General features: G+C 50.0%; 2 protein-coding genes and 1 long non-coding RNA gene across 13 annotated transcripts; 1 reads left to right on the plus strand and 2 right to left on the minus strand.

Moving 5' to 3' along the window:
• The first annotated feature begins 16,878 nt into the window (after positions 1-16,878).
• SDR42E1 (short chain dehydrogenase/reductase family 42E, member 1) lies at positions 16,879-26,012 on the plus strand. 6 transcript variants are annotated; one of them, XM_032853881.1, is made up of 3 exons: positions 16,879-16,941; positions 22,721-22,814; positions 23,404-26,012. In XM_032853881.1, the coding sequence occupies exons 2-3, from the start codon at positions 22,747-22,749 to the stop codon at positions 24,515-24,517; spliced, it is 1,182 nt and encodes a 393-aa protein (XP_032709772.1). In that variant the 5' UTR covers positions 16,879-16,941; positions 22,721-22,746; the 3' UTR covers positions 24,518-26,012. The 6 variants fall into 6 exon arrangements, with proteins under 6 accessions (XP_032709772.1, XP_032709775.1, XP_032709770.1 ...); XM_032853884.1 differs by lacking the exon at positions 16,879-16,941 and adding an exon at positions 17,374-17,393; XM_032853879.1 differs by lacking the exon at positions 16,879-16,941 and adding an exon at positions 17,421-17,477.
• A 26,323-nt stretch (positions 26,013-52,335) lies between these two features.
• Positions 52,336-194,554, minus strand: PLCG2 (phospholipase C gamma 2). 2 transcript variants are annotated; one of them, XM_032853885.1, is made up of 33 exons: positions 194,463-194,554; positions 189,235-189,469; positions 143,830-143,973; positions 141,637-141,730; positions 140,863-140,910; positions 131,957-132,041; positions 130,463-130,546; positions 121,871-121,914; positions 119,717-119,789; positions 115,611-115,712; positions 114,456-114,574; positions 112,676-112,761; positions 111,176-111,296; positions 110,699-110,867; positions 107,737-107,841; positions 106,467-106,556; positions 105,706-105,881; positions 104,255-104,455; positions 103,171-103,290; positions 98,307-98,487; positions 96,871-96,942; positions 94,575-94,684; positions 91,123-91,219; positions 89,743-89,809; positions 88,530-88,687; positions 84,916-85,018; positions 83,458-83,667; positions 81,714-81,859; positions 80,864-80,978; positions 79,843-80,010; positions 74,963-75,051; positions 53,360-53,544; positions 52,336-52,668 (listed from the first exon to the last, which is right to left on the minus strand). In XM_032853885.1, the coding sequence occupies exons 2-33, from the start codon at positions 189,425-189,427 to the stop codon at positions 52,626-52,628; spliced, it is 3,798 nt and encodes a 1,265-aa protein (XP_032709776.1). In that variant the 5' UTR covers positions 189,428-189,469; positions 194,463-194,554; the 3' UTR covers positions 52,336-52,625. The 2 variants fall into 2 exon arrangements, with proteins under 2 accessions (XP_032709776.1, XP_032709777.1); XM_032853886.1 differs by lacking the exons at positions 52,336-52,668; positions 53,360-53,544; positions 74,963-75,051; positions 81,714-81,859 and having other exon boundaries at positions 79,897-80,010.
• Positions 194,555-200,225: 5,671 nt separating this feature from the next.
• LOC116865611 lies at positions 200,226-227,112 on the minus strand. Of its 5 annotated transcripts, XR_004382244.1 has the most exons (5): positions 226,761-227,112; positions 223,959-224,093; positions 222,339-222,423; positions 216,101-216,356; positions 213,861-215,485 (listed from the first exon to the last, which is right to left on the minus strand). It is a non-coding gene; the product is annotated as an uncharacterized LOC116865611 (long non-coding RNA). The 5 variants fall into 5 exon arrangements; XR_004382246.1 differs by lacking the exons at positions 213,861-215,485; positions 216,101-216,356 and adding an exon at positions 200,226-200,388; XR_004382245.1 differs by lacking the exons at positions 213,861-215,485; positions 216,101-216,356 and adding an exon at positions 202,057-202,940.
• Positions 227,113-230,728: the final 3,616 nt, after the last annotated feature.

A 230,728-nucleotide genomic window follows, 5' to 3' on the forward strand; every position in this document is an offset into this window, starting at 1 on the left:
AGGCACCTGACTGGGAGGCACCAGGACTCTGATAAAGGCTGGGGGTTGGCCTATCTGGAGAGAGAAGATCTCACTTGGAGGTCATATTACCTGGATTCAGATCCAGCCTGAGCCCCACCACTTACTAAACTAGGCGTTCAGGAGGGTCTACCTCCTACAGCTGACCCCCATTCAGCTGTAAAAGAATAAAAAATACCCAGGGAGAGCACTTAGCTCCTGCTGCCTGGCATACTGGAAGGACCGACTGATTGATTGATTGATTTATAAAGGGAGCAGGGGGAGGGGCAGAGGGAGAGCAAGAGAGAATCCCCAGGCAGAGCACCCACTGAGCAGGGAGCCCAATGCCCAAGGGAGACCAGGTGGGAGGCCACGACTCGTGGACCTCACTGTCCTCGGAACTGTGTGGGGTGATGACAGAGGTCTTCCAGGGGTCTTGTGCAGGGCAATGGCACCTCCCGTCTGCCTTCCCAGCCACAGGGACACCTGAGGTGGGGAGATGTTGCTGGCTCCAGGCCAGGAAGCGTCGGGGTGAGGATTTGGAATTCCCGGAGATCTCCCTCCTTCCACACACCCCATTCCCTCCTGTGGGCCGTGTGCACACCCATCCCGGGAGCAGGGACCTCTCCTGGGCCTCGTGGACTCACCACCCAGGAGCTCCGGTATAGGATAGCTTTCTGGAGGAGGGTGCAGAACTAGTTCCGGCTCTTTGCTGGGGGCCTTGGCATTTCCTCAGTGGCTCCCACACTAGGGCTGGAGCCAAACACCCTTGAGGGTTTCCTCCTGTGGGCACAGCCACCGAAAATTAAGCAAATCTGTCCCCGGTGGCAGCCCACTGGGCTTCCCAGCTGCTTGGTCCTGGGGCTTCCGAGGAGAGGGCAAAAGCTGCCATGGCACAGACATCTAGGTAAGGATACTCCGTGCCCTCTGCCGGGGCAGGGGGTGCACAATATTAGGGTGGTGAGCTGTAAAGCCCTGTGCAACTGAGTTCGAATCCTGACTCTGCCACTTACTGGCCCTTCCTGAAGCTCCCTTTCCTCTTCTGAAGAAAGGGAACCCAGCCCCCTTGGGTTTTTAAGTCTTTGGGTTTTTTATTTTTTACTTTTTACTTTTTTTTAGGTTTATGTACTTATTTGAGAGAGTGAGAGAGGACCCCAGCGGGGAGAGGAGCAGAGGCAGAGGGAGAGAATCCCAAGCAGACTCTGGGCTGAGAACTGACCCCAACATGGGGCTCGATCTCACAACCCTGAGATCATGACCTGAACCAACAGAGACACTCAACCGACCGAGCCACTCACCTGCCCATGGGCCTGGTCCTGATGGGAGGACTGTTGGGAGCACATGCTTCCTCTTAGCTCTTTTCTCCCGGGCCAAAGGAGAGGTTCTTGCCTGTCCCATCCTCACACATTCATTTCTCCATTCAGTGCCTCACATAGGTCTTCCGCTTGCCACCCTCGAGACACCTGCTTCCACATCACTTCTCGCCACCCAACCCGAATCTCTTCCATCACCACCATATTCACCCTTCCCTGCAGTTAGCGCCGTTCATAACTCTGAACATGGTTTCTCTTTAAGGCTGTTCTGTCTCAGGACACTTGGGGGGCTCAGTTCATTGAGCCTCTGCCTTTGGCTCAAGTCATGATCCCAGGGTCCTGGGATCAAGTCCCACGTCAGGCTCCTTGCTTGGCAGGGAGCCTGCTTCTCCCTCTGCCTGCCACTTCCCCTGCTTGTGCTCTCTTGCCCGCACTTGCTCTCAAATAAGTAAATAAAATCTTAAAAAAAAAAAAAAAAAGACTTTTCTGTTCTGTCTCTCCTACTTGACCATGAACCTCAAGAGGGCGAGAACCATATCTGTGTTTTGTTTTTTATTCACTGTGCACCAAATGTCTAGCCTGGTGCCTGTCACGTTGATGTACATAATTAACAGTTTTGAATGAGTAAAGGAAAGAGCAAATCTTTCCAGAGTGCCTTCTAGGTGGCAGATTCTGCACCAGCCATGAGGGAATTCAGCAGTGAATAACATGAACCCAGTTCCTGATCTTGGGGAGAAGCTGTCATGGGAGCAGTGACCAGTGGGGTGGGTGGTGGGGAAAGGAAGGCTTTATACCAACTGGGAGTACAGATGGAGTTGCAGAATTCTCCAGTGAGAACATGCCCAACCCCTTCTGACTCCCAAATGAGGACGTTAGGGTCCTAGTCCATCTGAGGGCTGCTCTGCCTCTGAATGAGGACCTCCTCTATCTGGCTGAGCTAATTTGTCCCTCCTTTTTGTCCCCATCATTTTGTTTTAGGGTTATCCTTGAGGCCATCCATGCATGGAAGTGTCCCATTTTTTGCAAGCTGCTTCTTCGCTTTCCTGGGGAAAGGAGCCAATTAGACCAAGTTATTATCACTAATGATAACAATGGGTCAATGTGCTGCTTTCTTCTGCTGGCAGATGTGCCTTCCAGAGGTACCTCTGAAGACAAGATATCTTTACCCATAAGAGAGGATTTCCCAACCTGTGCCAAAACAAACGACATTTCTGAGAATCCTGAAATGAACCATTCTTAGAACCCAGGGCCTACTTCTAATGGGAAGTACCTTCCCATTAGATTTTCTCTGTAACATCTCCACCAAGTGGTTATCTTGTCACAGGCACAGCAAAGCCCCTGGAGGCTGACTTTCCAGTTGAGGACACCATTAGGAAGTTCTCCTCTAGACCACATCTAGTCCTTATTTCTTTCAGATATTTGAAGATTGCTTTCTTCTTTCTCCAGGTTGACAGTCCTCAATTGTCTTAATTGCCCCTTGTAGACGTCATAATGTGGATTTTCACGTGCCAAGTGCCTGAAGCAGCCACATGACTGAGAGTTCAATCCCTTGGGGCACGTGGATGGCTCTGCAAATTAAATATCTGCTCTCAAGGTCCTGGCATGGAACCTGACATCCGGCTCTCTGCTCACCGGGAAGTCTGTTTCTCCTTCCGTGTTTTCTCTCTCTCAAGTAGATAGATAAAATCTTAAAAACAAAACAAAACAGAGTTCGAACACTTAAAAAATCATGCTGTTGGGCGCCTGGGTGGCTCAGTGGGTTAAGCTGCTGCCTTCAGCTCAGGTCATGATCTCAGGGTCGTGGGATCAAGTCCCGTATCGGGCTCTCTGCTCAGCAGGGAGCCTGCTTCCGCCTCTCTCTCTCTCTCTGCCTGCCTCTCCATCTACTTGTGATCTCTCTCTGTCAAATAAATAAATAAATAAATCTTTAAAAAAAAAAATCATGCTGTTGCAGTAACTGAAGAGGGTAGCATGGTGATCATGTGATTCACCAAGCAGTGATAGACCACGTGTTGATGTCATGGTAACCCAAACTTCAAGGTGTGGTCTGGCTGGGACATGTAATAACAGATCATCTCACAGAGCTCAGGGCAGTCTTGCTGATAACACAAGATTTGTTGTGATTTTCATACTTTTGGGTGATAAGTAATGTCTCGAATGTTGATTTGTGATTGTGTAAATATTCTATATCTCATTTTCTATTTCATACAGTGGAAGACGAAAAAAGCCAGAAGACAACCGGAAATTGCGGCTGGATCAAGTCTTTGTTCTTTCATCAATGTGTGTGGGGTGAAGATGTCTAAACTCAACAATTATCATTCATTTCAAGTAGGTTTCATATTTTATGTACTGTATAAGGTTTTCAGAATCCTTAGTAGCCTGGCCTTTTTTTTGGCAAATGGTACAGAATAGAGCAAGATTATCACCTCCCCTGGCCATGATGCAACATTCTTACTTATACGTCCAAAGCCTCATTTGATTTTTTGACAACTGACTTGTTTAGTTGACACTGTGTTTGCGATCAAATAAAATTTCAGTTTTTGTAGGAATTTTCTTGTCATTAAAATTTTTTTTTTGTAAATACATGGGGAGAAATTGTCCAAAATGTAAATGTCAGTAAATATCCAAGGGTCCCTATGGCTATAAATTAATGATGGAATGAATGAATAAATAAATAAATGGAGGAGGGGGCGCCTGGGTGGCTCAGTGGGTTAAAGCCTCTGCCTTTAGCTCAGGTCATGATCCTGGGGTCCTGGGATCGAGCCCCGCATCAGGCTCTCTGCTCAGCAGGGAGCCTGCTTCCCTCACTCTCTCTGCCTGCCTCTCTGCCTACTTGTGATCTCTGTCAAATAAATAAATAAAATCTTTAAAAAAAAAAAAAGGAGGAAAAGAGACAAATGTCTCACATGGAAAAAATGCCAAAAAAACTTATGTAGCTATCCCCCACTCAAGGAGGTGACACAGAACTCACACTTCACGAGCTTGGCTGCACAGGTGGTTTTCTTCTGAGGAGCACAGTGTGGAGACAGGGAAACAGAGTAATCGGACACTGGAGAAACGTGACAACCACAACCTCAACCAGGTGATCAAGGTCAGCATCAACAGTGATAAGTCATGTGATGAAAATGGCCCCTTTATCATTGCAGAACATTCTACAAAAGGCCTGATCAGCACTGCCAAGTTTATCCAAAACAAGGAACTTCTGAGAAATGGTCACAGACAAGGGGAAGCTAAGGAGCCCTGAGCAGTCAGTGTCACGCGGGATCTTGGATGGGTCAATGTCACGCGGGATCTTGGATGGGTCAATGTCACGCGGGATCTTGGATGGGACCCTGCAGCAGAACAAGGACATCAGGTAAATACTAAGGAGCTCCGAATAAAGTATGAACTTTAGTTCATGAGAATGTATCCATATTGGTTCATTAGTTGTGACAAATGCCCCAGAATAATGGAAGCTGTGAGAACAGGAAAGTGTGTGTCAGTATCTGTGAACTCCATCCTGTCTTCAAATTTTTCTGTAACCCTAAAGCTATTCCAAAGTTGAAAGTTTATTTAAAAATATAATAATATAGAAGTATGATAAATATGAATAATTTTATAAAATGTAATTTATTGTTCTAGACTTACACCTCTATGAATATGATAGTAAATTTATTTTTACACTAAAAATAAATATAGCAATAAAAATATGTTTAAGTAAACTTTTGTTTTTTTAAAGATTATTTATTTGACAGAGAGAGATCACAAGTAGGCAGAGAGGCAGGCAGAGAGAGAGAAGAGCCCAATGTGGGACTTGATCCCAGGACCCTGAGATCATGACCAGAGCCGAAGGCAGAGGCTTTAACCCACTGAGCCACCCGGGCACCCTAAGTAACCTTTTTTTTTTTTTAAGATTTTATTTATTTATTTGACAGAGGGAGAGATCACAAGTAGGCAGAGAGGCCGGCGGAGAGAGAGGGGGAGGCAGGCTCCCTGCTGAGCAGAGAGCCTGACTCGGGGCTCAATCCCAGGACCCTGAGATCATGACCTGAGCTGAAGGCAGAGGCTTAACCCACTGAGCCACCCAGGCTCCCCTGCTATAAATATTCTTATAAACATCTCTTGAAGCACATGTGTAGCCATTGCCCTTGGGTACATTCAGTGGAGTAGAACTATGGAATCCATGGTATGTGCATGAATCCAGCTTCAGGGCCATTTCCCCCCCCCAAAACGATTGTACCATTAACAAGTAGACTATGAGAGTTCCATGGGCTCCACATCCTTCCTCAAGTTTGGATTGTCAGACTTCTTAATTTGAACTATTCAGATAGGTCTGCAGTTGGATCTAATTGAGTTCTTTTCTCTGATGACTACTAATTTTGAATACCTTTTCATACGTTAATTGACCATGTGGTATTCTCTTTGTGAAGTGCTTTATCAAGTTTTTTCTAACTTCTTTAGACGGATGATTTTTTTAACCCCCCCGCTTTTTTTTAACTACATGCATTTTAAGGTTGTACAATATTTTTGAGTATGTCTGAGCTGCATTCCCCATGTTTAGCATGTACTGTTTTCATTACTGTTCAATGAAAAATGTTTTATAATTTCTACTAGGATTTGTTCTTCGTTACATGGGTTATTTAGAAATGTATTTTATAATTTCAGGGATGCCTGGGTGGCTCAGTTGGTTAAGTGTCTGCCTTCAGCTCAGGTCATGATCCCAGGGTCCTGGGATCAAGCCCTGAGTTGGGCTCCCTACTCCGTGGGGGGTCTGCTTCTGCCTCTTCTCTCTCCCTACTCATGCTTGTGTGCTCGCTCTCTCTCTCTCTCTCTCTCTCGCTCTTTCTCTCTCTCTGAAATAAATACATAAAAACTTTTTAAAAATGCACATTATAATTTCGCATGGGAAATTTTAGTGATATCTTACTGCACTTTCTAACTTTACTCAAGTTGAAAGCATGTTATGTGTGATTTCAGTCCTTTGAAATATCTTGAGCCTTGCTCTGAGGCCCGTCGCGTAGTTGACTTCTGTAAAGGTTCACATGTGCTCAGAAAGACTGTTTGGTTCCAGGGATCCATGCATAACAGTTAGGTCTTTTCCATCCTTCTAGCTTTAATTATGCTGTATTCTTACATTTCAGACACGTCTCTTCGAAGCACCAGACACTAGGGTACTTGTTTTCTTTTCCAGTGTAACAGTCTTTGACTTTGTCTTGAAAGCAAACAACTCCGTGCATTTATGTTTCACCAAGTATGGGTATGTTTACTTTAAATCTACCATTTTATGGGTTCCCTGCTATTAGTCTTTTCTATTCTTCATTTTTCTTCTACTTTTTTTTACTTACTTTTCTTCTACTTCATTTTACTTCTACTTTTCTTCTACTTTCTTGACTTCCTTTTAATTAATTATTCTTTGTTATTCTTCCACCCTCCGCCCTCATTACCTTGACAAGCACACGCTCTTCGTGATTCTTTTAACAGTTACTTAAATGAATTACCAAGGGCGCCTGGGTGGCTCAGTGGGGTAAGCCGCCGCCTTCGGCTCAGGTCATGATCTCAGGGTCCTGGGATCGAGTCCCGCATCGGGCTCTCTGCTCAGCAGGGAGCCTGCTTCCACCTCTCTCTCTGCGTGCCTCTCTGCCTACTTGTGATCTCTGTCAAATAAATAAATAAAATCTTTAAAAAAAAAAGAATTACCAAAGTCCACCATGACTTGGTATTTTTGCTCCCTTGGTAGGTCATGCCAGGACCTTTGAACGTTCACACACCACTCCCCACCGTCCTGAGTTGTATGCTATAGTCCTCATAAATTTTTGTTATCTACATATGTCAAATCCCCCAGGATATTATGATGTTTGTTTTATACAGTCAACATTCATTTAGATTTTCCAACAAAGTAGTGACCCTTTTGTGGCTTCTCATTCCTTCCCATTATCTCCATGCTTGCCCTTGAGATCATTTTTCTTAAGATTTATTTATTTATTTGAGAGGGAGAGAGAGCACAGGGTGGGGCGGCAGGAGCAAGAAACTTTAGCAGACTCATCACTGAGCTTGGAACCCGATGTGGGGCTTGATCTCACAACCCTGAGATCATAACCTGAGCCAAAATCAAGGGTCAGATGCTTAATTAAGTGGCCCACCCAGCGGCCCCTTTCTTTAGTATTTCTTTAGTGTGGGTGTTAGTGATAAAATCTGTTTTTGTTTTGTTTTGTTTTGTTTCTGAAAATGTCTTCATTATCATTTTCAAAGGATAGTTTCACTTCAAGGGCATAGAATTTCAAGTTGCCAGTTGTTTTCTTTCACCATTTTCATGTCTTTGAGGAGATATGTTTTATATTTTATCTGGCTCTCTTGGATAAGCTCTCAGCCAGAGAGTTCATCCTAATTATCTTTTTGCCACTACCAGAAGCAAAGTTCCTAAGTCTTTTTTATACCCTCTGGTAAGGCTCAGATCTCCCTGTCTTTATAAGATTTTTTATTCGTATCAAAACAAAAACCCTGTTAAATTTCATGTTATTAAGATTGGGTCCACTATCCCTTCCTCCTAGTGACACATCATGGGAAAGTCTAAGCAAATGTGCCATAGCCTTATTAAGTGTTGAAGCAAGACATTTTATAAGATTTCTATTCATTCACTATGTATTTACAGAGTTCCTAATGTGTGCCAGGTGCTGTTCTAGGTACTGAGAACACAACAATGAGTAAAATGACTTGGTTCCTGCCCTCACAGAGAAGTCTAAATTCTAATTAGGGACACAGATCAGTAAATATACAATTACAATATAGCCATGAAAGACATACCTTTGGAAGTCTTTCAGATTGATATTAGCCACCTGACATTTCTTTACATTGCCAGTGATATCAAAAGTGACTTTGTCAAATCCCTTGCTGAAATCCAAAATCTGTGTGTTTACTCATTTCACTAATTGGTAGAGTCATTCTAATCATTCTAATTTATTTATTGGTCAGCCATGTTAGGTCCTAGTAAGTCTGTTCCTCTTCTAAGATCACCCAAGCCACTCTTTTTCTAAGGTTCATGAAAAGAATCAGATTCCCCTCTGCTCTATGGTTTTCTTTCTTTTTTTTTTTTAATTTTTATTTTTAAAAGATTTTAGTTATTTATTTGACAGAGAGAGATCACAAGTAGGCAGAGAGGCAGGCAGGGATCGGGGGAAGGGAAGCAGGCTCTTCGCTGAGCAGAGAGCCCAATGCGGGGCTCGATCCCAGGACCCTGAGATCATGACCTGAGCCAAAGGCAGAGGCTTAACCCACTGAGCCACCCAGGCGTCCCTGCTCCATGGTTTTCAGAAGATATTATCTTTCTCTTTTTGAAAAAGACAAAAATTAGAAGCTTAGAGCCTTAGACTTCAGAAGCACTTCTCAGAGTAATTAATCTATGAATATACTCATGACATTAAAGGTGTTTGTTGATAAAATCCAAATCTGGATTTTAGCACTATAGAGAAAGTCGTCCTACCTTTAAGTTTAGAAATGTTTTCCTTTTTTTTATTTTTTTATTTTTATTTTTTTTAGTTTCTACACTGTGTAACCGTCTTACAAATCTTTGATGTGGTTCTGGCTGATAACTTCCTGGGACAGTAACTAAGTAATAAAATTGCCTAGATCAGTACTTCCCAACTTTTGTACTTCATAACCAGTGCAGTCTTTTTAAAAGGAGGGAGATACACATGGAGTCTCCACTATTTAACTTTGCCAAGTGAGAATGCATTAAAAACCAAGTGTCAATAGTCTACAGAAGAAAAGGTATTTTAACACCAAAAAAGAAAAAAAATGGGCCAAGTCTCAGAATGAAGTGTGGTCTCATACTGAAAAAAATTTAACTTTGTGAGAAATTTTCTATGTTTGTCCTCATTTTTTTCAGAGAGCACCCCCAGATGGTAAATTTTGGTCACTAACAGCAGTCAATGGATGGCCATTTCGGAACCAAAGTGAGAAAGCCATAGGGCCCTGCTCTTAAGAAAACAGTAGAACTTCATACTGGTGAGATTTAGGGAATAAGTTCTAGATTTTGTGAACAGGAGGTGACATGCTCAATCCTGATCTTTTTTTTATCTGGGCTCTGGTCCTTGGGCTTATTTCTTTCTCGTCTCAGTACTAACCACAGCAAAGAACAAAACAGCATCAAGAATGGAAAAATCAAACTCATTAACTTGAGCTCATTAACCCATTGTCCTTGCCTCCCATACATTGTGTAGCAAAGCAATAACATTAGCAAAGAGCTAGCCTGAAGATCCCTGAGTTCTACTTTGAGATTGCGTATCAAAACAATAACACTAGGGACCAGGGGGTGGAGGGATGGGGTAACTGAGTGATGGGAATTAAGGAGGGCAGGTGAGGTGATGAGCGCCAGGTGTTTAAAAACTAATGATGTGCTATATGTTGGCTAATTGAACATAAAATAAACAAAAAAAAAACAAACAAATATTTTTAAAAGTACAAACAAACCAAACCAAACCAAAACAAAAACAATAACATTAGTAAAGAGCCAGTTTAAAGGATCCCTGAGCTGTATTTTGAGTTATCCTCATAATTTACAGACAAGGGTTCTCCACCTACACAGCTCTATTTTCCACAAATACAACATGTAGGAAAATATTTCCACCCATGCCTCCAAATCTCTCTCCTTTCTTGTTCTCCCTTAAATGCCTTGAAATTAGTCTCCATTCCCTGTCTTCACTTCCTTTCCTCCCTCTTGGGAAGGGCCAGAGTATGAAAACTCTGCTCTGAAACAAGGGAGACAATGGCATGAGTGACCCACTCACACTAGGCTGAGTGGTTTGCCAGCTTCTTCCTGATGCAGAAGGAAGGCCATGTATCTCCTTCCACATGAGTCAGCCAAGCCCGGGCATCGGTGGCAATACAACTTCCGGAAGCAATTCTTTCTTCTTCTTCTTCTTTTTTTTTAATTTTATTTATTTATTTGACAGACAGAGATCACAAGTAGGCAGAGAGGCAGGCAGAGAGAGTTGTGGGGGGGAGGGAGGAGCGGAGAAGCAGTCTCCCCCTGAGCAGAGAGCTCAATGTGGGCTCGATCCCAGGACCCTGGGGTCATGACCTGAGCCAAAGGCAGAGGCTTTAACCCACTGAGCCACCAGGTGCCTCCCGGAAGCAATTCTTAAATGTGCTCTAGAGATACTAACCTCTGTGCACTGACCCATGGTCAGATGATGGTCATCAGTAAGCACGTCTGCTGAGTCTTCAAAATACTGCATTTATTCAATTTCAAGGATTATCCTCAGAGACGACAGCATTCCTCTCTTTTGCCATTAAAACATATTTTGGTGAATGAAATCGTGGTGATAGGATACCAGTTTAGTTTTTGTTTCTGTTCTGTTCTGATATTCTGTTCTGAAAATTAAAATCTGACAAGCCTACATGTCTCCCCAGATTTTGGTCTGAAATCTTACCAGTGTTCAGAATTCAAAAACATGGGAACCCCACTCATAGAATGGTAGCTTTCAGTTAGTGAAGTTCTGGGTAGAAATCCAGCTCTGCTATTTACTTGGCTATACGAACCGCCCTCTCTGTTCCAAGCCACAGTCTGTCACCAATAGTGGGATAACAATTCGTACCTCATATTGGTTATGAAGATAATCTATGTAAAAGGCTTGGCATGTCAGAGTTTTCAATGGCACCCATTATCACAAGAATCTTTCTGGTTTCAACAAGAACTCCTTTCTCTCAGTTTCTGTCCCTTTTCCTTGGGACTTGTAAATGGAGAAGGAGAGGCTGAAGGCAAACAACGCACAGTTTGGGGAGGCTTCTCTCCTGTCATTGTGGCTCCCAGCCTGAAGGTTCACAGAAGGAAACACATTTGCATCCGTATCTCCAGAAGGGAGATTAGATCTAGGATGTCTGTTAGAAAGACACCATTTCAAAATTTGGGAGCACAGCTGAATACCAAAAGGAAATTACACCATAAGCCAGATGTTCCAGGAACTTCTTCTCCATTTTTTTCCTTTTGCCTGAAGGGAAAGTTGGAGTTCATAAAGAAAACAATGAGCAGAAATTGCTATCGCAAAATTGTTCATGGTTATTTAAAATGAGCCCATTCAAAAATAATCAAAGATGTGCACTATGATTTATAAAGGAAGTTGTTCACGTCGGTGTTATTTATCATGTGTGGAATAGAGAAGCGTCCTAAATGGCTAACCGTAAAGGATTTGTTATATCAATTACGGTACTTTTATCTGACGGACTGCTATACGGCCATTAAAAATCATGTTGTTGAAGAATATTTAATGACTTGGGAAAACGTTTGCAATATTTTTTGATCAAGGAGAGCAGGTTACAAAGCAGGATATATAGTATGATCACATTTTATGTCCTTGTAAGACAGGTATCAGCAGGAAGCTCCTCCTCAGGATTCAGATAAGACTGGCTTGCATGTCCCGTCCTGTGGCCTGGGTCATCAGAACCTTGTGTAGAGTCCTTCAAGAGCCTTGCCTAGACTCCTTCGCGATCCTAGGGACCTACCCTCTCATAGTTCCTTCTGCCTCTTGTCAGTCACTGCTTCTCTCTACCATTCTGAGCTCAGTGTGAAACTCCACTTCTCTTTTCTGTTGGCAAAGCAGAATGTATAGCACTACAGTCAGTGGTAGCAAAGTTCCTCCTAATTTTAATGACCTGAGAGTTGGACCTGACAGAGAGGGAGGGATGGAAGAATCATGTACATCAGTGTAGTAGGGTGAATAGTGGCTCCGAAAAGAGACGTCCATGTCCTAACTCCATGAACCCATGATTGTGACATTATTTGGGGGGAAAAGGGGGTTGGGGATCTTTTTTATTAAAAAAACTTTTTATTTTTTTATGGTGAAAAAGTTTATGCTTCGATTCAGCCAGCTGGACTCAGTTTAGATGATCCCAATTTGGTTGGCAACATCCAAAGCATCATCGTCAAGAGACAGTCGAACATAACATGCCTTCTTCTCTCCATCGGGCCTGGTCAGGGTGTTGACCTTGGCCACATCAGAGTCCTAGAGCTTCTCCACAGCCTGATTGATCTGGTGCTGGTTAGCCTTGATGTCCACAATGAACACACGTGTGCTGTTATCTTCTATTTTCTTCATGGCTGGCTCCTCTGTCCCTCCCCCATGCTCGAGCACTCGCTCTCGTTCCCTCAAATAAATAAATAAAGTCTTTTAAGGAATGAATTATGAATTTTTTTTCCTAACAGCTGATCATGAAATATCACTAGGGGCATATAACTCGGAAAGAACTCACATACTTTGATTTGGCTGATGGACTTGGCGAGGTGGAACGGCTTTGCCAGTTACATGATGAATTCCTTTCCTAAGTTGAATGAGGTAAATCAGTTATAAAGTTGCTATAAAATACATTTAAGACACTTGATAAAATTAAAGTATTTTAGCAAAAATATGACATTCTCAGTTCAACATTTGTATTGAAATTAACTGTTTTGATTGACCCAACTCTGAGGACACCTCGTTAAACAAGATGCCTCCAAGTGGAAGAACGGCGGCCACTCCACAGAGCCACCCCACGGAGAGGCAGGAGCCTCTCCCCGCTTTCTCTCTCCTTCCACATTCCCAAGTCCTGTGGTCCATGAGGTGCCCTAGCATTGCCCCATTTTGTGTCCTCCTCTCTGACCCGGGGCTCTCACTCAGCTTTGACTCACTCCACGGGACTCTAGGAGTGGCGTTTTTAGACCATGGGAGGAGAAGAAGGCAGTGAGTAGGGAGCTCTGTGGCCTGGTCTCAGGATGGATTGTCTCTAAGAGATACACTCTGAAGATGGCCAAGATTAACTCTCCAACACTCTCGGGTACTACTCTTATCAGGAAGCCATCAGGAAAATAGAAAGGAAGCAGAAGGAATGGAAAGAGAGAATGAGTCTGAGACACTTGCCAAGACAAAGGTAAATGGATGCAGGAATGAAGGAAGAGAAGGGGGTGTCACGACAACACAGCCAGGTGTTGCTGGAGACAAGCAGTACTCCTGTGGACATGAGGTTCAGATAGGTGGACGTCCCCATAAATACCTCCCAGGAGCAAGATGTACATCTGGGGGCCCCTTGTGCAGGGTTAAGAGTTGAAACCAAGATAACTAAAGCGTTCTTTCAGGCAAAGGATGTAGATGGAGAAGGAAAGAAAGCTGGAGGTTGACTCTTGGGTTTTAACTAGTTAAGAGCTAGGAAGAAAGTTCAAAGGAGGCAAAGAAAGAAGACGGAGAGAAGGGGGTGAGGAGGGAGGGGAAGGAGGAGGAGGAGACAGAGACTGGTATAAATAGGACAGTGTTAGTCAAAGGAGAAGGGGTTCCAAAGGAAGAGGGGAAGAGTGATACTGTTTGTGACCGAAATTCAAATACTAGGCAACTGGTGAGGAAAGGTTCCTTGCAAAAAGGAAAATCTAAACAAATGGTGAATTTTAATTTGTCTTGCATAACTGAATGCCCAATGAAACATCTGTGCAGGGATTGCATTCAGTGTCACCGAATGAACTCGTCGCACTCAGAGGACTGCCTTTAGTTTTGTTGATGCTGCTGAATAGGATACACGTTGCTCTCTCAAGAAACAGCACCTGAATGTTCCTTACAAGCGAGGAGGGCGAGATCAAAGGAACTTCCTTTCTGTACTGTGCATCCCTATTCATATGACATTGACCTGCCGTGCTCTCTGAGGGAGGAGCCCCTTTGGGTCTGCTGTGGGTTAGGTAGACACCCACTAAATATTGATGCCTGCGTAATTAGAGTGACTAAAATAAACCTGGCATAAAATTACCCTACCAGTTAGAAGAGAGACAAAATGAAGTAATTTGATCATGAAAATTGATATAAGTCGACTCTCGGTTTTCAATGCAGCTAATTGGAAGCCATTTATTATTCAAACCCCACTTTTGCTGGTTGGTTTATAGTCTTTTCTCCTTGCCCTGAGAAAGAGGAAGGGGGGAGGAGAGTCCCATGGGCAAAGCTGTCATATTGGGATGGTGGAAAGGAGAAGGATGCTTATTTCTCTAAGGCAGGGCCCCCTCATCTCTTCCATGTATTGATCTGGTCATCTATGACATGCTTCTGTGGGCATGTCCAGGATGACTGGCCATCCTGTTCTCTCCTACTCGAATGAAATTGCAATTGCAACAAAACTGACATTATTGTAGGTGTAGTCTTATTTTTTTTAAGCTTTTATTTATATATTTGTGAGAGAAGGAGGAGAGAAGCAGCCCCTCCCCCCAAGCAGGGAGCCCAATGAGGGACTCAATCCCAGGACTCTGGGATCATGACCTGAGCCGAAGGCAGGCACTTAACCAACTGAGCCACCCAGGCTCATGGTATAATCTTTTGAAAATAACAGCTTTATTGGGCTCTATGATTCACATATCATAAAATCCACCCCTGGAAAGCATGATTTACAAACCAGTGGATGTTAATGTTCACAGAGCTGTACAATCACCATATTGTATCACTGTAGAGAGAAACCCTATTCCCATTAGCACTCATTCCTGTGGCATCCTAAACATCCAAGTTGCTGGCAACCACCAATCTGCTTTCTGTCTCTACGGATTTGCCTACTCTGGCCATTTCATATAGATGGAATCATGAAATGTGCGGTCTTTTGTGACCGGCTTCTGAAACTGGCCGATAGGAACACGAGCTCAGTTTTCCTAGGTTCAATCATGTTGTAACATGTATCAGTACAGACGGCCCCTGACCTAGGACTTAGGATGGTTCGACTTGAGATTTTTCAACTTTACCATGGAGAGGAAGCAATGCGCCTTCTGAAGAAACTGCGCTTCGAATCTGGAATTTGGAATGTGGATCTTTTCCCCAGGTCAGCAATATTTAGGATGACCCTTTCTCGTGATGCTGGGCTGCAGCGAGCCAAAGGTCTCCGTCCACCACAGGATCCCAAGGATAAACAAGTGAGCCACTTAAAACCATTCTGTTTTTCATGTTCAATACAGTATTTGGTAAATGACACAGGATACTCAACGCTCTATTATCAAACAGGGTTTGCGTTAGATGATTTTGCCCAACTATTGTTTAGTGGAAGGATTCTGAGCGCATTTAAGGCGAGCTAGGCTAAGCGATGATATTCAATAGGTTAGGTGTAGTAAATGCATTTTTGACGTATGATATTTTCAACCTACGATGGCTTTCTCGGGACATAACCCCATTGTATGTCAAGGAAGGTCTGTACTTGGTTGCTTTTTACAGCTGGATAATATTCTGTTTGTACGGGTTTATCATGTTTTATCTATCCATTCACCCGTTGATAGACATTTGGACTGTTTCTCTTCTGAAGCTATTGTGAATAATGCAGACGTGAATGTTCCTGCCCAGATTTTGCACATGTTGTCTTGAGGGCGATCTGTAACCAAGAGCAGCTAACATTGCCCAGGAGGTGTCTGCGGGGGACACAGACCTCACCTCATCTCGTCAGTTCAGGACCCCTCCATGCGGAGCTGACGTTCAAATCCCTACCACTCTGACTGCAAGATCTGTTTCTTACCTCCGTGCTGTACTTCCTCTAAGTCTAAAGACTAGAAAGGGAAGTTATTCTTTGCTTCACGCTCACTACTGTACTCTAGGTAAGACATTAGTCATGACATGTCCTAGCTGATCACAACACATACTGTTTGAAAACCGCCAAGCCTGAAAGTGTGGCCTCCTGGAGAAACGATCTCGAGGGGCACAAGGAAGCCCACAAAGTGTATCAGGACAGAGTTTTTCAGATGCCACAGTTTCCTGAAACCACAGGAGAGTCCTAAGGAAGCCCCAGTATCTGAGTAGCATGAAGAACCGTATCACAGCACCTAGCCAGCACCTGTCCATTCCTCAGATGTAGCACACTCCATCCAGACTCTACGCTTTTACCCTGTTACGTCTTCCACCAAAATGTTCCTTTCTTCTCTTCTTGGGCCACCTCCTACTCACTCTTCAGGGCTCATATGATAAGCCACTTCCCCAGGAGACATTTGAGGAGCTGTGCCCAAGGAAATGACGGGGACTGGAGAGAAAGCCCACTCCTCAGCCACCGCGGTGTGGAGCATCCTTTAAAAGCACAGCCTTACAGGATTCTAGCGTGCAGCAGACGCACCTGGTGTCCCATTGCCACCCCTTCACACCTACTGGAACTGGAAAAAAGAGGGAAAATCAGGGACACCCGGAAAACATATGGACACACATAAATGTGGAAACTCAGAGATGGAGGGTTAAAAAGACACATGCAAAGTGAATATTCAGGACTCTTGGGGAGCCTCATCGTCATCCTTCCACCCATCAGCCATCCAAGCCCTACTGACGGAGCTGAGACACCCTCCTCACGCTTCCCTGCATTAATCAGGCACTGTGCTCAGCACTGTGGGTACACAAAGACGGAGGCAGACGTCTAAAAGCTGAAATTGGAGGTGGCAGTACGCGTACATGTCCCCCCTGAAGCTGCAACAGTCGGGCGGGGCACGCAGGGGACATTCCGGGAGCAACCCCGGGGACCCAGCGCAGGTGAGCACCGACGTGAAACCTGCACATCGTAGAGATGCCGAGGCCTCCCGCCTTCCTAGAGAGGCCCGGAAGTGGCCCCGCCGCGGACCGGGCGCAGGGGTGGCGGAGGAGGGCTCGCGAAGCCTGGGCTCGTGGCCGGTCGCGGTGCGCAGGTGCTGCCGGCGTCCGCCGCTGTGAGCGGGCCGGGGGCGGGGTCGAGGCGGGGAGCGGGGGGCGGGGGGTGGCGCGGGCGCCGAGAGCGGCTGCGCGCGGTGGCCCGGGGAAGGGGGGGGCACAGGCGCTGTGGAGGGCGCCCCCCGTGATGGCGGGAACCCCCCCCGCCCCCTTCCAGCTCTCGGTCGGATTAGCAGGGCGCCGCGGCTTCCGAGAACGCCGCGCGGGACTCGGACCCGGCCGCTGGGTTCTGTTGTTTTGTTTTTCCTTGTTTTGTTTGTTTGTTTGTTTGTTTACAAGAGCAGCCCCGGTCCCGAGTTTCCCGCAGGCCAGTCTGGCTGGACGTGCTCGTTCGTTCTCCTCCCACGGTTCCTGGAAATCCCACCTGCCCATAGGGCCGGCGGTTCTGGTTTCCCATCCCAGGTGGGAATGTGAGGTTCGCGCTTAAACTGAATGTCTGTCTTGTAAAGAGGGAAATTTGAACAAAACGTAACTGGTGAGTGGTGCGTGGTAGCAGCAGAGGTACCGGGTGTGACGGACGCTGTGAAGGTGGCAGGTAATCACCGCATTGCCCCAGCCCCGGGGGCGGCCCCTCGCCTCAGTAAGAGCCCAACCTTGGGGGTTCGGGGGCGCACGTGGGTGGCGCAGTGCGTTTGGACTCTCGGTCTCGGCGCTCTGATCGGGGGGGTCGTGAGACTGAGCCCTGCGTGGGCTCTGAACTCAGTGCAGAGTCTACTTTTCTCCTCCTTCCTCTCCTCCCCCACTGCCCCAGCGCCATCTCTCTCTCTCTCTCTCTCTCTCTGAAACAAGTAAATATCAAAAAACAAACAAACGAAAAACCTAGGCTGGGGAGTGCTGCCCATCTGGCTTCAAGCCCAGGGTCTAGCTCAGCCACTGAGAACCAGTTCTGGGTGGGGAGTTTAGATTTTTTTTTCTTCCAGTTAATGGAGATAATTGACATAACTTGTAGTTTTTTTTGTTTGTTTTAAAGATTTTATTTATTTATTTGACAGATGGAGATCACAAGTAGGCAGAGAGGCAGGCAGGGGGTGGTGGGGGGAGCAGGCTCCCCGCTGAGCAGAGAGCCCAATGTGGGGCTTGATCCCAGGACCCTGAGATCATGACCTGAGCCAAAGGCAGGGGCTTTAACTCACTGAGCCACCCAGGTGCCCCATAACTCTGTAGTTTTAAGGTGTGCAATGTGATGGTTTGTTATACTGTGAAATGATCACAGTAAGGTTTGTCAACATCTCAGGCACCTCACATAATTAGTGTTGTGTGTGTGTGTGCACGCGTGTGTGCGCTGAGCTCTAAGGTTCTAGTCTTGGCAACTTTCAAGTATGTAGTAGGGTATTGTGGGCTGTAGTCTGGTATACTGCTATGTATTGGGGTCCCAGAACTCATTCTGTCCTTACTGGAAACGTGTACACTTGACCAACATCTCATTTCACCCAACCCCCAGCCCTGGGTCACCACGATGCTGTACCCCTGGAGTATATGGACTTTCCACATAGCGCTATGCCCTCAGCTAATTTTCTTCCCAAATGTGTCTGGCCTTTTAGGTTGTACACCTCACATCTCTTTTACCTGTGTCAGGGTTACTCCCCTTATCTTTTCTAACTTCATCTTTATTGTTTTGACTGCTTGATATTAAGCACAAATAATTTTCGGATCCCGCATGGAATTTGAACAGCACTATTTCTAAACCGTCTGGCCTCAGTGTATTTTCCTGATCTCAATACAGGAAGAACACAGTTCCGTTTTGCCTCTAGGTAGTACTTGGATAGTAATTTAAAACATACCACCACAGAGTTAAACCACTTGGAGCTGTTTTTATCAACCTTGAAGCAAACACAGTAAAATTTTATTTTTATGAAAGCGGTCTTCCATTCTCCTTTCTGCTCTGGGCTCCAGGGGCACGTAGATTTGTATATTGCATTATAATACCAGAGGGTTAGTAGCCTTATCGAACTCGAACTCCAGGGATAAAGGAGCTGTGTGGGTAATCTAAGGTTCTTATTACTGATCTTTAGCATTTAATTAGGTCTTTGTAAATCTAAAGTACCCATAGTCATTTTTATGAGTTTTCTCATAACTTCCCTGTGCGATATCAACTTTATTACCCTCACTTTTATCTTAGTATTATCAAGAGGTCAGGCGGATTTAAATTTCATTTTTCCCTGTTTGTAATTAAGATTCCTTTTCCTCGATCATGTACTTAACTTTAACCCATATCCACTAGAACGAGTGCTCAGGTCAGATGTGACCTTCTACCCTCCACCCAGAGGAAGGCAGTTAGTTACGAAGCTGGGTTTTGAAAGAGCCTTAAAGCAATTGCGACTATCAACAGTGGTGTGAGTGCCCAGCCCCAGCAGGAATCAGATGGTAACTAATTAATAAAAGAGAAGCCATAAAGTGTGTGTGTAAAGATCAGGCAGCTGGTTGAAAAAAAACTGCTCTTCTCCCTTCCAGCTTAGTGTTCTGGGGAGTATCTTGCAGTTTTCTGAGAAACGTGTCTATTGCATTTTTTTCTGTGCTTATTGATATAGGGAGCCAGGAAGGGAGGAGCTGGGTTTTACCCACCTGGTGGATAGGCTGCTTTTCCTTGCTGTTTGTCTTGCTAAATCATTACTTTTTCCTTACTCATCGCCACCTTTCTTGCCTGACCGTCCTAATCAGGTCAGTATCCAAGTTCTTGCTTCAGATCATTATGGAATGAGTTCAGGGTAATGAGGAGTAACGTGAGTAGGCCTGGCAGGTACTCTGACACGTTAATAATTTGAACTGATACATTCCCAGCATGACTAATATGCACATGTGCACGATGACCACATTGTGGTCCTGTGACTGCACTGGAATGTGCAATTTTAAAAACAAAGAATAATTAGAGTATTAAGAATTTCTGTTGCAGTTTTTTTTTTTTTTAAGATTTTATTTATTTATTTGACAGAGATCACAAGTAGGCAGAGAGGCAGGCAGAGAGAGGGGGGAGTAGGCTCCCTGCGGAGCAGAGAGCCAGATGTGGGGCTCCATCCCAGGACCCTGAGATCATGACCTGATACGAAGGCAGAGGCTTTAACCTGTCTCAGTTTTCTTAAATGAACTCTGAGGCCTGGTCCATTTTCTGAATCCCTTCTCATGGAATTCTTGTGGCGATATTAAGAATATCTTAAACTTTGTTATCTGGCATCCTGTTAATCAAAGTAGAACATCTGTTAACCAAATGGAACATTTCGAAAAACCTGTGTGTGCTGTTTCAGTGAATGACTGCACACTCTTCAGACTATACCTGGACGCTGCCCCCTGGGCTATAAGTCCCTCTCCAGCTCCCGTCCTGTTGTCAGCTCCGCTCCCTGGCATTTCTTTGTCACAGATGAGCCTCTAGCCCAGTCCCATCACCTTTACCTGAGATTCTTCGGTTTCCAGACTCTCCGTCCCTCCAGGGAAAGCTTGACCTTTAGCAAGGACCAAAAGGAACAGGTCTGTTCAGTAAACATACAAAGGCTTTCAACTGTTCACAGAATAGAATCTACATTCCCCCAGCCCCCACCCATCCAGGAACTCAAAGGTGTCTGAAAGCTGGCCCCAGGCCATCTTTCCCACCTTAATCACCAACACCCTGCTTTGGCTTCAGTTTGCATACCAGCCACGGACCCCCGTATGGCCTGCCTGTTGTTGTTACGTTCCTTAATGATGCTCCCTCAGCATGTGGTAACCTGCCTGGTGGTCTCAGCCCATGGAGATCTTCCTGCTGTCCTGATTGACCCCTCAGTGAAGTCTTCTCTCAGACACCCTCCAGATTTCTCCCAACACCCACCCAGGTGCTCCCACAGTACATGGTTTACACCTTGTTTACACTGTCGTATAAATAATCTTATTTTCTCTTTTTGGCCTCATAGTTTAGATATTTGCAAAAGGCTCTCTCTCCATCCTAACTTCCAGAGAGCAGGAAATCTGTCTCCTTTAACTCTGTGTTGTTTTCATCCCGTGACCCAAAATCTGTTAGAAGATAAGTTAAATGAAAATCGCAGTGTTTGTTGACAAACCTGATGATGAGTCTTAGACACCGTGGAGCTCTGCGTCACTTGAACCCATTGTCTTACTGAGCTGGGTGTATTTCACAGTGGTCCACATCATCCGTAATTTGACCGGATACTGGCTGAGTGTCTGCCACGTGATAGATGGTGTTCCAGACTCAGCCCGTGGGAAAGGTAGACGGTCTTAGTTCTCACGGATCTTAACACTCTGTTGGAAGGAGAGCAGTGGTTAAAGAAAAAGTCGACAGATAATGTTAGGTTGAGAAATGTACCATGAAGAAACAAAGCAGTATTGAAGGTGAGGGGAGCTTGAGCGTCTCTTGATTGAGCAGATGACGTTCAAGCAGACCTAAATATTGAAGGGAAGAAGTCAGGGGTGAAGTGTTTGTTATGCCCGAGTTTTCGCACCGGAGAGACCACCAAGGAGCCAAGCACCGATGCAATCACACGAGGGTTTATTTGACAAGCTTAAGCTTGGGCCCAAGTATACCCAACACAGCAGAGTAGGGACTTGGACCCCGAGCCAGATTATAGTCAGGGTTTTTAAAGGCAGAGTAGGGGTGGACTCGGCGGTAGGTGAGGACAAAGGGGGTTTGGATGATGTAAGTCTCTAAGGAATTTTGGAAGCGAGGTCTCCAGGACCTTGAGGGGCTAGCTGTTGTCTGAGGAAAAGGTTATTCATTACCAGTAATAAAAATCTTCTTGTGAGACCCTTTAGATGTGTATCAGTGGGTCATATACTTGGGAATGGTTCTTGACACTATCTTGGAGGTTTAGAGATAAAGTTTCCTAAAGATATTGTTAAAGTAGACTTACAGGATTCTGGTCCAACTTGTCGGGGTAGGGGGTCGGTCAGGCTAGGATTGTCCTTAGCAAAATCTCAAGGTGAGGGCAGTTAAGTCCCCAGGGGAGAGCCACTCTGTCTGTTTCAAGGGCTTGTCAATAGGTGAGGAATTTTAATGATTTTCTTCTCCTTCTGTTTCCCACATCAGCTAATCTTGAGGTGGGATGGCTTTAATTTTCTCAGCCTCCACATTTCCCCCTGAACAATTTTGACCCTTAAATCTTTAAGGTTGTTGAAGGTGGAAGGTCTCATCTTCTGTAACTTCTTCCTGCTGAGTAGGGGCGTAGAGTTGTCCCTACCTACTTGGGTCAACATTGATCATTTAAGGAACGTGTAGGGGAATTACGAAAGACGGAGGCAGCTGAATCCAGGGGTTAAAATCAATCATTAAAGGAGAGAGAGACTGTTTAAAGTGCTAACCTGAGTAGGTCAGAACCCAAGAAGTATTTTGTGATAATCTGGAACATCAAGATGGCTGCACTTATGTCAGGGCTAGGCTCGGGGTGGGTACAGCCTTGTTTTTCTTGGCCTCCACAGTGTCCCCGACTGACATGCACTGTGTTTAGAAACAGCCTCGGTGGCCTTCCCACCAACCGATTGCTGCATGATGGACTGGTTAGCTTTCCTGGCCATCTGATGTCCTTAGCATGCTCATCCAGAAGAACTTGTCAGGCTTTTTGCAACCCTGTGCTCTTGAGAGGTGTAATCATGGTATGTGGAAATGTAATAGAACAACCCATCACCAGACTAGAGCTTGAAGAATAGGTGATTGGAGAAATGGGGTCATGGAGAGCCCATCATATAGGGCTTTTTGCTGGGGCTTCATAAGCCTCTGAGCTTATCATCAGCGCCCCTTTTTTGCTGTAGCAGTAGGCTCAGAGGGGGTCAGTAACACTGTTGCATACTTCTTTCTTACAGGTCCAGCGATCTTTTGACTGCCACACATGGACTTCCAAAAATCCCCAAAGGAAACTGTCCTCATTACCGGAGGAGGTGGCTATTTTGGTTTCCGGTCAGTGCCACAATCACACATGCCCATGGAATTATTTCCCTGATAGTTGCTGGAAAAAAATAGAGCTTTCAATGCTGACATTAATATAGTATCAGCTTCTACATATTGGAATGGTGTTAAACCAGAAATGAACTAGGTTGCCCACTGCGTGGATGCTGAAATTCAGAACTACAGATGTATTCTACTTTAAGAAAAATTCTTTGTAAAGGTATCAAATTAGGGAGATAACTGGTGTCACCAAAAGCATGTGACAATAATAGTTATTATTTTGTAGCTTTATCATTCATAAATATGCCAAAGAACGGGTGGTAGTTTCTAAAACAGAGGGAAAAATATGGGACATGCAGATGCCACGGTATCAGAAGTAAAGCTTCTCAGTGTAATTTGAGGAGATGTGTGGCTCCCAGTTTTGAACCTTCGCATACTTACTTACAGAAGTAAGGGTTGCACCCGTGAACATGGAAGGTGAGGGACTCAGGATAAGCCTAAAAGGCGTGGATCAGCCGTACATCAGTAGGTAAATTATCTTACGCACTTTTCCTCAGGCATAGCTTACCAGCGATTCGATCTGACTTGCTTCTCGTTGCAGCTTGGGCTGTGCTCTGAGCCAGAAAGGATTCCATGTGATTCTGTTTGACATCAGCAGCCCCGTTCATTCCATTCCCGAGGGAATCAAGTTTGTCCGTGGAGACATTCGCCACCTCTCTGCCGTGGAGAAAGCCTTCGAGGATGTGGACGTCACGTGTGTGTTCCATGTTGCCTCTTACGGCATGTCCGGGCGGGAGCAGCTGAATCGGAGCCTGATTGAAGAAGTCAACGTGGGGGGCACAGACAACATCCTCCAGGTCTGCAGGAGAAGAGGGGTACCAAGATTCGTTTACACCAGCACTTTCAATGTCGTCTTTGGAGGTCAAGTTATCAGAAATGGAGATGAGTCTCTGCCTTACCTACCTCTTCACCTCCATCCTGATCACTACTCTCGGACCAAATCTATTGCAGAGAAGAAGGTGCTGGAGGCCAATGGTACCAGCCTGGTCAGAAGTGATGGTGTCTTACGAACCTGTGCTCTGCGGCCGGCTGGCATCTATGGGCCTGGAGAACAGAGGCACCTTCCCAGGGTAGTGAGCTACATCGAGAGGGGTCTGTTCAAGTTTGTGTATGGGGATCCTGGGAGCCTGGTTGAATTTGTCCATGTGGATAACTTGGTACAGGCTCACATTCTGGCCTCAGAGGCTCTGAAAGCTGGCAAGGGCCACATTGCCTCTGGGCAGCCCTACTTCATTTCAGATGGCAGGCCCGTGAACAACTTCGAGTTCTTCCGGCCTTTGGTTGAGGGCCTAGGCTACACGTTCCCATCTGTCCGCCTGCCGCTGACCCTCATCTACTGCTTTGCGTTCCTGACAGAAGTGGTTCACACCATCTTAGGTCAACTCTACAACTTCCAGCCCTTCCTCACCCGCACAGAAGTTTACAAAACTGGCGTCACACATTACTTTAGCCTAGAGAAGGCCAAGAAGGAGCTCGGTTACGAGGCTCAATCGTTTGACCTCCAGGAAGTAGTAGAATGGTTTAAAGCCCATGGTCATGGCAGAAGTCCTGGGAATCGTGACTCTGAATGTCTTCTTTGGGACGGGCTGATGGTCTTACTCTTGGTTCTAGCAGTTCTCACATGGCTGCCTACCTCTGTGGTTCTGTCACTGTGAGGGAACTAGAAGTAAGCTGATCACACTTGCTGAGGTGGTTTTCAAGAAATACAGGTTTAAAATATCTATAGATCTAAATATATCTGTATAGATACCTAGATGGATAGAAATAGATCTCTGGTAGCAAAGTTTGGCTCTTCTAATTGCTACTTCAGAATAGATTCTTGGATCAGGTCTTCATTTCTTACCTTCTTACACTAATCCTGATGGGAGAAAAATAGAAGCAAAGACAAGTTTGAGATATAGTTTCTTGTATCCTCTTTTAGATGAGTATGAAAGAAGTGGCATTGGAGCCATGGAGGCAGACTGAGGAAATTTGGAAATGTCTTGAGTTTCTCTGAGCCAAAAATACACTTATTTCTGTTCCCTCACACTTTGCATCAACTGAAAATAGAATAAAATGTGCACTGATGGGGAATGGCAAAACACTAACAGGCTTGAAAATGTGTGAAAAACACCAAATTGGGTCAGATCCCTACAGACCAACCCTCTGAGGGATGGTGGCTGCTGAGAGGCGTTAGGATTTAGGAATTATTTTTTGCCCTTTAGGATATAAAGGTGTTACACCCGTGTGACCACGTGACAATGTCTGATTTTTAAACAGAACTTTGACCTCATAGGATTCTTTCGAGGATTAAATTAGACAAGACATGTAAAGTGCCACTCAACACACACGAGCCAGTGTTTTTAATATCATTGCTATGCATTCCTTATGAGGGTTTTCTTCTTCAGGGTAATTCTGTTCAGAGGCTGCTGGTGCCACTCACCTTTCCAGAATGTCTTTGTGGTGAGCCCTCTGAGTCCTCAGCAAGCATGTTTGAATATACTCAGTATTTGTAAAGTTTAGGTCTCTAAGCGTAGATTGAAATTTAGGAAGCAGCTACAAATGTGATTAAGGAAGATGATCAAGCAGATGATGTTGTTTGTAATTTAAAAATGAAACATAACTCTCAACCGATAGACTGGTTTCTCTTCCGGGAAGGGCTTGGGTTGTCGGAAGGCAGCTTCCAGTGAAGGATGTTTTGAGCAATGGCGTTGCTGTCTCGCCACTCTTGAGGACTGCTGGGGAAGACATTCAAGGTGCCCAGGAACCAAAGTGAAAAGAAGACAGAGAAACTTTACCCGTTCCATGGTTCCAGCTTCAGAAAAGACAGCATTAAAGCCCAAGGCAGATAGATCGTTGAAGAAGGTTACGTTAGAGTCATGTTGGGATTATTTGTAGAAAGAGGAAGCTCTAGGAATCCTCCCTGGTAAATGCTGCCTGGGTGTTTGGGGAAAAGTGCTCAACTTGACACCAGAAGACCTGCACCATTAAGGAAGATACCGTGTGACCCTAATCCAGTGACTGAAGCCTCTTCGTTTCCTCACTTGGTAAATAGGAATGACTTGTATTTGCCTTTTTTACAGACCCACCACCCAGCTCACAGGGTTTGTTGTGAGCACAAAATAAGATGTTGTGAAAATACTTTTAAGATATAAATTACATCATCACTATTAGGTAGTGGTAGTGTTCATTTTTGGTAAAATGTTTTTGGAGTCTTTTCTAAAGTTATTTTTTGATGGGGGAGAGGTAGGGAGAGGATCTCCAGCAGGCTCCACACCCAGCGCGGAGCCTGATACGGGGCTGGATCTCACGACTCCGAGATCGTGACCTGAGCCAGAATCAAAAGAGCTGGATGCTTAACTGACCAAGCCACCAGACACCCCTGTCTAAAGATTTTGCTTTTAGTCTCGTGTCACCTTGTGTGAGCGCTTGCAGCATACCCAGTAGTCCAGGTGCTACAGGTCAGGCCGACTTAGAGCCCAGTAATGGCGTGGTGCATCCTCACAAGGTCACTGAGAGAGTGGGTAAGTTCAGCTTATCCACGGTCACTGAGAGGCATTGTAGACTTTCAAATCATGTTTTGAATGAAGTCCTTTAAAAGAATGATAGGTACTTCTTAGTTTTCTTACACTAAGTATACTGAGTACAGTGGGGTTTTGATTGGTTTTGTTGTTTTCTACGATCAAGAGATACTCATGAAATTCAGGATGGCTATATGGGGTCTGTTGGCATCCAGGCATGAGGGATTTGGCTATGCCACAACATTTGACACCATTGTCCACGCTCTCCTTGAAATAGCTCTTTCACTGTTGATGAACTCATTCTTGGTCGCTTTCCTTATATTAATTATCTATTGTATTACTTCAAGACCTACTACAAATTAACCTAAGCCATATCATCTTAACAAATCACCCCCAGGACATATCCTAAAACAACAAACATTATATCCCAGTTTTTATGGGTCAGGCACTTGGGAGCAGCTGAACTGGGTTGGTCTTGCATGGGGTCCCTCATGAGGGTCATCTCATGATAATGTGGCACTACAGTCAGACTGAAGCCAGAGGACCCCCCCCCACACACACACAATGGCTTATCCACATGACTGTTGGCATGAGGCTCAGTTCCTCACCATGTAGGCATCTCCATTGGACTGCTTGAATGTCTTCATGGTTTCCCCTAGAGCGGTGATCCAAGAGAGCATGCTGGAAGGTACAATGATTTGTCCTCAAAGGTGACATACTGTCACTTCACAATATACTGCTTACACAGGGCCGTCCTATTCAGTGTGGGAAGGATGTACCCAAAGGTGTGAATACCAAAAGATGGGGAATGTTGAGGGCCATCTTGGAGGCTGGGCTCCTGGTTCCATCTTTGGAGTCATCTTTCCTTTTCCATAAAAGGTAGCCCGTATTCACACGTACATCGCTTTCTCAGCCTGCTATCACCCAGTAGAGTATGAGAGGTCCAAAGACCTTTTTACATTTTGTAGTGTATCTCTTTTCAGTCCAAGCTGGTAGTGTGCTGCCAGTGTAGTTATTGTGAACACTGTGTCTCCTGGGAGTCTTACTCCACCTCACTCCATTAGCAAAGGTCACACCCACAAATTTCTTTGAGATAAGTCCTTTTCTACCTTGAGCTTCTGCTCATGCTGCTGAGGGACAATAGCCTTAAGACTCTTAAAAGCTTTATTATTTGAACAACATTTTTAGGCACCCCCTTATGTCTCTTTGAAGTCTTAAAAGGTTTTATAGCCACAACCTCGGTTGTGCACTGTCATTTCCACAATACCATATTGTCTACACAGGTTAGCCCTGTTCCGTGTGGGAGGAGACTACCCAGGCCATAAAGACCAGGGGATAGGGAATCCTGGAGCCCGCTATCCCACTCTTATGTCTTACCAGTTTCCTTGTCCTCTCCTCCACTCTGGTGGTAAGTGGTAGATTTCTTCAGTGCTCAGTACTAGACCCTCCTCTAATACCGTAATTTCTCTGAGCCCCTGATCTTGTCCAAGTCCTAGGTTTCATTTCCATCTCTATCCAAATACATACTACTAAATAGAGTTCTAGGGGTGCCTGGGTGGCTCAGTGGGTTAAGCCGCTGCCTTCGGCTCAGGTCATGATCTCAGGGTCCTGGGATCGAGTCCCGCATCGGGCTCTCTGCTCAGCAGGGAGCCTGCTTCCTCCTCTCTCTCTCTCTCTATCTGCCTCTCCGTCTACTTGTGATCTGTGTCTGTCAAATAAATAAAATCTTAAAATAAATAAATAAATAAATAGAGTTCTAGCCCAGACCATTCTGAGCTCCAGACCCATCTATCCAAGTCCCTCTCCACCTGGGTATGTCACACGCGCCTCTCCACCAACATATCACATAAGTCCTCCCAATTCTTACATGGTTTCATTCTTTAGTAAATGTCACCAGTATCCATTGAATTTCTTAGGCCAGAAATCTGGATAATCTTCGATCCCTGCCTCCCCTTGACACACCTAACCCCCCTTGAAGCCCACTGGCTTTAACTTCTGCTCATACCTCAACGTTGTCCAGTGAACAGGTGTTACCTGTCTTCTTAACTCCAGTAATATCCTCTTTTCCACTGACATCCCCTCCTGCCCTCCTTCAATCCGTTCTCCACGGGCCAAGCAAAGTGATCCTATATGTAAATGTAGGTCACTTCCCTGCTCAAAACTCTTCTCAGGTATACGCTGAAAATCCTTCGTGTGAGCCTGAGGCAGGCCTTGCCCGATCTGGCCCCTGCTAACTGCTTCAGAATCACCTCCCTGCATACTCCCTTCTCTGCCCCAGCTGCACCAGCTTCTTGCAGGTTCTGGCTTCCCAGCTTCTCACACCCCTCCCCACTTGGTGCCTAATGTTTATTGCACATCTTGGCTTCAGCTCTCTTCTTTCAGAGGCCTTCCAGGATCCCTGCAGTGTAGGTGTGGCCCTCCTGCTACCAACTCTCATACCACCTGCTTCTCTTTTACAACCTTTATCACAACTGGAGTAGTTGGTGCAATCATTTGTCTAACCCGTAAGCGCCTGTGTCCAAATGCCTCACACAAAACAGGAGTTCAGTATTTGTTAAGGAGCGTTATTTTACCTTCTGAGGGTGAACACTCCATTCTGGTGCATACGTTAGTGTTTGTATTCTGTTGACTGGGAAAAACGGCCCACCACTATACTAGCGTCGTGTGTTAACGAAATCAAGACTAAATGGGGTCTGGTAAATGAGCAAGGCCATGCTCCACGTGACACAGAGCTGCGACGTTCTGTAAGAAATTCAGCGAAGGGCGAGGGATGTGGACAGAGTGGAAAGTTATTTGAGTTCTCTCCATGTCGCAGCTGAAAACAGACCACTTTAAAGAAGTCAGGTCTATTTTCTGAAGGGTAACTCTCTTCCTTTCTCAGGTCAGGAGATAACGCAGTTGAGGAATTCCCATCAGTTCTACTGTTCCCAGCTGCCCTCACCTTCCCTCAACCCTGGATTGAATCCCCAAACCTGCGAAAAGCTGCAAAACCATGTTTATGCTTGTGCACATGGGGGTGCTTCTAGACACCTGGGCAAGAACCAGCCGGCACTGCCACCCCAACCACAGCTTCCAAGGAAGAGTTGGCCAGTCATTGGTAAGTGTGTTGGAGGATCAGACCAGTTGACAGAGAGCCTTGCAGTAGAAACCAAATTGCCTACATCTGCAAGAAAGGAAGAGGAGCCTTTTCAGTGCGTGCGGTGGAAATGCTTGATTTCCTTAGTGCTATTCTAAACATGGGTGTCAGAGGGTGCCATGTCACAAACGGCAGGTTTCTGGGCACCAAATGACCTAGGCTATAGTATTTCTCAAGGCTACAGAATAGGCCTTGGAGAGGGGAAATGTTTTATATTTTTTTATTTTTTTTTATTATTTTTTTTTTTATTTATTTGACAGAGAGAGATCACAAGTAGAGAGGCAGGCAGAGAGAGAGAGAGAGAAGCAGGCCCCCTGCTGAGCAGAGAGCCCGATGCGGGACTCGATCCCAGGACCCTGAGATCATGACCTGAGCTGAAGGCAGCGGCTTAACCCACTGAGCCACCCAGGCGCCCCTATATTTTTTTTAAAAAGATTTTATTTATTTGACAGAGAAGGGGAGAGAGCACGGGCCGGGGAGGGGTGTTGGGAGAGGAAGAACCAGGCTCCTCACTGAGCAGGAAACCCCATGCTCTGTTTCCATCCCAGGAGCCTGGGATCATGACCTAAGCCACTCAGGCGCCCCATGGTTGTATTTTTCTAAGTCTCATAACCTGTTGATTATAAGAAAGCCAGTACTGTTTTACCGCACAGTTTCACCGGCAGTTGTTGGAGCACCTCCTACCTCGTATTCTTTTCCAAATTCTCTCGCCCTACAAACAGGGTAGAAGAGCTAGCTGGCAGAGTACTACTGCCCGCTCTCACCCAGTTGGGCACCCCGGGGTTAGTGGTCCCTTTGTAAGCTGGTCTTGGCATCCAGCACCAGCAGCTCGTGTCTACCCAACCCGCCTCTTGTTTGCCAGCATCCCTTGCTTTGGGCAATGACGCCCAACCCCGTTCACTCTTATCGGTGAGAGAAATCCATTCCCCGCCCATTTCCGGGCTCCTCGTGCAAGATCTGGCCAATCAGAAGGCGGCCTTCCTTGGGAGCACAGACATTGGTCAAGGCGCGGCCAATCAGCATCGTGTCTTCTGCTTTTCTCCTGGAGCTGCTGGGAGAGATTCTCTTCGCTGCGCTGACTTGGTCCTCGGGGCCGCGGGGACTCCTCTACCCCGAAAGGGAGACTTGGAGCTGAAATGTTGTTTGGGCTCCTGGCTCCGGCTGGGCGTTAAGGACCCCAGAGCCCAGAAAGGGCGAAAGATAAGGTGCTTGAAGACCTCAAGGAGTCTCTGCCACCCAGCCGTACCCAAGGCCAGCTGCATCCCCGATCGTCTGGTCCTGTGAGTCTCGCTGCATTTTCTTCTCTGCTTCAGGTTTTTGTTTGCTTGCTTGTTCGTTTGTTTGGAGTTGGGTTTTTCGCCATGAATTGAATTGGGAATTTCGCCATGGCTAATAGTCTCCAGTAGGCCACTCCTGGGCACAGCTGAACGCACTTTGTGGTGCCCAAGGGCACCATTCTACACTCACCTGTGTGCCTTCTGCCTTGGACGGGGGGGAGATCGAGGGCAGGGCGGTTTGAGCCCCCCGGGAACCGGACATGCGCTCCATTCCTCTTCCAGAGTCAAACTAATGTCCTTTTAAAGAATCAGGCCCAGGGGCGCCTGGGTGGCTCAGTGGGTTAAGCTGCTGCCTTCGGCTCGGGTCACGATCTCAGGGTCCTGGGATCAAGCCCCGCATTGGGCTCCTTGCTCAGTGGGGAGCCTGCTTCTCTCTGCCTCTGCCTGCCTCTCTGCCTGCTTGTGCGCTCTATCAAATAAATAAAATAAAAATCTTAAAAAAAAAAAAAAGAATCAGGCCCAATAAATGCTTGTTGATTGGCTGAATGCATTTGTCAGCCAGGTGACCTTATCTGAGATGACCGCTCTGCTGTCCCCCTTACCCATTCCTTTAAACCTGGGGCTCTCATTGAAAATAATGCTGGGATCCAGCTCCCAGCTCTCCCTGAAAATAACGCTGGGGTCCAAGTTAAAAATACAGATGCCAGTGTTCAGTACAGGACTGTTAACTGCAGCCAGTTGTAGATCAGAGCTCCAGATTGATTTCAGGTGCTCTCACCACAAAAACAAGTGTGGGAGGACGTAATTAGCTTGACTCTAGTAATCACTTCATATATGTATATAAAATCCTTATGGTTTACACCTAAAATATATACCATTTTTATTTTTAAAACGAAAACCCAGAGGAGTGATGTGATGCAGAGTAGCAGAGAGAGAAGCTTTAGGGGTTAGTTGTTTCACCAAAATAACCATTAAACAAGGGGAAAAAATGGTCAGAAACCAACAATTGCAAAACTCCGTGTTATGTATACTTTACTACAGTACAAAGTGTGTGCAGACCCCAGACTCTTCCCCAGGCAGTTCCCGGTTCAGAAGGTCTGTGTGGGCTGGGAATGTGCACTCCAGGTGTTTCTTGTCTTCCAAGAAGGAGGTGAGAAATGCTGCCAGATACCAGCCACGTGCCCCCTTTGCAAGATGCTAAGGGGGAGGCTCCTGAATCCTCCTTGCTGTTCCCTCCTAATGCATTGTGACATCACGCGCTCAGCAGCCCTGTGGTGAATGAGTAAAGACAGGGAATGGGACTCAAAAAGGACTTTAGACTCAGGTGACCTCCCACCTTCTCCTTTGTGCAGGTGCAGTCTTTGGTTGCCTAACAAGCGTGGCACATCTCTGTGTGGACTCCAGCCCACCTGGAACCCACTGCTTTTGGCCAAAGGGCTCATTCTGCAATCCATGTGGGCCTGGTTACCTGATCTTTTAGCACAGAATGACCATCTGGCATTGAAAATCTAACTGGGAATGGAGTCACCCAGTCTGCGGCAAATTCGCAAGATGTTATGCTTCTGTAAGAACTTAGGCACACCTGGAAAGATCACTTTGTTGCTGGAATCAAGTAATTGCAGCTGGCGCAAAACCTAGCTCACTACAAAGAAATTACACATAGTAAAGTGACTTGGGCAAGTGTCTTTCAGCCAACAAGGGGTTTAGGTGCAGTGATCGGCAATGTTTATTTTTAACAGAGCTGGTTGAAGCATGAAAGTAATAAAAAAATTTCTTCATCGCTAATATGTAGGATTTTAATCCAGGCGGATATTCTAGGTGTCTTTTCCTTCAGTCTTCCAGGGAGCCTAATTACAGATCTAAGAGTGAAATAATTTCTTGCCAATACCTACTTTTAAGTTCTGTTATGCGAATGAGTCATTGTGCGCCCCGAACCATCCCCTACGTGCTAGTGTCCCGAGTAGCTAATAGTGGTTTGAAGTGCTGCCCAGCTGTGTGGAGGAATTATTTGCTTTGTTGCTGGGGCAATTAGAACACACACACCCCCGCCCCGAGTTGTGGTCAAGTAACTTCCGTTGGGATTTTGCTCCTAGGTATGTTCAACACTGGGATAATGATGAATATTACTGCCACCCTTGTTGACTAAGTTACTCAAAGGCAGCCATTCTTGGGATGCTGGGTGGCTCAGTTAAGCATCTGCTTTCAACTCAGCTCATGATCCTGGGGTCTTGAGATCAAGCCCTGCTTCAAGTTCTTTATTCGGCAGGGAGCCTGCTTCTCCCTTTCTCTTTGCCTGTTGCTCCCCCTGCTTGTGTTCTCTCTGTCAAATAAATTATAATTCTTTTTAAAAAGACAATAAATCTTAATTTATTGTTAATTAGTTAATTGCTACTACTTTTTGACCATTTACCATGTGTTAGACTGTCTATATTTCTTAAGCTTATTTAGTTCTCTCAGTGACTTTTTATTTTAAAGATTTTATTTATTTGAGATCGAGTGTGAGTGAGTGAGCACAAGTTGGGTGGGGACAGAGGAAGAAGCAGACTCTGTGCTGCTGTGAGCCGGGAGTCTGATGCAGGCTGGACCCCAGGACCCTGAGATCATGACCTGAGCCGAAGGCAGATGCTTAACTGACTGAGCCACCCAGGTGCCCCCTCAATGACTTTTTAAAAAAAAAATTTATTTTATTTTTCAGTGTTCCAAAATTCACTGCTTATGCACCACACCCAGTGCTCCATGCAATCCGTGCCCTCCTTAATACCCACCACCAGGCTCACCCTACCCCCAACCCCCTCCCCCCCAAAAACCCTCAGTTTGTTTCTCAAAGTTCACAGTCTCTCATGGTTCATCTCCCCCTCCAATTTCCCCCAATGCACTTTTCCTTTCCATCTCCCCATGTCCTTGTGTTATTCCTTAAGCTCCACAAGTAAAGTGAAACTATATGATAATTGCCTCTCTCTGCTTGACTTATTTCACTCAGCATAATCTCCTTCAGCCCATCCATGTTGATACAAAAGTTGGGCATTCATCCTTTCTGATGGAGGCATAATATTCCATTGTATATATGGAACATATCTTCTTTATCCATTCATCTCTTGAAGGGCATCTTGGCTCTTTCCACAGTTTGGTGACTGTTATGAACATTGGGGTACAGATGGCTCTTCTTTTCACTATGTCTGTATCTTTGGGGTTAATACCCAGTAGTGCAATTGCAGGGTCATAGGGTAGCACTATTTTTAATTTCTTAAGGAATCTCCACACTGTTTTCCAAAGTGGTTGCACCAACTTGCATTCCCATCAACAGTGTGAGAGGGTTTCCTTTTCTCCACATCTTCTCCAGCACATGTTGTTTACTGTCCTGTTGATTTTGGCCATTCTGACTGGTATAAGGTGGTATCTTGATGTGGTTTTGATTTGCATCTCCCTGAAGGCTAATGATGATGAACATTTTTTCATGTGTCTGTTAGCCATTTGTAGGTTTTCTTTGGAGAAGTGTCTGTTCATGTCTTCTGCCCATTTTTTGATGTGATTATCTGTTTTATGTGTGTTGAGTTTGAGGAGTTCTTTATAGATCTTGGATATCAGCCCTTTGTCTGTAGTGTCATTTACGAATATCTTCTCCATTCCGTGGGTTGCCTCTTTGTTTTGTTGACTATTTCCTTTGCTGTGCAGAAGCTTTTGATCTTGATGAAGTCCCAAAAGTTCATTTTTGCTTTTGTTTCCTTTGCCTTTGGGGACGTATCTTGAAAGAAGTCGCTATGGCCAATGTCGAAGAGATTACTGCCTATGTTCTCCTCTAGGATTTTGGTAGATTCCTGCCTCACATTGAGATCCTTTATCCATTTCGAGTTTATCTTTGTGAATGGTGTAAGAGAATGGTTGAGTTTCATTCCTCTATACTTAGCTGTCCAATTTTCCCAGCACCATTTATTGAAGAGACTGTCTTTTTTCCACTGTGTATTTTTCCTGCTTTGTTGAAGATTACTTGACCATAGAGTTGAGGGTCCATATCTGGGCTCTCTACTCTGTTCCGTGGTCTGTGTATCTGTTTTTGTGCCAGTACCGTGCTGTCTTGGTGATCACAGCTTTGTAATAGAGCTTGAAATCCGGCAATGTGATGCCCCCAGTTTTGTTTTTCTTTTTCAGCATTTCCTTAGCAATTCAGGGTCTCTTCTGGTTCCATACAAATTTTAGGATTGTTTGCTCCAGCCCTTTGAAAAATGCCGGTAGAATTTTGCTCTGAATGGCATTGAAAGTATAGATTCCTCTAGGCCGTATAGACATTTTAACAATGTTTAGTCTTCCGATCCAGGAGCATGGAATGCTCTTCCATCTTTTTGTGTCTTCTTCAGTTTCTTTCATGAGAGTTCTGTAGTTCCTCGAGTACAATACTTTACTTCTTTGGTTAGGTTTATTCCCAGGTATCTTATAGTTCTTGGTGCTATAGTAAATGGAACCAATTCTCTAATTTCCCTTTCTATATTTTCATAGTTAGTATATAAGAAAGCAACTGATTTCTGTACATTAATTTTGTATCCTGCCACATTACTGAATTGCTGTATGAGTTCTAGTAGTTTGGGAGTGGAGTGTTTTGGGTTTTCCGTATAAAGTATCATGTCAACTGTGAAGAGAGAGAGTTTGACGACTTCTTTGCCAATCTGAATACCTTTTATTTCTTTTTGTTGTCTGATTGCTGTTCCTAGGACTTCCAGTACTATGTTGAACAGCAGTGGTGAAAGTGGGGATCCTTGTTGTGTTCCTGATCTCAAAGGGAAGGCTGTCCGCTTTTCCCCATTGAGGATGATATTCACTGTGGGTTTTCATAGATAGATTTTATGAAGTTGAGGAATATTCCCTCTATCCTTCATAGGGTATCCTCTATACTTCAAAGGGTTTTAATCAGGAACGGATGCTGTACCTTTTCAAATGCTTTTTCTGCATCAATTGAAAGGACAATATGGTTCTTTTCTCTTCTTGGTTTGTTCTATCACATTGATTGATTTGCAAATGTTGAACCATACTTGCATCCCATGTATAAATCCCACCTGGTCGTAGTGGATAATCTTTTTAATGTACTGTTGGATCCTATTAGCTAGGATCTTGTTGAGAATCTTGGCATCCATATCATCAGGGAAATTGGTCTGAAATTCTCCTTTTTTGGTGGGGTCTTTGCCTGGTTTGGGTATCAAGGTAATGCAGGCTTCATAAAGAGTCTGGAAGTTTTCCTTCTGTTTCTATTTTTTGAAAGAGTTTCAGGAGAATAGGTATTATTTCTTCTTTGAATGTTTGGTAGAATTCTCCAGGGAATCTGTCAGGTCCTGGGCTTTTGTTTTTTGGGAGGTTTTTGATCACTGCTTCAATCTCGTTACTAGATACTGGTCTATTCAGGTTGTCGATTTCTTTCTGATTCAGTTTTGGAAGTTTATAGGTTTCCAGGAATGCATCCATTTCGTCTAGGTTGCTTAACTTATTGGCATATAATTTGATAATAATTTCTGATGTTTGTTTCTCTTTCCTTGGTATTAGACGTGATCTCTCCCTTTTCATTCATAATTGTATTAATTTGGGTCCTCTCTCTTCTCTTTTGGATTAGTTTGGCCAGTGGTTTATCGATCTTATTGATTCTTTCAAAAAACCAGCTTCTAGTTTCGTTTTTGTGTTCTACTGTATCTCTAGTTTCTATCTCGTTGATCTCTGCTTTAATCTTGATTATTTCCCTTCTTTGTGGAGTTGGCTTAATTTATTGTTGATTCTTTAGTTCTTTTAAGGTGTAAAGAGAACTGGTGTACTCTGGATTTTTCAATTTTTTTTTTGAGTGAGGGTTGGATGGCTATGTATTTCCCCCTTAGGACCACCTTTGCTGTATTCCATAGGTTTTGGACAGAAGTGTCTTCATTGTCATTGGCATCCATGAATTGTTTAAGTTCTTCTTTGATTCCTGGTTGATCCAAACATTCTTAAGCAAGGTGGTCTTTAGCTTCCAGGTGTTTGAATTCCTTCCAAACTTTTTCTTGTGGTTGAGCTCCAGTTTCAAAGCATTGTGGTCTGAGAATATGCAGGGAATAATCTCAATCTTTCGGTATCGGTTGAGCCCTGATTTGTGACCCAGTATGTGGTCTGTTCTGGAGAAAGTTCCATGTGTGTTTGAGAAGAAAGAGTATTCCATTGTTTTAGGGTGGAATGTTCTGTATATATCTATGAGGTCCATCTGGTCCAATGTGTCATTCAACACTCTTGTTTCTTTATTGATTTTCTGCTTGGATGATCTATTACTGAGAGTGGTGTATTAAGAGTATTACTGAGAGTGGTGCGTTAAGATCCCCTACTATTAATGTATTCATATCACTATGACTCTTTATCTTGATTAACAGTTGGCTTATGTAGTTGGCTGCTCCTGTGTTGGGGCATAAATATTTATAATTGTTAGATCTTCTTGGTGGATAGACCCTTTAAGAATGCTGTAGTGGCCTTCTGTATCTCTGACTACAGTCTTTACTTTAAAATCCAATTTAAGGGGCCCCTGGGTGGCTCAGTGGGTTAAAGCCTCTGCCTTTGCCTCTGGTCGTGATCCCAGGGTCCTGGGATCGAGCCCCGCATTGGGCTCTCTGCTCAACGGGGGGCCTGCTCCCTCCCCTCTCTATGCCTGCCTCTCTGCCTACTTATGATCTCCATCTGTCTAAATAAATAAATTAAATTAAAAAAAATCCAATTCATCTGATATGACAGTCACTACCCCAGCTTTCTTTTGAGGCCCATTGGCATGAAAGATGCTTCTCCATCCCTTCACTTTTAGTTTGGATGTATCTTTAAGTTCCAAATGGGTCTCTTGTAGACAACATATGGACGGGTCCTGTCATTGTATCCAGTCTGCAACCCTGTGCCATTTTATGGGAGCATTTAGGCCATTCACATTGAGAGTGATTATTGAAAGATTTTTTTTTTATATATAGATTGTCTCTGTAAATTTCTGTTCTATGTCACTCTTGGGTTCTTTCTTCTTTTATAGAACCCCCCCCTTAATATTTCTTGTAGTGCCGGCTTGGTGGTCACATACTCTTTTAACCCTTGCCGATCTTGGAAGCTCTTTATCTTTCCATCCATTTTGAATATCAGCCTTGCTGGATAAAGTATTCTTGGCTGCATGTTCTTCTCATTTAGTGTTCTGAATATGTCTTGCCAGCCCTTTCTGGCTTGCCAGGTTTCTGTGGATAGGTCTGATGCTATTCTGATGGACCTTCCTCTGTACATAAGGAATTGCTTCCCCCTAGCTACCCTCAGGAGCTCTTGTCTAGAATTATGATTCATCAGTCTCACAATTAAGTGTCTTGAGGTCTTTCTAGATTCGTTGATCTTGGGGGGCGATCTTTCAGCCTCTAGGACACGAACGCTGGCTCCATTCCCCAGATTGGGAAAATTTTCATCCAGAATTTGTTCAACTATATCTTCTAGTCTTCTGTCTTTTTCCACCCCCTCAGGGATCCCAATAATTCTGACATTGCAACGTTTTGTGGCATCATTTATTTCCCTAATTCTGTTTCCATGGTTTCTAAGCTGTTTCTTCCAGGCCTCCTCCTGATTCTTTTTCTCTATCAGTTTGTCCTCTAGATCACTAATTCTGTCTTCTGCCTCCGTTACCCTAGCTGTTAAGAGTATTTAGATTAGATTGGATCTCATTGATAGCATTTTTAACTTCTTCCCAGGCAGCTTTCACTTCTGCCCTTAGAGATTCTCTTTTTCACTAATGGGTTTCTCCAACCTAGCCATTGCCTGAATAATTGTTGCCCTGAATTTCCTTTCCGACATACTATTTATGTCCATGTCCAATAGTTCTGTTGGAGAGAGCACAGTCTCTGAATTTTTCCTTTGTTTGGTGTTCCTCCTCCTAGTCATTTTGGTGACAGGTGATTGAGGGGGAGAGATAGCTGAATTTATCAACCACAATCCAGTCAAGTTGCACCCTGGAACACTTCTGAGCAATTGGAAGTCACCACTCTCCACTGGTATCTTCTGCCCCCATTGAGATCCGGAAGTGTATAATCCTACATCTCAGGCTGATTTCATGGGTGGTCAGAGTGTTCTGGTAGATAATTAGCTCACTTGAGGGGACTGGTTGAAACAGGGTCTGCTACTTCTCTGACATCTTGTGTCCAAATCCCTGTCAATGACTTTTAAAAGTAGGTACATTTATTATCAGCAGTTTACATGTGAGGAAATGGAGGTTTAGAGAGATGGAGCATCTTACCCAAGGTCACCCAAGGTCATTCATCTAGGGAGCAGCAAAGCTCAGATTTGAACCAGGTCCACTTGGATCTGGACACCAAACTCTTTTTTTTTTTTTTTTAAGATTTTATTTATTTATTTGACAGAGATCACAAGTAGGCAGAGAAGCAGGCAGGGGGGCGGGGGCGAAGCAGGCTCCCCACCGAGCAGAGAGCCCGATGCGGGGCTCCATCCCAGGATCCTGGGATCATGACCTGAGCCAAAGGCAGAGGCTTTAACCCACTGAGCCACCCAGGCACCCCCTTCTTTCTTTTTTAAAATATATCATGATACTCTGCTGATAATAGTATATATTCCTTATATGCCAACATAGGAGGTGTGCTGGTGTATAATATGGTGACTACATGTCACCATTTGGCAAGGACCGTTCCAATTTTATTCCTGTATTCTCATTCTAATTTTTAATAGTGCTCCTGACTTTCGAATGTGCCCCATTTTCTATAATAAATGGAATGGTTACTCTATATAGAAGATCTTGAAATTATATGAAGAATTAAATATTTTTGCTTAATATATGTATTAGAAGCTGTTAGGAAGTGGTTTTAAAGGGAAAAAATACCATTTTGCACATGTACAGTAGAATCAAATAGGAAATCCTAACTTCTGAGTATGCAACAAAATTTTACCACTCCTGAAATATCAGTAGGAAGTTACCTAGGTAAAGGGAATTTTATGTACCTGTCTTTATCAGTGATCCTTTGATCTAGCTAGCTGCAAAACATATTTTCTGGTGGAAGAGAACGTAATTTGACACATGGGAGTGTACAAGCTAGCCCGGGCACTGTATTTCATTGAATACTGGGAACTAAAAAAGCCACGACGCAAAACATATTTGAAGGAATTTTTCTGCAGCACAGGCAACAAAAAGCTAATCTCAGTAAAACTTGGTAAAGTCATGCAGCAAACTGTAGTACATTGGAATAAATTCCTCTGCCAGCAGCCATTGTGCATGTATAAAAAATAAATATTTCAGTCAATATTGGCACAAATTATGCAGCACAATGATACACTTGAAAGAATTCCAATACCAACCTTGTGAATGCTGTAAAATAAACTATTTTGCAGAATACTATAGGATTCAAGCAACAAGGAAAACAGTCCAGTGAATTCAAATGGGCTTGCTATTTCAGTAAACAGAGCATTGTGACTCCAAAAGTATTTGTAAACTGCATCATAAATGTTTTACTCTTCATTTTCTCAAAAACGCACCCCCTGAGTACAGGTAATTCTCCCTATAACTGCCCATCACTGCACTGATAGTAGAGTTGGCAATCACTTTCAAAGATGCATTGTCCTTCACAATATTATGGTGGTTACTCCTGTGATTTCAGCATCTCCAACTTGGGAAATGATCCACAAAGCTGGCTCAGGCCAGCATGATTGCAACAGAAGTGTTCAGAGCAGGTGGCACAACCGCCCCCGGCCCCACCCCAGTCTGCCCAAGAAGCTGGAAGCTCCCCAGGTGTGGGAAGAGCTCTTGATCTTAGTCCTCATGAAAACTTCACTCCTGACCTGGGGTTGTGCTCTGTCTACCTCTCCCATCTCCCTGCTGGAGTCACCAGCATGACTCCTACGGTGAGGTCCATGAGCTGGGAGGTCTGATGTCCGGGTTGCCTTTCTGTGCCCCACGTTGGGCGCACACGCTGGGCTGTACCCGGGCTCCCAGGGAGAAGCTGCAGCAGGTCAGCTCGCCTTTGTTTGATAGGACCACTGACATCAGTGTGTGGTATTTCTGGACACCATGGCCACGTGGAATGGGTCTTCTGATGACGGTCGAGTGAAGTATATCTACCCAGTTTTTTCTAGAGCTGCATGGTATTACGTGGTGCACACATGCCCCTGTTGATACAGCCATTGCCTTAGTGGTGCTGACGCCATTTTCTGCTTGGCCACTTAGCAAACAGCACCGTTGTGAATCCTCTGCGACACGTCTCCAAATGAGTCCCAACGGTAGACCCCCAGAAGTGGAACTCAACTGTTAATAGATGCTACCACGCCACACGTGCCTTTAGATGCTCATTTAAAACCTTCCCTCCCAGTAGCTTAAATAAACAAAGGTTGGTGGTTCTCATTGCTGCAAAGGAGTCCAGAAGTCAGCAGGTGTAGGATGGTGACCTCAGGGACCAGGCCCCAACTTTCACACCATTAGGCCTGCCTTCTAATGTCCTTGCTGAGAGGGTGGCTGGCTGCATGTCTAGGTGTCTCCATGGGCAAGAAGGAGTGAGAAAATAAGCAAGGTCAAGGGGAATGTCAGCCTCTGCTCCTTTTAAAAAACCTTCTGGAAAGCCTACTTTGCAGTTTCTTCTTGTCCCTGTTGACCAGAACGGAGACCCATAGCTACTCATAGACTAACTCTGAAAGGTGGGTGGTGTGTGTGTGGGGGGTGGGATGGGCACCTTGTTCGCTTGTTTTCTGAAGTGGCCATACAAATTTACCTCTCCTCCCCTGCCCAGAGTTCCTAGCTCCCTAATACCATTGTCCATATTTTCTCACGTATAAATTTCTGCCAATCTGATGAGTACAAAATGGTTAATTATTTTTTTGAATTTTACCCTTCTGTGATTACTACCAAAGATAGCATCTTGTCAGGTATTAGACGTTTGGGTTTTCCAGGTGAATTTCAGGGTCCTAGTTTTTCCCACTTCTCTGTCAGTTTGCTCATTTTTTATTGGATTTGTAGATGTATTCTGAGTCTTACATTTTACCAGATGAGACATGGATAGGTTCTTGAACATTTGCCTTGTAGCCTTGTTCCAGTTGTCTTTTCAGTTAAACAGTACTTTTGATTTAGATTCTGATCCATCTTTTTGGTGGTTATTTCTTTTAATATTTGTGAAAACCTTTCCCATTCCAAAGGGGAAAATATTTCTTTTAATACTTTTAAAGTTTTAGTTTTTACCCTTCTACTTTACCTTTGTCTGGTATTTAGTCGTATGAGTGATGTGAAGTAAATTTGTAACTTGAGGGTTTCTAAATGACCAGTCCTCTCAACATAATCGGATTACTCATCCCACTAACCTCTCCTTCCTTCCTCCCCACTTCTCATTTCCCCCTCCCCTTGCATCCCTGTTTCTCTCCAAAACTTCTCTCAGGTTGACTGATTCATACCTTTCACTGTGGAGATAACATAGTTTCAATTATTATGGGTTTATAAGGTATTTTGTATTTGCTAGGACATATGTCCCCCTTCTGATTTCCTTTCAAAATTGTCAGGGTATCTGCATACATTACTGATGTGATTTTGAAATCAGCTTACAAAATTCTATGAAAATCCTCCCTTCAGCTCTGTCTCCTGCCCACAGACCCGGGTGCTCCACATGGGGCCACCTGCAGTCCTGTCCTGACCCAGGTTGTCCCCATGGACCACCTTCTCCCTGGGTCCTCAGAGGGCAGCACCCATACCTTCCATTACGTGTTGAAAACGGGAGTGGACAGTTGTAAATAAATGCTTTGTGGCTTTTTTTGTGAACCTTTAAAAAAAAAAAAAACGAGTACAAGGGAACCCCATGGTTCAAACTGGGGTTTTTCCATGGTTCTCTCACCCCACCCCCAGGGCTTGGTCAATATTTGTAAATGTGCTTGAACAAAAGCAGCGCCCTCTGGGTAAGAGCTCAGCTGTGTTTGCGGGAGCACATGTGCCAAGATCAAACTTCTGCCTCAGATTACTCAGATTCTCTTTGTCCTTATTTTGTCACGTTAAACTGTAATCTCCAGAGCAAGAACTCTTTGTCCCTGACTGCAGTTGTGAACTTGTTTCTCTCCCCCGGTCTGCTGTCTGCTTTTCAGAGCTATGGTGTGAGAAGCATCAAAATTCCTGCGGACTGCAGGGTTCTGGGTCATTGTTCTTGTTACTAGTGTAAAATGTTACTGTTAGGGGTACCTGCCTTGCATTGTAATTTATCTGATATTAATAAGCTACTGGGGCTGTGTTTTTATTAGAGTTTGCCTGGTACATCTTTTTTGTATAACTTTATTTTTCTTTCCTTTTTCAATTTAACTTCCAAAAAAATTATATTGATGCAAAAGGACCAAAACTTTAAAAAATTTTTAATATTTACTTGTTTATTTTAGAGAGTGCGCATGTAGGGTGGGGGACGAGGAGAGGGAGAGAGCACGAATCTCAAACAGTCTCTGTGCTTGATTCCCCCTACCCTGAGATCACAACCTGAGCCAAGACCAAGAGTGGGAGGCTCAGCTGACTGAGCCACCCAGGCGCTCCTTTTTTTAAATGTTTAGACAGGGTCGCCTGGGTGGCTCAGTGGGTTAAAGCCTCTGCCTTCGGCTCAGGTCATGATCCCGGGTTCCTGGAATCGAACCCCGCATTGGGCTCTCTGCTCAGTGGGGAGCCTGCTTCCTCCTCTCTCTCTGCTTGCCTCTCTGCCTACTTGTGATCTCTGTCTGTCAAATAAATAAATCTTAAAAATAAATAAATAAAATGTTTAGACATTAGGGAAGAGTTTTATTTGAACCCAAATTAGGACAGCTGCCCAGGATACAGAATCTTCACAAAGAAGAGAGTGCTCCAAGGAAGGAACTTTCTTTTGGTGAAGGGTTATATATATTTTGTTCTGTTTTTTGAATATTTATTTATTACACACACACACACACACACACACACAGAAAGAGTGTGCTTGCTTGAGAGCCTAAGCGGGGGGGGGGGGGGGGGGAGCAACAGAGGGAGAAGCAGACTCCCTGCTGAGCAGGGAACCACCTCCTCCCCCAATGTGGGACTCAGTCCCAGGACCCTGGGATCATGACCCCAGCCGAAGGCAGACGCTTAAGGATTGAGCCACCCAGATGCCTCTTGTTTTGTTTTACATAAAGAATTACAGAGCGCAGTTAAGCATCTGCCTTCAGCTCAGGTCATGATCCCAGGGTCGCGGGATCAAGTGCCACCTCGGGCTCCTGCTCAGCGAGGAGCCTGCTTCTCTCTTCCCCTGCCTGCTGCTCCGCTACTTGTGCTCTCTCTATATATCAAATAAAGAAATAAAATCTTTTTAAAAAGAGTTAGATATCATCATGAGGAAGGACGTGCCAGAAAGTTAGAGACTTGATCTTATGTTGTCGGGAAACAGGGAGGGGTGTGTGCGTGTGTTCTCTTTGTATTTGCAATGTTCCTTTTTGGGGTTTTTGTTTTTGTTTGTTTTTTTTTTTAATTTGGCAGAGATCACAAGTAGTCAGAGAGGCAGGCAGGGAGAGAGAGGAGGAAGCAGGTTCCCTGCTAAGCAGAGAGCCTGATGCAGGGCTCGATCCCAGAAATCTGGGATCATGACCTGAGCCGAAGGCAGAGGCTTTAACCCACTGAGCCACTCAGGCGCCCCTTTGGTTATTATTTTTTAACAAAGCCAACGTACAACATGTGTTCGGGGCAGAAATACAGTCCATGCTTTGAGGTCTTGCTGAGTCCTTTGGACCCAGGTAAGTGTTAAAATACAGCTTCCCTGAGCCCATGAGCAGGGCCCACAAACATTATCAATTGAAAATTTCCTTTCTCCCATAATGGCATTTTCTCACTACCCAGAAATATTAGCTGCTAAAAATTTATACTGTTTCTTCTAGCCTTCATCCGTGGTCTCTATCCCTCCCTTCTTCTGATGCCCCTCCCTGGGCTCTCTCCCTCACTGATTTTTCACTATTACTATTCTCCTGTGTAAGTGTTCACCCATAGACCCGACAGCTGGGCTATGCCTGCACCCGGTCCTGGTAGAGCAAGCTGAGTTGAATGTTCATACCAAACAGAAGAACCCTTCCGGTGTTTCAGTGACAAATAAAATCTATGGGGGGATTTGACTTACCCTGTCACCTTCCCTGTGCCTTCCCCACTGACTCGGTCTCAGACTTCTAGAAGCTCCTTTCAGTCCATTGTCATACTCTTACCTGTCCATCCATAAGTCTGCTATAAGCAGTGTAGAACGTGGTTTGTGTGCGGTTTTTAAAATGTGTGTGTTGTTATCGCTGGGTGTGTGCTGCTCTGCATTTTGCATTCCTCAGACTAGAGTGTGTAAAGGTGTCTGTGTTACCCACAGGTGCTGGGCCACGTTCTGTTTTCCCTCCTTGTAGTGTCCCACCTTAGGGACTCCCTGCGTTTTCCTGTATATCCTTCTACTAATTTAGATTATTCCATTTCTTTCCTTTGCTACATTTGGGTTTCTAGCTTCTTTCCCTCGGCTTGTAGTTGTGAGATCCAGCCATGTTGTCACATGTTGTCATAGCTCAGTCACTTGTCGTCATTGTCTATGCTGCATTGTGTAATCACATTCAGTTGGCCAGTTCTGCAGTAGACGGACAGCAGGACTTTTCTGTTTTTGACTCTTGTGAATAACAGTACTGTGGACACTCTGGTCCATGCCTTTTGGGGTGTTTATGCATGCATTTCTGGTATGCATATATTTTGGAGAGGAATTGCTGGGTTGTAGGGTATCCATGTGGTTTAACTCAGTAAAGAATGTCAAATATCTTTATAATGCAATTTTGTAACAATTTACAAAACTGGCAGTGTGCCAGACATTCTACCTTCTTACCAACAGTTGGTAATGGCATGAGGCTGTTAAACTTTTGCCGCTCTAACAATTGTGTAGTGGTCTTTGTGGGTTTTTTTTTTTTTTAAGATTTTATTTATTTATTTGACAGGGATCACAAGTAGGCAGAGAGGCAGGCAGAGAGAGAGGGGTAAGTAGGCTCCCTGCCAAGCAGAGAGCCTGATGTGGGGCTCGATCCCAGGACCCTGAGATTATGACCTGAGCAGAGGGCAGAGGCTTTAACCCACTGAGCCACCCAGGCACCCTGATTGTGGTTTTAATTTACATTTCCTCTCACGAATAGTGGGTGAGCATCTTTTCATATACTTTTCAGCCATTCAGATATACTCTTGTAAGTTGCTTATTCATGAAACTTACCGTTCTTTTAATGAATTATCTTTTTCTTACTGATTCATTGGAGGTATGGAGTCTTATTTTGACAGAGGCTCTTGGCCAGGTGTGTTGTTGCCAGTACCTTCTCCCACCCTGCAGCTTCCCTTTTTTGTTCTTCTAATGGCATCTCTTGATGAAACACTAGTTGTGAACTTGAATGGAGTGGAATGCAGCGGTCTTCCTCTCTTCCTTGAGGGTCGGTGCCTTTGCTGTTTCGTCAAAGCGGCTTTTCTCTACTCCAAGGTTGTGAATACCCTCGAGAAATGTTACTGTTTTATCTTTTACATTTCGATCTGCACTCTTAACTGGACTTGATGTTTGTGTGTGGTGTAAGATGGGGGTCAGACTGTCCACTCGGGATGCTGAAATAAGCAGATACAAAACTTGGCAGAACTGGTGGATTGCCATAGACGGTGTACACATGACTCTCCACTGGGTGTAATTTGCATGTCTGTGGACAAGTCACCTGATTACAATAAGTGTAGAATCCGATGATGTGGATGTCTGATAGCCTGTATTATGTGTTGTTCTTTGAATGATTCTTTGAACCAGTTATAGCATTTTCTTGGTTCCCTTGTTAATGTAAATTTTTGGACCAGTCTTCATTTTATATCTTTAGGAGAGTTCTAACTTTATCCATTAAAGAGAACTTAGCAGTTCTAATTCTTTGCCTTAACTTTTTGCTGCTCTTTGTTCATCTTCTAAACATAAGGGGTTTGTCATAGGCTGTTCTGAAGTTTTTGGATGGTGGTGACTGATCCAATCTGGGGCTGAGGGTCGGGGTGGGGCAGTCCTAGGATAGGCTACATGGTTTCTCGCGTACAGGCACTCTGGGCAAGAAAATACAATGACTGGTCATTCTAGCATGCCCTATCACCTCGTTGAGACATACACGTGCTTATAATAACCTACCTCATTGGCCCTCTAGCAGCAGATAGTCTTCCAAAGACCCATAAACTGCTGAGTGATCATGTATTAATTGTATCTATAAACTTGGGTTTTTATATTGAGTGGCTTTTTCCTAAACAGAAGATAGATCAGTAATGTAGAAGAAAAGGGTAATAGGATAGAAAAACACATTTTATTTTATTATTTTCTTAGAGCGTGCCCACCTGGGGTGTGGAGTGGGGGGTGCAGAGCAGAGGGAGAGAGAGAATCTTAAGCAGACTCCACACCCAGCACAGAGCCAGACATGGTGTTTGATCTCATGACCTGAGATCATGACCTGAGTCAAAAATCAGGAGTTGCTTACTTAACTGACTGAGCCACCCAGGCGCCCCCAAAAATCCCACATTTTATTACATTTATTTTTTAAAAGATTTTATTTATTTGACAGAGAAAGAGACAGCGAGAGAGGGAGAAGCAGTCCTCCTGCTGAGCAGGGAGCCCAATGGGGGCTCAATCCTAGGACCCCAGGATCATGACCCAAGCCGAAGGCAGATGCTTAACCAATGAGTCACCCAAGTGCCCCAAAAACATATTAAGAAAAGAATTGTAACTGTACCTATCTCAAGGCTGAAGATTTTATTTACTTATTTGACAGACAGAGATCACAAGTAGGCAGAGAGGCAGGCAGAGAGAAAGAGGGGGAAGCAGGTTCCCCGTAGAGCAGAGAGCCCGATTTGGGGCTCGATCCCAGGACCCTGAGATCATGACCTGAGCTGAAGGCCGAGGCTTTAACCCACTGAGCCACCCAGGTGCCCCAGTAGTTTTTGTTTTTGTCTTTTTGTTTGTTTGTTTGTTTGTTTTAAAGATTTATTTATTTGACAGAGTGAGGCAAGCAGAGAGAGAAGGGGAAGCAGGCTCCCTGCTGAGCAGAGAGCCCGACACGGGGCTCGATCCCAGGACCCTGAGACCATGCATGATCCAAGACCATGACCCCAGCCAAAGGCAGACGCTTAACCCACTGAGCCACCCAGGCGCCACAGTATTTATTGTTTTATATGGGAGCAAAAAAGTGATTAGTATTTAAACACACACACAAACAATTCTAGGCAGATTGCTGTATTGATTTAGACCAAATCTTTATTTTTAAAAAATGCGATACAGCCATTTAATTTTCACATGAACAGTAGCCAATGTTTGTGTGACTCGTTCACATGATTTTCTAGGTAACACAATCACACAGTTTATACAAAAAATAAATTAAGCTTTAACAATGAAACACAAGTTTACAAATGCAGCTTTTTAAGGCCTATTGAGAAGTTAAGAAATGAGGAAATTTCTGAAAGGGTCATGGTAGAACCTGGTTTTTCAAGAAGAGAATACTTCAGAGAGGACAGAGCCTAAGAGAAATCACTGAGTGTTTTTCAAATGCCAATTTTGTCATTCTGCATATTTCTTAACTTATTTATTAACTTTCCATTGACCAGAGTATGGCCTTTTAGGGTTGTCTCCAAAAAAGTGAGGAGTCACCCAAGTTGAAAGTTAATTTCTTTCTTTCTTTCTTTCCTTTCTTTCATTTCTTTCTTGTCCTCTTTGTGCCCAGCGTTGGGCTTGAACTCACAACCTTGAGCTCAATACCTAAACTGAGATCATGAGTTGGACACTTAACTGACTGAGCCTGATGCCCTGAAAATTAACTTTATCCGTTTTAAATTTGTTAAAATTTAAATTTTTAAAATTTTAAAATTTTAAATTTTAAATTTAAAAAAAATTTAAATTTGTTAAAATGGGGCCCCTTTTAGCCATCCTTCTTGGTTTCAAGTGCAGCTCACCCCTTAGATCAACCACCTTAAAATTTAACGCTCAGAGACCTCTTTGGTGCATTTTGAAAATCTGAGTATTCCCCTGAACATTTCTAAATTGATGTCTAAAATTTTCATCGTAAATCATTGCAAAGGATCCACGTTGCCAGCATGTTGTAGATACTGCATCTTTAAATAAAACGGTTACGTTCCTCTTCACGTTTAGCCTAGAGGTTCTCAGTACGATAGCTGAGACAGTATCGCCCTCCTAACAGAGTCCATGAATAAGGCAATTTTTGATGGTAGAAAATACCACCTTTTCCCCTTTTACTCCTTGAATGTGTATTTTTATTCTACTTCCCTTCAAAATTTTAGCCTGTTGATTTTTGGCTTTTATATCGTTTCTTTGCAGATCTGTAACACAGTTCTAGGACAGCCTATCAGTCGTAAGGCTCTAGGTGTTTGAAACTTTCTTCTGGACTGAACTCGATCAATAAAACTAATACAGTACAAATTTTAATAACCAAACATAGCAAAATTTCATTGACAATATATCACTTAATGTGCTGAAGAAAACTTCTGCCCTGGGTTATTGTAGCTCTCTGCCAATGAATATTTCCTCGGTTAGCATGATCACAGTATCCATTCTTTTCTCCCTTGGCAATTTTATGTATGGAAGTGCGGCTGGTCTTTGTTCAAGGAGACAGGGAGACAGGAACAGAAGGCATTTCTGTGATCGCGTGATAGCTGAATTCTTCCAAGTCCTTCAGAATTACATGCTAAAATACCGAGAAATCTCGGGTGTTCCCTTAACTTTATTGAAATCAAAAGAATTGAGAGCCACTGGAACAGCAGAAGGATTTGAACCTGATTGGTAAGAGGCTTTCACATTTCAGGTGCTTGCATTTTAAATTTTATACCTCAGGTCATGCCCTATAGTTTCAGACTGACTCTGGGGGAAAGAGCATTTTCTTTTGTAAGGGGTGAAAAAGGCGTTTCCTGAGGCTGATGAGTCTTAAGAAAGAGTCAAGTAGGAAGATAAGGATCTTAAAATTGATCCCCTCAAAATATTGGAGCCCTGTGTATTCCTTATAAAGCTGTGGTAGACAGTTGGGGGGTAAGGCTGACCCGATTTGAAGACCACTGGCCTTGGTGGCTTAAGGTCAGATTTTATTTAACTAAGTCCCAAAGTATATCCAATATTAGATTCTGCTTCCTGGCCACCTCTTTACTTTTTCAGTCATCTCTTCACCCAACACGGAGCCTCCAACTCAAGACCCTGAGATCAAGACTTGCTGGCTCTTCCGCCCTCACTTAAGCTCCACTGCACACCAGTCCCATGAGCTAGACACCCCTTGGCGAGAGAATTCAGAGATCTACTTTGGGAAATGGGATAGTCTACCCCTCTCTGAACTGTGCACATTAGGATAGCCACGTTTCACAACAGAGAAACTGTTTAACTTTGTACAACCTGAATTTCCCAAGCTCTAGTGACATAAGCAGGCCCACGCCTTTATTTTTCCATGTGATAAAAAACCTATAGAGAAAGGGTTAATGAAGACAGTGTGACATGGGCCCAGTCATGGTTCGGATCTGCTTTGCTGCTGCCGTCTCTCAAGATGCTCCTGTCACTGTTTTGCTTGGCCCGAATTGCACTTATTCCATGATTGTTAAGCCACAATCTCAGCTGAATATTTATGCTTAGTTATGGAGCATCCGGGCAGACTATGGGAAGAGGAGGGAGATCACCTGTGTCCTTCCCTTTCCCTCGTTCCTGAGAGAATGCTAGTAACCACCTTCTCTGTTAGAGTCCTGTGTTCCCCTGTTAAGGAGAGAATGAATGAGCCAAAGCAAATACTCCCTAATGGTGGATTTAAGTCTCTGTAGCACCTAGAAGGAGACAGTGACAGGGAGAGTTCTTCCCAGCCGCATTTATGGTTTAACTTCCACTGCTCCCAGTGCCTGCTTTTTCTCTGCATAGGTGTGGCTAGGTGTGGATTTTACACAGTAGCAGCTGAAAAAAAATGCTTAGTTTTTGTCTTCAGTGCCACCCCATCTTAATTTCTTTGCTACACTAGCAGAAAATCTATTTTAAGCAGAAAGGGGATCCAGGCTTTAGCTCTTGGACTTTAAAGTGGAGTGAAGGGGAAAGGTTTAGGTCTTTTACTCACCCCTGAGCTGAAAACGGGAGGAATGAGAGCAGCACCTGAGCTCTACATGTAGAGGTAATGATGGAGGCAAAAAGAAGTCTGGCGGTAGGGCTGGGGGTGCAATAGTTAGGCTCCAGTGGCTACCCAGCCAGCGGGGAATGGGGCACTGACGACGGACTCTGCAAACTTCTTTCCTGTAGTGCTCAGCTCGGTGTCTTTGCTTCTCACCTCTATTCAAGGTTGCTTTGAACATTTGCCACCATCAGGGACATTGGCTCAGTTGCTGGCTGCCAAATAAAACAGCAACTCCCGTCTGAAGATTAAGTAATGTCACGAGGAAACAGCTCACCTAGTCGGACTGCAGCCACCCGTACTCCTGGCTTCAGGGAAGGTCAAACCCACTTCTTTCAGGAGCACGTGGATAAGTTCCAAGAGGCAGTAACTGGTTCCCCCGCCCCCCGCCCCTCCCCACCTAAAATTTTTTTCTTTACATGGTGCCCCTAACCTTGGGCACAGTGTTTCGTGTCTGGAGGTGTTTAAAAACTGTGGAGTGCGGGCCTAAGGACTTTTGATCACACACAGCCTGGCTGGTTTTAATGGGCTTCCCAGCAATAATGCAGACCTGCTAAGTCCAGGGTAACCAGGGGAGGGCGGAAGGGGTTTCTAGGGTCCAGTTCCAAGCAGTCAATCCACGGGGCTTCCTGCTCGTTTGTCATCCTGACGCAGTCATGGTTTCCACCCCCCCACCAAGCCCGTTCTCCGTTCCCTCTGACCAAGTCGGGACTCTGCTGAGTCCTACCCTCCACCCCACACTCTCCTCGCCTTAGGACGCCTCATGCTGCACGGGTCACACAGCTGTGTCGGTGTCCAGCTGTAGAGGAATGTCCTCTTGTCCTAGGTGGGTCTGCCCCTTCGGGCATGGCTGTGGATGGGATTATTATTATTTTCTTTTTTTGGAGTTTGCTGAGGCTTAAGGCTTAGCTCGCTGCTCCAGAAAATGGGATGACCCGGGGAGCTGAACAGTGATGACCTTTTTAAATCAGTCTATGACCTCTCGTCTGCGGAGAGCTGCCCACACAGGGCCTCTCCACGGGCACACAGCCAGCTCCTGAGTGGGCAGAGCCAGGGGTAAGAGGCTGGCGGGGACTTGGGGTGGTTCTCTGGCCTTTTGGACGGACTTTCTAAATAAAAGCCCCCCTGCCAATGGCAGTCACAGAGCGAGTGTCCGCCGTGGACTGGCAGGTTTCCTCCCGAGCCGCCGCATCCGCCGCCCACCTTGCGGGCAGGGCCCACTGACCCCAGCCGGGCAGCCCGCAGGGACGGCAGCCAGGGGCAGGCTCCCCTTGGGCCCTGGGGAGGCCAATGGCCTTAACTGTGGAATCCGTTGCCTTTTAGTTAAAACCCTTTTCAGAAGCTACTGAGTCCGGTCCTTAGAGATCAGGCTCCAACCCCGTGGAAGTCAGCTCCCCGGGTTTTTAGCGGAAAAGGCCTGCTGTTCCCAGGGCGGGGCGTGCACGGGAGGGTAACGGAGCGAGACTTTCACTGCTTTTATTCAAGGAGGTTTGGAACAGGAGAGGCCAAAAACGAGGGGCACGTTTCTACGGTCCTCTATAGAAAATATAAGTTAGACTGTCCAAGATGAAAAATTGGCAGGAAATAAGCCCAACTCCTGCCAGTGGGACCTTGAGAAATGTCCTCTCGGCACCAGGCTTGAGGGGAGGATGACCTCAGAGATGAGCGTGTTCCCAGGGCTGGAAGAGAGGACGTTCTCCTCCACATGTGCACACGCACGCGTGACACCCTTGCTCGTGGACCCCGGCTCCTAGGAGTAAAACCTGCTGTTGCTGACTCTCTTCTCTCTCAACCTGCAAGCAGACACATTTCACTGTCGTGTGTTAGGCTCGGACACGGGCCATGGGCGGAACAGTGTAAACTGGGACCCGGGGCTGGCTGGTAGAGGGCTGATGGTCGCAGAGGTGGGCCCCCCCAAGCCAGGGAACGTCTCTGAATCTCTGTGCGCTCACTGGGCTCCCTGCTACTCTGCAGGCTACGGTGTGGACAAAATGAGCACATGGGGAAGGTGTCTACACTGTTCCCCGCTGGAGTCTGTTCTCACAAGTCAGACTAGTTCTGTTGAGCCGGGCTGTCTGGCCCTGGGTGGACCTGGCTGCCCCCACCCCCTACCCCGACCCCATTCCTTCTGTAGCACAACCAGAAGCATCCCTTGGGGGCCAGGGAGTGGGTTCTGCCCCAATCCAGAACCTCTGGATGGTGGGAACCAGACAAGGCTCTTTAGAAGGTAGAGGTCATGGTTTATTTTCACTATTATATCGAAGTGTCCTCCTAGTGGTGACAGTTTGGCTTAGGGAAGGTGCAGATACTTGAGAAATAAATAAGCTGGAGGTTTATTTATAGAGCAAAGAGACCAGTATCGAGGGATCAGTCAAGGGATTTCTAGACACGGGGACTTCCCCAAAGCCTGGCCCCCAGTGTCCAACACCTCTGCTTGCGGGAGCTAGACCTGGGCATCTGCGGGTGGGGCAGAGACCAGCCTACCTCCGGTTGCACTTCTCCTGGTACAGCTGGAGCTGGTTCTCGTTGACATTGAACTCTTTAACGAGGGCGTCCCGGTTGGCATTGCGCAAGTTCTGGTGTGTGTCGTACAGAAAGAGCTGATTGTTTAGCTCTTCTTGCCGCCTTCGCAGCTGGCGGCAGGAGGAGTAGAGCTCCTCTTCACTCTCCTGGAGGGGGGACAACAGCCACATAGGGACCGTGTGGGGCTCTGCGTCTTCACAGCAGGAGGGAGGGGAGCAAGGGGCAGAAGCTTTGCAACTGGGATTATCCCCAAGAAGGCTGGGCCCATTTTAACCAAAGATGAAACTCACAATTATTCCATTGGAAGCAAGCAGTTTAAAAAGCCCTTGTCCCCAGTGAAGGGTAGCTTTAATGTGAGACACTGAGATAACCACATTGCCCACTAGGTCTGCATTTTTATTCTCCATCCCCTTCTGCTCCTCACCCAAATATTCTACTTTAAGCACAAACAAGTACTATGTGCTTAAAGTAGAACACGACAGGGAAGGGGGGGAGCAGCTTAATGGGACAGAAAGGGAAGCAGGAACCAGCAGGACCTTAACAGGCAAGTTCGCACACTACAACACAGATGAACCTTGAAAACATCATTTAAGTTAAGCCAGTTCCAAAAGACCACACACGTTGATTCCTTCTCTATGAAATGTCCACGACAGGTGAATTCATGCAGACAGAGAAGTAGTGGCTGCCCGGGCTGGGGGTGGACATAGCTAATGAGCAAGTTTTTTTTTGGGTGATGAACATGTTCTAAAGTGGATCATGGTGATGGCTGCACAGCTCTGAATGTGCCAAAAACCACTTAACAGTACATCTTAAATGGGTGAATTATACGGTATTTGAATTATGTCTCAAAGCTCTTACTCCATCCCCTCCAAACCAAGCTAGCATAGGTTACACCCCCCAGAGGTGTCCTGCAACTCAGTTCTAGCCAGTAATGTGTTACTCCCCCTCCCCACCACCTGTGAGTATGTGACCCAAGCCAGGCCAATTCCGTGGGAGTTTGGTTGGTGCTCTTTTTAGGGAAAACAAATTTAAAAAGTTTCTTTTCTTGGGGTTCAGCTCAAAGAGCAGTAAATGTTTCTAGTTGCTATCATGTAGAGAAAGTTGGGAATGAAGTTAGAAGAGAGGGAAATAGAGCCACTGGGTGAGCACCTGGATCCAGCCAAGACTGAAGCAAGCCCAGCCCATAAACTCTGCAGTTGTCTTATGCAAAATATTCCCTCCAAAATGGTAAGAAAAAAATTGGGATTTCAGCATGGGAGAAAGGATGTTTTACTCTATTGATTTTTTTTTTTTTAATTTAAATTTTTACTTGAAGGATAGCTGACCTACAATATTAGTTTCAGTTGTACAACATAGGGATTTGGCAATTGCAGACATCATGAAATGCTTACCATAGTAGGTGTAGTTACCATCTGTCACCATACAAAGTTATTTCAATATTGACTGCATTCCCTCTGCTGTACTTTTCATTCCCATGATTTATAATTGAAAGTGTGTACATCTTAACCCCCTTCAGCTGTTTTGCAAATCCTCCCACCACCCCTCACCCTCTTTGGCAACTACTAGTTTTCTGTATCTGAGTCTATTTCTGTTTTGTTAATCTGTTTTGGTTTTTAGATTCTACATCTAAGTGAAATCTGGTAGTATTTGTCCTTCTCTAACTTATGTCATGTAACATAATACCCTCTAGGTCCATCCACGTTGCTGCAAATGGCAAGATTTCATTCTTTTTAAAGGCTGAGTAATATTCCATTGTATGAGCATCACATTTTCTTTTTCCATTCATCTATCACTAGACACCAAGGTTGCTTCCCTATCTTGGCTGTTGTATACAGTGCTACAGTAAACACAGGGGTGCACATATCTTTTTGAATTAATGTTTTCATTTTCTTTCGGTAAACACTCGGAAGTAGAATTACTGGATTGTATGGTATTTCTAGTTTAAGAAATTTCTAGAAACCTCCATCCTCTTTCCACAGTGGCTTCACAAATTGACATTCCTCCCAACAGTGAATGAGGTTTCTTTTTTCTCCACACCTTGCCAACATGTGCTATTTCTGCTTTTCCATACTAGTCGTTCTGACAGGTATAAGGTGGATATCTCATTGTGGTTTTGATTTGTATTTCCCTGGTGAGTGATTTGGGCATCTTTTCATGTGTCTGTTGGCCATCTGTATGTCTTCTTTGGAAAAATGTCTGTTCGGTCCTCTGCCCATTTTTTAATCAGATTGGTTTGTTTGTTTTTGGTGTTGGGTTGTATGAATTCAGTAGGTTGCCTTTTCATGTTGTTGATGATTTCCTTTGCTGTGAGAAAAGCGTTTTAGTATGATGTAGTATGCCCACTTGTTTATTTTTGCTTTTGTTTTCCTTGCCTGAGAGATGGATCCAGAGAAGCATTGTTAAGGCCAATGTCCAAAGAGTTTACCCCCTGTATTTTCTTCTCGAAGTTCTGTGGTTTCAGGTCTTACATTTAGGTCTTTAATTCATTTTGAGGTTTGTGTGTGTGTGTGTGTGTGTGTGTGTGTGTGTGTGTGTGTGTGTATGGTGTAAGGAAGTAGTTCAGTTTCATTCTATTCCAGGTAGCCATCCCGTTTTCCCAACAGCATTTATTGAAAAGACTGCCTTTTCTCCATTGTATATCACTGCCTCCTTTCTCATAGACTCATTGACCGTATAAGTGGGGGGTTATTTCTGCACTCTCCATTCTGTTCCATTGATCTATGTGTTTTTGTGCCAGTACCACACTGTTTTGATTACCGTAGTCTGTAGTGTATCCATAAATTTGGAATTGTGGTACCTCCAGCCTTGTTCTCTCCCAACACTGCTTTGGCTGTTCTGTGATTTCATGCAAGTTTGAGGATTATTCAACTTTTGTGAAAAATGCTGCTGGTATGTTAAGGATTGCAGGGAATCTGTAGATTGCCTTGGGTAATATGGATATTTTAACGATATCCTGCCAATCCATGAGCATGGTATAACTTCTAATTATGTCATCTTCAGTTTCTTTCATCAGTAGCTTATAGTTTTCAGAGTACAGGTCTTTCACCTCCTTGGTGAAATTTATTTCTAGGTCCTTGATTCTTTATGATGCAATTGTGGACAGGATGTTTTATTTCTCTTTCTGCTAACTCATTATTAGTGTACAGAAACAGGACAGACTTCCGTATGTTAACTTTGTATCCTGCAACTTAATTCATTTGTTAGTTATAATGGTTTTGTGTGTGTGTGTGTGTGTGTGTGTGTGTGTGAAGTTCTTAGGGTTTTTCTATATATAGTATTATGTCATCTGCAAAGTTTTACTTCTTCCTTACCAATCTGGCTTCTTCTTCTTTTTTTTTTTTTTTTTTTTTTGGTCTTGTCTCACTGCTGTGGCTAGGATTTCCAATAGTATGTTGAATAAGAGTGGACACCCTTGCCTTGTTCTTTTTTTTTTTTTTTTTTTTTTTTTTTAAGATTTTATTTATTTATTTGCCAGAGAGAGAGAGAGAGAGAGAGCACAGGCAGACAGAATGGCAGGCAGAGGCAGAGGGAGAAGCAGGCTCCCTGATGAGCAAGGAGCCTGATGTGGGACTCGATCCCAGGACTCTGGGATCATGACCTGAGCCGAAGGCAGCTGCTTAACCAACTGAGCCACCCAGGCGTCCCGCCTTGTTCTTGATCTTAGAAGAAAAGTTTTAGGGATGCCTGGGTGGCCCAGTGGGTTAAAGCCTCTGCCTTTGGCTCAGATCATGATCTCAGGGTCCTGGATCAAGCCCCACATCGGGCTCTCTGCTCAGCAGGGAGCCTGCTTCCCCATCTCTCTCTGCCTGCCTCTCTGCCTACTTGTGATCTCTCTCTGTCAAATAAATAAATAAAATCTTTTTAAAAAATAAAAAAGAAGAAAAGCTTTTAGTTTTTCACTGTTGAGTATGATGTTAGCTCTGGGTTTGTCAAATACAGCCTTTATTACTTTGAGTTATGTTCCCTCTATACCCACTTCGAGAGTTTTTATGATAAACAGTTGTTGAATTTTGACAAATGTTTTTCCTGCATCTGTTGAGATGGTGTTTATCCTTTGTCTCTTATTAATGTGATATATACTTTGATTTGTGGAAAATGAACATTCTTGCTCCCCTGAAATAAGTCCCCCTTGATGGTGGTGAATGGTGCTTGTGATGTTGAATTCACTTTGCTACTATGTTGCTGAGGATTTTTCCATCTATGTTTATCAGGGATACTGGTGTATAATTTTCTTTGTGGGTGTATGTGCCTGGTTTTGGTATCGGATAATGCTGGCCTCATAGAATGAATTTTGTATCATTATTTCCTCTTCTGTTTTTTGGAATAGTTTGAGAAAGATAGGTTACTAACTCTTCTTTAAGTGTTTGGTAGAGGGACGTCTGGGCAGCTCAGTTGATGAAGCATCTGCCTTTGGCTCAGGTCATGATCCCAGGGTCCTGGAATCAAGTCCCACATCTAATTTTCTCTCTCTCTCTCAAATAAAATCTTCAAAAAAATAAATAAATAAATACTTGGTAGAATTCACCTGTGAAGCCATCTGGTCCTGAGCTTTGGGTTTGTTGTGAGTTTTTTGATCATTGATTTGATTTCCTTACTAGTTTATTTTTTTTCTTATTCAGTCTTAGAAGATTGTATGTTCCTAGGAGTTAATCCATTTTTTCTAGGTTGCCCAGCTTGCTGGTATATAATTTTTGTAGTAGTCTTTTATAATCCTTTATATTTCTGTGGTATCAGTTGTAACTTTTCCTGCATCTGTTTGAAGTCTTCTTTGATTTCAGGTTCGATGAGTCTGGCTAAAGGTTTATCAATTTTATCTTTTAAAAAAAACAGCGCTTAGTTCCACTGACCTTTTTTTTTGTAGACTCTATTTCATTTAATTCCATTCTGATCTTCATTACTTCCTTGTTTCTACTAACTTTGCGCTTTGTTTTTTGTTCTTCCTCTAGTTCCTTTAAGTAGAAGTAGAGATTGTTTGAGGGTTTTTTTTTTGTTTCTTGAGGTAGGTCTGTATTTCCATAAACTTTGCTCTGAAAACTGCTTTTGCTGCATCCCAAAGATTTCGAAATGCTGCATTTCCATTTTCATTTGTCTCATGTGTTTTCTGATTTCCTCGTTGACCCACTGTTATTTAGTATCATGTTAGTTTCCTTGTTTTTCTCCAGTTTTTTAAATAATTGATTTCTAGTTTTAGACCACTGTCATTGGAAAAGATGTTGAATATGATTTCAGTCTTCTTAAATTTAATGACACTTGTTTTGTGGCCTAGAGTGTGACCTGTCCTAGAGGTTGTTCCATGTGCCCCTGAAAAGAATGTATATTCTGCTGGTTTGGGATAGAATGTTCTGTATATATCTGGTCTAATGTGTCACTCAAAATCACTGTTTCCTTTCTGATTTTATGTCTGGATAATCTCTCCATTGACTTAGTGACGTGTTGAAGTCTCCTCCTATTATTTTATTGTCCATTTCTCCCTTTATGTATTCAGGTGCCCCTACATTGGGTTCATAGATTTTACAACGGCTGTATCCTCCGGCTGGATTGAGCCGTTTATCGTTATATAACATCTTCGCCTCTTGTTACACTTTTTTTTTTTAATCTTTTCTTTTTAAGATATAAGTATTGCTGCTACAACTTTTTATTTCACTTCCATTTGCATGGAATATTTTTCCATCCCCCCACTTTAGCGTTTATAGGTCCAAAGTGAGTTTCTTGGAGGCAGCATATAGATGGCAACATCAGAGATAGAACATTTATCTGTTGACATTTAACGTAATTACTGATAGGCATATACTTAGGGCCAATTTGTTCATTGTTTCCTAAATGTTTTTGTAGTTCATGTTACTTTCTTCTCTTACTCTTTCAGGATTTGATGACTTTCTTTAGTGTTATGCTTGGATTCGTTTCTGGTTTTTGTGTATCTATTATAGGTTCTTGGTTTGTGATTACTGCAAGGGTCATATATGATATCCTGTGTATACAGCAGCCTGTACTAAGCTGATGATCTCTTTAGTGCGAACCAAAGTTTGAACAGCCTCAAAGTACTACATTTTTACTCTCTTGCTTCACATTTTCTGTATAGGGTATCACATTTTACATCTTCTTATTTTGTGTCCCTTAACTAATTTCTGTCCACGTAACTGATTTTACTACTTTTGTCTTTTAACCTTTGTACTAGCTTAATAAGTGATTGATCTCCTACCTTTATGTTTGCTTTTACCAGTGAAGTATTTTCCTTGCATAATTTACTACTAGTTATGGGCCTTTCTTTTTGACTGAATTAAGTCTCTTTATTGTTTCTTGTGAGACTGGCTTGGCGGTGATAAACTCCTTTAACTTTTGTCTGGGAAACTCTCCTTCAATTCTAAATATCTTGCCAGGTGGAGTATTATTGGTTGTAAGGTTTTTGTTGTTTTGTTTTTTTCCTTTCAGCACTTAGAATATATCCTACCACTCCCTTTGGTCTGCAAAATTTCTGCTGAAAACAATCAGCTGATAGCCCTTATGGGGGTTTCCCTTGTATGTAACTATTTGCTTTTCTCTTGATTTTAAGATTTTATTTTTATCTTTACTCTTTGACATTTTGATTATTATGTGTCTTGATGTGAACTTGGGTTCTTCTTATTTGGGACTCTGTTTCCGGGATGTGGACGTGTTTCCTTTTCCTTAGGGAAGTTTTTAGCCCCTCTCTCTTCTTTCTGGGACCCCTATAATGTGAAAGTATAGAATACTTGATGTTTCCCAAAGGTCCCTTCACCTGTCATCATTATTTTTTATACCTTTTGCTGTTTAGCTTGGATACTGCCCACTATCCCACTATCCCACTCCAATACTTCCCACTGCCTCGTCTTCCAGATCACTGATCTGTTCTACAGCCTTCACCCTGCTTTTGAGCCCTCTAGTGGCCTTTTAAGTTACTGCACTCAATGCTGACTGGTTCTTCTTTATATTTTCTGTCTCTGCTAAAATTCTGAGTTCACCCAAGTCTGGTGAGCATCTTTATGACCATTACTTTAAACTCTTAACTAGGTAGATTATAAATCTTCATCTCATTTAGTTCTTTTTCTAAGGTTTTATCATGTTCTTTCATTTGTAACATAGTCCTCTGTCTCGTTTTTGTTTGACTGTCTGTTTTTGTGTCTGTGGATTAGGTAGGTCAGCTGCAGCTCCTGGTCTTCAAAGCAGTGGCTTTATGTCAATGTCCTGTGGAGCCCAGTAGTGCAATGGCCCCTGGTCACAAAACCAGGAATTTCAGGCAGGTCTCTCATGTGGGTTGTATATGCCCCTCTATGGTGATTGGGCCTACCTCTCCCTCCTCAGGAGTCACTTTGGAGGGCTCTGGTCTTGACCAGCTTTGAGGGGGTGGGGTGGCGGTCTGCAAAAGAATGCCTAGTGGGGTGAATGGTGCTAGCAAAGTAGATGGAGAGTGTCAGAACTGGCTGCCACCAGCATCCTGCCAGCTAGGCAGAAGGAGGGCAAGACAAATGGCACCTACCCACGCTTCCATTCCTAGAGAAAACTCCTACAGCCCCCTGACCCTCCAGCACATGGCCCGAAATTGATAACTCCTTCATGTGTCTGTCACCCAGGTGCTTTTAGACTGCTGCCTCTGTGCTGGGTCTTGGACAGAGTGATATAGCCCCACTGCCCTGTGAGCGTGGAGTCTCGGTTTCCTCTGGCCCACTGGCTCTCATGGAGTTCAGCTGCACTTTGATTTTCAAAGCCAGACTGGGGGCTCATCTTCCCAGGGCTGGGCGATCCTGATGTGGGGCTGGATTCCCTTGCTCTTCAGGGAGCATCTCTGCACCTGTGATGTTCCTCCCGCTTGTGGATCCTTGCCCTGGGGGGGCAGGAGCCCAACCTTGTCTCTGTCCCTCTGACCCTTCTTGCTGTGGCTTTTTCTTAGGTCTTTAGCTGAGGACAGTTGGCTGTGCAGGACTTCAGGGTCATTTTTAGCGTGTGTGTCATTATCTGTAGATGTTGTCTCAGAGTGTCCGTGGGAGGAGATGAGCTCAGGATCCTCCTAGTCTGCCCTCTGCTGACTCTGATGGAAAAGATTGCTGCTGCAGAGGTCAGTCTGTTGGTCACTATTACTGATAGAGTAGTTCAAGTGAGAGGCCAGCGCTATAGAAATGTGCCATCAGTATTCGTGAATGGGTTTCTCTTTCATTTATTTTTACAAGAAAGCAGACTCTGACCATACCTTGCCCTGCAATTTTTTTTTTCCCACCTTAACAACCTAACAAAACATTATGGACATCCCCCAGGATAACAGAAGTGTGACTTGGGAGAGTGGGGAGGGCAATGGAAAAGTTTACTCTGGCCCCTTGCAAAGGTGCAGAGGAGAAAGAAAAGACCGTCTTTGCACAGGGAGAGGAGGTAAGACGGACAGTCCTTGTCCTTGTGACTATACTTAAGTTTGTCTTTTCTCAAGGAAACCAGCTTTCCTTCCTCCTAGGAATAAAGCAGAGGGGCTCCGGGGTGGCTCAGTCTATTAGGCATCCAGCTTGGTTTCAGCTCAGGTCATGATCTCAGGGCGCTGATTTTGAGCCCCGTGTCATGTAAGACTCCGTGCTCAGCCACAGAGTCTGTTAAAGATTCTCTCTCCCTTTCCTTCTGCCCCTCCCACTTGTGCTCTCTCTCTCTCAAATGAAATCTTAAATGCAGTTTCTTTTTTTTAAAGTCTTAGTCCTGTACTACAAATGATCTCTCTTAACCTTCTCTCTACCCAGAATAAAACAACTTCTGTTAGTTTCATTCATAATGACTTCTGTTCAGGTTAAGTTCAAAATCCATGTTCTCTATGAACACACCTGCACTTCCAGAACTTGATCTCATTTTTCTTAACCCCAAAGCATTTACAGCAGATTATAAAAGTCAGCACTCCGTATTCCGTAACAAACATTCAGAGAGGGATGTAGCAACATAGACACGGTTTAATGAATAACTGTAAACACCTGTGGAGATGCTGGAGGAGGAAACAGAAGGCTGTCTGCCCTGCGCACCCTTCGTGATCGAGACTCCCTCGTTCCCTCTTAGAACTTTGGGATCGTCATTTCTTGGTTTTCTTGTGAGTCTGAGTTTTCACATAAAATTTAGCTTTTTCCAAGCCTCCAGTTATTTTTCTTTGTTTTAATAAAGATTTTATTTGAGAGAGAGCGAGTGCGCACATGAGCAGGGTGAAGGTGGCAGAAGGAGAAGGAGAAGCAGACTCCCCGCCGAGCAGGGAGCCCAACATAGGGCTCGATCCCAGGACCCTGGGATCATGACCGGAGCCGAAGGCAGACGCTTAACCAGACAGAGCCCCCCCAGCACCTCCTACAGTTACTTGTTTTCTAACAGCGGTTACTAATTTCATTGGTCACCATTGCTTCTTGCATTGTAGTCCTTCTTGCCTACATAAGGACTTCGGTAGCTCTTTAGCAAAGGTTTATTAGTACTAAATTACCTATCCCTATAGGTCTGAAAACTACCTGCATTTTGCCGTCCCTGTTGAATGGTAATTATTAGGATCCGAATGTCTAGAAGTATAGCTTTCTGTCTTAAGTGTTGTGAAGACAGCCCTTAGTCTATAGAGGGGAGGGCTTGTGGTCTGCCAGTTCTTCATAGAACCCTTTATAGGTAACCTGCTTTTTCATTTTTATAATTTTCTCTTTCCTCTGGTATTCACATTCACTGGGATGTGTCTTATGTGCACATGTACTTACACTGCCGCTGATGATAGCTGGAGAGCATTGCTGTCTTCAGTGCCAGAGACTTTTAGCCATGAACATTTCCAGTACTTTGTGCTGGAGCTTTGCGTTTTATACTTTTTTTTTTTTTTTACCCTTCTTATATTTTTATCTTGTCTTGCAGTTTGAAAGCAAATTCCCGAACATAATCTTCACCTTTACAGATTCTTTCCTTAACCATATCCATAACCATATCCATATCCTTAACCATATCCATTCTGTAAATGAATTTCCCACTTACTAAGCTTTAAAAAAAAAAATGAAGATTTTCCAAACTGTATTCCTAGGATTTCTAACTGGCCCTCTCATTCCTCCATAATAGTTAAAAAAAAAAAAAAAAAAAAAAAAAGGTTCTTTTCGAAATGCAGATACTCAGCGGATTCTTTTCCTTTTTAAATTACTTCATTTTCAGATTCACTGGGGGAATCCTCTTGCTTTTATATGTGTTAGCTCTGTTTTCCTTGAGCATCTTAAAATTTTAATGTGCAAGGTCATCCTGAATGGGGTTTCTTTCCTCCCCAAATCTGTACATTGGTATCTGGTTTCCTGAAGCTTCATTGTTGGTTTTTTTGTTTGTTTGTTTTTAAAGATTTTATTTATTTGACAGATCACAAGTAGTCAGGCAGGCAGAGAGAGGAGGAAGCAGGCTCCCTGTGGAGCAGAGAGCCTGATTCGGGGCTCGATCCCAGGACCCTGAGATCATGACCTGAGCCAAAGGCAGAGGCTTTAACCCACTGAGCCACCCAGGCGCCCCTGTTTGTTTTTTAAGAAAGAGATCACAGGCAGGCAGAATGAGGGGGGGAAGCAGGCTCGCTTCTGAGCAGAGAGCCCAATGTGGGGCTTGATCCCAGGACCCTGGGATCATGACCTGAGCTGAAGGCAGAGGCTTTAATCCACTGAGGCACCCAGGCACCCCTCGTTGTTGGTTTTTTAAAAATTATTTAAGTAATCTCTATACCCAACGTGGGGCTCAAACTCAGGACTCTGAGGTCAAGACTTGAGCCAGCCAGGGGCCCCCGTCTCTTCCTGAATGTTCTAAGTGGGGGACTCCCAGGGCAGGGCCAACAAAGGGTAAGCTGATTGCTCAGAGCTCTAGGTTCCCAGGAATAGTAGGTATCCTGGCTACAGGGCTGTGTCCACTTTTATCCCCAATGCCTCCCACAGGCAGCTGATGACTGGCCTGAGTCCTAGGAAAGTGCCATTTCCTGTTTTCTGAAGCGTGTTACAGGAGAGGAAGCTTTACCTAGCCCTGAATCATCTAATTGTGTATGGCCTTCAGCCCCCATTGCATTAGCATCCAAAAAGGATAGGAAATAAATGAATTAAATACCCAAACACAAGGAGCTGTGAAAAGAACAGGTCTAAAAGAAGCAGACTGAGTCAGTAAAGGTAATCCTAGAAATGGTAGGAATTTGTGAAATAAAAACCAAGATGATCATGAAAAGAATACATATTTGTACTTGTTGTAAGGCTCTTATATCTCCAATTTTTATTCTAGAGACATATATATTTCCTATTACAGAAAATTATCCCCTAAGGAAAAAAAAAAAAAAACTTGGAAGAGACTCATTTTATCCTAGAAGAAAATGAGAAGGCTCTTATAACTGGTCCAGAAAGTCTGACAAATGAGGTCTTTAACATCTGTTAGGTATAGTTAGTAATTATTCCTGTTCTATTCAAAATGTACATGGTTCTGAGAAAGAAGGCCTCCAAGTAATTGTTATGAAGTCAGTCAAACAAAACCGGATGGAAAACTACAGACTCTCAGTACAAAAGTCCTAAATAAAATACTAACGCCTCCGTCATGGAAGTGCAGCAAACTATCATCCTACCGTATTTAGCTCAGAAATTCTCTTTGCTGCTCTAAGATGATTGTCTCACACATCTTGCTCAGACCTCCCTGGTTTCAGCTAATGGCCTTACTTCTTGTTGTACGTGGAACAGAGGAGAAAGTACGTGGAAGATCTGCCCATCTCGGGTCTGTGTGCCATGTCCATTCCTTCCTGCTGGCCCCAGGGTCCCCTCTCCCCTGCACCAGCCTTCCCAATAAATGACCCCATCAGCAGCAAATACATCTTACCAAGCTCTCCTTCAGCTCCCAGCCCCCTCCAACTACTGAACCATCATGTCTCTTGTCACCTTCACAGCCAATGTCCTTGGATACGTCCTGTGCTCCCCAGTAATACATCAGCTACTCCTACTTTGGTTTTTAAAATTTTAATTTTGTTTATTAATTATATAAGCACAAGGTTGAAAGTGAAGTACTGTAAGGATTATTAGCCAAACCGACCCCCCAAAAAAATTAAAAAAAAAAAAAAATCCCAGCCTTCTCCTTGTTCTCCATCCTCCAGCTCTCATGATCCCTGCTCATCAAAATTGGGAATTTTTTTTTAATATTTTATTTATTTGAGAGAGAGACAGTGAGAGAGAGCTTGAGTGAGGAGGTCAGAGGGAGAAGCAGACTCCCGGTGGAGCTGGGAGCCCGATGTGGGACTCGATCCTGGGACTCCATCCTGGGACTCCAGGATCATGTCCTGAGCTGAAGGCAGTCGCTTAACCAACTGAGCCACCCAGGCGCCCCAAAATTGGGAATTTCTTTTGATTATTGACAAAACAAAACAAAACTTAAAATGCAAAGTCTTGGTTTTTCAGTTTTTAGGAATTATCTTTGGAGAGAAAGATGGGTCTGTTTTTGCCAGTTCTCTTATGTTCCCCTATGGTGATATGTCCATTTGGGGGGGGGTAGGAGTTTGTTTATTGTGATTTTATTATTCCCACCTTGAACCCTTGTACCATCTGTAAGCCTTTCTTTTAGGTGGATCTATGTATTTTTAAAACTGAGGGTCCTTGAAGTGTTGGAGAATATCTTCGTTAATAAACTGTATCTGGCCTGTGACAAGATCTTCATGGAGTTCTGTACCTTTCGGTGTTTTGTGTTTTTGTTTTTTTTTTTTTAAATCCCCCACTGATGCTTTAATTTTTCTTAAGGTGAAATAAAGTCCTGCAAGTACAGAGAGTTCCCCCATCTCTTTCATCACCCCCACTCTCCAGGACTAACGCCCCAAACACCCACAGGGCAATGAGACAAACTAAGAAGTTCATTACACATTGTTTGGTTTTCACCGGCTTTTCCCCAGTGTCCAAGATCCCACATTGCCTGTCTCGCTGTATCTCCTTAGAGGCTTCCAGTCTGTGACCCCCCTCCTCCATCCTGTCATCTTTTAGGACCTTGACACTTTGGAAGAGGTTAGTCAGTAATTCTGTACCTTGTCCTACTATCTGGGTTTGGGGTCTTCCCGTGATTTCTTTGTCTGGCGTGGTGCAGCTCGGGCGGGAATGTCAAAGAAGTGATGTAGCCTTCTCAGGAGGTAGGTGATGTGGACATGTCTTATGACTGATGGTGACCTTGATCACTTGGTTCATTCTTTCCAGTCAGTAAATATCTTGAAGGAAGATGCTTTGAGACTATGCAGATGTCCTGTGTCTCCTCAAACTGCCACTAATTTTATGGCATCCCTTAGATCTTACTGGTAGCAATGACTGGTGTTGCAAAAGTGATTTCCTATTTCTCTCATTCCCTTGTACATTTATTAACTGGAAGTCTTCTGTAAGGAAGAGCGGTCTCTTCCAATGCAAATGTGCATTTGTTTCTGTGTGTCTGTGTGTGTATACACACTTTAAAGTCACTGTATAGTGATACCTCTGATCCCATCAAACAATTTTTAGAAGGGTTGGAATATATTTCTACTTGTTCAGGTGGTGTTTATAAGTTATATTCCTCTTTTTAAATGATTTTATCTTTAAGTAATCTCTACACCCAGTATCGGGCTTGAATTCACAACCCCGAGATCGAGAGTTGTTTGCTCTCCCAACTGAGCCAGCCAGGGGCCCCATAAGCTGTACACTTTCCTCATTTAGATTTCACTAATGTGGTGTTACAGTTTTTTATCAGTATCAAGAATGAGATTTCCTTTCTGTCCCTGCCTCTCTCCCTACATTTCCAAGTGCTCTTTGTAGAATAAAGGGGTTAGACAATAAATACAAGACCAATAAAAATCAGTCCCCTTACAAGGGGAGTCTTTAAATATATAGACTTATTTGTGGATGGAGATAATCAGTATAAATTGTGAAGAGATAAAATTACTTCGTTTGACTGGTTACCTCTGTGGCATTTAGTGATTAATGTGTTGCCACTAGAAGTGTTGACCCATCCTTGCATTATCGGAATAAACCACTCAGTTGTGATACATTGTTCTAGAAAACAGCTGGAAATGACTTGCTATTTCTTGAAAGAATGATCTGCGACTCTATGAGGGGAAAAATAGGGAGAGGTGCACTACCTCCAGTGTTGACAGAGACTTCTGTAGCTTCAAGACATTGATGCAGTATTTCCATTTTTCTGTTGACCTCAGGGGGTTAACATTAGAATCATGTTCTTTAAATCCAGATGGAACTTAGCTATACAACCATCCAGATCTAATACCTGTTTTACCTGATAGATGTTCTAGTGCTAGAGGACTTCTTGAGTTTTCTACTGCTTCTTAAAACACTTTTGACCCGTGTACATTCTTCAAGGCAATCACCCATTTGCCCTAGTTTACAGATGTAAATTATTTTGGGGTTCACTCTCCTTCTCAATATTTTCTCTTCTGTTGTGCCCGCTCTTAATTTGGCCTTCATGAGGCAGGCAGGGATTCATTTAATGGATCTTAATGAATCCATTTTTTTTCTTCTATGTTTTATGTTACAGTCAGGTGGCTTTTACCTTTATTTTGTTCCTACCAACTTATCTAATCGGTGTTTTAAAAAATTCCAAGATGAATAGTTTGTTGTTTTCAGTCTTCTCTAAGGCAAGCATTTTCCTCTTCTCACTGTAGTTATGGCATAAATATTTTACTGCTGTTTAGGTAACTGGTTTCCTTTGTTTTATCGAGGAATTGCTTTTCCAGTAGTGAACATTTGGGCTTTTATTATCTTCCAAATCTTAGCGACTTACAAAATCCTTCTCCCTCAAAATGTATTTAAGTTGTCTTTATGCCCAGTTATGCGATCTAGTTTCCTAAAGTTTCTGGGAAACAGAAGGAACCAGGGTATATTATCCACTGGTAGGACACAAAGGTGTTTATTTCTTAAATCAAGCTCGTTAAGGTGAACTTGATCATCTGTCCTTGCTGATTTTTTTTTTTTTAATCAAGTAATCTTTGTGGGCGCTTCTGTTTATAGACTCAGGGATGATGCTGTGTCCTAATTAAACCCCAAGGCCTCTTGCATACCTTTGTAAACCAAACTACCCTTCTGTACGGTTTCTCTTAATGATCTTTGAGACTTTTGATCATAAGTTATACCTTATTTTTAATTTGAGAGCGAGAGAACAAGCAGTGGAAAGGGAGAGAGTGAGAGAAGCAGGCGCCCCTGCTGAGCAGGAAGCCGACGACCCAGAGATCATGACCTGAGCTGACGGTAGATGCTTAATTGACTGAGCTGCCCGGGTGCCCCTAAATTATACTTCAAGACTAATTTTTTCTTCCCAATTTCTTCCAGCAATTCTTCCACTCCTTGGCAGGGAGGGGTTTGCTCATGCAATACCCTGTTGGTTTTAGGCTTATTTCTTGCAAAAATTGCAGTTAGATTTTCTAACTTTTCTAATGGGAGAATTCAGCCCATTCACTAGATCAGGTATGTTTCATCCCTTCCATTTTGATTACTACACATTTTTCTTTCATTTTTAAAATTTTATCCCTTATGTTTATTCCCCATCAACTTCCTGTTTGTTTTCTAACGGTCCTAATTAAGCGGACATTTTCATTTCACATCCAAGTAGCAGAATTAGCTCTCCGCCTTGCAGGATGCTTTGTTTGCCGACTGGGAACCCCCAGGCATCAAAGTCAAAACTTTTTAGGATGCCTTTAAATATTTTCAGTTCCAGACTAGACGAGAATTTCTCAGTGTATTTCTGTTTCCGGAACGCTTGTATTCACGGACACAAAATCTTAATCAGACTTCGACTATAAAATGTAGCTGTACCGAGTTACTTCCCTTTCTTCCTCTAGGCTCTCCTGAGGTGTCCCTTGGGGGTGGGGGGATGCAGATCTAGAAACCGTGCACGTCCACACCTGCATTTCTGTTGCCTTGACAGGTGCGCGGCTGCAGACCGAGTTCTTCCGTCTTCCTAGGGCTAAAGAGGGCGAGTCTGCTGTTAGCTTTATTTTCTTCGTAGATAACTCAGTACGTCGAGAAGTCTAGCGTTTTATTTATCTTTGGAATTCCAGAGTTTGACAGGCCCACCTCGGCTACTCTGGGCGGGCTTCGAGACCACCCCAGGAAAGCAAATACCACGATAAAGTGAGTCCATTGAATTGGTCTGACTTCCCAGCGCATCTGCCTTTTTATACCGAGCACTGCAGCAGTCTGCTTAGTGTGCGATGACATGGTCTGAAAAAAACGTACGTATCCTAATTGAAAAATACCTTGTTGCCGCCAAATGCTCCCCCTTACGTGAGGTGCTCAGCCAGCCCATCCTTCTGCCTGGGGAGGGTCCTGCCTCGATCTCACTGCGGTCAGGGCGGCGGCTGCCGTGTCGGGGGCCGCGGCAAGGGTAAAGCCTCGGCTCCCCCCGCCGATTCCTTCCCCTGGAGCACACGGAGGCCGTCGGGGTCCTCGTACACCAGAGTAATCCACATGCGAACAGCAAGGATCGCCATAACGGACGTTTTACCGGAACGAGCAAATGGTTTTGGAAAAATGGTGCCATTAGACTTGCTCAACACAGGGTTGCCCCAAAGTTTCAATTTGTTTAAAAAAAAAAAAAAATTCCTTATCTGCCAAGCACGATAAAACAAGGATGCCTGTGCGAGAACGCGACTCGGGGTGTGGTGTGTTTTCTGTTCATCCCTCCAGGGACTCAAGTAGACCCTCTGAAGTAGCAAACACGAGAAGGTTCCCTGCAGTGACTGTCATGGGTGGTGCCTACCCACCTGCCCCGCCTGGCTCCGGGGCAGCGCGCAGGGAGGTCCCGCGGCTGTTCTCCGAGCCTGCTTCCCGGTGCTGCGGCTCCGGCCGGGGAGCCATTTCTTCAGGTTCGATTTTGGGTCACTAATGCGGATCTCTGTTGATGCATTGAATTTTTAGAGTCAAGGAATCTGGGTTTTGTTTCAAATTCCAGAAAGTCGTCTTTTCAGTGCTCTCCTGAGACGTTCCTCAAAATCCGTAGGACGTGCATGGCCGGGTTCTCTGAGGACGCTTCTAGGGCTCAGCTCTGGCTGCCGGCCGCGGATGCCACGTGTCCGCCGGGGTCTGTCTGCCGCTTACTGCCCTGGGCCGGGTTTTTTCTCGACCATGTACCGCTCGTCCATGTCCCGCGGTGTCTGGTCTGCTGAGCAGTCACATCGGGTTGGTGGGGTTTTGTGGCAGGCGCAGGAGTCTCTGCTCCTTGGGGTCAAGACTGGCAAAGGCTAGCTGCTGAGGCACTAGGAGGGTCTTCCCAACTGTAGGGAAATCGTCACCATCCGCCAAAACCTGCACCAGCTCAGCTTCAGGGAGCCGCACCCCCACTGGTCTCTAGAGCCCTTCTGCAAAGCGCTTCACTGGTCTCTTCCAGCTGAGCCCGCCTGCCCTGGTCTTTATCACCCCTCAGTCGCCCCAAGCACGACCTGCCACAGGATCCGTCCCCAGAGCTCCCAGCTACTGTCCGCTTTGCCCATCAACAATGACTAGGGTGCACAGTCCAGTTTTCATGCTCTGTCCTGTCCCATTCTTCTGAATCTCCCCAGTGGACTCATTGGAATGGGAGCCCTTTTTCAGTTAATGGCAAGACTAGATAGAATACATCCACTTAAAAGAAACTACTTTCAGAGAACAAGTCCATATGCTTTCAAAAAGATGGGGGGTTTTTTTCCCTTCCTGATCTAGTAGCCCATTACTACATACCTAGCCCCAGGAAATGATTTTTAATCACAAAAATGTTTATGAAGATCTTCATTATTTATAAAGTAAAAAACGGCCAACCCACTTAATTGTCCATCACAATGGACATAGCTAAGGGGATATGAGCATAGCTAAGGGGATGCGGGACCCTCACCTGAAGAAACAGGCATTCATGGCTTTGGGACATCATCACCTAGAGCAAGGCTTCAAGTCCTCTGGGAAGTAGGTAAAGGGCGCCCGTTTGTGTGTCCTGTGCGAACCCAGCTGTGGATCTATCGTGTGCAAAAAAGGAAAGCGGCCCCTATACTCTCCGTGGTCGGGTACAGGTAGCCCACGGGGATTTCTCCTTCACCCGCCGCCGCCTCTGTTTTACTACTTCTCCAGTGTAGGAGAGAATCAAACGGTGTTGGAAAGATGCTTTGGAAACCACATGTACGGCTCCGAGGGCAGAGGACTGAGCGCCGATAAAGCAGTTGTGACATGTCAGTGGCCTCTTGAGAGGGAGCCCGAAGCGCTCACTGACAGTTTCCGGGAGCCTTCGACTCCCTTCGACTCCCGCCAGCCCTCGCTGGATCAATTAGTGCGTCAGAGGAGCCTGTTGTGAGGCCATTTACCAGTGTCTCCCTGGCATGAGAGAGGAGATGGTAATACCTAAGACAAGGTCTGACCTTGGGCAAGGACAAAGCCCAGGTGTACCCCACACTCAGTACCCCAGCTCAGCTCCCCAGAGACGCCGCGTCACGCTGTGGGGCCAGAACTCCAAATGGCACCCGTGAGTGCCTGAGGACCAGGTGACAGATGTGGAACTCAAGCTTAAAAACCATCAGCTGCTATGAGGTTTGCACATACTCAGACACCGTTTCTGCCAAAACTCCTTCAGAGAGCGGATCTGGGCATGTTCACGGTCCCCTTGGCACCCCCCACACCCCTCTCCCTGCCGGGCTCCACGGGGGCGGCCCCCACCGCCCCCACCCAGAAGGTTCTTACGTCTGGACAAATACATTTGCTTTTAACTATATTAGAAGTTTCTCTGCTGCTGGTGTTACCAAATTATTTATAACATTTCCAAGTTGTTTACAACAGCTTTGCAGAGCAATGTCTAGACGCTGCGGCCCCATCCCCATCTGAAACCAAGTCTGTCGCATAATTTTTCCATGAAATGCCTGCAGATGGGCTTTATGTGCACAGCAAGGAAACGCCGATTCCCTTCCCCAGGCAACAGAATCCCAGATCCTGCTGTGGCTCAGTGGGTGTTCAAGCTTACTTGTAAGCCAGGGGTCTTCAAGCTTACTTGTTCCAAGTTTTCCAGGTTTACCATCCTGCTAAATACACTGATCCCGGGGCCGCGTGGGTGGCCCAGCCAGTTAAGTGTGTGCCTTCAGCTCGGGTCATGGTTCAGGGGGTCCTGGGATCAGACCCTGCGTCGGGTTCCCTACTCAGCGCAGGGTCAACTCTTATCCCTCTGCCCTCCCCACTGTCCCTGCTCGTGGTCGGCCCCTCTCTCACAAATATCCTCAAGAAAAAAATAAATAGTCCCATATCTGGGAATCAAGCCGAAGAAAATAACTGAATTAAAGGAGGAAGATGGTAATCACATTTTGTAAGTGGATTCCATGAATGCCCTGCTTGGAGGGGTAATGATTGATCGACGTAGGGTCAGACCACTCGATGGAAAAACCTGTCCATCATTTAAGTGCTAATAAATTAGGTTAACTGTATGAAAAGTGTGGATAATTTCACTTAAAGCCGTTCTCATCAAGGACAGTTCTGCCAACCAGGAGACATGGAATGATGTCTGAAGACCGTTTGGTTGTGATACAAGGTACGCTCAGCAACCCAAAAGCAGGGGGCAGTCCTCACCACAAAGGACGATCTGTGAAGAATGCCAGAGTTTAAAAAACAAAGCGGGGCGCCTGGGTGGATCAGTGAGTTAAAGCCTCTACCTTCAGCTCAGGTTAGGGATCGAGCCCCGAAGGAGGCTCTCTGCTCAGCAGGGAGCCTGCGTCCCCCCCACCGCCCCTCTGCCTACTTGTGATCTCTGTCAAATAAATAAAATCTTATAAAAAATAATAAATAAGTCTGTTTCTTGGTTTAAAACAAAAAAAGAAAGGGAAGTGGACCTATGGATTTGTATTATTATCATACTTAAGGCATTGGCCTAGCAAGAGAAGGAATCAGACCAGATGCTTACTGTACCAACTCCTCTCTTCCCCCAAATTACAAACCTGTATAGTAGGTGCAGTCGGGGCTGTGTGTAGCCATTCACAGAACATAATGTATCTGGCTTAGGTCTTTTAATGGACTTATGTAAGGAATTCAGTCTTATTTGGTGATAAACTGACGAAAGAGCCATTTAATTAAGTCTTGGGATGACTAACTGGGCTGTCCTTTCAGGACCGAACGTTGCTATCACGGTAAGAATCACAAAAGGTGACTTTTTTGATCATTGAAGGTTCAAGTGACTCTAGTTCATATGGAAGCGTTTATGTTGCCTGAGTCTAAAGCACTGACATATCGAATTTGTGGAAAACTTGGCATTATCCATCACCTTATCCTTTTAAGACACAATTGTGTCATCAGGAGCACATTTTCTACCAACACAAGTGATGCCTCTGGCTGTCACTGAGGTTCTCTGGCCCCCAAAGAACTATGCCTTTTAAGTGTCGCTTCCTGCTTTTGGTGCTTTGTCTGTCTTTATCTTTGCATCTTTTCCATTTCAATGTTTATAAAATGCTTTGAAGTGGAAAACTATCAAGGTTGCAAAAACTGAGTGTAAGGCAGACAGCTATGCAGAAATGCCTAATGTTCTCTCCTCTGAGTCGAGTTCATGAATTTTTACTGCATGGACTATGGCTACAGCTGTTAAAAGGCATCTCCACCCCTGCCATCTCCCTTTCCCGTTGGATGGGTCTCAGCTTTATTCTGGAAGTTGCCACATAAGCAACTTCCAAATCCCTGTTTAGTTCTTAAAGCTGAAACAACAAGTTAGAGGCTGGGAGTTCTCTAACCAAGGAACAAGAGAGAAGAGAAGATGCCTATCCAGGGCCAATGACCAAGGCCACATCAGGCCACTGGGGTCCAGAACCATGGTTTTTCTGGTTTATCCACAGAGAAGTGGGGTGACCACACACCCAGCCCATGCTGAGTTCTGTGGTGGGGAAATGGAAAGATCTTAGAAGATGGGATGGGCCACATCATGAGGTCTTGCAAAAACACATGCCAAGTGGGGCTCATTCTGTGGGAGAGGCCGTTCAGAGGATTGTGCAACTCCAGAAATCACATATCTAGACATTCTCCTCACAGCAACCCGAGACCTGAACTATCCCAGCCTGCTGCTGCCTTCATCGAGGCCAAGCCCTTCCCATCAACCCTCCGCAAACTGGTTAATCAAAAGAGAGATTACACAGCTTCAAGGTCTTGGCAAAAAGATCAAGGTGGCTGGCTCCTTCAGGAGCAAAGAGAAGGACAAGAGTAGAGCCGAGCCCTGTGAACGTGTGGCCCCAGCGCAAGCCACAGCACGGCCTTGGTAGGTGCTCTCAGCCCTTCTGAAGGGACCCCCCCCACCACCGACAGCAGGGGGGAGTGTGCAGGAAAGATGAACTACTCTAGAAAAGCATTATCTGGCTTGACTCTACTTGCTGAAAGGAAACTATATGGAACTTCCAAAGAGCTTCACCCTTTCCAACTACATGACCTACTCAAAGAATTGTACGGCCTTGTCCAAGAAGGAAGAAGGAAGGATGCTAGGTGGAAAAACCTGGGACCACGGAGGAATTCTTTGATGATATGGCATTTCTGGCTCCATAATTTCCAATGGGTGTTTAAGTCCATCAGCCAACCATACCCAGAGGCCACTCCCACCCCACCAGCAGACACAGCTCAGGGAACCCCCAACTGGCGTTTCTTCACTCACCAGGACTGGCTGCATCTCACAGAAAACCAGGAGGGAAGCCAGCTCGATGTCTTCACTGTACCCGTTCTTCAAAGGAACAGATCTGAATCCTGCAGCAGAGAATGGAAAGGTAATGCAAAGACAGGCCATTAACATCAGACCTTAGCTTTCTTAGGGTTCCTGGGGATCCCATGTCCAGTGCCAGAAGCAGATAAGTTAGTGGCCTATGCTGGGGGCTGACTTTCTGGAAATGAGGGGTCCCTCCTGATGGCTCGTCACGGGCGTTCCAGCATGCAGCTCCGACAGACGGGCCCATACAGAAAAGTGCAGTTAAAGATCTCTGCCAAGTAGAAATGAAAATCATTCCCTCGAAAGAAATCCAAACATACAGAACATGACACATTTAGAGGGACTGCAGCTGTGGTTCAATTCCTTATGTCCTCTGGAAGCCAGAAGACTCATAGGAGTAATGCACCTTTGTGTCCTCTCCTCCGTGTCTGCCTTTACAAACCATAGGATGGCGGGGGGGGGGGGGGGGTGTTCATCCTGAAAGATTTCTAATAGGAAATCTGTCTCGTGGCAGTCCATAGCAGTATTGATCCTCCTCTGAAAAGCCTTTCTCTATTTATAATTAGGACACTCATTTACTAGTGTTAAGTTATAATTTAGGGGGGAGGGTTGAGGTAGAGCTGATTTCCCCACACACAAATGTTTATGACAACACCTCTCAAAGCTTGGTTGGTTTGTTTTAACTTAGTCTAAACAAATATGTAGTAAAAATTGAAGTCTTGTTCCTACCCGCTCATAATCCCTTCTTCCAGAAGGAGCCATGTTTACAGTGTCTTCCCAAGACACTGTCGTGATTTCTTCTAAGTCACTAATGATAGTACTGGATGGTTTTCGTTTAACATTGTTTTGGAGATGCTATGGCCCTAGTTTGTCTCAAAAGCTTTTACTTGCATTGTCTTCTCATTCTCCTGGACAAGCCATGCCTGCATTAGGGCACGCGCACCATTGCCTCTGTCTTCCACCATCCGGGTCTGGGCTTGTCCGATGATCATTCTTCCTCTCTTGGAGAGCCTGAACAATATCACTTGACTGATCCCTCTCTCCCTTCCCAGTGCTTTCGGTGAGGAAGTTGATGTGCCCTTTGCAAGGCCACACCTCCTCTCTCCTTCCTTCCCCTAATTTAGGTAAGCTGAATCACTGTCTCGATAAGAAACTCAGTGTAAATACGGCTGACCCTGGAGCAGCACAGGTTTGAACTGTGTGGGTCCACTTTATACACAGATTTTTTTTCCCGATAAGTACAGTACTCTAAGTGTCTGAACATGTTTTCTCTTCCAGCTTACCTTAAGAATACAGTATAAAATACAAAGTCTGTGTCAACTGACGGTTACGAGGCTTCTAGTCAGCTGTAGGCTGTGAGTAGGTTTGGACTGAGTCAAAAATCCTAGGTGGCTTTTTTACTGCTTGAGGCCTGGACATCCCCAACCGCCACATTGTTCAAGGGTCAGCTAGATAGTGTTTCATTTTCTAACTGTAATTCTTCCAAAAAAGGAGACTTGATTATAAAGTTGTCAAACATACAGCAAAGCTAAAGTAACAGTACAAGGAACATGTGTGCCAGCCACACAGATCCGCCCTTAACCTTTTCCTATGTTTTTCTAACCACACTCACCCACTCTGCCATCTAGCATACAGGCGTGTAGATACGTGTCTCCACGTGAGACGCGGACACCTGGGTACATCCCTCCTGCGCGCTGGCAGGCGTCTCACGAGCTGGACCTCAGTACTTGGTGTCCGTGTTTTCCCACTGAAAATCTGCATTTCATTGTGTGTAAATTTCAAACGTCCAGAGCTCATCGCCTTTTTACTGGACTTCTCGGTCAGTGCTTTTGTTGGCTCACCTTTCCCTCTCGTTTTCTTCAGTACTACCTCGTGAGACCTAAAATCCTCGAACGCCCCGTACTTGAACGCATCCATTCTTCGGTTTTATACCTGACTGACAGTTTGGGTATAAAACTCTCAGGTCAGACCTCTCCTGGGAGGATTTTGAGGACATTGTGTTCCGTGAATAGTGAAGTTTTCTGACCTCTTCTCCCTTTCTTTTTTGTTTTTTAAAAAGCTTTTATTTATTTGGCAGATCACAAGTAGGCAGAGAGAGAGAGAGACAGAAGCAGGCTCCCTGCCGAGCAGAGAGCCCGATGTGGGGCTCGATCCCAGGACTCTGGGATCATGACCTGAGACGAAGGCAGAGGCTTAACCCACTGAGCCACCCAGCTGTCCCTTCTCTCTCTTCTTCCCTTCTAGGTGATGCGATTTGTCTTGGCTTGTCTGCTGGTCTGGGGACAATGGGGAGGAAGTCTGTCTAGGTGTGGAGCGGCTGTTGGAATGTACTAGCCTGCTGAGCGCTCCGTGGACTCGGGAAGGCTGTGAAGTAGCCCGCATACCCCAATGACGGGGAAGTGCCCTTTTGCTTAGATCCGACAGGCAGCATGTGCCCCCAGATTTGGAGAAGTGCGCCCCATCCCCATGTCCCTCCTTTCAATGGCCAGCTCTCATTTCCTGAGCCATCTTCATGCATCCTGGGGTTAGGGCAGAAAGGTGTTTCCCAGTTCACCAGAAACAGTTTGGTTCTTTTGTTGTTGTTGGTTTGGGTTGTGTCATAGACACAAAGGAAACGGAGACATCTTTTGAAGCACGCTCCACAGTTGGTTTATCAGAGTAGCAAAGGCCTTCAGAGTAGGAAGAACGTGGAGTGTGCAGTGAGACATTCCCGGGTCTGCAGCCCAGCGCTGGTGTTTTAAAAGGCAGAGATGGTAAAACCCCTTTCCCAGGACTGCCGCAAGGATTAAAGAGTTGAAGGTGCAAAACGCAATCAACGATGTTTTCCTTCCTTTCTGGGCTCCATCTGGCTCAGAAGCTTAAGTGTGTCCCTAACAACTGTGGGGAGAGTTTGTGAGTTCAGAAGACTCCCAACGCCTTATGCGAAAAGGGGTTGTTTTGCGCCTTCCCTGAATACGGATGTGCCAGGCCTCGCTGGGAATTGCACAGGAGCAAGACAAGGTCCTAACCGACCATTCTCCCAGCGGGGGAAAGGTCACATGTTTCATCATCCATGACCTACTGCTCTTTAAAAAAATTGCAAAGATTTTATTGATTTGAAAAAGAGGCGGAGGAGAGGGAGAAGCAGACTCCTTGCTGAGTGGGGAGCCCGACGCGTGGCCCTATCCCAGGACCCTGGGATCATGACCTGAGCCAAAGGCAGCCACTTAACCAATGGAGCCCCCCAGGCACCCCTGCTCTTTGTATTTTAAATCTTCAAGCTAAGTACTAACATTTTCTAGATTAATGGCCACAATTCAGTTGGTAAGGTATGGGCAGGAGCATCGACTCTGACCTCTCTCTCCAAAGCATTAGAAGCAACTACAAAGCTCACATCCCTTCTCCTCCAGAGGACACGGTAACGAGGTCCTGACAGCACGGCAGGGTGGGTGCGGGGGACGTGGGCTGAGAACACCGTTACCATAGAAGGAAATCTCTCCCAGGCTCACTGTCTGCTGCTGTAAGAGCGCGCATTACAGAACTGCGGCTTCACTGCTGGCTTTAAAGAAGCTGCCTGAGTGGGCCAGGTCCGCAAGAGGGGTTGCCCGGTAGCGGATTTCAGGGACTCACGTGTGCGTCCTGTGAGAGAACATGATGAAGACGGCTGTCTCCAACATTCTCTACTCCTTCACTTAGGAATCTGTTTCCTGGATGGTAAGATGAGCAGCTGAGCTCAGTCCTCTCCAGGTGCCCGCTGAGGAGCTGGGGAAGCCTGCCCCTGCCTGTCCCCCCACCCAGGTAGAGCCAAGTACCCAGGGACAGGCCCAGGGACCTGCACATTCTAGGCCCAGGGTTAGCTGGGCAGGTGCTGGAAATGATCAGCTTTAGGACACTAAGGAAGGCAGAGGGTTAGGAATATCAGCTGTTGTTTCAAGTTTAGAACAAAGGAAACAGGACATGAGATTTCCAAACAACACCAAGAAAAAAGACTATATGGGTATATAAATCACTAAAATGAGGGATCTGTGTCTCTTGAAAAATGATCCTTGGGGAACAGTGACCTCATGAGGACTCCAAAAGGATCTATGATCTTGTGGCTCTGTGCTGCAGAAATGCTAAGGAAGGGGGAAAAGGGAATTCGGCATCGAGCGGGGGACTGTTTGTCAAAGGTGACACAATCCAGCAGGAGAGTAAAAGCAAAGACAGCAGACAAGGTAAGGACAGCCCCGTTTACAAAGCACATCCAGCTCACGTGTCCCATTTTCCGTCCCTGGGAGGGTCTTTCTGCACTGGGGGGGATGGGACACAGTTTCTTTGTTTTTCGGGTTTTTAAAGATTGTGCATGTTTGCATGCCAGAGCGAGCACGAGTTGGGGGAGAGGGAGAAGCAGAGTCCCCACAGAGCTGGGAACCCAACGTGGGGCTTGATCCCAGGCCCCGGAGATCATGACCTGAGCAAAGGCAGACGCTTAACCGATTTAACGATGTAACAGTTTATCAACCATTCCAATTTTATGGAACAGGAAAGTGAAGCTCTGCTGGTGTGGGAAGCAGCTGATCGGAGACTGCGCCTCCCAGCTGCGCGGGGCCCTTTCCTTCCCTCCAGGGGCACAGTGCCAGCCCGGTGGGTGTCGGGGGTCAGAGGCCTGACTGCGCAGGGCGTAGCCTCCCCCTCCCTTCCCTGGTCCAGTCCATACTCGTGGGGACTTTATGTGATCAGCTGTCTGAGCCACCCAGTCCCTTTTGCAACAATGTCATAAAAACCAGAATGCTGCTTCATTCTTTCTAAAGCCAGCAGCACAAACCACAAGTCCTGCTAAGCCCAGACCGCACCTCTTAATTAAAATGACTTACCCGATTTGATTCCTTTGATGGGGTAAGTGGCGTGGGCAAGGAAGTTGGGATCACTGAACATATCTTCCTCGTAGACGACAAAACGCAGAAACGCCAGGTTGGGGTCATAAATTTCAAAGGTCACTTTTTCCTGTGTTGGAGCCCAAATAGGGCTGAGGCCATTGTCATCTGGAACGAGATAGAGGCTCAGCACAGGCTCTACTGGTCCTGCCCCCTCCTGGTTAAACCACCTCTTTTGTCCCTCGGCTTTTTTAATCTCCTTAGCAGCCCTATAAATACACATCGAGGCCAAAATCTAAGAATAGTTACTTTTCCAGGAGCAAGCCTGGTAAAGCGGCTGTCAGAGTTCCGGTCCTTAGTAAGCGGAGAAGAGGGATCACACCCCTTGCTGCAGTTTCCATCTGGGCTCCCCGGTTGGGCAGGGGTGGGAGGGCAGGGAACGGGGAGGTTTAGAAGAGATCAGAGTGGGGAGCTGACAAGGAAGTGGGGCTGGGTCTCTGAAAAGGTAGAACGGATGTGGGTTCTGGAGTAATTGGGGTGAACCAGCCTCTTGGAGCAAGGGCAGCTGCAGGCCTGGCCCACCCCCCGGGAAATGTCAGTTTAGCTGGTACACGTGTGATTTGTTGCTCAGGCTGCCTCTTACCGGGGACAGTGATCCCAGGCCTTAAAACATTGACTGTTTCTTCCTGGCTTCAGGGTCTCTCTTCCCTTGGAGGATAGAATCGCCCAGGTTGGACGGCCGCCTGTGGGCCAGCCACACTGTCTGTGTCTCTGTGTCTTAGCCTTGGGTGCGGTAAAGTGGGCGGGGCCCAAAGAGGCCCACCCTCGGTCGCCCCAGCTTCCTAGCACAGGGGTTTGGCCCAGGACTCCCACCGCGAGTGGCTGGGTGTCTGTCCAACTAATCGTGGGGTCCTATGTTTCCCCCACACCAATCCCAAGCTGGACAGTAGCAGGTATGAGGGATGAAGGAAAAGCCACGGACCATAAAAGTACAATAAATCCCCCCCAGGATGCAACTTACTCACAACTGTTGTCTTAAACTTGTTGTTGTCATACTCAGCTCCACAAATTTCCACCTCCACAAAGGGACACGCAATACTTCGTCCAAGTTTGGGGAGATGGCGAGCCCCGAGAACCTAGGACACCAAAGGTAAGTACTGGAAGTCCTCCCGAGCATAGAGCTTAGTCTCAGTGCCAGAGCCAGACCAGAGGAGGTCCCAGGCACCCTGACAGCCTGAAGCAGGGGCCACCCCACTGCTTCCCTCTCATGGATGGGGAAATAGGGCTGGAGAAGCCAGGATGGGAACCCTCATGCCATCACAGAGACCTCCCCGAGCACAGACATGCACCAGCACCCCCGCACCCCAAGAACCTCCAGAGACCGCCCAGGAAAGGACAGAGGAGAAAGTGGTATTTTTTTAAAGACTTTTCATGACACATGCTGAATTTTTTTTTCCTTCCTTAATCATATGAGAAATGCAATTCTGATCTCTCTCTTGCATACTTTCCAAAAGAGGAAAAAACCAAAACTCTTACAAACAGACAACACGTTCCCGGAAAGTTGGATGCATTTTCATCCATTTTCACCCACTCAACCTGGCTGCTGTGGGGAGACACTCTCTCCTTTGTGAAGACCAAATGGCCATTTCTCGTGTTTATTTCCCTCCTTCTCTAGCTGGAGGCTGATGTCACTGAGCCCCTGCTGAACCCAGCAAGAGCTGAAATCCTACCTCTCCCCTGGCGGGAGACATGGGGAGGTGACCAAGTCTCCCTGTGACCTGGGATGCCCTGAAATTCAGATCTGAAACAGTGACGGGACGTCGATGGTTTCAGCAGGCTGACAGGCGTTATGAGCTGGAGGCCTGAGTTACCTTGACCGACAGAGTCATCAAGATCTTTCTCTGGGACTCGGGAGGCATCGGGTCATACTGCTCCGCCCTCATGCTCTCAGGCTGGAGGACGTAGCCGGTTCGACCATTGAGTGAGAACAAGGCGTGGTTCATCTGCATGTACTTATCTGGGAAGGAAAGGAAACCGTGGCAGGTAGGAAAAGGGAGCCTCCTAGGCAGGCCATGCTGGGGCAGCGGGGGTGGGGTCGTGGGAAGTGATTTATACCTGTTTACAAAAATAAGTTCCAGGCAGTCGTTAAATTATGAGTTTTGAAAAAAAAAAAAAAATCCCAACTGGTGAACGCCATTCTAAATGTGACACTAAAACCTACTCAATGCTCAAAATTTCTTACATTTTTTTTCCTGAGAGTTAATTTTAAAATTTCAGTTAAGATAGGCTGCACATGAGAAAGTCAATTATCATATGGTTTCACTTACTTGTGGAGCATAAAGAATAACACAGAGAATATTAAGGAAAGGAAAAGTGAGTTGGGGGAAATCAGATGGGGAGACAAAGCATGAGAGACTGGGGACTCTGAGAAACAAACAGGGTTTTGGAGGAGAGGGGGTGGGAGTGGTGAGCCTGGTGGTGGGTATTAAGGAGGGCACGGATTGCATGGAGCACTGGGTATGGTGCATAAACAATGAATCTTGGAACACTGAAAAAAAAGAAAAGATAAGCTGCATGTACACATACACAAACAATCATTTTAGCTCAAGTGACAGGGAAGGAGCAACACACGAAAGCGGTCTGATAATGTTGCTATAAATGACTTCACCCCATTAATGAGATGAGGTAAAAAGCACAAACAGTTTGCAGGAAAGAAAACGCTTTCTAAGTACACAGAAAACCGGCTCACTTTACTCCTAGTAAGGCGTACCACTGTGACACGATTTGTACCTGTCGCATGCACAAAGATCAAAAAGGTTGACTATGTTGGTGAAGTCACATGGGAAAGGTGTATTCAAACACTCGCCCGCTTCGCATTCCCTCCCACGGTCTCTCCGGAGGGCGGCCTGGTGAGGCCGCAGAGCTCAGGCACAACAGGGTGCAGGTGTTCAATGAGTCTCCTCAGGAAAGTTGGCCCAAGTGCCAATGTGGTAGGACCTAGCCGGCACTGAGCTCTCGGTCCCGCTGCTGGACTCCCCCATCTGTGAAGCCGTGCTCACGTAAGCTTACAGCGGGCAGGGCCGTCCTTAAGAGCAAATGAGGGAAGTGCCTCGGTGGGGGAGACCTGTTAAACAGGGTAGGGTTCCACTCAATGGAATCCTGCACAGGCATTAAAACAATATAAAGGAGACTACTGATGAGATTCATCAACCAAAGAGCCCAGTGCTGTGATTTATGCTACCACTGGTATGAAAATATTTTGCATGTTGGCTTTTCTCAGAAGTGAGCATCTCTGAGAGTCTAAGCATGAAGCTCTCAAAGGAGGAGAGGCCAGGAGAAGAGCTCGCTGAGGATGGCCACTGAACACCTGGATCCAGCTATGCCTGAAGCTTGATGCTAACTCCTGGACTTTCACGAGCTTAAGTGTTTCCTTTTGCCCTTCAGCCACCCTACTCCGTCACCTGCCATCAAAGAGCCTGCCAAATACAAAAGCCCAATGTCCCACCATCACTCCCTTCAATGGCTGAGCCCGACACTGGCGTGCTGGGTGAACCCTGACAGATTCTGGGACAGGAGACTGGGCCTGGAGTGACGCCACCATCAGGGCTCCTTTACCTGGAGTCTGGAAATTGAGAGCCACCATCTGGGAGCCGCACAGCCAGAGGCGAAAGGGGTCGTAGTTGGAGGAGTCCACCCTCTGTCCCTTGGGGTAAACTCGAGTCAGGCCCTTCTGGTTGTACTTCAGGAGGTCGACGGGTTTCTGCCTGACGACACTGTCCGCCTTCGTCTCCACAAAGGAGCGGATTTCTCGGAAGTCGGGGTTTTCTGCGCACAAGAGAGGGAGTCATCGTTTATTCTGTCCGCTGCTCTGTCGTGATGTTTGCTGCACCAGCTGAATGTGCCGGTGGAAACAGAAACCAGGAACCTCGGGGCCGAGATGGCCCGGGGTAAGATGCTCTTACCCTCACCGGTACTGCTCTGGGCTCTTGCCTGCCGAGGATCCCCACATGCCCACAGCCTTGCAGTCTGGGATTCGTGTCATTTACTTCTTGTTTAAAACCACCACCAGCCTTGTGCCCGAAAACACGAGTGGTACAGTTACAGAAGGGGACAGGGTGGCGGATGGCCACAGGAATCAGGAGGAGGAGGAGAGTTTAGGATCTGGCTTCCTCCTCCCAGATACTGTGCAGAAGACAAGTGTACCAGGACCCATGGGGGAGGGAGAGTCTGCTGCCTACAGGCAGGGGTGGGGTTCGAGGGGGTGCCAAGGTACAGGACTGTGCAGCTGTGGCTGCCTCCCCCTGACCACGCTTAGTCCGGCTCTGAGCTCCGCCACAGGTACCAAGGGACCCGCCGCCCAGTGATGGGTAACTAGGCTTCAGTGCTGTTCCTCTGGCCCTCCATCCTGGAATCACAGAGGCTTCAAACCAAACAAAGAGGGAGGAAAAGAACAGGATCTTATTAGGGCCAAGAACTTACTCCTGTGGAGATGGGAAAAGATTCCTTTTTTAATCCTCCTATGGCAAGCTCCATGGCCCCAGAAGCCCTCCAGGTCCTGATTCCTGGAGCCTGGGACTATAACTTACAGTGGCAAAGGGACTTTGCAGATGGGATTACATTAAGGAATCTGAAAGGGGGAGATCATCTGGGCCCTAAACGTAGGGTCTGTGGATAAGAGAGGTGGAGGGAAACATGACCACAAGACACAGGCAGCAACCAGAAAAGGCAAGGCACGGACTGTCCCCTTGAACCCTTGGATGGAGCAGGACCCTGCCAGCATCTGGACTTCAGCCCAGTGATCCTGAAGTTGGAGGCCTGGCCTCCAGGGCTGCAAGCAAGCAAAGGGATGGTGGTGGTTTTCCCCGCCTGGTTTGCTGTCATTGGTTGGAGCAGTAGGGGGGTACTAACATGCCTCCTGGAAGTTCTCCTCCTGTCCCCTCGCCCTGAGGACAAAGTCCACTTAGAGCCCTGCAGGAGGAGCTGGAGCCTCTCTCTTGCCCTTGGACAGCACCTGACCTCCAAAGGAAAGCAGGGTTTGCAGGGAAGGTCAGGGCAGAGCCGATGGGACCGTACCGAGATTGTCCTTGGCCTTGCTGGTTGGCTTGCAGTAGACGACCAGGTCCGAGAGCTCGATGGCGATGGACTGGTTCTTCTCCCAGTACTTCATGCTGTTCTCCTGTTGGAGCCGGCCCCCAGCGTCAGCCCTGAGGCTGCCCCCATTTTCCTCCCCAGAACCCCCCGCCCCGTCCCCTTTCTGCCTCCTGCAGGCTCAGATCCTTAATACAGTTGGAAGCTTTCCTTTGCCCTACGCCTCCTCTCCTGTCTTCTGAAATTCCTATGTTGTTTCTGCCAAAAATTGGAGTCGAGCTGGATCCCTGGGCATGGTTCCCAGGAAGGGGGGGAGGGTCCCCGTTGTCAGCACCCCACTTTCCTCGACGCTCTGCTCTCGGGCTCCTGCCATATCCATTCCCCTAAAGTCACACGGTTAGAGCTATCCAAGCCCAAGACCTCCCGTCCTTGGAGGCGCTGCACCTCCTTGTCTGAACCCCCTTGTCCCTGCATGGAGCCTCACAACAAAGGCTCCCCAGGCCCTCGGCCCTGTACCATTTCCCCGTGGAGGACACACTATCCATTCGATCCCCATCTGTGCACAGATGAGTGCCTGTTTCACCCCAAACCACACACCTTTCTCAGATCTCCCCAAATTCTGCTTCTGCCCCACCGGCAAAAGGGGAAGCTGGAGCAGTAATGATGTGCAGATGCTACCCTTCACCGGTCATAGGGCTTCTGAGCCTCAGGCCTCACACGTTACATGCTAAGTGCATAATGGATACGATGGAGGGTGGCCCCCACCTCCCCTGAGTGGTAGAATTTGTGTCCATTTTGCAAAGGAATCGCAGCACACAAAGCTGAGCAGCATATCCACGCTCCACAGCAGGCCAGTGACGAGAAGAGAGGCTTTTGCACCAGGCCTCACCCTTGTTAGTACCTTGCTTTATCCCTTACACATCATCTCCCAGAGAAGATTTTTCTAAAATCCCACCGAGTTCACACCCTGGGTCCCTTTGAACCACAGCACTGACTTCCTGCTTCTTACACTGCACCCCTCTTAGCACCCCAATCATCCTTCCTCTGCCAGTCCAGAAGCTCACTCCTGCTTCTGGGTTCTACCCCAATCACGCCTCTTCCAGGAAACCTTCCTGGTTAACTCCAGCCAGGATGAGGAAAGGAATTGTGCTCTGCACCACTCATGCCTAGCGCCGTCCTCACACAGCCCTGTGCAGGGAGCAAGTGTTCCGGGGACAGCTGATTTGGTGAGCGAGACGTCCTACCACCTGGTTAGGACGGCAGGAACTGGAATCAGACAGGGGCTCAAACGCTGGCCCTCTGGGCACATTGTATAATCTGTGCCTCTGTTTCCACAACTAGGAAATGAGGCTAACTGGAATACTCCCCTTCTAGGGCCTCCAAGCTGTAAGCAGGAAGCCCCGTGCACCCCACCAGGTATGTGGAAGGCCACAAAGGGCAGCCCCTTGGGCGGCCCCACACGTGCCCCCGCTAAGGAGAACAGAACTGCATGAGACGAGGGTGGTGGGACGCGTCCCAGCAAGGCTGAGTTGTGGAAATTTGGTCTCACTAAGCACAAAGCTATGACAAGCCATAGGGTGTCCCTTTTTCCCCCCTCTCAGCCTCAGCAGAAAGCAATGAAAGAACTCTCACTTCTTCCAAACTGTAACAATTACTCTCCAGACCCGTTAGGTTAGACCCAAGGCGGTCTCAGAATTTGAAGTCACAACACACTGCACTGGCCAGGCTTTTGGAAACTAAGACAGATCTTGGTCAGTGGACTTTTGCCTTCCACGGTCAAGTCACAGAGCCCTGAGCAGGGGGTCGATGGTAAGGCCCTGGCCAGGAGCTGGCAGTGAGCTCAGCGTTCATCCTGTGACTTTCCCCAGGACTTGTGCCGGGGGGGTCAGTGGTTTCTGCGGACGGATGTTTTCTTAACCTTCGGGTGTAATAAGCATCAGCAGAAGTAAAAGCCAGTTAAGGAGGAACGTGGATCAAAAGCAGAGAATGGAATGTGAAGGTCCAGACTGCATTTCAGAGCCCTTCCTGCGGGAGTGGGGAGCCTTCAGGTCAAGCTCATGGGTCTCCACTAAGAACAGCAGAGAGCGCCAGGATGCACCACACCCCTTCTCCTGGGGAGCCCCACGGCCTCGGCTTCGGGGCTCCGGGGATGGAGAACAAGGGCTATAGGGAACAGTGGCGAAGGGCTCTCTCTCATTAGTGTTTTCGCTGCTCTCAGCCGGGGCGGGGGTCCCAGAACCACAAATACTAGAACACGCTCAGGAGGGTCCTGTCCCGTGCTGGCTAACGGGGCCCTCCAGATCAGGGTGACAGTCGTTCAACCAGCAAGGAGAACGGGCCTAGAAGGCAGAGGGACCCGATCTTTCAAGTGCAGCCCAGGACAGTGGTGCGCCCACCCCTCCCCACAGCAGAGGCACAGGAGAACAGAGAGGCTCCCCCACCAGCAGCAGCACACACAGCCACGCTGGCCACACGCTCAGGGTACATCCCACGTGTCTGGTGGGGGTGGGAGAAGCCTTGGGAAGAACGTAAGGGCTCAGAACAGAGTCGGCCACAGGGCAAGAGCGGGCACTGCCCAATCTGCCCAGCCCCCCAGAAACAGCCTTCTCAAGTAGATGACCACATTCCAGGGTGCAGAAAAGAGGGGCAGGGGCTTCTGGGACCACAGACTGGCCAAGATGTGAGGGCCCCCGCCTCGAGGGAAGGAAAGAACAGGTGGGTGACCCTCCCAGGGCCCCAGAGGAAGGAGACTAATCAACGGTGACCAGGGGTCCAAGGCACCCACGAGATCCTGAGGAAGCTTAGAAAGCAGTCCTTTGGGTCAAGATCTGCCTTAGAAGCAGCAGGGCATGTGGGAAACCCACAAGCCAGCCCAGGTGGCACCTTGCTCCCTCATCCCATATACAGTACCACGGGCCCGTGTCGTCCTGGTGGGACAGAGAGACGGTCCCCCGAGCCCTGCTGTGTCAGGCCCAGGGCCTGGCCCCTTCCGTGCATCTTCTCATTTCCTCCGCCCTGAATCCTGTGATGTAGCAATCAGGTTCACTTTACAGACAAGACAACGGGGGCCCAGAGACTCGTGGTGATGGGCCCAGGGTCCAGCCCTGCCGTTCTTACCCAGACCATCGCCCTTCTCAAAACCCCTCCGGCCTCACACCAGCGCTCCAGTTAGGATGAACCTGGAAACACCCCTTCCTATTGGGAGTGGAAAGTGTCTCCCCCCCTCCCCCAGAACACACTGGCCGAAGGACATAACGGGTCAAGTAGGAGGTCCCCCTGCAGGTCCCGGATGGGGAGCTCGGGCCATGCTCACTTCGGAGACGCAGGCTGCTCTGGACGAGGTTGCCAACCAAGAACACGTTCCGTGTGAGGAACACAGTACTCCATGATAGACGCGCAGGGTCAGAGAGGCTCCAAACATCCAGGATCCCTCCACCCACCCCAGCCCTAGCCTCCCCGGGGGACCGCCGGGGTCCCTTTCCGCTCCATGACGACTGGCGCACCTGTGGCCCAGCCCACGTCCTCCCCGTCCTCCCGCGGCCCCAGCACCCCGCCCCCACTGCCCCCTTAGAGGGAGCCCAGCCGAGCCAAGTGCCCACCTTGGTGTCCATCTTCCACGTGATCTCCCGGATACTCTGAAACCACTCGAAGAGCTCCTCCACCTTGTCCGTGGCAAACTCCACCGGGGGGTCGCCTTGCTTCTTGGGCTCCAGGATGAACACGAACTGCTTCTGGTTCTTCCCCTGGGGCGCTTTTACTTGGGGAAAGAACAGCGGAAATCCTGAGCAGCCGGCGCGGGAAGGCCGGACCTCACACCGCCCAAGCCGCCTCGCGCACGAGCCCAGCCTAAGTGCGGCTGCTACGGTCCCAGCCCGCAGTGAGCGGGGCGTCTGCGCCGGGGCAGGCGGGGCCGGCCTCTCCCCTCCGTCACAGCCCGAGAGCTGCCGCGGGCCGAGTCCTGTCCTCTGAGAAGCCAAGTCTGCTGCCTGACCCCTGCCCGTGAGGGGGACCTCACTCGGAAACAGGATCTTTGCAGATGTCCTTACGGATCTTGAGAGGAGATCCTTCTGGATTTGGGATTGCCCAGTCCAAGAACTAGTGTCCTTACCAGAGAAAGCAGAGGGAAATTTGAGACACAGACACAGGAAAGATGGCCCCGAAGACAGAGGCAGACAGTGGAGCGTTGGAGCCACAAGCCCAGGAGCGCCAAGGATCGCCAGCGGCCACCAGAAGCTAGGAGGCAGGCCTGCGATAGATGCTCTCTGCAGAGAAAGTATTTTCTAGAAAGAAAATGCCATGGGAGGAGGAATTATGTGCTCAGTAATATCGGGGCAACATGTCTGAGCTCTTGCAGGCCAGGAACATTGTAAGCAGATGGCACATACTGGATCGCACTGGACCCCCTTCACTACCTTTCGGGGGGGCTACTCGTTTTATACTCATGTTATAGGATGGGGATGGGCTCATGGAGGCAAAGCCACACCGCTAGTAGTGGCAAAGCAGAGGCTCAAATCAGACGTGGCTCTGAGCTCCGACTCCATAACCCCGGAGCCGAGGGCCATGCTCTGCAGACACGGTGTGGACGAGCTAAGAGCAGTGCAGGTGAAGGCCCGAACCCAAATAGCCCGGCCCCCTTCCCCTCGTAACCAGCCATGGGACCTGGTCCCTGAGGGGCTGGCTTTCCTCGTCTGCTAACTGGAATACAGGCTCGGTGTCCCTGCGGCACAGGCTGACGGGGCAGCGGCAGCCCCCTCCCTGCCAGGCTGTGGGGCTGCGGGTGGGAATCCACGCTCCGCCCGCGAGTGCACCTACCCACGTTATAGGTGTTGAGATCCAATATTCCCCGACAGAGAGACCCTAACGGATTGTCCTCAATAATCTGTGAAGAAACAAGACATAACTCACGTTAGTCTGAACATGAATAATAAAAAGACAACCAGTTTTCCAAAGCACGCCGTTTTGCAGAGACCCTGCCTGTGCAACTGTCTAAAACGCATTTTCACTACAAGACGCATCCGTGGGGCACGCACTCGACAATGATGCGTGCTGCTGACAGGGACCCAGCGGCCAGCAGGACCCAGCAGGGTCAGCGGTTCCTCTTCCAGTCTGTGCACACGAGCCTGGTGAATTCCAGAAGAGGGTTGCCAACACTCCCACGGATCTGGTTTCAAAACCCAGCCCCGACCCTTCTTCTGACATTATTATGAAAGGGGGCCAGCTGGCCTCCTAAAGGCCAGCTCCAGAACATTCCGTGGCTCCCCACGTCCTAGGGGTGCGATGCCCATGCTCTGGGACCTGCATTAAGCCTTCCCAGGCCCTGGCCGGCCTACCAGCTGCACCTGCCACTGCGTGTTCGGGGCACCAGGGTCCGGCTGCGACAGACAAGATCTTGGTCTCTGGACAGCTGGCAGAACCGTACCCGCCCATCGCTGGTCCTACCTCCACCCGGCACCCATCCACCAGGATAATGCTGACCGGGGCGGGGCAGGGCAGGTGAGGGGTCTCATCCCTGCCTTAGGCCCGACCTGCTGAACACAGCCACATGCCCAGAGCCACTTTGCTTTGGCTGTCCTTCCTGCCTGGAATTCCCTTCTGCAAGCCTCGCTATTGATCTCTAACTTGACTTCTAAGACTCCATGCAGGCTTCCAGGATTGCCCCATCTCCCTTAGGAAATTCCCTGGGTATGAGAAGGCCTCAGAGACCTCGTTACAGAGAGTCCCTCCTGGGTGCAGAGCGGTCACCTCTCCACAGAGGATCTCTGCTCTGGGCAAGAGGAGTGGAGGGAACAGAAACAACGTTTGCAAGGTCACCAGCAGGGCCAACCTTCTTGCTCATACCAAGCACGTCCGGAGTGTCTGGCAGCCACAGTAAACGTGTTCCATTTGCAAGCTGCTTGAGGCAAGGGACAAATTCCCTGTTTGGCCATTTTCACTCCAGAGGGAATTCTCATGCCTACACCAAGCCTTCCAGCCCAGCACAACCCGATTAAAACATGACGGGCTTGTCACCGTGACTTTCGCCCACAACTGGGGGAACAATCCCAATTTCCCTATCACTCTGGCGTCCCTGTTCCGCTGCTCCATGGGGACCACATGGCAGCAGCGTGCGTGACACGGCCCTGTGGAGACAGCTCAGCGGATTCCTCGAAGAACAGGACGGACGGTCCCCCCCATGCGGTGACCCGGGCTCACCTGCTTCTCCAGCTCCTCCGCGTCGGCTGTTGAAATGTCCTCGACATAATTGGACGGGAAGTACTGCTGGATTCTGGTTCCATAGTCCCCTTTCCACCTAGATGAAAACAGAGGGCATCGGAGGGCCTTCGTGGGGCCGCGTTAATGATCGCTCACTGCTCGTTAGATCCAAGCCACTGCGGCGGGGAGCGGCAAGCCGCCAAGTGACCAGAGGGGATGATCATTATCTGTGACAACCAGGCATTTCAAAGGGATCCTCTGCTTTTTTTTTTTTTTAAATCAGCAGTGAGTGAGTGGAGGGGCCGAGTCCTCCCCATAACAAGATTCTCGTGTTTGCTCAAGGGCACCAAAAATGTCCAGGCTTGAGGTGGACCTCAGAGCCCCTGTGAGGCAGACACTCAAGCCTAGGGCAGGCTCTGCCCCATTTCAGGGAGAGCTGTGAACACAGAGACCAGGGTGGGAGAGAAGAACGCTGCTGGGGCTCGACAGCCAGGAATCACATTCCAGCTCCACCACCAACCGTCAAACAGGAATAACCCCAGTGCCTCCCGCAGAGGGCTTTACTGGGACCAGAGGGTTCCACATATGCTGAGTGTTTTTAACAGTGCCCAGTATACAGTAAGTGCTCAAATAATGTTAGTTCTCGTTACTCAGCCAAAATACCGCCCCCCTGACCTCCTTCTCTCCTCTGTGATAGCACTGATAACAAGGGCCGTAACTGATCTGTGTATGTGTCTCGACTCTACCAAACTGTGCTCACCTCTAAGGTTCTCCCCCGAAGCAGTGCCCAGCATGCAGGACCTGCCCCTCTGTGGGTACCCTCTGTAGCCAACGGGCACACCCACAGCTTTCAAAGTCTTCAGAACAGAGCCTAGATGCTTTAGCCTGACCCTAGGAACCCTTGGACCTCAACTTCTGCCTCTCTGTGGCTCAAACTTGACCTTCCTGCCAGACAGCCTGTTGCCCCCACCCTTCTGCCCCTGCCTAGCTTACAGGCCTTGGTCCATGCCCCTTGTATCTAGCTTGTCCCTACTAACCATGTGAGACTCAGCTCAGGCATGCCTCTTCCAGGGAGCCTTCCCTGACTGCTATCTAGCCCAAATGTTCCTCCTTTGTGCTCCTGTCGCCTCTGTCCCCACAAATGGGGAGGCAGTCTGTGCCTTTATATGACTTTTACTTCTGTCTTCCCCACTATGTGATACCTTTGTTGATCTTAATTGAATCGGTACTCAGAGGTGGTGGAAGGCATTAGTAAACGTCTGCTGACCTGAATAAGCCCAGTGAGGACCGGCTGTCCTGCAGCCTGGTGGAAATAGAGGACTGCCAGGCACCCTCATCCCCCCGTTTCTCCAGACCCCTTTCGGGCAAAGACTGGCTATAAGCAGGGTGACCATATGTATCATTTGCCCAGAACCAGGTTCAGACCTGTTGTCTGGTTGTTGGTGTAATTATTGACAAGAGCATTCCTTTCGCTCTAAAATGCATCCTAGTGATTCAGTCCCCTAGCCATATTGGCCCTAGGTTGGGAGGACGCACAAAAAGGCAGACGGGGTGCCTGGGTGGCTCAGTGGATTAAAGCCTCTGCCTTCGGCTCAGGTCATGATCCCAGGGTCCTGGGATGGAGCTCCGCGTTGGGCTCTCTGTTCGGCAAGGAGCCTGCTTCCCCTTCTCTCTCTCTGCCTGCTTCTCTGCCTACTTGTGATCTCCGTCAAATAAATAAATAAAATCTTTAAAAAAAAAAAAAAAGGCACACCATGTCCCCCACCCCCAGGGATGGTGCTGTTGCCACCAGAGCAAAGGAAACGAGGGGACCTCAGCAGGCAGTGTACCCACAGCCCCTCACCAAAGACACTGACACCAGACTCTCAGCTCATCTCAAGGGCCCTGGAAATTTAGAGCACCCCACTTCGGACATGTGAAAAGGCAGGAGGCAGTTTCACACATGGAAAAGAGTGTGACTTAGAGAGGTCTGCCCACAGGTAAAAGTCACCCACACACATGGAACTGGGGCATTTTACAGAGGCAGGCTACAAAAAGGGGCATCATGGGCCCAGGGGAGACCTGGATTCTGGCCAGGCCCCTCAGGGAGAGACAGGTGGACGATACCATGGATGGTGCATGGAGGCCGGGAGCCTACAAACAGGGGCTCCGGCCCCCACCCCCAGCTTCAGCACATCACTGTTTTGCTACTTTTTTTTTTTTTTTTTTTTGGACTCTGGGGATCCCGGTAAGATATGGATTAGAAAGAGGGAATTCTCTAGGGCGCCTGGGTGGCTCAGTGGGTTAAGCTGCTGCCTTCGGCTCAGGTCATGATCTCAGGGTCCTGGGATCGAGTCCCGCATCGGGCTCTCTGCTCAGCAGGGAGCCTGCTTCCCTCTCTCTCTCTCTCTGCCTGCCTCTCTGTCTACTTGTGATCTCTGTCTGTCAAATAAATAAATAAAATCTTTAAAAAAAAAAAAAAAAAAAGAAAGAGGGAATTCTCAAAAATAACATACAGGCCAAGAAAAAAACTCTGAAAACCACAGAACCTAGTACACAAGTCAAGTCAGGAATACAGGCTTTGGAGTCAGAAGGCCTGGCTTCGAATCCCCGCCTGCTGTGCGGGCCTGGACGTTTCAGTACCTGTCTGTGCCTCAGTTTCCTCATCTGTACAATGCAGGTAGGTTTTCAGGGTCACTGAGTGGGTTTAAGTGAGTTCTTTCAGATGAAGTGTTTAAAACAGTTCTTGACACAAAGAGGCGCTCAATTGTAGCCGCCATTCAGATCTCTAACTCAGGTCCCGCCATGTCACGGGAGAAAGTGATGCCACATTTGTGAGGCGGTTGTTGCTCCACAGTAAGAAATAATCCTGCAAGACCACCTGCCTGGGGATGTATGGATGGGCAGCCAAACTTTTTCCCAGGTGGAAAGGGAGAAGAGATAGCTGAATGCTGGCACACACCCAGGGGGCTCTGGCCTAAGCATGTCACTGCTTCCATGCAGGCTGGGGCCACAGCACAGGACCAAGCGATAGCTTAAGATTTTGAATTTAAAGTAACACACAGGCTCCCCTAATGGGAAGACCCCACACTGGTGTGTAACTAGATAACTTGGGAAAGCCCCGTTTGCCACCTCTGTAAAGTGGGGGTACCCACAGTCAACCCCGAGGGTTGAATCTCATTAGACCACGTGTGAAAGCAATTAGCATGGCCCACAGCACCAGGGAAGGCCTCAGTGAGTGGCAGCTGCTGCTATAAATAAAATAATACAGAATACGATGGGATAGGTTGTTCTTACCGCTTTTCTCAATAGAGCATGTCTTAAGCCACCTTCGCAGAGAAGATACAAAGGTCAAAGCCAGCCCAGAACGGCAGAGAAAGGGGGTCCAGAGGTCAGCCAGTGCCTCAGCCTCACCGGCAAGAAGGGACAGGTCAAGTTCCTCCAGCAAGTGGCCCAGCCGCCCTCAGCCTTACCAGCCCCAGGGCTCCTTGGAGACGTTGTGAATGAGGGCTCCACGGCAGAAGCTCAACTCATCGTTCCTCTTGGCTTTGTAGTCATACAGAGCTTTCACCGTTCTCTGAGGCTTTGGGGGAGAAAACAAGGAGAAGGTCAAGCCGGGAGACAGAAGCAGAGAGAGGCATCTGCGTTGGGTCTTCGCATTAGGAAGCAGGAGGCTTCAGCCCAAGGTTACAGTGCCATCTGCTGGCAGTGGGCTGGCACTGCGTGGCAGAGGGGCCTCCCAGAGTCACCAGGGAGCAGGGATGGGGACTGGCCCCCAGACCAACCAGCTGTTAAGTGGCTGAGCTCAGAAGTCAGTTCATGTGAGTTATTGCCATTCTGTAAGAAGCAACATGGGTTCTAAAAGCTCTGCCGTAAGAACTTCCAAACAGAGATGGTTTCACCTGCGCATCTGCCTTCAAGGGTGGGTACAACCTTGCCCCATGAACTTCACGGGTCTCTGCCAGGCTCTAAAGCCTGCGAGGTACAGCCAGTGGCAGAGGAAGTTGGCATACAATGGCCTCCATGAGGAGCAAGTCTCCGACCTCTCAGAGGGCAGGAGAGGTCCTCAAGTCAGCGCCTTCACTAACAAGAGAAATGAGCCGTCCATTGGCTGAACAGGCTTGCAGGAGGCACAACGAAATGACAAACAGCACATGCGCCCAGCCAGACTGACCGGGCCCGATTCCAGCCCCATCCCATCCTGGCTGTGTGGGGGGCACAGAAATCGCACCCCGTGCATATGTATGTCCTCTTAGGATGGCTCTAGTCATCCCAGTTCCGAGAACACATCTGAAGGAAATAATGCAGAAGATGCCCAAAGCCTCAGATGTGAAGTTCATGTTAGTGTTAACCAGAACAGCAAAGACCAGAGATGACCGACGTGGCCACTGATGGGGACGTAGCTAAACTGGCACAGCCACCTGAATATTGAAAACATTCTTTTTTTCGAAGTTGAAATTGCAGCCCATGTGTTGGGCTTGGCTCACCAGTTTTTAGTAAGAACGGTCATGAGGAAAATAAGCAAAGGAGGAACCCACACAGGGCCAAGAGGCAGGTGAACAGAATACAAATGGCAGTGGGGGGTCGGGGGAGCTGTACAATGCGTCTCCGTGCAGACAAAGGCCCAGGAGTGCAGACAGCGACAGAGTTCGCACGGGGAGACCAGGACTCATCACCAGTCTCGTTTCCAGAGCAGTGGTTTTCTCACTGCTAACCCATCTTCAATCGCAGCAATAGTAATGATTTTATTTTGAGGGGCTCCCCCTAGTCTGGCAGCCTGCGTGCCCATCCAGCTGCCATCGTGTGTTACTGGTCTCACCCAGGACAGGGAGAGTCTCTCTACAACTTGGGTTGGTGGCCAGGATTTAAAAAAAAAAAAAAAATGGGGAGAATTCACATAAAATATCCAGATGAATGGCTTGTCTTGCAAAACCAGGAGACCTGGCCCGCTCCCTGGAAAGGCAGCAACTGAGGGCGAATAGGGCGTAGCCGCCCTCGAGACTGGCTGGGGGGTCCTCAGTTGACCACCATGTCCACCGTCCCCTGACATCCAGCTGACAGGCGGCCTTACTCTCACTACCAACAGCTTCTTCACATCTAATGAAAGTCCCTACTAATTTCACACACAGTCCCCTGCCCACATCCTTCCAAGCCTTCATCTCTTGCTGGAAGGGATTTGCATTGGCCAAGGATTATACATTTAAAAGAAGAGAAGAAATTCATCTCCGGATTTGCAGGTAGCAAGAATTACCCATGAACCGTGCGCCCGGTGCACCCCACCCAACAGAAAATTCGCCATCCTTCTTCCTCAGCGGGAACCCGAGCGAGGAGGAGCTGGGGACAGAGTTAAAACCACCCCCCCCCTGGGGGGAGTCACACCACAGCCGGGGTGGGAGCGGGAGATAAGGCGCACACTGCAAGGAGGTCAGTGAACCAGACGGAATTCATAAACACCACGGGCTCCGTCGGTGAGCAAGAAACATCTGAAAGACTTTTAATTAGAAGCTGTTTGGCCCAAAGGTGGTTCATCAAACCTCAGAGTTTTAGCAAGTCACCATCACTTTTAGGTGGAATTCTATTAATCTCTTCCCTGAAACCAGATGTCGCACTGTCAATCATCATTCCTTCTCAAAAAAATAACATAAAATCAATTTAGCGGTGGTGGGGGGGGGGAGGCAAGTCCGCCCTCAAGTCCCCTTGCCGTGCTCTGCAGCCGGGCGTGGGTTTGGGGACCAGGTCGTGGTGGGAATGGGAGGGATGGCACCGTACCATGGAGGGACTGATTTCACTGGGATCCACATACATTCTGCTGACGTCGTAAAGGGAGTTTATGTCTCTTTCCTGAAAAAGAGCAAAGCGGAGTAAACGGACGACGCCCTCCGAGCTCCCGGGGCGGCCCCACACAGAGCCAGGCTTCTCGGCCACCCCCAGGGACAAAGAGTTGAAACCTCCCAGTTTCCTCGTGCCTCCTGGCGGAGACGGTGAGAAGCTGCTGAAAAGCTCCCCCGAACTTGGAAACTGCACCCCCAGAGGAGAGAGGTCTCTGTGCCGGCCCTCCTCTGCCGGGCCCTGCAGGAAAGCCAAGCCCGGAGAGCAGCGGCACCGTGGAAGGTCCCACTGGCCAGGGCCCGCCCCATACCGCCCCCTGAGCCAGTTCCATGTCCACGGGGGGACACAGGCCACCCCCTCAAGGGATTACCACCATGGAAACTGGCAAACACCCCAAACCCAGACACGTTCCACATTTACCGGCTCACACTGAACACCCATCCCGCCCTCTGTCTGCTCTTGTCACTGTCTCTCCGGGTCCCCTCTGGCCTTGGGCCACAGCTGCTCCCCGACCTCGAACCGGCTTTCCCCACGGCCCCGTGGGTCCTGGCTGTCAGGTCTGGGCTCCCGTGTGGACCCTCCTCAGACCTGGTCTGAGCGCTCTGGCTGAGGTCCCAAGCAGCACTCAGCCTTGTTCTGTCGGCTTCCCAGTCATCCACCTGCCCGGGACAGCTCCCCCCTGCAAGCCATCCAGCTCCCCCTCCAGAACCGGAATTTCCCAAGCCAGGCTGTGCTCCACCACACGGCCAAGAGCTACGAGTGCTCCTGGGCCATGGCTGGTGTATCCTGAATCCTGTATCCTATCACCTACGTGGCCGGAACTAAGATGTGGGAATTGGATCAGGTCTGTTTTCGGCTCAGAACCCTCCGGGGGCTCAGAATAAAAGCCAGTGTCTCTCGGGGGCCTGCTCTGCTCCAAAAAGTCCTTCCTTAGGTCTGCCGCACTCTGGCTCTCTCAGTGCCAGCCACACTGGCTGCTTCTCTGAGCCTCCAGGCATGCCCTCACCACAGGACCTTTGTACCCGCTGATCTTCCTGTCCTTATCTGCGTGAAGCAGTCCTCCACGAGCGCGTGAGTCTGCCGGAATGCCTCGTTCCCAGTGAGATCTTTCCAGAGCACGCTCGGGAACCGCAGCCCCTTCCCCATCACTGCCTCCATGACTCCCCCCGCCCACTTTCCCTCTATACTGCACGTCACCCTCTGACCCACGAAGTGTTTTTCAGTTGATCCCACTTATCTGTCCCACACGAGACTGCAAGCAGCACGAGGGCGGGGTCCGTGTCCCCGGGGTCCCCGAGCCATCCCGCACACCTGGGGAGGGCTCAGCGGAGGTTTGCCAGACGCGCAGCCAAAGCACGAGCGGGTCACCCGCCTACCATGTTGTAGCGCTCCAGGAGCTCCGGCGTCACGGGGTAGCGCAGCCGCATCTTCCGGTACAGCGCGTGCTTCTCATAGTAGCTCACGAGCTCCACGAGGCTCTCGAAGTAGGCCGAGGTCCCCAGCACGAAGTGCCGGCCGTCCCGGTGGATGCGGCAGTGCTTGACCTTGCCCCTGGCCCTGGAGGGGGACACCACGCAGAGCTGGCCACCGAGACCCCAGACGCCACACGGTCGTGCACGCCCCGCTAAAGAGAAACCACCTAGCTCCCCGTCCTGGGGGCCCGGGAGAGAAGCGAGGTTCGGCCCTCCTAGGGGATACGACGATGGCAGGTCTTCTCAACACGGACACAGAGAAAGCTGTACCTTACAGGAGATATGGAGTGACCCAACAGCTCGCTCCTCATCTGCCTACTCTCCCTGACCCCAGTTAGAGGACTTGCCTTTGGGAAAGGCCAGGTGTCCAGATCAGGGTCTGCAAACAGGGACCCGAAGGCCAAACGGGGGCCCCACCCCTCCCCTGCCCTCACTTTTATAAATAAAGTTTTATTGACACACAGCCACAGTCATCCACTTGGGTGATGCCTGTGGCTGCTTCCACCCCACAGCACTGGAGCTGAGCGGCTGCACCCGAGGCCACAGGGCTGGAAAGGCCTACAATAGCCACCCTCCAGTCCTTTATAGGAAACGTCTGCTGGTCTCTACTCCATAGCTCTGGGCTTTGATGCCCACATCCTTGAATCTGATCTTGAGTGGCTCAACTATGACAACCACCAATTTTTTTCCCCCCAAACAGCAAAGCAACCTTTGATGGCCTCACCCTGCTGACACGGGAGGTGGGGAAAATCGAGAGCAGAACACAATCTTCAGTCTTACTGGCTTTTATCGGCAAGAACAGGACCATTTGGGAAAATAAGCTTTGACCCTAACTTCACAGCCAAACGGCATCTTCTGAAACTGTCTAAAGGCATACTTAGGAGGCGTGAGCTATGCGTCGTTTAAGAATCTTGCACCTTAGAGGGGCGGCCAGGTGGCTCTGCTGGTTAAGCATCTGACTTTGACTTCAGCTCAGGTCATGATCTCAGGGTCGTGAGATGGAGCCCGTGCTGGGTTCCCGTGCTCAGGGGGAGCCTGCTTGGGATTCTCTCTCACCCTCCCCTTCTCCCTCTGCCTCACTGCCCCCCACAAGCTTGTGTGCGGTAACTCAAATAAATAAATATAAAAATTCAGCACCTTAAAGATACTTTTTGTTTTAAAAAACACACCCTGTTAAGCCATTTCTTCAATAAGTCCGGCAAAAAAAACGAAACAAAAAAACCCCAAAAAAATGTGCTAGAAGAGTTCTGCCTCCATGGCTTACTTGCAGGGATATTTTATTAGTATTTCTTAAAAACAAACAAACAGCTGAGCAGAGAAACAAATTGCAAGATAAAACTATAGTAGGATCCCGTTAGTATTTTTTAAAGATGGAAGCAAATTCCCACACACGGAAGAGCACAGTATTTTCCACAGGGACATACCCATGGAGGTCATTTGGTTTTTGTTTTTGTTTTTTTTTTCCTGAGCCCACATGGAGATACCAGTTATAAAAATGTGCTTTCTACCAGGACGAGGACCCAGACGGGATGGACCTTAGCTTTCACTGTGATGTCTTATTTTCTAAGAATATATTTGCATAATAAAGAAATTTTAAACTTTCGGGGCACCTGGGTGGCTCAGGTGGTTAAGCATCTGCCTTCAGCTCAGGTCATGATCTCAGAGCCCTGGATTGAGCCCCACATTGGGCTCCCTGCTCAGTGGGGAGCCTGCTTCTCCTTCTGCTCAGAGAGAGGGGCTCATGCTCTCTCTCTCTCTCACTTGCTCGCTCTCTATCAAATACAATCTTTAAAAAAATGTTTTTTTAAACTTTTTACAAAAGTTCCCTGGGGCAGGGAGGCTCTAGGGTCTGGAAATTAATTAAGAGTAGGGATCAGGTTCTGGTTCCTTCTGGGAACCTGACTGCACCTGTGTTTTCCTGTCCACAAGGCCAGGGACGGACAGTTCCTGTCTCAGGACAACTGTTAGGACCGCCATCCAACAGCCCAGGGTAAGCCTTCTGTGATGTGTCCAGCACCCCGAGGGCAGTCCATAATGAATGGCTAGGAAAACAGAACCAGGGTCAAGCCAAAAGGGGCTTTCCTGCCAAGAGAACAATCAAGAAGGGAGACACACCAGGGCTGAGTGTGAATCACACCTTCCAGGCCCCCGGAGGCCATAAGCCCGTGACACTGTGACCCGAGGTCTCCCTCGGCTCTGCCACGAAGCCCTGTTCCCACGTCCCACTGAGGTCCACGTCCTACTGCTCACACCGGGACAGCAGCTTCATCTCTTTGCACAGACTTGAAAGCAGACACCTGTCCCCTCCCACAGAGATCTATCCAGAAGTTCAGTCTGTGTTCTCTGAGCCTGGAACACCACCTGGCACAGGAGAGGTACTCCACAGATACTGGGGAGGGGGCGGGGGAGGGAAAGTTCCTCCAGACCCGTGCTCTCCGTCCGCCTGGAGCCCATCCCCCACCTTGTCCCCCTAGCACTCCCGCTCACCCTCTGTCACCTGCCTGTCCACTCTGTGACACTTATTGCACAACATTACAGTGATGTGTCAGTCATGTACCTGACTCTCCTGCCCCACGCAACACTTCTCAGTGAGGGACAGTGACACCTACCCCACACCATGACCACAGTGAATTAGAAAAGTCTCTGTGTCCAGGCGGGGGGAGGTCATCTTTGACTATTACAGTGACCATGACCCCCACGGACATGCGGTGGGTGGAGACCAGGACATTCGCCGTCCCAACACAAAGGAAATAGCCTTCCCCTCCTCTCCTCAAGACACCAGCACCTTGTCACTGGCTCACTCAGCCAGCGCGTCCCGACCACCTGCTGCTGGCAAGCCAACGCTCAGTAAGAGGAAAGCGCTCGAGAGAAACACACGAGGAACAGGACGTCTCGGTCGCAGCGGACTGTTGGCCTCATGAGAACAAGGACTGGCCGGTTTGTATCCCTCCTGTGTTTCTGGAGCCCAACAAGGAGCCTGGCACATAGTAGGTGCTCACTGAACACTTAAACATTTACTGAGCCCTAAAAATGAAAAACTCCAGCTTTTAGGGTACCACCAGTCTCATGGGGAGGGCAGGCAGGCAAACAGCAGGGTGGACGCATAAGGCCAGGCCTCCATCTGGGGATCTCATTTTCATCCACATGGTTCCAGTGAAGGGATTCCAACCCACGGCCAGCCTGAAGGTGCCCAGTCAGAACCATGACACACCGCTCAGGCAGGGGCCAGGGAGAGTGTGGGGATCACAGGACTCGTCTTTTCTACCCGACACCGGCTCCCAAGGGGAACCCAGTGCAGAGTAGCACCGAGACAGACACACAACTGGCCCCCCGAGGGCTGCCCGGTGAGACGTGGATCCAGGCCTGCTGGAAGCCAGCTCGCCTCCTGAGCATCTCTGCTAGTAGCCAGTAACGCCTCCCTTCTGGGAGGCCACTGAGTCTGATTTCTGTCCCTTGTACCCCAAAGCCTCCCGACTGACAGAACTACCACACAACTCAATGCCCAGCACCCAACATGGCGGCTGGTACAACAGGGGTTCAATCAACTTGCCCAATCCCACCCAGGTGGGAGGCAGCACCACCAAGAGCTTTGAGGCCAAGGGCAAGGTGCCAGTGCCAGTGCCAAATAGCCCAGAGCCTCCCTGTCAGCAGCACAAAGCACAGAGGAGCCAGGCTGGCCAGAGCCAGCACAGAGTAGGTGCTCAGCAAATGGCAACAATAACGAGCCTCACCACCACCACCACCACCACTCACCCAAGAAGGAAGGAGTAACGGGGGGGAAGGGGGCAGATCCACATGCCCAGAGGGCAGCCTGGCAGGGTCACCAAGGGGGATGGGCCAAGGCAACAGCAATGGAAGGAACAGGAGCGGCCTGGGCACACCAGGGACCCTCCTGTGCCGCTGGGAACCATCATCACCACGTGGGAACGTGGAGTCTGGAGCTTCTGCTTCCTCCCACTTTTCCTAAGGAGAAACCTAAACTTCCAAGTGCAGTTTCCCAGTACTTAACATAACCATGCAGGCTGAGGCTCTGTGTGGCCCATAAGCCTCTTGAAACCACACTGTGGCTTTGAACATGGGTAAGTCCAAGTCTGAAATTCTGCCTCACTCCCAGGACAAGGCTGTGTGGCTCTAGACAGGATGCTTAACCTCTGGGCCTCCATTTCCCTACTCGCTGTACCTCCTTTACTCCTCATGGGCTGCAAGGAAGGACTCGGGCAGATGAGGCCTCAACGGCAGGCCCGTGTCGGGAACGTTCTTTAGGGCTCCACACGCTAGGGTAGGGGAGATGCGGGGACAGTAAGGTGAACCGGGTCTGAAACTCCCCGACACTGTCTCTGGGGGAAACCAGAGGAATCTGGGGTCTTGGGATGGAATTAGAGGACAGAACCACAGTCCTGGAGAAAGTCGGTCCCCGCGGCCTTCCCACTGCCCGCGCTGGGTGGGAGCACAGCAGGTCTGTCACGTCACTGCTCTGGGCTGCCAGGGCTGCCTGGGTTCAAATTCCAGCTCTGCCATTATTGGCCGCACATTTCAGCGTTACTTAAGCTCCCTGTGCCTCAGTTTCCTCCTCTGAACAATAAGGATCATGGTCATGAAGTTGCTGGAAGACAGAATGAGCTCACGGGGCAGGTGTAACTCTCAAGGACCCAGAGCCGGGCCCCGCACACAGACAGCTCCCCTGAGCGGACGCTGCTCGTGCCTTCCACACCCGTCCTTCCTGGGGTGCGTCTGGCGAGCACGTGCCGGCTCCCACCCACCCGCTCACCTGAAGGTGATGGCGTACGAGTCGGTGCCTTCTCGCCTCCGGATGAGGAAGGCCCCGTCCCGGGGAACCCTCATTAGCATGTCCTCTGCTTCCCCGCGGCTCAGCCCGTCGTAGTACCACCTGCGGCACAGGGAAAACGGCCAAGTGAGACGGCCACCCACGGAGGAGGCAGTCCTGGGCTCCGAGGCTGCCTAGAAAAAGGCCCCAGAAACCACTGTGGAAATTACACCATGGGCTTTCCCACCCAACAACACCGCTGAAGACGGCAATTTTTTGTAAAAGACTACCAAGATGTAGCTCAGGGAAAACATTCCTATAGTAGGTTCTGCTTGGAGCACGAGAGAAGAAATTTAACCTACCTGTACCCATCCCACCCCTGCCCCCCATCAGCCTGACCAGGGCCAGCATCCGTCAATGTGGAGAACAGAAAATCGGAGGCAGAGAACACAGGAACAGAATTTCAGGTCTTTTTGTCTGGTTAGTCTTGGGTTACTTTCAAAGATATGAAATGGCAGATTTTAAAAGGCAATCTATACAAATTTAGATAAAAGTAAGAAAGGTGCCATAAGTTATAAGGCCTCTCAGAAATGTACATTTTAGCAGCCTTCTGCTTAAAAATAGCTCCCCCCCCCTTATTTCCAGAATGGGTTAAACTTTTGCAAGGCATAACTAATATTCATTTCACTAGATAAAAATGAAAGGAAATGTGTACAATTACTTTCTTTTTGTTCACTTGCACAAAGAACAGGGAATGAGCTTTGACAAGCAGAACAGTATCACTGGACCAAAATTCAGCTCTGAAAATCAAAGCCTGAGAGCTCGGGACTGTGAAGGTAAGGGAGGAGAGGGGCAGGGAGAGGCCAAGGGATAGGGGAAAAAGGCATAGTAGGTGTTTGGAAATGGGGGCCATCATGGGGAATTTAAGAGATCCTGAGGGCCTGGGTGAGGGGCCTTGGGGGAAACTGGGCCCCGGCACACCTACAAGACTGGCTTTTCCGACTGCTGAACCCAATCTGCCTGGGTGTCTGCACCCACTAAACCTGGCGCCTGAGGTCTGCGGCCCCGGGAGCATGGGCACACGTACGGCTTTGACTCATGGGGGTTGGGGTTGGGCACGGGGTCGGTGAGCCGGAGCTCGAACTCGGTGCAGCGCAGGTGCGTCTCGCGGTAATGCTGGATGAGGTCATAGATGCTGGTGAACATGACATTGTCGGTCAGGAAGTACTTCATGGTCCCACCCTCCATGGTGGAACGGATCCGGCAGTGCTGGACCCGGCCGGACCGCCTGCAGGGAGAGGGACAACGTCAACAACGAGGCTGGGCCCACTTGCCCTGCCTGCACCCGGGGTGGCAGAGAGCATGCAGGGGGGTGGTATGGGGAAGTGGGGGTGGACCAGAACTGCAGCCAAGGGCACTGACAGGGAGGCACTACATGTGGCCACACAGACCTCCCTCTGCTCTTAGAACAGGCTGGTCTTTACCCTGGATTCCAGAACATTCTACCTACTTCCTCCAACTACATTTTCCTACCTAACTCCTACTCTGGAGCCAGAAGGCCTATGTGTAAATCCAGACTCAGCCACTTATGTGCTAAGTGACCCTGAACAAGTGACTTGTCTTCTCTGAGCCCCCACATCATCATCATCCCTGTGGTCTGTCCTCGCTGAGCTGTTCTAAGGACTGACCAAGATCACACACAAAATGTGTCTAGAACACTGCCTGGCACATGGGAAGTATCTTATAGGAGTTAGCTGTCACTCTTATAGGTATGTTGTTATAATGTGTATCCTTTGGGTCTCCACGGAAACACCACTTCTTACAGGAAGTCTTCCCTGACCATCCCCAAGCCCCACGTTACATCAGGCCCTGATTGTACAGACTTCTGTAACATCTAGCATTTTCTGCATTGCACGTTATCACAACTACAATTGTAAATCATTGACTCCTTTTTCGTTGTCCATCTCCCTGACCAGACTCTAATCGCCATCAGGACAGGGACCCGGTCTGCCAGATCGCTGTGCCCAGCACGGAGCAGTCACTCAATGCACACCCTTTAGTGAATGAAAGTACTAATGAGTCAGTGAGTGAGAAAGCTCCCAACGGCTCCATAAAGCCACCTTTAGAATCTCTGCTTTAGGGACAAGAAAACAAAGATGGAAGGGGGCTGAGTGACTTGGGGTGCCCTACCTGCTCTAGAACCAGGACTGGGGGACAGTGGGGGTGTGTGTGTGTGAGTAAGGCCACATTGTCCTTAGTGCAAGGTCAGATCCTGTCTTGACTTAAAATGATGGTGATACTTTGCTCGTCATGGATTTTTCGTTACTTCTGATTTTTAAACATTTTGCACTGAAATACCACTAGTCTTGATTGCTGTGTTTTGGGCCTCACCTGCCTCGGCCCACCCCTGCCCCGCACAGATCCCTAAATGAAGTCTGGGGTTCTGGTGGAGGCCTGAGTTCGCACAACTCATGCCATGCCCCGCCCCACCCCCACCCCGCCCGGACCATTCGCAAGGGGAAGGCAGCGTGCGCCTACCAGAAGGACAGGGTGTAGTCGTTGGGGAAGGTCTTGCTCTCTCGCACCAGGAAGGTCCCGTCTTTGCCCCCCGTCTCCGCACAGTACTCCTGCAGCAGCCTCTCAGCACTCGTCCTCTTCTCCACCTTCTTGTGGAACCACTCCTCCCCAAAATGCAGCTCTGTGGGGGGTATATCCTGGGCCACAAGAGGAGGCATTTCTGAACACCTGGACCAGTCCCCCAGCATGGCCAGACCGGTCCCTCTGCACATGCTGGCTCGGGACTGGATAGCAGACAGGCTGGCGTCGGCTTGCCCTCACCCCAAGAGGTCTGGGAAGACGGCTTCCACAGCCCTCCCTTGCCTGCCGCCATGGGCGGTGGCCTCCTGGAGTCCTAAGACATCGACAAAGGGGCCCCCAGTACAGGTTTCAACTTTACTGCACAAGGAGTCTGAGAGCCATAAAGCCCTGGAAATTGCCCCCAAGAAACAGCACCGAGGATGGCCAGGAGCCAGAGGGGAGAGGGCAGGAAAGCTGGGAATCAGGCTGGAGATGGGGCTGGACGGAGCATCCAAATGACTTCCCTTCCCACCCAGAGCACAGGCCCACCAGGCCCTGCAGAGAGCAGGAAAGACATCCTTGAATCTCATTGGTTGGTAAGCCAGCCAATCAGAGAAGAGCCAGGCAGACCTTGGTACCCGAAGGGGTGGCTCCTTGTGCTGAGGATGTCGGGGCCTGTGGGCCATAGGACAGAGGACAGGTTAGGAGGCTGTGTCCCCTACCTGGGGCAGCTCCTCTTCTGCTGTCTGTTCAATGTCATCGCTAAATGACAGCTTGGCATCAGCGATGGCACAGTAGTGCCGAGTCCATTTCTGGAAAGGGAAACCAGCATGAGCTCTCCCCTCCGTCTTCGCCACATCAACTCTGGGACCCAGGGGCCACCCCCTGGCATCACCCCAGCATTTGCGAGGGATGAACCTTTCCCACTTTCGTAGACATGTATGGTGGATTCATGGAATTCCACCCCCTTCAGGACATTTCTTTTAAAACATCTATTTTTGGGTTCTTCTGGCATTTTCAGGACTTTTTTTTATTCACTGGGTCTAAGAGTAGATACAACTTTGTGCCAAATTCCTAGTTCCTATTTATTTAATTTGAAGCCCTTTATGAATGTTTTTTGGGCTGGTGGCTGTCTTTTTCTATAACCTCCACTTTTTATGACTTTTAGGAGTTCTCAGCTAGTCTGGCGAGAGACTTCAACATCTGACTTAATTCTTTATTTACACATTAACAATTTTTAGTGTTTCTAGGATGTAAGAACATACATATCAAAATATATGCAGACAGATTTGCATGTCAGGTTAAAGGATGTGAGAAGTGGCACGAGCATTCAAAATGCATTCCTCTCACCCAAATAAGGGTTCCAGTCGAACTGTCCCAGATGGAAGGGTAGTAAGGAGTTAGGACAGCCAAATACAGTCACATCCTGGACTGAACCCTGGACTGAAAAAAGGACACCAGTGGACCAACTGGTAAAACTGAAAAAAGGCCCATGAATGAACGAGTGGTAGGGGACCCATGTTCATTTCCTGCTTCCAACAATTACACGCTGGTTATAGAGGATGTTAGTATTTGGGGAAGGTGACTGAAGGGTACATAAATATTCTTCATGTGCGTGTGAATGTCCAATATGTTACAGGGAATATAAAGTGATTTCAAAGTAAAACATTAAAAATGCAAAAAGAAGGGCGCCTGGGTGGGTCAGTGGGTTAAAGCCTCTGCCTTCGGCTCAGGTCATGATCCCAGGGTCCTGGGATCGAGCCCCACATCAGGCTCTCTGCTCAGCGGGGAGCCTGCTCGCCCCCCACCCCCACCTGTCTCTCTGCCTACTTGTGATCTGTCTGTCAAATAAATAAATAAAATCTTTTAAAAAAATGCAAGAAGAAAAAGAAAAGAAAGGTGAGAACGGGAATAAGATAGGAGTATTCTCAGAGTTCTCTGGTAGGCCTCAGATGTGCACAAGGCACTGAGAAGGGGTGCAGGGAGACCCACCTGGTCGATGGAATCCCACATGTACAGTTCACCCTGTTGCTTGTGCTCATCCTTCTTGTCCTCCATGTTGACATCCACGTCGCCCCGGGGGCCCAGCTTCTTATGCTGAGGGGAAAATACACACAGTCTCCCTCAAGACCCAAATTTAGGATCTTGGAGCTAGCAAGCGTTCATCCCCATCAGCCAGCCAGCCAGCATCTATCTGCAGTGTCGACCTCAGGGCCTTTGCACTGCCCGTTTTCGCCGCCTGCCTTCTCTCTCACTACATTCAGCTCTGTGCTCAGTGTCACCTCCTCAGAGGAGCTTTCCTCAGCTACTAGATCTAACAATAGCCTCTACTCCCCTTCCCATCCCTGTCACTCTCTGGCCCCAGGGAGTTATTTAACTCTGGGCCCTTTGTGGTTCTCTGTGACTTCTGCTTCCCTGTCAAAAAACATAAGCCCCACGACGGCAGGACTTTGTGCAGTTCTCTGTTGAATCTTCTGTGGCAGCTCAGCAGATAGTAAGTGCTCGATAAACAGTGGGTCAGTGACACCACCTGGATGTCCCGTGTTCTCTGCCACACACACAGGGAAGGGCAGGAACAGCCAGTCCGATGGCCCAGAATGCAGGGCTGTGGATGGCACACCGGGGACACAGAGTTAAGCTGCTTTCTCAGCTGTGCGACCATGGGCAGGAGGCTACACGTCTCTGGGGCTTACAGTTCTCATCGGGGAGACTAAGACCATGACAACAACAACCTACATCCAGATGGGCGCCAACACCCACGCAGGCCAGTATTCGTGAATCTTGATTCTGGTGGCCCAGAGGAGGGAGCTCAGGGTTGGGAGTCCAACCGGGGCTCAGATTCAGCGCCTTACTAGCTGGGTGAGAGCTTGTCTCGGTCTCAGTCACTTCCCCTGTGAAACGGGGTTAACGCCAGCCCCTGCTGGGTCCTGTCAGCCAAGGGGCATGAAAGCCACCTGTCAACACTGAGGCAGCATGTGTCATTTTGAATGGCCTTGAGCTCCCTCTTGGGAAGGAGCCAACCGCAACTCAGCTGAGCCACCTTCTAGACCTCAAGGTCTCCATCTGGAAAATGGGCCTGGGGGCTGGGATTTGCCACCCCTCAGGGCTGCAGGAGATTGGATAGCGTTTACTGTCACACCTAGCCAGGCTCACCAACGCTGTTCTTGCCCTCATCCCTGAAACAGAAAAGGAGGGAGCCACAAAGTACCAATGGGGAGGCAAAGGGTGCTCTGATGGGGCCTCCCCGACCTCACACCCTAAAACAAGAGCCAGAAAACCTCTGGGGATGCACAGGGACTGGTCCCACGAAAACAGAGCTACAGGGAAATGCACCCTCACGGACCTAATGCCTGAGAAGCCGCAGGCCCTGCCGGGCCCAGCTCTTGCGGCCTCTCTGTCCTGCCTTCCCCAAGCTGGAAGCTTCCCTTGGTGTCTTGGGAAAACTGCCCCAGCGTCATAGCCAAATCCTCCAGATACGCTAGTGCCTTTACCGTGAGGGCACGAACACGCCCTCCTCCGGATGAACCTCTGAGAAAGCCCCCTCACAGCGTTTGGCCCTCCTCTGTTGACGGGTCTGTCTCCCCACTAGACAGTGACCTCCTGGCAGGCAGGGATTATTCCCAGGGCATCTGGGTGGCCCAGTGACAGTCTGGGGAAAGTGCCACCCGTTCACACCACCCCCACGTTGACAGAGTTATTCCCCCAACCTGAAGGCAATGCCCCCCTCTGTGTGGTAAATGCCTGTCCGTCCTTCCATACGAACCTGCCACCTGTCAACAGACTCCATCCCTCTCCTTCTGCCAGGGGCTAAACCGGAGACTTCACATTCGGCCGCCTCTGTGGGAGCCGTGGACATGTGACAGTTCTCACACACAGGGCAGGACAGGCTGGGACATACAGAACTGACATCCCACTTGTTTGCCAGAAATCGTGGACCCTGGACACGTCCAGGTTGCCCCTTCTCTAGGCTGATGCTCAAATGGGCCCACAATCCACCATCCACCCCACACACAGGGACCACGTCCCAGGGCAGACCCCCCACCCCTTCTGCGCCAGCGACCTCCTTTGAAGTTGGGGAAGACGACAGACCCGTTTCTCAAAACATTTACAATGCACAGAATTTTAAGACAAACTATATTGAAATACAGTTATTAAGACCTTAAATATTTATAATGTAAATAGGTGTGCTTCCTTATTAGCTTTTTATAGAAGATCTACAATCAAATCGATTAGCCACCATAATTTCAAAGCAGTGATGTGGACAAGATTATTTTGAGATATCTGTACTAACTGTAAACACGATATAAAACTATCTACGATTTCTGCTGGTGACGAAGCCCCAAGTGGCTTGTTGCTGATATTCACAAGGGAAGGAAATGTTAAGTTTTAGTTACAGGTTAATAAAAATAAAGAGGCAACATTTCCCCCCAAGTTCGCATGCTACCATACCCCAGATTCTGAATGGATTCTCTGGGGGTCTACAGAATAAGAGGATGCTGGTTCCCTTGACAGCCTTGTGGACCAGAGCTCAAACCTTCTAGAACATTCTCCCTCACTTAAAGAAGATATGACCTCTTCTGTGCTTTAAGCTACAATATACCTGGTCTCTTCGTCTTAGTAATAAAGATCCCCAAACATCACCCTTCTCCCTGGCATCCCTGGCACTCTTGGGCACAGCTGAACCTTCATCTCTCCCCCTTGCCAGCAGCTGGCAAGAGACCCCCTTCAGCCATGAGCACACACAGCCTTTTGGGGCAACTGTCCACCTCCAGTCCGTGTCCATCTCACACATTGCACTGGGACACAGAGGCACCTCTAGGTCAAAGGACCTTGCCCAGGGTCGCTCAGGGAGTTAGTAAGGAGAGCTGGTGGGAGTCCGGGCAGTGGGAACAGGACCTGTGCTCTGAGCCACTGGCTCTCCCGAATGAATACCAGGCCACCCGAGGCCACCCACCTTGATGATGAACTTCTCCCGCAGCTGGCTGGGTGAGGGCAGCTGGTCAGCGCTGGCCTCCGTGGGCTTCGTCAGCAGCTGGTCGCCAAACACCTCCTTGAACACCCGGGCCATGTGGCGCTGCTGCTCCACGCAACAGTGCTCCTCGATGGACAGGATCACAGGGAAGCTGTGTGCCGGAGGAGCGGGCTCAGCCCAGCAGATGGGGGTGGGGCCGGGGTCGGAGGTGGTGGCGGCGGCAGAGGGCACCAGTGTCCCAGCACCCGCATCCTCCCAGCTCGAGAACCAGGGAGGGACTTGCGCTTTTGGCATGAAGGGGGCGCCAACACTCAGCTGAAGACTTGTTGGGCGAGACCAGAGGATGGAGGCTGGGCAGGTAGGTAGGTGTGGGGGTGTGTGTGGTGCGTATGCGGGTGGGCAGGGGCGTCTGTCCACCTTTCCCTTAAAGACGAACCACCAGGAAATCAGCCAACTGACCTGGAGGTGACAAAGGCATGGTCTTTGATGGCCTGCACAACGTCCTCAAACTTGATCTTGGTGGTCCGTGTCCAGCCATGGTAGATGATGGGCTTCCCGTCGGGCCCGTCCCAGCAGTCCACTGAGGGGAGAAACATGTAGTCTCGACACCGGGCCATCTGTCCCTGCCTGGAGAGTCCACTGACGGCAGCCACACTGCGAGGGGGGTTGGGGGGGTGGACATCTGCCAGCTTGGCCCCGGGCCCCCAGTGGCTCACTTACTTATGTGGGGGCCACACAGGAACTCCCCTCGGGGGCTGGCAACACGAGGAGCCCTGTTACCTGTGTACATGCACTACTTGTGCAGTTATGGGAAGACCGTAGTTGCTTAAAGATCCCCAATACAGTCATCCCAAAGAAGCTGGTTTCAATGTTTCCTTTTTTATTTTTATTTTTTTAAAGATTTTATTTATTTATTTGACAGAGAGAGAGATCACAAGTAGGTAGAGAGGCAGGCAGAGAGAGAGAAGGGGAAGCAGGCTCCCCATTGAGAAGAGAGCCCGATGCAGGGCTCGGTCCCAGGACCCCAGGATCATGACCTGAGCTGAAGGCAGAGGCTTAACCCACTGAGCCACCCAGGCACCCCTGTGTTTCCTTTTTTAAAAAAATAGATTTATACTGTGGGATTTGTTTCTGATTTCCCTCGGCTTGCTTGTTCTGCTAGTGGAAATAATACAGAGCAAGGAGATGCTTATTTTTCTGAGCTTCATAAGAAAACATTCAAACAGAACTAGGTTAGGTAGCAGGTAAACATCCCCTCATTTTCAACCCCCAGAGGTACCAGGAGCTGATTGCTTCATACTTAATTTTTTCACACTTGCTTTTTCCTGGGATGGGGGGCATACACCAGACAACCGTCTGTAGGATTAAGTGCCATTCGAGTCTGATGGTCTGAGGAATGGGTTTGATAAAACTGCACCCTCCGTCAGTGCTCTGGGCCCTTTCTCAGCCCAGGGCACCTGCACACTTTTGCAGGTGCAGACAGGCCGGGAGGAAGCAGCGGGCTCCCGAGCACGTCCAGGGCCTGTGGGTGTCCGTGAGCAGCTGTGAAAAGAACAGTCAGGTGGCATCCAAGGCCGGGCCAGCTGCCGAAACACAGAGAGCTCCTGCCTTCCTCCGTGAACAGCCCGGAGGGCAACTGAAGGAGAAAAGCAGCCTAACCAAGACTCCCAGCCCCGCCGCCACATCAGGACACTCTCCAGAGGCCCCGGGCCGCCGCCCCAGGGTTTCCCACTCCAGTCCGGCCAGGCTCGTCCTGCGGGGAGACCCTCTGGGGAACGGCGGCTGGCATTTAGTGACCGCATCCCCTGCCCCCAGAGGCTACGGGTACCTGGGTCCTCCTGTGGCCTGTCCCCGTCACCCACACGACTCAGGCCTTTCAGACAACGGGAGCATCAAGCAGGGACACGGCAGAGCTCCAGTCACCCCGAGTACCCCCCACCCCGGGCGAGCAGCACTCACGCTCAATGCAGCGGCAGCCCGCCCGCAGGCAGCGGATGTAAGCTTCTGTGGACGACTCGCTCCGCAGCTGGTCGCCGGTGAGGTACCTGAGGGAGAGGACGCTATGGCCATGGAGGGGACAGGCCCACACCCTGGGGCATCTTGGGGAACTCCTCAGCCCAAGTGCCCAACATCCTGAATTCTTCCTGTCTAGAAAGATCCATGATTAGGATCTGGGCCAGACACAAGCAAACGTGTGGCCACCCTGGGCACAAGTCTTGGGCTCCAGGCCAGTCACAGGACGTGAACAAAGGTAGGGTCAAGACTATATATTCTTTGGAGGAGAAGTTGGTCCAGGGGTATCAGGAGTGACACTGACTTATGGCAATCATTTAAAGACCCTACTATCACCCCCCATGCCCCACCACCACGGTGCCCGCTAGGAGGCCCTTAGTCCAATGATGGGCCACCATTGTGGTACCAGGGCTCCAGGCCAGACACAGGTCTTGAACAACGATTGCTGGAATTCACTATGCTTTGAACTGTGTCCACCAAAACTGACATAAAAATGCATATTTGTATGCACTTTCCTCCTCCCCATGTCCGTGCCCCACACCCCTTTCAAGAGTTCACGTTCCTTCACTGTCCTCTGGGTTTGGTAGCATTAGCACTCTAAGCCAACGGCCATGGCAAACAATCAGCTTGCCCCTAAGAAGACATCACCTTCCAAAATGCCTTCCGACTCCTGCCTGCAGTGACACATGGGAAGGTACCAGTCTGCCACTCTCCAGATGGCAAGGCCCCAAGATTTTCACCCTCTCACCTCACAAGCTGACTACACAGGGGAACCTGAGTGCAACTTCTCCCTTCCAGTCTCCCCTCTCTTTTGCAATTGGGATAATCGGGATAATAAAATGTAAATTTGAATGTGTTGCTCTCTGACTTCGAAGCTATCAGTGGCTCCTATTGCCAAGTGCCCTTTGCTGTGATTTTAAAGGTTCCACTCAAGCAGAACTGCTGTCCTCCTCTCCTGCCACTCACCCTCCTGGATTGTACAATCTAATAATCTTAACAGATCCCCTTGGCTCCTCCTGCCCCCGGGTCTTTGCACGTGTGGCTCCTCCTTGCCTCACCACCTGTACTTCTCTCAGCAACTCCTGTTCATCCTTGAGTAAAAGGAGGCTTTGGGGGCGCCTGGATGGCTCAACTGGTTGGGTGTATGACTCTTGGTTTTGGCTCATGATCTTGGGGTCCTGAGATTGGCCCCGCACAGGGCTCCATGCTTGGCAGGGAGTCTGCTTGTCTCCCTCTCCCTCTGCCTCTCCCCCAATTGATGGGCTTGTACTCTCTCTCTTTCTCTCTCTCAAAAACTGATAAATAAATCTTTAACACAAAACAAAACAAAACAAGGGAGGCCTTTCCCCTCCGAGTACCCAAGGACAGGGCTGCTCCTGCTGTCTCCCCTGCTATACCCCCCATACCCAGCAGGCACAGGGAACACACTCAGTAAGTACCAGTTCAATAACTCATTCATTGCTTTGCTGTGGCTACCCAGAGATGTCCATGAAAACCAGCTTTGCCAACTTGCTTTTTAGGGTCATAGGATAAAACATGATTAATGCAAATACCAACTGGGAAACGTGGGGGTACATTCCCACATCCCTTCCAGAAGCTTTTGTACATCCTAGTCTGAGCAGCATGGCCTTGGACTCTGCCTGCTCCCACACGCCTCCCCGGAGCAGGGTGCTGGCGCCCCACCCCCCGGCCCCTCAGCCCGTCACAGGCTCACCAAGAAACTCACGTGTTATGCGAAGAGGAAATCCAGTAATGGGACAAGGGGTTGTTCATGTCCTGCATGTCCACCACGTCGTACTTCTCATCCCAGATGCTGTTCTCCCGCGAAAAGAGGTACGTGAGGAACTGGGAGAGTCACAGAGGCAAGACTGTCATGAGAGTGATGAGGACGGGTGGGGCCTGGATCTTTCTGGTCTTGGCCAATACCGGGAGATGGCAGCTCTGATTCGGGAACTCAGAGGAAGGTCTCCTGGCCTCAGGTACCCAGATTCGTAAGGCAGAAGGCTCAGATCACAACAGGATAGACACCCTTCACTCACCCGTGTGATGTTTCCCTTTGTAATGCGAATCCGGAAATAGTGGATACTACAAACGTACCTGCCTCCCGTGCATAAGATTTAAGACATAGTAATACCATGAATATTTGTAAGCTCACCGCCCAACTTAAAGCAAAAGAATATCACCAGTAGGGGCACTTGGGTGGCTCAGTGGGTTAAACCTCTGCCTTCGGCTCAGGTCCTGATCTCAGGGTCCTGGGATCGAGCCCCACGTTGGGCTGTCTGCTTGGCAGGGAGCCTGCTTCCCCCCTCTCTCTGTCTACCTCTCTACTTGTGATCTCTGTCAAATAAATAAATAAAATCTTTAAAAAAAAAAAAAAAAAGAATATAACCAGTATCCTAACATGGAAAAGACAGGAAATTTCCTATCCCAATACCTCACTCAAAAAAAAAAAAAAAAATCGGACTGAGTGGCACAGGGCTACACTCTGCTGCCTGGAAACAGCCTTCCGCGAGGCAGGAGTACCCCAGTCCTCCTCTCAGCCCCACCTCCCCAGCTGCTTCACCCGGGGCAGACGCAGACGTCCCATCGGCTTTTCAGTCTGGTCGCCATGTTTGCGTTGTGAGACACTCCCTGGCGGCAGACGTTGTCTGGTGGGCAGAGCCAAGAACCCCCCCAGGACACACAGGCCCAGTAGAGAAAGATGAGCAAGACAGAAGGCGGTAACTCAGAACTTAGAAGAAAACCAGCTCTCAACCAATAGAGTCAGTTGGGGGGCAGATGACAGCAAAGCCCTCTAAGGGAAGAGAACTGGAAAAATAAACTCCAGAGGTCACAGACGTGAGTCAAAAAGATAAGCCGAGTTGACAAGGAGCCCACTCACCTCATCGACAAACAAGAAGGGCTCGGCAGTCTCCCTCATGGTGTCATCGATGAACTTAGTCATCCGCTCTCGGACTTTGTTCAGATCCTGAGCCCAAAGCTCCTTTGAGTGACAGAAAGAGAACAAGAGATCATCAGAAGGAGGACCGGCAAAACCCTTCCTCTCTCAGGATCCGGTTTCCATCAAAGACCAAAATATCAACCTATTTCAGATTCATATGCGATCAAGTGCCACCTACCACGTGTGACTCTATACCTCACAAATACCTTCTATAAAGGACCAAAGGGTTGAATAATTTAGTCTTTGGGTCACGGCCACTCAAATTTCTGCTCTTGTACTGCAAAAAGCACCATAGACAAAACATACACAAATTGGCATGGCTGTGTTCCAATAAAGCTTTATTTACAAAAAGCCGGTGGTGGGCCGGATTTGGCCCCGACCAGAGTTTGCCAGCTCCTGCCCTCTGCCGGCTCTTTACATTTACTGGCATGAAGAGGCCACTGAACACAGGTCAGACTGCCCGGCTACCCACTTGGCTGACCCTGGCCAGCTACACCCCCTCCTGTGCCCCTCATCTGTTACATGAGAATACTTCCTAGCTGCGGTTTCTGTGTAAGACCGTGTGAAACAGGGTTATGGATTTAACCCAGCCTCTGGCATACAGACACTGCTCCGATCCCGGCAGCTGGCTCAAACCATCCTTCTCCTTGGACAGTCACCTCGGTTAGTCCATGTGACTCTGCAGGTCGTGTGTCGTCATTGGAAAGAGGAGGAAACAGAAACTCAGGATGTTACGGGACAATCCCAAGTTCACACAACTAGTAAGGAGCAGACTGAGGGCTCCAAATCAACGGACATGTAGTGTGTCCTCTTTTCAAAGAGTCAGCCAAGTCGGGGCGCCTGGGTGGCTCAGTGGGTTGAACCTCTGCCTTCAGCTCAGGTCATGATCTCAGGGTCCTGGGATCGAGCCCCATGTCAGGCTCTCTACTCAGTGGGGAGCCTGCTTCCCCCTCTCTCTGCCTGCCGCTCTGCCTACTTGTGATCTCTCTCTCTCTCTCTCTCTCTGTCAAATAAATAAATAAATAATTTAAAAAAAAAAAGTTTGTCAAAAAAGAGTCAGCCAAGTCATGCTGCTCAGAGTTTTGGATAATGTCTGAGACACACATTCAGCAGGTCAAGAACAGCTTCTGGAGCTTAGACACGCAGGAGCCCGTTAGAAAAAGAACGCACAGCATAAACTAACTCTACTCTTAATTCCTAAAAGCCCATATATTCATAGGCACAAAGATGAAACCTGGCACAGAGAGTAGTCACCTTTGACTCATGTTTTATGGATTCTGAATATTCTAAAACCTTGGCCTTCCAGGATGACAAAAGCAAATGTGCTACCACATCCATGTGTGCTTGGATGGGAAGGGTTAGACCAGGATGTCAGAGAGAAACAAAGGCGTGAGGACAGAGGCAAATGAGGTGGTGAGAAACGGTGCGTGGGTCGCAGATCCACACTGAGCCTCTGCTGTTGACCCTTGCAAATCTACCTGGATAGGGACACAAAACAGCCAGGAGGCTGGGGAGAAGCCAGTTTATCCGCCCGTGAGGTGTCACGATCTTTGAATACGAGAACACGAAACCCAAATCTTGGCTCCCTAATGCAAGCGCCTCCCCGGCCCTTGATGCCCGCCAGAAGCCAGGGGTTTCCTCCTTCCTTCTCCTACAAAGCTTTTGCATTTATTAAAAAATAGGGGTGCTTAGCCCGTGTAACCTGGAACTAGCCTGGCTGGGAATAAAGAAATTTTCTACCTAAAGGAGCTTCAAATACCAATATTCTGGGGGTTTAAAAAAAAAAAAAAAAAAAAAAAAAAGATCTACCTACTTGGTGCAGGGTCAAGTGCCAGCAGCACTGGGCACAGACTACATGCCAGGCTCCATGGTAAACCTTTATCACAATGTGGCTCATTTTGAACTCCCACACCCCCAGGAGGTACGTAGGACTCTCCACATTGCATAAGTGGAGAAACAGAGACTTCAGCCATTGACCAAGACCTGACCATGAGCCCGAGGCCAACCCAGGGACATCAATTCTGGAGTCTTCCTTTTACCTGCTCTAGGGCTGGGCTGTGGTACCTTTAACTAGTCCACCAGTGGGAACTTTGAAGTCACTTCCAAGTTTTCATTTCTGTTAAAGATTCTGCCACTACTTCTATAGGACAAGTTCCTAGAAGGGCAATTATTTCATCAGAGTATATAAATTTTTTCCCCTCAAAGTTTTTGTTTGAATTGCATATTGCTGGCCCCTGGGTGGCTCAGTCAGTAAAGCATCTTCCTTCAGCTCAGGTCATGATCCCAGGGTCCTGGGATCGAATCCTGCATTGGGAGCCTTGCTTGGCAGGGAGCCTGCTTCTCCCTCCAACTTGTGCATGCTCTCTTTTTCTGACAAATAAATAAAATCTTAAAAAAAAAAAAAAAAAAAGGAAAAAAGAAAAGCATGTGCCCCTCTCTGCTTTAGGCCACCAGGAGCCCAGTACCCAGCATGTAAGGTGCCCAGACTGTGTGTTTGCCCCTTCAGTGCACACCATTTTAGCTCTCGTCTCAGGGGGCACACACAAGCCCTCTCTTGGTCACTCTGGTTCAAGCCCACATGGGGAAAGCATGGCCTCTCCGTCTCCTCAGTCCTCACTCATCAGGCACCGTAGCAGCTACCGCCTTTGTCTGGGCCTCCACGTGGCTGACCTTGTGCAAAGCATATGTCTCTGTTCATTATTTTCTCTACAATCAATGAAATCTGAATGTGGGATATGCATTGGGTAACATTAAGAAGGTAGTGTTGGTGGGAGGACAGGACTACTGTGGTTATGTTTCGTTAAAAAAAAAAAAAAAAGTTTGTATCTTTACGAGAGACACAATGAAGCATTTATAAATGAAATGATCCAGCCTGGGTTTGCTTTAGAATATTCCAGCAACAATGAAGAAGAAGGGGAAGTAAATGAAGAAGAGCGGGGAGGGCAGGAGGCAGCCAGGTGTGGAGATGGAGGACAGGTGAAATAAAACCGGAAACACGTTCATCATTTCTTCATCTAAGTGACGGGTACACGGTGACCCGGGATGCCAGCCTGTCTGCTCCTGTGTCTGAGATGGTCTGCAATACGGAGTTTTTGGAAAAGTAAATGAACTAAATATTGCTATGAACCTAAAACAGCTCTAAAAATATAAAGTCTGTAAAAAAAAAAAAGTAACAAAATAAAAAAATGAAATTAGGAGGAAAAAAAAGGCAAAGACAACTCCAGCAAAACCCATAAAAAATTTAAATACGTGAATATGCACATATACAAACTCACAGACAGAGATCATTACCCTCTGATGAATTCTGGGAAGCAGGGCTCCCGGCCCCATTTACAGAGGAAACTGGGGAGCAGAAAGGTCAAACCACCCGCTTGAGGTCACACAGCTAGTAAGAAGATCTCAGGTTTCTCTTAGTTGAACTGCGGAGTTTCTCAACCGCAACCGTATTGACCTTCGGGCGCTGGGTAATCCCTTGACAGGGGAGGCTGTCCCGTGCATTTCAGAATGTGGAGCAGCGCCCAGGGCCTCCACTCACTACGTGCCACTAGCCCGCCCAGCTGTGACGACCAAACATGGCTCCAGACATGGCCAGTATGCCGTTGGGTAGAGCCACTCTGATGGAAAACCACCACCCCAACACAAAGCCCCTTTACTCTGCCACCAGTCTGTCCACAAACACGCCGGGACATTCCCCCATGTGTCATTTGCTAAAGGACAGCAGGGCTGTCTTATCCCCTAGAGGACCTGGCAGGCTCGTCTGCCAGGTCCCATCTTCCCATCAACCAGGGAAGGCTTCCAGGAAAGGGACACATGCGACATGCCGGGAGGAGGAACAGACGCCAGCTGGTTGGGGGACACACCACCCCCGGACCCTGGGCGGCTCTTGCTCTCCCCTTCCTCGGTCTGCGCCTGGGAAAGGGGCCCAGATGAGGCTGTTCTCTTTCCAGAGTCTGAGACACCTAGGTGGCCCTGGACAGGGAGCCCCCGTGTTTCAGACAATCACAGGTGAGGTGGCAGCTGGGGAGAAGGGGAGACGCGCCTCTCACCTGCTGCTCGTGTAAGAGAAAGCGCTGGAAGTCGTGCAGGTAAACAGCGGAGGCGTCCGGCCGGTCAGTGTTGCTGTCCTCGGGGAAAAGGAGGGTGTTTAGACAGAACACAACTACAGAAGCTGCCACCAAACACCCTGCGAGGCTCTGGGGACACAAGGTGACAGACACTACACCCCCGACCTCAGAGGATGCAAGGAGGGGCCGTGACGCCCCAACCTGGGAGGGGGCCCAGAATCCGCCTTTTGCTGCTCCCAGGGCTACCGGCGTGCTCTGGGATCTACAGAGAGCCTCCGGGAGTGTGGCCTCGGGGGACAGTACAATAAGGAGAGGAGGTGACAGTGGAAAGAGGGGGGCCAGATCGAGACCTGGAGGGCCGAGGGAGGCTTTCTGGAGGACGCGGCAGCTGAGGGAGTCAGAGAATGAGAGGGACTCAACAGGAGGTAAAAAGGGTCTTAGGCAAACGGAAGCAGGTATGCAAAGGCCAAAAAAATGAACAACAGAAGGTGGAAAGAGGCAGGAGTGCAAGGAGAGAGCAGTGCAGGGGGCAGGCCTGAGCCACACCGCAAAGGCTTGGGTAGGGCTGGATGTGGACAGAGTCTCGGGGAAGCCAACTCTGGAGAAGTGAACAGGGCCCGTCAGAGGGTCTCCTCAGAGGCCACGATGCAGACTTTGTTCAGCCACTAAGGACTCTGAAGCAGGAGTGGGGGGTCAGATGAAGTCCCCCCAGATTCTGGACAGATGGGTAGACTCGACCTGAAGATGCACAACACGGGCTTTGGGGCAGGCAGAGGCCCCCTGTCAGGATGATTTACTGTTTGAGAGGAGGGAACCCTTCATGTGAATACAGGGACACTCCACCCTGGCCAGCAGCCTGGTGACAGATGGCCTCGGGGTAGAGGCTGCTCTGGGTTACTGAAACACTGGGACCTCACAGGACCAGCAACCTTAGTCTCTATGGAAAGTGTTTCCATAGAACAGAGCTTTCCAGGGAAATCTGTACTTTACCCTGACCATTCACAAGGTGTCAGAGTGTGTGTGTGTGTGTGTGTGTGTGTGTGTGTGTGTGTGTGTGTGTGTTGGGGGGGTCTTTTTAAATATACGAGATAAAACACACTTTTAGCTGTTCCCTTGACTAAACACTCAGGGTTCAAAGGCTTTGGTGTTTAATTAGGATTTGTATGGATCTGTGACCTTCTTTGCTAACCAGCCTCATGGTCTAACACTAACTTTTCCTTAAAATACCGCACAAAAATCACATCTGTTTCACATGGACTTTGCAGTCTTGAGGTTTCTGGTTTAGAAAGGGACAGAAGGATCAGCTGCCAGAGTGTCCTCATCAATGAGGGCCGGTTTGGAAAAGCAGGCCCAGGTCAGTATGCCTCACACCCCTCTATGTGCTATTAGCTCCAGGGCAAACATTCCTCCCAGGCAGACAGCCTTGGGAAACACAGAACACTTCATTTATCCCACACTCGGGGAATAAGTACCAACAGTAAAGGTCCTGGGGCGCATGGGTGGCTCAGTCAGCTGAGCATCTGCCTCTTGGTTTTGACTCAGGTCATGATCTCAGGGTTTTGAGAACGAGCCCTGTGTTGGGCTCTGAGCTCAGCACGGAGTCTGCTTGGGATTCTCTCTCTTCACGCTCTAAACCTCTGCCAGCTCACTCACACCCTCTAAAATAATAAATCAATCTTGGGGTGGGGGGATAAGAACAATAAAGGTCCTGACAAGTCCTGCAACACTTACACTGTAATAATAATACCACTGTCATTATTCACAAGCCCTTTGCCATCCCACACACTGCATCAAGCACTTTATATGTGTCAACACATTTTACTTCACTTGAGCCTGCTTAACCAGGAATTTCCCAAACTCCTTTCTGGGAAAGCAAGTCCTCAAGCATACGTGCTTCTCTATAGAACCTTCTGGGCCACCCTCCTACCATGCCACAAACCCCTTTGCTGTTCCTGTTTATCCATGCCACAGGCTCAGGAAAGACAACTCCCCAGTAGGAGACTGTGTCCCAGTGCAGACCAGTGGCTGCCCGCAGAGGCGGCCCTCTTGGCACAGCTGGCCCAACTAGGAGGGCCCACGTGGGCACCTGTTCCCAGCACAGCCACCCTGAACATGACCCCAGAAGAGATGCCTCACCCCAAGATGAACACAGAAGAATCTTTTTTGAATTCATCAAGAATCTGAAATATAAAACAAAGAAAAACACATAAAAAAAATAAGAACATTAGACAAGGCGAGCCGCTCAATGCAAATGAATGTTTTTTTAATTAAAAAATTATAATTGGTATGAACTATAAATAGGCAAACACGAGAGAAACTCATCAACAAAAGGGAGTCGCCTTCCTCACTCTCTTCTTAGTCTTATTCCTGAGAAGCTATCAACCTCGGTAATTTGGTAGGTTTCCTTCTAGAATGTGCTTGATGGATAGTCGTTTAATTACATCTTATATTATATCCATGTCTCTAAACTTTCAGCTGTTTGCTCTAAGGGGTCTATATTATTCTGCAACCTCAAACAGTCTTACCTCACTACTTTGAAAACCCCATTTTCCATAATATGTACATCACGGATTTTCTGCCCTTGCGTTCAGTATTACAAAGGACGTCCATAAACAACATTTGTGTCCAGCTGCACAAATGTTTCCATCGGGCAGAATCCTAGACTGGGAAGCACCTGGGCGGGTAGGGGGTGTGCACATTAACTCGGATACATTCACGGCGCTGCTCTCCAAACGACATCCCGACCAGCACCTCCACCAGAGAACGCGCAACCCTTTCCACACCTTCACTGTTGCATTTCAAGTCTGTAAATTTCTGAGCTAAGTTTTCATCTTCAAATTCAAGAGCAAGAAAGAAATACTGAACAGCCTTGATCCTGCTCTTCACAGCCTGCTGCTCTCACCATGGATGTCGCGATGGAGAGCTCCTCCACCAGGAAGCCCGCGGTAGCCCTCCTGCCAGCTTCCACGGAGACAACTCAGCAGCCAAGCACCTTACACACGCAGGTGCACATGCACACACACAGGCAAACACACTCATACTGTGTCTGCTCCTGGTTAGGTAGCAACACTTAAATGGTCTTTCATTGAGTCTGTGATTGGATAAGCTTTCGGAAAAATGCAGGGCACAGGGGTCCCTGGGGGGCTGTGTCAGTTAAGCGTCTGCTTTCGGCTCAGGTCATGATCCTGGGAGTCCCCAGATGGAGCCTGGGCTCAGAGTCAGGGCCCTGTGCTCAGTGGAGAGCCAGCTTCTCCCTCTCCCTCTGCCCCTCTCCCTGGCTCGTGCGCATGCACGCACTGTCTCTTCAAATAAATAAATAAATAAAATCTCAAAGAAAAAAAATTAGGGCACAAATGGAAATGCAGCCACTGGAATATTACAAGCAGTTAATGATGTAAACAGCTCCCCTGCTCTGGCCTCCCCGGTCCTCTTGCCAAGCTGCGTGGAGTCCAGGATGACACGTGGAAAAGCAAACTTCTAGAAAAGGTACCTCCAGGCCCCCAGGAAGCATCAGGAGATCTGTGTAAGTCTCTGCACGTATGCGCTTTTTTTTCCCCCTGGAAAGATGACCTACAGCTTTAATTGACATCTCAAAGAAATAGGTCACCCAGAAAGGTTAAGGTTAAGAGCCACTCTTTTAGAAAAACTCAGAAGTACTTCCTTCTATTTACGTGTAATTTATAGCATAGCCATTTCTTTATTTAAAAAAAAAGAGAGAGAGAGAGAGAGAAAGAGCGGGACTTGAGGCATGCTCTTTGAGATCTGGACTTATTTGCCACTTAGATCCTAGACCAACCTAGTGTTTAAAGCCAGATCCCTTCCAAACCCAAACCCTGATACTGGTCTCTTTACACCTGGAGAAAACCCCTTCTTTTCAATGAAGCACAAAAAAGCCCCACCCCATTTCAGCCAGGTGGACAGCTGGGACAAAGGAGGTGCCCTTACTGCACAGATGCTTCCAGAGCCAGAAAACATGGGGAGAAACACCCCAGCTTCCCCTCTCCTATGCCTGGATCTCCATCCCAATCACCCCATTGGCTGACCCTGCTGGCAGAAGCACGTGGGAATGTGTTTTGGGGATTCGTCCCACCCCCACCCCTCAGGGTACAGAGCAGGGCAGGAAAAGGACTGAAAGCAGAAAGGCTCACCACTTGCACAAACACAAGCAGAATTCAAAGATGCAGTGGAACAGGGCAGGCGTGGCAGTGGGGGTCACGGGGAATGGAACGCAAAAGGCGAGAAGATTCCTGGGCCCATCCAGCAGAGCAGCCAGACACGTACCCCCTGAAGTAGAGGCTGGGGGGAGGGGAGAAGCTCTGGAAGAGGTCTGGAAGAGGTCTCTTCCAGAAGGGGTCTCACTCCAGAGTGAGAAGCAAGGCAAGCAGGTAGTTAGATGGGAGAGTCGAGCTAAGCACTGGCCCTGCCTGGGATGCACCAACCTTCAGATGCCAAGAAATCAAAGACCCAGCCAAGGACCTTGTGAGTGCACAGATGGTGAGGTGAGAGGAGAAAGGAGACAGTGCAGTATCCCGAAGACCCGTGGCTTTGTCGGCATGGAGGTCACTGGTGAGAGGACGAGATGCACGGCCGAGGAGTGGGAGGCCTGGACCCATGGCTGGGACAAGGTCAGGAAACAGAGTGGGGGCGAGACAGTGATGCTGATGGGGCTCCTGGAGCGGGTCCCTCCACGGGGCAGAGAAATGGGGCAGCAGTCGGACGGCAGAAACATGTCAGGGACGGCATTCGACAGATCCAAGAGGTTACAGCATGCCATGTTGTAACCTAACAACATCTTTAGTGATCTGTGCAAGCCCTACTCCCTCCCTGCTACATTCTCAGTGTGGCCTGGTTTGGAGAGAAGGTCTTTGCAGATGTGATCAGGTGAAAGCAAGGTCCTCCTGGATTAGGGTGGGCCCTAAGGCCATGACTGGAGTCCTTATAAAGGGGGACACGTGAAACAGGCACGGGCCAGGACAAGGCAACCACGTGATGACAGAGGCAGAAACGGGAGTGTGGGGAGCCCCCAGGAAGGCCAGCAAACAGCAGATGCAGGGAGAGTGGCAGGGGGCAGACCCTCCGTGGAGACATCCATGGGTGCTCAGCACAGCCAGCCCCGCACAGCGGGAGACAGAGGTCTGTTCTCCTCCGCCACTTGCCTGGGGTCTGCTGGGACAGCTCTGAGGACTCAGAGGGCCTGTCCTGAGCTGGTGCAGGGCAGCCACGACCTCAGTCACCCCTTGTGCCCACCCATCAGGAAAGCAATAAAACAAACCCCACATCAGACACATAAAACAGACTCTGGGACGACAAGCAGGAGTTCCAAGATGACACATCTAGAACATCAAGGGGTCAGAATGTCGACCCTGATCTACCTTGGTAGTTCTCCACTGGCCCACACAGTACGAGCAGATGTACACAGAGTAAATAACGGCATCCCAGCAATGACAGATGAATATTCTAGATACAGGCACACAGTGGAGAGACAGCAATTAAGTTATTCTAGCATTACTGTGTGTAGTTATGGGGTCAAAGTCTACCAAACAGGGATGTTGTTGGCCCCGTGTAATTACAGATGACATCCTTGAACCCTCTGGCCGCAGTCAGGGCTCCATGAGGTCAGAGGAAGTGTCTGTTTTATCAACCACTGTGTCCTCCTGGCCCAAACACGTGTTGAAAGAATGCCTAAAATAATGGGTAAATTAATTTTCTCTGGGGAAAACTAAAGGCTAAGAGGAAAAGTCACCTCTGACTTGATTCCCAGGAGACAAGGGAAGGGGCCGTGCCACAGGATGGGGACCACAGAAGCAAGGGCCCAGCGGTGTCAAAGTCAATCTAAGGTCAGGGAATGAGTCTCCCCATGTGGCGGGGGGGGGGGGGGGGGGGGGGGGCGGGCACCCTCCAGGCTGCGGCTCAGCCTACACCTTCCGCGCTTAGCAGCTTACGTGAGCCATTTGGTGCCAGGAGGCCAAGGCGAAAACGACACTGACAGGAAAAGCTAACCAGAGATTCTCCACCGACTCCGAACTGTGGATGTTTCTCCCCACCCCACCCACCGTCCAACAGAATAATCTGCGATATTCCCTGGAATCGGCAGGCAGAACGCCATCACCGGTGTGACTCACGCCCCCCACGCTGGCACCCATGCACAATCTCCAAGAATAAATATTAATCTTTCTCCCAAATGCATAATCCCAGGTATCATCATGGAAGGTTTGGGGCACATTTTCATTTTCTTTTTACTTGTATACGCTTCCTGCTTCTAGGTAGTAAGTATGCATTACTTGGCTTATACTTTCTTCACACATCAGCATGGAATCTCTTATGAAGGGTTCCTGGTCTGGTGGTCCAGCACAGTGAGGTAGAGAAGGACCCCCCAGGGAAACCCACGGACTCTGACCTAGATGGTCCCGTTGAAGCAGGACACGGAGCAGGAAGACCAAGGCCACCCAGTACTCTCTTCCTCCCGAGGTGATTCTGCCTCAGGAAAGGACAGGGCCAGCTGTGTGTGGGACTGCTCTCGATGAGCCCTCTTTGTCCTCTCAGTAAGCCTGGAGGGGGTACCGTCACCCCATGTAACAGACAAGACGAAGCGTCTGGAAACAATGCTGCTGTCGGCTACAGGTAACACTGAAACAAGATCAGTGCCACCTTTAAAAAAATTACAGCCATTTTCTCCTTTAACAGGCAAACAAGCAAGAGAAGACGCCTGCATTCAGAGCCCAGGGGGATGGCGGTGGGCGGCAGAAGGCTGTGTGTGCTTGTTTGCTGGTACCCTGCAGGGCTGGGGAGGCCCTTGTTCTTGGAATCACACTAGACATGATTTGGGAACTGATGAGTATTTGGAAGATGCTGGAGAGCAACTCTGAATCTTGGGTTTATGGGAACCCTTGCTAGACAGACTTTTAAGATGGCCCCAGGATGTCCTCCTCCCCGCATCCACAGCCCTGCCACTTGGAAAAGTAATGGGATGTACATGATTATATGTCTATGACTACGAGACGAGCACCTGTCTTGCTGCCTTTGAGGAAGCCAGCACCCATGCAGGGCAGCCTCATCCGTGAGGGAGTTTGGGCAGCGTCTAGGAGCTGTGGGTGGCCTCTGGCCAGCAAGACACTGAACCCTCAGTCCTACAACCTGCGGGGAGCTCACTGCTCCACAACCTCCTGGGCTTGGACCAAGCAGATCTTCTCGCACTCGAGCCGCAGATGAGACCACAGACTCAGGCTGAAATTGTGAGAGCCCCCAAAGCAGAGAATCCAGCAAAGGCATGCTAGAATGCCCGCGCCCCGGAAACGGAAAGAACAAGGAGCATCAAGGGGATATTGCTAGGCAGCTACTGTAGAACCGTAAAGCATTTCCAGAGTAATCTCCCGGAGGATCCGGAGAACAGATGGTACAGAAGGCCTGGGGCTGAAAACAGGGGAACAAACAGTAACTGACCACCGCATCCCACAGCAGTGACACTCAAGTCCTGGACCAAGAGCAAGAAGGAAATCAGCCAGCCGTCCTCACTGCTGATCAGAGCCCGCGGAGCCTGACGCCCAGCGCGACTAAGCCAGGGGCCTTCACACGTTTGGGAAGGTAGCGGAGCAGGAGTTAGGAAGCTGGGTACTCACGCACTTATGGGAGAACTAATATCAGACTGGGTCTGCCTCAAAATCCCATGGGCAGAGGGAACTGGGTTAAGAGCAAGACGAAACAGGAGGGCCCTGAGCTGATCGCTGCTGAAGCCGGGGGTTTTCAATCACCATAAACAGTCAGTGTCAGTGTTTTTTCAAAAGCAGCAGAAAATCTAGATCTCAATATGGAATCTCTGAAGTTTTAAATGTAGGCCATTCGTTTTAAAAACATTTAAAGCATTAGGTCAAGTGCCATCGAATGCAGGCTCAACAGAAGCGACCTTGGTTACAGATGTTTTCCCCCCAAACTGGGCAACCTAAGTTATCCCCCAGAGGATTGAGGGATTCTACAGAAATCTGACTCAAATTTCTCCTCCCCCTACCCCTTCCCAAACACACCCACATTAGCCTTAAAAATAACCGTCAACGAAAGTGCAGGTTGAAATAGGCCTTAGGTGGAATTTTATCACGGTAGAAACACACCACCGTGGGCTAACCTGAGCGGACAGCTGCGTTAGCTTCTGTGCAAACCTCACTCTCAAGCTTTGCCTGCCATCTGTCTCAGACAGCGTCCTGAAATTTCAAGGCAGCTGATTATAAAAACTGTTATTTGCAAATTACTTATCTGGAGTGAATCGAGCTTTTCTCAACCCCGGTCAATTGCATAAGACAGCAGTTGTCATTATTCTGGTTTTCCCTTGTGCATTGTCATCAACCATTGTCACTGTTCTCAAGAACTGATCATCAATAAAACTTAAAGGTTTTAACCTAAAAAACATGTTTTGACCAGCTATGAAGGCAGTTTTTAAAAGTTTGTTTGCACATAAAAAAGGGGAGGAAGGTTATGTAATTTAATAAAGTTTTATAACCAATGACCTGATTTCATACCTTCATTTTACAGAGGTGGCTGAGTGAAGGGGGGAAAGATGACTTTCCCTAAAATCACCTGTGGTCGGTCAAGGTCAAGCTGGGGCTGCAATCCAGGTCTTTGAACCCCCAAAGCCTACAGAGTCTTTCTACTCTATCTGGCAAACCAAGAACTAATGTGTGAAAACGCACACAATGTGGTGGAACGTTTTACTCTATAAAATAATATAATAATAATAAAAATAATAATAATATAAAATAATGTATTTTTCCCCAATCTAGGCAGGCTGGAAATGCTGCTTCCATTTCTTGGCCTTAGATGATAATTAATAAGCATCTTCTAGCAATGGTGGTTTTTGGGTTTTGTTTTTTTTTTTAAAGATTTTATTTATTTGACAGGCAGAGATCACAAGTAGGCAGAGAGGCAGGCAGAGAGAGAGGAAGAAGCAGGCTCCCCGCTGAGCATGGAGCCCAACATGGGGTTCGATCCCAGGACCCCGGGATCATGACCCAAGCCGAAGGCAGTGGCTTTAACCCACTGAGCCACCCAGGCACCCCTGGTTTTTTTTTGTTTTTTTTTTTTTAAGGCACCGTGCCCAATGTGGGGCTTGAACTCATCATCCTAAGGTCAAGATTGTGCTCTATCAACTGAGCCAGCCACGCATCCCCCCCCCCCACTTTTAGTGACTTTCAGATGCTCATCATTTAAAAATGCCTACACTCCTGGGGCGCCTGGGTGGCTCAGTGGGTTAAAGCCTCTGCCTTCAGCTCGGGTCATGATCTCAAGGTCCTGGGATCGAGCCCCGCATTGGCCCCTCTGCTCTGCAGGGAGCCTGCTTCCTCCTCTCTCTCTGCCTGCCTCTCTGCCTGCTTGTGATCTCTCTCTGTGTCAAATAAATGAATAAAACCTTAAAAAAAAAAAAATGCCTGCACTCTTGACCTTCCCAAGCCCTCATTCAGTCCTCCCTAGAGCCCAGGGGGGCAAGAATCCCTGCCCCCGTCGCACAGATGAGTAGACGGAGGCTGAGAGTGTTGGGTGGCCGGCCCTAGATCACACAGCTAGCTGGAGAAACCAGAACTCTGGCTCTGAGCCCCCGGTCCTCTCTGCTCTGAACCCACCTCTGCCACCTGCAAAGCCCTTTTCCAACAGCAGTGGCTCCTGTCTGTGAGGTGAATACCGCCCACTAGCAAGGTCTACAGGTACTGTACTGAACCCCAGTTTTTAAGCTTTACACCTTACAGGACTTTTTAATTTTTTTTTTAATCACAAAAGTAATATGTTCTTTGGAACAAGTCAAAGAAAATGGAGGTATGCAAAGAAAAATGCAATCATCTCTCCTGCCCATCTGCCCAAACCCCTTCAAAACACAGACAAAATCAACATTAGAGGTGAAGAGTGTGTCCTTCCGTACTTCTTCCTTTTTTCATAAAAACACACAGAGACATGTGGAGGATTATGATAACCGTTTTCGGTTTTCATCAGACCTAGTTCCTCGCATGAATCGGCTGCTGGCTTTGCTCACAAAATATCACGAACATCCCCCCAGATCAACAAGCACACAGACTCGGGCTTCTTAATCAGAGGCATAATGTTCCGTGGGATGGACGGGACGGTAATTTACTCCGCTATTTCTCTACTGAGAGCCAGGCAGGTGGCTCCCAGGTATTTTGCCAGCATGAGTAATGCTGTCATAAACAATCTGGTAATAAATTCCTAGGTCCCCGTGCCCTCATTCCTCTCAAACAGAGTCCCCAAAATGCCACTGCCAGGTCAAAAATGTATGCACGTCTTAATTTAATTTCAAAATGGCATATTATCTTAATAAAAAATTCCTCATAAATAATGAATAAAAGCATAAAAGGAAGGAACACACACGTAATCCGTCCACCCAGAGATGGTCTGCCTTAATAATATGATAAATTTCCTTCCACAACAAGATCACGCAGCTGAGTTAACGGAACTTTTTTTACTTTAATAGGCTGCAATTAAATTCCAGACTTCTCACATTCCCCCCAGGAGGCTATGAGAGAGCCACCCCCCCACCCCGCATTTTACCCATAGCTCTCTCAGGTGTCTACAATTTAACAGATGCAAACAGAATGTCCCAGTCATTCCCACTGTGTCTTTCCTTGGCGAGAAGGGACACTGAGCCCTTCTCCTGGGTGTCTTAGGAACATGCCGGCCTTTGAAACACAGGGAAACAAAAACATCACTTGATCATCCGCTCAGGAACTATCTTACCGACTTTTGCTGCTCAAACATAAGTTTTTTATAGAACAGGTGGAACTGCTCAAAGCTGAGTTCATCTTTGTGTGCGCCAATTTCCTGTAAATTAAAAAAAAAAAAGTGACCATGTGATCTCTGAAAGTCCCCTACAAGAATGCCACTGTGACCAGGCAGAACCACTGACCTACAGCACTGGCTACACGCAAACTCACCTTCTTCTGAACCCAAACTGTCCACGGGTTTCCTCATTTATCTGCCTGGAGAACATACTCACCAGGGGCCCCATCGGGTAAGATCCTGCCCTTGACCCCCACCACGGAAGAGACGTGGCCAGAATTCCAAGAGTGGGAATTTACAATTCCTCCCTCTGGGGGCAGAAGACATTTCCAAATCCAGACCTAGTCTAGGGTCATTCTAAAAGCATGGGAAGACCAAACAAGCCTTCGGAGTGGGACAGAGCTCAACTCTAGTCAACGCTTGTCCCCGGCATTGCTTAATGGCTTTGGGTAATTTACCTGATCCATTTTGACCCTCAGTTTCTTCATCTGTAAAATGGGAAAACCACCACCACCCTCCCTAGAACCTCCCCAAAACCAAACCAATAACATCTACGTATCACCAGCTCGGGAAAGCCTTGATCAAGAACAAGATTCCAATGATGCGACTTTGAATGGGAAAGTCTCTCTCTGTCTCCATTTCTGCCTTCTCACAATAGTAAGAACATTCCCGGCAGGTCAAAAGATGGCCTGATAGCCACAAAGTGGGTTAACTCTTCTGACAGCTCACTGGTGCAAAAATGAATGTGCTTTCTTGGCTAAGGAAGCCTATGACTGGGCTTGCCACTGGCAAGGCCACGTGAGTCTACAACTCGAGCTAGAGGGACAGAGGGTCACTGGACTCCTTGCACGGAGTTGGGATCTCTCTAAGCACTGGTCAGGGGGCCTACACATCAAATCCATCCTTACCCCGTTCAGGAAGGTCCCACCTGCCCGATCCTGTGTCATCACTCACAGAGAGACTTAACCGGCCACCCATCTACCAAGAGCTTAATTCACCAGACCATAACCAGACTAAATGATGGGTGGGAGGAGGGCTGGGTGGGAAAGTGGGAGGGCAGGCCAGGGAGGAGCCAACTCAGACAACTACGTTATGAGGACTTGGAGACACAATGGCCACGCCCCTGACAGCCTACATAAGGAACCTTTCATAACATTTTCCAGAAGAAACACATTTGTTGGTGTTGCTTGAAGGAAAGTAGGCTGCGGGACGATGAGGAAAGAGACGGGCTATACTGGTGGGAGCAAGTCAGGCAGCCTAGCAAACACCGTCTGTGGAGGACGTCCTCGGCTAGGATTGCGAACAGGGTCCTACGACCTTCACGTGGTCTGTCTGGACTGGGACAGATGCCACTGGAGGTAAGGTTCCTCCTGGCCACCATTCAATGGGGCTCAAAGACTAAGTGACCCCAAGTTCACAAAATCGCCAGGCCAGCCAAGCTAGGGAACTTACCACAAACTTATCTTTGAGGAACTTGGCACTGCTCACTTTGAAGTTGACCAGGGGTAAGATGGTTTTCAACTCTCGGAGGCTGATGCTGCAAAAAAAAGAGAGACTCCAGCTCTATTCACCTCGAGGGGCTTCAACGGTGGAGGGTTTGGCTGTTCCCACCCACCCCACCACATGGAGCCCACTGTGAGCAGAGGGACCAGAAACATCGAGGTGGGTCTGGAAGCACAAGGCTGGTCTCCACCCTTCAGGGATGGCACGAACTCAGGTTACATAAGAGATTCAAGGCGTGAGCAGAACACGGTGCCAGGAGACCAGATAATTTTTGTAGATATGAAATGTCCCAGGGGTTCAGACAAAGATGGGGGCAGCCAATGAAGGTCAGAGGGCAAGGGGGCAGGAGCCAGCCTCATGCGAGCACCTACTACGTGCCAGGCCACCCTGGGTGTCGTCCAGGCAATAATGTTCCCTAACCCCTCCCTACATCTGACCCCCCACCAGGAAGCATTACCCACCCTCGGGGTTCAGAACAGGCAACAGGGGAGGGGTTTGGGAGGGACACGCTGCTCGAGGTCAGAGCTCGGTGACAGCTGAACCCAGGTTTGAATCAGATCCCAAAAGATAGAGTCATGTGCACCACATCACAGACGTCTTCACGAGTGCTTTTCACTTGGGCCAGGTGGCAAGTTCGTCGCGGAGGAAAGAAGGGAGAGCACATTCGGGGCCAAAGGAACGCCGGTAACAGCAGCAGTTAACAGTAGTGGCTGCAACCGCCGGGCACCGCCTGGACGGACAGACAGACACTACTCCCTCCATGCTCTAACACCCTGCTGAGGTGGGTACCTTCACGGCCTCCAGGTTTCGGGTAAGGAGACGGGCTCAGAGAGGTTCCGGGCAGGGAGGTAGAAGGGGTGGGCTGCAGGGCAGTCCGCCTCTAATCACCGTATTTCCCACCTATCTGGGGACCGCACGAACAGGGGGAGCATGGGGGCTTGAGGGCACGGCATGCAGACCCCTGCGGCCACAGAGCCGAGTGTCTGCTAGGGCGAGAGAGGGCAGCCTTGGGGTGTCGTTAGTGTGGTCAGAGAAGACCGTCTGTGCTCTGGAGACGTCAGACTGGATAGGGCTGTGCGTGGCCGAGGAAGTTAGCCTGCCCAGGATGTGGGCAGAAAATGGCCCAGTTTCCCCAATGTTGTCAACTCAGCCTCTGCCGGTACATCCGGAAAGCATGTTACCCTCAGCAGCTGCCCCTGCAGACAGCTAAGGGGGACTCCCCGCCGTCCCAATGTCCCCACCTCCAGCCTCTGTAGTCTAACAGCCTCCCTCCCATCAGACCCCCTTACCTGCAAGAGGCTGCCCTAGCCCCCATTACCACGGGGCCAGCACCAAGGGCTTTCCCAGAAACATCGGGGTGGGGGCTGGCCAGGCAGAGAACCAAGCAGGCTGGCTGAGACCCTCTTTCTGACCCAGCCCCCAGGCTGTCCAGGAAGGGACTGGCCAGGACAGGATGAAGGGAGAGGACCAGCAGGGGCTGGTGCCCCAAGACAGGGCAAGGAGAGGGTCTGGCCAACCTGGTGGCCCTGCAGGGCTCATCCAGGACCAAGAGAGAAGTCAGAGTCTCCCGGCGAACCCAGAACCTCCAGGCAGAAACAGGGTCAAGAAACGTCCCCACCTCCAGGTACAAAGACGGGGATACTAGGAAACAGTGGAGCAGAGGTCAGATCTGGGGGCACTGGGCTCTAAGCGACAGGGCACCTGAATCAACCTGCTCCAAAAGCCCCACCTTGGAGCAGAGCAATGGAGCCCCCCCAGTAAAGGCGGGGGCCACAGAGCTTCCTTGGGCTCCTGTGCTGGGACCTTGCCACTGCACTCCCCTCTCTGGGCCTGTGGGTCTGTGCTGCACTGCCTGACCCTGAACCAGGACAGGCTGGAGGGGAAGAATCCAGCAGCCCCTGACCTCACCCCTCTCCCCGTTTGGAGCAAGGTCACATCCAGCATCCCAGCCCTCTCAGGACGTCGACAGAGGACAGCTCTGCAGGCCGTGGCTGTGACCAAGGCAGCCTAATTCTGGCTACTACGCACAGGCGCCTCTGCTCCACGTCCTTCCCAGTAAGCTTCCCGCACACTAATGCCCATCTCAGAGTCTGCTTCCTGCCCACTCAGTCCGTGACTGTGGGTTAGGACCAGGCCAGTTCCTCCGGAGACGGAAGCCAAGAAATGGTCCCCGCCACAGGCCACAAAGAGCACCACCCCCCTTCCATGGCAGGCATCACTCCACGATCGTGGCACCTGCCCCTGTCGGCCTGGCACAGTCCCAGCTCCTGGGGCACGGCACCCCCACAGCCTTTACCATGATGCTCCCAGGAAACCTGCCTGCCTCCTGGAGGCTGGACCGACACCTCCACCACCCCCGGCTTCATGGGGCGTTAAGGACAGTACACCGCTCAGCGTAAGCCGGGAACCGTGCAAGCACTTTCGCGAACCCACCCCCCCGAGACCTCACACCAACCCAAGGAGGCAGCAACTGCTGGCTCACTCGCACAGCCTGGAAAACTAAGGTGCCGAGCAATTAAGTCATTTACCCAAACTCACACAACCAGTAACGGTTAAAGCAGAGATTCAAGCCTCACCACGGCCCCACAGAACTTTCTATGGTGATGGAAATGTTCTAGAACTGGGCTGTCCGATGCGGTAGCTACTAGCCACACGGGACAACTGAGCATTGGAAATGTAGCTAACATGACCCAGGAACTAAATTTTTTAATTTCATTTGATTTTCATTAATTTAAATAGCCACCTATAGGTAGGGGCCACCGTATTGGACAGAGCAGCTCTAGAGGCTGGCTTCTCGAAGAATTCCGGCGGGGTGGGGGGGGGTGGGGGGGGCGGGGAGCGGGCACCAGCATCTGCTGGGAACTTGTTAGAAATGCAAAATCATTGAGCCCCAGGCTAGACCTAGTAAAGCAGTGTCTCTGCCTCTCTGTGGTGGGGGGAGGGAGTGGGGACTGCTCGAACCTGAGGCTAAAGCCCCCCCAACCCCAATGTGCTGGGGCTACACTATTACCTTCGTTCCTGCTGAAGGAGGACCTGGACACACATCCTTGTCTCCCGCCTGCAAGCCCTGTCCCTTCTGCCTCCTGAAAGCCAGCACAGTCTTCCCTCTGCCCCTGCCAGGCTGAAGAAAAACGGGCAGCCCACCTGCGGCAGATGCAAATTCCATGTTCTATGCCCACGGGCAAAAGGCAAAGAAATGTCCACAGGAGACCCCCTGCTCTCAGGCCTCCACGGGATGCCCCCTCCACGGGATGCGGCCACTGGGAGCCTCCCACCAGGGAACACAGTTCCAGGGACCCTCACGGAAGGTTTCGGGGGCTTTCTCAAGGGGTCTTTTGGTCACAGAAATGTTCACCTTTTTTTTTTCCATTTTTTTTTAATTTATTTTCAGCATAACAGTATTCATTGTTTTTGTACCACACCCAATGCTCCATGCAATCCGTGCCCTCTCTAATACCCACCACCTGGTTCCCCCAACCTCCCCCCCCCACCTCTTCAAACCCTTCAAATTGTTTTTCAGAGTCCATAGTCTCTCATTGTTCACCTCCCCTTTTGCCTCAACCTCAGAACCTAATTCCCAGATAAGAGACAACTCAACCGTGAAGGCTCAAAGATGGGGGTGGGTTGGGGGTTCTCCTCTAAAAATCGAGCCAAGAGTTACCGTTAAAGCATTGACACCTTCGATTTAGTCTCCCCAGGCCTGGAAATGTCACAAGGAAAGCTTTCCCAAGCTAGAATGTTCCATTTGCTCAATGTTATGTCTAGGAATGAAAGGGAGAACTTTCCAACAAACACTAGGAAGACCAAACCAGGGAGACCTCCGACCTCAAGGAGCCCCTGCCAACATGAGCAGCAACAGGAAGGTAAGACTCAAGGAAAGCAGAGCCTGTCTGCCCAGTGGCGGAAGAGGGGGGTCATGGCACAAGGCCAAGAATCCTACAGTGACCCCAAAAACTCTTCTCCTGAGGGTCTTGTCCTATGTTCACTTGGAACACGATTTGGTGATAATGTGACCATAAGGAAAAAGTAGAACACAGATTAAATGACAAACAAAAGACAACTTCTCAAACCAAGTGTCTCATTCCCATTGGTGGATTTCTAACGTAGGCACCGACATCACTTTCCTAAAGAGCTACAAGGAAGCCTAGATGTTCTTACAGTTTAACCTGACCTAAAAGTGGTCTAATCTCCCCTTTTTTAAGGTGGGCTGGATTCAGTGACTTATTCCCCAAGAATGGTGGGGGGTGGTATGAGTTTACAAAGGAGCTATCTTCCCAATACCACCTCGGCCAGGTGACCAAGGGTGACATCACTGCTGACAAGCCCTGGAGAACACACAGCCCTCCAGGTGACGACAGGACGACAGGATAAGAGTTCACCTCTGCGATACTCGTCCCAAACACCCACGACCTCAGCCTCCCCATCACTCCTGCCTCGTCATGACAAAAATGTCCCACCAAAACCAACTAAGGGAGATGCTAGGAGATACCTGGACATATCCCTCAAAACTGTCAAGGTCATCAGGAAAGATAGAGAAACGGTCCTGACCCAAAGGAGACCAAGCAGCAGAACAAAGTGGTGTAATATAGGGTCCGGGGTCAGATCTGGAACCAGGAAGAGCACTTCGGTGGGGAAACAGTGAGCCCCAAATGCCATCCAGGGCTCTCCTCAAAGTCCTGTGCCCATGCTGGTTCTTCCACTTCCACAAACACGACTTGGTAGTGCGCGAGAGGAGCCTGAGAGAGACCCGGGCACAGAGGTATTTGGGGAGTTCCTACGGTATCTTTGCAACGTCTCTCTAAATGTGAAGTTATCCCCAAATTTATGATTTTGAGAGAGAGAGAACACACACACGTGCACGTGCACAAGTGGGGGAGGGGCAGAGAGAGAGGGAGAAGCGGACTCCCTGCTGAGCAGGGAGCCCGATGTGGGGCTCGATCCCAGGACCCTGAGATCACATCTTGAGCCAAAGGCAAACGCTTCACTGACTGAGACACCCAGGCGCCCCTCCCCAAGTTTAGAAATTAAAGAAGAATAAGAAAGAAGATCATGTGGTAGTTAGATTTTAATGAAGTAAAATGAACAAGTGAAAAAACAAAGCTGAAGGGGGATATCTACTGAAACAAAGTGTCGCTGGGGTTAATGGTGCTTATCATTTAATATCACCTCTACACAGATTCTAGTGCTCAGAATTTATAAAGTTTTCTATAATGAACATGAATTACTTTTATATTTAAAAAAAAATCCATGCATGCTTTTGTAATGTTAAAGAAAAGCATCATGAAGACTAGAAAGAATGAAAAACAAAAGGTTATATGGTTCCTACCTCAGGGTCAGCCCTTGAAAGCTGAAGGAGGACAAAATCATAAGCTGAAATTTTTAAATGTGCAAAGGAGGACCTGAACGGACATTTTTCAAGATAAGACAAATGGTAAAAAGCACATGAAAAAATGCTCAACATCCTTGGCAATGAGGAAGAGGCAAAACAAAATCAAAATGAGCTATTACTTCACTCCCATTAAGATAACTGTGTTTGAGAGAGAGAGATAGCGGGAAGGAAGGAAGGGAGGAGGGAGGGAGGAGGGAGGGAGGCAGGATGGATGGATTGATAGAAGGAGGGAGGGAGAAGGAAGAAAGGAAGGAAGGGAGGGAGGGAGGCAGGGAGGGAGACAGGCAGGGAGGGAGGCAGGAAGGGAGGCAGGGAGGAAGGGAGGGAGGGGAAAAAAAGTGCAGGCAGGCAAGTGGGAAGAAGGGAGCCCTGGCGCAGGGCTGGAGGGAGAGAAGGCTGGAAGCGCCCTGGAAAGCGGCCAGGCACTCGGTGTCAGGATGGAGCCCTACTACGCTTGCCTCCACGTCCAGGTCATGCACACAAGAGCTGAAAGTGGGGCGTGCACACCCACGTTCACAGCAACCTTACTCACAGCAGCCACAACAGGGAAGCCATCCCAGGGCCCATCGACCGACGGCTCAGCCACACGTGGGCTCCCCCTATGGGGGATATTATGGAGCCTTCCAGAGGAGGGGCATTCTGACACCTGGCCCTGGAACATGGATGAACCCCGAAGACATCCTAAGTGAAACAAGCTGGTCACCCCAAGACCAAGATGGCCTGACTCCCCTCGTACGAGGTACCCAGCGCCATCACTCTCCCGGAGAAGGGAGGCAGAGCAGAGGTCAGCAGGTGGGGAAGGAGGAAACTGGGGGGGGGGGCGTTATGGGACAGAGTTTCAGCTGTGGGGGGTGAAGGGCGCTCTGAAGAGGACAGCCGTGACCGACACGTATGCTTGTACTGCATCCCATGGAGGCGTCTGCTGAAAATGGTAGGTTTTATGTCGTGTCAACGTTGCCACAATCAAACCCATTAAATAGTTTTTACTTAAAGGCCATGGCAGGGGGTGGGGGGGCTAAGAGTTCTGCCTTTTACCGGCTTTCGTGAGTACTTACAAAAGAAGACAAGCAACACCCGGTCGTGACAGGTAAGGCCCCCACCCTGGAGCACCCCCCCGGCAAGCCAGGCTGCCACAGACGAGTCCCCTAACTCAGCTTGGCCTCACTGTCCTCACGAAATGGACCCAAGGGCACCAAGCACCCCTGTCTGTGAGCATTCCAGAAGCACGCCCCCCCCTCCAAGGGCACGCAATGTGCTGGCTCCTCTCAGCAAGGGACGGCTGCTACCGTTCCACGCCGAGAGATGCTGGGCCCGGAGACGAGGTGCACGGGCCAAGGAAAGCACCGGGAGCCAGCGCCGCCTGCGCTGGGCCGGGTTCGAGCCTGCCTCCTGCGCCCGGAGTCTTTCCTTGGCTGCTGCCACTCCTTTGTTCTCCTTCAGGAAATGCCACCAGTTGTGGGCGACAGGAAGGGAAGGGAAACTGGCAGAGCCGAAGTCAGCTGCCCTTTCAATTGGTACCTCGGTCAGAGTTCCTTTTGAAAAACTCCCTCCCGGCGTCCCAGAACTACAGGAAAGGTGGGATTTTCCACGTGTTGATGGAGCTGCTGGGCTCTGCCTACTGGGAGGAAGGTCGGGGAGCGCGAACGGGACGCAAGTCACCGGGGCATCAAGTCCAGAAAAAGGCTTTCTCTCTGCTGAAGGTTCTGGACCGGCCGTCGGGAAGAGGTGCGGGAATCCGTTCTGAGCGAGACGGCCAAAGGGGGGATGACCAGTCTGACAAGAGAGACAGGCAGACTTCCAAAACAAATCAGGAACTCTGCACCACCCGCGCGCAGAGAGAGGGCCCGGGAGGGCTCCATCTGTCATCCCTGCGCCAACCTCAACAATGAATCACCCCAAGCCACACAGAAAGGAAACACTGGAGAGGCCCCACCTAGGAGGCTGAAAGACACCAGTGTGAGTAAAATCCTCCAACGTGGGGACCTCCCCAGTCCCCCTCTGTAACACCGGATCGCAGCCCGGGGGATGGGACCAGACAGTGAATGCTGGACAGATGGAGGCGGGAGGGAGCATGGGGGGATGGGGGACATGGGGTGCCCTCTGGGTGGACCTGACACCATTACTAAACGTTCCAACGCTGGTGAGGACTGCTCTTCCATCATCCCGTCCGGCGGCGTATGCGGGAGAAAGCATGGCAGCACACCCGAGCTCTGACATCACCAGTGACTGCGGGACACTGGCCCGACACCCGGGAACCTCAGAGATGGAAAGGGACAGCAGGGGAGAGCTGGAGAGGTTAGCTGGGACCTCACGTTCGGTGCTAACAGATCTTAGCAGAATCGAAGGAAGGAAAATCATGTAAAATTTTTTAAGAAGGCCTTACACAACCCTAAATTGATACAATAATTTTAAGTGCTGAGCACAAGCATGGTGTGTGGCGCGCCGAGTGCTCAGTAAATGGTAGGATTTACCATTACGTTTTTGGTTTTTTTTTAAGATTTTATTTGAAAGACAGAGAATGAGATAGAGAGAGGGAGAACATGAGGGAGGAGAGCGGCAGAAGGAGAAGCAGACTCCTCGCTGAGCAAGGACCCCGACGCGGGACCTGATCCCGAAACTCCAGCATCATGACCTGAGCCGAAGGCAGGTACCTAGGCACCCAGGTACCTCTATCATTACATGAATAATAACTGAATCATAACCTAAAAAACTGGGCCAGAGAACATTCAATCTCACTCATAAATAAATACCAATTTAAGCAAGTATCTGCTTTTGCCTTTCACCCATCCGATCGCCGAAGGTCTGGTGACGCAGGGTGCCGGGAAAGGCGTGCCCTCTTGCACCACAGGAGAAATACAAATTGTTAACGCTTCTCTCGAAAAGGTAGACCAGAAACCACTTCACTGCTGGGATCCCTCCTGTAGGACTCGATCCTGTCTGTCTCCGCCTCACACCACTTACAACACAGGAGACCCCAAGGTTTCCAAGCAGCAGTCCTCCGGCACTCACGACACTAACAGACTGGGAGGGACTCTACGTCTATCAAGAAGAAAATGATTTCTCCTCAGTGAGGAAATCGCGCTGCCAAGTTCAAGGTCAAACCACGTTTGTAACAAAAAGGTCCCACACAGAGGAGCACCGCATGCGCTGACAGGGAAACGCTCTGAGACGTGCTGTTTGGGGAACTCGTGTCTCCCCAGGACACAGAAGGTGCTCGAATGCAAGGGCTTCGAGGACACGGTCCGAGCGCTCCACGGCAGAACAGCGGTCTCTGCGATGCCCACGGAATGGAGACCCCAGCCACGTGCAGGCTGTGTCACCATCAGCCCCCAGCACGTCCAGCCAGGCCGCACGAGGGCCTCTCCACACCATGGAGCAGGCTGCGACTGCCGTGGAACGTTTCAAGAAAGAACATCAGAAGCCAATACATTCTGGAGAAAACCACAGAAACACGAACGGAGCTCACCTGTTTCTTCTGGTTTGATCCACTGAATAGATCTGCTTTCTCAGCCAGCTGGGGAGAGAGTTGAGACAAAGACAGACAGCACCGGAGAGAGAGTTAGTACACAGCCCCATTGTCGGTCGGTTCTATGGAATGGGGACAAAGGATACTGGAAACAAGCAAATCTTTCCAACTGGCTAACCCGAGCAGCTCGGGAAGAAGCGGTTGCCTCCTTGTGTTGAGACGCCCTGGCTGAGCCAAGAGGGCCCCCCAACACGCAGAGGCTGTCACTCCTTAAACTGACAATCCTCTCTGATGATGTTCATTATCTCCCAAAAAAGCGGATGAGAAAACCGGTGGGAATCACAGGGTTTTAACCGAGGGGACCATCATTCCCACGCCAACCCCACGTGGACCTCCACGATACTGGATGCACAGACAAGGCTGTCCCGAGCAGGTGACAAACCCCGTACCCTGTATGGGACAGCCCTTTGGTGAGTCGGCTGAGTCCCTTCCTAATGCTGTAAGAAGGAAGCCCTTGGTCTTCCCATCAGACGCCACCAATGCCTGTTCTGACCTCGAGTTTCAGCAAACTCCTCACCCCAGCAGGCTCGGGACGGCCCCGCACTCGGAGAAGCTCTCTGGCCAGATGCTGGAGAGCCCACAGCCTCTACCTGCCGGACCCTCCACGAGCCTCCACGGCAAAACATCACTCTTTCCTTTCCTTCCCTCATGTTGGAGAAAGGGAGCAGAATCAATGAATTTGGCATGACGAGATACACGAGCACAAGTCCATACCTCTCAATGACGGTGGGTGTAGACGCGCTCATCGCTTCCTGGTGTAAGATTTTCAAGCCCGAGAGCCACTTAGTCGCATCCTCCTTAGAGTCGGCTGCAGAGGTGAACACGGATGGAAACGTTGTTAGCCCCTGGGAAGACCTCCGCAGAGAGGTCGGGGCCCCTGGCCATCCCAGCCCCACACACACCCCAAGGACAGGAGCAGCCAGCACTGGTTTCCGGTTTTGCACACAGGCACCAAGAAGGTCTCTCCTTCACACCTTCATGGTTATAAGACCTGCTTTTGGTCCGAGATGAAGCCACATGCCCCTAATGACCCTTCTACAGCAAGGGTGACAAGTGGGATTTTTTTCCTCCCAGGAGTTTTGGCTTTTACCCTTAGATGAGCAAATATGGTACAGGGTCTGGGGTAATTCCCACCCCAACCCTGAGCTGCCCTGAGCATTTCCCGTTTCTCATGAAGGCCAGCGAGAGGGGACAGAGGCAGCATCAGGCAGTAGGTAAGAGCCTGGCATCACTGACAAGTCCCACTGCACTGCTTTGGGGCTGTGTGACATTCTACTGACTCCTTAACCCCTCTGTGGCTCATTTCCTCACCAGTAAAATGGAGCTAGCAGTGCAGACCTCTCGTTGAGTTAATCACCTCCTAAGGACCAGATACCTTGTTTATCTGGATGAGAGCATGCCAAGGTTGCTACTCTCCCTCTTCCCACGGGAATGAGGAGAAAATTAAGTTCAGAAGCATAGGAGACCTGGCCCAAGCCCATAAGTAAGAAGTGGGATCTGAATCCTGGTCTTGTCCATGTCCCCACTGAACCTAAATTCTAGAGCTCTGAAAGAAAGACCCCAAAGTGGAACAGAGATGGCATCTTGGACTCCAAGACTCGTAGTCTCTCTCTTGCTCTCGTAGTTTCCCTACCAAGAACCACCAGGCCTCAGCCTGAAGCCTTAGCCTGCAGCTAAGTGAACTAAAATCCTGAAGTTCATGGGCACAGGCCCCGCTCTCCTGCCCCATCTCTGCACTAACCACACACCAACAGTCAGACGTCCACTCATCATGCCCCACACCCAGCTTGCTATTTCCCTCTTCCAAGCCCTCAGACATGGAAAACTTCTCCCCAGAGGCCTCCCTCTCTCCACCCAACTCCTACAGATGCCTCAAAACCCAATTTTAAAGTCACCGCCTCTGCAAAGGCTTCCCTGAAATTGACCCTCTGCCCTCCTACAGCGTGCTGTACTGTGAATGGACTATTGCTCTTCCCACAGTGTACTGTGAGCTCCTGAGAGGCAGTGACCGGTCTCCTTCGGCCCTAGAGTCCTAGTGGCCTCTAGCCCAGCACAAGCGATGTGCTCAAAGGTGCATGCGAGCGAGAAAGCAAACCACAAGAGCTACTGGGCCCTAATTTCAATGTTCCTGACACTGCTTAGCTTTCATTGTTCCCCCCCATGTGCGTCTATTTGAACGGGATTTATTTTCTCTCATCACTCCCAGCTGTACAGACGGTTCTGAGTCAATGAATTCTAGGACTGGACCTGGAAGGGGTGACAAGCTTCTGCCCCTGAGTCAAATGCCTGAGCTTTTCCACAGCTCACCCTCTGGCCTCTGAGAGGCCCCTTCGACATTTGGGTAAATTTACAGGGATGGCTGAAATTCTCACCTCCAGGTCGTGCATCTATGTGAGTGCATATGTGCCTGCACATATGTGTGTGTGTGTGTGTGTGTGTGTGTACACGTGTGGCAATTGTATTGTGTACATGTGTGAGCTTGCATGCATCTGTGTAGGGGTGTGTGTGTCTGTGTCTGTGTGCACACACATACATGTGAGAAGTAAGATTTCAGAATAGTGTCCCCAGTTTAGTTGGATATAGTCCAGGCTCTGCTGGACGACAACTATAACCTGCCTTCAGCTCTCTGCATGAGCCAACCAGGCCGTTCACACAATGCTTACCACGTCCCAGTGAGGCCGACGTTACCATGCTCCCCGTCTCAGAGCTGAGCAAACTGAAGCTCAGAGAGGTTGAGTAGCTTGCCCCAAGGCACACAGCAAGAAAGGCACAGGGTGAGAATTCAAAACCATGATGACCCCTAACGCACATCAGGGGCAGGCAGGTGAGGACCTTCTGCTACTACAGAACATCCTAGGAAGGAAGCCAGGCCCGGGCAGCGACGAGAGCCCGAGGGGGGGTGCTCACCTGCCAGGCTGAGGGTGCTGAGGACGAACTGGGTCCCATAAAAGATGGTGAAGCAGCAGTCTTTCTTCTGATGCACAACCTTTGCACGCTCAAAATCCTTGGAGTTCTTCCCGGGGCGGATTTCCTTGATTTCCATGATATCCACTAAAAGACGGTGAAGACGGGCCCATCAGAAGCCTGAGTTCACTCCACGCGAGGACGCAGCCACAGGCCTGCCCTGTCCCTCCCAGCCCCTGAGCCCCATCCAGACTGCAGGATTCCACGCAAGTAAGGAAGAAGCGGGCTGCTTTAAACTAAGCCCCGGGGGAGCTGTAGAACGACAGACAGAAGCAGGAGGCAGTCTCTCCTCCCTAAAACCCCTGCTGCTGAAGGGCTCTAACCCACTCCTTGCCAGACTGGGCTGGGATGGCCATCTGACCCAGGGGAGACCCCTACCCCCACCCAGAGGATGGCCACCTGACTCAGAGGCGAGGTCTACTCCCACAGAATGGCCACCTGACCCAAGAGCAGCCCCTCCCCCTCTAAATGGCCACCTGTCCCAGGGGATCTCCCTCCCTACCACAGGATGACCAGGGACTGTCACAAAGAGACAAGTTTGACCAGTCCCTTCCTCTTCTTTTTTCTGTCAAAACACTACTTTTCCTGGAATGGACCCATTCTACGTGCTTCACATGAAGCTGATCTGCCTCTCCTTACCAGCAACAGGGGACCCAGCCTCCTGGGAATGACCAAGATGCCCCGTGCTGGGGCACCGTGATTGGTTCAGGGACGAGCCCATGGTGCACCAGCATCCTCCCGGCACTGTTTGGCCAGAGATATTTATAAAATCTCTCTTGTTGCTGGGCTGCTGCCTGGCTGATAAGACAGGAGTCTGGGGGAAGCAGGGAGCACGCCATCTGCCATAGAGAAAGGGGAGATGGACCCCAGATGTACTGTCTGATCCCCTAAGGTCTAGTCACACTGGAAGCCATTCCTGCCCAAGGAAACGCTACTTCCACGACATAATAAATTCTCTTTTATAGCTTTGGTTAGATGACCTGAGTTTCTGTCACGTGCAACCCTAAGACTCCTGCATGTATATCTCAGTCCTTGCCCTGAAGAGAGATACAGGAAAAAGGTGTCCCTGGAAATGGGAGACAAGGGAGGGAGCTTGGACCTGGGATGGAGGAAGCCGACAGGTGAATAAAGGCACTTAGAGTCTGGGCTGAAACAGCAGGAAAGGTTCATGACCCTTCACAGGCAGCAACCGGAGTGGGGGTGCAGTGAACACAATTAGGAGGGAGAGAGATAGAATGAACTAGAAGATCTCTACTTTCTTCCCATGGGTCTAGCCAGACCAAAAACAGCCTGGTGGACAGGAGTCATGAAGGAATGCGCAAAGACTTTAAATGGGCAACTCTGTTCAGTATACACATGAGAATTCTCCACGCAGTTAGACCCAAGACCACGTATAAAACAGTGAAAACCAATTCGGGTCTGTAATTTATTTCACTTTATCTGTTAAAGATTTATTTGAGAGAGAATGTGCATGTGGGAGCACGACGGGTGGTGTGCAGGGGCAGGTGCAGAGGGAGAGGGAGAAGCAAGACCCCCCACCAAGCATGGAGCCTGACATGGGGCTCGATTCCAGGACCCCGAGATCCTGACCTGAGCCAAAGGCAGACGCTTAACCAACTGAGCCAACCAGCTGCCCCTCCGGTCTGTATTTTAATCATACTATACCAGTGTCAGGGCCCTGGGTTTGGTGACTGAGCAAGAAAGACATGATCTCCAGGGGAAGCCGGATGAACAGTACACAGAAATCCTGTACCACATCTGCAATGTTCGCGTGAGTCTAAAATTGTTGCAAACCTGAAAGTTTTAAAACCACTTCTCAACCACGAGAGGCCGTTTTGTTTTGGGAGCAGAGGTGCCTCTAAACCCTGGTGGGGAGAGGGATGGAGGCCAGATCCCTTTTCCTCACCAAACCCAGAAACCTGGAGTCTTTTCTCTTTATCCTCACTCCCTAGAAACAAACTCCAAAACACAGACCCTTAGTGTGCACTGAAACTTACAGCCTTCGGGGAGGAAACTGGCATTGCCGATTTAGCGGTTTACGCTACTCTAAGAACATTCAGGGCGGTGAGGTTTGCTCCTGACGTTACCCGCCCAGCTCACTGCCAGTCAAGACACTGGTGACGTGAAGTAAATCTATTTTTTTCCTATCAAGTCTAGCAGTGATTATCTACTACCCTCACTCCCCACAGATTATCTGTAGGTGAGACTCTCCCAATTGGCCCATTGTGAGTTCTTCTCCTTACAGCAAACTTATAATAAAAATCTGACACAAGTCCATAAAGAAAAAAATTTCATATACTGTAACACTGTCTTCAGGCAATTACCAGTTCTACTTTCTAAATTACTCTGGACTTAGTCAACTTCTCTCCATTCCCACGCCCAATGCCATAATCCAAGCCGTTGGATCTCCTGCTTGGCCTACTGGAGTAGCTGGAAGTTACCCCCAGAGCCTTTTTTAGGAAATTTAAGTAAGCTCATATTGGGGCGCCTGGGTGGCTCAGGCAGGTAAGCGTCCGCTTCTTGATTTCGGCTCAGGTCACAATCTCAAAGTCATGAGATTGAGCCCCGCACCAGGCTCTGAGCTCAGCGGGGACCTTCTGCTTCCCCTCTCCCCCTCCCCCAATTCGTGTATGCAGGTGTTCATTAAAATAGATAAATCTTTAAAAAATAAAGAAGTAAATACATAATTATGCTCATGCCCCTCCTGGGCTTCAAACCTTCTGACTGCATCCCATTGTTCCTAGGACCGAGAACCAAGGCCCAGGGTTGACCCCGCCAGCCCCACCTGGCCCCCACACCCTCACCCGTGCCGCTCTAGCGCCCCCCCCAGAGAGCAGTCACGACGCACCCCCCCAACGGCACTGGCATGTGCTCCGGGCCTGGTCATCTCCCAGTTCCCCTTCCAGTTTGAGCTCCTCCAGCATCGGACTCAGAGAAAACCCCCAACTCTTGCGGTCATACAGATCGGCCCCTCTCCCCACACCCCAAGAGGGGCCAGCGCCTGCAGGTCAGACTCCTGGGCCGGGAACCTCTTCTCTCCAAGGCACTCCCTTCCTCGGCGCCGTGTCCCAGCCCCCAGCGCAGCGGCCAGTACATGGTGGGGCCCCGTAAACAGCTTCTCAACGAAGAAGGGGGCAGAGCGAACCTGGAGACGGACGCGGAGATACGAAAAAACGCAAATGGAGCCCCCACCCCTCCGGACACAGCAAAAAGGGACAGAGAGACACCAGACGGGCCACCCAGACGAGGAAGGAGAGAGACACAAAGAGGCACACGGACCAAGTCAGACGGGAAGAAGCATGAGACATGGAGGAGAACGGAGAAACAGCCACTCTAGGGAGGCGAGGGGTCCTGCCGGCCACTTTGGCACCAGCAAACACCCCGGCTTTGGGGCCAGGCCTGACCCAGGGGAAGGCTGCAGGCACCCACAGCACCAGCAGGACTGGTCACCTCCATGACGTCATGCCCGCCACGTCCCTCTCCGCCCCTCCCCCACCAGGTAAGGGCAGACTCAGTTCACGATGGATGATCCCGAAGAGAGGAGGCCTTCGGCAGGGGCTGGCCCTTGCTCCCCGGTCATCAGCTGACCGGACGTGTACAGATCTCACCGGAGCAACTTCCCAGCACCGCCAGCCCTCTCCACCCCGGTGAAACGAACCGTCCTGTTCTTTTTAGAACTGGCCCGTGGAGCTACACATATGCACATCTGTATGTACAGGTATGTCCTCCTCTAAGCCCCGGGAGAACAGGGACTCTGTCTGTGTCACTCGCTCACAGTTGGAGCCTCATGGCCATGTGCACCGGAGCCCAGCTCAGAGCAGAACTCGGGCACCGAATGGCTCTCCAGTTCCTGTTTGGGAGATGGTCGCAGGAACGCTGGTCGGGGAGCAAGGATGTGAGACAGGCAGGGAAAAGAGCCACGGAAGAAGCTGTTAGGTCACCAAGCTGGCTCTCCAGCGTTATCCAGAGCCGACTCCACGGGGGCTGTGGGAGTCCGTGCCCCACCACGGAGTAAGGGAACTGGGGTGTGTATCCTCAAACCCCGTCTGCTGTTGGTCGACGGCTGTTTCTGAGGCCTGCCTCCCCAGCCCTCAAGCAGATGGCTGCAAGGCTCATACCAAGAGGGCCTCGATGGGCAGAAAGGAACGCTACAGCAAGCACAATCTGCCTGATGCGGCCTCTGCCACATCAGGTGCCCGATCCACTGGTTTCTGTGCTCGCTCTGTGGGAACTAGGGACCCATGGGTTGGAGGGGTCAGAGGCCCAGTGTGTATTTCAGGCAACATCGGGATGCTTGTGACCAAGTCCCAGGCACTGCCAAGAACAGCTTCCCTGGGCTCCCCAGACGGAGACAGGAGTAGGTGTCACTGCCCTGGGTGTTCTGCACCCTAAAAGGTATCTTGGCTCTGCAGGTGCCTCTGGTATTATAGGTAATGTACCCTCTTTTAATAGAACAGCTTTATCAAGATATAGTTTGTGTCTTTATCAAGATACAAGCTCACACACTATACAATTAACCCATTTCAAGCCCACAACTCAATAGCTTCTAATGTAGTCACAGACTCGTGCAAACCACCACCACAGTCCATTTAAGAACATCTTCATGACCACAGAGAGAAACCTAGACCCTGTAGCTATCACTCCCTGTTCCCCTCTTGTCCCCACACCAGTCCCTGGCAACCACCAACTTTCAGTCTCTACAGATTCGCCTTTTCTGGACATTTCACATAAAGGGAAGCATAGAGTACGCGGTCTTCTGTGTGGGACTTCCTTCACTCAGCACCACGTCTTCAAGGTTCCTCTGCGCCCTAGCTGGGACTTCGTTGCTTTCTACGGATGGGTAGCATTCCCCCAGAGAGAGACCACACTTGCCTTATCCACTCTTCGGCTGATGGACATTTCTGGATTGTTTCCACCTCCTGACCGCTGTGAAGAGTGAGGCTAGGAACACTCCCCTGACAGTTTCGGTTTGAACACCTGTTTTCAGTTCTCTCGGGTGTCTCCTCGGAGGGGAAGGCAGTCCTCCTGAGTCCCCACTCTTAGGCTACAAGCCTTCTAATTGCGAGGTGCCTCCTTCAGGCCAGGGGGCTTGTCTTGCCATCACTGCAGACCAGGGAGGATAGTCATTCACAGGTGCAGAGTCAGGCGTGGACGGGTCTGCGGTCAAGGCCTCCATGAAAACGTGGTGGTGAGGCCACCAGCAAGCCAAGTGACAGCTGTAACTACTACTCCCTGGGTCTCCTGAGCAAGGGGGGGCTCGCTCCAGAGGAACCGGAGGGCTGCCCACTATGCAGCACCCCCTTGGTTACCAGAAACCCCGAGAAGGCAGGAAGGAAACCCCTCACCAGAAGGGGTGGTTTTCTATTTGGTAATCAGCAAAGTCTGAGGGGCCCGCTGGTCATTTCTGTCGACACACACTTGATCTTCTATCGCACAGGGGCACCTTGTTGAAGGTTGACCCCACGGCCCACGGAGTTCACAGCAGCGATGGGGGAGGGGGTCAGGCCTCCTGCACTCAACTAGGTCAACCCCAAATCATCTTTCTGCCCTGCAGCTGGGAATAAAAGCCTAGTGCCAGGATTGCAAACGTGCCTCCCCAGCCCATGCGAAGTGTGTGTCCGAGGACCATGGGATAGCCTCAGGAACCCACAGGCCTGGGTCTGAATCCCAGCTCTGACAGGTGCTTGCAGCAGAACTCACCTCTCTGGGCCTCCACTTCCTCGTGGGAGCAACAGGACCAAGAAAAGTCTTGTCACACGGCGCTCTTGGACGATTAAAGGGGTGTGTGTGGGTGGGTGTTACAATACTGCCTCGAAATGACCACTAAAGACGTAGCAAAAAGAAAAAGACGCAGCAACTTCTAGGTGTCTGTTGGCTCGTATTTTTACATTACTAATGCAACCAAATAAAGCTAGACTCATACAAGGTGTAAGAAAAAACCACGCTCTCTTCATTCATCTGTTATGGAAGCTGAGGCGGCAAGTCCGTGTGTGCTAATGTGGGAAAAAATCCACACCGCCTTATGTCAATAGGGTGCTGTGTCTGCACACGTACAGACATAGGTGTGAACACGCACATGGTGCTCAGGTGTCTATTGCCGTTCAGATCCTCACTCTCTACATCCCCACTCTAACGTGCAAGTATTTTCTTTACACAAAACGCACTACCCAGATCACAGCTGCCATAGGATTTCACACACGGGCACCAATAAGAACATGGGTGTGCGTCAGTCTGCAACAGGAGAGGTCCACGTCCAGCGCTCCTGATGTTCAAAACCACCGTGCATCCGACCTAGGATCCTGCCCCCACTCCTGAGTCCTGCCTGCGTCCCAGCATTTGCTTCTGACGAGCAGACGGCCAAACAGAGTCCGATCTAGAGAACGTCTCTGGTATTTCCAACAGAGTAGTTTGCAGTCATTTCCATTAAGTTGCAAAGGAGAGGACAGGAAAAAAAAAATGAAAATTCACAACCAACGCCATATACTACCCTCTGTACTGTTTGCGAACACGCCCAATAACGAGTTCGATAAAGCATCACGTAACTCCGTTATCTGTGGCTGTTCATGCTTTGCATTCACGCAGAAACTTCGGATGGGCTGGCCTGCAGCTGGGTTAGGGTATTAAGCAACACCGGGGTTGGATTTTTTCTGATCCGTTGGTGATGCATCACCATTTATCTCCGTGGAATAGGACAGGATAGATGGCTGTCAAAACAACACAAAACAAAAAAAGCTGCTCTATCTCCTGTTTCCAGAAACACATGAGACTCAGCTAAGGAGGGGAGCCTGTATCTGTACGTGTATATTTGTGCAAGTAAAGGCAGAAGAAAAGGTAGAAAAACAAAAAAGTCCACCAATTTGCTGACAGGCTTACTGGTGGGGAAGATGACAGGCAAACGGTGGGCTTCATCTGCTTTGATGGGAATTTCTGCCGAAGGCATGCAGGCATTAAGGTGACCGACTTTATTTTCAAAGTAGGCTCTGCTGGCCAGAGCTCCAGCCGGGTGCGCTCCTGCGGTGGGGCTCAGCCGTGCTTCCTGCTTGTAGAAGTGAGATAACACAGCCACAGAAGCGAGGCCTCATCTCTGCACAAACTTGGCTTCCCAGCATCACCTCGGGCCTTCCCCAGGTCCGGCCACCCTCCCGCTGTCCTCCCCACCCATCACCTGCGGACACACACTCGGGGTTTCCAGCCTCCTCCTACTCCCCCGCCTCATTCCGCCACCCCCTTTGCTGACAGTCCCTATGACCCTGTTCTTCAAACCCTGTTCCCTTCCGGGCCACTGCCAAGCCGCCCCCCACTCCTGCAGCACCCTGCTACCCTCTCACCAGGCACACGGCCTTTCCCAATTCCCACACTTGCCCTCAAGTTGTACCATCTGACGACAGGCTTCAAGCCCCTTCGGGGAAGCTCTAGTCGTATTTAAGGGGAAAAGAGACCACTGAGACTTGACGCCTTCCCATGCATATCCCCACCCTCCCACCTACCCGACAGGCACTCCATCCGCCAGGCCGTTACGGGCATCGCACAGAGGGTCCCCAACCTCAGAAGCCTGCGAGGGACAGACCCTCTCCAGACCAGCACATGAAAGCGTAAGCCTCCAACCACACCAAACACCTCCATGGAGAAGAAAAAAGTCTCCACTGGGGCTTCTCCCCAGCAAGGGGAAGAGAGGCTTCTCGGAGGGTGTGCATCTTGGCAGAGCTCTAAAGGCTGGAGGTGACCCGGTGAGGGGAGTAGAAAGCCCTACGGAGGCACACGCAGAGCAGGTCACCCCAATGGCACCTGGGAGCTTGGGCAAATCATCTCCCTTTCTCTGTTCCTTCCCCACCTGTACTGACCATGACAGCCTCCTTCACCAAGCTGCTGTGCCAACAAAATGAACTGACACTAACCGGAACCCCGTGGCCCCCAGGAGGTCCCAGTCAAGTTTAATTTAGTCAACGGGACTTGCGTTCTTGCCTACCAGCCTCCAACACCACCTTCACCGATGCTGGTGGTTTCGCTTTGTCTCGGGGTTGCTGGGTCTCAGTGAAAGACTCTGCTTTACAAAACCAAGGGTGTTGGGCTGTTGGACAGACATGACAGCACCTAACCTGAAAGCCGGATGGACAAGTGACAGGGACTACGAAACACACAGTTCAGAACCATGGGGCCATCGCAGGAGAGCACAAAGAGCCCAACCTTAGAAGAATCTAGCAAACGTGTGTGTAAAGTCCAACTTGGGGTGGGTTTCTTTATTATGGTTTGGCCTCTACTTTCTCATCTGTAAAATGGGAATGAATATCCATCCCACAGGGAGATACACCTGAAAGAACGTGGTAAAGTGTAAACTGTCCCAGAAGCCTTAGATAGGAAAGTCCTCTGAAAGCCTAGGGATGGGAGTGGGGGTAGGGGAAGGAGACTGTCCTCATCTTCTTTGAAAAAAACAAAAAACAAAGAAGCAATTGTTGGGACTGTGCTGATCTCCAGTGGGGACTATCCCAGCTCTGTGCTTCCGTAGGAAGCTCTAATATCAGCACTAATATCAGCACTCCGCTGATGAGGCAGCCATTACTGCCGTGTTTTGTGTTCACACAGATATGCTGGATTAAGTGTTTTCTAGATGTTTCCAAGTTTTAAGTGATACTGGAGACACTGGCTGAGCTTTTCTTCCCTCCATGGACCCCTTTTCCCCAGGGGAGCAGGGAACGCTAACAGGAGTCCCGAAGAAGGAACTGGGCACTTCCAGCTTAGCTTTCTGGTCTGGTTCTGGTCCAATCTGTCCCCCAGGAACCAGGTACCTTGCCCTGCTCTGCTCCCTGCTGCTCGGAGGGGGCTGCCTTGAAGAGGCATCTACCACCTCTAAATTTGAGAGTCCAAGTTCCTTATATATAAATTTAAGTTAAAAACAGAGAGTCCCTTGCAAAAATAGGTATGTTACAGAAAAGGTGGAAAGCAAATAGAACAAAAATCACTAAGACTTATGGAAAGCCTCACCACCTTACACACGGCCTGTTGAAATTTTAATTTGCTCTGCTTTCAACCAGTTTTCTTATCAAAATGACACAGAAGGGCCTTCATGGTACAAAGACCATATACAGATCCTACCGCCCCCCCATCACACTGAACCAGTTTTTGATTTGAGTTTTGGGTTGGTTTTTTTTTTTTTTTTTTGCCTCTGACACTCTTTCTCAAAGGTCATTTGATTATCAACTTTATAAAGTTTGCCCAACCTGCATAGTGCTGGCACTGTTTGTCTATTATCGGTCTTTAAATCAACTCACCTTTTTTCAAATGAAATACATATATATATTTAAGGAGTTTATCTTTGGTAAAATATATATATAATATAAATTGTAAATATATACAAATTATAAATATATACATATACATACAAGGAGTTTATCTTTGGTAAAAAGAAAACCAATCCCACCGACCACACCTAACAGGAATCGTACAACACAAAGGCAGTGGAACTAGGACATTATTAAATTCTGCCTCAAAATAGCTGATGCCACAGACCACACCGCTTCTGAGTTCTAAAAGGTAAGAGAAGAGATCTAAGAGAGTGAGGCCAGCTGAGCGGGGCCGGACTCACCGATGAAGAGAGAAGTCACAGCGGGGGTGACCTCCGGAGGGCAGAGGCGTAGGGAGTGGTCTAGATCTGATCTGGGGGAGGCGGTGGAAGTGGTCACAGAGGTGTCTGCGTGTGTCAATTTGAGCTTACACTCGCTGTTTGTGCCTTTGACCGTACGTGGACCTTCCATGTGGAGGTGGGTGTGGTTATTAGGAGGGAACCCGGGGGACCCTCGTCATGAGGGAATTCATTACCTAGCATCTTGACGGCGGTGGCAGATACAAAGAATGGACAGATGTGATAGAATCGTGTAGAACTCTACATGCCACACGTGTGCACACACACAGACACACAGGACAAGCAAAACTGTGGAAACCTGAATCAGGGAGTGCACGGACTCAACCTGAGTCCCCAGGCTGTTCCTGACACACTGTAGAGTTTCGTGGGATGGGACCGCTGGGAGAAACAGGGTCTACATGAGATCTCTCTCTTATTTCTTATGTTACATGAATCTATCATTATCTCAATAAATTTTTCCTTTAAAAAAAAAAACACAGAGTATCAAGAAAGAGAAAAAAAAAAAAAAAAAGGCATGTTACTACCAAACAGATGTTCTCCTTAACTACACTTCCCTCAAGGAGCCCACAAGGGACCTGCGAAGGGAACCACCTTCTCACTGGTGACTCCCGGTCCCTGGGCCCAGTCTCCCCTGGGGGACAGCTACCGCTGCATCCCAGGAACGGACTCTGGGCTTGCCTTGTGCCAGGATCCAGACTATTTCCAGCCAGACCAGAAATAGATGCTCATGCAGCTCTCTGATAAGGCAGTCAGAAACCCAGAGGAAGTGGCCGGCAGGGGGCCTGGAGCCGGGCCTGGCTCGGGGGGCCCACGCATCCGCGAGGGCTGCAATGACAGCCAAGAACACGGCTTCTGTGAACGTCTGCCAGGAGTCTGTGCGCGGAGCCCAGGGAGGGCAAACTCGAGCCCTCTCAGCACCACTCATTCCAACGCGCCCTTCCCTAACCTCGGCCCAACGAGCAGCCCTGCACGTAAACACAGCCTCATTCTTTCAGTCGGATGCTTTGGCCTGGTTTTTATAGGAAAGGGAAGGTTCTGAGAACACGGGCTATTCTGTTCAATGCCGACCAAATTCTAGAAGTCGCCCGATGTTGAATCCGCCCATGGAAAATGCTGGTCTGCATCTTTCTACCCCCTCTTGGCTGCAGAGGAAACCAGAGGAGAGAAAAGGGAAGGGAAGCCACATTTAGAGAAGCGTCCAGTGCGGCCAAGCGGTCTGCCAGGGATTCGGACATGTGTGTGCTCACGTGGGGCGGAGATTGCACCGTCTGCCTTCCAAAGGTGGGGACACTGAGGCAGAGTCAGTGACTTGCCAAGGCTACACGAGTCTAGCCAGGATTTCAAGCTCAGCAGTCTTCATTCCCAAGCCTGCCCTCCTAACCATGACACAGGGAAGGATGAGTTCTTTTCCAGGGCAGACCCCCCCCCCAAACCCCCCCCCCACTTCGCCTCCCCGGCTCAGACGTCACCCACCCTGGCCCAGCTGCGTCCTGCTGGATCCTTGCCCTTAGGCGCATTCTCGCAAGGATCCAGCCCTGAAACCCTCACAGGCAGTGGGGCCCTGCCAGCTCCTGGTCTATCAAACACCAGTCAAGAGCTTGGTGCCCATCATCTGAGGGGTGCCTCCTGCGGCCCCAAGCGGTGAGCCGTCCCTGTTAGCCGCTGTCCATTTTGCAGAGGAGAAAACGGAGGCTCCAGCAGGTTGGGGGAGCTGGGGGTCTGAGCTCTGCCCGTCCAGCTTCAGAGCCGTGTTCTCGAATACCACCCACGCCGGCTCCGCACGGGGACACTCATCCAGACCAACCTACCAACTCCCCTGGCAGCAAACAGAGCCCTGCCAAGGTCAAGCCCAGGGTAGGAGCGCCTAATTTGAACAGAGAACAGACCAGACCCTCCTTACGAAATAAATATTTTTAAGGCGCCAAAGCTGACTTCACCGTCTCCTCACTCTTCCTGCCAACCTTGGGAACAAACCCCTATTTTCCAGAGTTGGCTCGGGAAACTGAAGTCATCTACCCAGCCACCTGCCTGGGCCTCAATGCCAAAGACAGCAGGGCAGTGACGCATGGGCATCTCAGAGGGAGCGAGCTGTGGGCAAGGTGGCCCGGCTCTCTCCCCTTTTTTCCATGTCCAAGAAAGCTGCTCCCAGAATGGCCTCTTGGAAAACCCTGGGGGTAACGGGCTAGAATCCGGCTGAAGGGTGGATCCTTTCTCTGAAGCCACGTCTCAGCAGGTAGAGAGAGATGCCAGGCGTCTTCAGGGCTCCCACTGTCAGAGTCCATCATTAGGTCAGACAGGCAGAAATACCTTTCCACCCTGTTAATGATCAACAGGACAGGCTGGGGGTTTCCTGATGCCTCCCACAGTGCAGGGTCCTCCCGCTTCACTGGCAGGGACTGGGCCACGTGGGCCAGAACACTGGCTCAGGACCCTGGCTCAGGTGGCCCCTGAGCCACCGTCGAGGGGAAGGGCTCAGAGAGGCATGGACAGACTGCCAGAGAAGGCCCTGGTCTTCCAGAAGCCCCTACTGGTCCCCCAGGGCAAATACACCACACACCCAGTCACAGACCCCCACCTCTTCCCCCCACTCCTCCGCCCAGCCCTCTGGGCCACCAAAGCCTTCCTCAGGTGAAGCCCTCATTCTTTAAAGGGGTGAACTTCTCCTGGGTCCATGAGCCTTCATGGGGTCCCCGAACCCCAAACATGGGGCCCTCCTGCTTCGTGCTCTTTGCAGGGAAGGACAGCAGGTTCTCGGAGGAATCCAAGAGCAGGAAAGAGCACTGAGCTCAGCTCGAGGCCCAGCTCCGAGGCCCCCACTCTGGAGGACTTGCCTTCCTCTTCTCAACTTCCCCTTTCCTGCTTCTCATTTACTGTAATTACTTGTCGCCCTGTGTTAGGGCTGCGGCCCAGCACCAGGCAAGCTCCTACACAAGAGGCCTCGCACAGTCACCTATAGCTAACAGGGCACTCCCAGTGCCCCCTCTTCCCGCACGCCCCCCACCCCCAAACCCAAGGCAGGAGGGCTGGCCTGTCTCACTCCCCAGCTTTGCCAGAACCGGAACAGGTCTGGCTCTCGCTAGGCCACCAGGCCACTGTCACCGCTACAGAGGTTCATCTCAAATGCCAAATCAAAGAGGAAAAGCAACACATGCATTAGAAGATAGTCCTTTAACCCTCTGTTGTTTCACCAGAGGATTGTCCCTGAAATGTGGCTCCTGTGTGGAACGGGGCCCAACAGAGGGCCGCTGACTGTGTCCACCACGACTATAAGAACAGCTACTATCCCCCAAGTACTTGCAGAAGCAGGCACGGAGAGAAGACGTTACGTGCATTTCCTCATGGGTGCTTCATATACTATAATATTATCATTATTCCCATTGAACAGAGGAGAAGACTGAGGTCACCACAGTATAAACCTGCAGCCGGTAAGTGCCTCCAAGCTCCAGGCCCCATGGTGAGGCTCCAGGGCTTCTGGCAAGAAGGTGGCCTGCAGAAGCTGATCCCTTCTGCTGGGGTCAGAGCAGGGCCTTGCTGCCCCGCTTTGCCTTTGCAAATGAGTCCTCGCTGTGGTTAGCAAGCCAGCCCTTCATTTCCCCACCAGGCTCAGTTTTGCAAACCAAGGTCGGGGGGGTGGGGTGGCAGTTCCTGTTACAGGAGCTAGAAGGTGAGAGTCTTTCTTCCCTTTCAGAGAAGGCGGGATCGGGGCAAGAGGGTCCCCCAAGCTTTCCAGCCCAGGCAGGTCTGTCCCGACTCCCCTCGGCACAAGGATCCAAGTCCAGCCCAGGGGATATGAACACAAGTCCGACTCCACCACTGGGGCTGAAACCTATAACCCCCTCCCCCTTCCCCACCATTTGTCAGGGACTGAGCCTGGGCTCCAAAGTGGAGCCTGGAGTTAGGCAGAGATCCAAATCTCAGCCCCAGCATGAGGCAGCCACATCCCCTCTGGCTTCATCTCCCTCTGTAAAATGGACTCGCGGTAGAACTTGGGCCGGTTGGTGGACCAGAAGTGAGGATTTAAGGGAACAACAGTTCACACATCAAGGAGCTTAGCACAGTGCATTACACAAAGCTCATGCCTAATGCTTGCTGCTATCACCCACAGATTATCGCAGTCCTGGTGACGCCCATCCACTCGTCCACTCAGCAAAGAGCTGCTGAGGGCCCCAGAGATTGGTGTAGCTGTGGCTTGGTATAGGCCATGGCCAACAGACCAGATCCCTGCCCTCAAGGAATCACATTGTAAGGGGGTGGGGGCAGAGAGATAAGCAAATCAATACATATTACATCTGGCAGCAGGAAGTTCCAGAAAAATTATACCAAAGCAGAGGGAGGCACAGTGGGTGATAGGGCAAGAGAGGGGCTCTGGTAGTAGGTGCAATCAGGGAGGCCTCCCCAGAGGAGGTGTCCTCTAAGCTGAGGCTTGAAGGAAGTGAGGGCAGATCCATGTGGATGTCTGGGGAAGAATATTCCAAGTCAAGCAAATAGCAAGAGCCAAGGCCCCAAGAAGGAAATGTGCATGGCACGTTCTAGAAAGAGCAGGAGGTTACTGGCTGGGACACGCGGCTTGTGTTGGGGGCGGTGGGGTCAGGGGTCCCTGGAGCCTGTAGGTCCCCCACTGCCTGCCCGTTGCCCCTCTCCTGCCTGCACGTTCCGATCACACCAGCTCTGCACCTGTCCCTACAGTCATTCCACCTGCCTGGAGTCCCATCCCCTCCCCGGCTGTGGCCCTGGGGTCGGTGGTCTTCCACCACTTACTCAGTTCCGCCTCTCTGCCCCTTGGAGGCAGGAACTGTCTCCTCATTCCTGTAACCACAGCAGTCAGGGAAGCGCTCCGCACCGAGTAAGGACTCAGGCAAGAGGCAGAACGAAGCCCCCCCGGAGAGTGGTTTGGCAATCATGGGTTATCCTGGAAATGCACACTCCCTCCCTCACCCTCCCTCCCACACTCTACCTCTCCCCATCCAACTGCGAGAAACCCCCCACCCCTGCCAATCACAGCGCGGCTTGCAAAGGAGAAAGGGAGCCCAATGGGAATGTCCAGCAGTGGGAGAGAGTGAGCTCATCGGTGGTTCCAGCGACACTAATTATGAAAACGCCCATCTGAGCGGACGCGCCTAAATCAAAACCCCTCAGTGCGACTGTGCTGCAGGTGGATCCTGGAACAGAAAAACGGCAGTCGTGGAACAACTGGTAAAATCCGAATGAAGTTTAGGGTTGAGTCAACAGTCACATGCCAATGTTAATTCCCTGGTTTGGGCAAATTCACCAAGTAGCACGGGATGGGGGATCGTGGGGGAGAGGGTATGTGGGAATTCTCTGCGCTGGCTTTGGAACTCCTCGGTAAGTCCAAAATTACTCTAAAATTAAAAGTGTATCTTCAGGGCACCTGGGTGGCTCAGTCTGTTAAGCAAGAAAAAGGTTGCAGGAGGCTTCAACATTTCTACCAATAATAACAACTTATTTAAAAGACATAAACCAGGGCGCCTGGGTGGCTCAGTGGGTTAAAGCCTCTGCCTTCAGCTCAGGTCATGATCCCAGGGTCCTGGGGTCGAGCCCCGAGCCCCGCATCAGGCTCTCTGCTCGGCAGGGAACCTACTTCCCTTCCTCTCTCTCTCTGCCTGCCTCTCTGCCTGCTTGTGATCTCTGTCAAATAAATAAATAAAATCTTTAAAAATAAAATAAAAGACATAAACCGACTGTCAAGGGTACCTGTGACTCCTATTATTCCAGTATATTAAGTGTTAAGAAAAAAAGGTTCACAAAATGGTTATTTCTGAAACGACAGAGGCTTTATAGCCCTACCTATGACATTTGACTGAAAAAGATCTCGGGCAAATATGAAGAAAGCGCTTAGCTGGTAAAACTGGGTCACCGGGCATCACTTACTTTATTTCTCTGATCCGCTCTGTATGTTTGAAATAAATCATCATTGAAAAACTCAAACAGGGGGTGCCTGGGTGGCTCCGTCATTAAGCGTCTGCCTTCGGCTGAGGTCCTGATCCCAGGGTCCTGGGATCAAGTCCCACATGGGGCTCCCTGCTCTGCAGGGAGTCTGCTTCTCTCTCTCCCACTCCCCCTACTTGTGTTCCCTCTCTTGCTGTCTCTCTATCAAATAATACATAAAATCTTAAAAAAAAAAAAAAAGAAAGGAAAAGAAAACTCAAATATTTATTAATTAAAATAGTGAAACTCATGAATGGATGAAAACCACAGAAGTGGAAAAGGGCAGAGCTGAAGCACATCCCTCGTGGTTAAAACTCCAATTCTAGGATTCTCTGATGATTCCCGGTCTACACATGCTTGAGAGATTCAATGCTCACAACAGAATTCCCTCATTGATCCCTCTAAAACCAGGCCACAGTTAGCAAGATATGAACTCATGGGGATAAGAGGACACCATCTAGGGGACGCCTGGGTGGCTCTGTCGGTTAAGCCGCTGCCTTCGGCTCAGGTCATGATCCCGGGGTCCTGGGATCGAGCCCCACATTGGGCTCCTCGCTCAGTGGGAAGCCCGCTTCTCCCGCCCCCTCTACTGCTCCCCTTGCTTGTGCTTACCTGCTTGCTCTCAAATAATTAAAATCTTTTTTTAAAAAGGACACCATTCTATTAAAATGTCCAAGATGCACATCCAGGAATTCCACCTCTAGGTCCAGCAGGGACCCTGACGGGTCCTGCAGACCCATCAGCACAGGTGCATAGAGATGCAGGGATGGGGTGGGGGATGGTGGTAGACGGGGTGGGGAGAGGAGGATTCCTATTCTCCATGACTGGAACAAACGGCCTCCTGTCTACAGACACCCAGGAAAGGCGCTTTTAAGGATACACGAGTGGTTAGTACTGGTTACCTCCAGCATTCAGGGGAAGGAAGGAAAAAAACATTTTTAAATTCTCACATTGTTCCTGCTACAGTAAACGGGTATTATTACTAGTGCAATAGTAGTGCAAGGAGGCCCGTTGATCTCAATGTCTGCAGGAGCTTTAAAAAAAAAAACCAAAAACCCAGGAAAAAAACCCCAAAATATCTGGAAACATAGTGAAAGGACAAGAAAAGCTAAGTTAACTGTGGTTCAGCCACACCATGGGCTACTCTGAACTCAGTGAAGGGCGTGGATCCGCCCATCTGTACCAGCTGAATTGGAGGAATTTCCCGAGATATGATTTAGTGACAAAAGCAAAATGCTGCAGAGATGGTCACGCTGTAAAGAAAAGCCAAGACACCAGCTGGGCAGAGAGGGATGATGGCGGAAGTCACACCTGGGGCTTCTAGATTGAGGGAAGGTTACATGTAGTTCATCTTATCAGTATTCATTATACGAAATAAGGTGCTGCTTCAGATAAAGAAAACTTAAAACCACAAAACAACTGACGGACGTCGCCTACAGCCATTCTGTTCCCAATAGCCTCCCTTTTTTTTTTTTTTTTTAAACACTGCAAGTGCTCTCTGGCCACAGGGCGTTGGCACTTGCCATGATTCAGAACCCATTCTCTTGCAGCACGTACACTCCCTTCTATGTAAGCCACATCTCCCTGGTGCACCTCAGAGCCAGGCCAAGGATGAACAAAACCAACACAAACAAGAAATCAAAACCAGGGGCTAGGTGGCAGGCTACTTCTAGTGATAAACCTCTCGACTCTGGCCCTACTCTGTTCCTTTTTTTTTTTTTTTCTTCTTTCTTTTTCTTCTTAATCCAAGATTTGGCAAAAAGAAGGAACACAAATTAAGAGGAAAGAAATTCACATTTATTGAAACCTTCCAGGTAACACACCCTGCACCGGGCACTCTGGAAAATGATGCACCTTTCCCTCTTCACAGCGTCCCTGGAAGGCTGGTGCTGCAAAGGCCAGCTAGGATACAGGAACGAAGTCCTGGCTGAGTTTTGTAACGTGTGTCAGGTCACACAAGTGTGTCTCCCCAGGAGCCAAGTCCTTCCCAAGGACCCACCAATCAAAACTGTGGCTGATACCTCCTGCCACTTCATAAAAATCATGACGACCCTCCAGAGTCTACAAAGATCTTAAAAATCACGAGACACACAACTGCGTCTGGTGACAGATGGGTTTTGCTAGGGCAGCACTATGCTATCTGTTCAAATGACTTGGCGCTAGGTGAAAAGGAGACTTTGCAGTAACGACCAAGGTTTTCAGCCTCCAATTCGCCCACCCTTTACTGGGCACGCACAGGCTCCCCGCTGGCCACACTTCTGGCCCACCCTGCAGCCTATATCTGTTCCCAAGACCCAGCCGTTTCTCTTACTTAGGTCACCTGCCTGGTCTCCTCCAGGTGAGTGAGTTTCTGATCCCTCGTCTGCAACAGAGGAGGTAGGATTTTTAAAGCCATAAATGGAAGATTCTATTCTCGGGTCTGAAAACTTGACTGCATATACAGGAGCAGCCTGTGCTCCAAACCAGCACTGAAGCTTTGAGTGTAGCAGACTCTCCTCCACTAGGCGCCTTACCCCCGCGTGCCGTGAACGCCACAAGCACAACGGGGAGGTGCATCCTCGGGCCTCGCGAGCACAGTGACAATCAGCAGAGCACACGGCAATTCCTCATGGGAACGAAGGAGGCTGAATGCACGGACGCACTTGGGGCCAGGCACCCGGGCTGCACTCGGCAGACTGGCTGTCCAGGGAAGCAGAGGGCTGGGTCTGCAGACTCCAGCCATGAAATCCAAGGCCTGCAGAGGCAAACAGGAAGAAAGTTCAAAAAACCCAGGAGTTGCTCGAAATTGTCTCGGGTTGCCTTGAAAGACAAGGCAACGGCAGAGCCATTCCGGACAAGTGGCTTCAGGAAGGTCTGCTGCCTTTCTGAGGCTCAGTTTTCCCACCTGTAATATGGGTACACTCATCAAGGGGCACAGAGAGGGTTTCTAAAGCAGCAAGGACAGAGGGGAGACCACTCAGAGGGCACGGTAAGTGGCCACTTTTTAACTTTTAGAGCTTCCCAGCCAGCACCACCACCATTTCCTGAGATTATTAAAAGTGCTTTTTATTATTAATATACTTGATTCAAAAACATCCCTATGCATAGGTCCTACTGTTGTTCCCATTTCTTCAGTGGGACAGAGACACACAAAATGAAGCAAATGGACCTCAAAGACACAGTGGCAAGTGCAAAGCTGGGATTTGAGCCTAGGAAGTCCGTCTTCGGAATGTACCCTTTTGGCCATGATACTTACCGGCCCCTGTGGCCTGTGTGAACAGACAGGCTTTACGGACATTTTTCTCAGTCCTCCATGTCAGGGCCTGGGATTCCAGAGCTCTGCCTCTGGCAGGCGGGAAGCAGGTCTCCAAAAGGGGATAAAACGCATACTCCTCAGATGTAAAGGAGAGGGGTCAGAAGCACTCTGGCGTGGGTGACGGAGTGGGGCGTGGGGCACCTCTCTGAGTGGGCAAGGACTTGGGGCACCAGGCTGGCTGAGTCCATGCAGCACGCGACTCTTGATTTCGGGGTTGTGAGTTCGAGTAGAGATCACTTTAAAATAAAATCTTTAAAAAATAAAAGGGAAGGCCTTCTTTTTGGTGCCATGTTCCATTTTGGACAGGTCGAGTCTGAAGGATGCCCCGGGAGAGATCACGAAGAGGGGGCTGGACATTTCCGGAGTTCCTCCTCCAAGCTCAACGTTCCTCTCACTCAGCGACTTCTAAGGAGCCTCCTGTGGCCTCCAGTCTGATCCCCACACCCTTCCCCACGTTCCACGGCACGTGCAAGTCCCACGGTAGCACTGTCGCCTTCCTGTCTCCCTCTGCCCCTTTCTACAGAGTGGACCCTGAGGGCCACGCCATTCCTTTACTCAACTCGGGGCCCTCGATGCCAGCACGGCGTCCAGTCCGTGGTCAGTGCTCCATAAATGCTTACCAGATGCACCCATGAAAGGCATCTCACTGGAGACACACATTCAGAGCTGATCAGTCCAGTTACTGCTCAAACAAATGCCACACACGTACAGCGCCCTACCTTCCAGCTCTGCAGATCGGCACTCTGAGCCAGGAGTCGGCAGGGCTGCGTTCCTCCCGGAGGCCGGCGAGGCCCTGTTTCCTTGCCTTGTCCCCCTTCCAGAGGCCGCCTGCCCCTCTTGGCTTGCAGCCTCCCCTCGATCCTTAGAGCCAGAGTCATTCGACCTCTGACTTTGACCTTCTGCCTGTCTTCTAGGTTTAAAAAACTGCTAGACGCCATGGGGCCCTTGGTGGAGGATAACCTCCCACCTCCACCTCTTGACTCGATCACACCTGTCATGTGAGCTCACAGCCCCACAGGCCGGCGGACTAGCACGGGGACATCTGCGGGGCCCACTGCATTCTGCCTCCACAGGGAGTCAGCATCCAGTGAAAGGGGAGGCCACGGGGAAGGACACAAGGGGCGGAGATCACACGAGGGCCGCCCTCAAGAGGGTCCCCACCGTGGGACAGGGTACATTTCTCAGCACCAACGCTGTTTCTTCATTTTAACAGTTATCTCCGAGCTTAGACGCCCAACCTCCAACACTCGCTACCGCCTCACCAACGTGGTGCGTGAGGAACAGAGGAAGCAGGCCCGGGACAGATCCGAGCAGGGTCCCGACAGAGTCACGGGGCCAAGCCCGGGCTGCTTCTCCAAGGAGGCTGGCCGCGGTCCCTGATGCTCACACCTCCAGGGGCCGTTCGTGCCAAACCCCAACAGAACAGCTGTTCTCCCAACTTATGCGCAGATCTGCAGCACGGAGGAGAGCAGGGCTCAGAGGACCCCGGGGCCCCAGTGTGGCGGTGGCTCCCAGGTGGGCCCAGCCCGGCCCAGTGCCCCGCTGAGAGAACATCTCCTTGCAGCAGCCGCCCCCGCCACAGGGGCTCGCGGCCGCCCGCCCACAGAGACCGGAGCTCCAACAAGGCCAGGCCCCCGAGCAGCCCCGACAGCCGGCGTCCCCAATTCTGATCAGACAGTCCATCCAAGCCAGACGGGCAAACCCCCAGAAGCGAACACGGGGTGCTGTATCATGAGCCACAGTAGCACAAACCTAGCATGCTAGGTTTCCTACAGCTGTGGCAACAGATTTCTGCGAGTTGCGTGGCTTAAATCAGCACAAACTTACTCTCTTCCAGGTACGAAGCTACCTATCCCTCTCTGGGGCTAAAAGCAAGGTGTGGGCAGGGTCAGCCCCATCTGATGGCTCTAGGGAAGACCACGCTTCCCCCTTCCCGGGAGTGGCCTGGTGGCTGCCCTCCTTGGCTCACAGCCCTTCCTCCACCTTCAACAACAGAACTGCCCCCTTGTTTGCAGCCATGCTGTCACCTCTGTTTACTCTGACCCTCCTGCCTCTTTAACTTGTAAGGACCCTGTGATGACAGCAGACCCACCTGGACAACCCAGGACGATCTCCCTGTCCTTCACTTAATCAGACGTGCGAAGTCCTTGTGCCACATCAGGTAACACATTTGCGGGTTCCGGGGATTGGGACACGGACATCTCTGGGGACATGATCCATGCCTACCCTATGCCTATATGTCTACCTCTCGACTCCTCGCCAGTGACCTGCAGAGGAGGACTGTAGCACTTCAAGGATGGTTTTGGAAATGCCTTCCCAGGAAAGCCAAGGCTCACCTCTCCCCTCTTGCCTGCCACAGAGGAAGTTGTCAGAAACAGAGGCACAAGTTCTGGGACAAGGAAAGAGGAGATAAAGGGAGGAGGAGAAGAAGAAGAAGAAGAAGAAGAAGAAAGGACAATCCATGTTTGCAGCTTCCTTACCATGTTTTCAAAAGCAGTGCAAGGTACTTTGCATATACACTAGAGAGCATGATCTCATCCTTGCCAGTGAACACAGAAGAACACTGGCACAGAGAGTTCGAGACACTTGCCCTAGGTCACAGAGCCTACAGATGGAAGATTTGGAATTTGAACCCAGGCTTCTGTGGCTCTCACTCTGTGCTGCTCTGAAAAAATTTGGACCCTCTGGAGCTATTTTTTTTTCTTTCAGTCTTAAAAAATTGCTCACAACAGAACCTTTCCTTTTGGGTAAGAAACTATGCAAAGCATTTGCCTCTGCCCCCACTTGCTTGGAGGCCTAGCAGAGAAAGGTCTATTTTGGGGCTCTGTGCTCCAGTGATCTGCTCACTCGGCCTAGAGCTCACCACCCACTGCTCATACTTTTTTTTGTTTTTTTCTACAGAGGCCACTTCCTGAGGCTCAAATGAGGCAAGCTGGTGGGCCTACCCAGCAAGACCAGAGCCAGACTCAGAGCAGGACGCAGGGCCAGTGCTGAGCAGATCAGCTCCCCCAGGACCCACCTTAAACCAAAGCCGCCCACCTCAGCAGCGGCTGCCGCTCAGCCGGTCACCAAGACACACAGCACCTGAGCCCATGATGCAGGCAGGAACCAGGAAGTTGCCCTTTTCAATTATTTGATTCACTCCATCCATGTTATTCAATAGAGCCCCAAACTGGAAACTCCTACATCCGCCACAAAGTGCCGGGGGCCGTCTGTTACACAGCCATCGATATCGTAAACCATGGTTGTTACCAACAGGGAGCGCCTCCACTTTGTTTGGCGCCTGCTGTGTACCAGGCCTACTTCCCGTCACTCACAGAGGCTCCCTGAATCCTTACAACAGTCCGATCACGTGGTCAAGAATCTCCCCCCCCCACCACCCGACCATTCTACAGAAGGGGAAACTGAGGTGCCCCAGGTCACCCCTCAGGAGACTAGGGAAAACAGATGCAGGGGTACAGACAATGGACCCCCACTCCACCGAAATCCACAACGGCATGATAAACCTTGAGAACATCACATGGGACAGGAAGCCAAACATAGAAGAGCACACACCATATATATATAATTCCAATGATGGGAAATCCTAGAACTGAACAAGCTTAGAGTGGCTGCAAGTAGGTCAGGGGTTGACTGGGGAGAAGGTACAGACCACAAAGGGGCAGGAGCAGACGTTTCTGGGTTGTCTTGATCAGAACAGTGGGCGAACCTGTGTCAAAGCATACTGACCTTCTAAAATGGGTGCGTATCACTGTATGTAACTCAGACCTCAATAAAATCCAACTAAACAGTTAAAAGGAAAAAAAAAAAAGACACCAGGCACATCTTCTTTCAGAAGATCAAAACCCTTTAAGAAGAAGTCTGACATCTTTATAGAAAAGCAACCAGATTCCTGTTTGGTTCCAGTGATCCCTGGATGGCCGGTAATGGGAGAGAGATTTTTTTTTCTTTTCTATGCTTTTCTCTATCTTCCGGAACGTCTACAATGGACACGTATTCCTCCTGTATGGCAAAATAAAACCAAAGGCCACGTAAGTTAAAGCTACAACAGAATACAGTCCAGACTTCCTGAGACGTCCTGGGTGACTGCGTCAGTCCAAGAAAGGGTGAGCACTGGACAAGGAGTCAGGAGATGTACCTGGCTGGGCTCAGGTCTCCTGGGTGCACAGGCCCAATCCTTAGCTTCTAGGAGCCCAGCTGTGTAAGGGGATTCATGAGTCCCGCTGCCAACCCTGCCCAGCCATCTGGCTCTGGAAGGGACACAGACCAGCTTCCACCTGCCCCACACACCCCCTCGAAGCAGCCTCGGGCCCAGCAGGGGCTTTGCGTTATATGCCCAGCAAACCCCAGAGGCAGGCAGACCAGGTTATGGACTCCAGCTTGGCCCCTTGCTGGCTATGTGGCCGTGGACAAGTCACTGAGCCTTTCTGAGCCTGGGCTTCCTCATCTGGAAATCGGAAGGTAAGTTATAAACCATTCTAATGTGGGGGGGCGGGGGGGGTGTGATGAAATGAAATAATGGTACTGGGTATGCCCAGAGTTCTCACTCAAAGTGTGTATTCATTTATATTTTTTATTTTAAGAGTCTCCCACCAAAATTTCACCAAATATTATGAGCTCCCATTAATTTATGGAAGCAGCAGCAAAGCCCAGTTCGTGTTCCATCTAAACGCCAGCTCCCACGATGCTCCCGTCCATCCTCCTCCCTTACATGCCACGGTGATGGGCTAGGCAGTCCTCGGTTTCCCTGGGAAGGGCAAGGGGCCCCTTGAGCAAGCTATTCCAACCAGCCCCCCCCTGCCTGCGAGGGCTGCCAGGCCTGCCCCATCTGACAAGGGCTGTGCCCAGATGAATGGCTCTGGCTTGGCTGCCGTCCAGGCCCTGGAAGTGTCCAGAAACACAGGCCTCTCCAGACAGATGGTTCCTGAAGCTGAGGCCTCCAGACTTGCGCTGCAGCCACAGGGTGTCCGCGGCCCCAAGCAGCGGAAGACAGACGTCTGCCCACGCAGACACGTCCGCAGTACCTGGAGGGGCCAGTCACCGCATGGGGCACAACGGGGTCAGAGACTCATAGGGCTGCACCCCCGATGGGGAGGCAGGGGGAGCTGCCTGAAGACAGAGATGATCCAAACAGAAAGGCCCTCGCCACCGAGGAAACCCAGGAAGGCCCAGAGGACGGAAGTAACCAGAACAATTCTGAGAGCTTCCACACCAGCTCCCCGAAGCCGCGCTGCGGCCCCGTGAAGTAAGTGCTCTGGTCCGCACTTCACAGATCAGGACTCAGGCCACTGGGAGGAAGTGACCGAGCCCAGGTCACGTGGTCAGAAGGAACACGGAGCTGACAGCCAGGTCCCTCGGTCCTGCCCCCTCCCTCCCAGAATCGCACTTCTCCTTCGAGTTCTTGCTCTCAACCCCAAAGCTTGATCCTTCTTTTCTCCCCCAAGGAATAAGCACCACAGACCACATGCCCCGTGAGGGCCGGGAGCGTGTCTGGATCTTGCACACCTGGCCTGAGCCTGACTTGGGGTCTGTCTCCCTCTCCTCCAATCTGGGCTGGCCCTGGGACCCGCTCTGACGAGTCAGATGACACAGAAGTGACACGGGGTACAAGTTCTGAGGCTCCTGACTTCTACCCCTTTGAAGGTGTCGCGGAGAACCAGGCCAGCTTCCTGAAGGAGGTCGCAGGCACCGTGGAGGCCCCGGGACTCTTCCACAGCCACGGCTGCCCGCCAGCCACGTGAACCAGGCGTCTCAGAGCTCCCGGCCCAGCGGACAGCCACGGTGCAGGTGAGGCCAGCACAGCCAGGCAACACTGCCCAGGATCGCGCCCAATAGATCCGTGAAGTTCTAAGGCGCTACGTTTGGGGGTGGCTGGTTACAAGGTGATACACAGCCGAAAGCATGATCGTCACTGTCAACGAGGACCGTCGTCCCCTCGGCAGGGAGCGCACGCCAGACCTCCTTCCGGTCACTCACGTAATAACTCATTTAGCGCACAGAACCCAATGAAATGGAAGAAATGTTCCCCTATTTTAAGTAAAAGGGGCAACTAAGTGAAGCAAAGTGACTAACCCAAGGTCCCTCACCAGCGAGCACGGGAACGCAGACTGTCTGGCCCAGGCCCAAGATCGTGACCCCCACCGACTATCAGGGCTTCCGTGAATGTGGCTTCTTCTGTAGGCCAGGAATTGAACAAGGTGCTGCATGTGAATTAACTACAGATACAGCAAGAATCGCAAGAACAGGGTGCCAGGGAGGCACCTACGTGGGCAGGGTTGGCGGCCCGGCACTGTGCAAGTCCGCCCCCGGGACCTCCGAGATGGGCAAAGGGCACCCTTCCCTCTTAAAAACCTCTGGGCAACACTGAAATGAGCAGTGGAAGGACACACACACACACACCCCGTGGCAGGAGCACACACGTGCGTGCACACACGTACGCGCGCACACACACACACACACACACACACACGGAGGAGAAAAACGAGACGGCCCTCCAGCCAAGATAAGGGTAAAACAATGACATCTCTAACACCTTTGCTTTCACAGGGTAGAAGCTTCACAGTCATTCATTCTACCTTCATAACTGCCTAGTGACGTGGGTTCTCTTATTGTTCCCATTTTACACACGGAGACACGGAGGCCTGAACATCTCCGCTCAGACAGGACTTGGCGGAGCACGCCCCGCGAGGGCTCACCTCTGCCCCCTTGAGTTGTCTTTGTCGGGCAGGAGAGGCTTTCATCTTCCTTTCTCTTCTATTATCGCTCTGTTCCCGCCGGCCTATGAGGTTCATGGGAAGGACGTGTGTGTGTCCCTTGCCTCTATTTACTCAGCACCAACACATCGAGTGTCTGTCACGTCTAGGCCCTAAGTGCGTAGTTGCGAAATGGGTACAGGAGCAAAGCCGCCCAGCTCCAAGAAGGCCCAATACCCATCTCAAAAGGGCCTAACTGGGATGTGGCCCTGGGTGGCCAAGTGCGGTGCCTCCAGGGCTCTCCACTCTCAGACCCCATCTTCTCAGGAGGAAGTGATCATTCCTAACAAGGAACAAGGTCCCCTTTCTCAGGCTTGTCAGGTGGCCCCTTTCACAGCCCCAAGAGGGGGGTATGCCTCATAGTCCAGCATCTGAAGAGGAACTGTGAGGGCAACAGTTCCCTGAAGAGCTACAGTAAGTTTCCCACCAAGACGCCCCTGAGCATCAGAGGTGCCCACAGAGGCTGGGGCATCGGGCACCCAAGCGGGGGATCCCCCACAACAAGGCTGGAGTCTCTGTCTTCCAGGCAGCCTTTGACCCCACAGACCTTTGAAAGAGCAAGAACCTCAGAACAGATTAAGTCAACAGAAGCCAGGCAGTGGTGGGCAGAAGAGGGAAACAGCACCCCGCCGTGGCTCTTCCGAAGACACATATGAGGAGAGGGCGGTCTCACGGCTCCCCAAAGCTCCCTCCTGGAGGACAGATGACCCCAGGGCCGTATCTTCTGTCCCCGGCATTCGGAGGGCTCAACCAAGCACGAGCACCTCATGGTCCTGTGCGGCCCCCAACCTGCGCTGGCCAGGAGCCCCTGGTGAGCATCAGGAGGCCGAGAGACCACTCTAGCCTGGGCCCCCCAGGGAGAGCAGAGACCCTCCAGCTGAAGGACCCCTCCCTTCCCTGTCCAGAAAGGGCGGGAACGGCTCCCCTTCACCCAAACCCCATCAGCATGAATGGTGATCGCAGGCCATGTTGTCCCCACGGGGTGGCTCTTAAGCCTTCTGCATTCCCAGACTGCGGACGATGACCTCATATTCCTTCCATACCAGGGAAAAAAGAAACACTTCCCAATTAGCCTCAGCAACCGGAAGCTTCAGTCCTGGAAGGAGACAGGGCGGGCCCAAGGAATCACCAAAACAACCTGATCATAAACGTAAGCCCACATGACAATGAGCTCGATGAAGGTAAGGCTACACGAGCAGGACCTGCATGGGGATAAGGGTGACTCCCCGTGAGCGTCACCCTCAGCAAGTGACATGCACCGAGCACGGACTCTGACCCAAACCCTGTGATACAAATCTGACCTGTGTTAGCCTACCCCAACCCTATGGGGTGAGGGCCACTGTGATCCCTCCATGACACCCCTTTGTGCAGAAAAAGAGACTGAGGTTCAGAGGGGCTCCCTCAACTGCCCACAGTCACAGAGCAAGGAACAGTGGGGCCAGGGGACGAGTCTCAATCTTTGCTCCCCAATCTCCTGTGCTTCATCTCCCACTGGGTGCCTTTTGGGGACATCCCTCCCACACCCCACCTTGTGGACCCTAAAGCAAGACTCTCAGTCCTGAATGCTCTTACCAAAGACTATATGTATGCCCACCCCTTATCTCAGTTAACACAAGCTGGTCCCCTCAAAAGTCCTTATTACCCACGGAGAACAAACAGTGGGACGGAAAACAAACAGCAGAGAGACATTCCATCCTGGACCTGGCCCCATTCCTCCCACTCCGTCTTAAGATGTGTGTGCGTCAGCCCTGAAGTCTGGCACAAGCATGCTGACCCTGGCCTGGGCTCCCCATCCCATCCTTCTCTCCCTCCCTGTGACCTTGTGGAGGGGCCCCTTTCCCAGAGCTGCCTTCTAGACCTCTGGATACGTCCCAGCTCAAGGCCAAGAGACACCCCAGGCTACCATGGTCTCTACGGCCGGTGGACCAAAGCCGGCCGCCAATTCTTCACCACTGTTCCTGCTCCCCTCAAGATGGGGCTGGCCTTATGATGTGCTTTGACCAAAAGAATGCAGAAGTGACACCATGCCAGAGTGACACCCCAAGCTGACCACGTGGAGGGAGGGAGAGAGAAACTGCAGGAAAGAGCAACGAGGGGCAGACGAGGGAGGAGAGCTCGCCCACCATCAGTGGAAGCTGGCTGGCTGAAGGACTCCAGCCAATGCCCAGCAGGAGGGAACCATCAGCCAGGTGCGCCCTGCCCCAGCTCCTGGCCCGCGGAATTGTTGTCTGAAGCCCCGTGTTGTGACAGTTTGTCATATGGCAACAGGTCACTGAACCACCAACACCAAACTGGCTTCCGGGCCTGGGGTGGGGAGCTGCACCTCCTTCTCGGGAGATGGACATCAGGAAAGACCTTCCCGCTTGCAAGTCCGGGATCTGGTAAGCAACGCCGTCCCTCAGGAGGATGCCGCCAGCAAGAGCGTTCGACTAAGCCTGAGCTGAATGAGGCCTGGTACGCCAGCCCCTGGGCCGCACGCGGGCCAGGTACCTTCACTGCGCCCACGTACAGATACTCGAGTGGGAGGTCCACTACAGGACGGCGCAGCTAGCAGTCAGCCCAGGCTTGTCTGTGTCCAGCGCTGCTCTTACACGGGATGTCACGGGACCTCTCCCAGCACATCAACCAGAAAGTGCAGACCCTCAGCCCTCCAGGCTAGAGGTCAGATGGGGTTCTGGGCCACAAAGCATGCCCCTGGGACTGGCAAGGCCACTGTTGGATCAGTCGGGCTCCTGTCAGGTACAAAACCTCCTCCCAGGGCCCTCCTAGAGGGTGGGAGAGCTCATACTGCTCTTCGCAGTATGGGCATTCATGTCCTTGGTGAACCAACGTTTGCCCATTCCCTAACAACACCCATAGAATTAAAGATCATGGCTCTTTTCCTCAACTCAACAACTGCCCCTGGTTTATCAATAAACAGTTGACTACATGAATGAATAATGGGGGGGGGGGGCTACGAAGCCATGGCAAATGAGCGCAAAGAGATGACCAGTTAGTGGCCCCTACCTGTGACGGGTCTGACAGCTACAGCCTGACGTCTTCTCCTGATGACACACTGCTAGCACACCAATTCCCCAGAGGCTTTGATTATTTTGCAGTATTAGAGGCTGACGCTAAAACAAAACAGAACTTCTTCGCTCTAAAACACGAGCTCTGGTACTTCCAGGGACTGTGGGTTCTAGCCTGAAAGTTCTAGAAGCGGGACCTGGAGCTATAGGTTGTACCACGAGACTTCTGGTAGGTGGCTTTGGTGCCAAGAGACTCTCTCCAGTCTAGAGAAGAAGCCAGAGGCATGCTCTCCCACCCTTCTTCTGTCTAGAACCCATCTCGTTCTTCTAGAATTCACATCAGCAGACCAAGCGATGGGCCCCTGACAAAAGGAGAGCCAGAGTCTTCCCCCCGGACTGACACATACAGCCAATGTTCTATCCTTCACGGTCCTTACATTCTGAAAGTAACCGAGCATTCGGACTTTCACATCCTGAAAGTCACCAACCCTGAATTACCAAGTACTGAACCAGTGCTCCCAAGGAAATACAGCGTTAGGTTCCTGTGAGCCTCCGGTCGTGACATTTCCATCAACTGATCAATGTGTAACCTCGTTTTTGTGGGTTTCTTCTTTTCTTTCTTTCTTTCTTTTTTTTTTTTTTTTAGATTTTATTGTTCAGTAAGCTCTATACCCAACATGGGGGCTCAAACCCACAACCCTTCAATCAAGAGTCACACGCTCCACCAACTGAGCCAGCCAGGAGCCCCTGTGTTTCTTCTTAAAGAATCCTCATTCAATGTACATTCTTGGTTAACACAGAACTCACAACTGACAGCACCAGAACTCATGCCTGAATAAAGCTTGTCATACACCTGTCATTCTCTCCACTAGCCACACCCTGGCCTTCGGGTGCTCAGGAACACGAGACCACACTTGGGGGCCTCTTTAAACAACAAAACCACCCAAAAAGCACAAGAGAGAAAAACATGGCAACAACCATCTGAGAAAAGGACACCTGTTCCCAGTAGGAGAGCTGAAACAAGAAGCCGGCTAGGAACATGCATGCTGGCAACGCAACACGTTCCTCGTCCCCACTGTGCTCATGTCTGTGAACGGTTACAGAAGTGCCATGAGATCTGGTGCAGGGGTACAGATGAATTGTAGCGAGTGGGCAAACTTGGGACTGGGGTCCCAAATAACGAGGACCAAGTGTGGATGCTGAGAGAAAGCAGCACCCCGGGCCACATGACCTGATCCACAGACGAGGTCTGTGAATGAAGATAAAGAGGAAATGAGGAGGGCCGAGGGAAGACAAACAGGGAATGAAAGGCAGAGGCGGTTTCTGTTCCTGCTCCCCACACCTAGGGGCCTCTAGGAACAGGACCGTCAGACGTACAGTCTCCACGGTCAGGACAGGTGACACAGAAAACTGGGAAATCAGCCGCCACAGGAGAAAGACACACGCATATGTACACACACACGACAAGGACACGCACACACTCCCCAGTCAGCACGTTGACCAAGGCCACCCAGGATGCAGGCCACCCCCTGAAGGCTCTACCTGGGCCACCCAGTAATCTGCAGAAGCGGAGCTGGAACTGGATGCTCTGGCCCAGCCATCAGGTGTCACGGCTCAGTCTAGGACAGATGTCCAGGCAGAGGGCAAAGCCAGCTGACATGCACGATCCCATCTCTGAGGGAAAACAAAGCAACCGGACCTCGTGAATCAAGATGCAGACTTGCCACCGTGACCATCGCAGCAGCGGTCACATGGAGCACACTTGTGTCACTTGGGAAAGAAGGAAGAGTGTGGGGATAGTAAAGGAAGTGGGTAGTGCAAGAAGGAAGGAGGAGGTACGTTCTAGAACTACACTGTCCGACAGAGCAGCTACAACCAGATACGGCTATCAAGCACGCAAAACCGAAACTGTCCAAACGGAGATCCTCTGTAGATATCAAACACACCCTTGATTTTTTTTTGAAGATTTTATTTATTTATTTGACAGAGATCACAAGTAGGCAGAGAGGCAGGCAGAGAGGCAGGCAGAGAGAGGAGGAAGCAGGCTCCCCCTGAGCAGAGAGCCCGATGTGGGGCTCAATCCCAGGACCCTGAGATCATGACCTGAGCTGAAGGCAGAGGCTTTAACCCAATAAGCCACCCAGGTGCCCCTACACCCTGGATTTTGAAGATTTAGACCAAAAACAAGAACGTAAGGTCTCAATAATTATATTGCATTCGTGCTGAAATAATAGTACTTTGGATATACAGAGTCACATAAAATAAAATTAATTTTAACTTTTCCTTTGTACCTGTTTCAACGTGGTGACTAAGAATTTAAACCTACGCAGACAGCTGGCATTGGTGGCTCTTCCGGACACCACCAGTCTAGAAGTAGCCCAGTTTGGCTACAGAATAGAGAACCGGCGGGGGGGGGGGGAGTTCTTTATATATTTTGGAAACAAGTCCTTGATCAGCCGTGTTTTGCCAACATTTTCTCCCAGTCTGTGGCTTATCTTTTCAACTGCTCAACCTGAAGTTTTTACAGCATCTGGTGATGGAAAAAACTGGCCTGATGTCGTTCTTCCAAAAAGCTGGATCACCTTGTGCCAGTCACCATGACAGTCACCCAAGCTCACGGAACTCACCAGTTCAAGGGCCTGGCTCACAGGCTTCCTGTGATGACCGCAAACTACACGTGAATATCCGTACACACGGTCACATGATACCCCGTGCTGGCGGGCACAGGCACGGCGCAGAGGGGGCTCGAGGCTTGTGCTCAAGATACACAGTCATTACTAGGGGATCTGTGCATCCCCATTCCGTCTCCCCTTAGGGGACAGCTGGTGACCAAGCAGCAGATGGAGGGGCTCACGGAGGCAGTCGGAAAGGAGAGAAGTGGACATGCCAAGCTGAGGCACGAAACCTTGAAATAAAGGACAATCTACGCCACACCTCACCCGCGGCATCTGGGTGACCCTGGACATTTGTGAAGGGAACTTAGGTGGGCTACCATCTTCATCAAATGGTCCTTTCGTCCCCCCAACCACAGAAATGAGGATTAAAATGTATAGTTCTAGACTCGGGCCAGGAATCACCTCCCTGCTGATCAGTGTCCGTACCCATGTTCTCCTCATTAAGCTCGCCCCCGAGGTGAGCACGCTGGTGGCATTGCTGGCCCCAGGAGAGTCACCACCACAGAGAGTGTGCGATGGGAAAATAGTGCATCAACCAAAGGGCCTATGAGGTGTTCTGTTTAACTGAGAACAAGAAGCTGTCAGGGAAATGCAACTCAGAAACACAAAGAGCTGGGACTTAACCCCACTAGGATGATTTCATCAAAAATACAGACAATACCAAGTGTTGGCAAAGACTCGGACAAACGCTCCCACGCTGCTGTGGGGAAGTAAAACGGGGCAGCCACCACGGAAGACAACATAGCCACTCCTCAAACAAGCCAACACAGAGCTACAGCGACCCACCGAGTCCACTTTTGGTCTATAATCCAAGAATGAAAACCTGTTTCCACAAGAATCCGTCCACAGAGGTTCACAGCTGCATTATCCGTGACAGATGAAAAAGCGACCCGTTATGGTTCCATTTCTAGGAAATGTCCAGAGAAAGCAAATCTATACCAATGCAAAGTAGACTCTTCCTTTAAAAATTAAAAAAAAAAAAAAAGAGAGAGAGAGACACACAAAGAGAGAGAGAGAGTAGTAGCTCAATGGCACACATTTACTGAGCACCCACGGGGAGCCCCTGATGTTAGAAGTAGAGACGGACCAGACGCCACCTGCCTCGGGGAATCAGATCTCAGCCTCTTCCTGGCAGACCCAGCTCTGGCTGGCAACTCTCTACAGTTACGTGTGTTTGGAACCAATTCCAAAATGGAAGGTCCTTCTAAGCCTTCTTCTCAAGAAAGGAGCAGGACATCCACCTCGCCCCAGAAGATGGCCTGACACATACATGAGCAGAGCGATAAGAGTAACTAAACCACACCCTGTCTGTCAGTCTCAGAAATGACTCGAATTCCCTCCACATTCAATTTCCCATCAAGAAGTTGAGGAGGGGCGCCTGGGTGGCTCAGTGGGTTAAGCCGCTGCCTTCGGCTCATGATCTCAGGGTCCTGGGATCGAGTCCCGCATCGGGCTCTCTGCTCAGCAGGGAGCCTGCTTCCCTCTCTCTCTCTCTCTGCCTGCCTCTCTGCCTACTTGTGATCTCTGTCAAATAAATTTAAAAACAATCTTTAAAAAAGAAAAAAAAGAAGAAGTTGAGGAAAAGGGGCACCTGGGTGGCTCAGTCATTAAGTGTCTGCCTTCTGCTGGGGTCATGATCCCAGGGTCCTGGGATTGAGCCTCGCATCAGGCTCCCAGCTCAGTGGGGAGTCTGCTTCTCTCACTCCCACTCCCCCTGCTTTGTTCCCTCTCTCGCGGTCTCTGTCATATAAATAAATAAAATCTTAAAAAAAAAAAAAGAAAAGATGAGGAAACTACTGACTTCACGGGGTTGCCGTGTGGGTTCAATGAGGACCTGTCGGCAGCCTCGGCACACAGGATGGGCTCCCAGGTTTCCCTTCCGCCATCCCAAGTGGTCGCGTGGAGGCCGTGGTGAGATGTAGGGCCATTAGCCACCGGGGGCTTCAGGCTGCTGCTTCCACAGCCCCGGACAGAACAAATGCCCTAAAGGGAGAAGGAAGGACCATGCTCGCGAGACCCGTCCCTGCCTATGAATGTCCCATCTGTGAAAGTTCACAGACACCCAGACGCTAGCAAGGGTGGCGGGCGTGCCTGCCAGTCAGTGCGGCCTCCCTGGGGACCACTGTGCCCCGAGCCCAGGACGCAGCCTTCCCTTCCACCAACTCTTCTTGACATTCAGCCTCTGGAGATAACCGGGGGTGCGCCTGAGGGTTAGCACTAAGAACATTCCCCGAATCGGGGTCTGACATAGCCGAAGAGTAAGCTTCGTGATATCCAAAAATAGAAAATTGACTAAACAAATAAAAATAAAAAGATAAGGTGGAAAGGTTGTAGCCATTTAAAACAAAACAGAAGGCGTGTACTTGGAAAGATTTCCTCTGCAGGAAACCAAAATAAACATCACCGAAAGGACAGGTGTCCTATCGGTGCACACTCCCTGAGTGAAATCTAAGGGCACTTAAAATAAAGCTGGTGTCAGTGTGGCACCTCACAAGGAACAGATCATAGGCTAATTAAAGATTAAGGCGTTGTGTTGTTTTTTTTTTTTTTTTGAAATGTAAAAAATATGCATGGGAATAATTACCAAAGCTACAACCTGGTTTCCCCAGGGAGGAAGCAGTATGTTTAGCTCCACGCATAATAGCTCATCCTTCAGAACAAAGGCCCAAAGCCAGTATGATTCGTCTAAGTTGGAGAGAAGGGTGCATTCCTGTCCTATGGCTGCTGTAACAAGTCACCACAGACTCAGTGACCGGGAACGACACACATTCACGATCCTACACTTGCGCAGGCTGGAAGCCAGGGATGGGTCTCCCGGGGCCAGAGTCAAGGTGTCGGGAGGGCTCTATGCGGGAATCCGTTCCCGTGCCTCTTCCGGCTTCTGGGGGTGGCCCGTGGCTGGTTCATGGACCCCTTCCACCTTCAAAGCAACTAAGCGGACCTCTCTGACCTCCGCTCTATCATCACCTCCTCTCTTCCGATCTGAGTCTCCTCCCTCTGTCTTTCACTTAGGGAACCATTGTGATTACCCTGGGCCCACCCAGCTAACCCAGAGTAATCTTTGCAGCTCAAGATTCTTAACCTCATCACATCTGTAGAGAGCCCTTTGCCCTACAGGGTAACAGAGTCACAGATCCTGGAGATTAGGAGGGGGTGGTGTCCTGGGGAGGAGCAGGGGGGCCTTGTTCTGCTTACCCCAGAGTGCACAGTAATCACGGTCTCCATCATCAGCGTCATCCTAGCGGCAGCAACAGCAGTGGGCTCTTTCTGGGGGCTCTGGGATACTCGTGAGGCGTTATCTCGAAGTGTGCAACGCAATGGGCTCACTTCATCTCCGTGAGAATCCCTTAAGGGAGGCACAACTATGACCCCACTTTTCAGACTGGTACCACGAGAAGCTAACCAACTTGTCCAGGTCGCCGACATTTTAAGTGGCAGTGCTGAGATTCGAACCCAGGCTGTCAGGCCTTAAGACAACAGCTTACAGTAAGAAGTGGACACAATACAGCACAAAACAGAAAAGGCATGACACCTTTAAGGTGTCTTTTATAAAAATGTACCTAGGTCTTGCCAAAAAAAAAAAAAAAAAAAAAAAATCCAGAAGGCTATAGACCAAGTATTCACACACATGCCTCTGGGTCAGGGGGAAGGGGCTGTGACCCTCCCCCAGTTGTAGTTAAAGAGGTTTCTCCTCGTGAAGACATGTTAGTTCTCCGAGGAGAACAAAATCAGAGTTATTTTCATCAGGCCGAGCGCAAGGTGGTCAGAGGAGCTCAGCTCAGAGTTGTCTCCAGCAGACGACTGGTGTAACCAGGAAACTGGTGTAACCTTCCCACTCAGTACCCCAGCTTGGGCCCTTCTCAGCTCTCCGGGAACTTGGGTCCTTCTCCAGCCAGGCCCCAGGCCCAGCGGCAGAGGCCGGCAGCAGCCGGGATCGGGCGGGCATGATGGGGAGGGGACCCCTGCCAATGACATCCCACAGACCCCAGTCCGGAGAGGGGCATCCCACCCCACCCCTGACCATGGGCCCCGCAAGGTCTCTCCGCCCCGTCTGGGTCATGCTGTGCGGACACTAACTTGGCCCGTCTCCATGTTCCTCTTCCTCTCCTTGGAACAGAATCCCTCACATACTAGACACGTCTCACCCCGCAGCCCACGCCCACCCTCGGCCACCAGCGCAGCTTGGGACAGGTGAAAGCTTCCTCCAGCTGTGCTGGGAGAGCGACAGAGGCCCCCCTGCTCTAAACTGGCAATGTCTCCAATTCTATTTCCAAAACATCACCACTGGCCTGTTGATACTCCTGCTCCCCAAGGGCGGGCCTCCCTAGCCTCTAAGGAGAAAGGCCGGGGGGGAGCTGCTGGCCCACCCAAGGCTGGAATCCAGGGGCCCTGAACCCTAAAAGACCCCCTGTGTGCACAAGAAAGAGGAGGTGGTGACCGCTATGTACGGGCCACACACGTGCGCACACACACGCACACACAGCCCTGCAAACATTTCCAGAACACACCCATGCAGGCAATCATTAGCCATCAGGTTCACACCAGTCATGTTACGTACATTTACAAATTTCAACTTCCCAAGGATCCCGCTGGGAAGCTAAGCCATCATCCCATCTCTCGCATGAGAAAACTGAGGCACAGAGAAGCATGGACCACTGAGGGTCATGCGGCCAGTGAGCACAGGGCCGAGACCGGAACCCCTGCATGTGTGGCTATAAAAGGGAAGTTGCCATAGGGATGCCCTAGCTTAACCCCAGATCCTCTCGTCTCTGGGGAGAAATAGGTAGGCAGGGGCTGAGAGGGGCATCTAGCTCCTTTCCCGTCTACTCGACACACACCTACTCGACACACACCCGGGTGGCATCCCCTGTGAGCCAGGCACGGGCGGGGCGCTGGGGACTGCTCGCTGGTCAGCAGGACAGACAGGTGCCTGCCGCCCAGAGCTCGCAGTCTGGGGAGAAGATGGACCACCGAGGGCCTGGCTCCAAGTCATGCCCTCCCAGAGGGCAGGAAATGCCAACACCAGGATTTCTGGCTCCCACTCCAAACGGCACGGCACGTCTGTCTCTTCCAAGACAACAGAAGCCAGGTCCCTTTGCTCCCCTGATACGCGAAAATGCAAGCTCATCTCTAAGGTCCTCTGGGGAGGGGGGCAATCTTCTGAAAGGATTCCCGGAGGGGTCGCTTTTAACAGCTCCCTCCCTGACATCCGGAAGAGATGTGCGAGCACCAGAGCGGACTGACAACTCACTCGACGAGCACGGGGTCCTTCAAAGCAGAGGCTTGATTGCTTGGAGGAGAGAATTCAGGGGCTGTACTTCCCAGAGGCAGGAAAGACATGTAAGCCACGAGGGATCCACAGGAGCGCACGCGAGCCTCCTGACAGCTCTGGCAGGCAGCCACCACCTCCTTCCTTCCCATTTCACAGACGAGCAAACGGAGGCACAGAGAGGGAAGTCTCGTGCCCAAAGTCACACAGCTAAAGAGCTAGAGAGTCAGGATTCAAACCTACACAGGCTGGCCCCACAGTCCACACGGTTAGCCAGTCCTCGTGGCCCAGGTCAAGACCAGTGGAGCTGGGAAGGAAGAGGACACATGAAATAAAGCCAGGGCTCCCAAATTCCTTTATGACCAACTCCAACTTGCCCGTCCTTCTGCAGCCAGATGGACACATCTGGTCACACTCCCCACGCTGCCCCTTGGGCCCCTTTTAAAGGGGAGTGTCTTAGTCTGCTAGGACTGCCATAACAAAATACCACAGACTGGGTAGCTTCAACAACAGAAGTTTATTGTCTCACAGCCCTACAGGCTGGAAGCCCAAGGTCAGGTGGCTGGCAGGGGTGGTTCCTGTGAGGGCTGAGAGGGACAATCCGTCCCGTGCCTCTCCCTGACCTTCTGGCACTGCCGACAACCAGTGGTGTGCCTCAGCTTATAGATGCCCCCTCCCACCCGTGTCCCTCGTCACTGGGCCTTCTGTCCCTGTGTGTCTCTCCCCCTTTTAAGGACACGGTCATACTGGACTAGGGGCCCAGCCGACGCCAGCAGGACCTTAACGAATACATCAGCAAATATCTTATTTCTAAATGAGGTCACATGCGGAGACACAAGGGGTCAGGGCTTCGATGTATGAATCCAGGGGGAGGTCACAATTCAACCCATGGCAGGGACCCACGCCTGCCCATACACCCTGAAGCAGCCAGACCCAGCTCTCCAACAGGAGAGGTCACCTTCCCTGCCCACCCCCAAGAGAGGACACCGGTCTCAAACCAGCCAATCCCTGTGCCCTGGCTCAAAAAGGCCCAGCCAATCACAGGCCTCCCTCAGGAGCCCATCCCCGGGGAGCGGGGACACCTCAGGCTTCCTGGAGGGGCCCGAGTGCAGGAGAGTCAGGCTAGAGAAAGGCTTTGCTGGGGAGGACCTAGCCATGGCTGCGAGGACAAGGAAGGGAGCCCAGTCCGTGGAGAGAAGCCACTGTTCTTGTCACAGACAGGATGGTAAGTCCTCAGTTCCGCCACCTCCCCTTCCCGCTAGGGCCACTTACAGGGTGAGGCTGTTCATTTTCTTGGATTCTTACAAGAACTAACCCCTGCCAACCAAGCCCCTCTCATCATTCTATCCTCCAGCCATCCGTGGGGCTCCTACAGCCACCTCTGCTCCCTCCACAAGTAGGGGCCATGGAAGAGTCTGGAAGATGCCCACCAAACCCACTTCCCATTCTTAATGGCACAGAGGTTGGCCACATTTCCCAGGATTCCTTGCAGCTGATCACATGCCAAGTTCTTGCCAGTGGAAGTCAGGCACCATCCAGCTTGCAGGCCTGGCCCATAAAACCCTTTAAGGCATCTTCCACTCTCCCTCTTCCCCTGCATGTTGGCTGGACATGGAGGCTCCTGAGGTGGTCTCAGGGGTCTTAGGGGATAGTGATGGTGCCAGGCAGCAAGCCCCACCCCTCAATCCCACCCACTGTTTCATGACTTGGGTGATTAACTCGTACTGTATGAAGAAATCTTTGGTTACTGCACTTTGTCCCTGACTCACGTAGAAGCTTGGCTCCCGTGCCCTCTGCCTGGAATGCTCTTCCCACAGAGCTTCCCATGGCGCTCTCCTTCTCACACACTAAGTCTCAGCTCAAAGGTCACCTCCACTGAGAGGCTTCTTGGAGACCAGCCCTACTAACACAGTGTTCTTCACTGGTCACTCTGTCACAGCGCCCGGTTTCTTTCCTTCCTAGCATCCATCACAATCCAAAATGATCAAATGATTAGTTTGGCTTTTTCTTCCCCATAAAACTACAGGCACTAGAGGCTCCTTTACGGATCTCCACTGCCCTGTTCACCACTTCACCCCCAACAGCAAGTGTGACACCCAATACTCACTCCGTCCTCTCTGAGTATTTCCTAAATCAACAAAGGGACAAATTCTAAGAACATCAAGTGATCATTATCCAGGACAGAAAGCGCTTGAACAACCACAGAAACCAAGTCCTTACCTATCCAGCGTACAAGCAGGTCTGAGTCAATACCAAGAATAGTTCGGGGTTCCTGGGTGGTTCCGTCAACTCTTGGATGGATCGTGGTTAAGCGTCCAAATCTCGATTTCAGCTCAGGTCATGATGTCAGTGTTGTGAGATCGAGCCCTACATCAGGCTCCACGCTCAACATGGAGTCTGTTTGTCCCTCTCCCTCTGCTCTCCCCTTCCTGCCCATGCATGCTTTAAGAAAGAAAGAAAGAAAGAAAGAAAGAAAGGAAGGAAGGAAGGAAGAAAGAAAGCAAGCTAGTTTAAAAAAAGGATAAAAAGATCAATTCTATTTTTTACACCAGCAATCTCTATCATGGAGAATATATACCCCAGAGAGGGTCAGGAAGGAAAACCACTATGTAGATGGGAGTTCTAATTTTCATCTCATCCTTTCTATAGTACCATTTGCCTTTACGTTTGGTTAGGACAGTGACAGTGACCGTGACAAGGATGACAAGAGCAGCTAAGACTTGAGCATCTGTCTCCATTGTGTCCAGCAATGTTGAAAGTATTTTCCATGCACTCATTTAATGCTCCCCAAGGTCTCATGCAGTTGGCTCTTCCATTAGTCTTTTTAAAGGCATGGAAATGGGGACACAAAGAGATGACAAGTGGCCCCAGATCACACCCCAGCTAAGAGGCAGGGTTGGGATCAGACCCCAGGCACTGGGATCTAGAGTCTGTGCTATCGTGAACTGGTACTGCACATCTAAATCAACCAATAAATCAGTTTACAGACAGGGAAGACACTGGCTGAGTCTTCTCTCTGATGGGATGTTTGACTGAAAGAATTTGGGTTTCTTCTTAGATGGAACATGCCAGCGGAAAAACAACCACTTCTCCAATGTTTTGAAAACATTTTGAAAAAATAACAACTTTCAAAAATATATATATATATATTTTTTTTAATGACTATGAAGCCCAGGCGGGATTTCAGAACTAGCCGAAAAACAGCAACCACCACCCTTTCACAGGCCCTGGCTGTCCGCACTCATCCACGCCGTGCGGTTTCCTGGCACACCTGTCCCCCAGCAACCCAGCCCCCTTCCTCCCGGCATCTCCAGAAACCCACAGAGCGTGTCCTCTGCACACAGAAGGAAGGGATGCAACAACAAAGTCTGAGCAGAGCCGCTGTTTCTGGGTCCCCAGCAGAGTCCTTCTCTATCATGCACAGAACTGCACCAGCCGAGAGCCCCCAGGAGGACAAAGAAACACAGCAGGAAGAAGATTCAGGACTCTGATGGCAGACAGGACGAGCACAAAGTGTAGTTCTGCCCTTTTGCGGCTGTGTGGCCTTGGGCGCAGCTCCTAGATCCCCAGGACCCCGTGTCCTCGTAAATAGCTCAGGGAGGATGCCTGCGTCCTGGAATCGCTGTGAGGAGCTGACAGGCCAGTGTCCATGACGCGCTTGCACACGGGACCGGTACACAGACAGCACTTGTTAGAGGCGGCTCTTGTCATCAGCCACGCCAGCATCATCCTCGGCGGGGCAAGCCAAGAACCCCACACCAGGGCACCGGGACAGCTCCTATTTCGGAGAACCCCTCAATTCATGGGCAGCCACAACTTGCCAAAAATAAGCAGATGGAGAAAACATGCATAAGCACAAGTGAAAGCCTCAGGAAACAAGCCCATTCAGTGGAGATGGCCGCCATCCACTCCCTCAAAGGAGCTCATGGCCGCACCAGCCCTATTCGGACTCCACAAACAGTGGGAGTCTCGTCAGTTCCTGAGTCACATTCCAGGCCTCCCAAATGCAGAAGATGCAGGAGGATCCTGAAGGTTTAACCCAAGTGGGCTCTTTTCTACAGGAGACTCAGCTGGTGCCCCCGGAAGGAAAGAAAAACCACACACAGAGCAGTTCCCAGCTGTCCCACGAGCTCCCTCCCTATGTTCAGGGGATCTCCAGGAGGCCAGTGCTGGAAGGCATCCCAGTCACCATCTTACCATTCCCTTTGGAAAGCAAGAGGAAGACAGACAGCCAAGGTCAGTGGTTCAAGATCCACAGTCTTCATTACAAGCCAGGCCTTGGGACGCCCCACCAGTGTCTTTTTCTTTTTTCTTTTATTGTGTTACATTCCAGTTATGCAGTACCTCCCACATATTTAAAAAAAAAAAAAAGTACATAAATTCCACTGAACTCTTGCCTATCCTAAAATTCATCTAATTCATACTCGATAGGAGCTATCATCTCACTTTGACAGAGAGGGAAACTGAGGCACAGGGCACACCAGAGTACATACTCTTGAGCTACAAGTCTGGATCCGGAGTCCAGGTGCCCTCACAGTGGCCAAGGACTACCAGCATCTTCTCACCCTGGAACACGCAGGCCTCTCCTCCTCCAAGAGGAGATTCCCCATTTCTTGAACCCAAGTTGGCCTCGATGGCCTGAGCTGGTACAAAGGACGTGCTGGGACTTGGGGCTAAGCCCTAAGAAGTCCTGCCGCTTCCGCCTACAACTCTTGGAACACACCCTCCGGGGGGATGCCAAGCGCCATTGTAAGTCCGACTACTCTGGGACTAGCTAGAGGCAGGAGACACCCAGTACAGCCATTGCCACCAGGGCGCCAGATGTGGGAGTGAAGATTCTGGAACCTTCCAGACCAAGGGACACACCAGTTGAATCCCACCAAATGACCTCAGTCTAGGCCACGAAGAGTAAACTCGCCCAGGGGGGCCCTGCCCTAATCTCTGACCCACAAACCTCCTCGGTCATGGTCAGGGGCGCCCGTGGACCCCACGTCAGGACAGCCAGCCTGTAGGCACCTGGCAGCCTCTCCCTCACCTCTCCCAATGAGAAGCTCCCCTGCGAGGAGGCCTCCCCTATTGCCTACGATGTCCCTCACACCCTGGTGGGTTAAGAGCCGCCCTTCCTCACACGCTACAGGCCAGACCCTCAGTGTGGTCCTTGCCACATGATCCACCCCATGGCTGGCTTCGGAGTCCGTTCCCCACCAGGGCAGGGGCCCCACACTTCTTCCTCTCGCCCCACAGTCCAGCTCCGGACAGGATAGCCAATATGGGCTGAACACGTATGAGTGCCTCTCCGTGGCAGGGTCCAGAGAGACTGTTATACCTACTGACACTTCATGGCTCCAAGCAAAGCAACACGTCACCTGAAATCAGCGTTTCTCCACCTCGTCCCCACAGACAGTCGGTACTGGATTATGATTTGTGGTATGGGCTATCCCATGCATTGTAAGAGGTTTGGAAACATCCGTGATCTGGATCTATGCGATGCCAGGAGCATACGTCCCAACCCCAATGATAACTAAAATTATCTCCAGGCATTGCTACAGGCTCCCGGTTGTGGCGGGGCATTGCGGGTCGGGGAGGGGAAGATCGCCCTGGGGAGAACCACTCCCTGCTTTAGACAGCAGGACCCATGTGTGTCTACTGAGACCCTGGCCTGCATGGGCGGCAGGGCAGGAGTGGGGGAGTTGTGGGATACCTGTCCACAGGTCACACACCATCTGCCAAGGACTCCAAAGCCACCTGTCCGTGCTCCCTCACGCTAGCCAGCAGGCATCCCAGTAACCTGCACGGTCCTGCTAACTAGCAGCCCTGAAGGAACACCACGGCCTGGGTCCCCCTCGGGAGGTCACCCTTAAAACAGCGGGCTGGAAACTTGGCCCTGAGAGGCCTCATCGAGGACCTGGAGGCTTGCTCTCTGAGTGGGCAGGGAGCACGGTTACTAAGCTCTTTCCCCCAGAACTGGCTTTCTCAGCTTCTTTACCAAGAACACAGCCATCTCACACAGGACTGCCGGAGCACGTTTCAAAATGCCAATGGGATCGCGTCATCAGCAAACCCTTCAGTGGACCCCCGCTGCCCTCCAGAAAAAGTCCAAACACATGAGCAAGACTTTGCCACCCCCAGACAAACTGGATACCAGTCGTTAGCAACAAGAATGGCAAACATACCGCAGAGGTTCCCACTGCGTGAGTGCCATCCCCGTGCCACGCACCATCTTGAAGCCATCTGACATATCATTAACTCATCTATTCATTCCCAGCCATAACCCTGCCAGGTGGACACCAGTAGCATTCCCTTTCTAGAGATGAGAGAATTAAATCTCAGAAAGCAGATGGAGCTCGCCCACGGCCACACAGCCATGCTCCTCCAACAGTGCTCCCAATCAAACCCCATGCAGCTTGCACCTTGTGCAACAAAGCTGGCTCCATGAGGATCGGAAGCTAATTGCGTCCACGTCTTCAGTACCTAGGACAGTGCCCGGCAGAGCCCACGCTCACCTACAGAAGGAGGGACAGCAGCATGCGTGGAAGTCTCAGCAGCAGCATACACCAAACCCAGCTCATTACCAGGACCACTGGGGAGCGGATTAAAACACTGAATCCCAAACTACCTGATGAATGATAGTCATCCTCAAACTCTCCAGGGAGAAGACAGAATTGCATTTATTTAACTGAAGGCGGAGAGCTACAGGACATGATTTCAGGAGCCAAAATCCCACCTCACGCCCCTTAGAATGAGCTTCAGGAGAATGTTCCAGTGGCTTGTGCTTTTAAAAGTCCCCCAGGCATTTCTGACTGTCAGTCAAGCTTGGGACCCACTGCCCCCTCTCAGCATGGTACCCCTGCATTTTCCCTGCAGGTCCCCACCCCAGCTCCAACAGGGTTCCAGGCCACTTGGGAGGTCAAGGGCAGCCAAATGTAAGCAAAATTGGGAGGAAAGTTGGATGCTCGCTCACATGGGCATTTTCAAAGCGGGGTTTTGGGCTCTGTGCCACCTGAGACGTGGTTGGCTCCAAAGCCAGGAGAAGCCTTTTGGAAAGCTGTTTCATCTGATTCATGACAAGAAATGGAATGGAGAAAAATGCCAAGATAGCAGAGTCCACCTTTGAATGCCCAAGTTCAGAATCCACTGCAGCATGGTTTCAAGCTTGGGAACAGAGACCTCACGGACGTTGGGGGTCGGGGGGTGGGGTGCTGCCCAACTGCCCTTTGACTCAGAAATAACACTTATAGGAAGCTGTCCTTCAGGGGTGCCCAGGTCAGAAGAATAAGAGCATACGAGAATGACCCCCACACACCGCTGGTGGGAATGCCAAATGCTGTAACCCCCTTGGAAACAGTCTGGCAGTTCCTAAAATAATTAAACATAATTACCATATGACCCAGCAGTTACACTCCCAGGCATATGCCCAAGAGAAATGAAAACATACACCCACTGGAAGACTTACACACGAACGCTCACAGCCACAGGATTCACCGTTGCCACAAAGTAGCAGCAACCCAAAGTCCATCGGTGGGCAGGAAATCCACATGATGGGGTACGGCTCAACCACACAGAGGAATGACGTCCCGACATGCACCCCGGCGCGGATGGACCCTGGGAACGTCATGCCAAGGGAGTGACGCCAGACACTAAAGGCCTCGTATTACAGAATTCCACTTGTAGGAAATGTCCAGAACAGGGCGTTCTACGGAGACAGAATGTGGACTCAGGGTTGCTTAGGGCAGTGGAGACGGGTGAGGGCCGCCAGGGTCAGGGTTTCTTTCTGTGGTGATGAAAAGGTCCTAAAATTGATGGAGGTGGTTGATTGCACAGACCTGTGAATATACTAAAACCCACTGAATTGATCGTTTTCAGTGGCTGAATTGTGTGGTATGTGAATTCTATCTCAATAGCACTATTATAAAAAAAAAAAAAAAAAAGTAGGGGGGGAATGCAAGCATGGCGGCAGCAGCTAATAGCAAAAGACCGGAAATAAACCCCATGTCCATCTCCAGGGGCTCGGACCCTTAGGAACAGTCAGAGGCCACGTGGCCACAAAAGAATCAGGTAGACTCATGTGTGGATCAGAACCCACCTCCAAATAATCATTAGAAAAAGAAACCAAGGTGCAGAAGTTTAAGTAGTAGGGACCCATCCTGAAAAAAAAAAAAAAAAAAAAAAAAAAAAAGGCAACCTGCACAGGACCCAAGCACAGAATACTCCCACATCGGGCTCCTTGCTCAGCGGGGAGCCTGCTTCTCCCTCTGCCTCTGCCTGCCATTCTGTCTGCCTGTGCTCGCTCTCTCTCCCTCTCTCTCTGACAAATAAATAAAATCTTTAAAAAAAAAAGCTACAGAACCCTCAGTGACACACTCTGCCCACCCAGAGCGAATGCCCCTGGTTCTGTGGTTCTTGGTAAAACCAAACAGGCATGTGGCTCGCAAGGCTGGAGTCTCTTCAGCTCCGTCCCTGGGCCAGGAGGAGGGCAGAGCGCTTGACCAGCAGCAGAAACTAAAGGATCCGCCGTGCCGTCGGCAGGACGCACACCCCTGCCAGACCAGGTGAGCCAACGCAATGTCACTTCCAAGCTGGCCCACGCAAGCCTCTGTCGCTCCACCAGGGCGTTTCTGTCCAAACTTCCTGCTCTAAACCCCAGCGGAGGAGACCCAGACAGAATGGCCACACGTGCATCTCCAGAAGAAGGAGAGAAGGTATGGAGCCAGCACGCGCATACGGGGAGGGGACAGGTGCACGGGCCGGGGCTCCAGGGTCACTCACAGAAACCCTCGATCTTGTCGGCGGTCTTGCTCCAGGCCACCTGGCGGGTCTCCATGATGACTTGGACGGTCCTCCGCTCCGGGGTGGACTTGCGGAAGCTGAACACGGTCATCACCGTGCCCAGCTCCAGCGCCCTCTTGATCTGACTCTTCTCGTGTTCGGGGAGGGCGTCCACGTTGGCCGGGGCAGTCATTGTCGGCAGAAGAGGGGGTGGGAGGAGTGAGGGGAGAGGATGCTAGAAGGGCAGAATAAAGGAGTGAGTTGGTTTTTGTTAACTGGGTCAGGGGGATGAGTTAACAGCTGAAATCCTGTCTCGTGCCCATCAGCAGGACTTCTAGAAGGAGGTGCTGGTGGCGGGGAATCGTGGACCGTTCAGACCGCCTGTCTAGGACACAGAGGTTTAAATAGAACTGGAGGTGGGGGAGGACCCCCCTGGCCCAGTGACTGAACGGTTATCCTGACTTTGAATAACCAAATCACCCCAGCCCGGCAGTGACCCCTACCGTCCTACAGGCTTCCACGCTGTCAAAGATTTGAATAGCCAAAGCAGCCCAGTTGGGCCCCAGTCCCCCTGCCCCGCCCCGCCCCAGCATCCTTTTCTGTTCTGTCTAGACTCTCCTCAGCATCCCCTTACTTCCTCCGTGAAGTTGGGAACAGAAAAAAATAATATTAAGCCACATCAGAATGTGTCTGTGAAGACCTCTGCATGGAAACGGAGCCAAAAGGAGAGAAAATGTCAGGGCCCGGCAGCCCCAAGTTCGAGGCCTGGTGTGTGGCCCTGGACCGGCTGCGGGACCTCCACAAGTCTCAGCTGCATCCCTTCTGTAACAGGCTGTTGGGATGGCGAGGGGCACCCCGCATTCTGCTCAGCGAACAATAGGCATTCTGGAGCACCACTCAGGCACACAGAGAGACGCAAGACCCCAAATCCTGCAGCCATCCAGGTCTGGCCATACTCACACCCACATCCAAACCATCAGCAAATGCAATTCATCCTCCCCGCTCCTGGGCTCCTCCCAGGATCTCACACCTGGATTGTTCTCATTGCCCAGCTGGTCTCCTGCTTCTGCCCCAGCCCCTACCGTCCAGTGCAGATCGGGAGCTAGATGGAGGGCACCTTTCAAACAAGATGAAATCCCATCAACCCCTCTGACCAGTGTGCTGTCGTGGTGGCCTGAGCACTGGCTCTGGAACCCCCCACTCTGCAGAGGGGAGCCCAAGGGAAGACCTTCTAGACCCTCCCCCACCCCTGAGCCTTATTTCCTTGGAAAGGGGAAGACAGACCTCCAAGGTTCTTGGAAAGATTAAACTGGATAGTATATCTTGGGGCCCTTCAAACAGTGATGCAAAGTCAGGGATCCCCAGATTTAGCTATTGCTACTACTGCCATCAACTGTTCCCTGCGTCTTGTCTCCTCCCCACTGCCCTCCCCCAAATCCCACAGGATTAGGAGCCCACAGCGTTACTCTGTAGAGAGGCAGGTGTTCAGCCAAGGTCATGCAAGCCTTCCCTCTGGATCTGCCTTTGGAATGCCTCCTGCCAAGCTGCTCATAATGAGGGCCTCAGTTCCCTCATCTGTAAAATGGGGATAATAACAGTCTCAAGGGGGGCACTGAAAAGACTGAAAGCTACAACATATGTTCAGTCCCAGCCTTTGGCAGGGCCTCAGGTAGCAGTCATCCAGCCGTTGTTCAATATGATGAGGGTTCCCTCTGTGCCGGGAACTGAGCTGGGGACTGGCATTCAAATGAGAGAGAGTGGGGAGAGGCCCAGGCCTTGCCCTTTGTCCCCTCCTCCCTCCAGCTCACACCTATTGCCAAAGGCACCTTCCACAGGTATCTGGCAGCTGGAGATAAAACCATGATTTCCACCTGCTCTCTCCCCACTTGGAATCACACCTGTCAGCTCAACCCCTACTTAGAGAGGTAGGAGGAAGCTTCTGGGAGGAGAGGGTATCTGAATCCAATTCTTCTAAAAGGTGAAGCAGGAGGGAACAGTGTTCTCATCGGAGGAACAGGCTTAAGCAAAGGCCCAGCACACTGCAGGCCTCACAGGCTGGGCCACAGACTCGGAGATGAGCCTCCTGCCTCATTGCCCCATCTTCCAGTCAAGCCCGTGAACAAGGTGCTCGTGACCAGTCTCATCCTGGTGAACCAGCTGTTTACCGGCTTTCCCCAGGGGGCCTGCACCTGCTATACCTGGTTTATCTCATGAAACTCAACGAGAACGATCAGAGGTGAAAACCCAAATCCTGAGAGGGAAAATTACGTGTCAAGGTCACACAGGAACCTGGCAGCACGGGGATGAGAACCCTGCTCTGAATCCCATGTCCCCACTCATTCAGCATCTGCCTTCTGGAACTCAGAATTCTGCAGCAGAATCTGGACCGAAAGTAACTAGTTTGGCCCTCCCACCCCTCTCAAGAGAGTGTGAAGGCCTTGTCCAAGGTCACGCAGCTGGAAAGCGGCAGGAGGAGGATCTGCACCTGTTCCCAGCTCTGCAGCTATCCACTGGGCTGACCACTCCCCAGCCAGGTGCCCCTGGAGTTCCCTCCTCGGTCTCCAGGCCAACGTACAGCAGGGCATAAACAGGGGACACGTACTCTCTCACAACACCTCCACCCCGGTTAAACCTGCCTGCCCGGAGGCACGGGGACCCTCAGTTGTTTCTGACTCTGGCTCTGGGAAGGCCTTAGACATAACCTCCCCCAAGATTCCGGTTACTTCCACTCAGAAGCCCAGTGGATTGGGCTTCTGTTGCCTCTCGCCAAGAACCAGAAAGAGGTCCTCATAGCCACTAGATCCTCGCAGTCAACCAACAAAATCCAGCCAGCTCCTGACTTGGGCTTCCAGAGTCTGATGCTTCAGCAACTAAGGCAAGGACATGTCCAAGGCCTTCTCCCCAAGGGAGGGCACTAGCCATCATAGGCAATTTCCATTTTGCTTTTGCTGAAAGAAAGAGGAAGGAAGGAAGGAAGGAAGGAAGAAGAAAGAGAAAGAAAGAAAGAAAGAAAGAAAGAAAGAAAGGAAGGAAGGAAGGAAGGAAGGGAGAAAGGAAAGAATGAAAGACAGGGCTTTGAAATCCTTTTTTTTTTTTTTTTGGTCCTGTTTCTCATCCTCCTTGGCTAACTTTGCAAAATGACTTATGGTGTCTGAGATTTAATAAGAGGTTTTGCCATTTCCACTTGTCATGTTCTTCTTGAAATAAACTTCTGGGCTACCAGGACCCAAACCAGGAAGCAGGGAAGTTTTCTCCTCCTTGGTGTACGTTAAGCCCATACAGAGGTGCACATGAAATCCCACAGAACAATCCTCTGTTAAACTCTGCACAGTCACATCACAGGGAAGTAGCTGACCCCCCAGCAGCTCAAAGGAAGGTGGGGACTGCTGCGTCTCCCCCCACCCTGCAACAGGAGATTTTTGCTGGAGGAACAGCCAGTGTCAACCACTGTAGGGAGGAAGGAGAAGGAGTGTTTTTGTTTTTGTTTTTTAAGGGGGCAACCTGTGATCATCTATTAAACTGTGAAACATGCAAATGCTTTGATCAGCAATCACCTAGGTGCAGAAACACAAAAATGTTCGCAGAAGCATTATTTGTAACAGAAAAGAACACCACTGGCAGGGAGGTCCCTTACAGAACTCACGGGACAGGCACAATAAAGAGGGCTCAGTAGCTATCAGATAGCAGGAAAATTTCCAAACAATGGGATCCAGAAAGATTCACAAAAGAGGTGAAAAAAGAGTGGCAAACCTGTATGCATCATAGAATTAGGTTTTTTCAAAGGCTGCGTGGGTATAAACCTAGCGAAAGTGGTTACTTTCAGAGGAGGGGACGGGAGAGATGAGGTCTTGACTTTTTATTAATTTAAGAGGTAACATACGGATGAGCTTTTCGTTCTTGGGTTTTTACTGTTTTCTAAATTAAGAAAGGTTCTAAAGTTTTCTTGCTTGCAATTTCTCACCAACTCCACCCAGCAAAAGGGCTATTCATGGGGTCCCCACGTTGCCTCTTCTAGACAAGCGTGACACTCTCAAGGTGGTGGGGAAGCATGTAGGAAGGGAGAAGAGAGGTGGGGATGGCAGGACCAGCTTGGGGAGACGGCAGCAGCATTAGGCACTTTCTGCACCCATGAAGCCTGAACTGGTATACATACACAAGGCACACACACCTTTGCAGCAGCCTAAGTGCCTGGGCCCGGCATGGGCCCCCAAATCGGCCTCTCTCTGCAAAACTGTAGCTAAGGATGATGGCCAAGCCCCAAGCAAGGCCCTTAGCCAGGGAGGGTCAAGAATTGGTCAGGGCACCCTTTTCATAGATGGGCCCCAATTCTCAAAAGCCGTGGAACGTAGCTTTGAGTAGGCCCAGTATCCTGGGTAAGGAACTGAGGCACAGAGAGGTTCTTCAACGTGCCCAGGGTCACACAGCTGGAACTGACATTCAAATTAAGTGATTAACAAGGCCACCTGTGTCCTTGTGCCACGTCACCCCCCTCAACCCACCAGACTTTTTCAGTCCGTTTTAAGATCAGAGCGCTCGAAGAGCCCCTCCCCATTCTCCACCAGACTCCAGGCGCCAACCCTTGTTAAAAAGAGCCGTTTTCCCTCAAATGCTTCCGCGATGGGGCGGGATGACCTCGTTGGGATTCCAAACCATAACCAGGAAAACGCACAAACACATATAATTATGCACACAACTGTGGGGTGGGAGCGGGAATCGCGAATCCCCCGACACTCTGCCAGTCTCTTCTGGGCGAGGGCTGCGCCGGCCGTGGTATCAACCCGCCACCCACCCGCCCGCACCCACCTGCGTGATACCCCGCAGTGCCGGGGGCGCGCCCGGCCGCCCGCAGTCAGCGAGCCCCGGGCACCGACGTGGCCGGGAAACACAGCCAGACCCCACGCGGGGCCCGCGGCCACCGGAGCCTTGAACGCCGACGCCAGCGCGACCCACCCGACCGCGAGCGGCGCCGCCTCCTCCGGGTTCCCATTCAAAGCCGGGGCGTCCGCCCGCAGGGAGCGCCGAGATGGCGCCGCTCCCGGTGAGGAAGTGGCGGGCGGCCAGGCCCCGACCCCCCGCCTGCGCCGCCCGGCCCGGGGCACAGCAGGCAGGGGGCCCCCGACGGCGCGCCCCGCTCCCGCCCGCGCCCCGCCGCGCTCCTCCACTCCGAGCGCGGGTTCCCACCGCACCCCGGGCGCCCGCGCGCGCTCCCGCCCAGCCAGGCCGCTCACCTGGCCGTGCCCCCGCCGCGGGTCCCGGCTCCGGGCACTCCCTGCGGCGCGCGCCCTCCAACGCGGCCGCCGCGACTTCTGCTTCGGCCGCGGCCGCGCGCCACGTGACTCCTGGGGGCCGCCCCGCGCGCCCCGGCCCGCCCCCGGCGCCCCGAGGCCGCCCTGCCCCGCCCGCCGCGCCGCGCACCCCAGGCTCCTCGTCCGCGGTCGGGGAGGAAACTGAGGCCGCGGGCGCGCGCCGGGCGGGGCGGGGGTGGGGGACAAGCTGCCCGAGGAGCCGCAGGCGCCCGCGTAGCATTTATGCGGCGCCCCCCGCGTCCAGGTGCTGGGCGTGCAACCAAGAAACTGATCCTCACCTGGACACCGCCGTTCGCGGCCCGGAGTTTGAAGTGGGCACCGAGGCTGCGCTGGTGTCCGACCGCCTCCTGCTCCCGGGGCCAAACCACTTCAGTACGCCCAGCCTCAGTTTCCCCATCTGTCAGGCGGATCGGAGCAGCGCTGGCCCCAAAGTTTGTTGTAAGGAAGCTAGAATTGGGAACCGATCTCCCCGTTTCCCAGTAAGATTTTTTTTAATGGCTCCCCTTGTGAGCTAAGCACATGAAGGAGGTCTTTAGGTGCCTACTTGGGCCGCTTAGTTGACGGCTCTTTTCCATTCTTGTGTTTCCCGAAATCATGTTATTCCAACTTCTCGCGCGCACCTTTGACGCGGGTGTCTCCGTGGTGATTCAAGCCAGCCTGCGGGTCGCCTACAGAGCCCTCGGAGCGTTTTTTGAAACTCTGAATGTTGCCCCGACTGCAAATGTGCTAAGAGAAGCCACAGGACACATTCACCAACCTCAAAAATCCATAGAATTCTTTCTTTCCCTGCCCCGGTGACTAGGCACCAAGGACCCCTTACTGTCCTGTTTTCTAACGAGATCTTTGAAAGGCTTCTTAAAACGTTAGCCACTTGGAATGATGGGGTCAATTTCCAAGAAATAATACCTAACTCTAGGTTAAATTTCTTGGCCTTTTTTTTTTTTTTTGTAAATACTCCCAACTTAATATTTATTTCCATCAAGCTTTTTAACATTTTTATTTTGGTACCTTTTATTTATACCGTGTGCATGATACCTTTGTGCAACCATATATGTATAGAATTTACTATTCCAAAATCTGCTTGTATAAGGAAGCATGTTGAATCTCTTGCTGACGAAAGGACACTGTGTGCAATCAGAAGTTTTGGAGATCACTACTGGCAGCCTTGGCTCCTAACCTCTGTCCAAACAGATGCTAATTCTGGCTGGAGCTTTCCCTGGTCCCTGGGGTCAAGCGAGAAAAGAAGAACATGTAGTCCACACTTCTAACCTGCAGTCGTAAGCCTACAGCGTCTTGGCAGCTAAAATATCTGAGTGAGATGATGGTCACAGTAGATGGTTTGCTTCTTCATATTTTTTTTCTTTGCTTTTCTTCTCTGCCTCATTGTTTATCTTCAAGTGAACAGCTAAAGGCGTCTGCTGCAATGAATGGGAGTTGCTGGGGTTCCTCATCTCCTTTTCCTAAACTTCAGCTCGTTTGGTCAAAATAATTGGGACATTAGCGCCTCCCCAACCCCACTGCCTTCTGGGAGGACTCAAATACAAAGCGACACTACCTACTGTGCTTTGGAAGAGAAGCCACCCTCTCAAAGGAAAAAAAAAGAAAGAAAGAAAGAAGAAAAGGACCCTTCACAGGGAGGACCCAAGGGTGTTAAGTCAGTGGGGTCTGGAGGCAGGATTTGAACACTGGTCTGTGTGGTGCCAGCACCCACAGGCTCATAGCCACACTGCCCATCCAAAACATTACCAGGCATTCAGGCAGGGAGAAGTGAAGCTGTAACCACTCCACACAGATTCACAAATGGGTCAGGAAGTGACCTCAAAGGGTAGAGGGAACTTTCTTTTCCTTTTCATATAAAAAGAAAGAAGGGGGAAGGAAGAATAACCTGAAAAAAATTGTCTTTTCATCAAAATTGCCTTAATTTTTATCCTGTGTTCCTCGCCAGTGCTCGGAATGTACTTTTTTTTTTTTTACCCCATAACCCTCTTCCATTGGCTAACCGCCATGGTGCCCTGGACCATTAGGCCCTTGGTGTTTCTGTTTCCATCTCTGCAAAATGGGCATAATAACCCAACCTGCCTCCCCAGGCGGTGGTGAGGATTAAATGTGACAAGCTAAAACAGGCATCCTGCTTCAACTGTCAGAGCTGCTTTTAATGTTGTCATTGGAAAGAAGAAGAGCCCTGTGGTGTAGCAGGAAAGTGTGGACTTGAACAGGGAGACCTAGATTCAAACCACTTTCTTAGCTGTGTGACCTTACGCTGGTCACTCACCCTCTCTGAACCTCCAGTTTCCCCAACATTCCATCCTTTGGGATGTCCAAAATAGGCAAATCTATAGGGACAGAAAGTAGACTAGTGGTTGCCTAGGACTGAGGGCATGTAAGTACTGGAAGGTGATGACTGAGGGGTACAGGGTTCCCCTTTGATGAGAAAGTTCAAAAATTGTGAAGGTATTGGAACGGGACTGTGAATATACCCAAAGCCGTTGCACCATACGTTTTAGGAGGCCGAATTGTGTATATAAGACATATCTCAATAAAGTTGTTAAAAAAAAAATCTACCTTAGAAAGTTGTTATAAAGAATTCAAGGTAGTGGGTAACGCAGAGCCGAGCAAAACACAGCTTTCGATAAGTAACAGCCTCTCACTGTGTTACCTGCTACGTGGTGGGCCTTCCGAACCTGGCCCCTTCTCCCCAGGCCCCAGTGAAGCCCCTCTCCCTTCTGGCCTCCCCCTCCCCCAGAGCCAAAAATGAGCAGAAAACCCAAGAGCCTTTGCGTTTGGTTTCCTTTCCCGACATTGTTCAGAGAAGTGCACGTCCCCTGGGGACAAGCGCAGTCCCAGCTGCTGGCTGGCCGGCCTCGGTGAGAGGAAGTACCACTCAGAGCTGGCTTCAGACCTTGTCAGGGTTGGGCCAGGCCTGGCAGCTGGGAAGGCGGGGGGTGGGGAGAGCCTCTGCTATTTTCTTTCTCAGTTTTATTGAGGGATGACTGTTCTACAAGAAGCTGCCCACAATTAATGTGTACAAGCTGGTAAGTTTGGATACGTGTACACTTGTGTAACCATCACCACAACCAAGGTAACAAACCTATCCAACTCCTCCAAATGCTTCCCTGTGTCCCTTTGTCACTGTAGTTGCTTTTGATGTTATATTGTGTGTGGGGGGAGTGGGTGGGTGTGTGGGTGGGTGGTGAGAAGGCTTCTGGGCCCTCAACACGTCTAGATGTGCAATCCATTATTGTCAACTGTAGACACGATGTTGCACAGCAGAGCTCTAGAATTTACTCAGCTTGGGGGACAGAAACTTTGCAACCATTGAACACCTCCCCTTTCCCCTCTCCTCTCAGCTTCTGGCAACTGCCATTCTATTCTCCGAGTCTAGAAGCTCGAGTCCCTTGGGTGTCTCACGGGAGAGGAGTCATGCCACGGCTGTCCTCGGCCTGGCTTACCTGGCTTAGCACGATGTCCTCCAGGTCCATCCACATTGCAGCAAATGGTAGGATTTCCTGCCTTTTTTTTTTTTTTTAATTTATTTTATTTATTTATTTATTTATTTGGATCTCCTGCTTTTTAAAGGCAGAAAAACCATCGTGGGTACAGATGCCATTTTCTTCACTGCGTCTCTGTTGGACGTGTACATTGTTTCTGCATCTCGGGTGGTGTGATTCATTCATGCTGTGGGAATGCAGATTCTCTTCCCGATCCTGCCTTCCGGTTTGGGGGATACAGATACTGGAAGTGGGACTGCTGGGTCACGTGGTGGTTCTGGTTTTCATTTTGTGAGGAACCACCTCGCTGTTTTCCACAGCGGAACACCGGTGTGCGTTCCCACCAACAGGGCACGAGGGTTCCCCTGTCTCCGCATCCTCTCCAACACCCGTCACCTTTTTTTTTTTTTTTTTTAAAGATTTTTATTTATTTATTTGACAGAGAGAGATCACAAGTAGGCAGAGAGGCAGGCAGAGAGAGAGGAAGGGGGGGGGGGGGGGGAGCAGGCTCCCTGCTGAGCAGAGAGCCCGATGCGGGACTCGATCCCAGGACCCCGAGATCATGACCTGAGCCGAAGGCAGCGGCTTAACCCACTGAGCCACCCAGGCGCCCTTTTTTTTTTTTTTTTTAATAGCAGGCGCTCTGACAGGTGTGAGGGGCTATCTCGTCTGGGTTTTGATTTGCATTTCCCTGGTGACCAGTGGTGTGGGGTGTCTTTTCACATACCTTCACTGGCCTTCTGTATGTCTTCTTTGGAGAACTGTCTGTTCAGGTCCTTTGCCCACTTTCAAATCAGGTTGTTTGCCTCGTTGCTATTGAGTCATAGGAGTTGCTGCCTAAACTGAGGCTGGCTGGGAAGGGCCTCCGGCCCCCGGGCTTTTCTTTGGGCTTCTCAAGCCTCAGGTTCCTGCTGGGGCTCATTTAGTCATTCAACAAACACTTGCTGAGTTCCCTCCAGGAGCCAGGCACTGCTGGGCTCCAGGAAGACAACAGTCATCATCAGAGTCCAACCCCGTGAACGCATATTATAGATGGGGGGGGCTAGGGCCAGGGTGGGAGGGCTCCAGAGTGAGACCGAGCGATTTCTGAAGCCCAGTTCCGCCCCTCACAGTCTGCATAGCTCCGCACACAGCTGCCAGGCTCTGTGGGGCTCAGGTTCCTCATCGGTGTTAGGGTTACTGTGGAGGAGCAAGTCAGCTAATGTGTGTCCAACTCCTGGGCGCTGTTCCTGGTTCAGTGAGGCCCCAGCGCCGACAACGCAGTCATTGCTTTGTCGTGGACGCATGACACACTGTCCCCGCTGGGCTTAGAGCCGGCTGAGCGGCGCCTTCCCCAGGCCCTCAGCCTCGTGTAAAATCAAGACAGTTAAAACCAAGAGCAAGTGTGGAGAGGCAGCTGAATATACGGGCTGTTGAGGCAGACAGGCCTGGCTGGGAATCCCGGCTCTGCCACTTTCCTACCTTACGTCCCTAGGAGAAGTGACTTAGTCTCCCTTAAGTCTGTTTCTCGATGAGGACGAAAGGCCCTACCTCTAAGGGCTGGCGCATGCATCTGGATGTGTTCAGCTCCCACCAAAAGGCTGTCTTTCATCTGATGTCGCTGGAAGCCCAGGAGGGACTGGGGGCGCGGGCACAGAGTGGTCAGAAGTTCAAGGACATCAATAGGATGAAGATTCTTTCCAAAGATGACACTCCTGCCAGCCAGACCAGAATGGGGGAAAGCAAGAAAGAAGGAAACCCCCCGCCCCCCAGAGCCTGCAGCACGCTTTCTCTCCGTTATCATTCACCAGGGTGAGGCCAGGTCGGTCTCCGCTCTTGCTCAAGGAATGGGATCCCGCATCTGCCTGGATGCTGGACGCCGTGTGGGGCTGCCTGAAGTCTGTAGCAAAACAGGGTCACTGGTGGGGAGGGCAGGGGGACAATGTCATGTGTGTAGCCTGCGGGGTCCTACGGGGGTCACAAAGCTCCTTGAGGCAGCCAGAGAAAGCTCACCCCAGGACGGAGGTTCCCTTCTGGTCCCTTCACAGGCCAACAAGCCCCCAACCCGGTTCTTACTCATTCAACAAACACCGAGCCCTTGCTTGACACCAGACCCTACAGATGAGTGGCTGGGTGGCATACAACATACCATGTGCTGGGCACCTTAAACCAACAGAAACGCATTCTCCCACGGTTTTGGGAGTCAGACACTCCCGAAGTCTGAAGTCCAAGTCTAGGGGACAGTGCTGTCCATGCCTCTGTCCTCGGTGCTGGCGGCTGCTGGCCATGTCGGGTGTTTCTTGATCTGGGGCTGCATGCCTCCCCTCTCTGCTCTGTCTGCAGTGATGTTCTTCCCCGTGTCCGGGTCTCGAACCTCTCTCCTTGCTCCGGTGAGGACACACACCAGTCACTGGATATAAGGTGCTCTAAATTCCGGATGATCTCATCTTGAGATCCTTAATTACATCAGCAAAGACTCTATTTCCAACTAAGGTCAAATTTACAGGGAGGGGAACCTGGGCGGCTCAGTCGGTTAAGTGTCTGACTGGATTTTGGCTCAGGTCATGATCTCAGGGTCGAGGGATTGAGCCCCGTGTGGGGCTCCATGCTCAGTACAGAGTCTGGTTGAGATTCTCTCCTTCTCCGTCTGCCCCTTCCCTGCTCTTTCTCTCTCTCAGATAAGTAAATTAACCTTAAAAAAAAAATTGGGGCACCTCGGTGGCTCAGTGGGTTAAAACCTCTGCCTTCGGCTCGGGTCATGATCCCAGGGTCCTGGGATCGAGCCCCACATCGGGCTCTCTGCTTGGCGGGGAGCCTGCTTCCCCCTCTCTCTCTCTGCCTGCCTCTCTGCCTACTTGCGATCTCTGTCAAATAAATAAATAAATAAAATCTTAAAAAAAAATTCACAGGTAAAGGGCGGGAGGACTTAGATCTTTTGGGCGGGTCGTGGTTTAACCCACTAGCCCTGTATTGGTAACAGGGCAACCCCTTCAGCATTCAAGGGAGTGGCAGCAGAAAGAGATTTACCACCAGAGAATGATAAGAGCTGGGTTAAAGGGATAAACCAAGGGGCTGGGAAGACTTCTCAGAGGAGGTGACCTCAGAACTGTGTCTTGAGGGATGCAGGAGAGCTGAGAGCACCAGAGAGAGAGAGAGAGAGAGAGAGAGGGAGGTTGGTTGCTACAAACCAGGATGGTTGGTCAAAGTTGATCAATGCCCTTGAAGTCACAATAGTGGTTCTCTTTGCCTGGGACGGGGCAGAAGGAAGGGCTCTGGGGGCTGTGATAGTCTCCCTTTCGATCTTGTAGCTACAAGGAGCGGTCACTTGATAAAAATGAGCCTTACACCTACCACTTGTGCAACTTTATGCATATCTCAGTAAAAAAATAAACATTTTAAAAAGGCTGCTCTATACGTTACCAGGTCATCTTTGACTTGTTCTGCGTTCCGTGTTTTCTAAATATTCTTTACTGAGCACATCTTAGTTATAATAGAAAACTGTTTGAAAATTATGCCTGGGGTCACCTGGATGGCTCAGTTGGTTTATTGTCTGGCTTTGTCTCAAGTCATGATTCCAAGGTCCTGGGATCGAGCCCAAAGTCAGATGGGAGCCTGCTTCTCCCTCTGCCCCTCTCCTGCACTTCTCATGCTCACGCTCTCTCTCTGCCTGAAATAAATAAATAAATTTTTAAAAAGAAAGAAAGAAAGAAAGAGGGGCGCCTGGGTGGCTCAGTGAGTTAAAGCCTCTGTCTTCGGCTCAGGTCATGATCCCAGGGTCCTGGGATCGAGCCTCACATCGGGCTCTCTGCTCAGCAGGGAGCCTGCTTCCCCCGCTCTCTGCCTGCCTCTCTGCCTACTTGTGATCGCTGTCTGTCAGATATATAAATAAAATCTTAAAAAAAAAAATAAAGAAAGAAAGAAAAGAAAAGAAAAGAAAATCAAGGCTGTCAGCATTCAGCAAAGCGGATACTTCGGAAGGTGGTGATGAGAGGTAAGCTGAGGGGGGCCCTGGGGGTGCCCCGCGTTCTGTTTCTTTGGGAGATGTTGGCCATACTGACGTGTTCTGCGTGTGAAAATGCACTGAACGAAGTGAACTCACTGTATGCTTCTATTATGCGTGCTTTTCTGCATTAAGTTATGCATCAATAAAAACTTTAAAATACAAGACAGCTTAGGAGTGGGAAGGAATCATTTAAAATCTTTGCAGTTAACCCAAATCAGTAACGTTTATTTAATACCTGCCTCATGCCAGGACCCTACATTCGGTAAATATATTTAGTCCTTGCAACAGAGTTGGGAAGTTCAATCATTTTTGTGTCCATTTTACAGAAGAGGCTCGGAGGTACAAGATGACCCGCGGGGCTGGACTTCACAGCCCAGTGCGGATGAGGTCTGGAGCCCCACTCCCACCGAGGACTCCTGCCTCCGCCAGGGAGTTCTCAGGGAGGTGTGAGATGCACCCCAAGATGCTGGGCCTACTGAATCTGAACCCTGGGGATCTGCATTTTTATGACCCCCCCCAACCCCACCCCACAATTCTTTTGTACTCTCCAGTATGGGCACCAATGCCTTCCACTGAAACAACAGGGAAAGAAACACTTGAGGAGCCTCTGCAGAGATGGAAAGCAGTCTGGGCACTTCAGGCAGATATACAGAGGTATAAGCCATAAAGGTAAGGAGGCTTTCCTAGCAGACTCCAGGAAGACCACCTCCTAGTGAGTTCTTTTGGGAGAGGGGACATTGATTAACCCTCCCCGCACAGAATCCAAGACAAATTCTCCTTAAATACCAATTCAGTGGACCACTCGCTCAGCCCACGAGCATTATTACCTGGTATGTGTCAGTCACTATTCTTGGCTCTGAGGTTCAGAGAGGAAAGATTCATTCTCTATCAGGAGGTCACCTGACAGAGAATAAATTTTACCTACCTGAGCTGGTTAAAAAAAAAAAAAAAATGGTTACACACCTGTTAAAATGGCTAAAGACCACAGACAACATCCAGCATTGGGGAGCAGGGGCTAAGAACGGTGCTGTCTCCCCGGAAAACAGCTGGGCAGTTTCTTTTATTTTTCGTTTAAATATTTTATTTATTTATTTGACAGACAGAGATCACAAGTAGGCAGAGAGGCAGGCAGAGAGAGGGAAGGAAGCAGGCTCCCCACTCTACAGAGAGCCCGATGCGGGGCTCGATCCCAGGACCCTGGGATCATGACCTGAGCCGAAGGCAGAGGCTTAACCTACTAAGCCACCCAGGTGCCCCGGCTGGGCAGTTTCTTAAAAAGGTGCACATACACTGGTCAGAGGACCCAGCAAATCCCACATCTAGGTATGGACCCAAGAGAGATGGAAACCCGTGTCCATGTACAACCCTGTCTGCCGGTGTCCGTAGAAGCTTTACTCATAGTCCCTGAAAATAGGAAATGGGACCCCAATGCCTTTCAACTCGTGGAAAGATAAACGAGCGTGCACACACCGAGATGGTCCGCGTCGGTCAGAGGCAATAAACAGGAGCGCAGACGCCGAAGGGGAGGCTCAGACGCGTTACGCTAAGTGAGAGACCAGAATGGAAACACCACGACAGTGAGATTCCACTGATGAGACATTCTAGAAGACGCAAAACCACAGAGACCGAAAATAGATCACTGGTTGCCAGGGGCTGGGGGTTGACTACAAAAGAGCACAAAGGAATGGCATGGGGGGCCGGGGCGGGGGTGATGGAATTGTTTTATAGTTTGCTTGTAGAGAGATTGTGCAACTCTATGAATTTGCCAAAACTCATAGACTGTACACCCAAAAGGGTGAATTTTGCTGAGTGTAAATCACATTTTACTTAAAAAAATTATAATAATACAGATGATCAGGCCAAGGGTGGGGGCTTGAGGGAGAAGGAGGAATTGAGGCTGGTCTGGGAGGAGAGGGTCAGGAAGGCTTCCTGAAAGCAGGGAGTCTCTCTTTGAGGCCATGGAAAGGCGAGAGCCGTCTGCTGAGTGGGGACAGGAGAGGGCGGGTGACAGACAGCAGAGCGGCACAGATGACGTGCTCTGGGCAGGGTGTAGTTCTGCTGGAGGGAAGGGTGGATGCGCCCCGAAGGAAGGCAGAGCTTGACTCCCGTAGGCCCTGCTGAGCCTGCGGGCAGTGGGGAGCTGCCGAAGGTGTTAGAACAGAAGCGTCATCTGGAGGATTTCGGGCTTGGACAATCCTCTGGGGAGGGTTGGTTGAGGGTGCCAGGCTGAAGGCAGGACGACTGCTCCAGATGTTCTTTCCCCGTGGCTGTGTCTTCTTGGCAAAGACATTCTGCGGCTCAGACATTAACCAAACCCTTGCCATGTGCCAGGCACAGTTTCAGGAGCTGGGGACAGACCAAAAATCCCCGTGGCTCTTACATTCTAATGGGGAAGCCAGACCATAAACAAGGAAACAGATTACCAAGGTCATCCCAGAGGACAAGGAGTACTGTGACAAAGCAGACGGGTATAATGGGGAGGGGAGAGGGAACAGATAAGGGGTCCCCCCACGGCCTCTCGAGAAGGTGACATCTGAGGACAACCTAAGCAGGAGGAAGAGCCCTAAGTGAGGACCTGGAGAGGGATCTTCTCAGGCACCTGCGAAGACCCCAAGGGGGGGCCTGATGTCTTTGGAGGGGCACACTGGATGCGGAATCCCAAAAAGCCATAAAGTGGGGTACAGCCACACCCTCCCAGGGGGTCCCTTCTAGCAGAAGATGGACAGAGCCCTCCCCAACGAGTGGCTGCCTCTTCTGCCTGTGCCCCACATCCTCCATATTTTGGGGGGATGATAGTCTATGTCCCCAAGTGTGGAGAGAACAGCCTAAACCCATAAGGGTGGTTTTCCTCCTGGTTCTAAAGGTCACAGCTGTTGCCACTGTAAACAGTGTTCCTGTTGACAGAATCACGCCCGCTCTGGAGACAGGGAGACTGAGGACACACCTGGAAAGGCCAATCTGGACTTTTTGAACTTAAAAAAAAAACAAAAACAAAAAACACTGAGCAAGTCAACAACTTCGGCGTCTGGTGACTCACCTGTTGTTGAATGCTCCCTGTCTCCCGGTCACCGGGGCTGGCTCTGCCGGGCTCACTCCCTGTGTCACCTCCCTCAGCCACACCGCAGCACCCACAGGGGACATCCTTCCCTGACTGAACCTTGGCATCAGGTCAGAACTGGGCTGCCCACCAGCCAGCCAGACTACTGACTTGTAAGGGACCGCACCGTCACCGACAAGGTGACTGCTGCCAGAGTTCCGTTCATCGGGTGACTTCAAACCAGAGAAATTTATTCTGTCACAGTTCAGGGGGCCAGAAGTCCCCAGTCAAGGTGTCAGCAGGGTTGTTTTCCCTGGAGGCTCTGAGGGACAACCTGGTCCACGCCTCTGTCCTCATGTCCACCCGCAACCCTCAGTCCCTTGACGGGTGGGCCCATCCCTCTGATCTGTGCCTGTCTTGTCACATGCCATTCTCCCTGTGTCTCCCTGGGTGGGGGGGGGGGGGGGGGGGGAGGGGGGTGTCTTCTTTTCATAAGGACACCAGTCACTGACTTTAGGACTCATTCCAACCCACTACAACATCCTAACTTGCTCTACAAAACCCCTAGATCCAAATATGGTGACATTTTGAGGTTCCCGATGGACATGTATTGGGGGCGGTCACTACTCAAATCAGGACACGAGGTCATAAACAAGACAGAACACACTGGGCTTGCCGTGGGCCACTTAAAGAACGGGAAGCACCAGAGAGCTCAGCTAGAGGCTGGAAAGGTAACTGCCAAGGGTGAGGACGGGCACCCACAGGACCCCACAGGCCTGGCGGATCATCGGTGGTGACTCAATGGCCCCTGAGGGGAGGGTGTCCGTTCAAAAGCCAGCCATGGGAGACTGTGTTTTCCAAAGATACCTCTACCTGCCCATACCATCTACTCACCTACACTATGATGTGGACGTTCCTCCGTGGAACCTGGCTAGTCTTTGTAACTTTGTGCCATTGCTCCCTAGAATATGCCAAAAGGGATGAAGCATGACAGCTTCTGCTGGCTAGGACATACGCCGTAGGAGCCCCAAGCTGACTTAAGGAGACGAGCGGCCCCGAAGCCATCATGTTGGAGAGACCGCACGGACACTGCACAGAAACAGCGCGCCCCCACCACTCCAGGCCCCTCTGGCCCCAGCCCAGGCGCCAGACGCCGGAATGAGGAGGTCTTTGAGATGACCACAACCCAAGTCAGCATCTGCCCCCAACAGTATGGGAGAGCCTGAGCCAGAACTGCCCACCACTCCCTCATTCCTGACTCTTAGTTGCCACGATAGATGATCGATGTCTACTGCGGCTTTACGACGAGTTTATTTGTAAAGTGGGCTTGCAGGTTGGAGGCCGAGCAGAATTGTCCAGGGCTCCAGGAGGCAGGAAGGGCTCTGCCATCAGGAGCTCTCCCTCTTTGCCCTCTCCCGCAGCCTCTTCCTCCTCCTCTCCTCTAATTAAAATCTGAACGAGTATTTGAAATGTCCATTTGCAGGGACACTGATGAAGCCCCAGATCTGTCCTCTTGCTCTTCCCTCTACCTGACAAATTCCGTGTCACCCTATGAGGCTCTGCTCATCGTGGTTTGGGGAAGGACCAGACAAATTTTACCCCCATATTATTTAAACTAACAGTTAAGAATTGCTTTAAAGGGGCGCCTGGGTGGCACAGTGGGTTAAAGCCTCTGCCTTCGGCTCGGGTCATGATCCCGGGGTCCTGGGATCGAGCCCCACATTGGGCTCTCTGCTTGGTGGGGAGCCTGCTTCCCTCCCCTCTCTGCCTGCCTCTCTGCCTACTTGTGATCTCTGTCTGTCAAATAAATAAAATCTTAAAAAAAAAAAAAAAAGAATTGCTGTAAAAAGGTAAGAGTGATGGGGGCACCTGGGTGGCTCAGTCAGTTAAGTGTCCGACTCTTGATTTTGGCTCAGGTCATGATCTCAGGAATGTGAGATGGAGCCCTGCGTCAGCTGGATGCTCGGTGGGGAGGCTGCTTGAGGTTCTCTCCCTCTTCCTGTCTCTCACTCTCTGCTCTCCAGCACCCCATACCACCCCTCACTCACACACACGCTCTCTCTCTCAAATAAATAGATAATTAATTTTTTTAAATGAAGGAAAAATGAAAAGATGATAATGACATATATATATATACATTTGCCATCACTCTCAAGCACATTAAAATTAAGATGTGTGAGCGGTTGGAAAGAAACAGATCGATAGAGATTGACAAAACAAACATAACAAAAAAAAACACACAAACAAAACCATAACAGAGGATCGTAAGTCGCAGAATGCTTGCCATCCAATTTGTTAAACTCTTCTGTATGTCCTAAAACCTTCATAATAAAACATTGGGGAAATAACAAGAACAAACATAGCAAGTACGACGGGACAGGTACTGTCCTAAGACTTACCACCTGATGGCTCATTCAGTTTTCGGCCCAACCTCGGAGGGAGGTTTGATCATTATCCCCATCTTAGTACAGAAGAAGCTGGGCACACAGAAGTTCAAATCATGCCTAAGCTAAGGTGGCAGGAAAAGGACAGAAAAGTCAGAGCGAGGCCAGCTGGCGAGCCCCAGCACAGTGCACCCCTCCTGATTACAACATACCTCTCACAGGCTATGCCTTTCTGATCAGAGGAATTAGAATTTATAATTAAAACACAATTATATTAAAGTTTTATGCCGTTCTTCGTGGCTGCCCAATGAAACCTGTCCTCCTACGGCTGGGGTCGTCCCACGTATGAGATTACATACACCCCAGGGGACACCAGAGCCTTGCCTTCCCAGACTCCGTGGCAGCTCAGGGGCAGGTAATCCCCACCCGCCCCGATAGGCAGGCGCAGCAGCACCAGGCTCGTGCTCAGAAGCTGGCGACCGGAGAAGCAGGGGTCAGAGGGCATGGACCTGGCAAAGGCAGTGTCATGGACCTTGGCGCCCAGCAGCAGCAGGATCAGAGATGACAGCATCTGAGCCCAGCAGAACCGGCTGTCCTGTCTGCACCAGACCATCCAGTGCCCAGTTTTGCTCTGCTTCCATCAGTGTGGATTCCAGACTTGGATCTCTGCCCTTCTGGAAAATACACAAGCCACCCAACATCCTTGAGTAAATTCCTTGCTTTGGCCAACACTGGATGGGGTTCCTGCTCTCCCTTCTACAACTGCTGGATATGTCGTATCTTCAGGGCGACTGCTAAACGTATAAAGAAAACGGTGGAGGGTTTGACTCTTGACCTCAGGGTCATGAGTTCAAGTCCCACGTTGGGTGTAAAGCATACTTAAAAAGAATGTCATTAGTCACCCATACTCAAAGCCGATTTTAGAATTCTGTATCTGTGCAAATATTACCTGTCAAAAAGGTAAGACAGGGACACCTGGGGGCTCAGTCGGTTGGGCGCCTGCTTTGGCTCAGGCCATGGTTCTGCGGTCCTGGGATCGAGTCCCACACTGGGATTCTTACTCAAGTAGCGGGGAGTTTGCTTCTCCCACTGCCGCTCCCCCTGCTTGTGTGCTCTCTCTCTCTCAAATAAATAAATATATTTTTTAAAAAGAAATACATAATTGAATTGATTAAAAGGGCAAAAAAAGGAAATATGATTAATTATGAATCACGATCTCTGGATGGTTATTTTTCCCACCTCTTTATACATTTCTGCATTTTTCAAATATCTCAGTAAATATCTTAATAATCAAGAAAAAAGTACCGGGGCGCCTGGGTGGCTCAGTGGGTTAAGCCTCTGCCTTCGGCTCAGGTCATGATCTCAGGGTGCTGGGATCGAGTCCCGCATCGGGCTCTCTGCTCTGCGGGGAGCCTGCTTCCTCCTCTCTCTCTCTGCCTGCCTCTCTGCCTACTTGTGATCTGTCTGTCAAATAAATTAAAAAAAAAATTAAAAAAAAAATAAATTAAAAAATAAATAAATAAATAAATAAATAAATAAATAAAAAAGAAAAGAAAAAAGTACCATGGAAAAGAACTAGAGGCCACAGAATGCGGCAGGGTATTTGAAAATCATGTATCTGATAAGAGACTTGTGTCATGTATCTAGAATATAAAGGAATCTAACGACTCAAAAAGACACACAAACCAGTAAAAAAATGGGCAAAAAAATCCAAATGAACACTTTTCTTTTTTCCAAAGAAGACGGACAAATAGCCAAAAAAATACATGAAAAGATACTCAACATCGTTAACCACCTGGGAACTGCAAAATGAAATCACATGAGACACCACACACACCAGGGAGGCAAAAATAGAAAAGAAAGGAACAGGGGCACTAGGCTGGCTCAGTCGGTAGAACGTGGGACTCTGGATCTCAGGGTCTTGAGTTCGAGCCCCATATTAGGGGTAGAGCTTTCTTTAAAAAAAAAAAAAGACAATCACAAGTGTTGACAAGGATGGGGGGAAATCAGAGCCCTCATACAGCACTGGTGGGAATGTAAAATGGGGCAGCTGCTTTGGAAAATAATAGGGCAGTTCCTCAAAAGGTTAACCATAGGGTTATGGTATGACTCAGCAATTCTACTCTGAGGTGTAGACCCAAGACAGCTGGAGATACATGTCCACACAAAAACTTGACCATGAATGTTAATATCAGCGTTATTCACAACAGCCAAATGGTGAGAACATAAGGCAGATGTCCACCGCCTGATAGGTGGATAAAGAAAGTGTGGTCTGCCCGTCCAGCGGAATGTATCTAGCAACAAAGAGAACTGAAGGATTGACGTCCACCCACGACAACACCGATGGACCTTGCAAACATCACGCTAAGAAGCTGGTCGCGAGACAGCACATCATGTACGGTCCCATTTACCTGGAATGTCCAGAAAAAAGCAAATCTAGAGAGAGAGAGTAAGTGTGTGATTTTAGGTGGTTGGAGAAAAGGGGAAATGGGGAGAAAATGCTTAAGGGGCAGGGGTTTCTGTTTGAGGTAATAAAAAAAAAAATTCTAAAGTTGCTTGTGGCAATGGTTTTCCAACTGTGAATACACTAAAAACCAGTGAATGGTGTACTTTAAGTGAGATAATGGTATAGTATGTGAATTTTATCTCAATAAAGTTGTTTTAAAATGTTAAGAAAAGGGCGCCTGGGTGGCTCAGTGGGTTAAGCCGCTGCCTTCGGCTCAGGTCATGATCTCAGGGTCCTGGGATCAAGTCCCACATAGGGCTCTCTGCTCAGCAGGGAGCCTGCTTCCCTTCCTCTCTCTCTGCCTTTCTGCCTACTTGTGATCTCTCTCTGTCAAATAAATAAATAAAATCTTAAAAAAAAATAAAATGTTAAGAAAAAAACTGGAGGGAAATGTTCAACAGTGGCTTTCTTCTGTGGGGCTTCCTCTTTTCTGTGGGTTTTGGGTTGGTTTTGGGGTGTATGTGTGTTGTTTCCAGGCCTTGGCACGAATTGGAGCCCAGCAAATATTTATTGATTGAATGGATGGACAGAGGACAAAAGGATGGCTAGATGGGTGGACGAATGGTGGTTGCTGGCCTCCAAAATGGCCCCCAGTGAGCCTCATCTCCTGGGCTTTATGCCCCTGTGTTGCCTCCTCCAACACTAAACAAGGGCTGACTCTGAATGACAGAATCCTGTGGAAGGGACAATGTCTGACATATGAGGCTAGGATGGAAAAGGCATTGCAGCTTCTGCGTTGTCCCTTGGGCTGCTCTCTTAGGAGGAAGTCAGCCACCACGCTGGGAAGACACTGGAACAGCGTTCTGGAAAGGCTCAGGTGGAGGGGGACTGCGGTCTCTCACCAACGGCCAGCACTAACTAGCCAGTCAGTCCTGATTCCTTACCCTCAGAAACCATGATAATGAATTATTGTCTTTTAAACCATTAAGTTTTGGTGCCAGGGAGCAACAGATGACTAATGGAGATTTATCAAGGGGGGATGGATGGACGGACGGATGGGTAGGTAGATGAATGGATAGAGGGGTGGATGGGTGGATGGGTGGGTGGTTGGATGGTTGGACGGAAGAAGGAAAGAAAGTAGGAAGAAAGATGGATGGAATTTTCAATTTGGGTCTTTCCTAGGACTTTACTTAAAGAACTCACCCGAAAGTAAAGGAGACGCAACTACTCCAAACTACTCTCTTTTCAAAACGCTCCATCTCAACCGGGTTTCAGGCCCGGCAAACATCCCTGCACAAAAGATGCGAGGTCACTCCACTTCCTACCACATTTCCTCTCCCTCGCCCAAAGTAGCAGCAAGTGGAAACAACTGGGATCTCTTACATTATTTCAGAAAACATGTGTGGAGGACTGGTATGTCTGTTCCAGGCCTGGGCTCCAGGTCGCAGGGTCCCCAAGACAGATCAGACTTGGAACAAACAGCCAAGAAAGCAAGGTAAAAGTGGTGCGGCCACTGAAAGAGCGAGGTTCTGCAGTGTAGACACAATTGGGTCAAAGTGTAGCTCCCCAGCTTGGGCAACTCAATCTCTCTGTACCCAACCTCTCTGTACCCTGACTGCTGGCAATAGTAATAGACACCAGCAGCAAATTACTCCTGTCTCACTAAGCTCTGTCTGAAAAACAGGAGGGAAAATGGCAAGTCATCCAACTGGCCTTGCAGGGGCAACGCGGCCCATCCACCAGGCCTCACCCATGGGCTTGGCAACCCTGTTCTTTGCCCTGATGGGATAGTGACGGCTCTCCCCCATGACTTTGGCATCGACCTCTGAAATCCCACTGCGCCCCTGGACAAGCCCATCTTTCCTCCCAGAAAATGCTGTCACCTTCCCGGGTATCCCTGGAAACATACTGCGTCAACTGGCCCGGAGTCAGGGCATGGGACGGAGGAGGGTGGGTGTGGCTACATTCATAGCCGGGCTCACCTGGGGAATGACTGTCTTTGGATGAACTCTGCAGAACATTCTTTTCCTAATGGCATGGTTGCAGCGTCCCTGAGGGGTGCTCTTCAAGCTTCTGCAGAGAGGGCTTTCGGGATCCGAGAGCCTGTACCTCAGTTAAAGATAGAGGCGGCCGCTTGTCTCCTGCTCAGTCACCCACTTGCTCCGCTGGACAGCACTTTCCTGCTTGCCAAGACTGCCCACACGTGCTGTCTCTGTTTATCTCACCCCCGACCCCGGTAGAAAGGCAAGGAAGGATTTCCAGCCTCTGCAGATCAGGAAACGGAGGCTCAGAGAGGCCAGGCAGCTGGCCTAAGAACACACAGCTGGTTGTTCCCCTTCCTACCTTTTCCTCCCTTTGTGCTGTTCCTGGGAAGATGACCTTTGTGGAGCTCACTGCTTCTGACCTAGGCTGGCGAAGTCAGCTTGACTCCCAGGGCAGACTGGGACACAGCACAGGTGTTCAACAAATACTTTTGAAAACACCATCCTCCCTGGGTGCACCTGGGTGGCTCAGTGACTTAAGCGTCTGACTCTTGGTTTTGGCTCAAGTCTTGGGCTCAGGTCATGGTCTCCGCGTTGCGAGGTCAAGCCCTGTGTCAGGCTCCAAGCTCAGTACAGAGTCAGCTTGAGATTCTCTGCCTTCCCTCTCTCCCTCCCCCTGCTCATGCTCTTTCTCTCTCAATGAAAAAATAAAATCTTTAAAACAAAACAAAAAACCACTGTCCTCCCTTTTTATATAATCATTGTGTTAAAAAATAAAAAATAATGGTAACTATTTTTTTTAACGACTACGATGTGCCAGGCGTTTTCTACATGTTATTCTACTTAATCTTTGTGGCATGTTTTATCTAATGCCCCAGAACAAATATTAGTGCCCCTTGGTGGACGTCGGCAAATATGGGAGACAGGCTGGTCTTGACAATGCTAGGGAGAAACGTCAGGTGTGGTCCCCGTTCATGAGCTCTGCCACAGGGCCATGCAGAAAGTCCTTCACTAAAGGCGACTTGAGTGAAACTGAGTGCTGGTTCCTTACCAGGCTCTGGATGTCGATAAACTGTGAAGAGATGTGCACTGCTTTGTGAATTTCCACATCACCTACTACCTGGTATGTGGAAAGGAACAGAGAAGACAAAATAGGAAAAGAAAGAGGATGGGAAAGGTAGAGAATGGGAAGGGGTACAGGGTGGGGGGCATCCGGAGGTTTCTCTGTCCTATCCTGTCCCAGGTGGAGGAGGCAAAAACCAGAAGCCTACCTCGATGACGAGGGTCAACCTCCAGGCAGGATCTCTAAGGACCAAAGCCCTCAGCCTGCCAGGTCTGGCCTTGACCTTTCTCCTGGAATCACCCGGAACCAGCAGAAGCAGCTCCCACAGGGAAGGGGGGAGTATACGCCGGGGACCCAGACCAGGCAAGCTGGCTGCACCCGCACACCAGCTGGGGCTCCACCAGAGGTGGGACTACAGCCCACGGATCCCTGGCTGCTGGCCGAGGGACAGGGGTAATCAGCCCCCACTAACCGGAACCCTCCAGCTGGCTCTCCTCGAGAGGAAAGCGCCAAACCACGGCTCCTTTCATCTCAATCCAGAGAGCCTCTTCCCCGTCCCTGTCATCATGCCTGTGGTCGGTCCTCAGGGACCCTCCCAGCTCTCCGCACCCCTCCCCAAACTCAGGACCCAGACTGAACGTGGCCACAGGAGAATGGCATGATCAAGGTCAAAGGAAGAAATGGCTCCTCTTCGCCTGTGCCCATGACCATCGATCGGCCTTGGTTTCCCCTCCTGTGCTCAGGCCCTCCCAGAGTTAGTCGGAGCCATTGCTTCCTGATTTCTTTTTTCCTCAAGAGGTTAACCATGGACAGGGAAAGAGAAACTCCCTCATCGAAGACAGAGTCCCAGAGACCTGGAAAAGGGCGGGGGGGGGGGGGGGGGGGGGGGAAGAAATCAGAGTCCTGGGGAGGGAAGCGGGCTGACTCCAAAGGGATGCTCTATGGAGGGACCAAGCTGGGGGAGGGCCACGGAAGCAGCGGGTTCGCAGGATCAGATCCCTGGGACAACAAAGAACGAACGGTTACCAGAGCTTCTGGGGCCCAGGCACCGTTCTAAGGACATGCTCCCCGCACCACCTCAGCCCCACAAGGCAGCTGCTGCCCGCATCCCACAGTACAGCTGAGACACTGATGCACAGAGGGTAAGTGACCCACCCAAGGTCACCCCCTCAGGAAGTGGCAGAACCAGGATTTGAACCCATGATGTCTAGCTCCTGATTCTGTATCTCCCTGTCCACAGTGTGGCCTGAGGGGCCTTCCCCAATGCTTGTGTCCTACTTGAAACCCCAAGACTTTGGGCAGTTCCTCAAAAAAGTTGAACATAATCACCACATGATCTAGAAATTCCACTTCTAGGTATACACCCCAAAGAACTGAAAACTGGGTCTCAGACATTTGCACACCCATGTGTGTTGCTCACACATTGTTCGCGACAGCCAGGGTGTGTGAGCAAGCCAAGGGTCCCCTGAGGGTTAGGCGAATGAGCACAACTTGGTCTCAACGGAGGAGGAGACGATATTCAAACAGAGAAAGGATGGAAATTCTGACTCATGCTCCAACAGGGAGGAACCTTGCGGACATTATGCTAATTGAAATAAACCAGTCACAAAAAGTCCAAGTCTGTAGGATCCCATATAGAAGGCCGGAGGGCAGTCCAATGGGTCAAGACAGAAAGCAGAGGGGTGGCTGCTGGGGCTGGGGCCAGGGGTGGGGAGTTGTGTTGAACGAGGACGGACTTTCAGTCCAGGAAGATGAGAAAGTTCTGGAGGTGGAGAATGGTGACGGTTGCACAACAGTGTGAGTGTCCTTAAAGCCACGAACTGTACACTTAATGGTTAAAGATGGTTCATTTTATGTTACACATATTTTACCACAATGAAACAAACCTTGATCTAGGGCTTTGGGATAGCGCTGGGCTGGGCACACCCCAACAGGGACTGACATTTGCTGTTTGACCCGACTGGCCAGAGGGGCTGGAGAGGCTACAAGCCACAGAGCAGAGGTCACACTCCCTGTCAAGCTGAGCTTGAGGGCTGTATCTGCTACAGGAGGGAATCGAGGGATGCTGGGACAGGCAGAGGTGGGGAACAGACTGGGGGAGCTGCGACTGGGTTCCCTCAGCAGGGCCTGGGGGAGAGGGGTGAGCCCTGGGTGGCTCAGACCCACTGCAGGCTCTGCCGGACCCAGACAAGGCCCTAAACCCTGGCTGTGTCCCAGGCTCTCTGCCTAACACGACACATACAGCACCACGTTTATTTCTGCAACCTCTGGAAGGGGTCTTCTTTGTGCCCATTGCATGGATGGGAAAACTGAGGTCCAAGAAGAAAAGCAACCTGGCCAAGTACACATTTCTCAAAGCCCATCTTATTCCCAGGCCGCAGATCCTCAGCCCACCAGGGGCACTCATGGTTGAGATGCCCAGGGCTAGGCTGGAGCATTTACCCAGGGCCAGGGTCCTCCCCTCCCTGAGCATCCAGACGGGTCTGGCTGGAGTTCAGGAGTCATGAACTTGGGCCACATCCTCCATGGAAGTTTCTGGAGGCAGTTTCAGCCCCCGTGGAGCCTGAAAGGAGGGTGGGCAGCCAGAGGGGGTAGGCAGTGTTTTCAGTCTGGCTGAGGGAGAGCTCAGGGAGCCCACTCCCTGCTCTCGGGGGCTCAGGGGAGGGCCTGGAGGGGCGGGGATGGAAGTGCTGGTGGAAAAGGGCTCTTTGCCCAGGCAGCCAAGCCCTTCCAGGAGAGACACAAAGGCCTCATGGCTGCCTTTAGTGCCGACACAGCGGCCTCCGCCCCAGGGAAAAGAGGAAGTGGTCAGAGCAGCAAGAGAGAACCTTCAAAGAGGACATGTCCCAACTCCTATTACCCCCTCCCCTCGCGGGAAAAGGGGCCGCCACGGAGCTGGCCCTGTACTTCTGGGAACCTCCCACCCAAGGAAGTCGGGGGAAGATAGAACCTGCTTTAACCCTACAGTGACCTCCTGAAAACTCTCTAGAATTCTGGGGGCCTCCAGGCCTCCAGCCTTGGGGATCCCCAAGGTCCACAGGACAGTTGGTTTCCCCAGTCTAGTGGCCAGCACTCAGCAAGCTCAGAGCTCAGGGGAAATGGAGGGGCGGGACATCACAGTGAAGAATGTGCCTCTGGAGTTGTGGGTTCAAATCCCGCCTCTGGCCAGGTTGCTCACCTTCTCTAGGCCCCAGTGTCCTCATCTAGAATGTGGAGACAACCAAGTCCTTGCCTCTAAAGACCGGTGAGGGCTCAGTGAGGCATGAGATGTTGATCGCTAAAGGCAATGTCCCCTCAGCAGATGTGTTTGATAAAATACAGTCACTCTCATGCCAGGGGCGATCTCAGAGGCCCTGGGGCCCTCGGTGGGCTGGCAGCAGGTGGAGGCTGGGCCCAGGCTACATCCAGAGAAAACCAGCCATGGTTTTCCATTCCTACCGCAAACGGAAAGAGAACCAGAAAAACCTTAAGGATGAAATGGGTTTGATGATGGGGTGATCCCCATCTCTCCAGAGGTCCACTTGGAGCTCTCTTCAAGGCAGAGTCTAATTCTCAAACACCCCCGGGGAAGGAAGTAGCCCCACCCCAAAACAGCACAGCATGAAGGGTCAGGGACACTATCTCAGGGGCTGAGCCAGAACTCTGCTGCCTCCCATGCAGCAGGAGTCACTTTATCTGTCTGTTGTCACCACGGGTTCGAGTCTAGCTCTGAAGGATATCTGAGACTGCTCTAGCCTTATGGTACAAGAGGCTTTTGCCGATCTCGTGTTCTATGGTCAAGAAGCAGTCAGCTGGGCTGGGACCTAAGTGAGGCAGGCAAGGGGCCTTGGGTGGGAGCCCGAGAGTGTTTCCCTCCTGAATCTTTCCCTTTTAGGGTCTCCCCTGGGCCCCTCACTCATCTCACTATCTTCAGACCTTGGCAAGCGATCTCTGGTTCCCACTCCTCCCTCTTTCAAAGGGTACAACCACCTCCACTTCCAAACTATCCGCCAAGAACCAAACAGGATGCTTTGTGGGAAGATCCTAAAAATGAAAGAAAGGAAGAAATGGGAGCAATGCTTTGGGCAGGAGGCTCCTTTCTTCCTCAGAGCCCTTCATATCACAGGGTAACTCGTTCTATTAAGATGGAGACCGTCTTCTGCTTCAAGTTCAGCAACCTCTTTTCCAAAATCCCGCCCCCCCCAAGGAAGCACTGGAAATATAAATAGAAACTCTTAGAGACACGGTACCAGAGTTTACACCCATTTTGTGTGACAAAAGACCAAGGGACAGTAATATTTTAGAAATTCACTTAAGAGGAAACACAATTGGCCAACTTTAAAAAAAAAAGAAAAGAAAAGATGGTCAACCTCACTATTCTTCAATGAAATGAAAATGAAATGCTCTTTTTACATTTGAATCAAATAATTTGCTTATTTAACAATATTAGAGACACCTTTCAAGGTCAGCAAGTTCAGCAAACTTCACTGGTCTTGGTTGTGTTTATTGACTGGTTGTTTACGGTTCTGTGCCTTTGTTTCTCTTATAAGCAGTGCTTGTTTCTATATGTATCTTTGAATACTTGGGTGAGAATATTTACAGAAAAAAAATTGTTTTCCATTGTAAACGCTGGATCACATATCAAAACATAAACGTATGTTTTAAAATTTGACAGAAATGTCCAACTGCCCTTCAAATACTCTACTTTTTGACCCGGTAACAATGTCTTCTATTACTTTATTATTTTTTTTAATTTAAAAAGCCGCTTTGTTAAAGATTTAAGAAGATAGAGATGGTAAAAAGCAAGCCAGATGGGCTCGGGGAAGAGGCTCTTTGGCTGAGTTAACTCTTGGTCCCCCAAATAAACCCCCAAACCAGTTGCGCATGAACATGTAAATCAGACCCATGTTTTGGGTGCCCAGCGTTGACTTCTGTTTCCTGCCTGGAGAGCCCCCTGTAAACTCAACGACGGGAAGGCAGCTGGGCTGAGCTTCAGTGAGCACCCAGCGCCAGAAGTCAGCCCCACCCCTGCCCTTCCACCCTGGACCCTCTCCCACCATATCCAGCCCTTGGCGAGGTCACCTGCAGGAGGGAAGGAGCCAGGCTGGGTCATCGGAAATGTCTCAGTTTCCATCTCAGCTCTAAGAGTGTCTCACTTCACTTGTCTGACTTCAGACAAGTTGCTAAGACTCTCTGCTTCTCAGTTTTCCTAATCTATAAAAATGGGTCCACTAAAACCTGCCTCACTGGATTGTGATGAGGGGCAGATGTAGGAAAGGATGTGAAAGTAACTGGTTTTCCTTCCTTCTGTTTTGGGTTTCCCAACAGGTCTACAGCTGGGGAGTAGGGGAGCCCAGTCTGGGGTTTTCTGACCACAAGTGCTTTCCCAGAAATAGTCTTCTTCGAAGTTATTATTTTTTTTTTATCTGAACACGTTATACATGGACAGGATACAAAATTCAAAGGATCTAAAAGGGTAAGAAAGAAAAGCAAGACTTTCCCACTCCTGACCCCCTCCCAAGTCCCTGCCCAGGGGCAGCCTTTGTCATCTCTTTCTTGTGTGTTCTCTCTGGGTGTTTTGTGCATTTTTGCCTCTGCACCTTGCCTGAAACAAACAAACAAACAAACAAACAAAAGGTTGCCAGTGTTTCTTAAAGCTTTTCCCCCATCAGTGCATAAGGAGCTTCCTTGTTTGTGTGTGTGTGTTTTTATGTCTACATTTTACTTTGAAAGTTTCAATACTATAAAAAAGTTGCAAGAAGAGGAACATGAGCACCCATAGTTTTAAACTTGGATTCACCGATTATTAATACGCGCTGCCTTTGCTCTGTTTCTCTTGTCTTTCTAAACTTTCCAAGAGCCCAGAGTTAGTTCAGCAGCTATCTACTCAGAAGGACATTCTCCTGCATAACCACAACACAGCGATCACACGCAGGAACGTCAACACTGATACAATGCTATTATCTAATATACAGCCCATAATGGAATTTCCCCAGGTGTCTAAAATGTCATTTTTAAGAATCCAGATTCCAACGAAGGATTGCTCAATGCATTTAACTGCTGTGTCTGTTTAATCTCATTCAATCTCTCAGCCTATTTTGTCTTTTACCACCATCAACATTTTTGAAGGTCTAGGACAGTTTTGCAAAATATCCCTCAGTCTGGATTTCTCTGACAGTTTCCTAAGCAATTTTTTTTTTTTTTTTTTTGGCAGGACGGTTAGGATGGCATTGCACTCCTTATTGTCAATGGCACATAGTATCCCAGTGCATTACAATTTATGTAACTTGTCCTTTACCCATAGAGGGAAACATGGTTTCCAATCATGTTTCACAAACAATGCTGCAGTGAATATTCTGAAACTTCTGTCATTTTGAAACTGTTCAGTGTGTGTAGGATAAATACTTACCAGTGGGATCCCTGCACCTACACAGACTCCCCTTTATAAAGGATACATTCATTACTACTCCCACTAATACTGGGTGAGGACACTCGCCTCAGAAGGCCGTCTTATTTTTTAACTTGCATCTCACTGTGCCCTAGCTAGTAAGGTCACACATCGTCGTCAGGTCTCTGGGTGAGAAGATTGCCTTACATTTCCTTACATGTCCCCCTGGAACTGGCAAGAAATCCTACTTTCCAAAGACAAAGTCCCAAGTGCTCCAGAGGAGCACTATTAAAAAAAAAAATTTTCTTTATTTTATTTTATTTATCTATTTGAGAGAGAGTGCACAGGAGCGGGGAGAGGGGCAGAGAGAGAGGGAGACGCAGACTCCTGGCTGAGCAGGGAGCCTACCCTGGGGCTTAATCTCAGGACCCTTAGACCATGACCTGAGTGGAAAACAGAGGCTTAACCCACTGAGCCACCCAGGCCCCTCCATCCAGTGCCCTTGGAGCACCATTCTTGCTCAGGGTTACAAAAAACATCCCTATGCTCTGTGAGGTCTGATTCAAAAGAGAGGGATTGGTTAAGCAAGAAAGGCGTGTTAAGCACCTTGTTAGTTGCTTGATGGGTCTTATCAAGCCTGCCAAGGAAAAACTATTAATTTTCCCATTTTACAGATAAGGAAACTGAGGTTCAGGGAGGTTACAGCTGGTTTACTCCTCCGATTGAGGAATAACTGACTCAGGCCCGATTGGCGTCACAGAAGCATGTATAGGTTTTATTCTCCAACCCCCTTAGGTGTTGGTGGTTGGGAGAGACAGAAACAAAACCTACAAATTCACTCCAAATCTAAAAATTGTTAACCCCCAACCACCACCTTTGGTTAAGGTGATCACCTCGGCCACCGCCGCGAGTTCTCAGATCCCTTGAAAACTACTCTCCCCAACATGCATCGCTCTCACGGACTCTTCCGGCCTCTGCGGACTACACTTCCCAGAACACAGTGCGCCCACATGCTCACTTCCGCTTCCGGGCCCGGCGTTTCCTGGGTGTTGCGGTGTCTGTGCAGGACAAGGAGTAGCTTGGGGCTGTCATCCCCCCAGGGCTCAAAGGCGTGTGGTGGGAACAGATGTCAGACTTATAAGGCAGGAGACACGGGGGCGGGGGGCTGCGAAAGCACTTTCCGCCTCCCTTTAGTCAGCAGGCTGGCTTTGTTAGTGGGAGCAACGCCCCGGGGAGCCCTCGGTTGAGTGACCCACTTGGGGTTAGTAGAGTTCCCTTAGGATCCTTGCATTCGCTTACAGTTTTCTAAGGGCCGTGAGAGCCTGTCCTCTATTCTGTGACTCCGTGTTGCCTCCCTGAGACACCCGCTCCCTTCCAAGCAGGAAAGAAAAAGAAAGGAAGGAAGCACCTTTAACCCGCTGTCTTGTTCCTACCCATTGTTGCCCCCTCCAATGAGGCGGGCTCACTGTAGCCAGGGCAATCTCGGAAAGTTAGAGCACTCAGCCGCTTCACATTCCATGGCTCCCCCTTGCTCTAGGAATCCCATTCAGACGCCACGTCATGTCGCGTGAGAGCAGACCTAATTTCACCTTATTCTACTCATCACCCCATAAATCCCCTCCAGCCTGGCTCCTGGAATGTGCCTTGCTCCCTCTAATCTCATGCCCTTTGGCCAGACAGGTGCTGGGACTGTGCTAACTTCTGCTCTTTGCATGGCTTACAGCTGTTCCCGTGTCATTCAGAGTACGAACCCGGAGACAAAGCACCCCGGTTCTTTCAACTGAGCAAATGCAAAGAAGGGTCATGGGTTCCAACTGAGCAAATGCAAAGAAGGGTCATGGGTTCCTAGTGACACAAAGCGGCTTCTACCCCCAGGGCTAGAAGAACAAAGGAAGCCGCTGACTGAAAATTTAGAAGGTGGGGGGAGGCTACTGGTGGGCTCTGGGCCTCTGAGGGGCTGGCCAGCTTAAACATCACCTCCCAAGAAAGGTGGTCCTGATCCTGGTACCCCCACCCCCAGCAGAGCACCCCACCTTTCCCTTCAGAACACTGTCCATAGATAGCCATGTGGGGCTTGCATGTCCTGGTGTTTGACCCTGGTCTCTCCACTGGGCCCCCCCAAAGCAGTGATTAGGCACACTGCTTGGAAGGGAGCGGGTGTCTCAGGGAGGCAACACGGAGTCACAGAATAGAGGACAGGCTCTCACGGCCCTTAGAAAACTGTAAGCGAATGCAATACCACTGTGTTAAGTGTCCCCCAGACACTTTGTGGACAGAATCATTTCTCAGAGCCACTGCACTGGGAGTTCCTGCGCTGGCTGGACTGGGACTCTGCCATGTATCTAAACTCTCCTTGAGGGGCTCCTGGGTGGCTCAGTCAGTTGGGCGTCTGCCTTCTGCTCGGGTCACGATCCCAGGGTCCTGGGATCAAGCCCCATGTTGGGCTCCCTCTCAGCAGGAAGTCTGCTTTTCCTTTTCCCTCTGCGCCTCCCCCCACTCATGCTCTCCCTCCCTTGAATAAATAAATAAAATCATAACAAAACAAAACAAAACCCTCTCCTTGATCTTGAACCTGCTTTTTTCCCAGGACTTTGCTGGAATAGAGTGATTCAGAAGGGCCAAGATAGGCTCCTGGGCATAGGAGGTGGTGTCCCCTCCTGGGGTTGTGCAGGTGAGGGTCAGTCCCCCGAGGAGGAGCTCAGCTTTAAGCACTCAGCCCTGGAGCCCTCTTGTCTGACCTTAAAACTGGGCCCTGCCTTGAACATGGCCTGGCACCTACTAGGGGCTCAGTAAGTATGTGTCGAGTGAATGAATGGGACCTCACCTCTGTTACCCAGGACACTAGTCCGCTTGGAGTAATTAATTCTCTAGGTCATCTTTTAGCTGAGAAGGACGATACTGACTTAAAATGTCCCTGCCACAGTACATTTTATGTTATATGTTTTTACAATTTAAAAATGTTTTAATGGAACAACCCTTCCCCCGCTCCACCGCAGGTAATAAGGCATATGGTGCAGGGGGAAGTACAGCTGCTTTGGGGCCACACTACCTGAGTTTGCACTGAAGTGATTCCTCCTCCAGGCTGTGTGGACTTGGGCAAGTCGGATGACCTCTCTGAACCACCATTTCCTCACCTGTAAAATACACCTCAAGTAACCTCAAAGCCCAGCACCGTACGTGGCACATCAAGGCACTTTATACATGTTTGTTTCCTTTTTTTTTTTTTTTAAGATTTTATTTATTTGAGAGAGAGATAGCCAGAGAGAACATGAGTGGGAGGAGGGGCAGAGGGAGGGGAGAAACAGACTCCCCGCTGAGTGGGGAGCCTGACTTGGGACTTGATCCAAGACCTGCAGAGCATGGCCTGAGCCAAAGGCAGACGCTTAATCTCTTAAATGACTGAGCCACCAGGCACCCCTCCCACCCCGAGTTTGTTTCCTCTTGTTGTGAGCTCCAATCACAGCTCAAACAGAGAACCACCCTCTGACTCCCTGAGAGTGGGTCACTGGCCCAGCTCGGGGCTGGATCAAAGCCAAGGCTGAGAGGCCTGGTTCATGGGAGAAGAGGGCTGCCTTGGGGGGATCTCCCTTGCTCTATGAAGCAAAGAGGATACATGGATCAGAACCCTTTTCAAACTTGCTTAAGCAAAATGGGGAATTTATTGTCTTACCTATTGGGAACTACCTTCAGGTCAAGTTGAATCGTGGGACTCAAAAGACCCTCATCAGGGTGGTCTTACTCATCAACCCAGTGACTGGGCAGTAGGGTGCAGTGACTCACAGGCTCCTGAGGGCAGGGCAGGGTTGGTGACTATGATTGAGAGCCCCACTGAATCAGCTCCCAGGGAAGAAGCTTTGATGTTAACCAGAAGAATGAAAACATGTAAGATAAGCAGTAAACCTTACTATCTGCCACACACTCTTCTAAGTACTCCTTCTTGTTAACTCATCAAATCCTTCTAATAACTGTACAAAATAGGCATGATTTTCATCACTCCCATTTTACAGATGAAGAAGCTGAGGTACAGGGCGCCTCAGGTCACAGTCAGTGAGGGGCAGAGCTCGCATTTGGCCCCAGACAGTCTGGCTCCAAGTACCAACACTATACCACTTCCTCATGCTGCCTCGCCGTATCAGACAGTGATAAGAGATGGTCCCGACAGGGGCAGCCCCAGAAGGGGCCCAGCACTCTCTTGGAATGGTACGGAGAGCAGCTGCGACTGCAGGAGGCCCAGCCTTCAGTGCCTCTGCATCGGGAAAATGCTGGGAGCTCCTAGAGGACTTACCCCGAATTGAGGACATCCCCAGGCTCCACCCCAGGGCAAGAGTCCTGGCTTGAAGAACCAGATGCCTGCTTTGCCACTGCCATAAGCTGGCTGTGTGACTTGGGGCCAGTCACTGCCCCTCTCTGGGCCTGCTTCTTCCTCTTGCAAATGAGCAAGTTGGGCTTGACTCCCCACCACTGAGGGTTCTCTCGGGGGAAAAGTTGGGGATGAACTGCTCCAACTTGTGGTTGGCCACAAACTGCTCTGTCCGCAGGTGCTGGGAAAACAAGGTGTCCCCGGCCCCCAGCACACTGGTGGCTCTGAGCCCCTGGAGGGACTCGGCCCAACTGTGAACCCTGCTTCCTCTCCCATGACGACCCTTTTCCCGAGGCCCACGTCACTCACCATGCCAGGGCCCACCCCAACTGGGCCAGGCCAGCGCCCTCCTGCCGCACCTTCTCCATCTGCTGGCTTCGCCTACTGCAGGCATCACACACTCGTGGGGCAGTGGCTCTCCACGGAGGTGGTTTTGTAGGGTTTCTGGATTTAGCAAAGAAAAAGGCAACCTTTGGGACATAATGAGACCAAAAAGGTGTGAGTCGCTTATCTGAAATGTCACTGGGAAACCTGCCTTTTTGGGCTGGCAACCCTATACCCAGGGGACATCTGTTGTATCTGGAAACATTTTTGGTTGTCAGAACTGGGGGTTTCCATTGTTGTGTCATGGGATGAGGCCAGGAGTGCTGTTCCAAACCCTCCCGTGTCCAGGGGGTCTCCACCACGGGGATTAATCCTACCGAAATGTCAGCAGTGCCGAGGCTGAGGAATTCCAGGTGCTCCCCAAAGCTAACCCGCATCTGTAACTGTGATCTCAGGGACTTGTCCAGATGCAGCTGTGGTCGTCCCCCCAGCACGTATGAAATGGCTTGTTCGAGGTCATGCAGCCGGCAAGCAGCAAAGTGGAGTCCTCCACCTGTCTGTGCCTTCTCCTCTCTAATAGACTCCTCTGTTCTTCTAGACACGGAACCCAGGAAATAGTGGGGGAGTGGAGCCGGGTAGTGCCTCACAGGATCCCCAGGCCCTCAGGGCTCCTTTTGAGCAGGCAGGCGAGCCCCGGGGGAGGGAGGATCCCAGGTGCTGCCACCAGGGGGCAGCAGAGGCTTGGCAATGAGTCTGCACCCCCTGGCATTCTAGGGAAAGGAACTGGTTATTCTTACAGACTCCTGGTTCCCCCCCCACCCACCACCACCGCCGCCAGAGATCCCGATCCAGGGGGTCGGCCAGGCTCATGGGGCATTGGTATTTTTTGAACCGCTACCAGGTGATTGGCACGTGCAGCCAGGACTGCGAGGCACTCGTCTAAGGCCTTGTTTTTCATGCCTGGTAGCCTTGACAATACCAACGTGGATACTGTCTCAACCCCTCCCCCGACAGACAATGCATAAACAAAACGGGGTCCATTTGGACAACGGAAGGTTATTCAGCTGCAATAGCAATGAAGCTCTGATGTGCCTACAATGAGGTCACTGTGCTAAGTCAATCAAGCCCGAGGCCCCGGGGTTCCATCCACTCCCCTGGGTCTGGAGCGGGGGGAACTCGGAGACGGAACATGGCCTTGCTGTGGGCTGGGGAGGGAGGAATGGGGGGTGGGGGTTGAACAGGTAGGGCTTCAGTTTCAGAAAACGAACATTTCTGGAGGGGAGGGGTCCACCACCTGAATAAACCCATTGCCACCGAGCCACACCTTCGAAAGCGGCTAAAACGGTCTGTTTTACAATGTGCACGTTTTACCACAGTAACAAAATGCGGTGGAAACAGAAATGTTATGGCTACAGTTTAAGATCTTCCCACAAAACGAACCCACAAATGTCCAGTCTCTGCTCAGAGCAAGTCCTTAAGAGGGCCTGGGGTTGGCACCCCGGCTCGGAGAGTGTCTAGAAGCGTCCCAGGTGAATTTCACAAGCGGGCTATGCGCTGAGATCATGCTAAGATCCCAGCGTCACGGAAGAACAGTGGGTACACCATCCCTTTATCTGTTGCCACAGTTTTAAAAATCTGTCCACAACTTCTCTGATGCTCTTCCTTCCAGCAGTGGGTCCTAATTCGCCTCCCCTGAGCGTGGGCTGACGTCAGTTGACTTGCTGACATCAGAGACCTTAGTGATAAAGGTCCCCAGAGTTTCGGCTTTGGTCGCTCACTGTAGAAAGAGCCACATCATGAGAACACTTAAGTAGGCTTCTGGAGAACCAGTGGAAGAGAAATTGAGTCCTTCCGCCAACCGCGGTGCGGGACGCCATTGCAGAAGTGGGCCCTCCAGCCCGGGATGCCTTCAGATGAGACCGAGACCCCGGCTGCTGTCCCAATGGCAGCCCCATGGTACCCCTGAGTAAGAACCACCCAGCTGAGCCCCTCCCGAGTTCCCACCCCACAGAAACAGTGAGATGCCTATTTGTTGTTCCAAGCCACTACATTTTGGGGTGATTTTTTACACTCTAGGAGATACTTAATACACCCACTCATTAGTCACTAAACCATCCACTCATCCTTTCCATGACCACCCATTCAGCCACCACCGACTCAGCTACCCATCTCCTCGCGTATCTGTCTGTCCAGCCACGAATCCATCCCCCCGTCTAGTCCTTCATTCATCACTTCCTCACCCACCCAGCCAGCCAGCCGCCCCCCCACCGTTCCTCACAGGACAAACAGACCCATGAAAATATCTGTCGCACGAGTGAGGAAACATTTTCTAGACCTCAATTCTATGGGACTTGCTAAGACAGGCCAAGAGACTTAGCGGGTTGGTCAGGAGGCTGGCCCCCTCCCTCAAAGGTGGAAGTCAGTTCCCCACCCGAAGCCCAGCCAGCCTCCTATTGTCCTGCTGAGAACCACCCCGACTCCTCCCACAATCCTTTAGGCCTGCCTGGTAGGAAAAACCTCGTTCTCTCAACTGACCACCCCCACACCAGGGGGGAGTGCCAATTCCACGGCTGCTGGCTGTGACTGAGGGCCATCAGCCTAGGGAAGGAAGACTGGGGACAGCAGGGCGTCCTGCCCCACTCTGGAGGAGCCTGTGACCCCAAGATTTGGGCTTTTCTGGAGGCCGAGTGGAACAGCCACAGAAAAGCTGGTTCCCTTCTTATGACAGGCCTCGTGGTCTCCTCCCTGAGAACATTAGAGAGGCCCAGGCCCTCCCGCAACACATACCTTTTTCCAGCTGAATCCCATCTCATCCCTCTGTTTTCTCATCTACAAAGTGGGAATAATGAGGGTATTTGGGAGCTGAGATGACACGGTGCACAGGAGGGCCCTCAGCAAGGGGCCACTGGCGGCAGGTATGGAAGCATGCCTGCTGATCTGTGAGGACAAGAGTGCAGAGTATCAGTAAAACTCACAGCCTCCACGCAGCAGGCAGCAGACTCAGGAGACAGTCCCCTCCTCTCCTCTCTGCTTTGCTCACTCTGCTCTGGCTGCATCATCTCCTCTTCCTCTAACACTCCTTACCTGCTTTGACCTCAGGGCCTTTGCACTGGCTGTTCTCGCTGCCTGGAATGCTCTCCCCCCCCCAAATATCCCTTGGGTCCTCCCTCTCCTCCTTCAGGTCTTTACCCAAATTTCCCCTTCTCACTGACGCCTTCCCGGGGCACCTTTCCTCTATTCTCTCCATCCCCTTGTTTGGGTTTTCTTCCCATCACATCTATCCTTTTAAGACACTACATCCTTTTTCGTATTAATTCTGTTTCTTGCCTGACTTCTCTAGAACACAGACTCCCCAAGGCGGAGGGTCTGGTCTTTATTCACTGCTAAGGGCAAAAGGCAATCCAAGTGTGACCCCTCCCCACCACTGCAGCCAGGATTCTGTAAATCTACTTTAACATAAAAAAGTTCCTTTGGAAGCTTCCTTTATCTCTAAATCCCTGGAAGATATGTTTTGGCAATCACCCCCCCACCCCCGCCTATGGCTCACCCATATGCATCTGAAGGGTCTCATGACTAAGGTTTTATCAGATGGTAATAAATGACCTTTTCCCACAACAGCTAGCTCCTCAAGGTCCTGGAAAGCTTGCTTCCAAAATTCCTTAGAAACTTCTGCTATTCCTAACCCCCTTTCCAGCTGGAAGTCTATAATGGGCCTCATGACCCCAGTGCGGCTCTTCCTGCCCCAGGGCCCTGTCCCCATGCTTTTTATAATAAAATCACCTTTTTGCACCAAAGACATCTCAAGAATTCTTCCTTGGCTATCGGTGTTGAACCCTAACTCCCTCTTTCCTACATCAGAAGCAGCTGGAGGTAGGTGACTAGCAACTTGGGGAGGGACCTGGGGGGACCCTGTGGCAGGGACCCTCACTCCCACTCCACCCAGTCTTGCCAAGTGCGCACACCGGGGCCACAGCGCGAGCACCCCGGTGACCAAGTGGAGAAGCAGCAGTGAGCACACAGGGACAAGGGCAACACCTCCCAAGTCCAGGACAGGTATCCCTTTCCACCTTCATCCCCCCCCCCCCCCACACCCGTCCCCCTTAGAAGTGGGAAGAAGGAAGAGGCCTGAAATGAGCGAGAATCCGGAGGTGAACCTGAAGTCAACTTGCCTGGACACCGTGTTCCTGAAGGTGTCTTTAAGAATCTGGAAGGGAAGATGGGACTGAGCACGGAGGAGAGACAAAGAGAACCCCACTGCCCACGTGCGCTCCTCCGGGTGGGGCCAGCCGGCGGCGGCTGGGACAGATTGCGGCTTCTCCCTCGCGGGGTCGTGCTGGGGGCCGCAGGGCCCCAGGAAGGCCTCACTACGGGCCTCGCTACATACTCTGGGAAGGAAAGGGTTCGTGGACACGAAACCCTGGAGCCAGGAGTGGGGTGGGGGGGATGGTCGACGGGACGGACGGAGCAAGCCCCTTTGGTCTGTGACTGTGGGGAGGGCCGCGGGGGACCCTGCGCTCTTTTATGCCAAAGCGTCTCCCAGCCTGCACGAAAAGGAGCCGCGTCTGGGCGACAGGGGTGGGTGCGAGCTGCGGGGGGCAGGACCCCTCGGGGTCTCGCTGGGCCGCGCTCTGGGGCAGAGCTGCACGACCCTGGCGCGCTCCTCCCGCTCCCCTCAGCCCCGCGGAAGCCTCCCCAGCCCCGGGGTCCGCCGCAGCTGCAGGGCGTGCGGAGGGAAAGCCGGAGTCTCCATGGCAACGTTGACGTCACGGGCCCGAGGCTGGGCGCGCCGCCTCCCGCCCCCACCCGCGGGCCTGGCGCGGCCCCAGCCGGGCTCCGCAGCAGCTGGGGCCGCAGGGGCGTGGGCGCTGCCACCCCGCCTTCTGACCTGTCCCGTCCGCGCCGCCACAGGCCGACAGGTGTGAGCCAGGCCCGCCGCGTCCCCCCCGCCCGGCCGCCGCCCCCCGCCGCCCCTTTGTCCTCCAGGGGCTCTCCGCGGGCTGCTCGCTGAACAGACCTGACTTCCTGTTCCGTCCACGAGCAGCCCCTCCCCCGGAGCACGGCCTGTTGAGAGGAACGCGGGAGGCGGGGTGCGGCGACCCCCTCCCCCGCCCTCCCGGAGTCCCGTCCGCCCCCCTCCCGTCCACTCCACAGTAGAGGGGGGTGGTGCGCACTCGAACAACTCTCAAAGTTTCACGCACCCCTTCCCCACCGCTCTGCCTCCGCCCCCTGCCGCTCTCTCCTGCTGCTCAGGCCCCCACTTCTTCCTCCTCCCCTCTGCGAGTCTCTGCCACGCCCTGCCTCTGGGCCTCCGCGTCGGCTCTTCCCACTGCCTGGAAGGCGGTTCCAGGCTCCACCTGCCCCGCGCGCGGGTCCTCTGGGGCTCTTCAAGGTCGGGGCACCTTAGCTCGGTGCTGCCCCCTCTCGGAGGTGCTCGTTCCAGCAGCCTGCCCCTCCCTGCAGCTCCCTCCGCCGCAGTCCTGAGATGGCTTGTGGAGTTGTCTGGGGGCTGCCTCCTTCCCCAGACTGCATGGGGTGGAGGACGGCTTTTGCTTTATTTACTCCTGAGTCTGCAGCGTGCCTGGCACACAGTAGGTGTTAGATACATTAAAAATAAATAGCCTTATTGAGGGGCGCCTGGGCGGCTCACCGACTCTAGATTAGGGCTCAGATCAGGATCTCGGAGTAGTGGGATGGAGCCTGGCCTGGGGTTCCAGGCCCCGTGGGAAGTCTGCTCCAATTTTCCTTTCTCCCTCTGCCCCTCCCCTTGTTCTTTCTCCTTCTCTCAAATAAATAATTAAAAAAAAAAAAAAAGCCTACTTGAGATATAATTCACTGACCACACAACCCACCCAAGCACAGAGTACAGCGGGTGGTTTTTAGTGTACTTGCAGCGTTGTGCCGGCATCACCACAGGAAGGAGAACGTTTTCTTCACTCCAAAATGAAAGCTGGGCCCCTGCCTGTCCGCCCAGCCCCTCGGCCCTGAGCAGCTGTTAGTGGACTTTCTCCATCGATGTCTACCAAGCTTTCTCTCCTAAATGAATACACTACCCTTCTTTCGTTAGTTAAAATGGACAGGAGCTTGCTTCCAGAGGGACTGGGGGCTGGACCCTTGAACCATGCAGCTCTGCAGGTCAGTTCTTTAAGGGCCTCCCCCCAGGCTGGGCACCTGAGAGACCTTCCCTCCCCGGGTCGCTCACAGGCAGCTCTGAGGCCGCCTCTCTGTCCACGCATCCAAACTGAAGCCATGTTCTCCCTGCGTTAGGCTATTTCAAGTCCTGGACGCTTGCTGTTCTCCACTTCACCCGCTCCGGGTTTATGGAAGTTCTAGAACTGTGCTGTCTGTAGGAGAGCCAGATATGGCTGCTGTGGAGTGCTTGAGATGTGTGTGACTGGTCCCAATGGAGATGTGCTGGAAATGCAAGACACACAGAAGACTTTGTACAAAAAAAAAAAAAAAAGTGAACTATCTCAGTAAGTTTTATATTAATTACATGTTGAAATGTTATTTGGGGTCTGTTAGGTTAAGGAAAATATATTGTTAAAATTGATTTTGCCCGTTTCTTTAAAAACTGTGGCTACTAGGACATTTTATATATGTGGCTTGTATCCTACTTCTCTAAGACACGGCTTAAGACCTTGGCTTGTCTTGAACCGCCAACACCAGGGGAGATAGTCCCCAACCCCATGCCCATGATGGATACCATGGGAACTCCAGGGGTACGAGAGGCTTACGAGGCATGGCCACCCATAAAA

Source organism: Lontra canadensis, unplaced genomic scaffold (assembly GCF_010015895.1).
Source record: "Lontra canadensis isolate GAN:19392208 unplaced genomic scaffold, GSC_riverotter_1.0 scaffold8, whole genome shotgun sequence".
In the NCBI taxonomy this organism is placed as follows: domain Eukaryota; kingdom Metazoa; phylum Chordata; class Mammalia; order Carnivora; family Mustelidae; genus Lontra; species Lontra canadensis.

Bases quoted from the DNA above. Each gene is read 5' to 3' on its own strand.
- SDR42E1 (XM_032853881.1), top strand. From the start codon at position 22,747: ATGGACTTCCAAAAATCCCCAAAGGAAACTGTCCTCATTACCGGAGGA. The intron at 22,815-23,403 runs GTCAGTGCCACA...TTCTCGTTGCAG, and splicing joins GGTGGCTATTTTGGTTTCCG to CTTGGGCTGTGCTCTGAGCC.
- PLCG2 (XM_032853885.1), bottom strand. From the start codon at position 189,427: ATGACTGCCCCGGCCAACGTGGACGCCCTCCCCGAACACGAGAAGAGT. The intron at 114,575-115,610 runs GTGAGTGGGCTC...TGACTCTCCCAG, and splicing joins CCTTCTTGTTTGTCGATGAG to TTCCTCACGTACCTCTTTTC. The intron at 96,943-98,306 runs GTAGGCGGGTGA...GCTCTTTTTCAG, and splicing joins TCCTGGAGCGCTACAACATG to GAAAGAGACATAAACTCCCT.